At 35.3% G+C, this 288,358-nt stretch overlaps 2 protein-coding genes across 2 annotated transcripts; one reads left to right on the top strand and one right to left on the bottom strand.

The window, feature by feature from the left end:
* Window positions 1-49,334: 49,334 nt before the first annotated feature.
* On the bottom strand, window positions 49,335-262,132 carry LOC131068387 (beta-galactosidase 1). Its single transcript, XM_058003566.2, has 18 exons — window positions 261,694-262,132; window positions 261,510-261,605; window positions 260,753-260,865; window positions 260,568-260,634; window positions 260,372-260,464; window positions 241,853-241,996; window positions 202,658-202,752; window positions 155,567-155,672; window positions 155,309-155,393; window positions 155,112-155,230; window positions 154,748-154,912; window positions 120,021-120,244; window positions 111,242-111,351; window positions 57,768-57,877; window positions 57,379-57,486; window positions 55,874-55,975; window positions 49,871-50,079; window positions 49,335-49,701 (listed from the first exon to the last, which is right to left on the bottom strand). Exons 1-18 carry the CDS (start codon window positions 261,865-261,867, stop codon window positions 49,587-49,589), a joined length of 2,235 nt encoding a protein of 744 aa, XP_057859549.2. The 5' UTR covers window positions 261,868-262,132; the 3' UTR covers window positions 49,335-49,586.
* An 18,026-nt stretch (window positions 262,133-280,158) lies between these two features.
* On the top strand, window positions 280,159-281,259 carry LOC131068382 (uncharacterized). The gene has a single exon (XM_058003559.2). It carries the CDS (start codon window positions 280,159-280,161, stop codon window positions 281,257-281,259), a length of 1,101 nt encoding a protein of 366 aa, XP_057859542.2.
* The last annotated feature ends 7,099 nt before the right edge of the window (window positions 281,260-288,358 follow it).

The raw sequence follows: 288,358 nt of genomic DNA, 5'->3' as shown, positions 1-288,358 counted from the left end.
ACTTGAACTGATTTGTTTGTAATCTCTATGAGAGAATTAGGTTTGTGATGTGTTATCGACCTATTGTTTTGTTTATAAGGTCAATGAGTTGTTTTATTGAAGAGTTGGCAATTTGTAGTTGAGAGTGAGAGTGTGGTTGCCAAACCAGATGATGTATCTGTAGTTTGTGTAAAGGCAGATAGGAGCATGAAATGGATCTGAACAAGCAAGTGTAGTGCTATTCAAATAGATCAACAAATCTCTGTTATTTTCTAACAATTACAACAGTTAAATCCCCTAATTGGGTAAGCTCTAACAAGCTTAGTGTTATTCAAATCCTCTAACCAGGTGATCCATTAGCTTGGATTTAAAATCCTCTACCGAGGTTACTCCTTACGGGGCATTGCTTCTAATAGGGCATTATAGTCAATCCCTTAACCGGGTGGTCCCTAACATGATCTGTTCTTAACAAGACTTATTGTAAAGCTTTAACAGACTTGGACCCTAACAGGGCGAACTTCAGAAGAGTTCATAATACTTGTGGGTATTCATCCCCATTATGGTTTTTCCCATTTAGGTTTCCACGTCAAAAATATTTTGTCAAGTGGTGAATGTTTTTGTGGGTATGTTTACTATGGCTGAATTGCTTAGCTGCTAAATCCACTTTGATATGATATGTTAACCGACAACAATCTGAAATGAGGTTTTACTTATGTCAGTAAAGTATTTGAATGATTCAGTTAAATGGTTTGAGAGTTTCAGAGATGTTTTATTGATAGTCTATTATAACAGTTGTAGACACCTAAAATTGTCTTGTCTAATTAAATAAATATTTTTATTTATTTAATTATTTTAAACCTAATTCTTCTATTAATTAAATAAATCTTTATTTATTTAATTAATTCGTTTATCCTCTTCTAGCCTTATTTCTCATTTAAATAAATACATTTATTTATTTAAATTATCCTTTTCCTAAATTAAATAAATATTTTATTTATTTAATTGATCCCACTTCTTCTATTATTTAAATAAATATTTATTTATTTAATTAATTCATTAACCTTTTCTACCCATGACACATGTCATTCATCTTTTAATTCCTACACTACCTACCCTCTAATCATAGCTGACCATTTATCTTTTACACCTCTTAATCTTATCCCTCCATTTCTTATAGTGTCTTCTATATAAGGAGATGCTTCCTTCATTATCAACCCTAATCGATCTTTGAAGCCAACTACACTTTCGAACTTTCATATGCCATCAAGCCTACTTGCAACTACATTTCTTTTCTTTGTTGAGCTCTTGTGCACACATAAAATCTGAGAGCAAATATATCAAACAAGATCAATGGAGACAGGAAGAATGGAGATTAAAACCCTATTGGACATGTGATGGTATAATCTTTGTGATTTTATTTGATTTGCATTGTCTTAGGTAATCTTCATATGTTATGGTGGATCTTTGTTGTTGCTAAGCTAGGGTTTTATGGTTGAATTCATTTAGTATTTCAATATTATTGTTGTTTCCATTTTTACCACAAACATTTTGGCACGCCCGGTGAGACCCTTGTCACTTTTGCATTTAACATTTCTTGTTGCAGATTTTGTGTTTTTGAAGTTGCAGATCTGACATTTTCGATAAAATTTTGGCATTTGTGCGTCTGCGCATTCTGGAACTGTGTTTTTGTTTTTCTGCTGTGTCTATGACCTCCTAAATCGCAATTGTGTTCGGCATTATTTTACTTTATTTTGAAAATTGCAGGGTTGCATCTCTGTTTTCAAACCATATTTGTGCACCTTTCAGACGCGTTTGTGTGTGGGAGTCGCATCTGTGTTCAGGAGTCGCATCTGTGACGGATTTAGGCACGTTTGTGATTATTTGTCGCATCCGTGTTAGGTTCAACCGCGTCCGTGTTTCAGATCTTGCATTTTTTTTAGTTTTTGATCCAGTTTTGAGGCTTTATTTCGTCATTTGGATTTCAGACTGGTTTATTTCGAGCTAACATCTTGTGATCTAGCTAACAAAATTGGTGCAACTTGTCTTGAAAATGAATCATCTTATCGAAGGCCCCTATTTAACAAAGTCTTTTGGATTTAAAATTCACCCAACTTGTTTGCTTGCAGGAAGGGGTAATCATTTGAAACAACCCAAACTACTAACAAATCTTTTTTGCAGGATCTTGGCAAGGGTTTTTGATCTTTATTGTGTGCCTTGTTTTCATAGATTACTAAACACTTCAATTGGTGCACTAAAATTGAACCAGTTTCTTTTGTGTCATGAGCAATAGGCTCTTTTTGTTTAATTTCTAGAGGGCCTATCTCCCCGTGTGGTCATTAGGACTATTAGTGAGGAGAGAACGACCTAAGTGGTAGAGAGAAAAACCCACCTCTTTCGAACCACTATAAATAACTGTATCCATGGTGAAAGCCATGGGTAATGTGTGTTGATTAGTTCATACCGACACTATGTCTCCCCATAAACCCGTTTGATCAAATTTATTTGATCAGTTGTAAGGCATAACCCCTACTGGCTGGGAGCCTTCTATATTTACAGAGCTGAAAGTGCCGCATGCATGGCTACACGGGTGAATGCCCTTACTAGCACCTTTTTGTTTTAGAAAGCCAAGATCCTTCTAGTTGTTGGAGCAGGAGGTTGGACCTCTGGAGCGACCCACACACATACGGTTCTCAGTAGAGATAAAAGGTTCACCATGGGGAGTTTTCATGGGGATTGATGCTTGGCTTCCCCAGAGAAGTGAGTGCCGAGGGTGGAGCTAGTGGGGTCAAATATCTAAGTATGCGCTCTGAATAGCGTAGCCTTGGGGGAAACCCCATGTGGGATCAACAACTATTGTCCTGGCCAACCATAAGAATTGTGCTTGTCTTATTTTAAACATTCAAACATTCAAGACCAAACATCAAAACATTGTGTCTTTTGTGTCTTCAAGTGTATGCAAAACATTTTTACATCAAACAACACACTTTTCTTTGAGTTAGTTTGAGTCTAAACACTTGCAAACATTGAGTCTTCATCAACGTTGTGTCCTCTTGTCACGAAAAAATAGTCAAACAAATTCTGATTTGGTCACAACAACTTCACAAATTGGAAAAATTACACTCAGTTTCCAGAAACGCGTCTGTGTCATTTAACCACATCTATGAAGTACAAAAGTGCGTCTGTGTCATCCTAAAGAAAATTGCATTCATAAAATATCAGAAACACGTCTGTGTCTAATAGAAACGCGTCTGTGTCATTTAACTACGTCTGTGAAGTACAAAAACACGTTTGTGTTATCCTAAAGAAAATTGCATTCACAAAATCTTAGAAATGCGTTTGTGCAGTGTTCAACCACGTCTGTGTCATTTAAATGCATCTATGAAGTATACAGGCACGTCTGTGTTCAAAATTGAAAAATAATATAGTCTAGTAAACAAGAACAATTAGTTTCAGAATTCTTGAGCTTCCTAAGTTATTTCTTTGGGTTTTCATCTAGAATTCAGCCTATTTCTGGGTCTCACAAAGTTCATCATTGCTTTACACCTTACATTACATTCAGATTTGTCTAAACTTGAGTCGAAAGGTCACTTGTTTGTTCTCATCATACTTTGTCAACACAATACATACAACAACATTTTGCTAAGTGGTCCCTCATCAAGGTCTATCACCTTTGGGTCTCATTTTGTCTTACTTAGAGTCAAGGTCAACTTACCTCATCAAGAGAAACTATCATCTCCTTGGAAGCCACACCTACTCTACTACATACATACTTGGTCTTACACTTTGGACATTGCAAGTACACCTCAGATTCATTTACATTCCATCCAACTCTTGGTCTTCCATACTCTTTCCATTTTCATCCAGTCTCACACATCTTGGTCAAGACCTAGTACATGGTTGAAATCCGTTCCCAAAAATCTAGGAGAGAAGCTAAAGAGGCTCAAGAGTCCACAAACATGAGTTCCTATGAGTATGATAATGATGTCTTTTTCAATTCTGATCATAACACATTACCTGACATGGATGCCTATAGAAACATTCCAAATATTGAGAACATGGACACTAAAAACAACAATGATACACACAATGATAATATGGACAACTTTTCCATACATTCAACAGATGTGGAAGACTCCATTATGGATCCCCATTTCAATCGATTGGTTGAGGAAATAATGAGGAGAGATAGACAATATTTCCTACAAGTGATGGCACAAAGTGGAGCCAAGATCCCTCATGATTTTGACATGTCTCAAATAATAGAACATCGACCTTTGCAACAACCTCACCTCAACATGAATCAAAGGAGGCCTAATAGTGGAGGCAATAGAGGACCACATATGGTGCCATAATCACCATCATCTTTGTTTCAAAAACCTGAGGTCCCCCATACACATGGTCAAGCATATGATACTCACCTTCACAAACCATTATGGAAGTCTTATGTAGAAAAATATACTTAATCACATACCAATGCTAAGGACCAACCACCAAAGCAATTGGATATCCAAAGGCATGATCAAAATTTGGACACAAGGAAACCTCGTGTCAAATTTGGGGGCAACACATTAGAACAAATTTATGACATGCCTGTAGAGTATGGTATACATGGACAAAATAGATATTCTATTCCTCATCATGACTCTATACCAAGTGGTCCATATACGCAACATCATTATAGACCTCCTCTATATGAAAATGTGTATGATCAGTATCATCCATATATGCAAAACGCTCCTCCACCTAGTGGTTCAGGCATGGGGTATGGTCCAAGAAGTTGATCTCCACCTAAGAATAATTTGGAACAACAAATTAAGGACTTACAAAAGAAAATAGAGGACATGAATGCACCAAAGCCAGCTTACACAATGAGAGACATATGTCCCTATACCTTTGACAAAAGCATTCCAATGCCTCCATTTCCTACACACTTTGTGACACCTAAGTTTGATAAGTACAGAGGAAAAGGAGACCCTAAGGCACATATAAGACAATTTTTCACAACTTGCATTGAGGTAGCAACATAAGAGATATATTTGATGAGATTATTCCCACAAAGCTTAGGTGATCAAGCTATGGAATGGTTCTCCCAACTTCCACCCAGAATTAAGTCATGGGGTGACTTAGCAGAGGCATTTATCCAACAATTCTCATACAACATAGAGACAAATATATCAATTACTTCTTTGTGCAACACTAAACAAAGGGATAGAGAGTCTTGTTCATCATTTTTACAAAGATGGAGGAATCTAGCCAGCAGATGCTCTTGTGAAATTCCACAAAAAGAAATGGTAGAGATGTTCACCCAAAATGTCAGCAAAGATATTGGTTATGACCCGAGAAAATCTTGTTTGTCCACCTTCAAGGATGTCATTGAAAAGGCTTAGCAACAAAGAAGGTCCTAATTGAGTAGTGCATCATTAAAATATTCAAAGAAAACAAAGAGGACTTTAAAGGAAAAGACAAGCCAATATTTTGGAATAAAAACAAGAACACAATCAATGATGGTGTTGTTGATGCCAATATAGTACAACCCAAAATCATTTTTTCGGGATCAAGCTCTACAAACAATCAAGTGAATACTCAAAGAACTTCCAAATCACGAAGGAAGTACACCCCATTGGGAGAACCACTTGAGTCAGCTTTCAAGAAGCTAGTGGCAAACAAAATAATAACAATTCCAGATTTGCCTCCACATGAGCCAAAGATTAAACCAAATTGGTGGAATGACGATGAATACTATGAATATCACAAAAGTAAGGGACATAAAACATGAAATTGTCATCGGCTGAAGAACATTATACAAGATCTTATTGATAGAGGTGACATTGAGATTGAAGGACATTCATCCAATCAAGAACATGAGATGTTTAAGGAACCATTCCCAAAGCATGACAAGGGAAAATCTAAAGCCATAGATGATCAAACCAACTATACCAGAGCATCCTATAACTATGATTCAACTGTCGATCACATTTTAATGGACAATTACTTCTATACCATTATTATAAAGGAAAAAATGCCTGAAGATTCTACCCAAAGACGCAAGGTTGTCCTAAAAGGCATTGGATCTTCTTCTAAAACCTACCTCTGAATGTAATGTTACAAATCATCGAGGTAAATTCACTTTGCAAGGTGCTCTAGCTAAAAACACAACTTCCTCATCAACCAAACCTGAGTATGACCTTGTAGATCAGTTAGGGAAGACACCCACACTTATCTCCATCGTTGAGCTCTTACGCATATCCCCTACACATAAGGCCATTCTTGACAAAACTTTGAGAGAAACTTCCGTCCCCACTGATTTGAATGTGAACCAATTTCAAGCCATGTTGGGATACCTTTTTGTTCTACACTCCCTTACATTCACAGAAGCTGATGATGCCTCCATGAGCCAACCACATAATGCACCTTTACACATTGAAGCCTTCCTACACAAACATCGAATAAAATGAGTCCTGATAGATGGAGGAGCCGGTCTCAATATATGTACTTTGAACTCAATAATACAATTGGGATATTCAGACAAAGCTGTGTTTGCTACAAACAAAATCGCCATCAAGGCATATGATGATGAAGAGCGATCCTCCAAAGGCATAGTCACCTTGCCTCTCAGAGTTGGGCCAGTTACAAAGGATGTGGTTTGTCAATTCCTAGATCTAGATCTCACATACAACATATTGCTGGGACGTCCTTGGATTCATGAGATGAGGGCAGTCCCATCTACATACCACCAATGCATTAAGTTTCCTCAGAATGGAGTTGAAGTAGCAATTAATGGTGATCCTAATCCATTTGTATACTACAATAAATTGACACCAAAAACTGAGACAATCATTCCAAGTAATAGAGAAGCCATCCCTTCTTCTTCATACATTGACCCCGAATCATTAAAACCTTCAACTTCAAAACAAGGTGAGCTTAAAGGGAAATATCAGGACAAAGGCATGGGTGAATACACTTTGAATCAAACCATGTGCTTACGACAAGTTATGAGTTCACCAAAAGAATATGGGCGACCACATCCTTCTAAACGGGTATCTATCAGTACACTCAAATGGGATCCTACTATCTTCCAAAAGTGGGGTGAAATGGAAGAAGAAGACTTATACAAAATGCTTTACAAAGACCCTAAAGATGGTACACAAGATCACATCAGCATACCATGTGAAAAATATGGCAAATGATTCAAGATCCCACAAAAGTTTGGGTATGATGGTAAAAGTCCTCTCGGCTTAAGAAAGGAAGATATCATTCAACCTTTGCAGCTAAAATTGACATTTAAAAAAAAGTGCTCGAAAGGGCTTGGTTTCGTATCTTCCAGGATAAATACTCGAAAGGTAGAAGAAGCATTACAAATCAAAGCTGCCAAAGATCAACAAGAGAACTACTATTCCATTGACTCTAATGAATGGGAATGGGGTCTGGAAAAATCCTCCAGTGACTATGAACTCACCGAGACATTCAGAGAACCAGGTGAACCCATATAAGAAGAGGAATTTTACAGAAAATTCAAAGTTGGTCAATAAACAACCCCTGAGAACCCGACACAGTCTTTGCCTTTAGATTATAGGTTGAAATCATGAAGGATGAGGACACCCATCCCTGAATGCACTTTTAGTGATGATAATTTGAACTCGTTCGCGATCGAGATAGATGAGGAGAGTGCCAAAGATGACCTCAACAATTAACTCGACATACCTGAATATAACTGCATCTTCACCCTTAGACCCGCTGACTTTGAAAATATTGTAGGCCTTCCCCTAGTTCACCACCAACTTATTGTTTGGGACCATGAAGGACTTGTACAGTTCGAGACATTCCAAAACGATGAAGCCTTTATTGACTATCTATGCATACAAGATGATCTTCCGCTTGGGGACCATAAGGTAGGATACACTACAAAACTCAACAACGTGGCATATTTTGGTGAGGGTGTCGGGCCTTCCAGTTGCAAAAAAGTAAAAATAAAAATAAATTATGAGTCTTATGGTGAAAACCACATTGTGGTACTGTCTGACCCCAAAAAAGTAAAAAGAAAGGACATATTTGAAGGTGAAAACCTTTGTGAGGCACCCGAAGATGGAAGGCTCGACATTCTCTCGACATCATATGAAGAAAAATCATCTATGTTAGTAGAGGAGACCATCAAAACAAACATTGGTATAGAAGAAATTCCACATAACATATTCTTGGCACAATCTCTGACAGAGACAAAAACACCAAAGTTCATAAGTTTCTTCACAGAGCGACAAATTAATTTTGCATGGTCATATGCTGATATGCCTGGACTGGATCTAGATTTAGTAATGCATCATTTGAGTTAAACCGAGGGCAAAACTAGTGAAACAAAAATTATGAAAGATGCACCACAAGTGGCATTATTAATCAAAGCGGGGCTTGAAAAATTATTGGATGTCAGATTCATACGCCCAATTGATTATCCTGAATGGATCTCCAACTTAGTATCGGTCAGTAAACCAAATCGTAGCATCAGAATATGCACAGATTTCAGAGACATCAACAAGGCTCGTCGTAAACATGATTTTCGATTACCAAATATTGACCTAATCGTAGATCTCACAACAGGTCATGCAATGTTATCATTGATGGATGGATTCTCTGGGTACAATCAAATAAGAATCGCATCTGAGGATCAACATAAAACAACATTTACCTGTCATTGGGGAACTTTCTGCTAGAATGTCATGCCCTTCGGGCTAAAGAATGCAGGCGCTACATATCAAAGAGCCATGACTACTATATTTCATGATCTCAGGCACGTAACTGTGGAAGATTATGTTGATGACCTCTTGGGAAAATCAATAGATAAAGATACACATTTGGACATACTTTAAGTCATTTTTGATCGGTTAGAAAAATACAAAGTAAGATTAAACTCCAAGAAATGTGTCTTTGGAGTAACCTTCGGGAAGCTCCTAGGATTCATTGTCTCAAAAAGAGGAATTGAAGATGAACAAAAATCAAGGCAATTCTAGAGATGCCACCACCATGAAATATCAGTCAACTTCCATCTCTGCAAGGGAGATTCCAGTCCATACGAAGATTCATAGCACAACTTGCAGATAAATGTCATCCTTTTCAGCACTTGCTACACAAAAACATCAAATTCAAATGTGATGATAACTGTCAACAAGCTTTTGAAATACTCAAAGATTATCTTTTGAATCCACCAGTTCCAGAACAAACCCTATTACTTTACATATCAGCTACATCAACAACACTGGGGGCACTCTTAGCGCAACAATATGTTGAGGGCAAAGAAAAGGCAATCTACTACATCAGTTGTACTCTAGTAGGCTATGAGATAAACTACACACCAATTGAGAGTGCATGTCTCACTGTGGTCTTTGCTTCACAGAAATTACAACACTACATGCTAACTCATAAAACTAAGTTGGCCGCAAGGATTGATCCCTTGAAGTACCTTCTCAATAAAGCAATGCTTACTGGTCGACTAGCCAAATGGGTGATGCTCCTGAGTGAATTCGACATTGAATATGTAGACAAAAAAGAAATAAAAGGACAAGCTATCACATATCAGTTAGAAGAGGCTCCTATGATAGATGTTCCTCCTCTAACTTCAAAGTTTCCAGATGAATCCATCTTGACGGTATCACACACAAAGCCTTGGCAACTATACTTTGACGACTCATACACATAGCATGGTGCAGGAGCTAGCATCCTCTTTATCACACCTCAAGGGGATTCCATTCCAAAATCATATCGACTATCATTTCCTTGCACTAAAAACATAGCAGAATATGAGGAATTAACAACTGGATTGCGAATTGCAGTTCAGTGGAAGATCTAGGAACTCCATGTTTTTGGGGACTCTCAACTTGTAATTCGTCAAGCAACTGATGACTACCAAACAAAGGATGAAAAATTAATGCCTTACAAAAAAATAGTGGATGACCTAAAGCAACATTTCATGAAGTTAACCTTTGAGTAGATACCAAGAGAGAAGAATCGAGTTGCAAATTCTATGGCTACTATTGCCTTGCTGATCGATGTACTGCATAATGAAACCCACTATGAGTTCTTGGTGGATAACCTTTTGGTTTCCTTATATGAGATCACTCCTACTGAGATGATATGTGTCATTGGTCCTGATTCCCAGTTATACGGTTCCATTTTCACATACCTTCGTAATAATATCCTTCCTCCCGACTTATCCAACAACCAACATCGCACTTTCATTTGCCAATCTTCTCGATACGTCATTTTAGCCAATATACTATACCGTCGAGGTCTATATGACACTCTTCTTAGATGTTTAGAAAGGGAAGAAGCTAAGATTGCATTACGTGAAGTTCATGAAGGGATATGTGGTTCACATTCTAGTGGTCCTACCTTAGCCAAGAATCTCATCAGGACTGAATATTACTGGCCCAATATGGAAAAAGACTCACATTAGTTTGTCAAGAAATGTAAGCAATGTCAAATACATGGAGACCTTATTCATGCACCAACACAAGAACTTGAACCAATTGCGACTCCTTGGCCCTTTTGTCAGTGGGGACTCGATCTCATAGGCAAGATTCACCCTCCTTCTTCCAATGGCCACAAATTCATTATCACTGCCATAGAGTATTTCATAAAATGGATTGAAGCCGTGCCTCTTACACAAGTCACTGGAAAACAAATTGCTACATTCATTCTCAACTACATCATTTGTTGGTACGATATTCCTATTTCCATCATCACCGATAACGGATGTCCCTTCAAAAATGAAGATGTTCGTGAACTTTGTGATCGCTTCCATATTACCCATCGTTTCTCCACGCCCTATTACCCCCAAGGTAACGATCAAGCTGAGGTGTATAATAAAACTATCCTTAAAATCCTTAAAAAGATAGTTGATGACGCTGGCTGCAATTGGCATATCCAATTCAATCCCACACTTTGGGCTTACCGCACAAGCATTCACACACCTATAGGAACCACACCTTATTCACTTGTCTATGGAGCTGAAGCTATCTTGCCTATTAAGGTCGAGTTACCATCTTTACGAGTCTCTTTGCAAAACATTATTAGTGATGAAGACTACATGGTCTCTCGCTTACAGGAACTAGAACTATTGGATGAACGAAGACAAACTTCGTTTAATCATCTCAAGGCTTATCAACAACGAATGAGTCGCAGTTACAATCATAAGGTTAAGCCTCACACATTTGAGGTAGGTGACTTAGTTCTCAGAGAAAATCCTAAAAATCAACAAGACAGAGAGAATAAGGGCAAATTCGAATCAAATTGGCTTGGTCCTTACATCATTACAACAACCTATGGATCCAATGCATATTAGCTCTCAACCACAGAGGGCGAACCTTTGGAGGATCCTATCAACAACATGCACCTTCGCAGGTTTTACACTTTTTTCTTCAAGAGTACCCTAATTCAAAAAGACAAAAAAAAATCAAAAAATTAAAAAATGCAAAAAATAAAAAAAAATAAAATAAAAAAAATAAAATTCAAAAATACAAAAAAATCAAAAAATTCAAAAAAAACAAAAAAACAAAAAAACGTAAAAAATAAAAAAAAGTAAAGAAAAAACATTTTGTCCAACGGTGAAAACCACTTCGGTGGCGCCCTGGGCAAGTACCATGGTGAAAACCGGGTCACCACGCCATGTGAAGAGACCTTTCTCCTCCCTCTTTCAGGATTCCATTTTATCCTTCACTTTGCACACACTCACAACCTCTTCATCCATAATAAACTTACCCATTCCCATCATGGCTTGTTATTGATCTACCCAAGATTGGTTAGCCATTCATAATAATCCCCCCTTTTTTCACCCCTTTCCATTCATAATAAATCAGCTCCTATCTGTGGCTAAGGCAAATCCTATGTCTAGTGATGGGTGTGGAACTAAGAACATCACATGTTTCGAGGAGTACAGTTTCTTCCAGATTTTCTTCAGTCTATCCATGCACAATCCACAATAAAGCAACACTTGCATCGCCAATCCGCAATAAAGTTCTATCTTCTCCACAATAAATTATATTTGCACGGATTCAGTCAGTTTCAGATGAGACATAAGTAGCAATGGGCTTCAACAAATCAAATCTTTCAACAGACTCAGACAACATTATGTTTCAATGCTATCTATCCTTTTGTGAAAGTAAACATTGTGACCACAATCAAATAGACTTATACAAGTGACAAGAGACACTAAACTTGAGGACTACAGTGGATGTTGGTGTTGAGTCTTGGTTTTCTTTTGATTTTATCTTTTGGTGACATGTCTTTTAGCTTTTTTGTGATGTCTCTAACTAGAGATTATATCTCTAGGATGTCTTTGACTAGAAAGGCGGGGATGGGGTATTGTCACCTAGTTTCTTTGCTGTTTGTGGATTGTCTCTTAGTAATGCTATGACTTGTCCAAGGATATGAGGACACTATGAGTCTAGTGTGAACTGGGGCATTCCTTGTTTGCGACTGTCTGATCTCCATGCAAACGGGTACAATGACTTTCTAGATCGGACCTATGTCTAGATTGTCATAACCTATTTGCCATAATAAATCTCAATGATGATAATCGCACAAGAATTTCTTTCACTTTCATATCTTCTATCTTCCATCCCCCTTTCTTGATTGACCTCCATCCTCCTTCTTGAGTCCATGTAGCCCGCTAGCACATGACTGAGTATAATGACACACCAAAAATATTTGCATTTCATGTAGTCTGCATCTGCATTATTATATGTTAGCATTTCATACATACATATAGACATCACAATTGCATCACATCCTACACACATCACATGTTAGCACATTTTACATTCTCATCATGTAAATAGTTATTTGCATTATCATATTCATCTGCATTTCATACATTCACATTTGCATTTGCATAAACATTTAAAAACATAAAAAGAACAAAAATACTGCATTTCATCACGTACATATTTGCATCCATATCATAAGCATTACATAGGTACACATGCATATAGCTACCGCAAGGATGAATCATCTTATATATCAAAATCATAAGTGTCATGATACAATGATGTCAAAATCATATGGCTACAATCACCCGAAGGTGTCTACATCATCGTACAAAATGGTACAAAACTGATACATAGGGAGCCCTCTAAGGCTATGATGAACTCACTCCCTCGGAGCCGGTTGGCCTCGATGGAGTTTGAGCCCTAGAAGGACCCACCCCAGGATCGTCTCTCCTACCCCCTCTATCTAGTGGTGGTGGAGGACCCATTACCCCACCACTAGATGCCTATCTCCTGTCTCTCCCTCCAGTGGTCGTCGTCCTCCGCAATGGTCTTCGAAAGCTCCTAGCCCACTGATTTGGTGGTACCACTCCATAGTACAGGTCTCTCTAGTAGGCTATCTCCTCCCCTAACCGTATAACATAGGCGTATCCTACCCTTGTGTCCTCTGCTGCCTGCCTCCCTGCCCTCAGTGCTATCTCAGCCTCTGTATAGCTTGATGCCTCTCACGCTTAGTATCCCTCAGCTGTCTCCTGAGTCTAGCTGTATCCCTCTCTAGATCCTGGATCTCATCTGCTTGTCCCTAGCAGATCTTCCTCAAGGATAGTAACTCACCCTCCTCCTCTCCCCCCTCACCCTGTCCCTATGGCTGCTCTTGTGGCTGCTCCAGTCCTTGTCCTCGTCTCTGTCCCTGTTTAGGAGCCTGTACTTGTTTGGGAACCTGTGTTGCTGGCACCTGTAACGATAATCCACCTTTGCCCCTCACTACATGATCCTGATAAGCTTGTCTCTCCTCTCCCCCCTCTCTCCTCTAAGCCACTCTCCTCTCTACCACTGCGACCCATCTCCGCCGTCGACCCCTACCACCACCATCCCCACTATCATCTCCATCACCTCCACCATCTCCATCTATCGAATCCCTTGGATCTGTTAGCCGTGGAAATGGATGCTCTCCCCAATATGTAGTGCACTCTGCATCCATCCCTGCATCCTCTATATCATCCCATATATCCCAAGGCAGGGGAATCATCTCTACCATCTGTGTCACAACCTGATCATAAGAAAGCAATGGCCCCAAATGCACCCAATCCCTCACTGTCTGTGCATACATCCCTGACCCCCGTGGCATCCACTGTATCCTGCCGAATTGCTTTCCCACCCTATCTACCAACAGCCTCTCAATGATATATGGAGTCTGCCCAATCAGGTACCTGCTCCAGAATACATACAACAACTCTACTACATCATCCTCCCACTCCTCATAGTCCCGGTACGGCCTCCATACCACAATGTCTATCTCATCCATAACCCGACGCCAATACTCTAGTCTCCCAATCCGTGGCTATGATGTAATCATTTCATACAGGTGTACATAACTGCACCCATGTCCTCTGCCCCTGAAGTGTATCAGATGTGTAACCGACAGATGCTCATATGCCCACACCTGCAATAGTGTCACCCCACATCCCAATCTTGCTGATCCATGATACACAAATTGATGCAGCTCATAGTACAAGTGTGCCAGCAGACATCGTCCCCATGCAAACCTGGTGTGCTCTGTCACTAATATCTCTAGAGTCCTCCCCCATCCCACAACCAACCCTCGTGTCACCCTGTCCGTACAGAGGAATCCACTAATCACTCCTGCCAGTACTGCCAGTAGCGCCAATCCTATCGCTGTCATGGTATCCCAAGCCACATGTCCAACCCTCATCTCTAGTCCTGGATCCTAAAACACTCGTCTTAGTGCATCCCTGTCTCCCTCTCAATTGTAAGGAACTAACTCCCCATCAATCGGTATCCGCAGTATCCTATACACATCCTCTAAGGTGACTGTCATCTCACCCATCGACAAATGAGAAGTGCATGTCTCCGAGTGCTATCTCTCAGCTAATGCAATCAACAATCCCATGTTCGCCTGAACTTAGGCACATACAAAATATGTCGCAAGCCCATAGCCTCAACTGCGACTCTATCCTCAAACGTCAGCTCTGGTCATAAACTTTGGGTCGACGGGAATCTCTCTCGTGACTCCAGCATAGGTAGGTCCTCCTACAGTCAAGCAAATCAACTGTGTTAATCTTAGTGGCATTCCCTATTCATCACAAAGTGTTGCTTTTTATCTTAGTGCTTATATCTATCATATGACACTCTATCCTAGTGGTACTCCCTGTTCATCACAAAGTGCTACTCTTTTATCCTAGTGGTACTTCTTGTTCATCACAAAGTGTTGCTTTCTATCCTAGTAGCATTCCCTGTTCATCACAAAGTGCTGCTTTGATCCTATCTTTTGGGCACCTAGTTGAGTGTATCCTCTTGAGTAGCTTATCCAATTGACAATGTATGTTCTCACACAGAATTGTTAATTTCAGCCTACTCCAATTGACAATGTATGTTCTATCACATAATTGCCAATTTATTTGGTACTCCCTATTCATCACAAAGTGCCTTTCTCTATCCTATCTTAGGGCCTCTGCTTGAGTGTATCCTCTTGAGTATTTTCTTGATTGACAACGTATGTTCTATCAAAGAATTGTCAATCCTAGCCCTATCTGTTATTCTAGTCTTCCCTAGAGGACCTACTTGAGTGTATCCTCTCAACAACATATCCAATCGACAACATATGTTTATCACAGAACTACCGATTTGACCTTGAAGACATAAACATGCATTCATGACATAAACATGCTTACATACTGCACATACGTGCCTGCTCTGCACAGACGCGCTTGAATCACACAAACGTGCTTCTGTTTGACACAAACGTGCTTGTCCTGCACAAACATGCCTGAACTACATAAACACAGTCACATTGAACACAGACGCTATTGCAAACATAGATGCGCCTGACACCAATGCAAATGCGCCTAGCCTACCCAGACGTGCCTGGCACCAACATAGACACAACTTACCATTTTTACCCCGCTTGACATTTTTTTTCTAGACCTACCTAGAGCGCATTTATTACCCTACTCGACCTGCATTTATGACAATAATTAATGCAACAAAGTACAAGGAGGTTTTGTGGTACTTACCGGCTCTCCTGCATCTGCTGGCCTTTGAAATCAGCAAATGCGGTCGAATCTGTGCACCAATGCCATCGCTTCTGATTGCTGACTACTCTCTGCTCTCTCTACACTCTAATCTCTTAGATCTGTGGATGACAATGAGGATGTTTTCTCTTGTAGTCTATCTTATAGACTACCCTAGCCCTAGTCTCTCGTGTCAGTCTTCTTTATATCGTGACTCTGTCACTCTATCCTATCTTGTCATTCCTTTCTAGCCTTTCTTTCTTATCGAGAGATTGTTTGTGATCTATTCAGACATTTTTATCCAATCTCTCGAGGGGGCATATCATTCCCATGTTGGGGAAACTTTGTATTAGTTTATCTTATCTTCTTTGAAACAACACGACAAGCTGCATTGTCTCAAAGAGGGGCAAAATGTAGACACTTAAAATTGTCTTGTCTAATTAAATAAATATTTTTATTTATTTGATTATTTTAAGCCTAATTCTTCTATTAATTAAATAAATCTTTATTTATTTATTTAATTCATTTATCCTCTTCTAGCCTTATTTCTCATTTAAATAAATACATTTATTTATTTCTAGCCTTATTTCTCATTTAAATAAATACATTTATTTATTTAAATTATCCTTTTCCTAAATTAAATAAATATTTTATTTATTTAATTGATCCCACTTCTTCTATTAATTTAATAAATATTTATTTATTTAATTAATTCATTAACCTTTTCTACCCATGACACATGTCATTCATCTTTTAATTCCTACACTACCTACCCTCTCATTATTTTCTTATTTCCACTACCTACCCTCTAATCATAGCCGACCATTTATCTTTTACACCTCTTAATCTTATCCCTCCATTTCTTATAATGTCTTCTATATAAGGAGATGCTTCCTTCATTATCAACCCTAATCGATTTTTGAAGCTAACTATGCTTTCGAACTTTCATATGCGATCAAGCCTACTTGCAACCACATTTCCGTTCTTTGTTAAGCTCTTGTACACACATAAAATCTGAGAGAAAATATATCGAGCAAGATCAATGGAGATAGGAAGAATGGAGATTCAAACCCTATTGGACATGTGATGGTATAATCTTTGTGATTTTATTTGATTTGCATTGTCTTAGGTAATCTTCATATGTTATGGTGGATCTTTATTGTTTTTAAGCTAGGGTTTTATGGTTGAATTCATTTAGTCTTTCAATATTATTGTTGTTTCCATTTTTACCATAAACAAAAATCAACCGGTTTAACTTGTCAGTATTATTGCATTTGAAGTTTAGTGTTTAACTTTTCAGTTTAGAGTTTACATTGAGAGGTTGATTTTGAGATTGGTGAAAATTTATATCAATTTTCTATCTATTGATTCACCCCCCCCTTAGTAGTTGATCGGATCCTTATTCTTTCATCATACCATCAAGGCAAACAAGAAAGCTTGTAAGACCAAAAAACTAACCTGGCCCAACTCAAGGAGCGATAGAGATACCCAAGCCTTGATAGGGAGGGGTTTGAGCAATGGGGGAGGACCTCCCCTTCTGCCTTCGATGAACCACAGTCTTGGCGATAAAATCATTAAGATTGTCAAGAGAGAGATCAAGCGGGAGTGACTCCGTGGGGTTGTAATCAAGGGCAACAACAAAGAGTTGTTGTAGAATCTCAATAGGTTGCTATGAAACAACGACAAACTGCTGTAGAGGAACAACATTAGAAACAAAGATGGTAGAGGTTGAGACCAAGGCCTATCCCCGACCATAAGGACCACAACCCTAGGGAGGGGCAGGGAGATGTCAATATCCACCAAAATGCAAGAAAAGGTGGAGTGGCCCATGGAAGACGTGACATCATCAATCAACAAGAAATTGCCAATAGAGTTGTTGATAGCCTTGTAGCAAGAGTGCTCCCAAAAATGAAGAGGAAGATTCAAAAGACGAACCCAAACTAGACGCACATTGAGTGGTTCAGTAAGGAGATTAAAAAAAGTTGTCCAAGGATGTAATCTCTACATGTTACTTGTCCATGTGAAACTCACATAATAAATAAAATATTACAATTATAAACATTATTATGCAAGGTGTACAACACCTTATTTCCCAATAGAAATTTTCATTGGTTGAATGATAAAATCCTAGAAATGGAAGCCACATATAATCATAATAAACTAAGAAATCATCAAAATCTAATCATGTTGATATGAAATTAAACTTGGATATACTTGATTTTCTCGAGCATATCACTTTACCATTAGAGAAGGTGTTGTCATTCTTCCTACAATGAATATTCAACTTAAATAATGTTTGTCATTGAAGTATAAGAGAATGGATCTAATAAAACAAATATAATTGTGTTGTTTCCTCCATTCATATGAGTTTCTAATATCCTTTAAGTGAATAATTGACTTCAACTCCATAATTTTTTGAAATAAATGACTTTACTCAAACTCTTAACTTTATAAAATGGACAAATGACCTTTTAATTTTAAAATGTTAAACAAAGTGACTTTGAACCATGCAAACTACTTTTAGCCATTTTTTTTTCATACTGACAAATAATAATTGAAACATTCTTTACTATAATTCAATGTCTAGATAAGATATAATCATTATGTTAGTCACATTATAATCGACTTTATCATTTTAACTTTTAATAACAAGATAAAAAATAAATAAAATAAATTACTTATTTATTACATTATACAACCATTTTACTTTTCTCACTTTTTAGATTGATAGATGTCAAATAAACAAGAGTAACTCCTAGTTAGTTTCAAAATCAATGTATCCACAAGAACTCATTTTTTCTTTTTAAAGGCCACTTCACCACTCTTCTCAAATTTGACTTTCATGTGAAGCAAAAGGGAGCCTAATACATTTATTATTGGAAGTGGAATGGTCTAGTTCATTAGGTACAATAGGAAGAGATGATGTGGGGCAATATGTTTCATGTTGATGCTAGCAGTATTATGTGCAACCATTTAAATAAAAATGATACTTCAATTTTATGTGTCACATCTTAATTAATAAGAAAAATCATGAGGAACAAAACACTTGCTTCCATCAGGAGTAATGTGTGAGGATACAAATAAAATATTATGATCATTGTGGACACTAAAAAAATTCCTCTTAACATCGAATTATTATCGTTTATTAAATATTCATTACATCAATCATTAATCATTTATTCATTTTCATTTATTATTCATTTAATATAATGTATAAATTATCACATCATTAATACTATTTTTATTTATCTATTTATTTAGTAACATTTTATCATTTAATAAAATGAAAACTAGTTATCCATTTTTAAATAAAATTTCTATTTTCATTTCACCAATAAAATCATTCTTCAAATTAACAACTTCCTCATTGAAAAATCTATTAAAAAATGAAATAATATATATGATTATCTTCTCATAAGTTAACTTGTATTTAAATTACAAACTTCTTATTTTCTAATAACTCAACTTCATCTTTAAATGAAAAATTATTCCTCATTTGTTCATTTATTAAATAAAATAATTTAAGATTATCCTCTTTCATTCAAGTAATAATTTTTGATTTACTTTAGTTGAGTTAATTCTACAACTACTTTAGTTAATTTAGGCCTTTAATCTCATCTTCATCTTCTAGTTGATTTTTCCTTAGAAAATATATAAATAGAGCATTTCATTCATCATTTCATACAAGTCTATCATGTCCAAATCTCCTATCAATCAGATCAGTGTTATGTTGCTAAGTCACATCCACATTCTAATAAGCAAATCAACACTTGTCTTGAGGTTTGTAGTGAGATTGATAGAAAGAAAATTGTTTTGATTTCTCTTTTATATATTGAAGTCTTTTGAATTTATTAGTTTTCGAGAATTCATATAATTTCGTGAGCCTCATATAAACATGCTAACCCATTGATCAATTGTGTCATTTGCAATCTTTTTGGTGTTTTTTATTCTATAGTTTTTTTCCTTTTTAGGTGGTTTTGAAGTTTTTTTTTTTTAAGTCTCCTAGTGAAACAAATGCCACAATTTTTGATTACGTGAAAAACAGGTTTTGAAGGGATAGATCTTGACCGCTCAACAAAGAGGAGAGAGCCACAACCAAAAAACAAAGTCTGCCTCAAAAGACAACAGGCAACCCAACCAAAGACAGGGCCGAAAAAATCACCCCAAACAACCAACCACAAGGGCCCTCAAGATTTACAATTGGCCTCGTCGGAATGAAGAGTCATATCAAAAGAAGGCTTGGAGGTCTTTGAATGCTTCCCCTTTATAGTAATCCATCCTTCTTCAACTTTAGCTGCCACAACAGACCATTCCAAAGAGCCCAACATTGATCTATCCGGATTTGAAGAATAAGCAACAGTAGAGGGAGCAACAACCGTCACAGACACAGGACCGCATCCAGTAGATGAGGCAATAGTTTTATCAACACATGGTGAAGCAGCCGGTGGGGTAAAAGAAAACAAATACCACAATTGCGTTTGGAAAGTTTGAGAAATAATTTTTCATATATAATGTATATTTTTGTGCATATAATCTTTTAGACTAAAAATACTCACTTTTTAGACACTTTCTTTTATAATTTGCATATTTGTTCTTTTTCTACTTTAAATTCATTACTATATATCTTAAATTATGTTAATAATTTATATTGTTTAATTTTATTGTTAAAAATTTTATTAATAAAGGTCTAATCACTTGGGCAAATTACCTGCTCTTTCCCCTTTGCAATTTTCAAAAATACCAACATGTACTAAAACATTTGTATTTTTTCAATACTAACTAGATCTTTAAATTTTTATAGGCATTGGAAAGTTTGTTTGGCAGTACACACAATGAATTAATTCAGATCACACACTATAATTTAGGTAAAACCACTTGAAGTGTCTTTTTTCAAACCCGAGACAAGCATAATTTGCATATATGAACCTATTTAATAATGAATTTAAAAAAATAATTATCAAAATTTTGTAAGGAATTTAATAGTGCAGTCTATTTTTCAATTTGTTCATTTTTTTTTTTTTAATGTTTTAAACTTATCATCTAATTCCTTTCATTGTAAAAGAACAAAACACATAAACAAACCCTTTCCACAAATAAAAACATAAGACATGAGAATATTATGAAGATAATTTTACAAGGATTTTATTTTTTTGTGTCTTTTTTGTGATGTGGTTGATTGAAACCATTTCTATGAGGGATTAAAATAAACAATACACATTTCAATTTGGTTAATCAAACAACAATTTTTTAATCCTAAAGGAGTGTGTGCGTATGCTCTTCTCTCACACACTTACATGACCTTGAGAATTAAAAAATCTACTTCCTTTTTATTTTTATGGAGGGAGTCTAGGGATTTGATCACCTTAGAGGATATATTGAACTCTAGTGTTCTAATCGAGTATAAATAGCGGGGGATGAATTGAAAGACACAACTCTTACAAGTTGTGGCTTTTTCATTCAGGCTAAGCCCCCCAAAAATTAATACCTTGGGTAAGTGAAGGAGAAGGGTGGGTTACCCTTTTCTATTGACTATTTGACATTATTGCACTTTAAAATTCATAGATTAGGCCTCTCATACCCTTGTGACATTTCAAGGGTTCCCTTAGAAATCTTATATAGCCTAATTTATGACCTTAACTCATCTTCTAGTGTGGTGCAACAGATGCATGTTGTACCCTAAAGTTATAGTATACTTTTATGTAATGAGATAAAGCTAACCAAGATAAAGTGATTGTCCACCTTTGATAGGGTATTTCATGTGTATGCGACTACCTATAACTATTCATTCATTGGTACAAAATATTAGTGGATTAATTTCAACCGTGTCTACTTTAGGAGCTAGTCCCACATGAATAATCTTAGGATTGTTGTTGTGCCATGTGTGCTTATCATTGTTAGATAAAAACTTCCCTACTTAAAGCTAAACAATGACATCATTGTTTTGATCCTTGTATTTTTTTAATATTTTATCTCCTTGTTAGTGTAAGCTTTTAAAGACCACAAAACCAAAACACCAAAAAAATTGAAAAATAGAAAAAACCAAAAACTAAAAACTTCAAGGACCAAATCAAAACAATGGACTAATATCCCACATAAGCCAAGCCAAAAATTATAATCCAATCAAGGTCAAGGATCATAATCAAGGGAATAACAAATACTATGAACCCTTGAGATCAAATCCTTTTCCCTAATTAAGCCAAGTACAATGATTATGATAATGATGATGATGATGATATCAACCATGTTGATCAAATGAAGAATGACCCCTATGATGATAATGAGAGTCTTATGGATCAACTAGTATATGACCCCTATGATGACTATACCTTCGAGTATATTTCCTTAAGAAAGTGTCATCCATCTATGTGCCATCCATATCAAGAACCCATAAAATCTAGTCACCATACATCTATCCTCAACACCATCCCCCAAAATTCAAATCTACATACCAACAACCACTTTTATAATAGAAAAAATCACCATTCCAGTAACCCACAATATTTAGTCACCCATTCGTCTACCCTTAATGTAAAGAACTAATTAACACAAGCTATACCATAAATCCCCAACAAACATCCATTAGTTCTCCTTCTTCTACCTTTGATAAGAGGAACTAATAATCCATCCAAAACTTTCCTCAACACCAATCCATATCCCCAATTCCTAACTTTCATACATATCCCAAATTCTCATCCCCATCACCAAACCAATAAATTTTGGTAGCCTTCCCTTCCTCCCCTGATTCTTCATCAAGTAAACCATTACTATCTACTCCATTGCAATCCTAAAACCCATTAAATAAAGATAAATTTATGGATTTTCTCTAAGGAATAATAGAAAAGGATCTTAAACTCCAATGCACAAAGGACGAATGCCATCACATCCAATTGATAGATAGGTATCCCATCTAGATATTTTATTGACTATGCAAATTCCAAATGCCTCACATACCTGGAATTCATTATGTTCAACATCCATGATCATAAAAGATCCCCATCCAATTTATGTGCACAACTCAAAGAGTTCCTCCATGTACTGATTAGTAGCGACACAAAATGCCAATCCTCTCAAACAAATTTGCATGTGTCATGAACTAGGTCAAAAACATGCCTAAATGTGCCCTATCCAAAGTCAATATACTATTCATGAAAAAGATCAAACATCATCATGAACTCTATCCAAATTATTTGATGTACATGATAGTATAGTCTTTGATCATGACCTTATCTCTAAGTCTATTCATGAATCCCCATAGATAATCATGACATCCATAATAATCTAGTCTTTGATCCCGATCTTATCTCTCAATCCATCCAAGAATCCCCTATAGCCGAACTTTAAGCATGTACATGTGACTATCTTTCAATTCATACGCCATTTACCCTCAACATCTTTACAAAACCTTGATAAATTAAATTCAAGTTTCTACATGTTGGGTTGTGCATAAAAAAAGAATATATGACATTGATATGTGACACAACCATAACCCAGAGGATCCTCAAAGAGAACAGTCCAAATCATGCAACAAGAGTAACACAATGGAAGCACAAAAATAAAACATAGAAAATGCAACCAAAGACATCCGCATAGTGGGTATGTGCAAGATCATGGTGTGCCAAAACATGCCCTTAAGTGGCGATGAAATTTCAGAAAATTAGAGTTATGCAACTTGACATGAAAATTTGAATAAGTTGTGAACATTATTTTTAAAATATGTAAGAAGAGAATATATAGAAAATTGAATGTAGTTTCTAAGCTACTAGTTGTTTTTTGGAAAAAAAAAATCCTATTTGATGAAAATTTAAAATTTCAATGCAATGGTACTAAAATTTCAGGAAAAAAATAAGAAGTACAGGTATGTCTGTCCACCCTAATCACAATCAAATCATAATTTTTTTTATAATATTTATAATATAAGTATTAGACTCATGTCCGGATGTGACACATATTTTTTTTAAATTTTTTATAAAGTAAATAATTATTTATGATTTTTTTACTAAGCTTTTCAGAAATTCAGAAATGCATACGTCTGACCACCTTAACTTGGTCAAAACCTTATGAATTTTTTGTAAAATTTTTTCCCCTATAGTAGACGAATCATAGGATGTGATGTATGTTTCGGATTAAAAAACTGTTATACCGTTTGAAAGTTATGGATTTTTTTCAATCAGTATATCAATTAGGACTATTGTCAGAATTCAATTAGAAAATAAATAATAATTATTTACTAAAGTCGAAATAAGACAAGCCTTATATTGTTGGAAAGATGGGAACGTCCTTAAAAAACCCTTTTTGTTTTATCAATTTTGGCTACAAAAAAAGTCGTCAGCCACCAGCGTAAAGTCTGGAAAATCAAGGAATACTGAAAAACATGTTTTTTTCAGTTGACTTTCCAGGCTTGTCACTTCCAAGCCAAATACCAAAGCATTTCCGAGCCAAAATTTGAAAATTTGAGTACAAAAATTGGATATTTGATTTTAATCAGTAAATTCTCTTACTAGATTTGTTTATTAATATATTAATTTATAAATAAATTAGTATATGATATTAGGGAGAGGGAGAGGGAGAGGGGGGAGTGGGGGGAGAGAGAGAGAGAGAGAGAGAGAGAGAGAGAGAGAGAGAGAGAGAGAGAGAGAGAGAGAGAGAGAGAGGGGAGGGATAGAGAGAGAGAGATGGGAAGGGAGAAGGGAGAGAGAGAGATGGAGAGAGAGGGAGGGGAGGGAAGGTAGAGAGATAAAGAGATTAGTGGAGAGGTGGAGAGAGAGAGAGAGAGAGAGAGAGAGAGAGAGAGAGAGAGAGAGAGAGAGGGATAGAGAGAGATTAGTGGAGAGATTAGGGGAGAGAGAGACAGAGAGATAGAGAGAGATGGGGAGGGGGAAGGGAGAGAGAGAGAAGGAGAGAGAGAGATTAGGGGAGAGGGGGAGAGAGAGAGATTAAGACACCATAGGACCCAAAGCGACCCAATAAGGTGTCATAACAGGTCATATGACATCCTAAGGGGTCATAAGGGTTCATGGGACCCTAAGGACAACATAAGACCCCTTATGACACCATTTGGTGTCATTAGGGGTGATATAGTGTACATAGGCGTCATATGGAGTCCTAGGACACCATATGACCGCTTAAGACACCATATGACCCAAAGCAACCAAATATGGTGTCATTAGGGGTCATATGGTGTCCTAAGGGGTCATATGATATATTAAAGGGGTCATATGACACAATATGACCCACTAGGACACAATATGACCCATAACGACCAAATATGGTGTCTTAAGGGGTCATATGGTGTCCTAAGGGGTCGTAGGACACCATATGACCCCCATGGACACCATAGGACCCCTTATGACACCATATGGTGTCGTAAGGGGTCATATGGTGTCCTAAGGGGTCATAGGACACAATATGACCCCTTAGGACACAATATAACCCAAAGTGACCCAATATGGTGTCATAACGGGTTGTATGGTGTCCCAAGATACTATATGACCCCTATGGACACCATAGGACCCCTTAAGACACCAAATCATGTTGTTAGGGGTCATATGGTGTCCTAAAGGGTCATATGGTATCCCATAGGGTCATATGGTATCCCATAGGGTCATATGGTGTCCCATGAACCCTTATGACCTCTTAGGACACCATATGACCCCTAATGACACCATATTGGGTCGCTTTGGGTCATATTGTGTCCTACGACCCCAACACAATTTGGTGTCTTAAGGGGTTCTATGGTGTCCATAGGGGTCATATGGTGTCTTGGGACACTTTGGTTCATATTGTGTTCTAAGGGCTCGTAAGACACAATATGACCCCTTAGGACACAATATGACCCAAAGCGACCCAATATGGTGTCATTAGGGCTCATATGGTGTCCTAAGAGGTCATAAGGGTTAATGGGACACCATATCACCCCTTAGGACACCATATGACCCCTAACGACACAATTTGGTGTCTTAAGGGGTCCTATGGTATCCCAAGACACCATATGACCCCTATGGACACCATATGACCCCTAACGATACCATAGGACCCCTTAAGACACCAAATCATGTCGTTATGGGTCATATGGTATCCTAAGGGGTTGTAGGACACAATATGACCCCTTAGAACACAATATGACCCAAAGTGACCCAATATGGTTTCATTAGGGGTCATATGGTGTCCCAAGACACCAAATGACACCTATGTCTTTAGGGGTCATATGGTATCCTAAGGGGTCATATGGTGTCCCATGAACCCTTATGATCTCTTAGGACACCATATGACCCCTAATGACACCATATTGGGTTGCTTTGGGTCATATCATGTCCTAAGGGGTCATATTGTGTCCTACCACCCCTTAGGACACCATATGACCCCTAACGACATGATTTGGTGTCTTAAGGGGTCCTATGGTGTCATTAGGGGTCATATGGTGTCCATAGGGGTCATATGGTGTCTTGGGACACCATAGGACCCCTTAAGACACCAAATTGTGTCGTTAGGGGTCATATGGTGTCCTAAGGGGTTACATGGTGTCCCATGAACCCTTATGACCTCTTAGGACACCATATAACCCCTAATGACACCATATTGGGTCGCTTTGGGTCATATTATGTCCTAAGGGGTCATATTGTGTCTTACGACCCCTTAGGACACAATATGACCCAAAGTGACCCAATATGGTGTCATTAGGGGTCATATGGTGTCCCAAGACACCATATGACCCCTAATGACACCATATGACCCCTTAAGACACCAAATTGTGTTGCTAGGGGTCATATGGTATCCTAAGGGGTCGTAGGACACAATATGACCCCTTAGGACATAATATGACCCAAAGCGACGTAATATGGTGTCATTAGGGGTCATATGGTGTCCTAAGAGGTCATAAGGGTTCATGGGACACCATATGACCCCTAACGACATGATTTGGTGTCTTAAGGGGTCCTATGGTGTCCATAGGGGTCCTATGGTGTCTTGGGACACTATACGACCCGTTATGACACCATATTGGGTCGCTTTAGGTCATATTATGTCCTAAGGGGTCATATTGTGTCCTATGACCCCTTAGGACACTAGATGACCCCTTATGACACCATATGACCCCTTACGACACCATATGGTGTCATAAGGGGTCCTATGGTGTCCTACGACCCCTTAGGAAACCATATGACCCCTTAAGACACCATATTTGGTCGTTATGGGTCATATTGTGTCCTAGTGGGTCATATTGTGTCATATGACCCCTTTAAGACATCATATGACCCTTTAGGACACCATATGACCCCTAATGACACCATATTGGGTCACTTTGGGTCATATGGTGTCTTACGACCTCTTAGGACAACATATACCGATACCAACACAATTTGGTATCTTAATGGGTCATATGGTGTCCTAGGACACCATATGACGCCTATGGACACCATATGACTCCTAATGACACCATATGGTGTCATAAGGGGTTGTATGTTGTCCTTAGGGGTCATATGGTGTCATAAGGGGTTGTATGTTGTCCTTAGGGGTCATATGGTGTCCTAAGAGGTCATAAGGGTTCATGAGACACCATATGACCCTCTCTCTCTCTCTCTCTCTCCCTCTCCTCTCTCTCTCTCTCGCCCCCCCCCCTCTCTCTCTCTCCCCCCCCTCTCTCTCTCTCTCTTGGCCAGTTTGTGGATTCCAACAGCCCACAGTCTGCATATTCTATTTTCTGTCGAGGATCACGGGTTTTCAGATAGGTAGAGACAAATTTGTGCTTTTGGGAGATTCTTAAAGCGATAACTTACATTGTCAATCACGTAGGAGCATATGTGTGGAGGGAAATGGGGAGTAGTATTCGTCGGAAGTCTAAACGCAAAAGAAAACTTTCAAATGACCAAATTGAAGTGTATAGAGAAAGAGATAGAGAATGGCATAGGAGGAGAAGAAAAGGTATGTTAAATATTGCTAATGTTACTTCAAGTGAAGAGGAAATTGAATTTGAAAATGTGCCACAGGTTATTGAAAATGAAAATGTAGATTTTGAAAGTGAAAATATTGAAAATTTTGAAAATGTTGAAAGTGATAATGAAAATGCTCAACATGTGGAAAATTTTGACATAGGAGGTGAAAATGTGGAAAACTTTAACATTGAAGGTGGAATTACTCAACCAAGTGAACCATATGTAACACCTAATTACTTTAGAAATGTAGACCCTCTCATGGATGAAAGACAAATTCCAAATCCAAGACCTTAAAGAACCCCAAAATGGTTATTTGAAATCGATGAGAACATTATTGTGAATCTTGAAGGCAAGAGGTCAACAAGAACTGTTCGTTTGTGGGCTACACAACTTTTCAACCAAAATTTTAGCAATAAGACATTGACCGAGCAATGCTAACTCTTTGTTCAATTGATAAAGATGAGACCATTGCTAAACAAATTGAAGATTCATATGAACAAGAAGATGGAGAGAAATTCTATTATTGCAAAAAATCTATTTGATGCTCTCAATTCTATTGGAAAGAATACGAAAGAAAGAGATAAGGGAGCCGCTCAAAGAGTGATTACAACCTCCTTAGTAAGCCATCAATTGAGGAAGGCTCATCAAATGAGACAAACTTGTGTTGATTTTAACATAAACTGTAAAACTTTGGATAGAGCACTTGCACAAAGACAAAGACTTGACGATCCACTTCAACAAGATACATGGGCATTTGGTGGAAGGCTTCCACGTGTTGATAGAAAGTTGACTGACAATGTGAAGGAGGAGATTCAACAATTTTGGCACTCTAATTCTAGAGTTTCACCCAATGTAAAGGACGTTTTAAAATTAAGAATCGACAACCGAGACCGCACACTGCATCCCAAACATTTCTTGGAATCAAGCCAAACAATGTTGTACAATTTTTTTTGTGAATTACATCCAACTTTGCAAATATCACAAAGGGCCTTTGAATCTTTGAAACCATTTTATTGTGTTCCTCTTAAGATTCGCAATACTTGTTGTTGCAAGTACTATGTGGAGTTTTCAATGTACCATGAACTTTTATGTCATATTCATTCTACGATGCATACTAATGAGATGTTGTAGGAGTGTGGTGCAATTCTATTTACTAGATCATCAAGAGACTTGCAAGATCTATTTTTATGCCCTAGAGATGATGGTTGCTATTTCTATAGAAATGATTATTTGAATGAGAAGTGCTCAGAATGTGGTGGGTTGTCAAAGTTTGTTTCATGTTTTCATGAGGGCAGCAAACATGAGTTTGGAAAGAATTATGTTGAGAAAAAAAGATACGAGATAGTGAAATATACTTTAAAGAGTGGAGGTGAAGGTTCTAGATGCAGATTAGTCTCAAGAGAAGCGAGTATTGCTGATTTTATTTTAGATTTTAAGGAAAATCTTTTCTACAAGTATGCAAGGCACACCCATAGGTCTCAGTGGTTGGATCAAAAGTTCAAGATGTGTAAGAACTCTTTCCCGATTGGCACTATTGCATCGGTGGTTGATTTTGCAGAGAACTATACATTGCAACCACAGAATGAGGTACAGTCTCAGTACTACAATTCAGTCCAAATTGATATTTTTGTTCACATTACATATAGACATGCTCTTGATAGTACATAAGAGGACAAGAAGATAATCGGGGAGTATCATTTTTATATGAGTGATGATAGATCACACTCCTCCGAGTATGTGCAACAATCTTTTGAGAATTTTTTTGAGTTCTTGCATGAGAAAGATATTGCAATTGACCGACATATAATATGGTCAAATAACTGTACGGGTCAATTCAAGAATGCCCGCATGTTTTATTGGTTGAGTAGAATGCATGTAGAGAGGCGTATACCTCATATTTGGTGTTTTTTTGAGGCAGGGAATGGGAAGGGAGAGCATGATGGAGCAGGTGGATGTTTGAAGAGAGCTCTAGTTAAGGAGCAATTGAGGATTCCAGGTGCAAATTTCTCTGATGCACATTCTATTGTTGATTGGTGTAGTTCAACATTATCACATGGAGGTACTCTTGATTCAACAATGAGCAGATTCTTTTGGTTGGTTGAGGAGGGAACAGTGGGAGATAGGTTGGATTGTCAAACAATTAAATATTCTTCAAAGATGCATTCATTTCTCAGCTTAGATGCAAGTACATGGACCATTTGGACATGAGCGTTGGCTTGTTTTTATCATAGTTGTGTTCGGTGTGATTGGGATCAGTGCGAGTCAAGTGAGTGGGTTGATACATGGGTTCCCCACTATCTAACTCCTTTATCTCAAACAATATCCTTGTCAAATGATGACATGGAAAGTTCACTTGAGTATGATCGTCTATCAGATCTTGTACAACCAGGACATGTTTTTGTAGTTGTCGCACCACAAGGGAATGAAGAGAGATCAGAATATTGGTTGGCACGATGTGTACAGGGAAAATAAAAGCTAACATAACCAGTGACAGATGATGATGGGTTCACATATCCTATAGGTTGAGTTGTTGTTGTGGGAACTTGGTTGCGAACATACATGATTAGAAAGAATGGCATACCTGCATTTGAAGACTATGAGAGACACAAAACCATTATAATGTATTCACACCTTATTATAGCTACAAATGTCAAGTTGTTGAAGCATCAAGCAAAACCGAAGACCAAAGAGCTATGGATAGTGACTACTGCTGATCATGAAGCAATACTCCTAAGCAAAGAGATGACCCTTCAGGCACACTTGAGTAGTAGGTCTTTAATGGTGTCTTATTTTTTTTATCATGCATTTCATTTCAAAGATCATTAAACCTTAATGATCAAGTTTGTTACGTGTATATTAAGGATGTGTTGAAAATGTAGGTCTATTGATGAATGTTTTTTTTTGGCAACACGGTTTTTGCATGCACATAGTGGGTACACGATATAATCGGAAGGGACGTATTTTTGCAACCGACTTATTATCATGCATTTGATGAGATTTACAATTTTTGTTATTAGAGAACACTATTTGACAATTTTTGATGATATAATTATTGCAAAACCTTTATGCTCATGCAAGTCTTTTTTGATGATATACAATTGTATCACATTATGATTTTTGCGTCAACATAGTGGGTTCTGCTGATATAATTCAAAGGGACGTATTTTTGTGGTATATAATCTGACCTTTTCATTTATTATCATGCATTTCATTTGAAGTGATTATCATGAAGTCTTTATGTTCATCCATGCATTTTATGTGTAGACTAACAATTCCTAAAAATACAGGTTCATGCTAGATCATTCGCCGTTGACAAGACCCTCTCTTGGTGATGGTACATATTCCTTTGTGCATTAATGAGATAAAATTTTGTGCATAAACATTAAGCCATGTGAATGTATTTCTATTTAAAAATGACCATATCTACCATCGTCTTCAACCATGCAAAGAAATGTAGTGAGTAGGGCTTTAATCAACATGCGTCTTTCTTCAAAGTTATGCTTGTATACTTTGCAGAGAAACTGGTAAGTTTCATAATTATACAATCTTGTGCATCTTAAAAATGTTTCAAATGATCTATTTATAATTTTCCAAACTAATTTGTATTAAGTTTTATAATTTTTTTCTTGTAGCACATTCATTCCGCATAAAAAGGTTACTTATTTTGGTCTTCATTTATATGCAGGCATTGCTGTATGTAAGCTTTTCTCTTAGGACATGAGGATGTCTGATGCAGATGAAGTGTGATGTTGTATTTGTATATGGATGTGAATTGATGTAACATTGTTACGATGATATACAATGTCCATGAGCAAATTGGTTTAGTTATATTGATGAGAATGTCCATGTATCTGTACATGAGTACATTGGTGTAGCTGTATTGATAATGAAAAAGAAATCATTTTTGCATATCCCTTCATGGATGTCACATGCAAGTGTAATGGTAATTATGTGTATACAATACATGGAAATATTGATGATCATTATGTGTCTACAGTGTAATGCTTGTTTATATATAATTTTAGCACTTAGGGCGCTCAAGGGACAATGTTGGTAGGGTATGACCCGAGTGTTCGATCAAGTGGGGAGGAAAAATAGGAGCATGCATAGGGTAATAATGCCTAACTAGAAATGTCAGAGTCGACAGTTCATCATCACGACGAGAAGAACGAGAAATTGGCCACGTGACAACATTCGATTGAGTGAGACTGACGATTTTTTTGCCAACCGAAAAATTGCTGCCCTAATAAAATCGTAGGGCAACTTGAAAAACTGAGATAGGCTTTTGTAGGGACCCCTCTCATGGCCCCGTAGGTTCAAACAGATCATTCACAGGTGCCATAGATTCCATGTTAGGTCCCATCAAAGTTTGACAATTTTGAGCACTTAGGGTGGTCAAGGGACGACATTAGTAGAGTATGACCCCAAGCGTTCGATCGAGTGGGGACGAAAAATAGGAGCATGCATAGGGTAATAATTCCTAACTGGACATGTCAGAGCCGACGGTTCGTCATCACGACGAGAAGAATGAGAAATTGGCCATGCGACAACATTTGATTGAGTGAGACTAACGATTTTTTTGCCAACCGAAAACTTGTTGCTCGAATAAAACCATAGGGAAACTTGAAAAACTAAGATAGGATTTTGTAGGGACCCCTATCATAGCCTCGTAGGTTCAAATGGATCATTCGCAGGTGCCACGGATTCTGGGACCCCTATCATAGCCTCGTAGGTTCAAATGGATCATTCGCAGGTGCCACGGATTCCGAGTTAGGGCTCGTCAAAGTTTGACAATTTTGAGCACTTAGGGTGCTCAAGGGACGACGTTGGTAGGGTATGATCCCAAGTGTTCGACCGAGTGGGGGGGAAAAATAGGAGCATGCATAGGGTAATAATGCCTAACTAGACATGTCGGAGCAGACGGTTCATCATCGCGATGAGAAGAACGAGAAATTGGCCATGCAACAACATTCAATTGAGTGAGACTGACGATTTTTTTGCCAACCGAAAAATTGCTGCCCTAATAAAACATTGAGCGTTCGAACGAGGTGGGGGGAAAAATAGGACCACACATAGGGTAATAATGAATTGTATCAAGTATTGTTCATTAAATGAATTGTATTGTATTGTTCATTAAATGAACTGCATTGTTCATGAATTGTATTGTTCATTGAATGAATTGTATTATATTGTTGATTAAATGAATTGTATTGTTCATTAAATGAATTATATTGTTCATTATACAAACAAGACTTACGATGAAATGAAATGAATTGTATTGTTCATTAAATAACCATTATTAACCATTGTTAATTATTGGAATGAAGATTAAAGATTTCCATGATAACACCACACACAAATGAGCAACAATTTATATGATCAAATATCAACTTCTGTATATATAAAAATGTCAAATGATTACAAATGTATGTCCATACACAAATATGGCATAAACACCAACTGAAACAAAATGTATGTCTAAATACATGAATGTATGTCCATATACAAAATATACATGCCAACTAGACATGTAAGCATCCCAAAACTATCTATAACATCCTAAGCTGTTGATGGAACATCAAAATCAATCCTCTTCGCCGCACTGCTTGGCTTTGAAGGATCGTGCACAAGAAAAACAAACCACGATTACTATTAGTTATATTATATAATTCACATTCGAAAAGTTAACATAAAAATGAACTATAATTGAACTATTCATGTTTACCTCATCTCCACGTTTTCTCTTCAGCTTTGTAGGACTCTTCATGCATGTCTTCGGTAGAGGAGGTATGTTTTGAATATTTTCATACACAACCTACATATGTTCAGAAACATGACATTGATACAAGTTAGCATATAATTGTCACTAATAATAAGAAATTATATCTACTAATCAAAAAATAAAATAAACACACATCTACTCGAGGCATCTCTTCTTCTTCTTCTTCTTCTTCAGGTATACTAGGTGTAGTCATCAAGGATGTGAAGCCAAGAATTCTCTGTATATGTACACAATAAGTATATGAAACTATCAATCTATGTCTAGACATGTATAATCACTATAAGTTATTTAAACTATTCATTCAATCCTATTTGCATTCAATTACCTTTCCCTTGTCTCCAATTGCACTACCAGATCCTAAATCACTCTGCCCCGCACTCGTGCTGCTTGTGCCCTACAAGAGTAAAATAAGATATACATGCAAGTTACTACATAATCTAATTAATACCAATATAAATGATGACCATGTATGCACAATAAAATACAAACGACTAGGTGCAATAATATATGTACCGTCAAGCTATCAAGGCCAAATGAAATGGTCGACAAGGTGCCCTCCTGAATCTGTCTCAACTCATCCTCAGTCATCAACTGTTAAATAGACCATGTAAATAAAAAATAGTACTTAATATTATCTAGATTATAAATATTTTATTAAAATATATCATGAACTGTGAAAATACAAATCTTACCACTACATCATCAATGTATGATGACAGTGCCTCCTCACCTCTAGCATGTGAGGGATCCCCAAGGTATCCTCCAATCTGTGTAATAATATCTAGTGCATCATGCATCTCATGCACCTCATAATCTGCACTCTCAACAGGAGGATCAACGGGCTGTCCAACTAGACCCAAGCATACATGCCCACACATGACACAACTATGTGTAAAGCAGAAAATCGATCGAACCCTAGTTGCTCTCCCCTCTTCCAACTCCAAGGAGAGAGAAGGGAGGTTGCTAGGGTTGATTGTTTTCACTTAGGGAGACTTTACATTCAAAAGAGGGGTTGAAACCCACAAGATCCAATCCCACACAATGCCAGATTGGATGCTAAATGCGTTTCAAGGGTTATGACAGCAAGGCTACCCTCTTTTGTAAAGAATGTTGATAGAAGAATTAAGCTAGGCATGCATAGAAAGTGAGAAAGATTCACTTATAAACTGAGATAGGGATATAGGATGAAGCTGCGGACCTGGAATTAGCAGTAAAATGTCGATACGGCACTGTCCTGCAAATTTGAGCAAAAGTTGATGGGACGATGGCGCCCGACGTGCACACGGTCCTCCGAAAAATCCGCGAAACAAAGGGGGATCTGTTCGTCTCTGCACAAGGATTCCAGATCTTCAATTTCAGCCGCGTACCTGCAACCTACACACAGAAAAGCGAAGATGATTGGGGGGTTAGGGATTAGGGGTTTGCCTTTAGGTCAAACCCCGGTTTTGGAATTAACCAAGTAATGAGAAATGCTGTAAATGTAAATGTCTGTAATGTAAAACAAGTACTAATACCTTGTTGTAAGGATGTTTGTATCCTTATGTGCGAAGGTATAGATGTTGTTGTTTGTTGTATGTTGTAGTAGTATGTAGTAAGTGATCTCCTCTTCAATGGTTGAATCCTTGTCTTGAATGCAACACTTAGCCTTGAATGGAGACTTGGAAGGAATGCTTGAATGCTTGAATGCTTGAGTATCGTTCCCACGCCTTTTCCGTCTTCTTTCATCTTACCAAATGAGAGAGGAAAATGTAGTTTATATACTTGTCAATTAGGGCTGATAGACTGATTTTCCCGACCTTAGGCCGACTAGGAAATGATAATTTCCAATTTGCAAACAAAAGGACCCGAAGCCCCATAGGAGACCGGGCCCAAAATAGGGCCAGGGACCAGGGCGCTGGGCGCTCTGGTCCCACCTCCCGGGACAGCAGGGTGCAAAGGAGGTTCAGGCCAGGGTGCTTGAAAATGTAGTTTTTGGTGTCGTAAACAAGTTTCGGGGTCTCCATTCAGGTTCCGTGTTGCGTCGCCATCGTGAAGACCGAAATGCAGTTGAAATTGCAAGTGTCGCAATTTTAGGACGCTACATTTAGCCCCCACTTTAGCGGGAGTATGTATGCTCATACTTCCGGTAAAGTACAAGAAAACAACATTGAAAGACTTTCACCACGTCAAGGAGGCAAGATACACCAAGCCCCCAGTGGACTAAGGATCTTACGACTTCGATTGACAAAGTAAAAGGGAAGATCACGAGGGAGAACCATGACTGTCAGTAGTAAGGTTCCCTCACTATGAGTCATGCAAAAGAAATACCAAAAATTTTCAAGGCAAAGCTAAGTTCGCCAAGAAATTTTCAAGTATCCTGAAGGGATAGACGGGGTGTATGCCCCCCTACGTTAAAGCGATCGCACACGCCTCAACGGGGGTGATTGTTTTAACGTAGTGATACACATAATAAATGAGAAAGGAAAGGAGCACGTTATCACAAAGATTTAGCCCCCAAGTGTGAGATAAACCCAAGGATAATAGACACAAAACACAAAGCACGAGGTGACTTCGCTTTCCTCGGGGTCAGTATGCTGTATGATAAGTCATGTATATATATCATATGTATGTATGCATAATTGTTCTTCATTCCCCAATCAAGGAAGGTCACCTAGAAGAAGGGAACACATATGTCTTTTGAGTCAACATGAGAGAGACCAAAAGAGATCTCAATGCTTTGCATCGTCCTCCAGTAGACAACACCAAGGACAACAAATAGAAGAATGAGAATAACATATAGAAGAAGTAACAAAAGAGAGGAGGAGAGAATCTGCTATGCTAATGTAACTAGTCTAGCACATCATCTACCCCCTGATCTTGCTGATCAATGTTTCGGGAAGGCAGGGAACATGCTAAAGGAGGAACATCCAACACAGCAGATGGAGCTATCACAAGATCCAAACAAGGGCTATGTTCATGTTCCAAGCCACGTTGTTCTTGTCTAGGAGCTAGGATAAGTGCTTTAGAAAATTCATTAGATAAATGGTTATCAATATCAACAAGTTCATATTCACTATCAGAAGCAAGAGGAGTAACATGTTCATCATGAATAACATTTTCATCTATATCATCATCAAGATTTATAAAAATAGGATCTTTAACTCGCACAGGATCAAGACCATCATGTATCTTATGTTTAAGAGATTTAGGCTCAATTTCTGGCTGAGGAGAAAATGGAATAATGCTTGTTGAAGGTGTTTTTGGAGATTGCAAAGTTTGAGAAGCAGCTGCTTGAGCCCTAAGACGACGCTTTCGTCGGCATTCACGTGCAGAACGATTTCGTCTAGTCTTAGTAGGAAGTGGAGAAGATTGAGGAGGAGGAATGTTCTCATCCTTATCACTTGGGTGTTTAGGTTGTGGTCTCTTAGGCTGGATAATAGGAGAAGAAGAAGGTCTCTTCTCTCTATAAAAAGAAGGAGGAGGAACTGCTCCATATAAAGGAGGAATTTTTGGTTTAGGAAGAAGACCAAGTCCATCATGACGAGGATGTATAGGTCTACTTTTAGAAGATTTATTCAGCATAGACATAGTTACATCCATAGGGATGGGTTGGGAATCTTCTTGAGGAAAGACATTAGTTTTATCTTTCAAAGGAAGAACTTCCTTCTCAAGAACGATAGGAATATCAAGTTTGGGTGTTCTAGGTTCACTTAAAGATAGGATCATATCTATTTTCCACTTTTGATAAGATTTGAAAAGATGATCACTTCGCGGAGGAAGAGATTGGAATTGTTTAGGCCAAAAATAATCAATAGGAACGCTAGAAGTTCTTTCAGCTGGTTTAAAGAGACTATGATTGACAGTAACAACTTCACCATTATGGGGAAATTTTAAACACTTATGAATAGGAGAAGCAATAGCTTTCATGGAAGATAGCCAAGGATAGCCAAGCTTCACACGAAATTGTTCGGATGAAGGAATAATAGCAAAGTTCACATCAAGGGATTTGTTATGGACCTCAATAGGTAATGTAATAGAACCAATTGCAGGAGAAGAAAATGCATCAAATAATTTCACAACCACATTTGTTTTGTCATAGATCACTTGATTCAATTGCAAAGTAAAAAGAAATTCCTCAGTAATAACATTAACCATGCACGAAGGATCAATAAGCACTCCACAACAAGGTGTATTCTTGACTTTTGCAACTATGTATAAAGGACCATCAGGTGCCCTAATGGTTTCACTAGAATCAAATGTGATGGAAGGTTCTTTAGGGTTTTCTTGCTGCTCTACAAAGTTAATCACATTCGGAGTCATAGACACAAGACCATCAGATGAGAGAGAGGAATCATTAGCCTCAATCGCATTAGAGGTATGAGAAGGTAATGGATCAGTAAAAATCTGAAGATTTTGGTTAGGAGGAGCTACAGATGTATTGCCTTTATCATTCACTCCAGACACAGAAATAGTATTATTATCAATCAAATCTTGAATTTTACCCTTTAAAGAAAAACATTTTTCAGTATCATGCCCAGGCTGACGATGGAATTGACAAAAAGATTTGTTATCAAAATAAGGTGAAGTAATCTTTGCAGGATCGATTTGCCTTATAGGAGGAAGAGTAAGCACATTTTGTTCCAATAACTTATTCATAATACTATGCAATGATTCATTCAAAGGAGTATACTTTCTTTCTTTCTTGAAAAATTTAGAAATAGGAGGCACACTTGATGCTGCATTCACATTGTTGTTGATGATGTTTTCATTGAATTTGATGGAATCTCTGTTCGGTTTAAACTTCCCAAATGGTTGTTGACTGCTATCACCCTTATCACTCAGAGCCATAGGATGTGATTGTTCCATTTGACTCACAGTCAGGTGATAATTGTGAAGAGTTGCACACAACTGTTGGAAATAAGTAAACTCAGAAAACAGAAGTTTGTCTCGAATATCTTTTTGTAAATTAGAAATAAAGATTCTTTGAATATCATTGTCAGGCACTGGAAAAGAAATTTGAGCATACAAATGCTTATATCTACCAATGAAATCAGTCACTTTTTCTTTAACACCTTGTTTACAATGCATTAAATCAATCAAAGTAACTTTAGGACTTATATTGTTTTGAAATTGTTGAATGAAAGCATTTGCAAGTTGTTCAAAAGAAGTAATAGAATAAGAAGGCAACGAGCAATACCATTGTAGGGCTTTGTCTCTTAATGTTCTAGTAAACAGTTTCGCAAGCAACCTTTGGTCATAAGCAAAATCAGTACATATTGTTTGAAAAGTCTTAACATGTGTTAGAGGATCACCTTTACCATTATAAAGCTCCAAATGCAGGATTTCAACATGTTTAGGGGGAATAGCTCGAACAATGTCAAGAGAAAGTGGGCTCGCAACATCAAATGTGGGCACACTAAACTTAGATTGATTCATAGAGGCAATTTGTTGCTGTAAAGAAGAGACAATTTGTGCAAGATTATTAATGGTTGCTTCAGTCGAAGAATTCATATTAGATGTGTTAGATTGAGATGGAGGTGTTATGTTATTGAAAGAAGGTAAAGAGTAAGGTGGTGGGACTCTATGATAGTTAGTCATAGGAGATGATTGGACAGGAGGAACACTACAAGGAGGAATGGAATGGTTAAATGAATTGCCCCCTTGCGTCATGTTCATTTGTGAAGATGTAATAGGAACACTCATTGAAGGGATGAATGAAGAAGTTGGATTGAATGAAGGAATAGGGTTAATTGAAGAAGAAGGATTGCCCCCATGACTGGTGATCATAGGAGGAATGTCTTGTATAGAAGTAGCCATTATGTTTGATGTAAAGGTAGGTATGCTAGCAATAGGAGTTGTCAAAGGAATAGAATGATTAACTTGTGTGGGAGGTTGTGTATAACCTAAAGTTTCGGCACAACTCTTCATAGGCATCACATTCGAATCCACAATATGTGCAATACCACACAAAATATCAATTCCATTCTTATCACTTTGAAGCATATGTTTTAGACCCTCAATTAAAGGAAGAGCTTGACTATCGGGGTACTCTTGAGACATCCATTGTCGAAAATCGTCAAATTGGTTATCCAATTTTGCAAGTTGTTCTACAAAAACCTCATGGAGAGCTTCTTCATCATTAGGAGGATTAGAGGAATTACCCATGTCCTCGTTAAAAAGGCTATTCAAATTAGGTTCCATCTCCTCGGTAATTAAACCTCGAAAAGACTTAATTCTACGGCTTCGTCTAACGGGAATAGTGTAAGTAGGGCTTATTGTTGTAAAACTCATGCACTAGAAAGAGAGAGAAGATTTTGAATTTTAGAGGTAGCAAATTTCAGTAAAATCAGCCAATCTTCTAGATTTAAGCTGTTAAATGCGATCACGACAATCTCCCGAAATTTCAGAAAAAATGTCAGGGACCGTGGCGGTCGGAGTGCACACGGTCCCGACAACTTTTTTCGAAATTTGCAGGGATGAAAGTTATGATGATTTTAAAGCTAATCTGAAAAAATTGAGTGATTTTACGATCTGTAGATAGGCCAAATTAAAGTTGCAATCTCAAAATTGAACCCTACCAAGATTGTGGAAAAATGCAAAATTTTGAATTTTGAAAAAGAGAGGGAAACTGAAATTTTGAATTTTATGATTTTAGAGGGAATGCCAAAAGCAATGCAAGTTTTGAATTTTAAAGGTTGACTCAATTTCACGCAAAATTCAATTTTGAAAGCGGAAATTAAAGTTGTTGTAATTAAGCACTTAATTTCAAAAGTCACAAATTGCAAGAATTTGAATAAAGCACTGAAATTTCGAATGAATGCACACACACTTTTCAGATTTAGGACAGTAAGAACACAATTTTGACACAAAATTTCAATTTCAACAATTTTTGAATGATTAGGAGCCTTAAACCAAGCAATCACAAGACCAACTTTGACTGTAATTTTGAAAGTGTTAGAATTGATAAAATCAGCCAAAATTCTGGATTTTAGCAAGAAAATATAGCAAGATCTAGCTCCCAAAATTTCAGAAAAAATGTCGGGGACGATGGCGCTCGGAGTGCACACGGTCCTTGCAACTTTTTTCCAAATTTTCAGGGATGAAAGATATTGTGATTTTATTGCGGAATCCAAAGTTATAGCTGATTTGGAGATTGTTTGATCAGTGAAATTGTCAGACAAAGGTTGAATCAAGAGGGTTTCAAAAATTAGGGTTTTGACACTTAACCACTTAATTTTCAAAATTAAAGCACAAATATGAATTGATAATTTGTAATAGAAAGGTAGATCTGAAACAAGCATTAACAATTAAATATTTCACAAGTTCAATTACCAAAAAGAAAATTTTAGGGTTTTTATGCGATCAACCTCTAAAATTTGCAAAAGATCAAACATGGAAATGTAATCAAGGAATCAAATTTTCAGATCTAACCATGAATAATCAGAAAGGATGTTCACGTCAGGTTCACCAAAATGTAAAGCGGAAAATCGATCGAACCCTAGTTGCTCTCCCCTCTTCCAACTCCAAGGAGAGAGAAGGGAGGTTGCTAGGGTTGATGGTTTTCACTTAGGGAGACTTTACATTCAAAAGAGGGGTTGAAACCCACAAGATCCAATCCCACACAATGCCAGATTGGATGCTAAATGCGTTTCAAGGGTTATGACAGCAAGGCTACCCTCTTTTGTAAAGAATGTTGATAGAAGAATTAAGCTAGGCATGCATAGAAAGTGAGAAAGATTCGCTTATAAACTGAGATAGGGATATAGGATGAAGTTGCGGACCTGGAATTAGCAGTAAAATGTCGATACGACGCTGTCATGCAAATTTGAGCAAAAGTTGATTTGACGATGGCGCCCGGCGTGCACACGGTCCTCCGAAAAATCCGCGAAACGAAGGGGGATCTATTCATCTCTGCACAAGGATTCCAGATCTTCAATTTCAGCCGCGTACCTGCAACCTACACATAGAAAAGTGAAGACGATTGGGGGGTTAGGGATTAGGGGTTTGCCTTTAGGTCAAACCCCGGTTTTGGAATTAACCAAGTAATGAGAAATGCTGTAAATGTAAATGTCTGTAATGTAAAACAAGTACTAATACCTTGTTGTAAGGATGTTTGTATCCTTATGTGCGAAGGTATAGATGTTGTTGTTTGTTGTATGTTGTAGTAGTATGTAGTAAGTGATCTCCTCTTCAATGGTTGAATCCTTGTCTTGAATGCAACACTTAGCCTTGAATGGAGACTTGGAAGGAATGCTTGAATGCTCGAATGCTTGAGTATCGTTCCCACGCCTTTTCCGTCTTCTTTCATCTTACCAAATGAGAGAGGAAAATGTAGTTTATATACTTGTCAATTAGGGCTGATAGACTGATTTTCCCGACCTTAGGCCGACCAGGAAATGATAATTTCTAATTTGCAAACAAAAGGACCCGAAGCCCCATAGGAGACCGGGCCCAAAATAGGGCCAGGGACCAGGGTGCCCTGGTCCTGAAGGACCAGGGCGCTGGGCGCGCTGGTCCCACCTCTCGGGACAACAGGGTGCAAAGGAGGTTCAGGCCAGGGTGCTTGAAAAAAATAGTTTTTGGTGTCGTAAACAGGTTTCGGGGTCTCCATTCAGGTTCCGTGTTGCGTCGCCATCGTGAAGACCGAAATGCAGTCGAAATTGCAAGTGTTGCAATTTTAGGACGCTACACTATGGGGCACACGTGTGGAGCCGAGGATGATGTGTCAACGCCACCGGATGCACCGTACCATCAAGAGTAGGCTGAGCTATTGACGCAACCTGAGAAACCAAAAGGCTTCTCAAAGAGTGAATATCCGATATGGTCTGTGAAGCTACCTCACAAATGATATTAGGATGCTGCACTGCAGGTGGGGGATCAATAAGAGGAGGGGAGACATATGGGCCCTGGTCTACTCTGATTGCCCCAGGTCTATTTTGGGGCATACCTAAACCTACACCCTGGAAAGGCTGGATGTCAAAGTAGTTCACATGTTTGCGTAAAACAAACTCAGCATACAATTTTTTTATGAAATAGAAGGGGATATCAAGATTGTTGTTGGGTGATTTGTTGAAAACCATCCACCAACTATCCCAAAAGTTTTTCACAATCCCATCATTTGTTCACCATTTAATAGAAAGTTTTATTTTTTTGGATCTATGGGTTGACCAGTGCGGGGATTGACAAACAATGAGGTGATTTTGGCTTTGGATATCTCAAGATCCTTGATATCCTTCTACGACAAGCCATTTGCATATTTTTCCCTCAGAATGTCACCACAAAAGGGCGGCATTGTGCTCCTCAGTCATGGTTTCCATACTCTTTATGATCAACATGAGAGGATCAAACATTGGGTTTAGACGAGGGATCCTATGATATACTTCTACAATCCCCCTCAATTCATTCAAATTTTGTGCAATCAAGTCCTGAATTGAGGGGGGGTTTGGCAAATGAGGGTTTGGTTGTTGCAGTTGTGGTTGGTCAGTGTTTTCATTGTTATCCCCCATTTTTAACCTAATTGAATGTAAACAATTAAATTTAGTTAACAAATTTAAACAATTAGGTATTTGATTTAAAAAAACCTAGTTTTCGTGAAAAAAAACATATTTTCAATGAAAAATCAAATAAACATTAACAAAAAATACAAAAAATAAATGAAAATGATTGAAATCGATAAAATTCTTACCTTTCAATCTATTTTTTTAGCAATTTTTTGCCAAAACACCAGATATTAGGTGCACCGGATATCGGATTTTGATAAAATCGCATAGCCCGTGAGTTAAAAATGACTCACGGGCTGTCACCATCGAAATATATTTGTCTCAGAAAATCGGATATTCGATTTTTATACTTAAATTATTTTAAAATGACATATATAATATAATAATATATTATATACTATATATTATTATATTATATAATAAGTATTGTATTATATTATAAAATATAATTATATATTATATATATTATAATATATTATATAATATAATATAATATTATATATTATATAATACGTATTATATAAGATATAATATAATATAATATTATATATTATAATACAAATAAATATAATGTATATATATTTTAATAATATATTATTATATTATATAATACGTATTGTATTATATTATAAAATATAATTATATATTATATAATATATATACGTAAATTGTATTATATAATATATATAATATAATATAATATATATAATATAATACGTAAATTATATAATATATAATATATAATATATTATATAATACGTTATATATATTATAATATATAATATAATATAATATTATATATTATATAATACGTATTATATATAATACATATTATATAATATATAATATAATATTATATTATATATTATAATAGATATAATATAATATATATATATATATATATATATATAATATAATATAATAATATATTATATAATATATAATTATATTTTATAATATAATACAATATGTATTATATAATATAATAATATATTATATAATATATTATTATATTATATTATATTGTTATATTATATTATAATATATTATTATATTATAATATAATATAATAATATAATATAATATTATATTATAATATAATATAATAATATAATATATTATTATATTATATTATAATATAATATAATAATATAATATAATATAATAATATATTATATAATATATTATTATATTATATAATACATATTGTATTATATTATAAAATATAATTATATATTATATAATATATAATATAATATAATATTATATTATATAATACGTATTATATAATATATAATATTATATTATATTATATATTATATAATATATATAATATAATATAATATATATATTATAATATAATATATATAATATAATACGTAAATTATATAATATATTATTATATTATATTATAATATAATAATATATTATATAATACGTATTATATAATATATTATTATATTATAATATAATATATATAATATAATATATTATTATATTATAATATAATATATATAATATAATATATTATTATATTATATTATATAATATAATAATATATTATATATTATATAATATGTAATATATAATATATTTTTTAAATTAAAATTACAAATAAAAATAGGATATCCGATTTGCATAGGTAATTAATTACCAGGCCAAGGTGTACTGACACCCAGGCCAAGCAAAAAGTCAACACGGATTTTCGTGTTTTTAGGCGAGTGAAGAAGGTTATTTTTTTCACATCGCCACTTTTTGGCCCCCCTTGATCCTGCACTAACCCTCATCATATATTCATCAAAGAATATCCAGTAACATCTGGTTACATGCAGGCTCACATGCCTAGTTACAAACTACATTCCATATTACAACTCATCAAGATCTCCAAGAGATATCCAAATCATAAATTATGAATCTATATCATCATACTACTTCGATATCCCCTAAATGATCACATACAACAATATATATACCATCCAGAACACATTTGTGTCAACCACAAAAGATCACATTCTCCAAAATAGGAAAATGAAACGTGTAAAATAGATTAGCCCCAAAATGCGAAGATCTCCTTTGCTAAGGATGCAAATGAAGAGTATACCACCAAGAAAGGTCAGCCAAGGGTCCAAGAACATCGAGTAAGGCGCCAAATAGATCCGCAAGCCAAGAAATCTCTCCACATGAGAAAAAATCTCCAACTAGCCGTTAAGCTCAAAAACTACTTCGGGAACCAAGAACAACCGATCCGGAAGCAATAAATCACCGGAAAAGAATCCAAATGAACTACAAATATGGAACAGGAAATAAGAACACATTTGGAAGCCAAGAATTTGATCCACAACAAAAAATAAACAACTACTGGAGAATGTCGGAAGAAACACATAAACTGCAACACAAAACAAGAATCAACTAAAAAGTAAAACATATTTTTGGTTGATGCAAGATTGCTCATCGACTGGGGATGCTCCTGCATCAATATGGTACACATATGCATCGACTTATCCTCATATTTAAGTTGTTAATATAAAATTTTAAAAGTAATTTTTACAAATTTAACTTAATTATTTAATTTAATTCCCCTTTTCCAATGCTAATTAGTTAATGACAAAATTTGCAAAATAAGCTAATGGCCAATTAATTGTTCACATTGAATAAGGGAACATTACATACTTGATATGTTGGCTCAAAGTAGTGTAAAATAAAGAGTAAAAGTGTTGGCATGCACTTTTTATCCTTATAATATTAAGAGGACAATTCTTTGGTGTATGTGAGCTTCTGGATTTGACTATGTGTGCCCTTTTCTTATCAATGTTTCGAATCATACTCTATGATTCATCATCATGATAGTGAGCTAGAGAAGAGAATACAAATTTATAGGGTTTTTTATGCATAATCAAGTGTCTCTTTGCAATGATGAAAAGCACATATCCATGCCTTTCTCTTACATTTTAGCCAATTTTGATTGAAGTGTCTATTATGAAAAAAATATCCACAAGTGACATATTTGTGTGTCAAATTTTACATATGACCTTGGGTGATCCCACAATAGTGGACCGTTATGCTTTTTGGTACATCCTGATTTTTATTCAAACCACACATGTTTTAGAAAATATAATGATTTAAGCCTTGAGAGGTCCCATTTGAAGTAATTAATTGAAGAGAGTTAGATCAAAGCCTCTTAGGTCAAACTCTATAGTCTCCTTTGCACCTATCAAAATGTTGACCAAAAACCACTTCTACATTAGCTTTTGGAGGGTCAAATGAATTCATTAAGAAGTTTTGTTTTGTAAGTATGTAGTCCTTATTATAAGCTTTCCAAAAATTATAATTATTAATATATTTATTTTAAATTTCTTATGAATCTAGGTTTTTTATTGAACATTAAGGACTGTGTTTCACACACGTGGAAACATTGAAAAATAGAGAATTTTTTTTGTAAAATAAATCTTTTCAGTAGGTACTTATATCCTCATTTCAACATAAAAAGTTAATCAAAATGCATACAAAAAAGTTATGAATCACAAAATACACCTTTGTCCAAATTATAATTACTCTGACTTCAAAAATTAACAAAAAAAAAAAATGTAACAAAAAATTATGAAAAAATATCCATTCACTAGATATTGACGTGACAAATCTGTATTTTGAAAATTATAATTTTATTCTTGCTATAAAAATGTTATGTACATATTAAATTTCACTTCTAAAAAATGTTGATTACTATAAATATTAAGTTATTATAAGTTACATAAAATTATGGATAATTTATTTCTAATTAAATAAAATTTTTAGTATCTCAATACATCAAAAATTAATATTGAAGGTATTATGAAATTAATAAGAGAATTATTTTTTACCATGAAATAAGTACATAATACACTTGAAATAAATTCACTTGATGGCTTTGGAGGTTCTTATATACCACATTCCAGAAAAACATTGTTAGTGTGCAAAATACAACATATATGACGATATATATCATAAGCATGAAAAATTCAATATGCATTCTACAACAACACATAGTGCATGCATGATTTATCTTAACATAAAAGGGTTTTTCCATTTCAAAAAACCATATACTAGATTTGGTAAATGTTGATTTCAGTGTCAAGTTTGGTAATAAAGTGCAACCCAATATTACAGAATCACCCCCTTACCTCAACTTTTCCTCATCACCTATCATTTATAAGAATTGATTGTAATCCCTCAATCACCCATTTTCACCCAAGTCTAAATCTATGGGTGTAAAATTGACCCAAGTCATTCCCCCACACATGAAAATAAAACTCAAATTCAAATTCTAAATTTGTCACCCCTTCCAACTAGCCATTGTAAGTTGACCTAGCACGCACATTTATGTGTGTTATGTTGTGGCATTTAAGCATATTCCATAATCATTTTAAATCATAATGGATTATACTATGAAAGAGAGTAGCTAACATTCATACAAGAGCATTCATGGAAAATCAAATTCACATCAACTTCTTATATCATCATTCTATGCACACTGCATGTTTTCTTATTGTCCTCAATCCTTGTTCATCATCATTACATTGGCCTACCTAGGTGCTTGAACAAAGGATAATCAAAATCCTTATCTACTAAGCTCCCTAAAGGTTTCTATAGACATTATTCTTTTGTAGAGACAAGTGTAGCAAGTAGAGGCAAACCTTTTGCTAATCATCATCTTTCACCAATTCAAATCCCATGAGTTAGGTTCATTTCTACAAATGTGTGGTTCATTTATGTAGGAATGGACTTACACTATAGCATAGTACAATCCATTTATAGAATATTTATTTTGGTAACATTTTAAAATGCACGTGCGACCCCAACCATTTTTACTTTTAGATCGATCAAGCTCTTCTTAAATATTTTTTCACTTTGAATCATTAATTTGTCCCTTCTAGAAAATATTATAATGACAACTTAAGAGTCACCTTCAACCTCTAACATCTTACATCCTAACACTTAAATTATTATCAATTCTTCCAATAATACAAATATTCAACTTCATTTTTTTACTTTTTGATCTAGAAAGACAAAACCATCTTTAACAAACATGCTATTCTCATCCTGCAAAATGGACCCTTCCACTTGCTAAACCTAGATTGCCCCTTGCTTGCCCACCAGAATTTAATTAAAGATAACCATCTTATGAGGATTCCACGCCCTATTCCTACAATCACTTTTCCCTTTTATTAGTTTTTTAACATAAGAAGAAAAAAAAGATTATTAATATCTACTCTCTTATGTCTAAATAGTGAACATTTTTTCATAATTAATTTATTTGTATTTTAATCCCTTTTTTTTTCCTTTTTTTTTCTTTTTTTCCACATTTCATTATACCACTTACCTTCACCAAATAAAATAATCCCATAGTAAACATTCTATTTTAAGGCTCCAATTAATACATCATATGACCAATGACCAATGTATACAAAATGTTAATACAATTATGTTGTAATCAAACTATAATTTTAATTTAAATATTTAATTAGATGGAAAAACATATATTAAATTATTATATTAGATATATTATTATATTTAAATAAATGTACGATTGAGAAAGAAGAACACTAAGGACAATATGAGGCGCTCTATGGAATAAAGGTGTGTATGAGTAAATAAATCTTGTTAATTTAGGGTCCACTTCTATTCAGTAGAGGAAATAATTTTTGAAATAGCATGTCATAATTTTTTCATTTCATAGATTAGAATCAACGATTCTAAATAACAAGCACCTGATTTGGACGTCACATGAAAATATAGCCCAAGACTATTGTCTACAAAGTCCAATTATGAACTTACAATTGTGAATAGTGTATATTGAAATGTAATCATATTGTAAACTCATTTATTAGATCCCTAATTATGGGTAATGTTTGTCTTTCCACTATGACAGCCATTTCTGAAGAGGATTATCAATAGTAATTCAAACCCATTTAAGCATTTAGAATTATCTCAAGCATTTTAGTTCTGAAATATCATGCCAAGCATATTTTCACAATGATCATAATATCAACCTTGGTATAATCCAATTCAAACTGGTATACCTATATTTTAAAAAATATATGTAAAATATGCACCCATTTGCTCTTTTTCTTAAACAAATCTCATAAAAAATAAAATTAAAAATGTCTTCCAAACAATTAGCAAAATAATAAAAATAAAAATAAATTATTTTTATTCAGATCTTAAAAAATACACAGAATGCATTTACATCAGACTTGGTGTTTGTTTTTCAAAACCTGTTACCATTGTATAATTATGCCTATCAGCATAAAGAATCATGTTACTCAAGTCTAGCAAGAAAACGCCCCTTTTTTTTCCTCCAAGTTTGAAGAGAAATCTTAAAAAATGAAGTCTGCGAATTTTGGAGAATACACTTAGCAATCTCCATATAATATTTGCTGTCAATAGTTTTTTAGATCAGTAAGTAGAGATATTTTTGATGGTTCGCCTCCTACTTCCTCAAACAAAACTAACAAGTTCCCAGTAGGCTGCAGCAATGATCGAGGGATGTGGTACCTGAACCCATGTACAGCAATGATTTTAGTACAATAAAACAATTGGAATAAACGTCATGTCTATGCTAAGAATTAGAGGCGAAGAGGTAGGCGAGCAGCCAACAGACATATAGGAAAGTCAAGAAAAGTTCATATAGGAAAGTCAAGAAAAACCATTTGAGATTTCTTACAATGTTTGAGAAGGTTGTCCACAATTTGTTGCACACTTCTTCAAGTTCCAACTCCCTCGATAATCACATGTTGAACAATCTCCAAGAGGAACCAAGAAAATAATCCAATAACGTCCGACGCTTTCTCCATTAATCCAAATTTGGCCCTTTCCCATACTCCTTAGGTCTAGAGAAATAGGTCCATCTCCCTCCGGGGCATCTATTGTTGTCTGCAGGACGCAAGATATCATCAAAAAGATATTAGATGCCAAGCAGTTGCCAACATTTGTGTAAAATCCCACTATCAATATACTCTTGTCATAGAACCATCCATATATATATCTCCCCATTTATAAGTTAAATGTGGTTTTATAATATTTCTTTTTTATTATTTTTTTCAGATGATGGATGATGTAGCATAATCTGAAATGTTGATGATAAAAAGTATCACACAGTTTTGAGCTAGAAGTATAAAACTAACATTATGGACTGTAGAAGTTACACAAGAAAAAATATATGTTTGTGAAATATTTACAGACACAAAGATAACATAATTAGATAAATATCAGTTAGCAAAAGAAGAGGAGACAAACTGTACAATTTTAAACAGAACTAAATACAACTTCATAGATTACAATGCTTGCAATGCAATACGTTGATATTCAAATTCACATTTTCATGTGCCTCTGTACCAACATGAAACTCTTGTGAACATGTGACACAATTCACAAGATGGCTGTCATAATTGAAAAGCTGGTTCTTCATATGATCTTCAATGAATTCAAATCAAAGTTGAAAGAGAAAGAAAAACTATAAATAAAATCTTAAACTATTAGGCAGAGTCACAAAAATATGCGTAGACACCTAAAATTGTCCAGCTTAATTAAATAAATATTTTATTTATTTAATTATTTTATCTTAAGTTTTCTATTAATTAAATAAATTTTTATTTATTTAACTAATTCATTTATCTTTTTCTAGTCTTTCCCTATTTAAATAAATATTTTTATTTATTTAAATTCTTTTCCTTAAATTAAATAAATATTTATTTAATTGGTACCACTTCTTGTATTAATTGAATAAATCTTTATTTATTTAATTATTCATTATCTTTTTTACTCTATGACACATGTTATTTATTTCTTAATTTTCTGTAATGTCCCCTTCTCAGGCGTAATGTTTCAGTTGGCCGATGGCCTATTTCGGAGACCCGTAGGCTACTCAATGGGTGAAATTAGGGTTTCCAATTTTGAAGTTTGTTGTTGCTCATGAATTAGAGCTTGGATCGCGGATTCTTTTTGGGTTTTCAAAGGGCTTCGCAGTGGTATGTCCGGCTTTGCGTTCCGAGCACTTTTTAGAATTTACTATTTTTAGTAAATTCTATTTCTGGCAGTGGTCCTGATTATTTCGACACAGTTGGTTCTCTTCTTCAGTTGGTTCAGTTGGCTTTGTCACTTTTGGCCTTGGGATGTTTTGGAGAGATAAGTTCATTTCATTTAAATAATGTTATGTTTTAATGTTATATTTTAAAGTTGACCCCTTGGCCTAGCTTCATCACTTCAAGTTGTTTTAAAAGGTGGTCTTCAAGGGTGGACGCATCATGGAAGGGATTTAATATTTCCTAAGGTCTAAAATCTTGCTTATGAAAAGGGGTGCCAACTTTATGAAGAGAAGTGAATTAAAATAAAGGTTAATTAAGCTTTTAAAAGTGGTGCCATCTCTTGGAGGAAAATTCAAATGTGAAATTAGGGCGCACTTTCTAGAAGCCTCTAGAGATCCCTTGTTAAGCTTATAAATGGAGGCCTCTTCCCTTCATTTGGCATCTTATGTCTATTGTAATGTTACTCTGCCGGAATGGTATTGGGGTTGCTTCGAGGAATGAATGCCTCCTAGCCTTGGCATTGCTTCTTGCTTGAAAGATAGCAACTCGTGGTGATTTAGTGTAGTTGTGAGAGTTTGTAGTGGGGATTGCATTGTAGCTTGAGTTGTGCTTGAAGTTCAGTTATTTGCATTTCATTTCATTTTCAGGAGTCGCGGTTAGCAGGGCAGATTTGTAGTTTCACTCATATATTTCAAAATAAAAACATATTCATTCTAGGTATTGCATATTTCCTCTTGTTTTGGCTGGGCGCTCCTTTGTGCAAATTTGCAGATTCTAATATGAATTGTTTTATTTTATAGAGAAGAATCGCCATTCTTGCTTGGCGTCATTGCTAGGAATTGCCTTGGGGTTCGTGATAAATAATTTGTTGGGTTAATGTTTGATTTCTTGGTATTGGTTGGGTCGCCTCCTTCATAGGAAGCCATTGCTTTTGGTTTTGGGTCATTCGGACTAGTATTGAGAGAGTAATGAGCATTTTAGTGATTCCATGTGTTGCTGATTAAGCGTTTCATGTGCAGGTCTGTCATAAATCAGAATATTAAGATTGATCCTTGAGTAGAATTTCTTGGACTTATCATTTTTGTTAAGCCCGGGAGATCCTTCTATATTGTTACAGCATTGTATAGTCTTAATCCTATGATCTTGGCAAGCATTTACTATCATATTGTAAGCTGAATAGTAGTACTGGCAGCATTTCTTATCATTTTCATTTCATGCTTGTTATTTACATTTAATTCCATTTCTAAGTTCTTAGCATCTCCGCCATATGGTAGCTCCATTCCCACCCTGGGTTTGAAAGCACATGCTTGGTGTCGAGTTTTCCTTTCAGCAGTTGTAATTGTAAAGATCCTCTAACCATATGTTAGTCCATCTTGGGCACATTCTTGGTTAGAGTTACTTTCAGAATGTTTTAAGACCTTCTGACCATATGCTCACGCCTTGCCCAACCTAGGATCTTGGTGTACATTCTTGGTTAGAGTTGTTTTCCGTATCGTTTTGGTTTAAGTGCTAACCCTAACGGATGTGTGTTGCATTACTCTTTGTAATTGAAAAATTGAAAAAAATTGGTCTGGGATATTTCATTTTCCTTAACCTACCCCTTCATTATTTTATTATTTTTCCTAACTACATCTTTTTACCTCTTAATCTTATCCTCCTATTTCTAAGTTGTCTTCTATATAAGAGGATACTCTCATCATTATCAACCCTAATCAACAATCTAACACTTTATGTGATCAATCAACCTTCTTGAGATCAAACAACTTCACAACCACAATCCATTCTTTGTTAAGCTCTCTCGCGTATACAAAATCTGAAAGCAAATATATCAAACAAGATCAATGGAGATATGAGACAACGTAGATCAAAACTTATTTGGCATGTGAATGGTATCATTGTTTCAATTTGTTAATTTGCATGTTCTTAGGTTTCTTCATTTGTGTATGGTGAATGTTTTATTGTAGAACTACGATTGTTTGTGGTTGGATCTTTATGGTTTTACAATAGTTTAACATTCAATGTATAAACTAAGACAGCAAAATAACATAACATTAGTTAACGTGAAGATAGTAGACAAAAATCATAGATAAACACAACAAGACGATATTTTATTTTGTATATCAATTCACACACAGCATGAAAGTCTGGAGTTACACAATTGTAAGGCTTGATTATCAAAGGAGTCTATTTTTCCTCTCCACAAAACTATCTTTTTAAATGAATATTACATAGATATTTATAGCATTCATTATGAGCAAAAGAGTGCCAATAATTTAAAATTATGAAACATGCTATGAATCTCCATGACTGAGCTTCAATTTGATAGGTCTCTTTTGGATCACATTGGATGAATCCAAGCAACCCAATTACCTTGTACTACATTTTCCCTCCACCAATAGTGCAACAGAGAGCATATGTTAGTCATCTGTTAGTCTTGTCAATATCTTTGAGGTGCCATAGCATTAAATCTTATATGAAATTCTTTTCTGAAGTGGGTTTTGACTACTAGCTGATATATATAATTTCAACCAATATTGCAGCATTCCCAACCTGTGAAGTGAACTTCAAATTGCTACGCACATTGTGGATCTTAGACATGATCAATGGGTCTGCTACATCAGAAATTTACTTTGTATTTGCCGATTCTTATCAAAATAGGGACCCACTTAATCTATCATGTCATCACTACACATTCATAATTTTGTCTTTCATACTTACTCTCATAAATGCTTCGTCAATTGAAAGATCTCTATCTTTATTTACTCCTTGCTCTCTTTAAGTGTTTGAGTGATTTTTCCTTAATTCCCTTTCAAATCTGCATAAACTCTTCTTACAATTCTGTCATTGATTCTACTTACAAATCTGCCAATGATCCTTCTTACAAATCTGCCTTGAACTCCTTTGATGATCTTCTTTGTATCTTCCCATTTTACAGGTCTGCCTGTGTAAAAATGATATATACTTTTTATTCCTCACACTTCTTTTAATCACTTCTCAAATGCCTTTTATATTTTCAATAATTCTATGAATGGAGACATCTTTGGCAAAGGGAAATAACTCTTTCTAAACAACACATCACTTCTTACACATACCTTTTGATTTTGATTTTGTCTTTATAAATCTCTTTGAATCTTCTTTAGATCTGCTGTTATGTCTTCTTCACACAAGATTGCTGGTTTATACATTTAAATCTCCTTCAAGTATCTGCTTATAAATCTTCTTCAGATCTGCTCCAATATGCTTGAAAGCATGCTCTAATATGCTGCTCTAATCTTTCTCTTAGATCTCATAGTGTTGTTTTTTCAAAACAATCATGACTCTTCCTCATGTGTTTGTATGATGGTCTTCACATAACACAATTATTTACCCTTCTAAAATCTGCTTGCAATTAGAAAGATAACACTTTTTAGATTTTTTTTAATCTTTTTCTGCTCATCTCTTTTTATACCTTCCATATATCTTCTTTTCACATGAAAGGATGCATCTTTTAGAAGATATGTCCTTTTTGTTAAAACTAATTCTCAAATCTTTTCTTCATTCTAATCAAGTGCTGCCTTTTTATTTCATTTGATATTTCAATTAGAAACTTGCCTTCTTTATGTCCCACACATCTCCTACTAATACATGGTTGGAGGCTTTATTAAAAGACATATCTTATAAAGATGTGCCTCATCGTAACCTCAATTTGTCCTTGTTATGGATGCACCAAATTAAGGGGTCTACACAATTTAAATCATTTTATTGTTTAATATTCTTTAATCTCCAATTTTATATGCTGCCACCGTAATTAAATATAAACTTAATAATTAGATGTTTCTTTATTATAAATAGATGTCTACATAATAATTAGATTCTTCTTTTTATAAATATATCTTTTGCCTATCTTTTGCCTTATAGAGGAGTTGCTGGTCTTAAAATTACATTGTGGCACCACATACTTAGATATCTTCTTTGACATAAATGACAAACTTCTAATAATCTCGTCCATACACCAATGATAGTGTACTTACACAATGAAAGCCTTTTTGATATGACTTTGACATCAATACCAACTAATCCAACGATCTCCCTCTTTATCATTGATGACAACATAATTCTCTCTTTCTCTAATTCTTCTCCTTTCTATCATCCAAATAAGATCATGCTTATTAAAAAAAACTTTTAGTGTTTGTCAAAATTATTTAATTTTGGCACCCCTACTTGTTGGGGTAACAATTCCTAGTCTATTACTTGGAATTAGAGGCTAATATATGCATTGGAAAGCTCACATCACGAACTTATCAATTTGGGTTACGATATAGGCTACCCGTCATGTTGCTGAATTCAAAGGCCTGAAAAATGCAAAATGCAGAAAAGAAAAAGAAAGAAGATTTCCACAAATCTTCGTAAATTTGCCCAAGACTACCACTTGAAAAATATGAGATGTATTTTTGAATCAGTCAAATAACCATTACAATTACAAGTTCACATACATACACATTTATGCATGTTTTTTAATTTTATTGAATTTCAAAGCCAACCTATACACAGAATGAAATTCCCTTAATTTTTTTTGGCTCTGATTCTGTATGGAATTCACTTTTATGGGATCTTAGGAGGAAAAAAAAACATTGAGATAGGTGTTTGATACCAAAATAAATTACCTTATACCACGTCAAATGCTGATCAGAAATTGATGGATTCCAGTTCACAGTACGTGATCCATTTTTAGTAAAGATATTTTGCTTTTCTCCCACTAAACCAATCTGCAGAATTCCACATTAAAAATAGGATTCAAATTCAAATCCAAAGAAAAATATTATCCCATTACATCTAAATGTAGTTGCCAAACTATGGCAAATATGGAATATCAAATTAATGTTATAGGGAAACATATTTACATGTTTGTGCTTTTGTTGTATTATCTTTGCACCATTTGCTAACGAAATCAAAATAAAACTAAATCTTATAACTGGAAACATGGTAGAGGCAAGTAATGGTGCATAGTTATTATATTACATATTTTGATTAATTCAGTCCAAATACATTGTAATCAAATGACTAATGACATTGTGGGTTAAGTAAAGAGCTTAATGCTGAAAAAATATTGATTAGAGTAAAGAAAAAATTATCATTTTGATTTGTCCTATAAATTTGGTTGCTTCAGACTATCAATTTCAGTTTATGCTGTACTTGAATGATACTGTATGAGGAGTGCTATTACTGCATGAAATGGACGGAACTCTATTGGAGATCATATAGTCAACTTCAAACCTCAGAATCTTATACTCAAACGTTTGCAAATTTTGGTTTCTTTCACAAGATCTATCAAGGAGTGAAAATTTTCATTTAGTTCCGAGTGAAGATCTAATTTTATTTTTATTTCTATAGCCTCACTAAGAAAGGAAATATATGTTTGCACTTATAATGTCTCATTTTTGTTTGCACTTATAATGTCTCATTTTTGAGCATTTGGTGAATAGTTTGAATCTACCAAGATGGGAGATACTTTTATAAAGGAAATTCATGTCAGACAAAGAGTATGGACAACAGTTGTGGTAATTGTTGCAAAGGAATTAATTGAAGGAATTTCAAAAGACCATTGTTACTTCAGTGATGATGATAATATGGCATAAGAAATTGGAGTAGAGGGAAGCCCATCCTAAAACTCTTCTTGGGGTCCTTGCTCTATTCTCTTGTCACATGGAATCACGGGACTCTTGATCAATTGCAAATTGTATTCTGACCTATAGAAACTTCAGTTGACATCAAACCTTCCTAATTTGTCACGAATCATATATAACAAGTGTTACACATCTTACATTGTACTATTAAAATAAATTTGATATTTAATAGAATTCTTAAAGCATATTAATATTTGAAATCACCAGGTGATCGTTTAGGTATCTACATTATTTCCAAATATGTTAAATCCGCAAGCCATTTTCCATCCATTAATTTTATGGCTACAATCAATAACGATGAAATTGTGAAGTGCAAAAAATAAAACATTCACTAAAGTGATACTGGGTCAAAGAAAGATATCCAATCTTTTTAACATTTTGCTCCAGTATTCCTACAGATATACATTCAACTAGATATTCTCCATTTCAATATACAACGCAAATTGTATTTGCTGAAGCTACTTATCATAGGCATGCAAACAAACCTGATACGCCCACAACTCTTGTGAGTAGTCTCGAGAACCACCTTTAAACCCCTGGATCATGACGCTGCTTATTCCTGCAGTCTTTCGCTCAAAATATGCTCCCGAATCCTTTCACATCAAAATATAGGTGATTCAGCAAGCATGTAAGTATGCCTTCATGGGTTCATTTAAAACAAATGTATGACATATGGTGGGAAATAAATCATTTCAAATCAGCAAATTGAATATTACCAAGAAAAACTCATAATCCCTACCATACTCAAAGTAAACTATCCACAAGCATAATCAAAAATATAATTTCAAATAAATATTCAGTAAAATTGTCACCCATGTAAGAACATAATCACAAAGTCTTCTTCAAATTCCTAAATATAAGTTTAAAGCTTTACCGGCAATCCAACCATCACACTTAGCAAAGATATATCATTTTTGCCAGGTCTAAGAGAAATATGTAAATTGAGGCTGAAACCAGGATTTGATTTATTTCCATGTGCACTTCCTGCAACATATAAGTTCATAAGCCTGTCATTAGCATTTCAAACTTCCTGCATGCAACAAAATATGGCATGAAAAAGATTAATAGACTACTACAAACTCGAGCATCCATGTTATCAATGACTTGTCCTTGTCAAACATAATTTCCTATAGAGCATCAAATGTTAAAAATTGTACAAGCAACTTACAACTAGCCATCATCCATCATGAACACCCTAAAAGAATAATTCCTGAACTTCAAATATTGCTATTTATCTTTCCTACTGAGCATTTAGGGGAATTATTTCTCACAATGAAATGAATGAAAAAAACTATTTTAAATTAAGTTATAACAATAAAAAACAAAATCCATTTCATGTATGAATAAAATACCAGAAACTACAAACGTTATGCAATTCATTAACAAGTTAAACCTATGACTAATTAGAAGATTAACTCTCCCTGTTAATCTGGTAATTGATAAAATAATAGCGAAAGCAATTTGCGAAGATCCCCCTTCGAAAGATTGGTGGAAGTTGAACTTTGATGGGCTTTCTTTGGGAAACCTAGGTCAAGCTATGACAAGATATACTCTTTGTAAATCAATATGTGGTATAATCAAATAGGTTAGGCAAATGGACTAATAATGAAGTGGAATGGGAGGTTGTAATTGGTGGTGCATCTTTCAAAAGCGGGAAAATTTGGTTAACAAGGGCATCACACAAATTGTTACCTATGCTCTCAAGAAAGGGTCACATCGAAGTTGGAAACTTTGTATCTTTCTTGAAGTCCACTTTGTTATGTAGTAAGTTTGAAGTGATGCTCTTTAAGCATTGCTTTCAGATGTCTTGAAATGTTCTCTTTTTATCCATTCCAACATTTTTGGAAAGTTCTAAGATTTTTAGAGAATGTCAACTTTATCGAACAAGAATTTTGATGGTGATAGTGAGTTTAGAAATTCAGGTTGAGTCCAATGGTACTTTTTAGATGCATTTTCAACATTCTTTTAGCTCTCCAGACTTCTTGGATAAGTTTTCTATTTTTGGAAATATTCATTTTTCATTAAGTTCATCATCCTAATAGCTTAAGAGTTTTTTTGGCATAGTTAGAATAAATATTTGATCCATTTAATATTTTTTGTAACTTTGGCTAGATGTGTGAAAGATAATTAAATAGTTAAATGTTAGGTTGTCAAAAAGTAAAATAAAAAGACAACTTATATTTAATTATTTAAAAAGGGAGACATTAAGTGGCTTAAGAGTTCAAAAAGTAAAACAATATTAAGGAGCCTAAAGGATTATTATTTGAAAATTTATTTTTAAATGTACTTCTAGAAAGTTCCATGGGGTTATTAAAGGAGGTTGAGGAGATTGATTTCATTCATTCTTGGTTTTCATTTTGGTAGAACCCTCTTTGTGAGTCTAAGATATTGTTTAGCTATTTAGCCTAGGATGAAAACCCTAGAGAAATATTGATTTCATGGACCAAACCCCACCTAGCCAATCCTTGGTGAATTAATTTAGAGTTCACAAGTGTGCATATTGATGAAAGATTGAAGAAGGCTGTGTTGAAGAGTTATATCTTTTACCAAGGGTTTCTTGCCCGTTTATTCCAGCCACACCATAGTTTCTTGGTGCCTTTCTTAACAATAGTGCGGTTGGAATAAAAGGGCAAGAAACCCCTAGTAAAATATATAATTCTTCAGCACAATATTTTTCAATCCTTAATCAATATGCACACTTGTGAACTCTAGATGAATTCATCAAGGATTGGATAGGTGGGTTTTTGTCCACGGAACCAATATTCACCATAGGGTTTTCATCCTAGGTTGAATAGTTGAACAATAGCTCAAACTCACCAAAATGAACCACCAAGAATGAATGAAACGAGTCTCCTCAAAATCCTTTTATAACCCCTTATGGAACTTTCCAAAAGTTATATTTACAAATCACTTTTTAAATAATGAACCTTTTAGCTCTGTTAAGTGGTTTTATATTTTTTTACTTTTTGAACTATTAAGTCACTTAATGTGTCCCTTTTTAAATAATTAAATAGAAGTTATCTTTTAATTTTACTTTTGGACAACGTAACATTCAACTATCTAATTATTTTTTGCACATCCAACAAAAGTTACAAAAATAATTAAAATGAATCAAATAAGAATTCTGACCATATGAAAATACTCTTAAGCTCTTAATATGATGAGCTTAATGAAAATTGGAGCTTTTCAAAAATAGAAAAATAGAATTTGCCAAAATAGAAAAGTAGAATGCCAAAATTGCATCTAAAAAATACCATTGAACTCAACCCGAGTTCTTGAACTCGAGAATTCTTGTTCAATAAAGTTAGGATTCTCCAAAAATCTTGGAGCTTCCAAGAATTTGGAATGGATTCAAAACATCACAATCCTTCCTTCCCAAAATTGGTTGTCCTCAAGAAATGCCAACTCAATCATTGATTGATCTTGGATAAACCCAATGTGACTCCATGATCCTAAATTAGCCTAAGAAGTTTGTGAATCTTCTTGATTGATGTGCTATTTTGCATCACACATACAATTGGGACCTTCAAATATCTAGCTTAAGTTGTAGTAACTTTTGCAATTTTGTAACAAATCCCCTAGACATTAGCTTTCTTCTACCTTGTTTTCGCTATGCCGTTGATAAAAATTGAGAAACCCCTGATTTTTTTAATTTCTACTTATGGAGTCCTTGAATATTGGCCATAACCAGTTGGAAATGTGTTGCCTGTAATGTCCCCTTCTCGTTGATGTACTTCTAGTGGTCCATTGGCCTATTTCTGAGACTCGTAGGCTATGTGGAATGAAGAATTAGGGTTTCAAACATTGATGAGGCGAGAACTTACTATTTTTAGTAAGTCAGGGGTTGGCTGTTTTGATGATACTATCCTACTGAACTTTCCATGCTCTGTCACTGGGTGCGAAGATCATGCTTTTTGGAGCAGTAGTTCATGACTTACTATTTTTAGTAAGTGGCAGTATGGAGTGTTTCTATTTTTAGCAGTGGACAGGGTCTTGGTCTTGCACCAGTTCTTTGGTCTTCTCACTCCGCTTCATCTTGGTTTCTGTTAATGATCAGTATGGGAGTCAAGTAATTTAATTAAATATTATATCCTTGTCAAAGGTTTAATATTTAAATATTTGCAGTTACTGATTAATTGTGGAGATGACTTAGGGAAAATTAATGAAGTAATATTCATTTGATTATCTCCTAAGTCAGAGGACGAATTTGTGGTGGACATTTAGAGGATTAAGGCATCTTTGGTATAATGTTTATTTTGCAAAAATGACGCCACCATGGGAAGTTCGAACTTACCTAGTAAAGGTAAGTGGGCGCCAAGTTAGTGGGGAGACATAAGGTGAAATGAAATTGGATTTGGAGGAGTTTGGCGCGATTTGCATTTGCATTTGGGAGGGCATGGAGTTATAAATATGAGCCTTGGGCTCTCATTCTAGACATCTTGAAAATTTGCATTGTTATGCTGTCGGATTGGCGTCAGAACTTTGAGGCTTCGGAGTGCGGCTCCCTAGTGCTTTCCAGTTTCGTACTTGAAATATAGTACCTAGCTGTGTGCTGTAATCTACCATACATTCAATGCGTATCTTAGTCTTTTTGGTGTCTGGAGCGATTTTTGGTGTTTCTGGTTTACCTGTGGCTGAAGCACATTTTCGATCACACCTCTCTACCTGAGTGTCTAGTCATTCTGGGTACCGGCTCATTCATCCTTCTTGCTACTGGCGATTCATTCTGTAAGTTTGTGGCACATTTTATTGAGCATTGAATTTATTAGAGCAAATCGAAATTATCTAGTTATGTGTGGGTTTTAGATGGTGTCTTGGGATGCATGCCAAATAAATGAGGGTGTTTTGATAGCTCACCTTTGGTTTGTTTTCATCGCTGCTGGTCTAGTGTTGGTTTAGGACTGATTTTGGGTGAATCAGGTGAGTATTGAGAGAGATATGAATGATTTAGTGGGTTCATAGGCTGCTGGTTATGCATTTCCAGCCTGCAGTTTTGATGTTAGTAGAGTTTCATGTTTATTATCTTTGATGTTCAGCATTACTCTTCTACTCTCACTCTCTCTATTATTGTAAGGTTAAGTAGTAGTACTACTAACCCATTTTGGCTTGTAAACTCTCAACCCGCTGAAAAGTGGAAGAGGCTGGCTTGCCGCCTATATCAGTTAAATTGCAAAGTTACCCCGATTTTCCGGGACGAGGACGGCAGGGGACAGCGGGACGCGTTTCCAGGACGGCAAATTTTTTTGCCAAATTTGGGGACGGCGGGGGACGACAAATGGGGCAGCTATATAAAATATAGGAAAAATTTAAAATATATAGGAAAATTTCAAAATTCTAAATGTTCATATGAAAACATGGATAAAGCATGCATACATACATTATATTCATATGAAAACAATAAAAAATGGATATAGCATATGTATGATACTATGAAAAGTTGAAAACATTTTAGAATGTAAATTTTGAACATACAACATTGTTAATACTCGATAGACAATATGCAATTATGCATTCATAAATCATAATTTCAATTCATTCACATTGTCAATATGCATATCAATAGACTCGGAGGTTAAATTTTCCCTACTTCTATCGACGCAGTTTCCCCCCATATTTTTCAATAGGGGTTTGGGGGCACGCCCCCAAGGTGGGGTCAAGGGGCAACGCCCCTTGCGTGCTCCCTATCACGATACAGGGTGGGGTCGAGGGGCAGCGCCCCGCGAGGCCAAAAAAACTTATTCTTTAATAAAGGCGTTGGGTGTTATTTTTCTATTGACTCGCCGAGTTTGGCAATTTTCTAATCTCTGTGTCAAAATGCCCAAAGGCTACACTGCTGCCATATAGTTTCATTGTCAAAATTATGAATTAAATTAATAAATTTAAAATTTAATTAATGTTATCTTTTAATTTTTTTTATTTTTAATAACAATTTGAATTAATAAGGGGCCTATATTAGAAAATTTAAATAAAAAATTGAAAATACAACTTTTAAAATTTTTTAAATTTTTTTTAAGGGGCTTAGATATGGGGGACGTCTGGCCGTCCCCGGGACGGATTGGGGACTTCCCAGCCGTCGCCAGCCATCCCCGGGATGTATGGACGTCCCCCAGAGCTAGGGCAAGCGTCCCCCCGTTTCGGGGACGTCCCCTCAAAATACAGGGCAATTTGGGGACAGGGGGAAACATCCCCTAGCTGTCCCCAAGTCCCCGAAACGTCCCCGGGACAAGGACGGGGGTTTTCAGGTCGGGAACGCGTCCTCGGGTAACGTCCTCCCGCTGCATAAGCCGTCGAGTGATGATTGGTTGTAATGGTCCTCCCGCTGCATAAGCGATCGAGTTGAGTTTTTATAATTTAGTCCTTCGTTGAAATATTGCGGTTGAGTGATTTGTGTTTGCTGTATGCTTAGATATGGGGGACGTCTGGCCGTCCCCGGGACGGATTGGGGACTTCCCAGCCGTCGCCAGCCGTCCCCAGGATGTATGGACGTCCCCCAGAGCTAGGGCAAGCGTCCCCCCCGTTTCGGGGACGTCCCCTCAAAATACAGGGCAATTTGGGGACAGGGGGAAACATCCCCTAGCTGTCCCCAAGTCCCCGAAACGTCCCCGGGACAAGGACAGGGGTTTTCAGGTCGGGAACGCGTCCCCGGGTAACGTCCTCCCACTGCATAAGCCGTCGAGTGATGATTGGTTGTAATGGTCCTCCCGCTGCATAAGCGGTCGAGTTGAGTTTTTATAATTTAGTCCTTCGTTGAAATATTGCGGTTGAGTGATTTGTGTTTGCTGTATGTTTCTCTTGGCTGGTTCACTACCAAGTTTCTTGCTTTCTTGCTGGATAAGCGGAAGGGGCTTGCTTGCCGCCTAGTATTGTATTCACTTTATCATTTCGGAAAGTGGAAGGGTTGCATTTTTCAGCAAGATTTGAGTTTATGCTTTCTAACCTTAATGGGTTATCTGTTGGTTGATGATTCTTATTGATCTTAAAAACAAAAAAAAAAATCCGGGATATTACACTGCCCTATATTTGTTCCAAGGTTAAACCACTAACATAAAAAATGGCGATCAATTGGAAACTCTTCCACAATGTGCCTAAATATCCTTCTATGGCTGCAAGGAAAGTGTGAAATGGGCTATAAATGTGGAGGACAATAGAATCAATATTGAGAACCACCTTGTGATACTTATAGAGTTTAGCTCCCTCACCTACCAAATGACACCCATCTTTCCAATCTACCTATATGTATGCAAATGAACTCATCCCATGGCAAATTGCATGATGATAGCAGCATTGAATTGAAATTTGTGACCCATTATCCTCTATGGTACACCGCTACTCTCCAATATACTTGGCTGGTGATCTCTTGAATAAATACTCAACAATGGATTAGCTCCACCTTGCTTATGTTGTGCTATTCTAGTATTCACGTGAACTTCGTCTAGAGAGCATTTGGTGGTTGTTGAAGCATCAACACTAGAAATAATGTTTGCACAACCAATCTCTAAATCATGATAGTGCTTATTTCCTTGTGTCAATCCTACAAAGTTTACTATCATGTCATGATGATCCAAGCATTATGATCCAAAGTAGGAAACAAACCATGCTGAGAAAATTGTTCTTCTAATCCCACGAGTTTATACTTTATACTCTTGATGTTATTCCCAATTGCTGTCAGCATGCATCACAAAAAGTGGATTATCAAATATTAACTTTGCATCCATGTCAAAAAATGGATATTGGAAGTTATTTCCATTATTTGATTTTAGCCAATCCTCCTGCTGTCCTATATCTAAAGAGCTATCTTCAAATACATCAACATCTTCAAAAGTTAAGCTATAACCATAATTATGGCCAAATTGTTTACCAATAGTTGCTGATTTGAAATTTTCAACAGGTTCAAAATCAACATGTTCCTCTACTGAAACATTTGGAAGGGCCATCTAACAATCTTCTTGTTTAGGAACATTCTTCTCATTGGACAAGTACATGCATTCATCTGCCTTTGACTTATTATTTACAAGGCAACTCAACTATTCATTTTCCTCATGTTCCATCTTCTCTTTTTTGGCCTCTGACTTCCAATTATTTCTCTAATAACTTCACTTCTTTATCCTCACATCCGTGGTTAGGCTCCCAAGTTCCTTTACATAAAAAAACAGAGATTTCTTCTTCTGAGTTCAATCTTGCTGTCATCATTCTTCCTTACAATAGAAAACCTCTTCTTTTGTTGGCTATAAGGAGATTCCTTGGAATAAAGTTTGGTCTTTGGCACTGAAGGCTTTAGCTCGAGGCTTTCCTAAGAACATTTTCTTTTCTCCTCTTTTTTCCTTGACCTTATGTAGTTTAGAAGACCCCTTTTGTTAGGATGCTCTATTACAAGTACCTTCAATATTTCATCTAAGGAACCTTGATTGTTGAATTTATCTTGAAATTCCTAATATTTGTAATCCGATTTATCCTTATATCTCATCAGTCCTGTTAGGTCCTTTTGATATATTTCAAATACTTGCAATATTTTAGTCATGGATACTTGAAATGACTTCATGTTGCAATAGCCATTGAACACTGTCATGCACTTTGTTGAAATCAACCTACAATTGCTGAAACTTTATCAAAGAATAAAAGTACACTGTAGGAAGTATTGGATGACTGCAACTTATATAGGCAGCTGGTGTAATGATTTCAGACCTGTTGAGTTACTGTCAGCACCAAGAATAACAAACACCAACCTGTTTAACCTCCTTGCAGACTGTCACCTTCTTTGGGGAAGACTATTGGTGACTAATCTTCTATTTTACTTATACCAGCACTATTTAAACTATCATCAATAACCTGCAACCTTGTAATAGAAAACTGTATGTCCAAACCGAGATGTAGGAATGGATTTTCTTGTTCTGAGTGGCTGACTGGAGGTATACCAGGCTTGACCTATAACAGTGACTGCAATCTTCAATGTGCCCAGAACTGCCCCAACATGGTTTTGTCTTGGAACCTAGAAATATAAGCTGAAGTCTAAGTTGCCGGTTTGGGTTCGGGTTCAAGTTCGGGTGCCCGGTACGGCAAAATTTCGAAATAGGATTTGGGTTCGTTAGTGTATATATATACACCAGCCTATAAGCATGAATTAAGATTAGAATGCAACAAAATATCATATAAACAACAAAAACACCATAAACTTGTAATCATAGCATCATGATCATAGTTCATACCATCATAGCATCATATACTTCAAGTTCAACATCAAAATATTAAAATGATAATATCAAGTTCAAGTATCATTGTTTCAAAATTCAACATGCAACAATTGGAACTTTAAACTAAGTTTAAATCATCTAATGGATTCTTTTTCTTGTTGCAATAGCAGTGAAGAATAAATGCAATAGCAGTCAAGAATAGCACTAAGAAGATGAAAGACTAATTGCAAGTCAAACATAAATGCAATAGCCATCAAGAATAAAGAAAAAGTCTTTCATAGAAATGACTAATGCCATTGAAGATGATGATGAAGAAGAAGAATGAGCAGTCAAGAAAGTGAGCTCAGGAAATTGAATACTTTTGCTTCTCTTCATAAGCCGAGGATTGGAAATCAGAATGAGCTAATGTATGGGTATTTTTCTGTTGTGATTGAGCATTGCTCTAGTACATTGTATAAGGTTAACAAGTAAGAGGTCAGAACTCAATTGTTTGCTGCTCTGTTTTATCTTGCTTCAGACATAAAAAATTTGAATAAATCTATCAATTGTTTGTTGTTGTTCTTAATAATTTTAAGTCTTAAACCTGCATGATAACTTGCAAAACAATCACACAAATATGCAAGTTTGAACTCATTGCTATAAATTTTATAAAATTTTACAAAAAAAATGTATTTGGGCACCTAGGTGTCCAGGTTCGCCCTAGGTTCGCCCCAGATGCACCAGATTGCTTGGGTAAGAACCTTGGCCGAACCCAAAGGCAAACCGGACCAGAACTTGAACCCAAAACAAACTGGACCAGTATCGGGCCTTGAATCGGGAGAACCTTGCAACTTAGGCTGAACTCAATGACAATCCAGCAACTTATACTCAAAATAATAATTGAAATGATAAACTCTTTGCTGCCGTACAATTCCCATTTCACTGCTAAAACCCTTGTAAATGGTACGAAAAATACTATAGTAGGTACAAAATCATTTTAGCAAGTATGAAAATTATTGTAGCAAGTATGCAAATCACCGTAGCAAGTACATAATCATTGTAGCAAGTACTATAGCTTGTATCTTTTCTTCCAAATACCTTCTATAATTATATTTGCCACTATCTCCAAGGAATTCTTCAAACTTCCATTTCAAATTGAAAATAATATTGCAACACAAATCTTCATATAAACTAAATATGTTTGGCATACTTATAAACCTAGGTTACCGGGTTCGGCCCCTAGACCCCTAGTACTAGTCCGGTCCGGTCTTGGCTCGGGGTCCTGGTCCGGTTCCCTTGTGGTCCGGACAGGGTTTGTGACTCATAGGCCTGGTTCGGACCAGGTCGAACCCAAGAGGACCCAGGTCGAACCCGAGGGTTTGATGGCCCAAAAATGGTGTTTTTTTGCAAATTTTTTTTTTTTTTTTGAAATCCACCACATAAAAAAATTAAAATATAACCCTAAAAGTGAGTTTTAAAACATTAACTTGGCTCATTTCACACAAGCAACATGACTACAAGCAAGGGGAAACAAAGATGTGGGATATAGAGCCATAGCATACTGACTTGGATGCTTTCACTTCTCAGCTTGTTGCATTTGATGACTTGGATAGTGAGCAAACTTATAGTGCATGTGCAAGTGTAAGTGGCATTGGCATTGGTTCATCTAATGTCAATGTCAATGATGAGGAGGAGAATGAGGATGATGAATTAGAGAATCCATTTGATGATTAAACTCTACATTGTTGAAAGTTGAAACAATGATACTTGAATATTTTGTCATTTTGATATTAAACTTGATGTAAATGATGCTGTTATGGTATGATCATGATGCTATGATTACAAGTTTATGTTGGTTTTGTTGTTTATATGATGCTATGTGACATGCTAATCTTAATTCATGCTTATATATATATATATATATATATTTTTTTTTACATGTTTTTGTACTAACGAAACCAAACGAACCCAACCCAAATCCCTTTTCAAAATTTTGTCGTACCGGCGTATCGGTTCTTCGAACCCAAACTGATGCCCGAACTCGAACCGGTAACTTAGTTATAAACTTTAGATGAATTCACCGAGGATTGGCTGGGCGGGTTTTCATCCATGAAATCAATATTCACCTTAGGGATTTCATCCTAGGCTGAATAGTTGAATGATAGCCCAGATTCAAAAAAAGGGTTGCAGCAAAATGGACAACTAAGAATGAATTCAAATGAGTCTCCTCAACCTTCTTTTATAACCCCTTTTGGATATTGTTGGAAATTATATTTAAAAATCACTTTTTAAATAATAATCCTTTTTACTCTATATAAGTGTCCTCATACTCCAATTAAATAATTAACATAAGTTGTCTTTTAATTTTTATTTTTTTTGTATTAATTATAGAGCAAAAAATTAGATACAGTAACTAGATAGGGGTCTGATTCTGAGACTGCCATTCACAGTAATAGACTACTTGAACATTTAAATGGGACTGACTTAATAGACTATCACCTCGACAACAAAATGGGGTCGATATACTGCTTCTTTCTATACAAAATGATATACAAAATGGTATACAAAGTGTTCTATACACTAGGACATGCTATATATCTGACTCATATACATTCAGAACATTACAATAGCTAGAGATGAAGAAGACATCAATTGTTGATCCAGGAGGTCCATCCTAGGGGATCATCCATCCAGATAACAGTCCTGTTCTAAGGGATCGCTCCAACTTCCGCTAACTGGGCCTGATACTGGCGCTCCAATCTCTTCCCTTTGTTGATCTCATGCATGAAGGGTTCCAGAGAGTTGACAAAGGGAGATCTCTCTATGTTGAACTTGGACCAAGTATAGCCATGTGACAGCTCCAACTGGTATACTCTTGTAGTTCCATCTTCAATGAATCTCTCAAACTTTTTGACTGCAAGCCTCATAACAGTAGAAACCTGCACATCAACATTGTGAAATATGAGTCTCTTTAGAGACTCAATAAGCAACCTGTCCTTACTCTAATATCTAGCTTCATTCCTAAATTTCCATATAATCTAAAGAATCTCACAAGATAACAAAGAACAAACGTGATTACTGTCTTTTTTAATACCCTTAATGTACCGATAGAGAACATCATGATGAGTGAAACCATTATTGAAATTAATACCAAACATGTTCCAAATCTCCTTACCAAAGATGCAGTTAAAGAAGATAGGCATAACAGTTTCTACAGTTCTACAAATATTATAGACATCAATGTCATTTTGATTATTCTTAATAGGAAGCTTATGCAAGATAAAAAGCCACTTGAAACCTTTCTTTTTGGGCAACATGTTACTAAGCCAAAGATGGGTGAATAATTTCTGCCATTCATCCCTACTATAATTCAACTGCCAAGTAGAATTCACATGAATAATTAGATCCAAGTAAGAAGATAAAGCATCATAATCCATCTGAGCCTTGAAGTTTTTCAGTAGAGATCCATCCACCCATGTGTATGAAGTGAATTTTTCATCATCATCTCACATGGTCTGGGTAGATCAAGACTGAGGCAGGCATCTCTTAGCATAGAATAGGTCCTCTAGTTAGAAGGCGACAACTGAAATCTCTGACTAAGTTTACACCAAGAAACCAAAGTTCTGTTAGTAATGATATCATTAAAAACAAAAATTCCCTTTTGAGCCCAGCTCTTAGTAGAGCACCCCCGAATGAGGGCAAGCGGTTTATCCTTATGGAGTAAATTCCACTAGATAGACCTCTCACCACAAATAGAGTTGTTATTATTGATGAATCTGTTATTAGAAACAAGGTGTCTGATGAACTCGCAAGCCTCCCAAATAACCCTAAACACATTAGATCCATCTAGGGACACAAAGAAGCTATCGACAATTAAATCACCAAAGGGGAGCATTTTTTCAGGATTTGGCTTGCTTTGATACAACAAGCCTAATATTATTTCTTATAAGAACCTTCCATGGTTCCTCTCCTTCGAGAGCATGGAATATCCATTTAGCTGCTAGGGCTATGCCACGTGTCTTGAGATCCTTCAGCCCTAACCCACCCATGTTTTTACCAAGGCAACACCATTTCCATTTAATCGAATGCCATTTCCTATTACCTCTTCCATCCAATCGAAGAAAATTCCCTGTTTTGCTCCAGCCTTCAGTGGTGGATTTGTCGCTTGGTCAACATCCTACTCCTGGCGTTGGCAATCCCACCAAGGGGATTCCTCTTGCTCCCCCTTGTGTTGGTATTCTATAGGCTGTAGGAGGAAATAATCTTTTGACAGACCTGAATCCTGCCTACTAATGAAAGATACTAGTTGTTCAGCTTACAATACAACTTGCCTTTAATCCACAACCACATATCTCTTAGATAAGGGTTAACAACAAATGGAATACCCAAATATCTAACTTGGTTAGAAGGGCCACCCCATTGAAAACCATATTTACAAAGCCAAGGGGGGGGATCCTTCCAGCCCAAAAGAATGGATTTGGATGAGGAGATTTTTGCCCCAAAAGCATCATAGAAGATGTTAAGCTTAACCATTAGAGAGTCTAAGTTGTCCTCATCAAGGTTCAGAAAAAATGCATTATCATCAGCAAATTGAATATTGATAAGATCCATTTTATTGGGTAGAGTGACACCCCTCATGCTTGGGGAGTGGGAGGAGTCTCTAAGTAGGTAAAAGATAGCATCTGCCACAATTACAAACAAGGAAGGTGCAAGAGGTCACCCTTGTCTGATTGACCTACTCAGAATGATGGATTGAGTCCGAGATCCATTAACCTCTACTTGAGCAGAGGCATCTTTAAGAAGCACACTGACCATATGACAAAACTCATTTCGGAACTTGAATGCTTCTAGAATCATGATAAGAAAGCTCCACTCAACTTGATCATAGGCTTTTTCAAAGTCAATGAGAAACATAGCCACATTTTGATTAGTAATTTTTGCCCAATTCATGGCCTCCCAACTTGTGATGAGGTTTTCTAGGTGGTATTGTCCTTTGATGAATCCTATTTGAGTATTACTAACAAATCCTAGCAGGATGTCCACCAGTCTTAATGCTATGATCTTAGCCAGAATCTTATAGGACACATTAAGCACGAGGGCTTCACTTAGTGAACCTGGGTTATATCACATGCATTCATGGCATACTAAATAATCTCCCTTTTTTTCCACCCCCTCCCAATAGACAACCTAAATTAAAAGCCCCCATATATTTGCCAAATATTGCATATTATCATTGCTTGAATTAAAAACCCCTTATTTTCAACGATAGGGAATATATTGTACCCTTGCTATTGGGATATTAAACCCCCCAATATGAATGCATGTGATATGATATTTCTCAGCCAGTGACGCGCTCGTGAAATTAAGGAGAGTAGTGGGTCTCCAATCCTTGATAAGCGATTTGTCACCTTCCTTAGGAAACAATTTTATTACCCCTTTATTGATTTTAGCACCTAGAGTACCTTTAACAAATCTTCTTGATATACTTGCAACAAATCAACACTAATCCATTCTTTATTTTCTTTGTAGAATTCAATGGGTAGTCCATCTGGACCATAAGCCTTGTTATTGTTGAGGGTATTGATAGCCTTATGAATTTCTTCAATTGAAATAGGTTTTTTGAGTATCTCAACATCCCTTGCGAATATTTTCTTAGGAATGAGAGCTTTGCATTTATTCTTGGCAGAGAGACTAGAGGGGGGGAAGTCTTCCGAGGAGAATAACTTCTGATAGTACTACAGGAATGCAGACTTGATATCCTCATTGTCAACCAACTCCTTACCTTCCTCCCAAACCCTGTCAATTCTTTCCTTGAATTCTTTCTATCTTAACATATTGAAAAATAATTTAGACCCCTCATCTCCATGTTGTAGCCAATTAAGTCTAGATCTAACCTTAGCCGCCTGAATTTTCTTATGCTGAATACACCTCAAACTATTCCTGGTATGAGCTAAGGAGAAAGACAACTCCACATTCTTAGGGTTATTTTGGATCTGGGCCTCTTGATATAGCAGGTTGTCCACAAGTTCCCTCTCGATTCTCCTACCATCCTTAGATAACTTCTTTCCAATAGCTTGACACAAAAATTTCCAGCTATCAACATTCTGATTCCATTTATCTATGTCTGAGGGAGTATGAGAGTCCCATTTATTAATTTGTCTTATCATAAAGATAGCATTCTTAACATCATGATTATTCAACAAATTGGTATTGAGCATAAAGTTCTCGACCCTCTTTGGTTGAGGAGCAGAGCTGAGATTCATAGAGATTCAGGAAGAGATTGGATGATGATCCGAGAGTGTGTAAGGGATCACCTTGACCGTGGTACCATTCCCATCTTGTTTGAAGGAGAAGGCATCTTTATTAGCATAAAATCTACCTAGTCTAGAGCAAAACCTCCTCTTTCCTTGTTGGAAGTTACACCAGGTATACCAAATATCTTTGTAGTCCTTCTTCATGCCTTCCAAGGGGTCAAACAATCTGTTTAGCCTTCATTATATCCCAATGGAGTTTCTCCCCACTTTTCCATTCCAGGTTAAGTCCTCCAAGTTTGTCTTCTGGACTCTTGATCATGTTGAAGTCTTCCCCTATAATCCAAGGAATTTCAGGGAGGTTCTGTTGATGTGTCTTTTGTACACGACCAAACACAGAATAAAATACCTAAAGGTACCTTATCCTCTCTTGAGCAAAGTTTCCCGACTGCTGAAGATTTCGCCGAAGTATCAATGGAGGCAACTCCAAGGTTCTTGTATGTAGGTTTTCTACGTGTGGATAAGCTTCTCGTGGTATGATGTGATTTTGCTGGAATCACAAGGGGACTTACGTTTGACTGCCTGAACGTCTGATTTGCTTTAGATATTGCTGGAACGTGAGATTTTACTGGCCGTTGATTTTGAAAAAAAGGGAAAAAGGAGAAAGGTTGAAACGGGATCTATTTCTAATACTAAGAATGTAAGAGCAATGAATGACCTTTGATGAAATTCTAACTAAGTCTTGCTTTGACATCCCAAGACCATCTCCACAAGGTTAGTGTGATCTTCTGAGGAAATCTTTATGATGTTTAGATCACCGCTACAAGCATGGACACCATCAGACTGATGCATATCAATGAAGAAGAGACAATTGAAGTTAAGCTTAAGCTGGATGATTCCAGTTGACTACACAAGGCAAGTCTGCAATCAACAAACTACTAGTAGTATGGATATACATATTTCACCATCGATCATACACATTTCTTCCACTCATCTAATAACATGAAATCAAATTTGAGAAGTATAGAGACCATGCAAATTGTTGAATCGACCCATAGAATTCACCATTTCTTCAATGAAGTTTACAAGTCCTTTACAACAACATCTTGGCAACAATCTTTGCCTTCTCTTTCTACTCTACTCTAACTATTTCCTATTCTCTGACTATTCACTATTATCTATTCTCTATCAACCAACTATTAACCTTTACAAATGAGGAGCCAGAGCTTATATAGAGAAACCCTTTACAAATAGACAGCTCTGATTGATTTAGAATCAATGGCTAGGATTACAAGATAGAAACCCTAATTAGGGTTTGTTACAACAAACTTCCTTAGCCAATTAGAAAATTACATTCCAAGGGCGAGGACCAATAAGAAGCAGGGGTAGGTACATCAAAGTTTGTGCCACCTCCGATAAATTAGGTACACTGAATCTGGTCATGCTGAGGTGGACCAATCCGACTGGAGGAGTGATGACTGGGATGCCACCTTGTCTGACACTTGTAACTTGGTTGATGTTTAATTTGATGAGGTTGAGAAGCTAACTTTGATTAACTCCTTTGAGACTATCTGCTTCTTCAACGGACCCTTGCACTGACCTTATTTGATTCTCCTCTGTCTTTGATGTGATGGATGGGTGGTGTACCTTTCCTTGAAATGCTGGCAATGCCTTTCATTGTCATCTTGTGGTTCCTTAGTGTGGCAAAGTGAAGATTCTGGAGGTAGCTGGCAATTCCTTGAACACCTTGAGTCTTCCCTTTTGCCTATGGAATGTCCTTGACGATGATGGACTGGAATTGGTCATCCTTGATGATGCTAGATTGGAAGAGGTCATCCTTGATGATGCTAGATTGGAAGAGGTCGTCCTTGATGATGCTGGTCTGGAAGAGGTCGTCCTTGATGATGCTGGACTGGAAGAGGTCGTCCTTGATGATGCTAGACTAGAAGAGGTCGTCCTTGCCCTAGTTTTCTCCATCTGCAAAATAAACCAAAAGGTGATAAGTACATATGACATGTTCATTTCAACAAAGCATTTTCCACCCTAAATCATCAACAAGAAGACTTCAAAATAAAGTTCGCTCAAAATCCTTCCTAGGGACAGGCCCTATAAGAATTTCGCCCTGGACCCTTTGGAAGGGTCAGGAGCGAAATTTGCTATTTTGCCCAATTTAGACCTCTTTTCAACATTATCTCACAATTAGCTCTTCGCCTGGCCCAAACAAGGTGAAAAATAGGAGTTTCAAAAGATTTCGCCCTAGACCCTCTGAAAGGGTCAGGAGCGAATTTTGCATTCCAGGATAATTCTATCACTTGTTTACTCCCCAAAATTCCTCCCAAGGCAAACATATGATAGATTTCCTTCCTCCAAAGCCTAGGGATCCATGCTTTGACCTTTATCATGAGCAAGTTAGGTGAAATTGAGGATTTCACCCTAGACCCTTTGGAAGGGTCAGGAGCAAATTTCTTGATCATGGCCAAAACACTCACTTCTTTCACTCACAACCCCTTCTAAGACATGCTTGTGGCAATCTTTAAGCCCAATCTACCTTGATCACTGTCTTAGTCTAGCACAAATTTGGAGATAAAGGACATTTGGTGAATTTCGCCCTGGACCCTTTGGAAGGGTTAGGAGCGAAATTCATGATTTGCTTGTTTTCCTTAACCAAGGTCTATCTTTTTCACTTTCTACACTTGGACTCTTATCCTTGGATCCTTCTCCCATGTTTGCAACATTTTGTTTGATTTCAAAATGACCAGAAAAGAGAATTTCACTAAAAATTATGGCCAGGGATAGGACCTATAATGGATTTCGCCCTAGACCCTTTGGAAGGGTCAGGAGTGAATTTCTTCCTCTAGCCCAAAATCATCATTTTTGGAGACAACAATCCATTCAAGGGCAATCTCAAGGGCTTCTATCACCTTGGTCTAGGCCTGGCTTGGCACAAATATGAAAAGAATAGGTGGTTTTTAGGAATTTCGCTTTGGACCCTTTGGAAGGGTCAAGAGCGAAATTCATGATTTGAGCTTATTCTCTCATTCTCTCAACTCCAATCCACCTCCAAGACCAAGGATACATTGCCTCAATCCTATGTAGGCCATAAAAACCAAAAACTTAACTTGATTTGCAAGGAAAATAGGTGATCCTAGGATTTTCGCTCTAGACCCTTTGGAAGGGTTAGGAGCGAAATTTTTGATTTGGCTCAATTCCTTCATGTTCACGGATCACTAGCAACTCAAAGTTTTGCTCAAGGACTTCTCCAATCTTACCCCATCCTGATCCACACTTGACTTAGCATAAAATTGAGAAAAAAGGGTGGTTTTGGGGAATTTCGCTTTGGACCCTCTAGAAGGGCCAGGAGCGAAATTCAAGATTAGGACACAATTCCATCTCCTTCTTCCCTTGATATGACATGACTCTCACCTTTGGAATCCTTCCTCATGAAGACAACACTTGTTTGACCCCCAAGAAGGCCTGGAAGGAGAAATTTACTCAAGACCATGGCCAAGGATAGGACCCATTTGGATTTCGCTCTGGACCCTCTGGAAGGGTCAGGAGCGAAATTAATGTCCTAGCTCAAAATCATCATTGTTGATGGCAAAAAATCAACTCCAAGGCATGCCTAGGGGTCCTTCTAAGCTCTATTCATCTTTATCCATGCTTAGCTTGACACAAAATGAAAGGAAAAGGTGGATTTTAGGAATTTCGCTCTGGACCCTTTGGAAGGGTCAGGAGCGAAATTCTTGTTTTTAGCATATTCCTTCATTCTTTCAAATCCAATTCACCTCCAAGACCAAGGAACAAGGTTTTAAGCCCAAACAAGGTAAAAAATAAGGTTAATAAAGAATTTCGCTCTGGACCCTTTGGAAGGGTCAGGAGCGAAATTCATCCTTTAGGCAAAAACTCTTCATTTTTTCATGCGTCCAACCACCTTTCAAGGCAAGAACACCAAAAGTTAACCAAATCAAGGAAGAAAATGAGGTTTACAAGGATTTTCGCTCTGGACCCTTTGGAAGGGTCAGGAGCGAAAAATCAAGTTCTAGGCCAAAATCCTTCACATTTTCACATTCCATCACTTCAAAACTAGAATGTTGGTCTAAACAAGGGAGAAAATGAGGTTTATAAGGATTTTCGCTCTGGACCCTTTGGAAGGGTCAGGAGCGAAAATCATCCTTGGGCTCAAATCCTGACTTCATTTTCACATTTCTTCACTCCAAATAAGTGTTTTGCCTTCACAAGTGCCTGGGAATGAGCTAGTTCATGACTTTGGGCAATGTAGAATGCCTTATAGAGAATTTCGCTTTGGACCCTTTGGAAGGGTCAGGAGCGAAATTCAACATTTTGGTCTCTCTGTCAGGATTCATGTATGGAATATAACATTTAAGTATAAGTCTTATACTTTAAGTTATATTCCATATATACTGTCAGGATGTTTGAGAGTGGTTTCGAACCTCCAGGAGTTATAATGCAAAATCTAGTTTTTGGAGGATTCTTCAGTTTTCCAGACTTAGTCAAATTTCAGGATCAGGAAGACATTCCAGACTTGGCCAAATTTCAGGGCATTTGAAGATCGAGATGACATTCCAAACTTCATCACTCACCAACTTGACCTAGCTCAGACCTTCAAGGATGATACTCACTCACATACTCATTCATCGAGCAAGACACAATTAGCAACAAGAGAAAAACTAGGCCCCAAGGAAGACTCTCAAAGAAACCCTAATTCTGGGGCCCCGTGGACTCACCCTGGCTCAAGCAGAGCCTGCCATCCTAGTGATCCCTCTGGCAACACTCAACATGCAAAGGCTAATAGACAAACCCTAAAATCTAGAAAGCAATCCCCATAAAGCAAAAAAGTAGGGGTCCCCATTTGCAATGGGGCGATGTGTGAATATGTCAGAACAGGTTCCCACTTCCATAACTCAATTTTGTCTCTGTAATCATTAGACGCACATAGGGAGCATATTCCCACCCTAGTGCTATGAAAATTCAGAATAATCCACAGTACTTTGCTACAAGGGGAGGAATACTGTCAATAATCTTGGGCCCCCATTTGCCTCCAATAAAAATGGTAGCACGCCCTTTTCCTCTGTCATGATTGGTAGTGAATTGCAATGCATATTTCCATATGTAGTAGAGGTTGACTTCTAGAGTGAACTTAATAGCTTTAACTTCTTGTAGAAGTAATATATTGGTACTTCTATGTTGGTTTAGGAACTGCTTAACAACATGTTTCTTGTCTGGGGATTCAAGTCCCCTAATATTTCAAGAAATACAGTTCAAATTCCTGAGAAACTTTGATTGATGATTCCTTTGGCAACTTTAAAGTTGTCGAAGCACTTAGGGAGCTCCTTCCTGGTATCTTTCCTTTTAGGTAGGGGAGATTGTTTTCCTTTAGGCCTTCCCCTCTTCCTTCTAATCTTGGTGAACAAACCATTCCCGATAGGAATCAAAATTTCATATTCCTCATTATTCAAGTCTTTAACCTATTCCTACCAGGACTTATGCTCCTCTTTGGTGAACGAATCACTGGATATGGACTCATAGTTAAGCTCAGAGTTTACAACTTGGATACCGGTGAGCTCCTCACAAAGGTTTAGCCTGGTATTGTCATAGGGAATAATGGCTAGGTCCTGGGGGTCATTAGAGGTTGTGTTCCTAATAAGGGGATCTGCAGTAATAACCTCAAAAAAGATGCATCATGTCAAGGGTGTTGATCTGAGTATATTTTAAGGAAGAGTTACTATCATCAATTTGGATGGAGTTGGAAGTCTGAAAACCACCACGAGGGGAGGGAATCAAGATACCTTCGCATTCTTTAGACACCTCAAAATGAGGCCCAATGAGAATGTCAAACTTATTAGCTATAACTAGGAGATTCGGGCCCCTCGTGGGGGCATCCAGGCTAACTACCTCATCCAAGTTCATGTTAGAAAGTCTCCTTTCCTCGATGCCTTTAAAAATTGCCTTGACTAAAGAGTTCCTATTTCCTTTAATTGAACTAACAACAGATGGAAGGCCATTAGAGTGCCATCCATTGGTATAGGGGGATGAACAATCTGCAGGGGTCCCTCAGAGCATTGTGAAATCTCCATCATAGATGCCTTGGGATTTTTGAATTTCTCAATAGCAAGATATTGGGTATTTTTCCTCCCTGTTAAGGAAATTGGATCAGAAGATACTAATATATAAATATATTATGTATAGTTGATATTCGCTGATCAATGCAATTGCCGTTGTGATTGATTGATTGACCAACGAAGATCAACTATATATATAAGTTGAATCGATGTAAATGTCAACAGTCACGTCTTTTGAATATCGACTATTTCCTAACAAACGACATAATAATAATATAGTCGCTGTTTTATAACCTGTCGGCATTAACCTGTTGGCATTAACTAATTGTAATAGGACTGTCACGATAGTTATCGTGACTGTTATACATGAACAGTCACGATAATACCGTGACTGTTTATGTATAACAATCACGATAGTATCGTGATACATAGTTAACTTATGAATTGTAGATTATACCATTCGATTAATATTTAGTGTTTTATATATATTATGATATATATATATATATATATGTATAACATAATTAATGATTGATATATTATATTAGTATATATATACTATAACTCATTATATATATATATATATATATATATATAGTTTTACGTCATTTTCGTAAACACAAACGAACATATTTTAACACTCCCTCTTGAGAGAGAGTTTACCAAGTTTGTAGAATTTTCACATCAAAATATATGACTCAATTCAAAATGTCATATCATGATAATTTATCACTTATAACAATATACATATTTGAGATGTCCGGACCAATCCGGCTCAACCCCTTTCGGGAGTCTATCTTAAATAATTGTTAAACAAGTGATGATTTTGGTAACAAGATGTCTGGACCAATCCGGCTCAACCCCTTTCGGGAGTCTATCTTGAGACCTGGTTTCTATTGTCAGGATCGTCACCCTGAAATAGAAACGATAAACAGAAGATCGTCATCTTCGCACAAGTTTGAAATATTTCAAAGATTATATATATATATTTATGAATGAAATGTACATTAGTAGTTCATATTTTGATCAAACCAATTTTGTTCCTGAAGAATTCTATCTTCACCCTTGCAAGGGATTTAGTGAAGATATCAGCATTTTGTTCCTCAGTGCTGATGTAGACTAGTTTAATAATTTTTCTGTCTACCATATCTCTCACATAGTGATATGGAATCTCTATGTGCTTTGACCGATTGTGAAAAACAGGATTTACAGAGAGCTTGATGCAACTCTGATTATCACAATGAATAATGGTAGGTAATAGAGGTTTACCAAATAAGTCAAAAAGTAATTTTCTTAACCATACTGCTTCTCTAGCTCCCATAGATGCAGCCATGTATTCTGCCTCTGTCGAACTCTGAGCTACAGCTGATTGCTTCCGACTAAACCAAGATATTACTGCGGAACCCAAACTGAAACAAACTCCTGTGGTACTCTTCCGATCAGTGGTACTTCCTGCCCAATCTGAGTCTGAATAACCTTGAAGTTGAATTTCAGTCTTGTCATATTTTAGTCCAAGATCACTTGTTCCTTTTAAATATCTCAAGATGTGTTTAGCTGCCACTAGATGAATATGTTTTGGTTCACACATGAAGTGACTTAGTACATTTGTGGCATAGCAAATGTCAGGACGTGTATTCACCAGATACATGAGGGATCCAGTTATCTGTCTAAAGAGTGTCACATCTGCAGGTTCTGAGTTTTCTGCTTCATCCTTTAATTTCTGAAGATTTGTCTCCATAGGAGTAGCAAGAGGTTTACAATCTACCATACCAAATCTATTCAGAATATCAGAAATATATTTCTTTTGACTGAGGAGAATATGATCTTTGTTTTGAATAATTTCAAGACCTAGAAAGTAGTGTAGTAGGCCCATAGCCTTCATATCAAATTCAGCTACTAGGTCCTTTTTACATTTATCTATTAGATTGTCTTCTCCTGTAATGAGTAAGTCATCAACATAGAGAACAAGGATTATCATGTCTCCTTTTTCAATTTTGAAGTATATATTAGGATCTGCAATATTTTTGGAGTACCCCAATTTGCTCAAATATTGATCTATTCTTTCATACCATGCTTTGGGAGCTTGTTTGAGTCCATAGAGTGCTTTCTTTAACTTGCATATGAATTTATTTTTGTCATGAGTGAGAAATCCTTCTGGTTGTTCAATGTAGACTTCTTCCTCAATCTTACCATTTAGGAATGCAGTTTTGACATCCATTTGATGTACTTTCCATCCTTTAGAGGCTGCAATTGCAAGTATGGTTCTGACAGATGTGTAATGAGCTACTGGAGCGAATGTTTCCTCATAGTCAATGCCTTCTTTCTGTGAAAATCCTCTAGCAACAAATCGGGCTTTATGTTTATCAATACTGCCATCTGGAGCATACTTGATTTTGAATAGCCATTTTGATGATACAACTGACTTATGTTTAGGTCTAGGGACAATATCCCATACATCATTTTTCATGATGGACTGATATTCTTCAACCATTGCTTCTCTCCAGGCTTGTTTTGATAATGCTTTCTCAACACTGACCGGTTCTGATTCTGATAGTTCAGTTAGAAGTGCAGTGTAACATTTTTGCGTTCTAGTTCTTTTGTTTTCTCTGGAGATTTGTGCTGGTTCCATATTGTTTTCTTCAAGCATTTTCCTAGCCCATAATGGTCTCTTTTTGTTGTTTACATTTTCTACACAAGAAGGTTCAGGATCAAGGATTGCGTTTTCATTATTTGATAGTGTTGAATTCATATTTGAATTGTTATTCTCGCTTTCTTCCTCAAGTGATAAATCTTTCTCAAGATCAAACAAACTGTTGTCTTCATTATTAGTGGATGAGAAGTTTTCTTCAAATTTGACATCTCTGCTTATTTCTACTGACTTTTGATTAGGGATATAGATTCGATATCCTTTAGAGTCTTCACTGTAGCCTAGAAAAATACCTTTCTTACTAGAAGGTTCTAATTTGGTTCTTTTCTCTTTTGGTACATGTATATATACTGGACATCCAAATACTCTTAAATGACTGAGATCAGGTTTAACTCCTGTAAATACTTCTTCTGGTGTGGTATTTTCAAGTATTGCATGTGGACATCTGTTTTGAATATAAACTGCAGTGTTGGCAGCTTCTGCCCAGTATGATATATGAATATTATGATCATGCATCATAGCTTTTGCTGCTTCAATGATGGTTCTGTTCTTCCTTTCTGCTACTCCATTCTGTTGAGGGTTATAAGGTACCGTATACTCCCTCTTAATCCCAACAGATTTACAATAGTTTTTGAAGTTGTCAGATGTGAATTCCCCACCATTGTCTGACCTAAGAGTTTTGATTTTCTTATTGGTTTGATTTTCTACCAATGTTTTGAATTCTTGAAATTTGGCTAATACTTCACTTGACTCTTTAAGTTTTAAAAAATATATCCATGTTTTCCTTGAATAGTCATCCACAAAGATTAGATAATATAGGGCACCTGAAAAAGAAGGAGTGGACATGGGGCCACACATATCAGTGTGAATGAGTTCTAAAACACTATTCGTCTTGTGTTCACTTGTTGGAAAAGATCCTTTAATGTTCTTTCCTAATGCACATCCCTTACAAATGCTCAAGTGTTCAGATTTTAGAGAGGGTACCCCAGAGGTGATTTTATGCAAAGTAGGAAGAGCACTATATCCAATGTGTCCTAGTCTTTTGTGCCAAATTTCATTATTGTGTTGAACATTGTGATTTAGGGCTACTTTTTGTTCATTACATAGTTTGTATAAGCTTCCATCTCTGGACCCTATGTACATTGCATTTTTGATGTTTGTGTTTTTGGTCCAAAGAAGAACTTTTTCTTCATTAAATGTTACCCTATATCCTTGATCAGCTAACCTTGATATTGAGATTAGGTTTCTCTTTATTCCGGGCACATATAATACTTCTTTTAACTGTAGAGTGACTCCATCTCTTATCTGTATCAAACAGGTCCCAATTCCTTTTACCGAATAAGTGGAGTTGTCACCAATGGTTACTTCTTCTGTAGAGTTTCCAGAAAGGGTTTCGAACTGATCTCTGAATCCAGTGATATGTCTTGATGCACCGCTATCTATTATCCAAGTATTTTTATTGGAATTTAATTCACTTGCTAAGGCTAGATAAAAAAGAGAATTTTCTGTTCCTTTAGTTTCTGCTAAGGCTGCTTGAATTTTCTGTTTTTCTGGACAGTATTTGTGAATATGTCCAAATTTGTCACATTTATGACATTTTATTTTGGAGAGATCCCTTTTGAAGTGATGTTTTCCATTACTTGAATTGTTGAATTTTCTCTTCTTTTTCTGAGAAGTTTTAGTATGAAGGGCTTGTACTTCATTTTCATTTTTCGACCCTATTCCTTTGGATGCTAATCTCGATTCTTCTTGAGTACAATCGTTCTTTAATTGTTCGAACCTAGGTAAAGGTGGTCTTGTACTTATGCACTGAATGAAGGTTTCCCAAGAGATGGGTAAACCCTTTAGGGCGATAAGTGTAAGTTTAGTATCTTCTATAGTATTTCCAATACAGAGAAGTTGATCTCTTATTTCAGATATCCTTAGGAAATAGGAGGTGATTGTTTCCCCTTTGTTCATTTTCATGTTGAGAAGTTGACTCTTCAATGTTAAGATTCTACTGGCATTGTTTATCTCGAATGTGTCTTGAATGATTTTAAACATTTCAAAGGCACTGGTAATTCTCGATATGCTCGGGAGGATAGAATCTTTCACTGAATCTATAATCAATTTCCTGGCTTTGTTGTTTCTCCTTTTCCATGTAGTTTTCTCAGTTTCTTCTTCCGGCATTTTCATATCCTTCTCAATATATTCCTCTAGTTCAAGTTCCATTAGAAGAGAAGTAAGTCTTGTCCTCCAAGATACAAAGTTTGAAGGACCTTCTAATCTATCTTCCATTCTCATACAGTGAGCCATAATTTAATTTATAATTTAAAATATTCTCAGCTATATGTTAGGTTTTATATATATATTTTCTTCTTTATATTCCTTACAGCTCTAATACCATGTTAAGGAAATTGGATCAGAAGATACTAATATATAAATATATTATGTATAGTTGATATTCGCTGATCAATGCAATTGCCGTTGTGATTGATTGATTGACCAACGAAGATCAACTATATATATAAGTTGAATCGATGTAAATGTCAACAGTCACGTCTTTTGAATACCGACTATTTCCTAACAAACGACATAATAATAATATAGTCGCTGTTTTATAACCTGTCGGTATTAACCTGTCGGCATTAACTAATTGTAATAGGACTGTCACGATAGTTATCGTGACTGTTATACATTAACAGTCACGATAATACCGTGACTGTTTATGTATAACAATCACGATAGTATCGTGATACATAGTTAACTTATGAATTGTAGATTATACCATTCGATTAATATTTAGTGTTTTATATATATTATGATATATATATATATATATATATATATATATGTATATGTATATATATATATATATATGTATATGTATATATATATATATATATGTATAACATAATTAATGATTGATATATTATATTAGTATATATATACTATAACTCATTATATATATATATATATATATATATATAGTTTTACGTCATTTTCGTAAACACGAATGAACATATTTTAACACTCCCGATCTTGCGACTTTTTGAAGGAACAAACTGCTCAAAGTTTCCTTCTTTAGAATCCCCAATTTGGTAGAGTGACACCTCAATAGTTGAATGAGGGAGGGGATCTGCATTAAAATCCCCAAACTTAGCAGTTCCCTCAAGAGTAGGGAGATTATCAGGCGAGTTATTAATTGCAGTAGTCACAACCTCCTTTAGGGCATTAAGTTTGTCTATCACAGGACGTTGAATGTGCTCTGTGAGCTTGGGATGGGAATGAATAGGGGAATGCAAAATGTCATTGGGAGCGACATTCCCAAAATTCCTTTGGGATTGGTAGGAGGTTTACACTTTGCAAGAATAGGATAGTTTCTCTAAATATGCCCTTCTCGTGTACACAGAAAGTAGGCGTTAATTCCGCCCAAAATTTCAATCAGATAGACCATGTGTTCTTCATCTAAATTAATTTCAACAAATCTAGGAAGATTTTTACTAGGTTCTAACGAAATTAGAACTCTAGAGTCCATATGAGGGACCAAAGAATAAGTATTATCAACTGTGAGCACTCTCTCAATAGAGGCTAGCGTTTAAGGGATAAAATTCCAAAGCAGAGGAAAAAGGTTTTTTATTAGGATCCACCTCGGGCAGGAAAGAGCTAGGATTTCATCACTCATGACCTTGGGTGACCATTTGAGGACCCTGAAAGTAAATTTCCCTATGGACCAAAATTGTTTATCAACGACAGTCGTCTGTGATTTCGTGTCATTAAAGAAAATAATGAACAAACCTCTCTGTATCATCCTACAGAAAGAAAAATGTAACCCTATACTTTAACGGTTAACCCATACATTTTTAAACCATTCATCCATATATTTACAGGTCGGGCAATTAGCCGTGTCTGTAGCTGCTAAAAATATAGCAATATCTTTCCATCTAGATTTCTCACAATTTTGGGCATCAATCATTTCCGGTTTAGGAACAATGGAAAGAATAGATAGAGCAAGGTTACCTTTCTCACCTCCTCTTCTTGTGTCGTCTCCATTGCCTTCTAGAATCGAAGAAACCCTAGCCTCAAACTTCGCAGAGTCGGAGACCGAAAATGCAGAAGAATTAATGGGGGCCACTTTAAAAGACTTAGCCCCAACCATAGCGGTGGAGCTTGAAAGCACATCCCATCCTCTGGAATTAAATGCATCGCCGTTCGCATCTCCGTCTATATCGACACATTAACAATTCAAGGGAAACCAAGTGAATAGCCAAAGCACACAAAAATACGAGCATTAGACACAAAGCAGAAAATCCGAGGAAGAAAGGCCACTTACCTGCTTGGAGGAGGTCGTATGCCTTCCTCCATGACTTGGAGCAATAGACCCCTCCACGAAGGTTGAAACCCTAACAAAAAATCCTAGGTTGTAGAGTGCTCCTAAAATTCCCTTCTCATTTCCCCAATTTTTTCTTTTTAACAACTTACTATTTAATTATTAAATTATTTTCCGCACATCTAGCCAAAGTTATAAAAAATATAAGAATGAACTTAAAATGAATATTGACCATGCCAAATTATTCTTAAATGCTCAAAAAATCAAATCTTATAAAAAATGGTGCTTTCCATAAATGGAAAGTTTCTCCAAGAAGTTTGGAGAACTCCCAAAAAGTTGAACTACACCCAATAAGTTGTAATATCCCCACAATTTTTTTTTAATTATTTCAGTTTACAACCAACACAAACACCTGTTAGGGTTAGAAAAATGAAATCCCAATACTGCTGAAAGTAACCCTTTCCACCTTTTGATCATCGAGAGCCCAATCTGGGAGGGTGAGAACATACAGTGTAGAGGGGATCATTAGATGCAAGAAACTGAAATTGAATACAATACTTGGGCGGCAAGCCAACCCCTTCCACTTTTCAGCGGGATAATGAGAACACTAAAAGATCACTTGGCGGTAAACCAGCCAAAGACAAGCCAAGAAACTGAAGCAACAATCACTCAACCACTTTTCAGTGGGAGGAAGATTATTACAACAAGGAAATAGATCACTCAACCACTTATGCAGTAGGAGGACTAGGAATGAAACAACAATCACTCTACCGCTTGTGTAGCGGGAGGACAACATTACAAAATTCCAAACGTAGGCAGCAAGCCAGCCTCTTCCACTTTTCAACAGGATTTGCTTTACAATCCAGAAATGGTTGATAGTACTACTATCCTGCCTTACAATGATGAGATATGAATCTTATAATAGAGAGAAGATGCTGTCCATTACAATAAATACTTCCAAGCTAAACACACCTAACAAAATCAAACACACCCATAGAGAAATAACACACCATTGACTCCTATTTTGAAAAAGTAATGTGCAGTACGCATAACACAAAAAACAACCACTACCTAAATCACTGGAAAACTCATAACTCGCCCAAAACACCTCCGAATGACACAAGAACATAAGAAAATGAAAGATAAGACATAGGCGATAAGACTAGAACCCCAAACCTGCAACATAGATGCCAAAACCAAACAACACACAACCCGAGGCAACCAAGGAATGGTACAACTCAGCTGGGAAGTACGATTTGCAATATAAAATTCAAATCAGCAAATGAGGATTTGCAAATTGGTAGACTCCATCACCTAGGGGAGAGAATTAATCAGAGCCAATACCTAGAATGACTTGGTGAACACACAGGGACCCACAAACATATTTCTACTTCAGCACACACACCAACCAATAGCATGAACACTCAAAAAACACTCCAGACATCTGAAATTGAAACACAAATCTGCAACATTGTTCCTCAAATCTACTCCTTTGGATGAAGAGCAGTCACAAGCTCAATTAGTTGTTGTATTGCAAGCAAGAAACCAAGCGGCAGCTAGGAGGTATGCATTCCCCGAAGCTTCACTTCAAATTTTGGCAGCACTTCGTTATATTTTCTTCATAGATGACAAATGAGGAGCCCAACTCTCATATTTATAGATTCAAAGATTCAAATTCACATTTAAATGGTGCCCAAATTCCTATCTTCTAATTTGAATTTCATTCCAAACATGCCCATGACTTGGCGTCCCCCTCCTCTAGGCATAAGCTCAAACATTTTCCTTGGTATACAACTTGCAACATAAACATTATAAACATGAAGTGTTTTTCCATCCTCAACGCCATCTGACTTAGGAAAAATAATAAGATTTTAAGTAAAATGTATCTTTCCCCTTCTTAAGTCGCCTAACATAATAATTAAATATTAACTTAGGATAAAGTATTAATATTTAATAAATCACTTTTTCAAATCAAGATTGATCAATGCCAAATTGAACCCGAAATTGAAGTGCTGAAAACCAACAAAACTGACAGGGTTGGAGCTCTGCACTGAACTGCTAAAAATAGCAAAAATGGCACTTACTAAAACTAGAAAGTCCTAAAAACAACTCCAAAAAGATTGCTCTTCGAACCCTGAAGATGAGCTTAGAAAACCTAATTCTTCCCGGAACTGAATGCATGATACACCTCTGCGAAGCTTTCATAAAACCTAGAAGGAATTCACAATCAGAATCATAGAATTCCAACTAGTTAGGCATCAAACAACTCACACAACCTCCTCAAAAATTGGAAACCCTAATTTCTACTTCCAATTAGCCTACGGGTCTCCAGAATAGGCTAATGGCCCACTAAACTCCTCCTCACTGAGAAGGAGACATTACATAAGTACCATGGGACTCGCCTTGAATTCCCGAACTCACCATTGTTGCTGAAATTCTGTTATGAAAAGTCTAGCACTCTCCATGAAAGTTGGAGTTTCCAAGGATATTGGAAAGGCCACAAAAAGGGGACATTGCATTGCTAAAGAAAAAGTGCAAATCGTCTTGCAATCCCTCACATTGAGCTACCCACTTCTCATCTTTTATTGTCAAAAGGTAGAAGATTGGAATGGGCTTACCAAGTTCCTGCTAGAGGATAGGGCTCCTTGATGGATTGGCCTACTATTCAGCTTGATGAATATTAATTTGTTTTTATGTATATTTAAGATGAATAGCTAGATTTTCTCATGGTAGGACGGGATTACCATAATGATGGGTACTGGCCTAAACAAACGCATGTGTGAGGAGTTTATTATGGGTGATTTCTTTTGGCATGTTACTTGTCTAGCATATGTATTTAGATGGTTGGTTTGGTTTGATTTCTTTATCTCTATTTTGTGGTCAGTTGTGTAGTGTAGGTTGGTGATTGGAGTTTTTCTAGGTGTTGGTTTTATGGCTCCTAGGAGTGAGGTCATGCCATGATGCCTTGATGTGTGGCCCAATCTCTGATCATCATATTTGCAAGATTTTTCAATGCCCAAAAGTGAATCTTTCAATTTGGTAATCGTAATAGGCGAGGAAGGTCTAAGGGATACTAGTATGCCCAAGTCTAGAGGATAGGCCAAATTTTCAATAGAGGTGCATGGTTTGTTGAAAATGTTGCTTCTTGCTCTTGGTAATGCCTTGGTGAATGTGCTAGTTTAGGATGAGGGGGATGTTGGGTAGGATGGTAGTGCACAAGGGAATGTGGAACAAGAAGTGTTGGTATGAGGGAGGAGATTTGAAATCTTTCTCATGAATTGGAAACTCTCATGGCCTATTGTCAAGACTTGAACATAGTGGCTCATCACTTGTTGGTATCTCACTAACAAGGTACTTTGGAGGTCACAAGTGCATTATCTCTTGTGTATTTTCATTGGAGGTGAACTAAGAAATGTTGAGAAGAGGGCAAAAGTATTACATGATGTGCACTTTGTTTGCTTGGAAGATCCTTCATCCTAGGGTAATGTGAAATTGAAATCAATGGTTGTTGCAACAAATGGGTAGACAACAAAATTGTTCAGCCAAGCAATGGAAGACAAAAACAAGTGTTGGCCATTTCATGGTTGCTGAACTCCGATGTCACTAGTTTTAATTGGTTTCTTGGATTTGTTAGAAACACGGTTGTCGTTACACCAAAAGATTGACCTGTTAATGCCTGATACAACCATGAGATTTAATGAATCCACGGGGGTGGTTAAGCCATGTTGTAAACTTGAGCAAAGCACTGCACAACACAAGGAGACCAAAGGTGCACACCTTGCAACAATCCCCCCCAACACAAGCAAGGGGTTTGAACTTGTGACCTAGGCTTTGATACCACTTGTTAGAAACATGGTTGCTGTTGCACCAAAAGATCAATTTGTTAATTCCTAATGCAACTGCAAGATTTAATGAATCCACGAGAGGCGGTTAAGCCATGTCGCAAACCTAAGCACTGTGCTACACAACACAAGGAGACCAAGGGCGCACACTATGCAATAGGTTTTGGATGGCATGTAGTTAGTGTGATGTTTTGTTTTCTTTCTTTTGCTAGAGGAATACTATGCTCCTGTTGTTTATGTAGCCTATTTACTAGTGTGTTGGGTATTATCTCTCTTGTTTACTCTTTGCAATTAATCAATACTATAGATCCACACAGAAATTTACCAAAAAATAGTATATTAAATAAGGCACAACCCTTATTGAAAACATGAGGTCAGCCAAAATTAGATCAATTCCTAAAGTAAAGCAATGATTTTTTTACATATTATTTCATTTAAAAGATAGTTTGATATTGAATTCCAAAAAACTTTTGTACTATATCATCATTCTTGAGAACCATAAATTTGAATAGAGATCCAATTCTATAAACTAATCTAAAGAAAGAAAAAATCCCACTCAAAAGAGATAGGATTGTTGTATATAGCACAAACTCTCAACCTCCACTATTTAGCTAGCACACAAACAAGCCAACAAGATAATAGTCTGAAACAAAGACAACAAAAAAGCTATCCTAAGTTGAAATTGACTAATTAGTCAATTATGAGGGTATCTTGCAAGATCTATATGTACCGAAGATGGTTCATCCATGTTGGTTGACAAAATTCCAACATTACCTGAGGATGCGTCCCTGGTTTTTTAAGCGTTCCTCTCCCAGGGACAGGGGACCCCTAGGTGACGACCCTATAAATTCTACATATTGATAGTGAATTTTGACAATGATCTATAAGTAATTTGACATTGACTCTCAATTTAACACAAATTTGTGTTGATGTTTTTGTAGCTAGGTCGGATTCCTTCTAGGGCCGACCTAGCATATGGGTGACTAATTGGCCTATCGGCCTTAGTCACATTAATGAGCAAAATTCAATGTAACTTGTAATTTGGTCTGGCCCCATAATAGGTGATGTAACTTGTGAATAGGACTAACCCTATAATGACTAATGTAACTTGTAAATGAGTGATGTAGAGTGAGTTGACTCTCACCTATTAGTACTACCTTGTCTAGATATCTCCTCCAAGCTACACAAGAACCATCCAATGATTCTACACCTCACACCCTCCAAGGGTTTGCAAGACTTACTCTCTCTGACCTTCCCAAGGTCCTTAGACTAGGATAAACACTTGTTGTTTTGTGAGTTCCTTTTTCTTGGTTAGGAGACCTTGTTTTTCCCACTCCCTTTCACACTCGACTTGAGAGTTCAACCCCTCTACCACAGGATCTTCATTCCCCACACTACACACATAAGAATGGATGATTTTGGAAGGATTCCCAACCTTATTCCTTCCTCAAGAGCTTTGAAATTTACCGGTTTGGAGTTTTACAAACAAACTGCACTTTTAGGCCTAATAGGAGACCTAATTCTAGTAGCCCTATCAGCGGGGCATTCTGCATTTATTTGCTAAACTTCCCAAACAACCCTATGAACTCTTTTATATTCCAGATAACCTTTTGGGGTTTACATACAATATTGAAAAACTAGAGGTGGGTTTTGTCTTTAACATATCTAACCCTTACCGGGCTAATTAGGCCTAATTGCCCCTTCCTAGGCCTAAAAAGTAGGGATTTGTTTAAACACCTTCACCAGTCCTTTTGCTTGAGTGAATTGTTCATAGTTTTGGGTCTATACCTCCATGAGGATTTCCAATCCAATCATACTTCACCTCCACCCATCGAATTCACCCAATTAGGGCCTGTTATCCTTGATTACTAATGCTTGCCAACTCAACGTGCCAAGCCTAGGTTATGGTGGCAAATCTTTGGTTTAGCTTCCCTTGACTCAAAACCAAAAAGAAAACATAGTATACATAGCAACCTAACATTCCACAAGGTTTCAGAGAGGAAATCCACCATGGAACATTAGTTTGAAGCCATTTTGCTCTCAAAACCCTGGTTTTTAGGACCTTTGAACTTGCTTGCAACAAAATGAAGATTATTCACAAACTACAACACTTCAAGATTCAAAACCCCCAAAAAAATGAAGGTAAGAGACCAGTATAACAATCCATGACCCTATTTTGGGATTCTCAATACGTACAGGCCATACAAACTTGCAAAGAACAAGCGGTGACTCAGAAAAACACACCAAATGGGAAACTAAATTAGTCTATTTGCTTCAGATCTTCAACAATCGATTATCTTCGGTCTTTCCAAGCCTTATACTGGCCTTGGAGTAGTTACATAAGCTCACAACCGATTGTGTCAACCAACTAGCCGTTGGTGTATGAAAATGTTGCAAAGTTGCTATGAGCAACTTTTGCAATTTGTTGCATAGGTGAGCAACTTTGCTCAAACCCAAACTTGGTCACCTTCAAATGACTCATATGACCTTAATGAACTCAAAACAACATCAAACAACCTACATTAACCCAAAAAATGTAAAGTTATTTCAATTTTAATTAAAGAACAAGTTATGAACTATGAATGCTATATATGGATATGAGGAATTATGTCAATGTCTAATAATTCTGATTTTTATCTGCAGGTCTGAAGGAAAGAGATCATTTAATATTTTCTATGTCTTCTCCAAACAAATTCAATTGGCATATATATCATTTAGGCAACCGGTCAATTGGTGTATTGGCACCCATTGATCGGTGCCTTTACAATTATACCATTAACACAATGCTGATTATCGGTTCAAAAACCCCCGATAGCATATTGTAATATCATAATATAATGACTGATTAATTTAATGAATCGGTTCATATAAACACCGATGATTCAAAGTGCACGATGTATATAATCCAACCGGTGCATTTGTTAACCAATGTTAATGCCAAATGAAGCGGTGTATTCATTAAACCCGATAACAAATATGCCTGATATAATTAAGCCTGATAACAGATGTGAATCGGTGCCAATGTTTATGCACCCGATAGCAAGTATGTATCGGTGAATTTTAACCCGATAACTTATAGCATTTAATATGCTATCAGGTTAATACCCCGATAGCATATTAATGCCAATTAACAATTGACATTAATATGCTATCGGGTTGTTAGCCCGATAGCATAATGATAAGCAATGTTTGTACAATCCGATAATCATATGCAATATAAATCAGACATGAAGCATGTAGATAAATAACAGAACAAGGAAGGTTAGGAAGATCTTATCTTGCATAAGCTACCATGCATTAACACTCCCTCTTAGCTTTGGAAGATAGATAAGGCAACCTGCATCACATTTCCTTTTCATAACTAAGATAATGTCAGTCAGCAAAAAGCATTTATACATGAGAAGTCCCATCAAGACATATGATACAAAATAGAAGAACATCACCTGAGCATGTGACATAAAGTATTATTTTAACATGTGATAAAAGTAAGAGAATCATCACCTGATCATGTGAGAAATCACCAAAACATGTGATCTGTAAGATTCATCAAGATATCACCTAACATGTGATATCAGTATTGCCTAACACGCAATACTTAAGGATAAGTCTATGAGAAAGATTAGTTTCTCATCATATCCAAGTTGTGATAAGTGCAATAACATTTATAAATGTTTATCACAACATAGTCATGGCACATCCATGACTTACCAGAGATCCAACATGATCAATGGTTGAGATATCACCTACACGTGATATCAGTATTGCCTAACACGCAATACAAGGATAACCATATGAGAAGTGCTTAAGTTCTCATCATATCCAAGTTGTGATAATGCAATAACATTTGTGCAAATGTTGTATCACAACATAGTCATGGCACATCCATGACTTACCAGTGATCCAACATGATTACTGGTTTGACTATCATAAGATCGTCACCTTATGATGTCTACATACAAGTGTTCAGTATCTGAGAGATCGTCACCTCTTAGATATGAACACAGGTGGCAAGAAGCCAAGAGATAGTCCAAACATGACAAAGAAGTTTACACCTTAAACATCTTAAATATATGTAAGTATAGATTACAAAGTAGATTACCTTTCTATCATACTGTTGTGACGTTTTCACACATCGCCCCATTGCAAATGGGGACCCTTGCTTTTTTGCTTTTTAGGGTTTTTTTTTTTTGTCTTTTAGGGTTTTGTTAGCTAGCCTTTGCATTTTGAGTGTCGCCCAGGTGATCACATGGATAAGCAAGTCCGGCTTGAGTGATGTCTTGATCCTGAAATTTGGCTAAGTCTGGAATGTCCTGAAAATTTGGCTAAGTCTGAAAGTTCTGATCCTGAAATTTGGCTAAGTCTGGAATGTCCTGATCCTGAATTTGACTGAGTCTGGAAACTGAAAAACCTCAAAAAACTAGATTTTGCAATATAACTCCTGGAGGTCTGAAACCACTCTCAAACATCCTGAAAGTATATATGGAATATAACTTAAAGTATAAGAAAGAAGAAACATAGAAGGAAATGTCAATTATCCTGATAGAGAGTTCAAAAAGTCAAATTTCGCTCCTGTCCTTCACTGAGGATCCAGAGCGAAAAGCGCTCCTGTCCCTCTCCAAGGGTCCAAGGCGAATCGCTCCTGTCCCTCACCAAGGGTCCAGAGCGAAAAGGCTTAGTGGACCCTTATTCATGGCGTGTAACAAGATGATATCTTCCTTAGCCAAGACATTTCATGGTGAAAAGTGAAGCATTTTGGCCTAGAAAACAAAATTCGCTCCTGTCCCTCACTGAAGGACCGGAGCTTGAATCCCAAATTTGCATTATCCTCACAAGACTTAAATAATTTTGCGATTGGAAGAGGCCAAGGGGAGTGTGCTCTGTCCGTTGAATATAATTTAAGTGGGCCACAAAGGAGAAAACCAACCTAAATGACAAGTTCGCTCCTGTCCCTCACCCAGGGACCAGGGCTATTTTCAAAGGGCGCTCCTGTCCCTCTCCAAGGGACCAGAGCGATTTTCCCTCAAGGCAAGTTTTTGGCAAAAGGAAAGCAAAAGGCGCGAATTTGAAATGATGTTTAAAATGCCTCGAGGTGGAAAGGAGTTACAAGGACCACGGATTTTGATGACAATTGGCAAAAGGCGCTCCTGTCCTTCACTCAAGGACCAGGGCGAAAATCTTGGGAAAGCACGTTTTTGCCTTGAAGAAGTGGGTTGAATATGCATTAAAGGACGAACGAAGATCATTGTTTGCCTCCAAACTTGAAGTGGCAATTTGAAAGAGAAAAACCAAGGGCAAAAGGTGAAATCGCTCCTGTCCCTCACCGAGGGACCAGGGCGAAAATGGTTCTAAGGAGCATTCGTTCCAAAAATTGAATAGATCAAACTCAAGATTTCAAGTAAAATGCCATTTTGGACGTCCAGGATGAAGTGTTGAACGTGAAAAACAAGAATTGCAAGGCTAAAGTGTAAGGGCGCTCCTGTCCCTCTCCCAGGGACCAGAGCGAATTTGATTAAAGTCCCAAATTCCCCCCATGCCTAGGCGCCAATGATTTTTTGAAATACATTAAATGCTAAATTAGATAAAAACTTTGAAATATTTAATTAAATTGGCATTTAAAAATAGCGCATAAGGCATTTAATAATTAATTTATGCCTTTAAAAAATCGAAATTTTAATTATAAAGGCATTTAAAATTAATTATTATTAATTAAAATTAAAAGATGAAGCGCTTGAGGTATTATTTTTATTCATTTTATCAAGTTGGCCTCTTCTTTTTTTTTTAATTTTTTTTTTTTTTTTTTGCCTTTACTTGCAAGGTCGGCCTCATGGGTAAGTGGAAGGTGAGCGCTCTATATATTGGAGGTGTTGTTTCACAATTCAAATCATTCAATCATCCTTTCAAGTGCGATTTGGAGAAGCAAGGAAGGAGGTGCGAAATCTAGCTTGTGTGGAGCGAATTTCTACCAAGTGTGGAGGCTAAGGAAGGTGAAATTCATCTTGAAGGCTATTGGAGAGACGTATTTCTTGCTAGATTGGAGGATAAATTCCAGATGTTTTGAAGGTATTTAAGGCGAATTTCCAGATCTTGAAGAAGCTGGTGGAAGATGGAGTTCTTTTCCAAGCTAAAGGGGGCACATTTTGCTAAAGGGAGTCTTGATCTACATTTTGCCTAGCGAATTCTCCTATTTTTTTGCATCATTTTTTAGAATTAATTCCCAAGTGGAGGTATGGCGTAATCACCTTGGCACCATTTTTGAAGATTTAAATTTTGCTTTGAAAATCCTAAATTAGGAAATGATAACTCAAGATTTATCATGAAGTTTCCTAAATTAAAATCTTGAATCTTCCTTTTAAAGTTTAATTTTTAGATTTCAAGATATATTACTAATTTTGAAATGTTGTGTAGGTATCAAGATGGCGACTCCAAGCTCGAAAGATCTACAAGTCGGAAGACTCTCCTCAAGGACGATCAAGCAAGGACAAGGACGACCTTCTTCGATCCAGCCTAGCATCGACAAGGACGGCCTTCTTTGGACTAACGTCATCAAGGGCGACTTCTCCAATCCAGTATTCCAAGGCGAGGTACATCAATCATCCTGCACATCAAGGACACAAGAAGTCAGAACAAGGATTCGTTGAAGAAGCAGATAGTTCCAGATGAATTAATTAAAGCTAGCTTCTCAACAACATCAAGTTGAATATTTACCAAGTTACAAGTGTCAGATGAGGTGGCATCCTAGTCATCACTTCTCCAGTCAGTGTGGTCCACCTCAGCATTTCCAGATTCAATGTACCTAACTCATGGAAGGTGGCACAAACTCCGATGTACCTACCCCAGCTATCCATTGGTGGAATTTTCTAGAGAGGACATGTGTCCAAGCAATACAATTTTATCATTGGTCAAGCATTAAATGTTATGTAATGGTTGTAACAAACCCTAATTAGGGTTTTCATTGTTGAATCTTGGCCATTGATCTCGAATTGATCTAAGCCATCGAATTGTATTGAGGGCACTATATAAGCCCTGACATTTCATTTTGTAAAGGCAATAGTTAGAATAATTAGAGAGGGTTAGAATAGTTAGTAAGCAGTTGGAAGTATTAGAATAGCAATTAGAGTAGAGTAGAGAGAGAAGGCAAAGATTGTTGCCAAGATGTTGTTGTAAAAGACTTGTAACTTCATTGAAGAAATGGTGAAATTTATGGGTCGATTCGACAATTTGCATGGTCTTTATACTTCTCATGTTTGATTTTATGATTAGATGAGTAGAAGAAATGTGCTTGATTGATGGTGAAATTCGTATATCCATACTACTAGCAGTTTGTTGATTGCAGACTTGCCTTGTGTAGTCAACTGGAATCGTTCAACTTAAGCTTAACTTCAATTGTCACTTCTTCATTGATATGCATCAACCAGATGGTGTCTATCCCTGCAGTGATGATTTGAACATCATAAAGCTTCCCTTCGAAGATCGCACTAGCCTTGTGGAGATGGTCCTGCGATGTCAAAACAAGACCTAGTTAGAGTTTCATCAAAGATCAATCATTGCTCCTACATTCTTAGTATTAGGATTAGATCCTCTCTTCGCCCTCATCTTTTTTCCTTTTTTTCGAGTCAAAGCCAGTAAGAGCCTATGTTCCAGCAATATTCAAAGCAAATAAGAAGTTCAATCATCAAGTGTAAGTCCCCTTGTGATTCCAGCAAATCACATCATACCACAAAGAGCTTATCCACACGTAGAGACCCTACATACAAGAACCTTGGAGTCATCCTGATTGATCCTTTTTCGCGATATCTTCAGCAATCAGAGGCTTTACTCAAGAGAGGATAAGGTACCTTTAGGTATTTTATTCTGTGTTTGATAGTGTACAAAATACACGTCAACACATACCTAAACCCTTTCTGAAGTGATCAACCTTCACTCTGGAAAGTGGTTTGGTTAGAATATCTGCAGTCTGATCTCTTGTACACACATATTCTAACTTTATCACATTCCTGTCAACCATATCTCGTACATAGTGATATGGCATCTCAATATGTTTGGACCTGTCATGAAATACTGGATTTACAGAGAGTTTTATACAGCTTTGATTATCACACTGAATGACTGTAGGTTTCATAGGTTCTCCAAATAATCCCACGAGCAATTTCCTTAGCCATACTGCTTCTCGGGCAGCCATTGAAGCTGCAATATATTCAGCCTCTGTGGAACTCTGAGCTACTGAAGATTGTTTTCTGCCGATCCAGGATATCATGGCTGACCCTAAACTGAAGCAACACCCTGAAGTGCTCTTTCTGTCAGTCACACTGCCAGCCCAATCTGAATCTGTAAATCCATGTAGATCTATGTCAACCTTTTCATATTTAAGACCAAGCTTTAGGGTACCTTGTAGATATCTCATTATATGCTTTACTGCAACCAGGTGTATCTCCTTAGGTTCACACATGAACTGACTTAAGGCATTAACAACATAGTAGATATCTGGCCTTGTATTTACTAGATACATCAGGGACCCAATCATCTGCTTGTATTGAGTGGGGTCAGTAGGTCTTGATTTTGCTGCTGCTTCTTTAAGTTTATGGAAGTTGGTTTCCATAGGAGAGGTCATGGGTCTGCAGTTTAGCATTCCAAATCTTGTCAATATGTCCAAGGTGTACTTCCCTTGGTTCAGTACAATATTATCAGAATTCTGCCATACTTCCAATCCTAGGAAGTAATGAAGAAGCCCCAAGTCTTTCATATCAAATTCTGTGGATAGATCTTTCTTGCATTGATCTATTAGGTGATCATCTCCTGTGATTAATAAGTCATCAACATATAAAATTAATATTAACATATCACCTTTATTTCTTTTGAGGTAGAGATTAGGATCTGCATCATTCTTAGAGAAACCCAGCTTTGAGAGATAGGTGTCAATTCTTTCATACCAGGCTCTGGGAGCCTGTTTGAGCCCATAAAGTGCTTTCTTGAGTCTACACACATGAGACTTTGCATCATGAATTTCAAACCCTTCAGGTTGCTCTAAGTAGACTTCTTCCACGATCTCGCCATTTAGGAATGCTGTCTTAACATCCATCTGATGTACCTTCCACCCCTTTGCTGCTGCAATGGCTAGGACAACTCTTACTGATGTGTACCTGGCAACAGGTGCAAATGTTTCTTCGTAATCTATTTTCCTTCCTTCTGTGAGAACCCTCTAGCTACAAATCTGGCCTTGTGTTTTTCAATACTGCCATCTACAGCATGCTTGATTTTAAACAACCATTTAGAAGACACAACAGACTTCTTGGTTGGCCTAGGAACAATCTTCCAAACATCATTCTTCATAATGGACTGATATTCTTCAGTCATGGCATCTATCCATACTTGATGTTTGAGTGCATCTGAAACATTGTTAGGTTCAGCTTTAGAGAGATCATTCATAAGTGCAACATAGTTGATGAATTTATTAGGCCTCTTGCTTTCCCTGAAGGTTCCTGAAGGAGCAACGAACTTGTGAGCTTCTGCTATAGTTTTGGTGGCCCATAGTGGTCTTTTCTTGCAATTATCTATAGGTGGGTCTTGTGTTTCACTTATAGTTTCCTCAAGATACTCCCTCTGAAGCTCAGGAGTAGGATTATGAATTTCAGGTTCTATTGTATTTTGGGCCCTTTCGAAGGCTAAATCTTCTTCGAAGATTACATCCCTACTGAGTTCAATATTTCTCTACCCTTGTACATAGATTCTGTAGGCTTTAGAAGTTTCACTGTATCCTACAAGTATTCCCCTTTTTCCAGAGGGTTCTAGTTTTAGTCTTTTCTCTTTAGGTACATGAATATAGATCGGACACCCAAATATCCTAAGATGGCTGATATCTGGTTTTGTCTTGGTAAAGACTTCCTCAAGAGTTTTATCTTCAAGGTGTGAATGAGGACATCTATTTTGTATGTACACAACAGTGTTAGTTGCTTTTGCCCAAAGGTTCAAGTTTAGATTTTGATCTAGTATCATGGCTTTGGCAGCTTCTACTATGGTCCTATTTTTCCTTTCAGCTACTCCATTTTGTTGTGGATTATAAGGTATTGTCAACTCCCTCGTAATCCCATAATTTTTACAAAAGTCTTTAAATAGTCCTGATGTGTATTCCCCCCCATTGTCAGTTCTTAAGGTTTTAATTTTGTTTTCAGAGAGATTTTCTGTTAATGTTTTAAACTCTTTAAACCTACTTAGGATCTCTTCTAATTCTTTACATTTCAGAAAGTAGATCCACGTCTTCCTAGAGTAGTCATCAACAAAAATTACATAGTACAAAAATCCCCCTAGCGAGGGTACGGACATAGGTCCACATACATCAGAATGAATTAACTCCAAAACTTTGCTAGTTTTCCTAGTACTATTCTGAAATGCATTTTTGGTATTTTTACCTAAGGCACACCCTTTGCATGCCTTTGAATGATATTGCTTCAACTTAGGTAGACCTGTGACAAGGTTTCCCATGGTTGACAAAGCTCTATAATTCAGATGGCCTAATCTCCTGTGCCATACTTCATTTGCATTAGTTGCTTCATGGATCAATGCTAGATTGGGCTCTGTACATAGCTCATACAAATAGCCTTGTCTTCAACCAATGACCTTAGCGTCTTTGATGGAGGATCTCTTTGGCCAAGCCAACACCTTGTTTTCCATGAAGGTCACTCTGTATCCTTGATCTTCTAGTGCTGATATGGAGATTAGATTTCTTTTGATGCCTGGAACATATAGTACTTCTTCAAGTCCTAGTGACATGCCTGTCTTCAATTTGATGGTGCAGGTTCCAATTCCTCTAACTGGATGTGAAGAATCGTCTCCGATGGTTACTTCCTCATCATCTTTCTCTATCATGGAGTCTAGTATTTCTCTAAAGCCGGTGATGTGTCTGGATGAACCACTGTCGATCACCCATGAGTTAGATTTGTTTGAAGCATGGCTTGTAAGTGCTGAGTAGAGGACATAGTTCTCGGAGTCATTTTCTCTTCTAGATTTCATCACTTTTGCAAATGTGGCTTGCTTCCCTTTCTCCGGACAGTTTGCAACATAGTGTCCGAATTTGTCACACCTATAACATTGAACATGTGATAGGTCTTTCTTAGAAGTGTTCTTGCCTTGTTTAGCTTTTCTTTTCCTGAATTGCTTCTTTTTGTACTTTTTATTGATGTTTGTATTTAGGACTTGCAAGTCTTTATCTATATTTTTCTGTTTTATTCCTACCTTGTTCAATCTGGATTCTTCTTGTAGACAGTCATCTCTTAGTCTTTCAAACTTAGGATATTTGGACCTAGCACTGATGCCTTGGATGAATGTGTTCCATCCACTAGGCAATCCATCTAGAGCAATGAGTGTTAACACTTTGCTTTGGATGTCGTATCCAAGGGAAGCTAGGTCATCTCTTAGGCTTGATATCCTCATGAAGTAGGAGTTAATTGTCTCCCCTTCGTTCATATTGATATGGTTGATCTCTCGTTTTAATGCTAGAGTATGACTTGCATTTGATATCTCAAATGTCCTTTCAAGTGCCTTGAACATTTTATAAGCCGTCTCCTGCTTTCTAATGATGGGCATTATATTATTTCTTACCCCATCCACTATTATTTTAATAACCTTATCGTTTCCCTCGATCCATGTGGATTTCTCGGTTTCATCTTTTGGTTGTGCACTTTCAGTTTGGACATATGAATCAACTTTGTTTTCTCTTAAAATCATTTTGATTCTGAACTTCCAAGCTGAAAAATCTTCGCTACCTCCAAGTCTATCTTCGAATCTGATAGCGTTGGCCATTATGGAAATGTGATGTAGTTTGTAACTTAGTCCTTGAATTTTATCAAAATTGAATAGCCTTAGGTTCGATTACCTTGGCTCTGATACCATGTAAAGTTATTTCAATTTTAATTAAAGAACAAGTTATGAACTATGAATGCTATATATGGATATGAGGAATTATGTCAATGTCTAATAATTCTGATTTTTATCTGCAGGTTTGAAGGAAAGAGATCATTTAATATTTTCTATGTCTTCTCCAAACGAATTCAATTGGCATATATATCATTTAGGCAACCGGTCAATTGGTGTATTGGCACCCATTGATCAGTGCCTTTACAATTATACCATTAACACAATGCTGATTATCGGTTCAAAAACCCCCGATAGCATATTGTAATATCATAATATAATGACTGATTAATTTAATGAATCGGTTCATATAAAGACCGATGATTCAAAGTGCACGATGTATATAATCCAACCGGTGCATTTGTTAACCAATGTTAATGCCAAATGAAGCGGTGTATTCATTAAACCCGATAACAAATATGCCTGATATAATTAAGCCTGATAACAGATGTGAATCGGTGCCAATGTTTATGCACCCGATAGCAAGTATGTATCGGTAAATTTTAACCCGATAACTTATAGCATTTAATATGGTATCAGGTTAATACCCCGATAGCATATTAATGCCAATTAACAATTGACATTGATATGCTATCGGGTTGTTAGCCCGATAGCATAATGATAAGCAATGTTTGTACAATCCGATAATCATATGCAATATAAATCAGACATGAAGCATGTAGATAAATAACAGAACAAGGAAGGTTATGAAGATCTTATCTTGCATAAGCTACCATGCATTAACAAAAACAACTTATCCTATTAAGTGCTCTACCTGGCACCCTTAAGAGCTCACATAGCAACATTGGCCAAACAAAGACTCTTAGGGCCCTTACAATCATTTGAGCACACACTTAATGGTCTCTTGGGCTTATTACAAAACTAAAAAAATGATTCCAACATCCTGGAAACAAACACAACAAAAATTGCTAAGTGCCCCTGCACCAATGATTCTGACCCTATAATGGGCATTGTAACTTGTAAATGGAAATAGGGCAGACCCTATCACATGTAAATTGGAATTTGTATTGGTCTGACCCTATAGTTGCAACTTGTAATTTTGGGCACCAAAATTATGAATGTATGCAAGGCCAACCTAAGTCAATCTAGGTGGACAAGTCACCTATATATACAGATTATTCTTACATCAAATGGACACACTTGTCCAATGAATTGTCTCCACTATTCAACGGATTATCTCTGCACATATTCAAGCGAATTCCTTCAGCAAAGCAGCGAATTTATACCTTCAGCAAGTGATTTGATCCAAGGGGCAGCGAACTCACTTTCAGGGACAGCGAAGGTGTTTTTGGGGCAGCAAATCATCTTCTCAATCATAAAAATATTAATTATCTTATATAAATTCCCCATTCACTTATATAAATAATTAATATTTACAAGGCATATCTTGTAATTATATGTATTTTTGTTTAACTGTAATTAGTCTTAACTATTACGGGAATTCTTAACCAACTGTTGTTAATAAAGGATGGGCACACGATAGGAAGGATATCGAATTTTTATACAAGCCAAGTCTGAAGTAAAGATTGATATTCGGTGGGATATCAAGCATAAAGAAAGAATTCCTTTCACCAGCTTAACTGGCCTATTGGAAGCAGTGACCACGAGGTGATTTACAGTGGGAGTATTGGCCAACATCGTGGCTAAGAGTATTCATACGCACCAACCAATCTATCGGGAGATTGTCAGGAAGGCACACCATCTTTTCTTCACGGAGACTACCCGAGATCTACTGGAAAGACACAACAATTTATTCTTTCTCTCGCGTCAGAAGAACCTGATATCGGGTGCAGTCAACACGAAAACTATTTCGCTCACGTGAGACAGTGGCGCGTCGTCGGGAGTATTTCCGTCTGCATACACAAAGGCTTGGAGGAGTGATAGAAGTGACGCGAAGGGTATAACGTATTCCGGCCCGTGGTGGAGTTGGTTGGATATCAGGAGTGCCATCGTGAGACCCGATATCGGGTATCATTCCAGGATCCCTGCAGTCACAAGGAATCAACATCATGAAAGAACAGAAGCAGCATTGACCTGTTGCATCTGAAGTGGAAACTAAACCTGAAGGTATCGCTCAACACACACATCCAGAAGGCCCGTGGACCGGAAGAGACAATAAATAACCAAGGAGGCTGCCTGACATGCTTACGGTGAAATTCAGATTATCATCTGATAACCAACAGCGCGAGGAGGGCATCTACAATTATACTATGGCTACCAGGTGCACTATTATTTCTTCCTCTTGAATAATGAATGTTTGTTTTTTCGATGAATGAAATACCAGCCAATGGAATGGAAACTAAGTTATGTTTATGAAACAAATGTCACTATTTGAACTTGTTTCATTATTCTGTCAATAACTCACTGGCTATGTTGAATATATATTACTGATGAACTGGACATATATCCAATAGATAATTAAGGAATTTTATAGTGGTATTAGAGCTTTGAATCCTGCTAGCCTGTAGGGAATTGAAACTTCATGAAAACTTAATGCACAGTTGAGTATGCACCAGGGAAATTATAATTTCCGAAGTACTAGGGCCTGTCAAAACAGATTTCAAAACTCACCTTTAACTCAGAGTTGTTCATCAACTTCATCTATTCCATTTGAAATTGAGAATAGCCACACTGAAATTGACGAGGGATTTATTTTTGAAACCAACATGGGAGACCCAGATAACAATAGGGACCTGTTGGCTGCATTAATCAGAAGTCAGCAAGATATGCAAGATAATGTTAACAGAATGACCAACTTGATGACCCAATTTATGGCTAATAATATAAATCAGCACCAAAATAATGGAAGACAAAATAATTAGCATCAAAATAATGAGGGAAACAATGGGGGTAGAGATGAACAGTCAATCGATAATCAGCCAGAAAGAACAGGAACATCAAGACCATTTATGCCTACATTTACTGCTAGAAACCAGCCGCCTGAAAATGAACCCACAATAAGAGAAATACAGGAAGAAATACATCAGGATTGGTTAGGTTCCTGAGAAGAATTCAGATCAACAATGACATTTAGAGAATATTTAGATGTCAGAATGAAACATAGGCCAAGAGGACAGCAAGGAAACAATAGTGAATTGCAAAGGAAAATTGGAAAAATGTCCATTCCTTATTTTGATGGTACAGGTAAAACAACGGCTCGGGCATGGGTGCAAAAATTAGACACATACTTCCAATTAAACCCTATGTTGGAAGAGGAGGCAATTAAATATGCTGCATTACATCTTGACGGTGTAGCACATGAATGGTGGCATCATGGGCAAATAACCTTGGTTCATAACTTGATAGGTACTTATGTTGAGTTCACTGAGAAACTTATTGATAGGTTTGATTCTAAAGATCCTGAATTACATCTTAAAGATTTGACTCAGCTTAAGCAAACTGGAATAGTTGAGCAGTATATTTTTGAATTTGAAAAATTGGCAGTCTTAGTTACTGAAATTTCAGAAAGACATAAGATTGTAATATTTATAGATGGATTGTCTTATTCTCTCAAAGGTTGGTTTAAGTCTTTAAACCCCCTTACCTTACAAACAGTTGTCAAAAGAGCAAGAGAATTAGAACCATCTTCAAAAGGAATTTTTTTTAATTAAGGACCACCTCCTAAACCAGAAAAAGACAAACAACCTTTCAACAAAGATAATTTCCCTAAAAACAGGTTAGATAAAGAGGAAAGGGAAGAGCTTAGAAGGAAAAAACTATGTTTCAGTTGTAGGGAAGCATGGCAGCCTGGACATAGGTGTTTAGGGAAGGGAAAAATTCATTATATTGAGGTTATGTCTGACAGTGAGGATGAAGAGAATGTTGATCCTAACATAGAACGAACATCATGGAACACAGAGTCAGAAACAGGTACTAAACAAGGAGGAATAATAGCATCCATGACAGGAACTCCACATTATAATATTTTTAGACTCAGAGGAGTTTTGAATGGAAAACGTGTAATTGTTATGCTTGATAGTGGTTCAACTCATAATTTTATAGATGCAGCACTTGTGGAAAAACGAGGTTTGCAGACTGAAAAACATGAGGGTTTTGATGTTAGAGTAGCAGGTGGAACTAATTTATCCAGTACTCATAAAGTTCCTAAATTGAATATTACTCTTGGCAATTACACTATTACTGATGATTTTTATGTGATTGACTTGGCTGACACTAATGTTGTCCTGGGCATTCAGTGGATGGAAACATTAGATGAATATACACAGAGTTTTAAAAGAATGAAATTCTCTTTTAAAATTGATGATAAAAAGGTAGTTCTCCGTGGTATGTCTAACAGTGGTCCCAGGATCGTCAGTGCCAAAAAAATGGAGGCCATTTTCAGACATGGAGACGTGGCATGGTCAGCACAATGTTTAATCTCCAACAAGGTATCAGGCTTTGAATTTAAATCTTATCAAAATGATTTGTTAACAATATTAGATTCGCATCATGCGGTTTTTAGTGATATCCCTCCAGGAGTCCCACCTGATAGAGGATTTGAACATACTATTGAATTAGAAGAGGGTGCTAAACTAGTTATCACTACTCCTTATAGACACCCTAAAACATTCAGGGATGAAATAGAAAAAGCAATTAAAGAATTATTGGATATGGGGCACATCAGACCTAGTTCTAGTCCTTTTGCATCATCTGTAGTGTTGGTCAAAAAGAAGGATGTAACTCTTCGTATGTGTATTGATTACAGAGCACTTAACAAGAAAACAATAAAAAACAAGTATCCAATTCCTCGAATTGATGAATTGTTAGATGAATTGCATGGTGTTGTTTAGTTTTCTAAAATTGATTTGAGATTAGGGTATCATAAGATTAAGTTAAGAGAACAAGACATTCATAAAACTGCTTTCCGTTGTCATTATGGTCATTATGAATTCTTGGTTATGCCGTTTGGTCTAACAAATGCTCCGGCAACATTTCAGTCCTGTATGAATCATATTTTTAACAAACAGTTAAGGAAATTTTTGCTAGTATTCTTTGATGATATATTGATTTATAGCAAAACTTGGGAAGAGCATTTGAAACATATCGATATAGTTCTTGGTATTATGGAATCACAATCGTTGTATGCAAAGGCATCTAAATGTGAATTTGGAATGACTGAAATTTTGTATTTAGGGCATATGATAAGTGCAATAGGGGTACAGGTTCATCAAGAAAAGATAAGAGCCATTTTGGATTGGCCACCACCACGAACCTTATGGAATTAAGGGGATTTTTTGGTTTATGCAGTTATTACAGGAGGTTTGTCAAAGGATTTTCACAGCTTGGGGCACCCTTGACAGATCTTACCAAAAAAGGGGCATTCCGATGGACTAAGGAAGCTCAATATGTATTTGAGAAACTTAAAGAGGTAATGAGTTCTTGTCTGGTTCTTTCTCTTCCAGATTTTAATCAGCGTTTTGTGTAGGAATGAGATGCTTCGGGTAATGGAATAGGGGCAGTTTTAATGCAAAACAAGCATCCTATAGTTTATGAAAGTAGGAAACTTAATAGCCTTGAGAAATTGTATTCCATCTATGATAAAGAAATGTTGGCAATCATGCATGCACTGACAAAATTTAGACAATATTTGGTTGGTAGCAGATTTGTAGTGAGAACTGACCATAACAGTCTGAGATATTTCTTGGGACAAAAAGATTTAAATGATAGGCAATAGAAATGGATCAGTAAGATCCAAGCTTATGACTTTGAGATTGAATATGTAAAGGGTAAAAATAATGTTGTTGCAAATGCTTTATCTAGAAGGCCTGAAATCAATGCAATATCTGTAGTAATAGCTAATTGGAAATCTCTATTGCTGGTTGAGTATTCAAAGGATTCTTTTGCATGTAATTTGCTAGATGGTAATATACAAGATGATAAATGTAAAGTTGTCAGTGATGTTATTTATTACAAGGACAAAATTTATTTAATTCCAGGTTCGAAGTTGAAAGAAAAAATTCTCCAATCTATGCATGATATTCCTCTAGCAGGGCATCCTGGATACTTCAAAATGTATCGCCAGGTAAGAGAAAGGTTCACTTGGAAAGGATTAAAAAACGATGTCCTACATTATGTCAAGGAATGCACCACTTGCCAACAAAATAAAGCAGAGCAAACGTATCCTGCAGGTCTATTATAGCCACTACCTATACCAGATTAGAAATGGGAAAGTATATCAATGGATTTTATCACAGGTTTACCAAGATCCCAAGGTAAAGATTGTATCTTTGTTGTGGTTGACAGACTAACTAAATTTGCACACTTCTTTTCTATCACTACAAAATTTACAGCAGTTCAGATCGCAGAGTTATTCTTCAGATAGGTTTTCCATTTACATGGTTTACCCAAGACTATAATTAGTGATAGAGATAGTAGATTTCTAAGCATATTTTGGGGAGAGCTTTTCAGATTAACAGGTACAAAGTTGAATCATAGCACCAGCTATCATCCGCAAACTGATGGACAAATGAAAATAGTGAACAAGTGGATCGAAGGTTATCTTCGTAACTATGTGGCCGATCATCAGAAGGCATGGGTTTGTTGGCTATATCTGGGTGAATATTGTTATAATACTACCTTTCATATGTCAATTGGTATGTCTCCTTTCAAAGCATTATATGGCTATGATGTACTCTCTTTTCTTGACCTTGCTTTTGAGCAGAGCAATGTACCTAGAACTCGTGATTGGCTTCAAGAAAGCCAAGACATTTTGTCATGTCTTAAGGAGAATTTGCAATGTGCTCAGAATCAACAGAAAATCTATGCAGATAAAAAGTGAGTTGAACGCCATTTCAAAATGGGAGATTTGGTATTTCTCAGGTTGCAACCTTATCGGCAATCTTCTCTCAAACGTAGTGGATCTGAAAAATTAAAGCCTCGGTTTTATGGTCCCTATCAGGTAGTCCGGAAGGTTGGTACAGTTGCGTATGAACTTGACTTACCAGTGGATAGCAAAATACACAATGTATTTCATGTATCTTGTCTCAAGAAAGCTCTGGGGAAGCAGGTGTCAGTATCTGAAAATTTACCTCCCTTGAATGATGAAGGGAAGCTTGAAATGATACCAGAAGTCATTTTGGAAACACGGGACAGGCAATTGCGGAACAAAACTATCAAGGAATATCTCATCAAATGGAAAAATCTGCCTCAGGATGATGCCACCTGGGAAAATGAAAGAGTTTTGGAGTTGCTTGAGGGCAAGCAACACGAGACAAGGGAGACTGTCATGTCCCCTAATAAGTGATTACGAATGTATAAAAATATTAATTATCTTATATAAATTCCCCATTCACTTATATAAATAATTAATATTTACAAGGCATATCTTGTAATTATATGTATTTTTGTTTAACCGTAATTAGTCTTAACTCTTACAGGAATTCTTAACCAATTGTTGTTAATAAAGGATGGGCACACGATAGGAAGGATATCGAATTTTTATACAAGCCAAGTCTGATATAAAGATTGATATTCGGTGGGATATCAAGCATAAAGAAAGAATTCCTTTCGCTAGCTTAACTGGCCTATTGGAAGCAGTGACCACGAGGTGATTTACAGCGGGAGTATTGGCCAACATCGTGGCTAAGAGTATTCATACGCACCAACCAATCTATTGGGAGATTGTCAGGAAGGCATGCTATCTTTTTATCACGGAGACTACCTGAGATCTACCAGAAAGGCACAACAATTTATTCTTTCTCTCGCGTCAGAAGAACGCGATATCGGGTGCAGTCAACATGAACACTAGTTCGCTCACGTGAGACAGTGGCGTGTCGTCGGGAGTATTTCCTTCTGCATACACAAAGGCTCGGAGGAGTGACAGAAGCGACGCGAAGGGTATAACGTATTCCGGCCCGTGGTGGAGTTGGTTGGATATCAGGAGTGCCATCGCAAGACCCGATATCGGGTATCATTCGGGGATCCCTGCAGTCACAAGGAATCAACATTGTGAAAGAACGGAAGCAGCATTGACCTGTTGCATCTGAAGTGGAAACTAAACCTGAAGGTATTGCTCAACACACACATCCAGAAGGCTCGGGGACTGGAAGAGACAATATATAACCAAGGAGGCTGCCTGACATGCTTACGGTGAAATTCAGATTATCATATGATAACCAACAGCGTGAGGAGGGCATCTACAATTATACTATGGCTACCAGGTGCACTATTATTTATTCCTCCTGAATAATGAATGTCTGTTTTGTTGATGAATGAAATACCAGCCAATGGAATGGAAACTAAGTTATGTTTATGAAACAAATGTCACTGTTTGAACTTGTTTCATTATTCTGTCAATAACTCACTGGCTATGTTGAATATATATTACTGATGAACTGGACATATATCCAATAGATAATTAAGGAATTTTACACAATGGCATCCCAGCGTAGGTGGCAGAGGTGGTGGTGCTGTGGGGGGATGTTTTCCCGAAGTCCCCAAATCTTGGAAAAGTTCTCCTACAAAGGACACAAGTTTTTTTGGGGGATGCATCCCCGTGGAACAGTGCTGATATAAATGAAATGCCACTTAAGAACCACATATAAACGATATCAAGGATCTAAGCAGCGTAAATTTACTTTGGGTCTAAGTGTCTACTCATCTAATAGAAAATACAAATCAACTACCCACCATACATACCTATATTGACAAGAACCTCGTAGATACAAGAATTGAAGAGAGAATGCATGAAATTTAAAATAAAAATAGATATCAGTTTATATAAGCCAACAGGTCCACCAAAGACAGCATAGTTGCTGTCCTTTAAAAATTATTAATTAGACATTATAATAAGTTCTCAAATAAAAACTATGCTTAACCCTTTACATCTACCTACCCTTGACCCCAAGGCTACTCACTACAAAAAATGCTGACTTCAGCCTGGCAGATCTATCCTATACGACCAGGATGAAGAGTATGTTGCTGTTTGGGAGAAGGTTCCAGTTTATCTTAGGCTGCATCCACTGCTGCATACATTAGGGATAATGACAATAAATTAGGGGATACTTTTGGTGGGTCTAACTGCGGAGGCATGACAAGTGAACTAATATCTGCCTAACTTCCTTATTCAAATTATTCTATTTTCTTTTATACTAAGCACTAAAAATAAACCTGCTAATGAGCCTCATGTATCTACTCATGGTGACAAATAACATCGTGGAAGAGCACTAAACAGAGTAGGATTGAATTTGCATAGATAAAAATCTGTTTTGTCATAACATAATTTGTGCTTGTTGTTCAGTGGAAGGCAAGAGCTATCACAATATGTAATTAGGATCAATCATATTAGAATTCCTTCCATGCAAAGAGATAATTCAATTCCTTATTTCAATCACATCTGATTATAGACAAGGACAATCATGAGACTGGCTCGATACTTCATCATATGGAACAACAATACACATATGTGCATCCTTTTAAGAAAACATTGCCGAATTCTGGAATCTTATACCTACTCTAGATGAAAATACATTATTATAAAATTGTGATGCAATTGAACAATTTATTCGTAATTCTGGACTCCAAAATCTGAAAACACCATATCATAAACTGCGTCATTTGCACTCCAAACCCTGAAATGAAGATGTATAAATAAAAAAAGAGCAATGGGATGTGTAAAATTTAGAATTTCTTAAATAACCTTTAATATTCAAATACATATTAACACCAAGTATTAAAAAAATGTGTAACGTATGCACTTAAAAGTTCTCTAAAAGTACTTTATAAGGCACACAATATTACAACATTGAATAAACTAAGGGATAAAGTTCAGGTTTTTTGCATTAACAATATAATCTGATTGTTGTCACACAATCCATGAGGCGTTGTTTGCAACTATCTGATTATCACTGGGATGCTGAATATTGTGGCTGATTATGAACGTCTACAACTTTAGAAACGATAAATTCTAACAGGTTTATCTTTTATTAAACTTGCGTTTAGCTGGGATAATCTTAAACTGCAAATCCTGATCGCAGTACATAAAATTTTAATTTTTTTCAGTGAAAATTAATTTTTGAAGTGAACAAAAACTATGATAGTTTTTTGTTATGTTTTGTTCAGAAGTGTAATTCGGCATTGCATTACAAGAAAAAATCTTAATGGTTCAATCTTGAGATTTTCTAGGTTACCTGAAAAATGATCATTGACGAAGACGTGCACAGCATAACCATGAGATCCAATTGCAAGCACTAGTGAACTGTTGCTCCTTATAAAAGGTTCGTTTTCATCGACATCAACCCTGCAGTTAAAGAGTTAGCAGGTAAATTCACTGTTAAACTCAGACTTTAACTGCAAATTAAGTAAAAAGAAATGTAAATTATTTATGTTTATGTTTCAACATACCATCAAATGTGCATCAATTTTATATTTTGAGAACAAATCGTAAGAAACATATATGAAAATGATGCATATTTATGATCAACAGATATATTTAAACACAAATGTGCTACGAAAATTAAGTTTGAATGTGTTATATGCCCTTGTGTCTTAGCAATTATATGGTTGCGGATACAACCCTCTATGGAGAAATAGAAAGATTGTCATCCAGAATAAAGATTTTTAACTTTTTGTTCATACACATTGAGTTCCAATAAATGAGCTCAATAGTTTTGTCCTCTTAGATCCTTTAAAAGGAAACCTTGTTAGAAAATTAGCTTAATAAATGGAGGATTCCAAGGCTAATAAATGGAGGATTCCAAGGCTAGACCACTATAACATGTGATGCAAAAACCCAAAAAAGTAAAATAGAATAAACTAAATGTAAAGTGTAATGTCCTTTTTTTAGCCTGTTGTTGTTTTTGGATGGTTTAGCCTATTCTTGGCCCTCGTAGGCTAAGGCAGTTGGTTAGAGGGACTCAGTTATCAAAGCAGGAGGCTTATTCCCATCCAGAGTTCAGGTTTGACCTTCGTTGGACTCAATTCTACACACTTACTATTTATAGTAAGTCAGTGGATGATTGAGAGGAACCCTTACTATTTTTAGTAAGATAGATGGATGCACAGTGGATGCAGTGGTTGACTCTTTGATTCAGACAAGATCGAGAAATAATGAGTATTTATGGAGTTATGCTTTTTTAATTATTAATAAAGTAATACTTTATTAATAATTAATCATTAAAGACATATTATAAAGTTATTAAAGTCACTTTATGTACAATGGGGCCATGACCCTCAATTAAGTGACTTAAAGTGCAATTAATCATTTTTTAATATTTGAGGCCTATTTATTGATGCATTTGATAAAGTCAAAAGATAAATATAAAATATCATTTTAAATGATATTAATGTGCATCTAATAATTCAAGTCTTGGGTGCCCACTTATGAGGATATTAAATAAAGTTATTATGCAAACCCTAAAGCAGATTTAAATGCTATTAAGGAGATTGAGGTTATAAAAGGACTCAAAAAACAAATGCTTTTTCATTCTTGAAGATTATAAACTTGTTTCTTGATATGAGAGTTGAGTGTAGAAATACACAAGGGTTTCAGTCATTTCCAGCATTGAAGAATGAAAATTCTTTAGCGTCTTTGCAATTTTGAGGTTGTGTGAGATCAGCTGAATCATTGCTTGTGGAGGACTTCATCCATAAATTCTAATTGTGCTCAAAAGAGAAGGAATTTTATCTAGGGTTTGAAGATTATTGAAGCATAATTAGTTGCAGACATATATTCTTCATTTGTAGTCACTGTTGATCAGATTTCAAGTTTTTCTTATTGCTGCTATAGTAACACGTGAACAGTAACAAGGGTTTTTAAAGGCAGATTTCTTAAAGAGTATTTCCAGATTCTTTTTGGTAGCCATTGCAATTATCGCCAGTTGTTATCTACAGGCTCATACACAGCTGCTACAAGGCTTCCTTTCAATTGGGCGTGGAAGTTTCCAGCCACCTTGGTTGTTGATAAAAAAATTCCAGACTCAATGATTATTTCCAGAATTGCTAAAAGTCTTTTACATTAACTTCCGGGTATGATCATTGTTGTTTGCACACTTATATGTTAATGTATTGATCATTTAATGATATTGTAGCCATTACTTTGCCAATAGTTTAAATATTTGCAAATTCCTTTTTTAAATCTTGCTTGGCAAAAAGTTTTATTTTCATATTTAAATTGCAAATCAAAACCAAATCATTCAAAAAAAACAAACATTTGCAAGTTGGAGGTCGGATAACCTATTGGGTTTACTACATAAAGAAAGGTTGAGTCAGAGAGTATTACCCAACAGATATAAATATACATATGTGTGTGTGTATATATGAGAATCCTCAAAATTTGCCACATCCTTGTTTCCATTTCCATTTTTGGTTGGTAAGTGTTAACACAATGTTTTGACAAACACTACAAACGTAAAATCTAGAAAACCGTAGGTGGTTCATGCCACACAAGTCTTTACACACTTCTACAAATGTGAGTTTAGTTAAAAAGAACACAGTAGAGTATATGGACAGTAGGCCAGAGCCATGTGTCAATCACATCACCAATTTTTTCTTGGCCTCATGTTAAAATTGTTACTAGCTCATACAACTGAACATACTTATGGATATGTGTCTTCTTGATGCCTTCTATGATCATCAACTCCTTTCACCATTCTCCACTTTCTTCACTTGATGATAGTTTTTAAATCTCTTTGTACTTCTCTTTTGTTTACCCTTTGTTGGAGATGCTCCAACCACCCATGTTCTCTTATTTTACTGTCATCTATTTTTCAGTCCAGTTGAAGAAATTTGCCACTAATAGATATTGATGTTGAAATTAAATTAAAGTCAAATTAAAACTTAATTCTTTTATTTCTTTTGCTTGTGTGATTGTTTCCAATCAATCAAATTTTCATCCTAGTATAGTTTCCACCTCATCCATGTTTTGGGAGCAATATTGATTTCTTTCCTTTGGTTTTTGTTGCTTCTTACATTGGTTAGTTTCATAACAGTTTGTATGCTTGAACAAAAAATCCTCTCAGCATTAGACGTCAAATGGGCACATGTAATTAGTGTTTACCACTACAGTTGATAAATTAAATGTAGGAAATAATAATGTACATGACAATGCATACCAGAAACAACATTAAAATATATCTTTATTCACACACAATTATTAAAGAGAAGAGACCATAGATGGCCAGCCAAGGATTACAATAGACCTGACTATACCTTCCCCCCTTCCTTGGTGGTACACAACATATTTAAAGGACTCGACGGTTGTCGAGAGGCACACAACCGTCAACCAATCGACACCTAACTACTTGAGAGTGACAACCCACTTAATACAATTAATTAATACATTGTCGGATAACAAATATTGTCAAATATAACCATAGGCATTTTATGCCGACTACATCATCCCCCCAAAAGAAAAAGTCATCTCCGGACAACAAGTAAACATCAAGTAATATCTGGAAGGACTAATGATAGTGTCAGGCAATGACTTGTACTGGACAACCCCAACTTGTAGTGTACCTTCCAAATCAAATGGGGGTTTGTGGGCAACGCCCCCAACGGGGTCAAGGGGCAGCGCTTAGGGCGTGCTCCTTGTCACGGTACAGGGCAGGGTCAAGGGGTAGCGCCCTTGCCGCCAACACCAAATTACAACCATCAAAACCACACAAAACTCCATGGTGCACATGATTTTCGTGATTTTTTAAGATGCCAGAAACATTGTTGATGAAGCCAAGGAAGAGCTTTAACCAACATATGCAACACACACAGGCTGAGGTTGATGACGTATGGCTGATTGATGTTCCTGTACAGGATGCAGACACTGTTGTACGATGCAAAAGAAATGCTTTGGCTGTATGGTGTGGACAATAGGCTTTGTTTATACGAGATGAAGTATCCTTCTTATGGTGTGGACAATATGATCTATCTGTACGTGATGGAATTGACGTACGACAATAACTCTTGGAGGTCCCATCGAGATGTGCATTGGTAGTACGGAACAATGCACCGGGTGTCGTATAGGATGAGTGAACCTGCGATATTGTATGTGATGAATGAACCTACCATGCCGTACGAAATGAGGGATATGATGTCGTACGTGGTCTATACTTGAAAGTTGTACGACACAACCCAATGACCGTTGTGACGTCCGTATAGTTACTCCACAATTATTTCATACGGTGCTGGAAAGGACCTGTACGGTTATTCCATAAATATGTTGTACAGTTCCACAATTATGTCGTATGATTAGAAGCTTAATGCATTGACATATGGTCTTGAGGTGTTGTACGAGAAGGACTGCATGTTGTACATGGTGAGGAGAAGATGGTCGTATAGTAGGGGCAACATGGTGCCGACGGGGAGAATGGAAGACTGCCGTAAGACCATCTTAACATGTTGTACGATATAAGATGGAGACCGCACGTGAGCAATACAGTGCCACTGTATGGTGCAAAATTTGAATTGGCATTTTCGTGCCATATGCAGTGAAAACAACTATGGAGTCCATACTAGATAATATATCCCAAGCCGTATTGTAGAGATTGGAGGTTGTATAGACAAAACAAGAGGCTCCCTTGACAATGAAACTACCGTATGGGGAAGAACCTATTGTACACAATGTGCAGTAGTTTTCTCACTCTCCAACTCCCCTTTCAATTTGATGATTTTCTTAGACTCCATTATTTTTTGCTTTCCATTCCCATCCCTCCTAATTCCTTTTTCTTTTCTTGTGAATTTCTAGTGAAGTTAATTTCCCTTGACCCTTATTTATATGCTCCACATTAGATATTTTTCTCTTTGTACTTTGGGATGTATCATTCATAATTTTACATACTTTCCTTGGTTGCTCTTCACCAAGAGTTGTGGCTTCAAGAAAATTGCATGTTGGTGGAAATGACTCATAGTCCTCCATTTTACAGTGGAATAGTCCATTCAGGGAACTCGTCTCATCTTGAGAGCAATCTTCTAGTTTGAGCACCCCTTCATCGTTGGGTTCCATGCCTTTCCTCCCTTCGTCCATACCAAACTCTCCACCCTCGGACTCCGAGATGGAGGATGCCAGTTCTTTACTCACAGCCTAATTCCTTAAGTCGATGATGTACTCCCTCTTGTCACTCTCGATTGAGAGTGTGTTCGGCTTCCAATTATGATTTGCCTTGGCAGTAATCAACCATCGCCTCCCAAGGAGTGCGTCGTACGCCTTCTTCTGTAACAGAATGACTCCAAAGTCCAAAAAAAATTGTTGTGTCCCAATCATTAATTTTTGTGCCATCAATATTCCCAACAACTCAATACCGTGTTGGTCACCACCTACCAAGTAGAAGGTTGGCGGCCAAAGCATCGACTTCCCTAAACATTTCCAAGTGTCCTCCGATAGCACATTAACTGTTGAGCCCCAATCGACGATTGTGTTTGCCAAATTTTGGCCCATTATTTCCATATCGACAATAGCCGGCTTCCTCCCGATGCTCATTGTCGGCAACATTGGATCACTAGATTCATTCCCTTCAAGTGTTGGTTTTCCTGTAAGTTACTCCTCATATGGCTTATGTTGTTTCTGGATGACTATGTTGTCACTAGCTTTGTTGGCAATTGCCATTCTTAGTTGTGGCATAGTTTGAAGAAGGTCTGCCACCTTGATGGGTATGGTCACCTGTAGCACCTCCCGAACTATGTTCTTCTCTGACTCCCGCAATGACGTACTTGCAGTTCCATTGGAGGTTACTTGTTCCTTTGTCGACACTTGTTCTGCTTTGACTTTGTCTTTTTGGAATTGTTCCTTTGTCGCACAAGAGTCCAAATACATCCCCTTCTTCGTCTGTGCTCTTGTGATTGCCAACACTGCCTCCTCTTGTTCTGTCACATCCAGCATATTAATACTCTTTTACTTTGGGCAGTCGGTGTCTTCATGATTCCTTGGTCCACACCATTTGCACAATAGTTGTATGTTGTCTTTCTTATTCTGGCAGTATCTCTCAAAATGTCCCCATTCACTACATTGTCTGCATTGTATGATAGGACATCCTTTGGAGTCATACTGTATTTGATTTCGCCCTCGATAACTGCATGGTGATACATTTTGTGATTTTGATGGGCTAGACTCTCCTTGTGTGAAGAGTACTTGTGTACTTCTCATCTTCAAATTGTACGGGCACTCCTTGATTGAATGCCCCAACACTTGGCAAATCTCACAAAACATATTTCTAGGACAATTACCTTTTGTGTGCCCCTCTCTTTTGCATTTAGTACACCATAGTCCATTACTTTCTTTATTGGGTCCCTTCTCGGCCTTCAATTCTTTCATCATTCTCAACATATCCCATCGAAGGGCCTGCACGGTTTTGGATTCTTCATCACCGCTACCATCAGTGCTCTTGTCATCGGTCTTCCTCTTCCCTCGAGAGGATGTTTTGTTTTCACTCTCAATGTCCATCGCCCAATTGTAATCATTGATGTATGAGGACTGAGGCACTACTTTCATCTTCTTGCGTAGCGAAGGGATCAATCCCTCAGTGAACCACCTCTTCTTCAACCTGTCAGGTGGTTGGTTCTCCATCTTGTTCAACAATTCTTTGAGCCTATGATTGTACATATACTCTGATTTTTCCCTTGCTTGGTATTATAGATTTCGGCCATGATCTTGTTGTCATCCCTCAGGAGTTTGAATTCCTCTTGGAATGCCTTCTTCAGATCACTCCATCTCATCTTGTGCTGGGCATCGAGGTTTGTGTACCAGTCAATGGCAATCCTCCGAAGGGTGGCAGGAAATGCCTTCAGCTAGTAGTCCTTGTCATCTTGGCCACTCGCCTCTCATATTGTTATACATGTCTTACAATGTTGTACGGGGTCCTCTGATCCATCTCTCGTGAACTTTGGGAGTTTCTGCTTCTCCTGGATGTTCATCATTGTTTTTACTTGGAAGGTATCGTGTGTATTCACCTTGTGTGCTGGACCTAGGTGGACTGTTTCGACCACTACGTTCTAGTGCTTTCCCCGCACTCTCGGCCACACAGGCATCCTCTACATGTCCACCTTCAATGTTCCCAACACTCCAAGTACTTCCAGGCTCCAACTCATCTTTGTGCTCCCTCCGGCTGAAGGTCGACAGATCACCTAATCGCTTGGTCTTGACCACCCTGTGGCCTCTTCTCACCTTTAACGGGGTTTACGGGCATGAATCAGTCAAGGCTGACTGGATTTGTTTTAAGGCAACGACGTCAAATTTTTTACCGCTACAGTTGATAAATTAAATGCAGGAAATAATAATGTACATGACAATGCATACCAGACACAACAGTAAAATATATCTTTATTCACACATGCAATTATTACCGAGAAGAGACCAAAGATGGTCAACCAAGGATTACAATAGACCCAACTATACCATCCCCCCTTCCTTGGCGGTACACAACATATTTAAAGGACCCGGTGGTTGCCGAGAGGTACACAATCGTCAACCAACCGACACCTAACTACCCGAGAGTGACAACCTACTTAATACAATTAATTAATACATTGCCGGATAACAAATATTATCAAATATAACCATAGGCATTTTATGTCGACTACAATTAGTTCACCATTTAGTTTCATGTTTTCATTTCCTTTATCGATTGTTTACCTTGGGAAGGCTATAACAAAAATATTACATTTTTAGGCACATTTGGGAATAAAACAATATCCCTAACAATTTGTATCCCCATTGCACACTTATTCCATGCTTGTGTGCACCTACTTGCAACTTAGAACAAACCCACCCACTATTGACAGATTGGATTTATCTCTACTTGATCATTCTCTCATACTAGATTCCACCCACATACAACTCAGGAAGACGTCTAACCATTATTGATAGATTACATTTGTACGTACTTTCTCCACATTGCGTGGTTGTATTTTGTGATCACACAAGAAGGAAAAATGTTTCTGGAACTTGTGTTGTTTGCTCGTCCATTGGACATCTTTCACCAATGCTAATGTTTGAGCCCTTTGCCAAACAAGCACTTAAATTCTCATTAAACTTTTTGCCATGAAATCCCAATTTCACTGAATGTTTCTGATTGATTAAAAAAACAAGCGAACAATTACTGCCCATTGTTGACTTCTTAAATAGAAACACTATATTCTAGATAGAGTGACCTCCATCTTGAGTTCATAAATCTTTTCCTAGGTCTTCAAGAGTATAACTAGAGAAGATTAAATGCTCTTTTGGACCAAATGAAACCCATTTAAAACATCTAAATATGATTATATACTGCTTCAAGGGCAGCAAAAACATTATGTTGACAAAATATTTTTTATTTGTTAGCAACATATGCACTTTTGAACCATGCATATCTCCAGAATGCCAAGCATAAGAACCAAATTTATTGGTAAGTTCTACATTCTTGTTTTCCAACCTATAAACTATCTAAATTGGCACATCTTGCCATGTTAAGCCAGTTTGAAGTGAAACCTTGTTTATTCTTCTTGGTTATTAAATTTTCTGTTTTTCCCTTTCCGATACTTTCATCATGTCCATAACTCCATAATTCTCCCAAATAATTTTGAATGCAGATTGGCTATGCCATTGAGTCCATTCTTTTAACCCATCCTATTATCTTTGAAGTAATCCTTCCCTCATCCATTATGCATAAGTGATAAAATCTTGATTGTTAACAAATTAAATAAAGATATAAGACTAATATCTTGACCTAATGTCTGCCAAGATAGTTATCAAACGTGCCACTTTCATTTGCTTCCAAATTTTAAACTGTTTTTAATGAGAGTTCCATTACATAACCTGCTAGAATAGTAGACTTCTAGCAACAAATTCATTGCATTGAAGGTTTGACCAAATACAAATCATAAACATTAAATATTAATGATAATTCTAGATAGCTTGGTAAGTTATTTTTCCAATTATCCAATGCTTTGAGCTTCAGTGCATACATCTAATTAAACAATGCCAAAATAATAGAGATGCCAACTTACCTTATATTATACCACAGGTAATCTGTTGTGTCCTTGGTTGTATTAATGTGTTCCAAAAGACCCTTATTGTCAAACTGAGTATCTTCAGAACCTCCAATTTTTTCTTTGAATGTTTCCCAATAAAAACCTTTTTCGACTTCTTTATTCGATAAGAAATAGGATGATTTAAGCTTCCTTTGAGGATTATTCGATGTCAAGTTGTGCGTTTTTGATTGTGCATTCACCTGTAACACGACACCATAGAGTAATAACTATGTTCATGCCTATTTTCATGCTGTATATATTACAAAAAACCAAAATTAAATTTTAATATTTGAAACTGCATAAGAACCTACATAGCAACGTCTAGCATGTTTCAATAGAGAGAACTTGTAAATGGCAAGAAATGGAGATTTAATGACCAATACTGCTAAGGTCTAAATTTGGCCAGAAACTTTGGACATGAATCCATTTTGTTGCTTTTGATTTCTTTTTTATCAAGTGATTAGGAATGCTTGTCTTTAAACCTGTGCACTATTGGATGCATGGATATGAACTTGAAGAACATAGACAAAATGAAAATAAAAAGGCTTTACTACCAAAGTTGATATGTGTATCTTATGAAGTTTGCATGTACAACTATGTTCATATGTTTATCTTCTAAAGTTTGCATCTACAACTATTCATTGAGATTTTCAAGGAACCTATCCCTATAGGAATTCTACGGAAAGATAATGCAAAGTTTGTATGCAATTCTTTGTGTGCCCTCTCACTTTTGGAAATGTATCTCAATGTTGATACTGTTTTGTGGTCCAATAGATTACTTTGTCTAATGGTGCATAAATAAAATCCATCTTACTCAATAGGCTTCCCCATTGGACATATATAATGCATTTATGTTTATTAAATTAACATTATAATTCCAACTATGAAAACATTAGTACTGATGTAATTACTAGTATTCAGTACATGAAATGCTTCATTGACCTGCTATATCACACACTTCAAATATTAGCTGAAGAATGATCTAATTTAGTAGTTGCATTTGTGTACTTTGTAATTGGCTGGAGAGGAAATTTAAGTATAGTTTGGAAACTGGAGATTAAGCTCTGAGATTGTAAAGTGACATGCTCAAGGAATATCTTATACATTTCTAGAAAAGAGTTTGTCTAGGACTTGAGGGATGTATTTTCTTTTACAAAAGACCTATGCAAAAGTAAATTACTGTGTGAGGATATGAAATCAAGAAAGGGCTTGAAGGTGGAGCTTTGGCATGGAAGATGACAAAGTCATCCTCCATTGTTCTCATTCATGCTCCTTGTGTTAGCTTTCCTTTGTGTTTTTGGTTGTATTTAATGTGTTTTGTGATCTTTGGTGTTAGGTGTTTTATGTTTGGTAAGATAGTCTTTTGTTTTGATTTTTGAATTACATTCTGTTTGTTGAGTTCATTTCCCAGGGATTTCATTTTCTTTTCCTTCTTTTCAACTCCTTTGGATGGTATGCCCCCACAATTAGTTCACTTGATTTTGTAAGGAAGGTGGTTTAGAGGTTGTATGAATGTGTATGAACTCCCACTATAGTCAAAATGGATTTGGAAGTGATAGAGGTGAAAGTGCAAACGATTGATTCATCTAAGAGGTTCAAAGAGGGTCCGGTTTGTCAAGAGAGAACTAAACTTTATGAACAAGATGGGTTGGAGGTACTGAAGATCCATTTAGACACTAGTTAGTGTCTTTTTTTAAAAAATTTGTGGGGGAGGGGGGAGCAAGGACTAGGGATTTTGGTTACATTTTGATGAAAGCCTCAAAAGGATTTATTTTTTGTTTGCTTGAGAAGCAATAACTTGTAGAAAAGAGTAATTTCTAGAGTTTTTGGAATGTGGGTCATTTTTTGCTGAAAGCTTGTGCTTTATTGTTATCCCTATGAATGTTTGTTTTCAAACCTCTTTTTATTAGTTAAATATCACTAAATCCTCAATTTTGCATCGAGTGCAAGTGTGATATGCACCCTTGTTTTATTTTGTTTTCTGTTTTGCTTTAAGATGTTTTTTGAAACACAATGTGAATAGATCTTGCAAAGCTAATAATATAACAATGGTTTGCAAGTGATTGTGTGCATCCCTAGGGGATTAGTCTCGCCTAAGCTCTACCCCTTCCTGAATCCCAGCTTGGCTATAAGTAAGACCAAGGTAAGGTAGGTTGGGCATTGGGTTGGGTTGCAGGGATACCCTTGGCGCAACACAAATATAATTAAATAATATAGAAGCAATAAAAGAACAAAAATATATCCATAAATATTTCAAAATGAAATAACTCACAACCAAAAATAGTTTCAAATTAAATTAAAGAGATTAGATTACAATATATCATTAAAATCTTCAATAGCCAAATAGTCAAATTATATTATAACGACATTATACAGATACCCATTTAATTTGAAAGGTGGCAAATCAGATTTGTATTTTAATCAACAATTTGGAAACCCCCAAATCTAGATGCTACACCCTCAAAATGCTTCCTTTGCTCATGTTTGAAATGCCATAACAAAGATATGCCCTAGGCATCAAACTATAACATCAATAACCTCACCGAATGATGGCTCATTGAGACTTAACTCCTACAAAATTCAAGCTAGGGTGGTACAACCTACCTAGGAAGAGATGTTCAACAAAGAGAAATAAATTTTCAATATAAAACCCTCAAAATACTCTATATCTGAGTCCTCAAATCACCAATAAATCCTCTAGGTTAGGTTTTTCACTAATTGTAATATCCCCAACATTTTTTTTTTGTTTTTTAACAGTTTAACAACAAACAATCACCCGTTAGGGTTAGAAAGATGCAATCCAAACCAACTGAAAGGAACCCTTCCACTTTTTGATCACCGAGAGCCCAAGCTAGGAGGGTGAGAGCATATAGTGACAGGGGATCGTTAGATGCAAAATCTGAAATGTTGATTACAATACTAGGCAGCAAGCCAACCCCTTCCACTTTTCAGCGGGATGGAAACAAGAAACTTGGCGAAAACCAACCAAGGAAACAAGAACATGATCAAGCACAAATCACTCTACCACGATATTTCAGCGGGAGGACTTATCACTAAACGAACTCAACTCAACCGCTTATGTTGCGGGAGGACAATTACAAATAGAAATCACTCAACCACTTATGCAATGGGAGGACAATTACAAACAGAAATCACTCAATCGCTTATGCAGCGAGAGGACTAAACTACAAACATTGAAGGTGGCCAAGCCAACCTCTCCCACTTGTGCAGTGGGAATTACAATGAGTACTTTAGATACAATAGAGGTTAGCACTACTAACCAATCATTACAATGATGAATACAATGAAGTACTAAAGATTACAATAATGAAATTCAGAGAAATACAAGCTAAAACACACTTAACCAAATCTGATGTAAAATACCAGCAGACTCCAGCATTGGACCAACAACACTGAAAGACTCACAACTTCCTCGAAACAGCTCCAAATCGCACATGAACATAGACAAAAGAAAGGTATGACCAAGACGACCAAGATAGAATCACAAAACGACACCAAAATCACCACCAACAATCAACATGCAACCTAAGGCAACTCCAGGAAAAGTACGACCAACACCAGAAGTTCGATTTGCCACTAAAATCATAATGCACACCAAAAGCAATGCCAAAATAGAAGAATGATCACCCTCCAAATACGCTTCCAATGAGCCGATACCCAGAATGATGGGTCGCACAGGCAGGGAGATATGAACAATTCTTCGCTTCAACCACACCAAAACCAACAACATAGGAAAATACTCCACACTCTGAAAATTCTGAAAACACACATTGAAATCTGAAAACACACTCACAGATGACTCCAACAACACACTGAAATCAGCTAGGTACTGTATTTCAAGTATGAAACTAACCAAACTAGGAAGCCACAACTTCGAAGCTCAAGTTTAATCTCCATTTCGGCAGCATAATGATATAATTTCTCCAAGATGTCCAAATGAGGCATCCCACCTGTTGACGTGTTTTTTATGACAGCGTTGAACACAGAATAAAGTTGCCTAATGGTCACTTCACTCTCTCTTGATCAAAGTACGATTGTGTGCTAAGATTGCAGGAAGATCAAACAATTGACTCCAAGGTTCCTTTATGCTACGGACGTGACTCAGTTAGCTGATGTGTGTTGTCCTCATTTTTGTTTTCAAAAATGAAGGACCATTACATGAAATTTTTGTGAAAAAATGAAAGATTTTACTCTATGGCATGCTTCTCGAGGTAGAATTTCGACTAATCCTTAGACTGGCTTAATCCTCAGTCCATCCTCGAACTACGTTTCGAATTTTGTCAAATTCTGGGTTCGTTTGCTATGTCCTTCCTTCAATCGGGTTTTAAAATCCCGACTGCAGGTGGAGAATTTTCTTCAAACTGCAAGTTTTAATGATATTCATTGTTTTGGTCTTTGTAGGGGAATTTTTGACTTATTACACATGCACTTTTATTTAAAAGATGTTACTTGTAATTTGTTTTAAATTTCCCCTTTGTTGTTTTTATATTTTTTATTGTTTTTTGGTCTTTTTTAGTTAAAATAGGGATTTTTTGACTCAATTACAAGTAAACTTGCAGTTTGCTAAAAAAACCCCTACTTTAATGGTTTTTGCATGTAATAGGGATTTTAAATCCCCATTACATATGTGCAAGCAAGTATAACTTGTTGTAGGGATTTTATTTCCCATTTACAAGTATTTAAAACTTGCAGTTTGCTCCAAAAAACCCTATTTTGCCTTGCAAGTGCATTTTTGACAATTTTTAAACTTGTCATTTGTCCAAAAAATCCTGATTTTGGCTTGGTAAGTGAAAAAGTGAATTTTAAACTTGCTATTTGTCTTAAAAATCCCGATTTTGCCTTGTAAGTGAAAAAGTGACAATTTAAAACTTGCACTTTGGTCCAAAAAACCCGATTTTGCTCATAAAGTGCATTTTTGACATTTTAAACTTGCTATTTGGCCAAAAAATCCCGATTTTGCCTAACATGTTGAAAAAGTGAAATTTTAAACTTGTCATATCCTCCAAAAAACCCGATTTTCATTGTTTCATACATTTTAAACTTGCTATTTGTTCCAAAAAACCCGAATTGCAAGGAAAAACATGTTTTTTGAGGATTTTTAGCAAATTTTTGTGGAGATTTTTTGGGAGATAGAAGGCGTTTTGGATTCCTCCCTATTTTTATGCATTTTCAAACACCTTTCACGCCACATGGAGGTTAAGATTGCTGGTTTTTAGCTTTGTAACAGCAAACACGTTTTTGCCAAAAAACCACGTTTTTCTTCATTAAAAATGCCACGAATCAGCAATGTTATGAATCGTTTTGGCTTGGTATGCTAAGGTATTGAGGTTAGAAAGAGTATTGGCCATTTTCCATGCCTTTTTTCATGCATTTGCTGCCACATTTTTCAGTTTTGGGCATTTTTTCAAAAACGTGGCTAGGGTTTTGGAATACGGTTAATTTCTTTTTAAGAGATATTCTTCTTTATTTCAAAGATTGATTATCTTTTGGAGAGGCATTTTCACATTGGAGCAAGGTAAGATTTATTTTCTTCTTGTTTCTTTTTTCTTGTTTTCTTGTTTTTTCCTTTCTAGTTGTAAATTTGTAAATGGTTGGTTCTTCCCCAAAAATCAGATTTTGTGAGAGAGATTTTCCCTTTTGTAAAGCAATTTTAGAATTGCATTGTTCTTCCCCATTTTCCCTCTTTACTTGTATTCGGGATTTTAAATTCCGATTACAAGTTGGATGAAAATCATTGTTCTTCCCTTACGGATAAAAGATTTAACCATCTTTTGTTGAAATTCCAAGTTGCAAAGATGAGAAATACCCATCCTTTCAAACTGGGGTTTTTTGAAATCCGGGTTGCAAGTTGAAAGTTCTTCCCATTTTTGCATTGGCAAAGTTCCAAGTGATCTTCTTGAAATTCATTTTTACCTATCCGCTTCCAATTCCCTCATCCGTACATACCATTTCATCCACTCATTTCACACATTCATTCGTTTTCCCCATTTAAAGTCTACTTGCAGTCAGCCATCCAGAACCCGAAATTGGTCCAAAATGCACTCAAAAAACACTTGAAAATGAGTTTTAAAGGTCCAATTACAAGTGCAAACTTGTAGTTACCCATTACACATATGAAGTTGCATGTTTGTTCCCACATTTGCAAGTTAATGCTCTTGTTTTTCCCACACATGTAATGCAGCTTCCAAAACCCGAAATTCACTTGTGAGCCCATTTTTGCATCAATTTATCCCTTCCCTTGTCAGTCCGGTTTGCACACATGATCTACCAAATCAATGGATTAAGGCATGGGCCTTATTTTGCAAGAAGATTTCAAGAATGAAGGATGATACAAATAAGAGATACAACAACAATTCATGGTTGAGAGCATAGAATGCTTTCAAGACAAAGATGGTCATGACATGAAAAGAGGAAGGCAGCCCGTTCCCTCTTGAAAAGCTAGTACTACCCCAAGCAAGAAGACAAGGATGCAAGTTCCCGTTCCGGTTCAAGATGTGTTTACCAATCTATAATACTTCACGTTCTAGCATCTTGAAGTGACATGAAGATCATCACAGACAAAGGATGATGCAGTTAGAGTCGTGTCTTTAGACACATGGAATAATTTTAGTTATGCATTTGTAATTTCGTTTTGACAAGTTACATGTAAAAGTATTTTTGTAAAACGCAAGTTACACATTACTTGCACTTTTGTAATTACATGTAAGGCAACTACAAGTTGTGTCCAATTAGGACTGTAGTTGGAATAAGTCTTAGTTAGTTAATGAAGTCTTAGTTAGTTATTGAATGAGTCTTGGTGGTTGAGAGAATCTCTCAAGTTAGTTAGGATCCTCCCACCTTTTTCTCAAGGTTCCTCTCCTTTAAATAGAAGAGAGGGCCCATTGTAATTTTTATCTTTTGGAAAGCAAGCAAAAACTCTGCCAAATTTACAGCAAGAAGTCTTTGAGCTTATGTATGTGGATTGAAAGTTTTTGAAGAATAATAAAGAAGGATTACTCAAGTTTTGAGTCTTTGAGCTACATTGTTGAGTTTGAATCTTTTATTTCTTCTATGCCAAGTGTTCCTAAAAGAGCTTAACCCAATCTGATTTGAAGTCTTTGAGCTGCAAGTAGAGAAGATTAATTAAAATGGGAAATCTCTAGAAGGAGCAGCAAGTCTTTGAGCTTGCATCTATTCTTGAGGAAAAATTATTGTTTGATAAGAAATAGCAGCAAGTCTTTGAGCTTGCATTAGTTCTTGTCTTTGTGTTAAAAGAATAAATTATTCCAGTCTTTGAGCTGTTGTCTTTTATTCATTGTAAAATTTAGTATAGCAAAGGGTAGATAGGACTTCCAATAGTCAAGTCTTTGAGCTTGATATTGCTGTCCCATCCCGAAGGAAGTGACGAAAGTCTTTGCGCTTTCAGGAAACTTCATTTCCTTTCTCTTATTTCACTTGAAAGTGGTTACTGCTGTTATTCAATCGCTATCCTTTTCTGTGAAGAGAAAGGATATTATCTTTCTTGACAAAAGAAGAAAGATTGCTGTCCCATCCTATTTTATTTTCCAAGTTGTAGCTAGATAGGGGGAGCCTTCCCTTAATTAGGAGAGTTTTTACTCGTGCTGTGGTTGAAACCACAATTTTGTATATTTCCCCAAGTGTACAAAATTTTCAACCAACAGTGTGATTGCTGAAAAACCAAGGGGCCTTACGTTTGCATCATTCTTTCACTTCTTTGTTGTGGCTAGAACTCCATCATCGGATATGGCAATTCTGCGATGCTGCTGCTTCGAACGGATTAAATGAACTGAAAGTAAAAGGGAAAGGGTTCAAAAGTATCTAAATCTATTGCTAAGGGCCATGATATCAACAGTTAATGCTTTGGTGGACAAATTCCAAACAAACCAAGCTCTGCTTCGCCAAGATAAACTACAACTCCGCAAGAACCAGTGCAATCTTCTGAGGATGTTGAAAAATTTTCATATTGAGAAAGTGCATTTGAATACCCAACACGGCGTAATCCAAACGACCCCTCACAATCAAACTTAACACAAATTTGGGGGTTTAGGCTAACTTTACACTGCAACTTACAATTAGCAAGATGCAAAAAGTATGAACCATGGAAATTCATCAAACACCATTACATTCTCTATTGAAATCCAAGCACTTTATCTAACAACTGAGAAAATAAAATTCTACTCTAAGCGAGGAAGGTGAAACCATGCAAGTTTTAAAAAAATAACTTAAGTGGACACCATCAGAGAACGATGTTTCACTATTATTATCTCAAAACTTATCGCAACAATTTCATACAAAGCTCCCTCCAATTACAAATGAGGGGGGTTACCCCTTTATATAGGCCTCAGGCCATGATAACATGCAAACCCTAATTAGGGTTTCCCCAAAATACTCTCCACTCAAGATGCAACAAGGTGGGAATCGGCAATAAATAGCCCATAAAGCCCATATACAATCAATTCCAATACTGCCGAAAATGGCACCCATAAAGCATTAATTAACCATTACATTCAAAAAGTGCCCACTATGCAATGAATGTACCCTCATGCAAAAATCGCCCATGATGCCATAAATGCACCTTCATCTCCTGAACGTGATAGCTGCATGCAGAAGGGATCTGCCATAATGCCATAAATGTGACGGCTGCATGCAAAGAGATGCCTCATTAATTTAGCGTCTGTTGATTCGGTTGCTACTTGGCGAGAAAAAACCCTAGAGAGAGAAAACTTCAAGAGAGAAGAATTTGATCCATGAAGAATTTTCTTGAAGTTTCTTGAACTTTCCTTTCTTTGGAGGAGATTTTTAATGATTTTCCAGCCTCTCCTATTTTTTAGGAATTTTCCACAAATTAGGGTTCCACGGTCCAGGAGAGAGAAAATTCCCTCACGACTCCAAGTCTACCATCATTTTCAAATTCAGATGATTCTTGATGCCTGAGAATGGATTTTTCAAAATTTTCCCTGGGGGGAAATTGCTTGTTCAATTCATCCTTGATTTCTTCCTTGCCTTAGAAATTGTTTTTTCCACCTTCAATTCATCTTGATGTGCAATTCATGTTGTGAAGGAATTCTCGTTTATTTCCATGCCTCAAAAAAGTTCTCTTCAACTTCCTTACTGGGCATGGAATTTGACCTTGATGGAGGAAATCTCATCTTGAAGCATTTATCCTTGATCCCTAGACTTAGGCACTTGCCTTTGGACTTGGGCAATGATTCCGCACTGGTAAGGAATTTTGTGATTTTGAATCTTTCCATGACCATTAAGTTTTGGCGCCCTGGTACCTTCCTTAGGCGCAATTCTCCCTAAGGCAAGGAGTTCTTAACTTCAACATTTTTTCATGCATCATCCACTTTGGTTCCCTTCCATGTCTTAGCGCAGAATTTTTCTAGGAAGAAGGAATTTCATCACATTGAAGGTTTTCCAGGATAACACCTCTTTGGCGCCTTCATCATGACTTGGGCGCTAATCTCCTTTAGGCATGGAATTCTAAACTTTCTCCATTCTCCTTGAGCACTCCACTTTGGCGCCCTCCCTTGGAGTAGGGCGGAATTTTCACTAAGTGGTGGAATTCACAATTTTCCATGCTTTCCGTGTCAACTTCACTTTGGCGCCCTTGGTGAAGTATGGGCACTAAAACCACCTAGGCAAGGATTTTCACATTCTCCACATTCTCCATGGACTCCTTTGTTTGGCGCCCTTGGCCAAACTTGGGCATTGAATTGACTTGGGGAAGGATTTTCATGATTTTTCCTCATTCTCTTCATCAGGATATATATGAAATTTAACATTTAAGTATAAGTGGCACCTTCAATATGCCTTTTTAATTTCTTATACTTTAAGTTATGTTTCATATATATTGTCAGGATGTTTGAGAGTGGTTTCAGGTCCCTAGGAATCATAATGCAAATTCTGGATTTTGGAAGATCTTTCAAGTTTTCAGACTTAGTCAAATTTCAAGTCATTTTCGGATCAGGATGACATTGGTGGATTGATGCGAATTTCTAGATTTGGATGGTTTTGCATGCTTTCCTCTTTTGGAATAGGAGTTCCAAACTTAACCATTTTTTGATCCAACTTGTCTGCCTCCCGACTCTTCCGGATATAGAAATGGTCTTCAGGAACGCTCAGTCTTCAGCGTCTTCAAAGATATTCAGCTTTCAATGTTTTCTTGTGAAGACCCTGCCAAAAATAGATTTTCCCAAATAGTAAGTGTTTCAAAATGTCAAGGTTTGGGCAAAATCAGTCAGAAAAGCACTTACTAAAAATAGAAACTTACTAAAAATAGAACTTACTAAAAATAGTAAGTTTGATTTTTGGCAAAATTAGATCAATCCGGGTGGTAGTGAAACTTACAAAAAATACACTTACTAAAAATAGTAAGTGCTCAGAAATTGCTCAAATTTTACTGGGAGGTTCCTTGAAGGGTCCCGATTCCAGTTCTAAGTTCAGTTTTTCCAAAACCCTAAAAGAAACCCCCTAAAATCTAGGATTGAAGGCATAAACCCTAAAATTGATGAAATAGGCCCTAGACTTCACCAAATTCGCTCAAACAAAAAGCAAATTTAATCAATATGAACCCCAAACACTTGCAAAGCAGAGAGACTGACAAGACTGTTACGAAAAGACCCAAAAAACAAAGCCAAAAGACTAGAAGGGCCTAAAAAGTAGGGGGTCTCCATTTGCAATGGGGCGATGTGTGAAAACGTCACAACACCACCTTGTATATATAGATTTTTAAATCTCAAATTCACATGAAATGGCGCCCAAATTTCCTTACATTCATATGCATTTCATTTCATAACCCCCTCCAAGTATGGCATCCACTTACCCAATCTCCCTAGTCGCACTTTTCCCAAAAAAATCGCCATGTTATAACATTAACATTACAAAGCATAAAACACATTCATTTTTTATGCCATCAACTTAGGAAATAAAAATGTGACTTAGGATAAATGATATAATATTTTCCTTCCTAAGTCATACCTCCAAAATTGATCAATAAAAATAATTAAATATCAAACTTTAGGATAAAGTAATAATATTTAAATAATCAATTATAAGTCAACTATTGATCACTGCCAAATCAAACTACGAGTTGAAGTGTAGGAAAACACAAATCTGAACTGGATTGGGGCTCTGCCAAGACTGCCAAAAATAGTACTGCCTGAACTGACACTTACTAAAAATAGTAAGTCAGGAAAACAGCTCCGAAAAACATGCTTGTCGAACCCTATGAATGAGCTCGGAAAATCCAGAAAAACCCCAAAATCCAGTCATTTGTCATCAACTTACTAAAAATAGTAAGTTGCGCAAACTCCCCTAAACTGATTGCATGTCATATCATTGCGAAGCTTACAAAAAACCCAGAAGGAAACCTCAATTATTTTTGCCAAACTCCAACTAGAACATTCCTAAAAACTATGAGGAATCCTCCTAGAAAATAGGAAACCCTAATTCCTCATTCCATTCAGCCTATGGGTTTCCATAATAGGCTAATGGACCACTAATTACCTTCTATTGAGAAGGGGACATTTTAGTTCGCCCTCCCCAAGATTACTTGCCATCAGGCAATTGCAAGCCTGGATGTTACAGAATCTCCTCATTCTCCCAAGTGACATCCTCAACTGGTAAGTTTTTCCATTTGATCAACTACTCCTTGATCACCCTTTTTCTCAAACAACACTCCCTGAAGTCAATGATAGCTTCACGAATCAAAACCAACTCTCCCTCCTCATCTAGTGGAGGCAACTTTGTTGAAGCTATTGCATTATGTCCAAGAGCCTTCTTAAGGTGAGACACACGAAATACATTATGAATTCTGCTGCTTGTCGCAAGCTCCAACTCATACGCCACTTCCCCAACTCTCCTATTAACTCTGAAAGGCCCGTAGAAACGAGGCTTCAGTTTCTAAACTCCACTCTTCTTGAGAGTAAACTGTCTATAAGGCTGGAACCTCAAGTAGACCATGTCGACCACCTCAAAGGTGTGCTCAATCCATTGCTGATCAACATACAACTTCTACTGATTCTACGCATGCTGGATATTGTTCCTCAAGGACCTCAAAATATCCTGATTTTGTTGCATCATGTCCTTCACCTGAGGGGTTTTGCTATCACCAAATATCAAATCAGCGAAGCTAGGAGCTTCATAACCATTTAGTGCCATGAATGGTGACATTCTGATGGATATGTGATAGGAGTTGTAACAATATTCCCCTAGGTGAAGCCATCTCATCCATGCGTTTTGCTGCTCCAAGACATAGTTTCTGAGATAGCCTTCCAACCACTTATTCACATTCTCGGTCTGCCCATCAATCTGTGGGTGATAACTTGTGCCTGGAGTGAGCACAATACCACATAATCTGAAGATCTCCTGCCAAAAGGTACTTAGGAACTTGTTGTCCCTATCACTTACAATGTTCTTCGACAATCTATGCAATCTGAACACCTCTCGAAAGAATGCATCAACAAATTGAGTTGTAAATGAGCTGGTGATGGCAAAAAAGTGAGCAAATTTGGTCAATCTATCCACCACAACATATATGCAATCCTTCCCCATGGCTCTTGGTAACCCTGTGATGAAATCCATAGATATACTTTCCCATTTCTGACTGAGAATGGGCAAAGGTTGTAACAAACTAGACGGTAAAGTATTCTCATCTTTGTTCTTTTAGCATGTATGACTTTCCTTGATGTAGCTCAGGACATCATTTTTCAATCCTTTCCAAGAAAACCTATCTCGGATCTGCCTGTATGTTTTGAAATAACCTTGGTGACTAGCAAGAGGAATGTCATGGAAGGTCTGCAAAATCTTCTCCTTGAGCTTAGATTCGGGCACAATTAAGATCCTTCCCTTATATAAAATCAACTCATCAACCAATTTGTACTTTTCGTCATGAAAAGTACCCTCAATAATGCTGGTTGCAAACTGATTTTTGGCATAATCAGCAAGCAACAAGTCCCTCCAATCTGCAGTAAGCTCACACAGAGAGCTCAAGTGGAGTCTTCTAGACAAAGCATCAGCCACAATGTCATTTTTCCCTTTGACATACTCAATGTCAAAGTCGTAAGCTTGTAGCTTACTCACCCATTTTTGTTGTCTTTCATTCAAGTCCCTCTAGTGCATGAAATGTTTAAGACTGTTATGATCAGTCTTAACAACAAACTTACTCCCCACAAGGTAATGTCTAAATTTCGCAAGAACATGCATTATAGAAAGCATCTCTTTGTCATAAATGGAATATAACCTTTCAGCTCCTCTCAACTTCCTACTTTCAAAGGCAATAGGATGCTTGTCTTGCTTGAGAACCACACCAACACCTTCTCCTAATGCATCACATTGTAGCTTGAAGGGCTTGATGAAATCAAGTAAAGCCAAAATAGGGCACAAGCTCATAATCTCCTTAAAATGATCAAACACTACTTGTGTCTTTTTTGACCATTCAAAGGCTCCTTTCCTAGTGAGATCCGTGAGGGGGGCAGCCAATTGAGAGTATCCCTTCACAAACCTCCAGTAGAAACCACATAGACCCAAGAATCCCTTCAAATGTGTTATGTTTTCAGGTGGAGGCCAATCAATGATAGCCCTTATCTTTTCAGGATCAACCTTCACACCCTTTGCACTGATAATGTGACCAAGATAGAGCAACTCTCTCATGCCAAATTCACATTTTGACTCCTTTGCAAACAATGACTCAGACTCTAGGATGCTAAGCACCTCATCCAAATGTTGTAAGTGCTCGGTCCATGATTTACTGAAAATAAGGATGTCATCAAAAAAGATGAGCACAAACTTCCTTAGCTGCTTCTGAAAAATCTTGTTTATGCAAGACTGGAATGTGGCAGGAGAATTAGTCAAACCAAAAGGCATGACTAAGAATTCAAAATGCCTAAAGTGGCATCTGAAAGAAGTCTTCTCAACATCTGATGCCCTCATTTTGATTTGATGGTAGCATGATCTGAGGTGAATCTTTGAAAAGAACACAACGTAGCTCATAAATGAGCTCATCTATCCTCGAGATAGGGTACCAATTTTTTATGGTTTTCTAATTGAGTTCTCGGTAATCCACGCACATGCGCATGGTACCATCCTTCTTCTTAACCAAAATTATAGCCGAAGCAAAAGGGCTCTTGCTTGGCCTAATGTATCCCATGTCAAGAAGCTTCTTAATGGTTTTCTCAATCTCATCCTTCTGCTTCTTTGGGTATTGATAAGGAGTAGTCATAACAGGCTTAGCTCCTTCTTCTAGCTCAATGATGTGTTCAATACCTCACTCGGGAGGTCTACCAGGAGGTGGATTCTCAAACACCTTACTCCTTTTTGTAAGCAAAGCTTGAATGTCATCAGGATAACTTCTTTTCTCTTCAAGTGAATTAGATGGCATGATCATACACTCAGGAGGTCTACCAAGAGGTGGATTCCCAAAAACCTTACTCTTTTTTTTGATTAATGCTTGAATGTCTGCAGAGTAGCTTCCCTTTTCTTCAAGTGGACTTGATGGCATTATTATACACTCTGCTGCCCATTCCACTTGGTCACGACAGATCAGCCACTCCATCCTCTTCAGTGATACAATTCTGAGACCATCATTAGACATTCCTCGCAACACTACCCTCTTCCCATCGGACATGAATTTCAATTCCATGGTTTGTAGATTTAGAGTGATCTCTCCAAGGGATCTCAACCACTGAATGCCAAGGACTGCATCATCAGTCCCTCCAATGTTTACCACAAAGAAATCATCCTAAACCTCATGGTTTCCCAACTTCAAAGACATGTTGGAAATCATCCGATTGCATGATATTGTAGAGCCATCAAGAACCATGACTTTGAATCCATCAACTTCCTCCTTTACTAGCCCTCTCTTTGCAAAAATTCTTTCATCAATGAAGTTATGAGTTGCTCCTGTATCAATAAGAGCTATGACACGGTGCTCTCCTAGCACTCCCCGAACTCTAAAAGATTCATTCTTGTGAATACTCGAGAGCTGAGCAACTGCACCTCTATCATCTTGTTCACTTTCAGGCCCTTTAGGAGCCTCTTCATACTCGCTATCCTCATTTTCAGTCTGTTGTTCAGAGATTTTAGAATCAGATCCATCAGCTGAATAGGACTCCATTTGATGTAAATTACCTTTCCCATGACACTTATGTCCTCGGGCCCAAGGTTCTCTACAAGAATAGCACAAATTCTTCCTCCGGAGCTCTTGGTGGAGCTCGTCATGCTTCCAGGAAGGAAACTTTTTATGCTGATGGGAAAATTTCTTCTTGTCCTTTCGAAATGAAGAAGGCTTGGACTGATTTTTGGACTTAGGGGCAACCAACTCCATGCTCCTAGATTTTTTGATAGCTTCAGCTAAGGTGGGCAGATCAAAAGCTTTAACCCAACCTTTCAAGGGCTCTTCAAGTCCTTCAATGAATAAGACCACTAGCCTTTTCTCAGAAATACTACTAACCATAATTGAAAGATTTTGGAATTTAGTTATGTAGTTGTTCAAGGAGGCTTGTTGTTTGAGTTGTGCAAGCTCTCTGAATTTAACCTCTAGATCCTTAGAATCGAACCTTTCAATCAGCTTGTCTGTGAACTCAACATATGTAGTTATCAATTTATGACCAAGGATGACCAACCCGTGGTACCACCATTCGTGAGCAACACCATCAAAGTACAATGTAGCAAACTTGATGGCATCTTCTTCAGGCATTGGCCTTAAGGACAAATAATTGTCCAACTTCTGGACCCAATCTCTAGTTGTGCACTTATTGCTCCCATCAAAATGTGCTAGTGACCTTCCCAAGAGCTTGTTGATAGTCTCTTGGAGTGGAGTATCTGTTATCAAAACTCCCTTCCCTTCTCTTCTTCTGATTCATGAATTGATCAAGAGATAAAATGTCTCGGATCTTTGTGGGAAGTGAAGCATACTCCATGTAACATGCCTGTATCTTATCAGCTACTGGGACTTCTACTACAGGTGGTGGTGATTCCTTAGGAAGGAATACAAGTTGCAAGGGTCTTGACACCGAACCAACTGGTACTCCACCATTGTTACTACTATGGTTGTTGCCATTCCCATTACCTCCTAAATTGTTAGAAGTGTTGGCATTGTGTCCATTGGTGTTTTGATTTTGCATTCGAGCCCCACCAAAATTCTACTTCAAGGTGGCTAGCAAATGGGACATCATAGTATCGAAATTTTTCTCAACTCTCACAACAGCCCCATTAGTATTATTCTGATATGATGTTTTCTCAGTCATTGAATCCACTGAATCGGCTGAATCAACCTCTTTCTCTCTGTTTCTCAAAACCTCTGAAAAGGTTTCTTCCACTGGCACTGATGGTATCTGAAACTGCTGCCTTCTCTGCTCTCTGTTGTAGTATCTGATATCTTTGTCACTCATGGAGAAAACTTATCACACGAACTGGTAGGAAGAGTGGCTCTAATACCATTGTAATATCCCCAACATTTTTTTTGTTTTTTAACAGTTTAACAACAAACCATTCTCCCGTTAGGGTTAGAAAAATGCAATCCAAACCAGCTAAAAGGAACCCTTCCACCTTTTGATCACCGAGAGCCCAAGATGGGAGGGTGGATCATATAGTGACAGGGGATCGTTAGATGAAAAATCTGAAATGCTGATTACAATACTGGGCGGCAAGCCAACCCCTTCCACTTTTCAACGGGATGGAAACAAGAAACTTGGCGGTAAACCAGCCAAGGGAACAAGAACACAATCAAGCACAAATCCCTCTACCATGATATTTCAGCAGGAGGACTTATCACTAAACGAACTCAACTCAACTGCTTATGCAGCGGGAGGACAATTACAAACAGAAATCACTCAATCGCTTATGCAGCGGGAGAACAAATACAAACAAGGATCACTCGACCACTTATTCAACGGGAGGAATGAACTACAAATTGAATTACAAACATTGAAGGCGGCCAAGCCAACCTCTTCCACTTGTGCAGTTGGAATTACAAAGAGTACTTTGGGTACAATAGAGGTTAGTACTACTAACCAATCATTAGAATGATGAATACAATGAAGTACTAAAGATTACAAAAATGAAATTCAGAGAAATAAAAGCTAAAACAATTAACCAAATCTGATGTAAAATACTAGCAACACTGAAAGACTCACAAATTCTCTGAAACAACTCCAAATTGCACACGAAAACAGGAAAAAGAAAGGTATGACCAAGACGACCAAGATAGAATCACAAACTGACACCAAAATCACCACCAACAATCAACATGCAACTCAAGGCAACTCTAGAAAAAGTACGTCCAACACCAGAAGTTCGATTTGCCACTAAAATCAAAATGCACACCAAAAGCAACACCAAAATAGAAGAATGATCTCCCTCCAAATACGCTTCCAATGAGCCGATACCTAGAATGATGGGTTGCATAAGCAGGGAGATATGAACAATTCTTCGCTTCAGCCACACCAAAACCAACAACACAGGAAAACACTCCACACTCTGAAAATTCTGAAATCACACATTGCAATCTGAAAACACACACTAAAATCTGAAAACACACTAACACATGCCTCCAACAACACACTGAAATCAGCTAGGTACTGTATTTCAAGTACGAAACTGAGCAAGCTAGGAAGCCACAACTTTGAAGCTCAAGTTCAATCTCCTTTTTGACAACATAACGATATATTTTCTCCAAGATGTCCAAATGGGGCGCCCCACGTTGTATAGATAGATTTTTGAATCTCAAATTCACATGAAATGACACCCAAATTTCCTTGCATTCATATGCATTTCATTTCATAATCCCCTCCAAGTATGGCATCCACTTACCCAACCTCCCTAGTCGCACTTTTCCCCAAAAAATTGCCATGTTATAACATTAACATTACAAAGCATAAAACATTCATTTTTGATGCCATTAGCTTAGGGAAATAAAAATGTGACTTAAGATAAATGATATAATATTTTCCTTCCTAAGTCATACCTCCAAAATTGTTCAATAAAAATAATTAAATATCAAACTTTAGGATAAAGTAATAATATTTAATTAATCAATTATAAGTCAACTATTGATCACTGCCAAATCAAACTGCGAGCTGAAGTGCAGGAAAACACAAATTTTAAGGCAGGAAAACAACTCCGAAAAACATGCTCGTCGGACCCTATGAATGAGCTCAAAAAACCTAGAAAAACCCCAAAATCTAGTCATCTGACATCAACTTACTAAAAATAGCAAGTTTTGCAAACTCCCTTGAACTGATTGCATGTCATACCACTGCAAAGCTTACAAAAAACCTAGAAGGAAACCTCAATTCTTTCTGCCAAACTCCAACTAGAACATCCTTGAAAACTGCGAGGAGTCCTCCTATAAAATAGGAAATGCTAATTCCTCATTCCAGTCAGCCTACGGGTTTCCAAAATAGGCTAATGGACCACTGATTACCTCCTACTGAGAAGGGGACATTACACTAATGAATATGATCTTCGTAAGGGGTTTTGTCCTCACAAAGCCACAAGATTAATAAGTTTAATCCAACATACATTATTATTAAATTTCAATCCAACATGAATGCAAAATGAACTCAAACCGCCTTCTAAAGACCTCTAAAACCCAACGCCATTTAGGGTTATGAAATTTTCATTTAATTTTTTTAGCAGTCCTAAAATTGCACCCCTTGCAATTTCGACTGCATTGGGTCTTCACCTTAGTATTTGCACCCCTTCGCCTGATTGAAGACCTGATTATGCTCATACACATCACAAACCTTGATTGACACCCCCTTGGGCACCTTGATCCTGACCCGAAATAGGGTAGGACTAGGGCGTGGCACCATGGTCCTCTCTAAATTGGGCCCTTTTTAAACCCATTTTCACATTTCAAATTTGAGCGGGATTCCCCTCTTCGTGTCAGCTCATGTCGGAAAATTAGCTAGTTTTCCCGATAGGAAAGTATATAAAGAGGATTTCCCCTCTCATTTGAACATCATGAGGAAAAATCAAGAAGCATTCAAGCACACATGAGATCAAGCATTCAAACATTCAAGAGCAATTGAGTATCTTCAGTCTTTCAAGCCTTGGAGTAGCAATAAAGTCAAGATTCAAGCATTGAAGTGGAGATCTACACCCTATTTCATGAAACGCTAATTCCATGTGGAGGCAAGCAAAACTTTACAAGGAGGTATAATCATTCAATTTTTAGTCATAATTCAACAACTCCCTCAAAAGGAGGACCTTTCCTTTCAGTCATTGAAATTACATTTATCTCAATTTCATGGTTAATTCCAAAACCAGGGTTTGACCTAAGCCAAGCCCCTATTCCCAACCTATCTGCCTTTCTTTCTGTGTGCAGGAAACAAGTGCACAACTGTACTTCTCAGAATAAGCTTCAGACCTAGAGACGGAACAACCCTTTTTGTTGTGTGGAAAATTCAAAGGAGCGTGTTGCCGTGTCACAATCCCTTCTTTTTTGGGGTATTTTCATAGGGTAGATCCAAGTCAGCTTATATTACTTAGATCCAAGTGCACGGCAAAATCTCGAACCTGTAGCTCATTATTTTCTCAATTTTGTTACCAGTTTTAACACTTTACCCCAACTTACAAGAGAGGGAAAAACACATCATAATCAATCAATCCACTTAGTATTCAGTCCTTATCTGATTTGTGATTGAATTTAGTGGATTCCTCCCCTCTTTTGAATGTAAAGGATGTTAAAGTAATCATATTTGCTTTCTGTTATTGCTTTGTCTATTTGAATATATTTATTAACTATGTCTTCAACAATATCGCTGAGATAATAAGAATACTCTTAGTTCAATTTTGATAAGAATACATTAGATGTCTTTGGCTTGCACTTGTAGATTTCTGTGTTTGCCATTTGAATCGATTTCATCCATATATATGTTTGGTTAGATGTCTTATGAATAGACATTTCTCCACGTGAACATAGTTCATGTGGAGTCATGTCTCTTCATAGATAGACTTCATAAACAACGATGAATGATTTAGTTATCATTTTATATTAAACGCATGTTAAATACCAATTTTTTTTAGCAAAATGATCGATTATATTGATCATTCCATTGATCAATATATCGATATTCATAAATCGATTCTTATAATCAAATCATGATTGTAGTCCGTATAACATAGACATCGATTTCCATGATCGATATTGGTTTAGACTGCTTAGTCAATACAAATAGATTCATCAATTTACATAATCGACTTCATTAATGGTTAAGCACATAATGATCTTTAATCGATCCATTGTATGATCGATTCTCTTTATCATTTTAATCATAGATCGGTGATGATGATTATAATCGTTTCCAAAATAACATGATTTATATAATAATCATGTATGTGTATATTTAATTATATATATCTATATATATATCATTAAATATATATATACATGATTATATATAATCATGATTTAACATCATCAAGGTAAATACATCAATCAACTATGTGAGAGGATAGATATCATTTGTTCACTTATATGACTTCATTGGTTAGATTAATCCGACCGAAGCTACAATCATCAACACTCCCTCTTAGCTAGGGAGGATTAAATCTATCCAAGAATGAAACACAATATGTCAATTTATTGTTTAGAGGAGGAGATATCACCTCATCGTGATATTTGGAGTTTATGGTAAGAACACAAGAATATCAAGTCACATGATATTCACCATAACTCACAAAGTATCCATTTTATGGTATGTGCATTGGCATCATGTCTCATGATGCCTACCATAAAGGATATCAGATCATGGCATATCCACAGATATTAAGTCACATAACATCCACCATGACTATCTCTTAAAACATTTAGGTTTTATTAATGATATCAAGTCTCATGATATCTACCATAATATCTTTAGAGATATTAACTATCATGACATGTCCACAGATATCAAGTCTCATGATACCCATCATGATAATGAAGTTGATCATTGTAAAATCGTCACCTTACAATATCAATATATTAAAAGTGTTCATTATTGAAAAGTTGTCACCTTTCAACAATGTTCACAGGGGGTCCATGAAGTCATGGAATCACACACACCTGACAAAAGAGTTTACACATTAAACATCTTTTAAATATTAGTACAAATAATAGACTCAATCTCAAATTTAATTTACATTTCCAACCACCAAGTTTATTCCGAAAGTGTTCCACCTTTGTCTTGGAGAGAGGTTTGGCAAGAATGTCTGCTGTTTGATCATTTGTACTAACTTATTTCAACTGAATCACATTCCTTTCTACCATGTGTCTAACATAGTGATAAGGAATCTCAATATGCTTCGACCTATCATGGAACACTGGATTCACTGAAAGGTTTATGCAACTCTGATTGTCACAATGGATGATAGTAGGATTCAAAGATTCACCAGGATTCAAAGATTCACCACACAATCCTACAAGCAATTTTCTTAGCCATACTGCTTCTCTTGCCCCCATAGAGGCTGCAATGTACTCAACTTCTATGGAGCTCCATGCAACTGAGGATTGTTTCCTACTAATCCATGAGATCATAGCTGGAAGCTGAAGCAACATCCTGATGTGCTCTTCCTATCAACCACACTTCCAGCCCAATCTGAGTCAGTGTACCCATGTAAATCTAGGTCTATATTTTTGTATTTGAGACCATATCTAATAGTGCCTCGTAGGTATCTCAAAATGTGTTTTGCTGCAACCAGATGTATCTGCTTTGGTTCGCATATATATTGACTGAGTGAATTTACTGCATAACAGATGTTGGGTCTAGTGTTGACCAAATACATCAAGGATCTGATCATCTACCTGTATAGAGTGGGATATGCAAATTCTGAGTCTGCTGCTGCTTCCTTCAACTTGTGCAAGTTTGTTTCCATGGGTGTAGTCCATGGGTTTACACTCCATCATTCCAAATCTCTTCAAAATGTCAATAGTGTACTTTCCTAGATTCAAGGTGATACCATCAGCTTGTTGCCAAACCTCTAATCCGAGAAAGTAATGTAAAACACCTAGATCCTTCATATCAAACTCTGATGCTAGGTTTTGCTTACATTTGGTAATTAAGTGATCTTCTCCAGTAATCAATAGGTCATCCACATATAAGATAAGAATCAATATTTCGCCATTAATTACCTTGAAGTAGAGATTTGGATCTGCATCATTTTTGAAGAATCCCAGGCCCAAAAGGTATTTATCAATCCTCTCATACCAAGCTCGAGGGGCCTGTTTAAGCCCATACAATGCCTTCTTTAATCTACAAACATGTGAACTGGCTTCATGTATAACAAATCCTTCAGGTTGCTCCAGGTAGACTTCTTCCTCTATTACACCATTTAGAAAAGCAGTCTTTACGTCCATTTGATGCAGCAATAGCAATCACAGCTCTGACAGAAGTATATTGAGCAACAGGAGCAAATGTCTCTTCATAATCAATTCCCTCTTTCTGAGAGAAGCCTCTGGCAAAAAACCATGCTTTTCATCTTTCAATGCTACCATCTGCAACATGCTTAATTTTGAAGAGCCATTTTGATGTTACCACTGATTTTCCTTTTAGTCTGGGTACAATGTCCCAGACATCATTCTTAATAATGGATTGATACTCTTCTGTCATAGCATCTTTCCAAACTTGAAGATCTATAGCTTCTTCAACACTGGATGGTTCTGACTTGATGATCTCACCCATCAAAGCAACATTGCTGGAGTATCTGTGAGGTCTTTTGCTTTCTCTGAAGGTTCCCTTCAGTGTTGCATAATTCTCAGCTTCTTGAATCATTTTCTTAGCCCAAAGTGGTCTCTTTTGATTTGCATTTGTGTTATTAGGTTCATTCAAGGGTTCACTTTGATCTTCATTTTCCATCACTTCATGAGTCTCCCTCTGAATCTCAGGAGCATGATCCTCTTCCATATTTTGAGGTGGCTCTTGATCTTCTATCTCATGAGTGCTTGTGGATCTTCTGAAAGCAATGTATTCCTCAAAGATAACATCCCTGATAATTTCAATCAATCTTTGTTCAGGTATGTAGATCATGTAGGCTTTAGATATTTCAGTATAGCCCACAAATATTCCCTTCCTGCCTGAGGGCTCTAACTTAGACCTCTTTTCCTTAGGTACATGAATGTAGACTAAACAACCAAAGATTCTTAAATGACTTCTGTCAGGTTTGATTCTAGTGAATGCTTCTTCAAGAGTTTTGTTATCTAGAAGTGAATGAGGACACCTATTCTAGATGTAGACAACAGTCCTAGAGGCTTCAACCCAAAATGAAGTTTCTAAGTTTTGATCATACATCATGGCTTTAGCAACTTCAACGATAGTCCTATTCTTTATTTCTGCCACCCCGTTTTGTTGTGGATTATAAGGAACTGTAAACTCCCTCTTAATCCCAGCATTAACACAAAAGTCCTTGAACATTTTTGAAGTATATCCCCCCCATTGTCTGTTCTTAATGTTTTGATTCTATTTCCTGACATGTTTTCTATCAGATTTTTGAATTCCTTAAATCTCATAAGGATTTCTTCAGACTCTTTACATTTTAAGAAACATATCCATGTTTTCCTAGAGAAATCATCTACAAAGATAATATAATATAAGAATCCTCCTATAGAGGCTACAGACATGGGTCCACATAAATCAAAATGAATGAGTTCTAGTATATTTTTTGATTTACTATTACTATTTGTGAAAAGTCTCTTTTGTATTCTTTCCCAAGGCACAACCCTTGCATGTTCCTTCATGTTCTGGTTTGAGCTTAGGTAAGCCTATTACCATTTTCTCTATGGAAGGAAAGACACAAAAGTGGAGATGTCCTAATCTTCTATGCCAAATCTCGCTTGTATTAGTAGATTCATGTATTAGGGCTTGAGAGGGAGAAGTACAAAGTTTATAAAGGCATCCATGTCTAACCCCAATCATATAAGCCCTTTTTATGGTTGAGTTCTTGGGCCATGCCAGGACTTTCCCTTCCATAAAGGTTATTCTGTATCCTTTATCTTCAAGTGCCGAGATGGAAACTAAGTTTCTCTTTGTCCGGGGTACAAACAATACACCTGTAAGATGAAGAGAGATGCATGCCTTTAGATTTATGGTGCATGTTCCAATTTCTTGTACTGGATAGTTAGTACCATCCCCAATAGTCAGTTCCTCATCTGAATTCTTCACTATATTGTCTAGATGTTCTTTGAATCCGGTGATATGACGTGATTCCCCACTATCAATTATCCAAGTGCTAAAGCCTATTGATACTTGGTTCGATAAGACTGAATAGAAAACAAGTTTCTCGGAATCATTTTCCATGCTAGCCTTCTCAACTTCAGCAATAGAGGCTTGAGGTTTTGGCCTATCCGGACACTTCATAGCATAATGTCCATACTTGTCACATCTAAAGCACTGCACTTGAGACATGTCCCTTCTTCTTTTAGATGAGCATTTCCCATTTGCACTTTTGTCCTCCTTTCTTTTGAAGTTCCTTTTCTTCCCCTTCTTGTGAGAATGAGAGTTTAGCACATGAATGTCTTCATTTGTGGTACTTTGATTAATCCCCCTTGTGACCAATCTGGATTCTTCTTGAATACAATCTGTTTTTAATCGATCGAACTTGGGAAGTTTTGAACGAGCACTTATTCTCTGAATAAATTATTCCCATGATGTTGGGAGTCCATTTAGAGAGAGCATTGTTAACTCTTTGCTTTCAATTTGATGGCTAATGGTAGAGAGCTGGTCCCTTAGCTCTATTATCCTCATCAAGTATGATGTAACTGATTCTCCTTTATTCATTTTCACATGATGAAGTTGTCTTTTTAGTGTGAGAGCCCTGTTGGTGTTGTTTATCTCATACATGCTCTAAAGGGATTTGAACATGTGGTATGCTGTGTCAAACTTAGAGATAATTGGAACAATGTGATCTCTGATAGCATCTACTAACACCTTCATGGCTTTGCTATTATTTTTGTTCCATTGAAGTTTCTCTTTTTCTTCATCTGGTTCACGTACAACTCCTTTTACAAATGAATCTAATTCATTCTTTTTCAAAGTAATCATAATCCTAAACTTCCATGATACGAAGTTTGAGGCTCCTTCAAGACAATCTTTAAATCTAACTTCGCTTGCCATTTAGAAGAAAGGAATGTGATTTTCTAGGATTCAATGATAGTCTTGATTATTTTTAGGTTAAAATTTGATTAGATCTTCCTTAGACTGGCTTTGATACCCTTGTTAAAATAATCAAATTTGTTTTTTGTTATTGCTTTGTCTATTTGAATATAAATTATTAACTGTGTCTTCAATAATATCCCTGAGATAATAAGAATACTCTTACTTCAATTTTGATCAGAATACATTAGATGTCTTTGGCTTGCACTTGTAGATTTTTGTGTTTGCCATTTGAATCGATTTCATCCATATATATGTTTGGTTAGATGTCTTATGAATAGACATGCCTCCACGTGAACATAGTTCACGTGGAGTCATGTCTCTTCATAGACATACTTCATAAACAAAGATGAATGATTTAATTATCATTTTATATTAAATGCATGTTAAATACCGAAATGTTTTAGCAGAATGATCGATTATATTGATCATTCTATTGATCAATATATCGATATTCATAAATCGATTCTTATAATCGAATCATGATTGTAGTCCGTATAACATAGACATCGATTTCCATGATCGATATTGGTTTAGACTTCTTAATCAATACAAACAGATTCATCAGTTTACATAATCAACTTCATTAATGGTTAAGCACATAATGATCTTTAATTGATCCATTGTATGATTGATTCTCTTTATCATTTTAATCATAGATTGGTGATGATGATTATAATCATTTCCAGAATAACATGATTTATATAATAATCATGTTTGTGTATATTTAATTATATATATCATTAAATATATATACATGATTATTTATAATCATGATTTACCATCATCAAGGTAAATACATCAATCAACTATGTGAAAGGATAGATATCAATTGTTCACTCATATGACTTGATTCGTTAGATTAATTTGACCAAAGCTACAATCATCAACAAAGGAATAGGTCCTAACCAAGGAACAAACATGTGCTCGCATGAAGGATAATCCCATGCAAGAAAGGACATCAATTTATGAATAATGCAATCCATAAAGGGAATGATGAAAAGATAAGAGGAGAATCATGTTGCTACCCTAATATATTTGAATTTGAAAAAGCACCACCTCTAATGACAAAGATCCCCCAATTAAGTTAACTACTTGCGTCATAGGGTGAGGAGAAACATGAGGGTGAAAGGAGTGCTAAGGCACTACCTTTTCACCTAGAAAGAGAGCAAGATCTGTTAAAAGACATATACGAGGACAATCGTATTGTTCTTGAACAAATTCCTTAAATGCTTTACACTTTCCAAGAGAATGAGATGAAAAAGATAATATCCATTTCCTTCTTTATGTTTATTGCTAAACTTCACAAAAGGAAAAACAACATTCTTGTCATACTTCAATTTCCAAAAGATTATAGTTGCTAATCTTTCTTGATCATTAATGAGTGTAGGCTTATTCTTTTGAGATTTAGGACAAGAGTTATTATTAGAATAAGAAGGATTATCATCCATGATTTTAACTTTACGACTATCGATAAGTTCTTTTATTGAATTTTGAAAATTGGGACAATCATCAACATGGTGATCATGGGTTTGATGAAATGAACAAAAAGGAGGTTTTGAAGAAGAAGCACTTTTATGGGAACGGATGTCTTGTTGTCTTGCAAGATGATCTTTGAAGTCTTGAATCCTAAGGAGTTCATCCATAGGAGATTTATTATTGTTTCCTAGGCCTTATGTGGTAATTTGTGTAGGAGGGTTTATAGGGACTCTAATTCCTTGTTGAAATTTTCCAAGTCCCCGTCCTCTAAACCTTGTTTTGATATTATGTTAAAGCCACTCCTATAAGAATCTTTTAATTGATAAGGCTGGGGAGCATTGTAGTAAATTTCTTTGAAGTTTGTAGTGTAAGGATGTTTAGAAGGGATTAAAGGATTAGTAGATGAAGAAGGAATATCTTGTGAAGGAGATTATATATCGGTCTTCTATAAAAAATTGGTCATACATAGGTCTAATACAAATACTCTCATTGTCGGTATGAAAGGTACACAAAAAGGAATTGCAAACAAATATCCATTTAATACTTTCTCTATCAAAATGAAGCATGTAATCTTCACTCCAACACTAGGCATCACAAAACAAAGAGGATTGATCCCATGATGACATGTAATTATGAGTTAGTTACACAACCCTCATACCATAATATGGTTTGACAAGTCATTAGTATGGACCAACAATGTTAAATCCTCTACATGAATCTTGTATGGTTGCAAGGAACACATGTAAATCTATAATTGATGAACAATATCAAATAGAACCACCTTTATACATGCTAAGAAGTTGGCACTACCATGCATGAAGGGTACGACCCAAAAAGGGAGGCATGACTTACTCAAACTAAATGATGCAGCCAACAATAGATATTCTCCAATTCACCCACTAAAAATATTCACCACAAATTCAAATATCATGTCAAAAGACATCAAATACATCCATCATTGTAATTCCAAGAGAATCTTCAATATGCAATACAATGGTAGCCTTTGAATGAAGCTAGATCAATCTAGCCAGGGGAACTTTTATCCCCAAAACTAGGAATCTTGAGAGGTTTTTCATCTTAAAAAGATTTGGAAGAACTCTAGGTTCATTCCAACAACATAATAGTAGCATTCACAAGTCTATCTCCACAATGAGCCCCAACAACTCCTTACATAGGTTTTGGAGGTAAAATAACCAATCAAAAACTATAATAGTTCATTAAGATCACTCAAATTAACGGTTTTGAAATATTAAAAATATTTCATGTGCAAAGGCCCCCTTATCTCTCCTAGGCATCATATTTCACTTATTAAAATATAACATTAGAAACTTAAGTGAACATTTAATTCATTTTGCTAGAGTTGTTGAAAGCATTGAAGAAACATCAAAATCAAACTTTGATCATACTAAGATGATATTGAAGATGTAGGATGATGATTTGAGCCAACTAGAAGACTTATGAAAAATAGATGACCTCTCAAAGAAGTTTGAATAACACCCAAAAGTAAAAAAACACTTATGTCATGATGATCGACACAAGCATCTGGACTCATTTATATAAATAGCAATCCTGAAATACTGAATGAGAACCCTCCAATAATTTTGGAGTCCACTTTTCCTTATCAATTACCTAACAAGAACTCAAAAAATAGGCTAACTATCTCCAAATTGACTAGGCTTGAGAAAGGGGACATTCCAGTCCTCCCTCCCCAGAATTGCTTCTCCCCAAGCAATTACAAATTTGGATGCTGCAGTATCTATTCACCCTCAAAAGTAGCATCATCCACAAGAAAATTCTTCCACCGAATGAAATATTCTTTTATGGTCCACTTCCTTAAAGTATGCTCGCTATATCATTACTTTTGGAAGCAAAACGAGCTTCCCTTCTTCATCCAAAGGGGGCAACTCTATAGAGGCAACTAAATTATGTCCAAGTGCTTTCTTGAGGCATGACTAATGGAAGACATTATGCACCTTGCTACTCTCAAATAATTCTAACTCATAAGCCACTTCTCCAATCCACTTGGAGATCTTAAATGGGCTATAGAGACATAGCTTAAGATTTTTTGATCCACTCTTCTTGATAGTAGATTTCTTATAGGGATGCAACCTCAAGTAAACCATATCTCCCACTTCAAATGCACGCTCGATATGGTGTAATGCATAGTTTGGAGACTTGGACACGAAGAGTACTCGACAAAAAACTTAGCAACTTAGAAAGTACTAAAAATTTAAATTTCTTAAAGAAACCTTTTTTTGCAAGTTTCAATTACAAAATGTATTAAATTTAAGCTTGATGTCTTGAAAGAGAAAATGCATAGTTTTATTGTAAAACATGTGAAAAATTCATTTTAACTAGAATTTTACTTGTTTTAGCAATTTTACCCGTGTTTTTCCTATGTCTATAAAAACAAGAGAGTTAAACTTGTAAAAACTCGCCTAGCAAAAAAAATAGAGTATTCAACAACTCAGAGAGTACTCGCAAAGTTTGCAAACCATGGTGTAATGTGCATATATATATTTTTGATTTAGAGCATTCTAGAGTTTGTCTTTCAAAGATTTCATAATGTCTTGACTTTGCTGTAACAAATTCTTAGCATGGGACACTCTACTATCACCAAACAAGAGGTCAATGAAGCTAGGAGTTTCATATACATACAATGCAATAAATGGAGATAGATCTTAATAGACATCTAATAAGTAGAATTATAACAATACTCACCCAAACGGAGCCATCTAATTCAAGTCTTTTGCTGCCCTGAAGCATTATTTCTTAAGTATCCTTCCACCCACTTGTTAACAATTTCTATTTTCCCATCAATTTGTGGGTGATAACTAGTGTTAAGAGTGAGCTCAATCCCACTCAATCTAATTAATTCTTGCCAGAACACAATTAACTTGTTGTCCCTATCACTTACAATATTTTTGGAATACCAAGCAACTTGAACACTTCTCCGAAGAACAAATGAGCCACCTTAGCTATTGTAAACACTACAAAAATAGCAAAGAAGTATGCAAATTTAGTCAATATGTCAACAATAACAAGTATTCAATCCTTAACTTGTAATTTTGGTAGACCAATAATGAAGTCCACTAAGATACTCTCTCATTTTTTATTGGGAGTGGGCAGTGGCTGTAACCAACCAATAGAATAAGTGTGCTCATTCTTGTTTTGTTGACACACTTTGTATTCCCTGATATACTTAAAGGCTTCATCCTTTAGCCCCTTCTATAAATATATTTATCAAAACTACATGTAATTCTTGAAAAAACCTTGGTGACCAGCCAAGGGAGCATCATGGAAAGTCCTCAAAATCTTCACTTTGAGCGCCAATTTAGGTACTAGGAAGATTATTTCCTTATAGAGAATCAACTCATTCACCACTTTGTACCTTTCATCTTGCAAAGTACTTTATAGAATACTAGTGGCAAAGGAGTTTTTGGCATACTCCACAAGAATTTGATCCTTCCAATTAGTAGTAATCTCCATCATGGAAATCAAATGCGGCCTTCTTGACAAAGCATCAGCTACAATGTTCTTCCCTTTGACATGTTTGACATGTTTGACAAGTTGTTAACAAAGAGAAACGATACATAGATTGTTTGATAGTGAATTCAAAGCACCTACAACTACTACCATGCTAGTGAGGAGTACTAGCACTCTTTGAGAGCCACAATTTCCTTTTTTCCCATCTAGTGCAGCAGAGCCCATTGGGAAACATAAGGTGACAACTAATACTCCAAACATTGTGGCAGAAATGTTTAACGTTCAAATCAAAGATGAGGCACATGATGCCATTAAAAAATTCTTCCTTGCTAATGGTATTGCCTTCCATATTGTTCTCTCTCATGATGAGGATCCTGTGGCTAAAATAATAAGAATAGAGCCTTCATATGTGTCACCAAGGTAGAGAAAATTGAGGAACACAATCTTGGATAATACCTATTCCAAGATTAATATTTAGAAAAAAAATGAAGGCTGCCTAGGTCACAAGTGGATTTGGCATACTCATAGATGGGTAAATAGTCATCAAGCATTGTCTACTAATCAACATCATGATCACAAGTACAAAGGGCCCTCACTTCATTGGGATTGTTAAGTGTTTAGGCATTGCGAGGATGCAAATTATGAATTCCAAAACCTTATAGATGTTATTGAGGAGGTCGGCTTAAAGAATGTGGAGTAGGTCATGCCAAATGTAGCTTATGTTTGCAGAGTAGTAGGGAAGTTGGTTGAGTGTAAAATTCCTTAACTAAGATCTGATTGTAGATAGATACATGTCCAAAATATAATAGAAACGTATTGTTCAACACAACCGGTAGATTATTGGAATACCAATGAATATCGTTATACAGTATTATTGTTTAATACACAGAGTCTCAATTCTACTTTCATACTTACTGATAAACAAAGCATTTGTCAACAAAAAACTGAACAATCATTATTCAAGGAAGTTGATATCAAATGATTAAATATTTCACCAGGAAAGGGGTTAAAGATTTTCTTTCATGATGCACCTGATAGATAAGTAGTGACTACCAGCTGTACATTCACGTTGATGCCTGACTCATTACAGAATGCTACCAAAGAGTCTTCATAAATTCATCGATGGACAATGTAGAAAGAGACACCCACAATAGCAAACAATTCACCTCAAACTTAATTCCACTGGAAAGTCAATTTGCACAAATAGGTCTGGGATACGAAACCATCATGGTGTGCTTCATGTTTGGTAACCCTTCCATTTTCTCTACGCGAGGACTGTGATCTCCCATCACGGCAACAACAAACCATACGTTACAACTCGATATCGGGATACTAGGCCACGGAAGAGAGAGTGAGTTTGAATGCCGTCTTTCACCTGCCTAGCTTCCAGTGGTCTTATTCCCATCTCGTGTGTAAGGAAACACACGCGTTCGCATCACATACAAGGATTCACTCCATTAAGTCACTCTGCTGCTTTGATAAAGCATGGTTCCACTCCCAGAACTTGTGTCCAATAGGCCAGTAATTAACTAACGAAAGACAATTTAATTCAATGTGTATCCTATCACACCGATAACAAATCTTTTCTTCTCCCCTCAATGTCGAAGCCAAAGCCATGCCTTTATTCTCAAAATAAGTTGGTTTTATTATTTCCCATAGGAAACTACCTTTTTACTTAAATAATAGTTAAGAACTATTAGTTAAATAATTACGGTGTTATTCCACTTTATTCAACAATGCTTTAATAATATTAATTATTTATATTAATCTATGAATGGGATATTACTATAAAATAATTAATATTTTTTCGAAGTTACCTTTTGCACCTTATTTATTAGGGGACATTATAGTCTCCCCTGCCCAATGTTGCTTGCCTACAAGCAACTGTAATCCAGGATGCTGAAGAACTTGCTCGTTTTCCCAAGTAGCATCATCCAACGATAAATTTTGCCATTTAATGAGATATTCCCTGATTGTCCTATTCCGCAAGTGCCTGTCTCAGGTCTCCAAAATCACTTCGGGTATCATCGCTAATTTCCCTTCCTCATCCATTGGTGGTAAATTTTTGGAAACTTTCACCTGTTGACCCAAAGCTTTTTTGAGACAAGATACGTGGAATACATTATGTATTCTACTCTCTGCAGGTAAATCCAATTCATATGCCACTGCACCAACCCTCCAAACCACCTGGTACGGTCCATAAAACTGAGGCTTCAATTTCTTAGCCCCACTACGCTTGAGGGATGACTGCCTATAGGATTGTAGTATGAGATACACCAATTCTCCAATTTCAAATTGTCTCTCAATACGCTTATTATTTGCATAAATTTTATGTTGATTCTGAGCACATTGCAAATTTTCCTTAAGTGCTTTCAATATATCTTGGCATTCCTGAAGCACATAACGAGATCTGGGAACATTACTCTGATCAAAAGCAAGATCAATGAAAGATAGTGCATCATACCCATATAATTCTCTGAAAGGAGTCATACCAATAGATATATGATATGTAGTATTATAGCAATATTCACCCAAATAAAGTTTGGAAACTATGGGTCCAACTATTCTAAAAAAATAGAGTACTCAGCAAGAGTACTCATAAAGTTTGGAAACTATGGGTCCAACTATTCTAGCGATGGGGAGTTTTCCATAGACTTTGGGGATGAGGCTTAGAGGCATCAATAGATTTTATATTAATTTTGAATATAATCATCATAGTGACATTTTAAATATAATAATTTATTGATACTTGACATTTACATTGTTCCATGCAATGCGTTTACTATTATATAGTTTACAATTTCAATTGATATTTCTTATAAAAAGAAATTAAAACTATTTTTTCAAGTACCAAATTATATTTGCATCACCATTCCCCATCATCCCCAAATGTAGGGCTTTGGTCCGCTTGTTCCTATTCCAAAACTATGTGGAACCATAGTTTCAACCTTCAGCCATGATGAAATTACTAATAATATTGTGGCAGTGCCAGGAATGACAATTCAAGCCAAGTGGTGGCGTATGGACATACCGTTAACAAAGACAGTATACTTTTCATTGTTCCATTCTTTAATAGAGGTTGAATTATGATTCACTGTATAGTATCCCCAAATGGATCACAAATTCTTTTTAAAACATTTGATTTAAAAAAACAAATCACTGCTTTGCATGCAGGAGAATCCGTATTAATCATCTAATTGTAAGAAACTATGTTACAATTTACATATACCTAGCCACATCCTTTTTAATAGATCACAGGATTTAATCCATGACTCTAGTGAAGCTTCTTTCTTTCTTTTCTTTTTTGCAGATTGAATTAATATGTGTACACTACGGTCATCAAATATTTTTATTAACAGCTGTGCTTGAATTATAAGCTAAAAAAATGAAATGCATAATAATTTCTGATTTAAATAAAAATTAAAAAAAACTATGATTGCTGTCTAGCTACAGTCAGTCGACCCCGAATAGGTAAGATCCATTTCCAGTAGTTTTTGGGGACAGTGACTCCGGGGATGTGTCTGATTTCTCCCTGCAAACCCAAATGTGACAAGTATGAGTACAGCTGGGAAACCCCTGGGATGCGTCCTCATGCATCCCTAATGTTTTCCTGTTGCATCCCTTATGTTTGCCTGTTTTATAAACAACAACAAAAGAAGTTAGATATTGAGGATATTGTTGGCGAAGCCTAACTCATGCTTTCCATGAACTCTAATTTTGCCATTGAGTTCTTAGGTTATCTTTTTCCTTTTCTAGTTTTTCATAGATTGTTGGTTGCCTTTTGTTTCTGTGATAAATAGTACATATTTTCTAAGGGATTTACAACCTATTGGAAGATAATGGCCCCAGCAAATGCATCTGGACATGGGATAAGAGACAACTTGTGTTTGCCATTTGCTGAACCTTAGAACAACCTTTAGTATTATTTGTTGGGTTAGCATTCTACGTTTGGTACATCACTGTAAGGCAAGGATTTACAGGAAAAATAACATACAGGTGTAGTGATGTATAGTGAGATGGAAATCTTTGATAGTAATATTTGTATCTTGAGGTTCTCTGCTCATTTTATTATTGGTGTCCCAGAATATTTTCTATCAATAAATGATCAATGCTCTATCCACTTCAGGATGCCAAATTTATTTGAATACATCACTGTAAACCCCTTAAGGCCTCATGGGCAGGAAAACATACAGATATTGTTTTAGTGATTTTGTAGTGAGATGGAGAACTTTGGTATTTATTCAAATTTGGTCAATTATCAACCAATTTTGCGATTCCCTGCTCAATTTATTGTTGGTGTCTAAGAATATTTTGTCAGTAACAGATCATGCTCTTTTAACTCAAAGACACCCTGCTATAGTGCTACTCAGTCTCTCAATAAAGTTCCATTTCATACTTCAGAAAAATCTTCCCAACAGAAGTATAAATCTTCATAAACAAAACATGACGACCATGCAATTTTACTAAAACTGACTATGAGCTTCTAAGCTTCCCATGCACGTTACTTTCTGTTTGAACGATAACTGACTGCCAAATAGATGAATAAATGTTCATACAAACAAAAAGTTAGAATTGTGAACTCACGTTTGCCGTATTGAATACCACAGTTTTGCAGTCAGGGAGTATACTAACTGACCATGCAGGGAGACTATATGTCATATTCTGGAAATTCAGAGTTACACCAGATGTGGGATTCATATTTGAAAGAAATGCTGCACATTGCCCTGAGTGACCTCTGTAAACATGTGCCTGCAATTTCTTCCAAGCTTTCAAACTCTTTCGTACCATTAGATAAATATAATGCATCCACCAGATTAACTTCTTTATTTTTGAAAAATCTATCAAGTTTAAGCTAACTTTAATAAATACATAGTTTGGTGACTTGTTACTATATTCCTTAGGAGCCTATGCACACATACGCACACGCATATATATTGCCAAGCCATACCTCTTGAGAAGAACCCAATGAGAAAGTCTCCGCTCTTGCAGAAAGTAGCGTCTGACTACAACGCATAATTGCCGTGTTCAAATCTTTAAGGTGGCTCCATTTAGGTTCTCTTTCGTTGCCTAGTACATAGAAAAATTATGTTAGCATGCCGATGTCTTAGAACTTCATTTGAACATAAGAGATGACTAGCTACAAACCATATTCATCAATTGGTGCATCATAATCATAGCTTGCTGTGATAAAGGGCCCTCCTGATCTTCCAAAATTTGTGCCTCCATGATACTGGAATACCAGCATAGAAGCCAATGGTATCAATATATGCAGTATATAATGTTAGTACATGCTGGTCATGAGCTCTACCTTATTAAAGAAATGTGTGCTTTAGTCCAGTCATTTGGAAGCAAATAAATATTCAAAAATTACAGAAGATGGCTGATTTGCATGTAGTTCCATACCATATAATAGTTTACAAATGTACCATTCTTCGCATAGAATCTTGCAACGGCATATGCAATGTTCTCTACTGGTCTGTGATGCTTTGCCCCTCCAAACACCTGAAACCTACTTAGGGAAAAACAAAAAATTCCTTGGTAAAAAATCTGAGAAACATTTCATCTAGTAAGAAGTATTAAATTATGATATGGAGTGGGAATAACTACACATACTTTCAAGTAACATAAAAAGGTTTCTGGATAAAATACAATGGTGACTAACACATGTATGAAATGGCATGACGAAAAATAGCATGACATCCAAATATGATTCTGATTCGAAATTCAAAATAGCACCTCTAAGTGCCAGGAACACACTGATAGGAATCATGACAACAAACTAATCGCATCATCATGTGCAGGCAGCTAATTACATATTGCTAAACATTGCACTACATTCTACCTAGCTTTTAATAGAAGAAAGATCCTGGCCAGTAGAAGATTTAAAATTTCAACATTTATATTTAAGTATAGCCGAAAGGAGAAACCCAAAAGGTTTACATGCAATAAATAAGATTTAGAAGATGTGGGATTATTTTAAGTTTGTGGCTTTTGAATCTTTCTACTGGTAACTTAAGTCTGTGGCTTTTGAATCTTTCTACTGGATTATTTTAACTCTAACAATCCATGACAATACTGTTTTCTTTCTTAATGGCATATTGACGAGGATGAATTCAAGGAAATCCACGACCAAGAGGTTTCTTATAATTCTTTCACACAAGGATCGATAATTGAGTGCGATATCATTACCATAGCAGAATTAACATGTATTGCGCATGTTGACTATTATTTATGACAAGTCACTCCACTGAATGGTATGGAAAATAAGCAATTAGCAATAAAGGAAGTGATTTGGCTCAGACCCTTGATGGTTTCATTAAGTGAAATTCCGTCGTCTTGCAAAACGTAACCTGAGTAACACGGAGACTGGTGTGATTCTCCAAGATGCAGCTGGTAGTTTTGTTTAGGGTTGCTCCTTTTTTAAGGGCATCATATTAATAACTAGTAATTGGATGTTGGTGTGTAATGGAAATTTTTTAAAAAATGGTTTTTTTTTTCATATATTTGTGTAGTATATGAGGTTAATTGATAGTCTATTTAGAAAACAATGGTCTCAATGAAGAAAGTGACAACTTTAAATAAAATGTGCATTCATTTATAAAGAACCAAACAGGGTCACGTTATAAACTGTGAAAGAATAAGTAAAGAATAAGTAAACTAGACTCCATTACAAATAGGCTCACATTCTGTTTGTGATAATGAGAGAGGGAGAGTGATGGATAGATAAGAGAATGAGACATGTCTAGAGAGAGAAAGAAGATTATGAGGAGTTTTGTAGAGAGAGTAGCAAGGGAGGAAGCTACTTAGAATTTGCATCGGTGTCATTTTTCATTGAATATGTATGATGTTCATAGAAAATTTATTAGTTCCACTTCATTGCAACTGATCTATTGTATCTTATTTCTCATTTCTCTTGTTTGTACTTGTTTCTCACCTTTGAGAGTCTTAAATTACACTATATGCCATTATTTTCCTTATATTTGTACTTGCCTTTATTTAGTTTAACATAGAACTTTATTACCATACATTATGAGGTTAAGTGATCCTAGACTTCATACAACATTGCACCTCTTTTAATAACTTTTGTGTGTTTACCATTAACTTTGTTTTTTTGTCCAACAATAATTAAGTTTAATTTAATCTATATTGTTCCATTGTACATATGAATTAAAATTGAATTTAATTAATTTTTTATTAAAGATAATGAGTTCAAAATTACATAAGAGTTCAAGATTACATCAACCAGAGGCCTAGCCTCACTCGATCAAAAACATATACAGTTTACAGAGGATGACACTGATCAAAAAATATAATTACAACCAAGATCTGCAACATGACTAAGATAGAATGTCCAATGAGCGATCAACCCAAGCCACCCAGCCAAGAGGACCATCCATCCAGACCAAGTCTTTGTGAGCTTGCACCTGAGCCAGCAAGGAAAGCTCATCTAATCTGGGGTTCCCATTCTTCCTGATTTCATCTTTAATTTTCTCGCAGGCAACCTCGAACGCATGTAGGTCATCCAGGGTTCTCCGCCAAAGGGGGCCATTCTTCAACTCGTGAAAATAAAAGGATGCGCCGCATTGAATGAACCTCTTTAACTTCTTCCTTTCCACCATCATCGTAACATGAACTTGCAGAAAAATTTTGAAATGTGTGAGTTTCCTGAAAAACTCAGTAAGAACTCTCGGCTTACCTTGAAACTTTTCTTCGTTCCTGCATTTCCAGATCTGCCAAAGAATGTTAGAAGACAGCATATTCCAAAATAAATTCGAATCCTTATGCAAGCCAGGCACATAACCAGAAATGATATTAAGAAAGCTCATATTGAACGGATAAATAATGCCAAATCTATTCCAAATTTCCTTAGCAAAGAGACAATCAAAAAGGATATGTTTACCAGTTTCTGGAACCTTACACAGATTGCACAGATCAAAATGAGAATCAGAATCAGTACTAAACCTCTTGATAGGAAGTCTGTCAAGTAAAACAAGCCATCTAAAACAATTGATTTTCGGCTCAACAGGACTTTTCCAGAGCCGCTGAAAAACTTTACTCCACATCTTGTCATCAAGGGATAGATGCCACGTAGAGTTCACATGACTAAAAATGTCTTTATTCTGATTAATAACAGAATGAATGTGTTTGGCTTTAAGGCAGTCCATAGCCACACCTCCGGGCCACAAGCAATGAAGATGTCTAAGGGAGTCCACGTTGCAAACAGAGGGGAGGTGTCTGGAGGCTTGTCTCACCATATTGTACGTTCTTCTCTGAGAGTCAGGAATATCAAATTTAGATTTGATAGCGTCCCAAGACGGGAGAAGATCACCCTCGAACAGGTCTACAAACTGCTTGATACCTTTTTTAGCCCAAGATCTAGCAGAGCAGCCCTGCATTAAGGCAAGGGGTTTCCCATTAATGACAAGATTCCACCAAATGGATCTCTCACCGTGGAGAGAGCCTTGGTGGTACCAGCTCTTATTCATAATGTGGTCCCTGACCTGTTCCCAGGCCTTCCAAATGGCCTTAAAAACCATAGAACCTTGAACCGCAACCGGGAATTCCCCCAACAGAAGATCACCAAAAGGGAGATTCTTCCAAGACTTAGCTTTCTTGGGATAACCTCTCTCTATGTTGTGCCTAACAAGCACTTTCCACGGGCAGTCACCATTCAAAGAGAGAAATATCCACTTGGCGGAGAGGGCAATATATATTATTTTTATTAACTAATATATATTATTTTTATTATTGCAAATAATATTAAATTAATAAGTAAATAAATACAAAATAGTATTGAACTAATTTATTGTTTATTATATAATATTAAACAAAATTTAAATAGTATCTATTTTTAAAATATAAATATAATAAAATTATATATAACAAGGTTATTTCTATGATTATAAAATAAAATAAATAAAATTTACAAATTATTATATATACTAGATATAATGTAAAATATTTACTATTACTAAGAATAAAAATAAATGTTTATGTTAATTTAAATTTTATTATATAAAAAAAATGTATAATATAATATTATATTTTTATAATGATTATAATATCTTATAATATCTTATAAAATGTATAATATAATATTATATTTTTATAATGATTATAATATCTTATAATACAATATAAGTATGATATAATAATCATTAAAATAAATACAAATAAATTTAAGAAAACATATAATTTATTATTAATATATCATTTTTAACATTTTAATATTATAAACTTAAAACAAAGAAGTAAAAATTAATAGATAAAATTTAAAAAGAAAAAAAATAAAAAAGTTATTTTTAGAACTCAAAATAAAATTTTAAAAAACAAATATAGAAAATTTTACATTTTCAAAAACTATAAGAAGTTAAATCAAATGATGTAATGTAGAATGGAAATATAAAGTATTTCTCGGTTCCTTACATGATATCAAGTGAGAAGTGGTACCATGATATTTATACCCATGAAGATTGTGACGATAAGAATTATCGGTGAAGTGGGAAAGCTGTTAAAATGGCAATGCTTTATGTGGAGAATGGTGACGACGAAAAATTAATAAAACCGATAGAAAAATCATAAAAAAATTAACTGTTAATAATGTTTGGGTCGTCTTGCATGCCTTTTACTCTATTGTACACTGTTGATGGTTGAAATCAGGTCGACCCTTTCAAATAAGGAAATGCCTTCAACGTAATGAAGCATAATGGGAAGTGATGATTGCAGGAATCATACTTGCATCATCATTGGGGGCTAAGGGTCTATTGGTAGAAGACTCTATTTTATTAATATATTTGAAGTTTTTGTTTCGCACATGTGTCAAAATAGAAAAATAGAAGAAAAAAATTGTAAAAAAGAAATATATTCCTTTAGTTTTTCTTGGGTCTTGATATCCTCATTTGAACATAAAAAGAAAAATAAGTTAATTTAAATGCATTAAAAAAAAAAGTTATTCCTGACAACATACACCTTTATCTAAATTATAATTACTTTGACTTCAAAAATTAACTAAAATATATATATGCAACAAAAAATTATGAAAAAAATACATACATTAGATATTGATGTGACAAATCTATATTTTAAAAGTTACAATTTTATTCTTCGACATAAATCACTTCTACAAAATGATTACTATAAAAACTTAGCATACCTATTTTTAGAGGAGTATATGTAAAATACAAGTAATTAATATTAAATTATTGTTAAGATATATATCATTATATTCGAATACAAACTTATTTTAATATTTTGATTAAACTCTTTACAAAAGTAAATTTTTTTTTAGTATAATTAACATTAAATAATTTCAAATAATAATAAAATATTTTTTTTCTTTTTATGCGTTAAGTGTCACAAACACGTGAAGTTAAATGCTTCTAGTTTTTCTTGATGAATGTTTTTGCATCCATATGTCAATATAATATGCCTTTGGTGAAACAAGTTATTAAAATTTAAGTAAAAATATACACAATTCAATTTTATTTTTTTGAAAAAATATATTTAGGATCTGCACAAAAAATCTTATAACTCAATAGTTTGCTTCATCTTTAAATTCTTAATGGTTTAGCTACTCTGTATTAGAAAGTGAAGATCTGGGTGCAAAATATTGATTCCAATGTCAAGTTTGGCCAAAAAGTGTAACCCATTATTGTGGGATCACCCAACACCAATAGTTTGAAGGGGGATAAAGTTTGTATCAGGTGAAAATTTTTAAGTAGATATTTTATGTAGTGGTGTGTATATATATTTTATGTAGTGGTGTGTACTCTATCTAGCTTTAATTTCTAGTGGAGATAGATTTATTTTCTAATGAATATATGATTATATTGAGAGGGTTGAATTAGTATAATACAAATTTTTACTTTTCAGCTTAACAACCATAATAACATCAATTGTACAATATTATTTACATAGGATCTAACAATTTTGGAACACAAGAAAAATACAAGATTTAGGTGGAAATCTTATGGGAGAAAACCATGACAAAATATTAATTATATCACTCTTTTACAAACTACGTAGACACCAACCCACAAGACACACTAATCTCCTCTTAAATTATTTGTACACCAATTCCAACAATTTATAGACACTAGCCCACTGGAAACACCAATCCCCACAATTCATAGGCACCAACCTACTGGAGGCACTAACCCCTATAACTAAACACCAACTTTGTGAGAGACACCAATCTCTCTTTTTTGGAAGCACCAACTTCTAAAACTAAGTTCCACCTTTAGAATGTTGTTTCTTCAATGGATAATGGACATTTGATTTGGCTTCACAAATTCTTCTTGTAAGTGATATACACTTGATGTAGGAGCATTCGATGGTGTATGGGAAATCCTGCATCACACAAAAATATTTCTTTTTGTTTAGTTTTATTTTAATGTTTTTGTAGTTCTGGATACCCTTTTAGACAAACAAGAGATTCCAACTCTCAGAATTGTCAAGTTGCCTTTTCTTGCCGACTGCCCAAAATAGTAGGTTTTTATTTAAAGGCAGATGGAACCCAAAATTTACAAGAAGATTAAGGAAGGAAAAATAAGCTCATTGGCAAAAGAATCTGGTCAAAAGAATTAATGGTTTGAAAGTTATTAATGTTTCAATTTCTCAAAAAATCAAAAAAAAATCTTCCAAGTCAAATCTGAGGCATTAAATGGTGTCGAATGGGCTTTAAAATAGCGGGAATTGATAGAGAGGGCTCTCAGAATGCTCTACACTTAGAGATCTTTCTGATGCTTCAAACGGTTCATAAATCTGATTCTCGGATCAAAAGTTATGGCTGTCGAAAGTTGGACAATTTTTTGGAAAGTTTCAATTTTCGAATTTGGCTGTATTTTCATATTTCCAATTTAATGTTTTGGCAATTGTTCACTAAATGGTAATTTACTAAATTATAATTTTGGCTCCAAGATGGGAAACCGCTATTTAGGACTCATTGAGGAAATTCATGAGTTAGTTTTGGGATGTGAGTTTTGAGAGTTGCGTTTTTTTATTGTAAGGGTTTTTTAGAAGACTCTGAAAGCTGTGTGTTGCATCCTGTGAGGATTTATTCCTCTAGATTGTATTGCATGTGTTGCTTGCAGATAATAATATTATAATATTTTGTGTCTCTTTTTTAGCAATTTTTTGTGTTTTTTGTTTCTCGGGTTGTTCCCTCATCAAGTGGTATTAGAGGGAGGTGATTCCTGAGTGTGTGAATGGATTGTCAACAGTTCATACTAGGATCTGTGATTGTGGGACGTGATCAAGATGCCTCCAACAATGATGCATGGTGGCAGAAATGCTGGCAGAAGAAATGCTTTGGCAAACAAGTGTTTGAGATCCCTCCAAAGATAGATTGATGGATTGCAGGAAGAGTTGAGAAGAGGGATTAATCCGAGGAGAGGAGAAAGTGATGATAAAGGAGAGGTTGAAGATTCATCCTCAAGTGAATCACAAGAAGCAATAGATCAAGATCAGACTCGATTGTTGAGGGCCATTTCTCAGATTGGGAAGAGACCCAAAATTGAGGATTTAAATTATTCTAGGAATCTGAACCCAGAAGAGTTGATTGTTTGGATTAATGAGATAGAGGAATATTTCCAATATGAGGAGATAGAGGACCTAGATCGGGTTAAGTTTGCAAAGACAAAGCTAAAGGGTCATGCAAATATCTGGTGGAAAGAGGTCCAGCTACACAAAAATCGAATAGGAAAGGGAAAGATAACCAGATGGGATCACATGGTTGATAAGCTGAAGAAACAGTTCATCCCTATGGACTATGAGATGGATTTGTTGAAGAAATTACAAGGGTTGAAACAAGGAAGTAAATCTATGAAGGAGTATATAGAAGAATTTTACAAAATAATCATCAGAATAGGCCATGTAGAGGCTAACAAGGAAAAGGTTGCCCGTTAATTGAATAGGTTAAGGCCAAGTATTCAAGAGGAGCTGAGTTTGGTCAAAATGGCCAGTATTGAGGAAACATATTAGTTTGCTTTGAAGGTTGAAGAGAAGCTGAATAAGAGGTTGGAAGGAAAGAAAAAAGGGAAAGCTCAAGGCGATATAGGTGACGGAAGGTCCTTCGGGAGCCGAAATGAAGATTAGAAGAAAAATGATGAAGCAGGTCCCAATCGAAATCAAAAGGGTGATAATTTTCATCGCCCCCGTGATCAGAATAATGATGAACAACAAGGAAGAGGAAGAGGAAATCCTGAACAAGGATCCAGGAGAGGTGGTTTTAGAGGAATTTGTTTCCAATGTGGTGAAGAAGGGCATAGAGCGTTTGAATGTACACAACATGAAGGAAGGACATGCAAAAGAAATGAAGGCCATGCATGAGTCGTGCATGCAAATGAGGAACCTCAATCAAAATATTTTGATGATGTAGAAAGGGGAGATGTCCTAGTTATCAAGATAACCTTGATGAATGAGGTGAAAGAACTAGATCATAAATAAATTTTATTTTACGCCAGATGCAAATGTAAGGATAAATGTTGTAATGTGATTATTGATAGTGGGTGCACTGATAATCTAGTGTCTGAAGAAATGGTTACAAAGTTGAAGCTGAAGAGAGAAACATCTGCAGCCATATCAGATAGCCTGGTTATAGAATGACCATACAGTTCTGGTCAATGAATGATGTTTGGTAAAATTCAAGATTGGCAGTTACCATTATGAGGTACTCTGTGACATCATACCTATGGATGCATGTCACATGCTGTTAGGGAGGCCATGGCAGTTCAATAAGCGTGTTGTACATGATGACCATGTGAATACTTATACCCTAACAGAGAATAAAGTTTGCCATAAGTTGAAGCCCCTAAAGGAGGTGGAAGAAAAGATATGTAGTAATGCTAGAATATGTTTTGTTCATGGAAGGAAATTTTTGGAAGGCATGAAACACGAATCTATGTGTTTTTCTTTAATTCTTAGAGTGGATAAAGAAGATAGCGTAGAGGTGCTTGTAGAAGTTTCTAGTTTGTTGAATGACTTTCAAGATATCATGTTTCATAATGTGCCTAAGGGTTTACCACATGTGAGGAAGATTAGTCATCAGATTGACTTGATCCCTGGAGCGAGTTTGCCAAATAAGGCAACCCATAGAATAACTCCAGTAGAAAATGAAGAGTTGAACAGACAGGTTCAAGAGTTGTTTAAAAAGGGATTGATTCGAGAGAGCCCGAGTCCATGTGTGGTACCTGCAGTACTTGCACCAAATAAGAATGGAGAATGGCGGATGTGTATGGACTTTAGGGCTATAAACAAGATAACAATCAAGAATAGATTTCCCCTACCAAGGATAGATAACTTGATGGGCTGCTTGAGTGGAGTAGAGTACTTCACAAAGATTGATCTGAAGAGTGGATAACACGAGATCTAGATTAGAAAGGGGGACGAGTGGAAGACCACCTTCAAAACCAAAGAAGGCTTGTATGAGTGGTTAGTCATGCCTTTTGGGCTAACCAATGCACCAAGCACATTTATGTAGCTCATGAATGAGGTATTGGAAGAATTTTTGGGTAAGTTTGTTATTGTGTACCTTGATGATATTTTAATTTTCAGCAAGACATTGGAGGAGCATTTGATACATATTTGTAGAGTTTTTGAGAAATTGAGAGAGGAGAAATTGTTGATTAATTCAAAAAAGTGCACTTTTGTGAAGAAGGAGTTAGTGTACTTGGGGTTTGTTATCTCAACAAAAGGTCTTAAAATGGACCCAGAGAAGGTGAAGGCTATTCTGGAATGGCCTACCCCAAGGACTGCTACTGAGGTGAGATCTTTCCATGGTTTGGCTAGTTTTTACAAGAAGTTCATTAGAAACTTCAGTAGCATTTGTGCACCCCTGACTGAAATGATGAGAGGGGATAGGAAAGAATTCAGGTGGAGTATGGGGGCAACAAAGAGTTTTGATTTGTTGAAGAAGAAGGTGACAGAGTAACCTATTTTAGCCCTTCTAGATTTCAATAAGGTGTTCCAGGTGGATTGTGATGCCAACAGTAATGCCATTGGAGCTATATTGAGCCAAGAAGGTAGGGCTATTGCATATTTCAGTGAAAAACTAAATGATGCAAAGAAGAAATATTATGTTTATGTTCAAGAATTTTATGCATTAGTTCAAGCATTAAAGAAATGGAGACATTATTTGTTGTGGAAAGGGATCAATATTTCCTCTGTGTTCAACATTGCAGACTTAATAGAATATCATGAAGGGGACACAACGAAGGAGATAACAATAGAACAATTCAAAATTCTTGCACCTACTTCAGAGAAGGAGGATATCAAAGTAATCTTGGATAGCTGTGTGAAATTAACTAGGAACATGTAGTATGAGGAGTATTTGGTGAAATGGAGGGGAAGACCTATTGAAGATTCTTCATGGTTGTCCAAGGCAGAGGTTGACCATTTGATGCAGGAGCATCTAGTGGTGTATGGGCAATCCTACATCACCCAAAAATATTTCTTTTTGTTTAGTTTTGTTTTAATGTTTTGTAGTTATGGATACCCTTTTGGACAAACAAGAGATCCCAACTCTCAGAATTGTCAAGCTGTTTTTTCTCACCAACTGCCCAAAATAGTAGGTTTTTATTTGAAGGCGGATGGAGCCCAAAATTTACAAGAAGAATAAGGAAGGAAAAATAAGCTCATTGGTGACGGAATCACATCAAAAGAATTAACGGCTTGAAAGTTTTTAAGTTTCAATTTCCTGAAAAATCGAAACAAATTCTTCCAAGTCAGATTTGAGGCATTAAACGGTCTCAAACAGGCCTGGAAATGGCAGGATTCGATGGAGAATTTTTTTAGCATATTCTATACTTAGAGAAATTTACGATGCTTCAAACAGTTCGTAAATCCAATTCTTGGATCAAAAGTTATGGCTGCTGGAAGTTGGACAGTTTTTCAGAAAGTTTCAATTTTCGAATCTGGCTGTATTTTCATTTTTCCAATTTAATGTTTTGGCAATTGATCGCCAAATGGTAATTTAATAAATTGTAATTTTGGCTCCAAGATGGGAAAAGGCTATTTAGGACTCATTGAGGAAACTTGTGAGTTAGTTTTGGGATGCAAGTTTTGGGAGTTGTGTTTTTTTATTGTAAGGGTTTTCAGAAGACTCTAAAGGTTGTGTGTTGCAGGTTGTGAGGATTTACTCCTGTAGATTGTATTTACATGTGTTGCATGTTTGTAATATTATATTTGCAAATAATAATAATATAATATTTTGTGTCTCTTTTCTAGCAATTTGTTGTGGTTTTTGTTTCTCAAGTTGTTCCCTAATCAACACTTCACAATTTAAACACACTTGGTTTCATATAATTTTCTTCTTTAAATTTGCATGTACTCCTTACAAGTATACCATTTTATGAAAAAATATTTATCATTTCTCTCATTAAAATCTTCTTGTGTTTAAATGATGTAACGTTTATTTCCACACTTTACCTCTTTCAAATAATTTCCTCCTTTCAATTTTGCATTTATTTGTGTGTGTGGGTTGGTGTATATCTGATTTATCTTTTTACTCCACACTTGTTCTTCTTCATATTCTTTTTATTCCTTTTAATCTTTATATCTTCATGAAATGATGCATCTCTTATAATAGAGAGAATATTTTCAATATACGTGTCACTTATTAAGAACCTTAACTCTTATTCCAATTTTTGTATTTCATTAATACCAAGCATTTCCCTTTTATAATATAATCACTTATAATACTTAATTCTTTCTAGTCTAATATATTCACAACCTTAATAAATAAGCACTTTTTTTCAATGTTTTATTTAGCAAAGGCAATTTAACATGGTTGGCCTTCTTTCGTTATATTGGCCACTACCTAAAATTGATTTTATTCGTTTCTACACAACTTTGTCTTCTTTCGTGGAGTTAAGGTTGTTTGGTCATCATTAAAGGTCGTTGACGAATATATTTATATGCATTGTGTTAGGTCATTTTATCTTCTTTATTCATGATGAATTTATTAATGAAAGTTGGCCAATATTTGGTCTTTTCATAAATTTTTCCTTCATGAACTTGGTCTTCAATCGAGTTAAAATGATATGGTGTTGCCCTTGAAACGTTTAGTGGCCTTTGGCCTTTATATGGATAATGGTCCTTTTTCAATTATCCAAATATAACAACTATGAGTGTGTTAAGGTGGTTTTGGGTGACTGTAGGTTGGGTTTTATGGCTCCTTCCAAGTCTAAAGCTACCATTAGAGAAGGTTTTGAGAATAATATGGTGGAGGTATGTTTTAATGGAGCACTATGTGTGGATTTTATGTCTCTTTCTTTATTTAAATTTGGGGGAGAAGAGAGTTCATGTGTAGGAGAGAAAATAAGAGATGATGTATCCCCCCATAAGGAAGAAGCTCCAATGTTGATACCCACAATCACTCAAAACCACCTTAACGCACTCAAAGTTGTCATATTTGGATAATTGAAAAAGGACCATTAACAATTACTTGTCCCTTTCTCACACAAATAAGGGTCCTATGGTTTCAATGAGCTACATCTATAGGCCATACTATTAGAAAGCTAGAGTAGAAAGAGATGTTATGAGAGCTCATTTCTACCACTACCCACAACAAAAAACCTTGCAACCATATATAACAAACATAATGCATAATGGAAATAATGTAAAAAGACATCAGAGTGCCACTGGAAATGTTGGACATATTGTCATTGATGTCAAAGGTGAGAAGATTAATTGTCATTGATGTCAAAGAATGAAACAACTTCCTCTATATTTTCAAAGAGGGACACATTAATGTTGATTATGATCCAAGAATGACAAATTTTATTCTTCCCCTTAGCAAAAAAAATTCTTGATGACAAATATAGAAGCAAACCCATGAAAGGAGATGGGAGGAAAGGACTCAAGATGTGTATAATGGAAGAATTCTTAATTGTCCACATGTCTAAATCAAAGAATGTCAAATCAATTGAAGAAAATTTAAACAACTATGAAGATAACTGAAGAACAACTTCTAAAGTCACTAAAGATGAAATGAAGGAAAAATGAAGTTACCATCAAAGATAAATGGAACATCCTCAAGAGTGCCCCTAATGTCAGCAGTGTGTGAATCAACAAAGAAGCTTGCAATATCTAGCAAGAAGTCATCCCACAATATTAAATTTGGAAGGGAACTATCAACCTATTGAACTGAAAAAATCTCTAAAGAAGCGGGAGATGGAGGAGAAGCCACAACATAAGTCTCAAGAACCAATGTAGAAGAAGGAAGAATACATAGGTTTAAGCTACCAAACCTCTCCTTAGATGTCTGATGCCCTCTAGATGCATGAGAGTGAGAACTAGTCAATGTGATTGCTTTTCTCGGTGGGAACAAAATGTGACAACTCATATAATTGAGATGCAAGATCAACATTGCCAACTACAACAAACTCTCTAACTTATGTAGATCTTTGATGATCAATTAATCAAATGTGAGCTCTATTATCTTACCCTACCCACTATGAGTAATTTGGTAGATGGAAAAGAGGTTGGAAGATAATGAATGGACACATTAAAGGACATCATTGAATGTTCCATCATCAACCTATATAGAAATTTTTAAGTTAAACTCATATAAGTTTTATTACCCATCAAAATGTGTGATAAAGTACAATGCTCAAGAGAAGAGAACACAACCATAGATGATTCCATATGATGAGAGGCTCTTGAATCAAGAAGCTCCATACTAGACTAAAGATGTGTCGATGAAAAGAGAGCACATCCTTTCATATTGTGTTCACCACATGCCATAAAAGCTTACCAAAATGTGCAAGTCTTGTAGTGGTAGAAGAGGATGATATGGATGGAGATTGTTAAATATTATTCTTCTAGAGACGATACTTCATCTCATCGATCTTATTTACATAACAATGATTCTCATCGTGTCCTATCTTGGCACATATGTAGAGTTTAACTTGTTCTTCTTAGATGAAAACCTCCTACAAAGGAAGAAAATATGATGAACCTGTTGGCATTACAATAAGTTGGGAGATTGTTGGCATTACAGTAAGTTTGTTGGTATGAGGATATTGAGAAGGTTGTTGGAGATTATTGATAAAGGATGATTAGTGTCTTAGTATTATTATTATGTCATTGATGTCAAGCAATTGATTCTCTGATTCAATATGATGTTGCCATATCTTAAAGAGTATGTTTTGATGAGTTTAGAGATGTCGGTAAGTGACACAGAAAGAATGTGAAAATAAAGGGGAGTAATAAGTTATTCAATGGGCAACTATTACCGAGTTAGACAGTGATGAGATTATGATGTTTTGATTGTTTTGATATCCTATATATGTGTATTCGAAGACTGAACAAGAAGGAGAAAAGATTTCATGTAAAGGTTTGATATTATTCTATTTTACCGAGCAAGGAGCTAGTCGGTAAACACCAAGTTTATCAGTCACCTAGTAGAAGCAACCAAGATGAGAATATCTACCAAGTAAAGTTCAGTATTAACTGAGTATCAACCGAGCAGTAACAAAATGCATTAAATGAATGAATACATTATTAAATGAAGGATGCCAATGAGCTAGAGATTTATAGAAGATTGGAATGCCGTGCATGAAGTTTGTTAAGGATCTACGACAATGAAAATTCAAGAGTTAGATCTACAACACAAAACAGTTATAACAGATCACAAGTACCAAGGAAGGAATACAAGTTTCAAGGCAAGATAAAATATTTTTCAGTTCGAAGGATACAATGAACCTAGTCAAGTTTGAAGAATTGATGACTAAGATTAATCATGGGAAATGTGATTAAGGAGATTAAGCGGTTAGGAATTGCTTATAAATAAGGAAAAGCTGAAGAACAAAGTATGTGGCAAATGTAAGCACAGTGATGCTACAGAGGTGATAACCGAGTATAGAAGATTGAAAATCTGTTTGAAGAACAGAGTGAGAAGCCCAGTAAGGAGAAAGATAAGTCTTATGACAAGATTATCTTGAGCACATAGAATCTGCTTTAGCATTTCAGATGTAAAGTTGCAGATATATTTCATTACTGTTATTTATTTTTGTAAGTGACAGGAAATTTCTTAACCGAGTGGACCTAACAGTCTTATTTGTAAATCCTCTAGGAAGGTAACATTTTGAATGAGTGTTTGAAATCCTTTGATAAGGTCACTTCTAACAAAGTGCAAGATTCTAATAGATCTGAGGGAAATCCCTTAATCGGGTCACATCTAGCAATGTGTTTGTAATCTTTAACATGATTTTCTTTTAACTGAGCATACTTTAGAAGAGTATATTTTCTTATGGGTCCGAAATCCCACAGTAGTTTTTCCCTATTTGGGTTTCCATGTTAAATTTGGTGTTAAATGTGTTTTAATGTTTCAAGTTTATCTGTTTACGAGTTTGAATGATTTACAGTCATAGTTGCATATCAAGAAAGTGCTATTGAGGTTGAATCTGATCAGATTATTGTATTGTGAGTTTATCTGATTCACCCCCCCTCTCATCTAACTAACAATTGGTATCAGAGCTTGGACTCCGAAAGAAAAGTTTAAAGGAACTTGAGGCAAGATCTGAAGATGTATAAAAGGGATGCACCAAAGTTGAATAAGTCAAGTTTCTCCACATGACAGAAAAGGATGAAGCTGCACTTATCAGGAATTGGAGAATATGCAACATATTATCTGGAGAATGATTACATTGCACCTAGCACCAACCCTATGACGATGGAAGAAATAAAGGCAAAGCAAGAACATATTCAAGCAATGATTGAGATAACATCAATATTGACCGACTCAGAGTTTAATGATCTAGAAGGTTGTAATGATGCCAAAGCTATGTGGAATAAGCTTATATCTATGTATGGTGGAGATGAACATGTTCAAAGAGAAAAAGTAGATAGTCTAAGAGGACAACTTGAATCCATGAGAATGAATGAAGATGAGAACATAACCCAATACAGTACAAGGTTAAAGTAAACTATCAATCAAATCAAAGGAGCGGGAGGAACTATTGAAGAAAAAGATGTAACGAGTAAGTTGCTAAGAACACTTCTACCTGGTTATGCCATTAGAGTCTCTGCAATTAATGAATTAAGGCCTGTACCAAACATGCCAGTCTCTTTGGATGCTACTATCGGTAAGCTACATGCTTTTGAGTTAAGTAATTTTGATAATAGTGGGTCTTCGGTAAACAAAGTTGAATTTGCATTCAGTTCTTTTCATCTTGGTGAATCTGATGATTACAATGAGAGAATGTATAAGTATGCTAAAGGAAATCACAGTGGAGCAAGTGAGAGATTTCACAAAAACATGGAAGAAGTACACAAGCTATATGAGGAAATTAGAAAGCAAGAAGAGTTTGAAGCACTATTGGCCAGAAGGTTACCGAGAGGCAAAGTTAAGTATAAAGGGAAGTTACCTTTAAAATGTTTTAACTGTGATATAATTGGACATATGGCTTCTAACTGTCCTGACAAAGAATCTAATGAAAAGAGAGAATACCGAGATGATAGATAGAAAGACAACTATTACAGAGGACACTGAGACTTCAGAAGGAGAGATAGAAAGACATGCCTAGTAGCTGATGAGGAATCCAATGATGATAAATCTAATGGGACTGAGACATAAGAAGTTGTATATGTGGCTATCAAAGATGGATCAGATGAAGAAAGGTATGAAGAAAAAGCCTTAATATCACACATAAATAAAAATGATTCTTGGATCATAGATAGTGGATGCTCACATCACATGACAGGTGATAAACACAAGTTTGTTAAATTAGAAGATTATGATGGAGGTTATGTAAGATTTGGTAATGATGCACCATGTCTTGTGAAAGGTAAAGGATCTATCGCACTTCTTCTTGACAATGCAAAATGTGATGATGTATTTTGGGTTGGAGGTCTAAAATACAATTTGTTGAGTGTAGCACAGCTAAACAATACAAGATACCGAATATAATTTTAGAAAGGAATTGTCAAAGTTCATGACAAACATGGAAAGTTGGCTGCTACTGAGACTCAAACAAGAGGTAATACATTTCACCTTGACTCAATTGGGAACAACTGTCTGTATGCAAAAATAAAAGATACCTGGTTATGGCATAAAAGGTTTTGTCATGTAAATTTTGATAGTCTGATCAAAATAAGTAAGAAGCACCGTGTAAGAGGTCTACCGAGCTTGGAAAAACCTGAGAATGCAATATGCCAAGGATGCCAGATGGGTAAGATGACAAAATCAAGCTTTACAAGTAAGTCTTACACTTCTAAAGGAATTTTAGTTCTTGTGCATATTGATCTTTGTGGTCCTATGAAAGTTCAAAGTTATTATGGTGACAAATACTTCATATTATTTGTGGATGATTACTCAAGGATGATGTCAGTTATGTTTCTAATAGAGAAATCAAAAGCTTTTGAAATCTTCAAATGGTATAAGACAAGAGTTGAAAAAGAAACAGGAAGATAGTTGAATGTCTTAGATCTGATAGAGGAGGAGAATTCATTTATGATGAATTTAACTTATTCTGCAATGATCATGGTATAAAGAGACAAGTATCTGCACCAAGGACACCACAACAAAATGGAATAGCTGAAAGAAGGAACAGATCAATTGTAGATTGTGCCAGAACTTTGATGATAGAAAAGAGAGTACCTCAAACATTTTGGAGAGAAGCAATAAGCACTGCAGTTTACACCTTGAATCGAGTACAACTGAAGAAAGGAACTATGAAGACACCTTATGAAATCTGGTATGACAAGAAACCAAATGTAAGTTATTTTAAAATATTTGGTAGTAGATGTTATATTCATAAAGATGACAGAAATGGAAAATTTGATCAGAAAAGTGAGGAAGGAATATTTCTTGGTTATTCCTCTAGGAGTAAAGCATTTAAATGTCTGATCAAATCATCTAACAAAATTGTAGAAAGTGCAAATGTGAAAATTGATGAATTTGCAGAAAGGAATGATGAAGGAAATTCCAAAGAACCAAAAGATTATGAAGAGTTTGTATATGTTCAACCGAGAAGTCTTACCGAGCAAGCCAATGAAGAAATTACTCAGATACCGAGTGATGAAGAAGATCATACAGAGCCTACCGAGCCTATATTAGCAAAATATGTTAGAAGAAATCATGCACCAAGTCAGATTATAGGAGATAAGGATGATCCAGTGATGACAAGGAACAAACTGAGACACAACACATGTCTGATATCTAAATTTGAACCAAGGATAGTAAAAGAGGCATTAAACAATAAAGATTGGGTAAATGCTATGACAGAAGAAATTGATCAAATCAAGAAAAATGAAACATGGACATTGATTCCAAGACCAAAAGAGAAAAATGTGATCGGTACAAAGTGGATTTTCAGAAACAAGCTAAATGAAAAAGGTGAGGTCATTCGGAATAAAGCAAGGCTAGTTTGCAAAGGTTATGCTCAAGAAGAAGGAATAGACTATGGGGAGACTTTTGCACCTATAGCAAGACTTGAAGGAGTAAGAACATTGTTGGCATATGTTGCTTACAAAAATTTCAAGGTATATCAAATGGATGTTAAGTCTGCATTTTTGAATGGTATACTAGAAGAAGAAGTCTATATTGAACAACCTGAAGGATTTATTGAAGAGAAAAATAAAGATCAGGTATGTAAGTTGAACAAAGCTTTATATGGTCTAAAGCAAGTACCTAGAGCATGGTATGAAAGATTGCACTCTTACTTAATCAAGATTGGATTTATGAGGACTAGTGAAAACAACAACATGTATATGAAGAATGATGAGGATAATGGAATACTGATGTCAGCCATATTTGTTGATAATATTATTTTTTGTGGAAATGATTCATTATGTAAGAACTTTGGAAATGAAATGTGCAAAGAATTTGAGATGTCATTAATCAGTGAAATAAAGTATTTTATAGGTTTATAAATACTACAAATGAAAAATGGGATTTTCATTACTCAATCCAAGTATATAAAGGAAATCTTGAAGAAATTTGGAATGGAGGATTCTAAACCTGTAAGTACTCCTATGACTACTAATTGTAAACTATCAAAGAATGATGAATTTGCTTCTATTGATGAGACACTTTACCAATCTATGATTATAAAGCTACAATATGTAGTTCACAATAGGCTTGATATAGCACATGCAGTAGGTATAGTTGCAAGATTTTCTGCAGATCCCAAAGAAACCCATATGACAACAATCAAGAGAATTTTCAGATACTTGAGAGGCACTAAAGATTATGGTTTACTATATGAAAAGAAGAATGATTTTGACTTAAAAGTCTATACTGATGCTGATTGGGCAGGAAATATTGATGATAGAAAAAGCACAAGCGGTGGAGGTTTCTTTTTGGGAGAAAGACTAGTAAGTTGGCTTAGCAAGAAACAAGGATGCATTTCACAGTCAACAACTAAAGCTGAATATGTCGTTGTAGCATTGAATTGTACCAATATAGCATGGATCAAACAACTATTGGAAGGTATGAATGAGACAGTTACCGAGCCAGTAACTATATTTTGTGATAATAAAAGTGCTATTAACATTTCAAAGAATCCGGTAATGCACTCTAAGACAAAGCATATCTCTATAAAGTATCATTATCTTAGAGAAGAAGTTCAAGAAAAGAATGTTGTTCTAGAATATGTTAGCACAAAGGAACAAATAGTAGACATCTTCACAAAGCCACTGCCAAGGGACACTTTTGAGTATCTCAGAAGTAAGTTAGGGGTCCTACCCCTATCTAGTACTCATCGACAGAGTTTGGTGAAAGCATCAATTCTATGACTCTACAAAATACTATTTGTGAGGTGATGCTGATTTACACACTTTAGGATGTTGTCTAAAGTTGTGCAGAAAATAGTGAATGAAGACAAAATGCTTTGACCGAGATACATTTGTATATGTTTTAACTGCACAGAAATTACTTCACAGGAGAAGTAATCATGAACCAGTCTTACTTTTGGCATTGTTGTCAAAGGGGGAGAAGACTAATGACAAGAGGAGATTAACAAGTCAAAGTTTTACAGCTCAAGGATAACAGGAAAAGATTAATAACATATCGAATCAATTGGAATAAATCAAGTTGGTATTGCAATCAATGCCAAAGGGGGAGATTGTTGGCATTACACTAAGTTGGGAGATTGTTGGCATTACAGTAAGTTTGTTGGTATGAGGATATTGAGAAGGTTGTTGGAGATTATTGATAAAGGATGATTACTATCTTAATATTATTATTTTGTCATTGATGTCAAGCAATTGATTCTGATTCAGTATGATGTTGCCATATCTTAAAGAGTATGTTTTGATGAGTTTAAAGATGTCGGTAAGTGACACAGAAAGAATGTGAAAATAAAGGGGAGTAATAAGTTATTCAATGGGCAACTATTACCGAGTTAGCCAGTGATGAGATTATGATGTTTTGATTGTTTTGCTGTCCTATATATGTGTATTCGAAGACTGAACAAGAAGGAGAAAAGATTTCATGTAAAGGTTTGATATTATTCTATTTTACTGAGCAAGGAGCTAGTCGGTAAACACCAAGTTTATCAGTCACTGAGCAGAAGCAACCGAGATGAGAATATCTACCGAGTAAAGTTCAGTATTAATCGAGTATCAACCGAGCAGTAAGAGAATGCATTAAATGAGTGAATACATTATTAAATGAAGGATGCCAATGAGCTGGAGATTTATAGAAGATTGGAATGTCGTGCATGAAGTTTGTTAAGGATCTACAGCAATGAAAATTCAAGAGTTAGATCTACAACACAGATTGAACGGTTATAATAGAGCACAAGTACCAAGGAAGGAATACAAGTTTCAAGGCAAGATAAAACATTTTTCAGTTCGAAGGATACAATGAACCTAGTCAAGTTTGAAGAACTGATGGCTAAGATTAATCATGGGAAATGTTATTAAGGAGATTAAGCGGTTAGGAATTGCTTATAAATAAGGAAAAGATGAAGAACAAATTAAGTATGTGGGCAAATGGAAGCACAATGCTGCTACAGAGGTGATAACTGAGTACAAAAGATTGAAAATCTGTTTGAAGAACAGAGTGAGAAGCCCGACAAGGAGAAAGATAAGTCTTATGACAAGATTATCTTGAGCGCATAGAATCTTCTTTAGCATTTTAGATGTGAAGTTGCAGATATATTTCATTACTGTTATTTATTTTTGTAAGTGATAGGAAATCTCTTAGCCGAGTGGACCTAACAGTCTTATTTGTAAATCCTCTAGGAAGGCAACATTCTGAATGAGTGTTTGAAATCCTTTGATAAGGTCACTTCTAACAAAGTGCAAGATTCTAACAGATCTGAGGGAAATCCCTTAACCGGGTCACATCTAGCAATGTGTTTGTAATCTTTAATAGGATTTGCTTTTAACTGAGCATACTCTAGAAGAGTATATTTTTTTGTGGGTCTGAAATCCCACAATGGTTTTTCCCTATTTGGGTTTCCACGTTAAATTTGGTGTTAAATGTGTTTTAATGTTTCAAGTTTATCTATTTATGAGTTTGAATGATTTACAATCATAGTTGCATATAAAGAAAGTGCTATCGAGGTTGAATCTGATTAGATTATTGTATTGTGAGTTTATCTGATTCACCCCCCCCCCTCTTATCTAACTAACAGAACCCTATGCATAAGACTCTATAGTTGATTGATTAGAGTTAAGAATATTTGTGCTTTCCCCCGCCCTATATGACTATACAACCAAACCTATGATTTGGAATCAAAGAGTGAATCAATTTGAGTTAACTTGGTTTGTTCCCATGCCAAGTGTTCACAAAACACATCAAAATAAGGTATGAAGGAATCACCCAAAGCATCCATAGTGGAATAAAATGTAGAATCAAAGACCTTAAAGTGACCTCAAAGCTTTGATAGAATCAAAAGGATGTACTCTTTATTAGCCTTATGCTTACCACAACCTTGTAAAAATGATCTAATAGATTTAATTTTTTGTAGATAATCGTCAATGGAGGAGAAGGAATCAAGTACCAAATATGCCAAATTTGTCTCAAGCTAAAGTGCATGGAACCCATTAATGCCACCAAAAAGCTCCCAAAGTTTGAGCCACATAGTCCGAGGAGTGTTGTAAGAATCAAGATGAAATATGAGAGTATCTAAAATATGAAATGCAATCAAACCCCTATTTATATCCATGTCAGTCCTACATTATATTTTCTCAAATACATAAGTAATATTTGGTTGGTTTTAATATAAATAGGACCATTATCTCTTTAATAGAATCAATATGGGCATATGAGCTTTCCATGTATGATAATTACACAGTATAAGTTTCTTAATAGAAGATTTCACCATTAGAATGAGGTTTTCAAATTAGTTGTAGGCTAGGTCAATATGAGGATCTAAAAGATGAAATTCTACACCCCCATAGCAAGAAAAACCAACCCTTTTGTACCTTTCAAAATTGATAAGCAAAAAAACTATCAAATTATTTCAAATGCTATGAACTTGGTACCAAATATAGAAAAATAAGAGGTAGATTTTGAGAGAGCACAAAAACAACTTTCCAATGCCTACTCGTTCTGAAAAAAGAGTGGATGTGCAAGATATGGCCTCAAAAGTGCACAAAGAGGTATCCCTAGGCTAGTTGTTCAATAATAGGAAACCTATATTTTGTGAAGGCCCTCGCTGGGCTGGTAGCTTATGGGCTTCATGCCCTTGCTGGATTATCATTTTTGCAGGTCTGGACCTCCATAAAATAAAATAAAAATATCAATAGTAAATTTTGAAAAAAAAAACAATAGCACCACTAGATTAAGCTTGGAACAAACTTTCCAAAGATATCTTATTCACCCAATTTGATGTCGTATGCAAATGTTATCACCATTTTAACAAAGGTAGCTGAAAAGGACTAAATAGGGCTTGAAGGGGGCTTTTCTGGGCATCCATATAGCTGATCTCAACATGATATCATGCTAAAATAAAAAAAATATTCCCAAAATATTCCGTCTTGCTGGAAAAAATGCTCCCTTGAGCATTGAAATATTATACAAATATCTCCTAGATGTCAAAATCTTCTTGAAATCTACACTTGAATGTTCTTTGCATGCAATAGGTGGTATGAAAATTTATGTCAATGAGTACATTTGTGCATGCATAGGTACAAACCTACAAAAAATTAGAGTGCCTCCTTTACAAAAAAGGTACCTTCCTTTGAAATTTTTGCAAAAAAATTACTTTGAAAATAATTTTTTTAGTGATTTTTTTTTTGTGTATGCATAGGGCCTTTTTCACCACTGTACATTTTACAAATCTATATGGTTGTATGCATTTCCATACAAGCACATTTCAACCCTAAAACACACCCACATTTTTACAGACTTAGATTTTTGTGTTTGGACAGGCAATTTTGGGTTTTCTAGCCATAGAGAGCATGATGATGAGGTTCACTGTTCAAAAAATAAGAAACCCATGATGGTTTGGTAATTAGAAGTTTGGTATATATCACCACACCACTCTTACAAAGAGGTATCCCTAGGCTAGTTGTTCAAAAATAGGAAACCCATGTTGAATAATGATGTTGAAAATTTTCTTGATATTAGGGGTTAGGGTGTTCTCTTCCCATTTTAGGTATTTTTCTCGTAACCCAACCATGTGAAAAAGATTCCCTAAGTCCAACTTCTCATCACCTTCTCGAGCCTCTTACAATTTTTTTTTTTCATGTTAAATATGGGAGGAGCCTTTGTTAGTTATTAATTCTCATAAAGTTCCTTTTATATGCAAGCCATCCGATAGTTGTGGTAGTTTATCTATGTGTTGTTTTATTTTTTGTAGTCCTCTCCAAAAGATTTTTTGATTACTTTTTCCTAAATAAATTAATTAATCACTCTTTGTATTCATGTATTCTCCTTTTTAAATTCCAATTTTCTTGTACAAATTTTTGTCGACCTATTCTTTACCTAGCTCCTTGAGAGCCTTCCTTACAACTTTCCACTCCTCAACAAACCAATAATTTTTTGTGAATTAAATTATTTTATTCCTATTTTTTAAATATTTATATCTTTCAAGAGTCTCTTGGACTATGCTTGTCAACTCAAGGTTATCATACCAATCCAAAAAGAAAGAAAGAATAACACAAAAACTATCTAGAATTGATCAAACTAATTCACTACATCTAGGTAACATGATTAGTATCCTTGTGACTAGTAAAACTAAAAAAATATACTCATGCCATCAAAATTAGCAGCCCTCTATTACAGGATAGACCAAGAAAACAAAGTGTTGGTTACAATAATTAACATGAATCCAATTTGAAGAGGGTTTTTATTTAGGCTAGATTAAATATTATAATAAATCTTCCTTGAAGAATATCATAGAAGCACCCTAATACCACTGAAGTAAGCCACCTTGATTGACATTAGGTTGTCACTCATTTTTTCTTCTATTATCGCTAATGCTTTACCATAATCAATTAGGTTGTCACTCATTTTTTCTTTTATTACCGTTGATGCTTTACCATAATCAATTAGGTTGTCACTCATTTTTTCTTCTATTACCACTAATGTTTTACCTATCAATAATTGATTATGGTCTACCATTATTTTAATTAGCTCTAGCACTTCATCAAGAAACCTCAACTTGAGATTATAACTCTATGTCAATTAATTGGGGAGTTTTACTTTATTCTCTCATTAGAAACTAGAAAATTTACAATAGATAACATCTTGCATTTCTTTGGACTTTGAAATTTATATGTAGCTTCTTAGACACAAATCAATACATGGTACCAATTGAAATATTAAATGATTGAAGTTTCTTCTCTTCCTTATCAAACACTTAAAATGATTGTGTGAGAAAGATAAAATATAATCATATACATATAAAAACTATATTGAATTATGTATGAAATGAAATGAATATTATCATGGATATGATACCCAAATGATTTATGGGACCATTGATTACACCAATCACTACAATCACTTAAATATTCATGGGCTAGGTGGTATCCTTTAAATTTTTTCTCTACGTTCTCTTACTAATTTAGGTATCTTTTTCAAAGATTAAAAATATTTCTTGTTCTTTTTTGTATTCGATGCATTTTGTTCAATCATACTATTTATAATGGGTGGCTATCACCTGTATAAACCGTCTGGGGAGAAAACCTAGAAAGGATAGTTCACATGTTGCATAAAGTTTTTATGGATCATTACTATATGTAGTAGTATGTTGACTTCTAATTATTCATGCTTATTCTTATGAAAATATATGCTGATCTCTTTGCTACTAATTATTGGATTATATTTTAAATTTATGAAGAATATTATATGATGTTTGGGAATTACAAATTCATAATAAAATATTTTTTCTTTGCACCAAGAATTAAGTTTAATTGATTACTATGTTACTAACTATATTGGTGCTTCTTTGGTGAGATTATGACCTCAAAAAATATGGTAAAGGTGCTATTACATAGATGGTGCAATAATTTAATAAAAAATACTATCCTATATGTATCTTTGAATCAAAAGGGTCGAATATGATAGTAGCTCTTGAAGAATCAATATGGCCTTGAAGATTTATGGAGGAGTTCTAGTTGGATGCATTGAAAAGTACCATCTTACTTTAAGTTATTTTACTCTTTCTAAAGAATATCATTTCTTTAGAAAGAAAAGAGTGTTGAAGATCATGTGAACCTCACTAAAGTGAAAGTATTTCATCCTAAAATTTATCTCTAACTTTCCATCATAAAAATACATTGAATATCATGAGCACATGTTATATATATTGGAATTATAACCATCACTTATGAAAACCTCTGTGTAGTAGTTGACTTTCAGGTGATGCCACTTAAAGGGAGTATACTTGACACCACCTAGTATCTAAATCCTAGACATAATACCTAATAGGTATTGGATATTGCTGCTGCTAGGATATGTTGTTGTCATTGATGTCAACATATTCCTGTGATTTGGTGTTATAGAGAGTTATTTGGTGATTCGGTATTTGAAGTGAGTTGATCTGGTTAGTTTATCTGTTTGGGATGCTGAATCAACTAGAGATACTTCATTCTTTATTGAATCCATGATGCTATGTGGTTATTTGATCAAGTTGTGGATTCTGATATAAAGACTGTTCTTCTACTCTGTAGTTGGTAGAGATTGGTATTTGATCTGTTATGCTTCGGTATGATTATATCTTTGGTTGTAAATTTGGGATAATATTTTGGATGTTCATGTGTATCTACATTTTAGATGGTTCACGATTTGGTTCTTCACAAGTTATCTTTCTAGTCCAAATTGTTACTGATAAGTGTTCTTGTGTGTTAGCATGTTGATTGATGAAGATTTAATTAAGTGGTGTTGGTGCAACTATTGCAGATGGTTCTAATGTACTTGTTGGTGTTTCTTGATCATGTCCTATTTGTTTTAGTGGTTTGAATTGATCCTTGTGCGTGTTATTGAATATCTTTTGGGTCCGATGATAGTTTTCATGTTATGTGGTATTTTCATTGGTGTAACATGTTGTGGTTGATCTTGATGAGATTTTTGGTGGTATTGCATGTTCAAGGATTTGGTTTAGGTCCATGCTATGTCATCTATAGCATTGAATTGGTGTAGTGGTTTATTTATGTATTGTGTGATGTAATTTTGTAATTGAGGGTTGAGGGTTTGGCCGACCTTGTAATCAAGGTTGATGAGTTGTATAAATAAGTGTTATATTCATGTATTTTGTGTGTCAATGTTGTGTTTACATTATTAGAGAGTTTTGTATGTGTGCATAAGAGAATTTATCCTTCGGTATGGTTCATTGAGCAGAGATTGTTGCAAGGTAGACAAATGAGCTTAACCAGAAATGTCATTAGACATTGCAGATGCTATCTTTGTAGTTCATGTAATCTGGATTGTAGTTTGAATATTATTGTAAGGTAGTGAACCTTCCCTGAGGGTTGGATCCTTCTGGGTTATCATATTTTGAGCAACGAGCTCTAGGCAGTGTGCCTGAATGCATGTGCATTACCTATTGTAATATTTACACATACCACTATAGAGTATCATCTTATTGTGGGTAGCTTCCCACTGTGGTTTTTCCCTTAACTGGGTTTTCCACATCAAAAATCTTAGTGTTATGTGTGTTGTTGTTGTTGTCTTTATCTTTATTCTTGCTGTAGTTGATTGAAATATGAGATTGTGCTTAAACTGTTTAATCTGGTGAAAATTGATTCACCCCCCCCTCTCAGTTTTCCTTCATTGTTCTTGCCAATAATAGGTATAAGACCTTTAGGCATTATATGCTCCAAATTCAAATTAAAGTTTGGACTTAGGTGCTACAAGTGAGGGGGAGTGTGTATGTCAATGATACATCCTAGTGTCTAAATCCTAATTTTAAATCCTATGGGTAGTCATAAGTAGGTTCTAATTGGTATGAAATAAGACCTATATAGGCATTAGTAAGTCCTTTAAGCGCACAAGTAGGCATATGTAAGTCCTTTTTAGTTTTAATACTGCAGGTAGGCATTAGTAAGTCCTACAAGAACATTTGTGCTCGATTCCTATAGGCAGACATATTGTAAATTCTTCTCTTTGTAAATATTCCACTTGTAAAAGAATTATATTAAGTCCTACGAGAAATATGCAATGAACTCAATTAGAGACTAATTGGAGGAGATCATTGCTCCAATAGAATTTTTTTATAAGATCTCATGGTATCAATTTTAAAACATTGAGATTATAAATTATGACAAGATGAATTTCATGTAGTCCATAATGTATGATCTTCATGTTGGCGTACATTTGCGTCCTTGTTTATCATTGTCAAGGAAGACTCGCATTATTGGGGTATCTTATTTTTTCCTTTATTGAAATTGATACATGATGCCCATTATTAACTTTAAGGGCGAGTGTTAGAACATAATGCTATTAGAGGTCAGACCCTCATAACATTTATATATAATTTTTTAATTTAAGGTTATAAAACCTTATATATTATATGCTTTATGAGTGTAGCATCCTAATTTGTCATCGGTCCAATTTGCACTTAATCTTTGTGCTCCCACTTTAGCATGTCCTATTGTCATCCCCTCTCTAGGTCTGATTTGACCCGATTCTCTAGTTTTGAGACCATAAACACCCATTGATGGGTCCCATGGCGGGGTAACCTTCCCACTAGAACCTTATCTTGGTCCTGTTTACAAAGGGACCATAGAGTGGAATGCCCCGATCTAGACCATGACACCCTATAATGCCATGGTCCCTCTCAATGGGGCCCAAATTTAAATTGGGGTAGGTGTTATATCGCCCTATTGGAAATTGATCCCTGTGGCTACACATGACCATTGGAGGTTGGCCTAATCAGTAAATTGTCTAGGGAACCCTATATAAGAACATCAATTAGAGCATTCATGCATTTGTGAAGCATTCATAATCAAGCATTTTTAGAGTTCAAGGCTACATATTCATCATTCAAGCCTTGTAGAGAAAAATTACATCAATCTTATGCAAGAATGTGTGTGTGATTAGGGTTTTCATGTTCATGTGTTTGTCATTCCATTACATACAACATTTGTGATTACATTCAAAGAGAATTGCATCATCATCAATAATTGCAAATTTATGAGGAAACAAGTGTAGAGTTGTACTCATGAGAATTGACAAAGTTCATAAAGACAAATAAGTTCAACTTTCAATAGTGGAAAATTTGGAGGACCATGCAGAATTAGTATTACATGGTCCTACAAAATCAAGTTGAACTTTTGAGAATAGATTCTAGACATTTTATTTTACCCAGATCTAGGTGGGTCCATGGGACATCTATAGCTTACTGTTTTTGTCAGATCACTTCAATTATCATCTATTTTTCCCTAATTTCAATCAATCCAATTAACCCTAGGAAAGAGGTCAAAACCGCAACCCATGTGAATCTAATCATAATTCTCAACCCTTCCTTAGTAGGATTGAGGCTATATCTATTAGGTTCACCCCTCTTTCCCATTGTAATGGTCAATTCGAGATTGCTTGTGGTTCTATCATTGAAGCACTATTTTCTAAATTTACACCATTACATTTTGGTGAATCCAACTTCTTACACTGCTATTTTTGATTTGTGTTCTTAGATCTGATTTGTATGCATTTTAATTTTCAAATTTTATACTCATAGATTATATTTTTAGTTCAAAATACGTAAATTTAGAGTTTAAATTCATAAAAACCCTAATTTATTTTGGTTAATTTTCTTTGTGGGTTGCATAATTTGTAACTCTTGTTTTTAGATATGATCTTAGGCATTCATAATGACACTTGATAGATCTAATTGGTTTGCCATTTCACATATGATTACATTTCTTTTTACTTATATTTGTCAAAATCATGTGTTGGATAATGGTTTCTTTCACTTTACATTGCTTATTTTCATTCATAGCACTTTGGCATATTGCATTTTTAGAATTTCCAAAATGTTTCCTATTATTCAATTAAATCTCAAATCTTTTATCCATTATGCATGTTGTTTTATGGTGATATTTTTAGAAAAATGAATTACATATGTAGATCAGATAAAATATTTTGTAGATAATGACAATCTTAGAAATGCTAGTGAAAAACCTAATGCTTGTACCTCTCCTAGGGTATCTCATGTGAAATAAGAAAGAGCCAATACTCCCATCAATGATATCTCTAATGGAGAGAAATAATTGAAGAGGAAAATTACACCATATTCTTCTCATACACATACCCCTAGCGCAAGGGAGTAAGCTCAAATTATTAGTGTTTCAATCTCCTTATATCCCCCTTATTCTCCTAGACCTTATCTTAATCATCAAAACATATGTAGAGAAGATGATGTTATGAATTTTGTAGATATATAAATTTGACTACTTTACTAAATGAATATTTAATATTCATTTTAACCCCATTCCCCCTATTAATTAAATTCTATTTAATTAATTTCTTCACATTCATCTGTTTGATTAAATGAATTACTCAATTTATTTAATTAAATCTAAACCTTTTCTAGCATTTAATTAAATAAATCACTTTATTTAATTAATTCTCATTTCCCCCTTTTTAATTAAATTTACATTTAATTAAATTGATCCTTCCAAATAAATAAATATAATTTATTTATTTAAATCCCCCAGTTGTATTTTGTTGAAATAAAGTAATTTTATTTTAATTAAAATCCTTTTCCCTCCACTTGCATTTTCCTACATCTCCCACTTGCCTCCTAAAACCCCTTCTAGATTCTTCTAATCCATTCCAATTAGCATAATTCATCTCCTTATTATTGTTACAACAAGATAACTTGATGAGTTCCCCCAAATTTGGAAGGACTCTTACAAATTTTTCCTTGAAGTCTTCCTAACCATTAATGGTTAAACTCAACCTTCTTGCATGGTTAGATACTTTCTCTCTAACTTAACCCTCATCTAGCCCAAGGGTCTCATCTAGCATTCTTGGCTTTAACCTTGGTTATCCTATTAACCCTTTCACAAGAGTTTGCCCCTTGGGTAAAATCTTTATCCAATGGATGACCCTAACCTAACCTTAACCCTTACCTCATAAGGTAACCTTCATGTCTTCTCAAGCATTTAATGCTTATTACATCTCCTCTCAAGCATTATCTTGTTGACAATTGTCACCATTTCATTGGTGAGAATTGCAAACATGGATTGATTAATTTTCAATCCTGGCCCTTGTTAAGATTATCCAATCTTGACCATCCATTTCCCTATTTTTCCTATAAATAGATCTCTCATTCTTCATTTTAAAAAATCAATAATCTTTGATGCATCTATATTATAGTCTAAATTACTAAGCATTTTAGCCTCTCTTTGTTAAATCATCATAATAGCATTTAGAAGCATTTTAATATCAAAGAATATCCATGCTAGACTAGTATATCATTGCTATTTCTAATATTATCATCATCTTTATGCTAGCTTAATCATCATAATTTTAATACCATACATCTTAGAATGCATTCATGCATATAAATCAAACATCACTTGTTCTTGGAGTTGTCATTCCTAAGTCACTTTGCTCAATGATCTGAGAACAAAACATTGACTTTAGGGATCTTGTGAGATAGAGAACAATGGGACACCCCTTGGGAAGTTGGACTATTTCAAATAGTCCTATACTTGCACCAAGAGTCTCATTGGTGTGTGGGTCATTTTAATCCAATTTTTTTCATTTTCATCACCTCATTTCCCCACATACAAATTTTATTCATGATCTATCTCCCCATGTAACATTAAGTAAAGATGAGGCCTTAGATGACACGGATGTTCTTTCCCAACCTATCAAAGAGGATATTAATGATGATAGAAAGGAGAATCTCCTTACAAAGGATATTCCTTCTTCATCTACTTCTCCCTTTATATCTTCTAGGTGTTCTTACACTTCAAATTTTATAGAAATTTATTAAATAATACTCCATTTTCTTCTCAATTGAAACATTCTTATGGAAGTGGATATAACATAGTATAAAAACAAGGTTATACAAGACAAGGACTTGGAAAATTTAAAATAGGAATCAAACTCCCTAGATAAACCCTCCTACACAAGCTAGTACAAAATGTCTAGGATATCCTCATCATTCACCTATGGATTATCTCCTTAACGTTCAAAATCTTAAGGAGTACTTTGCGAAACATAAATTATATTTTCCATCTAAAGGTGCTTCTTCATGAAAAACTTCATTTTGCTCACATCATCAAACTAATGACCATGATACCAATGATTGTCTAAATTTTTAAAATGTAATGCAAGGACTCATTGATAATGACATAATTAACATAATAGAAAACAATCCATCTCCTTCTAGAAACCCTTATCCTACATCTCAAGAGACAAGACCTACTCCTATTGATGACCAAGGGAAATTAGCTACTAGAATCCTTTGGAGATTGAAGCATGATGAAAATGTTATATTTCCTTTCATTAAATTTAATCACAATTATAAGGATAAACAAGGTGATGAACATTGTCTTTTTCATAATGGTTATTCTCATTCTCTTAGAAATTTATAAATCATTTAAATAATTTTTTCAAGACCAATATGATTAAGCTTGCATAGCTTTGACAACTGATCTTGCACTTTTTTTTGGTGAACAGGTAGTTCCTTAGCACTCCTTTCACCCTCCATGTTTCTCCTCAGCCTATGACACTAATACTGGGGAAACAACATATTTCTTCCTTGTTTCCTCACTTGGGGGGAAAGGACAATACATAGCTAATTCTACCTCTCCCATTTAAGATTACCCCTTCTTTAGAGTTTCATTTTGCATATATTGATGTATTTTATTGCATTGAATATTTTGATGTGAGTACATGTGTGTTCCTTATTTAGGAGCTTTTTTTGCTTGAAGTAGTGCATTTTATTATGTATAATATCTCCTTAGAGGTGTGTAATTCTTCTCATTGCCCCTACACTTAGAGGGCATTGATATTTCTCCTATCCTTTTTAAGGATCCATTTTTCCTTTGTTCGATAGTGTTTTCTTACGATACAAGATCATTCCTTGTGTGCAGTTGTTGTTTACTTAAGGATTCTCTTTTATGAAAGAGGTGTGTATCCTTGTTTACAACCTCTTCTTCATTTGGAAATTTATATCTATTGTAAAAATACCCCTCACAGTTGGTCAAAAGCGTGCCATCCTTCATGAAGAATCCCTTAGGAGGAAGGTAGGCATTATTGTTCTCCCTCCTCTCTTTTGGTAGAAGATGTTATGTTTGTTCAAAATCTGCTTTTGTAGGTAGATGTATTTTGATAAAAGATCTCTTTTCCTCCAAGGATTTCCTTTAGACTTGTTGCACACGATATCTCTTTTTTGACTATCTTATCCTTGCTTGTAAGAGTATTTTCTTTTTAGCTTGGATTTATAAATATTATTAACAAAAAGGATATCTCCTTGGTGTTGAAGGTGTGTATCCTTGTTTCTATCTTCCTTAACACATTAACATAGGGCTATGTTGAAATATTAAGGCTATGCATACATATCACCCTCTTTGTACTATATTGTACTATATTTTTGCATGTCTTAAATGGGGTGTTTATTCTTGAAACTAGACAAAAAAAATTCTTACATGAGATGCTTCATGCCCCAAACCAGACGCAAAATTTATATATATGTCAAATATGAGGTTACACATTCTCGAAACTAGACATTTAAACAAAGTCTTACACGAGATGTTCTTGAAAGTAGACATATATTTGCCTTACACAGGGTGTTCAGACTCAAAACTAGAGTAAACAAAGTTTTATATGAGATGATTCATTCTCAAAACCAAACACATTTGAATTTTTATTTCATGTCTTATACAAGTTGTTGCATGATCAAAACCAGAGAAAATAAAATCTTATACAAGGTGCTTTTTTTTTTTTGATGCTTCGAGGTATCCTCGTGACTTCGCCCAACGACCCCCCTCGCCTTGCCTTGGACTTACTTTTTGCCAAGTTGGGGTTCAGGAGGGGGCAACTAAAGGTGAGACTAGTCCTCTAGGGGGGTTCTAGAGGCCCTTTAGCGCACCCCCAGGTAAATTTCAGTCAGGAGAGTCGAACCTAGAACCACCAGGGAGCAAACCCGAGGCCCAGACCGGCTTACCTGCCCATCGTGGGCTCTTAAAACCAAACAATTTTGCATATGTAGGATGAGTTGAACTAGAAAAACATAGCTAGACTATTTTGACTCTCCACCCCAACATGCATCGCCTAGAAAAATATAGCTAGCTCGTGACATGTATGTTCCTCCTTTTCAAATCCTCATGAACTCAAAGCTTTTCTATTTGTGATTCATGGTTTGATGCATTCTCTTGCTTTTTCTATGTGATCACTTGTATCCTTGTGATTACATTTCAAGAATGATATTAGTGGTTGAGACATTTTGATAATCAAGATCTCTTTGTGCTAGTTGACTTGATGTCTTTTTTTTTGTTGTGTCTTTTTCCTTTTGTCTTTATTTGCTTTTGTTTATTTTTTGTCTTTGTATTATTTTGTGTGTCCTTACATTAGATTGTGTGAGTTAAAGATCCTAAGATTGGGGGCTTGGTTCCTCAAAATTAGTGATGTCTTATACTCCTTGTGATCTCACTCCTAATTTCTCCTCTCTCTCATCTTTCATCTACTTTACTATGAGTATTTGCATAGGATCATACTCCCATTAAAGTGGGGGCTAAATGTAGCATCATAAATTGTCACCGGTCCAATTTATATCTCATTTGTATGCTCCCACTTTTGTGTGTCCTATCCTCATCCCCTCTCTAGGACTAATTTGACCCCATTCTCCAGCTTTGAGGCCATGAACACCCATTGGTGGGGTCTCATGGTGAGGTACCCATCCCCCTAGCACCTTATCTTAGTCCTGTTTGCAAAGGCACCAGTGCATGGAACACCCTAATTTGGACCATGGCACCCTAAAATTCCATGATCCCTCTCAATGGGGCCCAAATTTGAATTGGCATAGGTGTTATTTCTCCTTGCCAAAAATTGATCCCCATGGCTACACATGACCTTTGGAGGTTCGTCTAATTAATAAATTACCTATGGAATCCTATATAAAGACATCCTATCTATTCATATTAGACCTAAAATAACATCAATTAGAGAATTCATGCATCTATGAAGCATTCATCATTAAGCATTTGTAGTTATCTTCAAGGCTGCATATTCATCATTCAAGCATTGTAGAGAAAAATTACATCAATCTTGTGTAAGTGTGTTTCTGTGTGATTAGGATTTTCATGTTGATGTGTTTTTCATTCCATTACATATAATATTTATGATTACATTCAATGAGAATTACATCATAATAAATAATTGCATATATGAGGAAACATGTGTAGAGCTATATTTAAGATGATAGATAGATTTCACAAAGATGAATAGGTTGAGCTTTTGACAATGGAAAAATTGGAGGACCATGGCGAATTAATACTAAATAGTCCTAAAAAATTAGGTAGAACTTCTGTAAATAGATTCTAGACATTTTATTCTACCCAAATCCAGGTCGGTGGCTCCGTGGGATATCTATAGCTTACTATTTTGTCACATCACTTCAGTTATCACCTATTTCTCCCTAATTTCAATCAATCCAATTCAACCCTAGGAAAGAAAAAGTCAAAACCCTAACCTACGTGAATCTAATAAAAAATCTTATCCCTTCCTTAGTAGGATTGAGGATAGATCTATTAGGTTCACCCCTCTTTCCCATTTTATATTTTGTTTATAATTATTAGTATCCTAAGATGCTAGCTTCTAATAAATTCCAAATTCTAAAACTGAGAGTGACCATGACATCCGCCATTATGTTTTCTTTCCTGTATGTGTGGCCCATTTTAAAAATATCCAACCCTAAGAGGAGTTTGCAATTATCAATAACTATCCCTTCAATAGTCTATCCCATCATATTACAACCTTTGATAGCATAAAAAATCAGCTTAGAATTCCCTTCAATTTCAAGGATCCTAAACTCAATTGAGACATAAATATTTAACCTCTAGAGTAGGGCCATACCCTCAGCTTGATTATTAGTGACCCCATTAAGGCTACTAGTGTAAGCTACGACAAGAGCACCAATTCTATATCTTATAACTCCTCCATTAATAGGCATTCCTTGGTTCCCCCTTGCTTCCCCATTATAGTTGAGTTTGTGCCATCCGGATAATGGGGGGTGCCACCTAGTATTTAGCCTTTTCATCCCTTTTTAGTTGTCAAATGTGGTATAGGAATTGGAGAGATTCCTATCCATGGCCACCTTATCATCAAAAGGAATGGGGGGAGGGGTAGGAATGACATTCCCATCTAGAAACTAATAAGTTATCCTTCAAAATTTTGATAAAGCTTAGAAATACTTCCTCCACAAGTTTCTCCACATCCTTAAAGATTCTATTATTCCTTTTCTTCCAAAGACTCTAACTTAGGTGTGGCAAAATTTTCCTCTAGAGCTCTCTAATAAGTGGGTTCTATGAAGGGATGACCCAATCAAGGGTGAGGGGTGGGAGAGATTTAGTCATTGTCCAATTTACATTTCCATCTTTTGCAAAACCCGACTCTAGAGATTTGAGCAAACTAACAATGCATCAGGATGTGGGGGATAGATTGTTCCTCCTGCTTACAAATGATACATGTGTTAGGTAGTTTAAATCCACATTTAATGAGGTTATCTTGAGTTAATATTTTGTTATGCATCACCATCTACAAGGAAAAAATGATTTTGGGAAGGATTTGAGGGTTCCAAACTTGCTACCGAAGTGCCACAGAACTACCCTCCATTAATAATAGATTGTAAGCTAATCTATCTGAGAAGTTTCCTTCTAGGTTATTGGTCCAAACAAAATTATAATATCTTGGGAATATAAGTATTCTAATTTGTTGGATGAGTTGCTACAACAAAGAAGCCTTCTGAAGCATTGTTGATTTTGATAGAATATCGAGTTATATCTTTTCATGAGTTGTGTGGTGGTATGTAGTCTGAAACCAAGAGTTCAAAGAATGCTTGAGCCTTTTCCCTAATGTATTTTAAGTTGGGGTGTATAGAAAGGGGCATATCCCCTCAACCATTAGTCCTCTTAGAAGCATATGAGAAGCTCCTTTTTAATTTTCCACTTTAGGCCCATATAAATTAAACCCTTACTTTTGAGGATGTTATTCCATATTCTAGAGCCACTTGGATATCCAAAGGTGGAGAGTACTCTATATAAATTTTATGAGATAAGGTAATTGACACTCATATACCACTCCAATTATATTTGTGTAATAGAATATTTCATCCCATTTTAGACATGAGGGCTTTGTTGAGAAGGTTAATTCTCTTTATGTCCAATCCCCCAAAATTCTTAGAGTAGTAAACTATATTCTAGTTAACAAAAGCCATTCTTTTCTTTTCCTTAGTCCTATTCCATAAGAAGTTTCTTTGAATTGTTTTATTTTATCAATTATAGTAATTGAAATATTGAAGAGGGAAAGGAAGTACACTCGGATAGCCTATAGAGAGGCAACTAAGAGTTGTAATTTTCCAACACTACTTAACAATTTTCCTTTCTATCAAGCTAGATTTATTTGGAGTCTTTCCAATATAGAGTTCCAAAAGGTAGGGGTTACATCTTTGATAGTAAGGGGTATGCCCAAGTAAACCCCTAGGAGGACAACATTTTGACAACCCAAAATATTTATTATTGTCTCTATAACCCATCCCCTCTATTGAAAAAATAAATGTTTCTCTTCTCATAGTTTATGTATTGCCTTGAAGCCTTAGAATATTGATTTAAAAATGTTTTCCATTTTCTAGCTTCAACCACTAAAGTCATACCAAATAAAATGTTATCATCAATGAATTGCTGCAGAACAAAGGGTGGGGTAGTGGATGCCACCTTGACACCTTCCAAATTGTCTTTTTTCACCATGATCTGGAAATTCGTACCCAAATCTAAATTAAGCCAACATTGTTAAAAGTTAAGGGGAGAGAGGGTTACCTTTCCTTAAACCTTTTTTAGCACCAAATAATCCTTTGAGGGTTCCATTGACAAAGATAAATAATTTGACCGTGGTTATAGATTCCTTAATCAAATAGATCATACTATCTTGGAAGCCCATCTTCTTGAGGACTTTAAACATAAATTCTCATCTCTTTATCAGAATCCTTGAAAATGTCAAGCTTTAGAACCATTCCCAATAGGCGACATCTATCCATTGAATGCATAATTTCTTGTGTTGTGATTGCAACATCTAGGATTTGTCTTCTTGGAACACATCCATTTTTATTACTATTGATAAGACTATTGTGCGTTGGTTTGATCCTATTTTCCAAGACTTTGGAGAAGATATAATAAATCATGTTGCATAAAATGATAGGTCTAAAGTTTAAAAGTCTCAATGGGTCAGGGACCTTTGGAATAAAAGAAATGTAAGAGTTGTTCAAATTTTTAAAAATCTTACCAGTGCAGAAGAAGTCCTTGGTTGCCACAGTTAAATCAAATCCCACAATATCCCAAAATCCCTGAAAGAAATCAAGGGGGAAGCTATTTGGTCCTGATGCTTTGAATGCCTCCATTGAGTATGTAGTAGTCTTGATCTACACTTTAGTAACAAGTGCCATAATTTGAGCATTATCTGCCTGACTTAGAGCCATAGGTAAGAAGTATAACAACTGATCTTCAAGGGTAGGGTCAAAATTATTTCCTCCTCTGTAAGCATTACAAAAGTACTTAGAGGTCATATTTCCCAACTGGAGGTCATCAATAATAGTTTGATCAATCTCATCCTTTAAGGATTGGATGGAATTCAATTTCTTATGTTTGAGGGTAGATATGTGGGAAAAATTCAAGTCTCCTTCTTTTAGCCATTGGACCCAAAATCTCTACTTCTAGTAATTTTTCTCCCTTTTCAAGTTCTATTTTCATTTTCCTTGTAGGGGTTCTTATTCCTTATGTGTAACCTTAGACCAATCACCATTATAAATTTGCATCTTTATTATTGTTAATTTGGTAGTTATCTCCCTCTTCCCTGAGAAAGTATCTCCAAAAGCAAACCTAATCCATCCCTTAACCTTGTCCTTATAATGTTTAGTCTTTGGAACACCCTATACATAGTAATACCCTAGATAGGGGTATTCTACTTGTTTTGGATACAACTCCTAAATTTTGGTGTTAAGCCCACATGATTTCCTAGTGGAAGGGGATAGGTTCTATTGACAGGTGTTTTGACACACTCACCACCTCTCCTAAAAAGCAGTAAGTTTTGGGAGACTAACTAATCCAATGTTTCTATAGTTGGGTCTCGACGGTGATGGGCAACTGAATGGTTGATGTGATTTTACCTGTCAAGGGGCCCGTTGGTTGAAACAATTTCTAATTACCTACTTTTTTTTGTATTTTCTGATTAAATTCTCTCTCAAAATAAACAACAAAAGATAGATCAGGAAAGAAGAAAGTAATAATTAAATCAATATGATAACAACTAAATGATCCATGTGGTTAGAATTTCATAACCCAGTATTATCAATCTTACTAAATCAACATTCAAATGATGAACTCCAGAAAATATATAAAGTTAGACAACTTCACATATCAACGGAAATGAATAACATCAAACTAATAATCACCCTATCAATTTAATCATCATATACCATTTGCATGCGCAATATGATTCATAAACTAACAAAGTATCCAAAAGAACTAGTTACTGATTCAAATAATAGAAGTTACCAGATAACGAAGAACATAACCATGTAGAACACATAAGTAGATCAAGAAATCCACAAGCTTCTTTTTGTATTAAACTTGAAAGAGTATCAAAAAATCTTCTAAACTCATAAAATCTATATAAAAATCTCTAAAAGAACCTCTAATTGGACCTCAAATTATCAAATCGTGAACCCTTACAATGAATCAAAATTTCTAATTTATAGAGTTTCAAGTCCCAAATTCTAGGAACTAAAAGCCATCTGAACTAAAAGCTATAGAAATAAGGAGTTGTGGTTGACATGCAAGTCTCTGCCTTTAAACTGTAGTAAAACTACCAATTAACTAATACTACGAAACATGCATTCCTGAAATTGGCTATTACAACCATACATAATTTTGCTCAAAATTGAAGTCGGTGTTGAAGTTGGTGTTGTGTAGCAGTTGAACTCTCAACTTTTGTGGTAGTAAAAAATATCTTCAAAAAGAAGTGAAAATTGCATGTGTAGAAAATATAGGTTCATCTTCTACTCCTTTTATAGCTCTTATAGTTGCTGATAAAACATGCAATTGTGTCTTCATGAGGATTGGCAATATATGAAATCCAGAACTCAGACTTCTTCAAAATTTGCTTTGCCTGCTCCCACTTGTCGACCAACTTATGAATCACCCCCTTTGCATGTGAACATTGAGAAGTCAAAAATGAGTAATTATCCATTAACTCTGTATTAAACTCTGATGTAGGCATAAAATGATAAGTTACATACTGGACCCATTGATCTAACACTACACCTTCCCTCAGGCGACCATCTCTCAAAATGTCGTGACCATATGCCCTTAACAACTTCTTTACAAAATTCTCATATTTTCCTATTGACACTTAAAGGGGAGCATGTGCTTCTAAAATCATCACCCTACAGTGCTCAAGCACTTCTATTTTAAATTTTATTGCTAAAATGTAAGACTACAAACTATCAAAATCCTCTCCTCTGAGCAAATCTTCATTTTTACACACTTCTTCACCCAAGGCCAATTTTTTATTCAAGTTTTTGAACTGCTTGGTGAAGTCTCTAATCCTCACCTCCCAATTTGTTGAGCAGTCTCTTATTGGTTTCTCTATTTTAAGGACTCCTTCATAGATTCTCGTTGTATGCTATAGAAATAGTCTTACCTTCAAGATACTATCCTTTGTCCACGATTTCATAGTAGCTGCCACTTTTCTTATTTCAATCAAGGTCCTTACATCACCTTCTAGGAGTGATGATGTGGATGACAGTGTGTCGTCGACCGTTGAATCTAAAGGCTTCCCCATATCCACAAGCAACTACTTATATTGTTCTAACCGTGTCTTTACCTGGTGCTAGGAGTTATGCTCCTCCTGTATCCTACTTCTGACTGTGCTAGTGACAAACTCCAAAGTATCTAGCTCTCCCCACTTTGTCTACTTCCCTAGCCAGTTCTAGATAAATGATGAATTATTTTGGCCTTCTTTTCTTTCCTCGGCTCCTCCACAATAGTTTGTTGTAGCCTAGAGAGTTTGGGAAGAATCACCTTTTCTTTCTTACTGAAAGTGAAGGTTAACCATTGTGGTGTTCCTTCATTGGTATCTCGTCCTAATTGGGTGGTTATTTGCACCGACACTCTCCCAATTTCTTGTAATGGTTCCTCCTACTGTTTTTCTTGTTCTCCATCTTGTGTATCAGGAGGAATTTGGGTTTCTTCTTGAGTAGGAGGCACTGAGATAGCAAACTGTTGTTGTAAAGGCATTTGTTAGGCTAGGTTTGCATGCAGAGCGTTATCAGCATCAAGCTGTTATTGATATTCTTCCAATCTCCCACTCACTTGCTCATTGAAATCCTTGGCCGACTGTTGACCTTGTTGCTCTATTTCTCCACCTGCAATGTCTTTTAACAATTTTTCCACATCTTGTAGTGAGAACAAGTATTTCATCATGCTCTTCATCCTACCCTTTTCCCACTTCCCCCTCTTCACCTTGTTGTTGCTGTTGCAGACCTTGATCATTGATGTTCATGGGGGTTACCTGCGTAAGTTCTAAAACCTTTTGTACGACAGGCCCCGTTCGTTTCTCTGCATTTGAAGGAGTCATTCTTTTCCTCTTCTTGAGATTTGCCTTCTTTTGTGTTGGCTCTGCCTCCTCTTGATCGGAGCCTGACTCCACATTATGAATAATTACCATCTCCTTGGTGTGAGTCATTGCAGGTGCAAGAATCTATGAAACCATAGAAGGTGGGGTGACCATTGTTGTAACCATGAGTGGAGGCATTGTTGTCATAGCTGGTGCAATAGATGTAGTTGATGTGGTGGCAGGAGTTGTTGTTGTAGAAGTAGTGACTGTGGTAGTGGGAATAGTGGTGGCCATGGTGGTAGTAGCACTAGAGGGTTGAGCCTCTAGAAAAGGTTATTCTGCTATTGCTACAACACCTTCAATAGTGGGCCTAGTAGGATGAATTTATGCTTGTGGTGTGGCCCCTAGGTTGGTAGTAATCCCCAAAATCACCTGTTTTGCCAAGTATTCAACTTCTTTCATTCTTTCATCCAAATTTTGCTTTAGTTCTTCTATGGTTAAAGGGGATTTAGCTTCTTCCTCCTGGTCTATGGATGTGTTCTTTCGAGACTCTGACCATGTCCTCCTTGTATATTCTTTGTGTACCTTGGATTGAGGATTTTTAGTTGGGATGTTTTTTGTTTCCCTTTGGAGGTAGCTGGTTTAATTCTGAGACTCAACCACTTCTTCGTTCTATCTATTACTGGCCGAGAGATGGTATCAATATCTACAACTTCTTGTTGTGACCATTTGATTTGGGGAAGCGGCCTCTTATCTACTCCCGTTTCTTTGTATATAGAATCCAAAAAAATGCCATCATCATGTAGCTACTTGGGTAGGTTGGTCTCAATCCTAAAATCCCTTATTTGAGGAACAACAAGGTGATGATAAAATTTCTCCCTTGCCTCAAAGCCATCCTAGAGGTTAGCCCAAAAATTCTCTAGGGCAGGTTGATGTCTATCATATACTTTTGGCATAAATCCTTTTAATTTATTCTATGGATCATAAAATTGGTGAGCATAATTAAAAGGTTTCAACTGTAACTCTTGCAATTCTTATTCAACAGTCTTTGCCATATAAATCTTAGAACATGAAAAGAATGATAAATTCAAAGGGAAATCTTCACCCGTGACCCTCATCTTATGCCTTGTAGACAAAAAAATATGCAAATGCACCATTTGTCTTGCATATTCCAACAAAATTGTCCTATTTGTACAGTATCTAGGAAACAAAAATGGTTCTCTGGTGAACCCACTCAGCCTCAGATAGGTAGATCGGGAGTTCTGTATGAACTAGCACCCCCATTTATTTATTAACTCCATAGCCTCTTTTCTTAGTCTGAATCCAGTATCCTCTATTAGTCTTATAATAATGGGAAACAAAAATGCATCATTTATTCTCTTATAATGTAGCTGAACCTCTTTTAGTGGCAATTGGGTATAGTATTCCCATACTGCATTTTTTCCTTCTTCTTCTCCCAATGTGCCCTTAGTTTGTAGCCCAGGAAATTGGTCGGATTTGGTTTCCACCCAAAAAACATAAGATGTGAAGAAAAAATTCCTTATGTTGTGTACCTCCTTCAACTGGTCCCTTATGTTATTTGACAAAATTTGGGCCTAGTCATAGTATTGTCGCCCATCCAAAATTGTTAACATGAATGAGAATATCCATGGATGAAAGCCACAACAAGAAGGTTTTCCAAAGGCCTTGCTGAGCATTATGATTAAATCTCTTTGTGGTTCTTTAAAATCTTGCCTCAAAATATCGTTTGCCTTTAAGTTTGTTTTCCTTTCTTATTCAAGCCATTTTTTATTCATCCTCTTTTTACACTAGTTCACATTATGGTTCCATTCCCTTTCTCCATCTTCCTCTCCCTCTACTAATACTTCCTTCTTGGTGGGAATCTAGAAGAATAGGGCTAACATAGTTGGAGACAAATCAATCACCACTTTTCCATCTGAATCAACACACTGCCTAGTGTCAGGGTTGTAGAATTGTGCAATCTGCATTACAAACTCTGGGGCCTACACTGATTGTGAGAACATTGTTGCCTCTACCAGGCCAAATCTTTTAATCCACCTATATTATGCACTCAACCCTAGTTTCTTCAATTGTTTTTCAATGTGTTCGAGCTCAATATGCTCAATCTCTGTGTCTTTAACCCAGTGAATCACATCTTCCAACTTTGAGATGTATGTTCTGCCTTGATATTGGTACTTCATTATTCTCGACAACTTTTCAAGATCCTTTGACTTTCGGGAAGATTCCTTGAAACCTAGATAAACCTGTAAAATGAACCAAACAAGCATCAAAACTACTCAAAGAAATAATACTAGAAAAATAGCTCACTTCGGGACTCTGAGGTCCCGAGATCCTAAGGTGAGAAAACAAAAAACCACAAAGAAAACCAAGGAGTTTGGGAACCTGAGGTCCCAAGTTTTGACACCAAACAGAACAAAAGGGGACTACTTCAGGAACTCGGGAACCCAAGTTTCTGAAGTGGTCAGACAATGAAAAAGACCAGCAAATTCAGAACCTCAGGAACCCGAGATACCGAAATGAACAAAAACACAACAAGGGAAACACTTCGGCAACTCAAGAACCCAAGTTTCTGAAGCGTTGAAACCATTGATAAAGAAAACCAACTCGGGACTTTGGGGTTTCAAAGTTCTGGGGTAGGATTCAATAGGCAACTTGGGACTTTAGGGTTCTGAAGTTACAGGGTAGGAATCAACAGACAACACAGAACTTTAGAGACCCGAAGTCCTGACAAACTACAAAGACAAAGAAAAATGGAAGGTTCGGGATCCCGAGACTGCGGGGTTCCGAATCGAACAGACAAGAAAAAGAGAAACTAATTCGGGAACTTAGGAACCTGGTTTTCCAAAGTAGTTTAAACAAAGACCCAAATAAAACACAAAACCACCACTTTGGCAACTCAAGAACCCAAGTTTCTGAAGTAGGGAAAATAAACAAATGACCCCTATTTTGTGAACTCGGGAACCTAGGTTCGTAAAGTAGGCAAAAAAGAAAAGAACCAAGGAAAAGACATCATTTTAGGAACTAGGTCAGAGTTTTAAAAATGATAAGACAACAAAAAAAACCCCTAACCCAAAATTTCAGGAACCTAAGTTTTCGAGGTTAAGGCAAAACAAATAAACACAAGACAAAACAAGCAAAATCACGCAAAATCAAACAAAATCTAAGAAACCTAAACTAAAACAAACAAAAATCTACCTAATACACAAAACTCCATATAGAGGAGGTGAGAAATCCACCTACCATGCATGAAAAATGGAGACAGTACTAAATCAGGTGCATGAGAGTTCGAGATCGTGAGTTCAAAGATTTAGATTCACAAGAATGCATGCACAAATGAGCTTCAAAATGACCTCAGATCCTATTTATACCCTAATTCAACATTGCATTAAATGCACTTCGGGAACTTGGGAACCCAGGTTTCCGATGTGGCATCATAGGCAATGAGTTGGGAAACTCAGGAACAGTTCTCAAAGAACAAATGAGAAGAACATCCTGAGAGTTTGGGAACCTGAACTTCAGAGGTGAAAACAAAAAAATGACCTAGAACTTCAGAAACCTGAAAAACTTGAACCTCTGAGGCTAGACAAACAAACAAAGGCTGAAACAAACTCGAGAACTCAGGGACTTGGGTTTCTGAAGAAAGAAACAAAACAATTAAAAACCCACCTTAGGAATTTGAGAACGTGGGTTTTCGAAGTGACAAAAACAAAAGCCAAAAAGACAAAGGGGAAAAACTAACAGAAAAAGACAAAAGAGGGGACCCGTATTTTCGTGAAATGAAGATGATGGGACTAGAGATCAAGGGCATAACAGGTCCCCTGGCAGATTTGTCTTCCCAGTCTAATAGTAGAGGGTTGTGGTCTAAGACTATTTTAGGCAGATCCCTGAGAGTAAATTTTAACTTGAATGAGGTTATCTCTCTTCTTGTGATTAGACCAAGTGAATAGTTGAACCAACAATTCAATGTCAAGAAGTCTCATTTTATTAATGAAGTTAGCCAATTCTTTCATGTTATTATAGTAGTCCACCAACCCTCCCAAATTTTTAGAGAACAGAGGGGAGTTGAATTTCCTCACAATCATCCAATGGTTTTTCAGATCTACTAAAAATTGAGTAGAAATATATCCTCACTAACAATTTTTTTGACTAAAGTGAGTGTTTGTCGACTAAAGTGAGTGTTGGGAGCATAAACATTCACCAAACACCATGAGTCCTTAGGAGATGTAAGCTTTATAATTAGACTACTAGTAGAGCTAGAGAGAAGAATTCCCCCTAGATTTTTAGGGTCCCACATGGTGACAACACCACTCAAAGCACTAGTAGCATCACTAATGAAGAATCAGGAGCCCAACCAAATATAGTCACCAATGTTATGAAAAGTACTCGTAGTCATTTTAACTTGTTGAAATAACAAAATGTCTATTTTCTTCTTAACAAGGTAGTTATTGCAAGCATATTGGTTTTGAGCACTTTTCAGGCCCTTCATTTTTCAGGAGAGAAAATTTGTATTCAAAATATTGAGATAGATTCTAGGGTTTGTTTCCTTCCTTGGTCCATCTCCCTTGCAACTTCCTTTTCTCATGTAAGCCTCTAGGATGGGTGGCTAGTCTTGGTTTCCTCCCGTACATCAATCTTCTTGTTCCATTTTTTTCCTCTTTTGGGTTGTTCACTCCTCATTAGGATGAGGATGAGTTGGTACCTAGGGACATCAGACTACTAGTGGTGGCACCTAGTGATAAACATGCCATTCTCATGGCTAGGGAAGAGACAAGGGGTTTTGGTGATAGGAAGGGGCTTGGGTGAAAGCAATTGTTGACCAGTTTATTAAGGGTGGAAAGGATTGGGATTTTCCCTTCTTTTGGGAGTATCTCTTTGATAGGTGTTTCCATGTTTCTATTCTCTAGGGGTGTAACATGCTTGGTTGGAGTTTTAATAATTTTAAGTATCCAATCAGTCAAAGGGTATTCATTGCCTATCTCCTCTTTCTAAGGTGTATTCTTTTCATCTTGGGATAACTCCTCCACCCAAGGAGGAATCATGTCTACCTCGGTTGCTTCCCCCTCCAAAGAAACAAACATTTCTTTTACTTTTTGGGTTTTTTTGAAGTGGATTTACATTAAAAAAATCACGTGTCTTGTCTTGGAACAAATTTGATAGAACACACCAGTATTTTGATACATTATAGCTTGGGTCCATTTTCCTAACTTAGATTACAAAGAGATGAAGTTAGGAAGAGTTTTTTTCATATCCACATTTACACAAAATTATGCAAATACTAACCTGGATTTAGCCTTAGTCACCTCATTAGTGGATACATAGTGTCCAAAGGTGTTGCCAATCCATAATCTAAAAAAATCTTCATCCTAGAATTCAAGTAGGAGACCCATGAGATGCACACACATAGGTGATATTTTGTTCAGGTTAACTAATGGATCAAAATCCTATTTCCATCTATAGAGCAACAAATGATGTTTACCATAGGAACATGTACCTAGAGTGAGAACTATTACGAGGTCCTCCTTAGCCAAAAAATTAAGGAGAAAGAGATCACTTGACATGGACTGGTAGTCACACCTCCCTGTAGCTTCCATTTTGCAGCAATTCAGCTACATACCATGTCTATGGTTACAAAAAGGTGAATAAATTACCCACCAGAGTAGTGTTCATGGAGGAAATGATATTTCCCACCATAGAGTGAGGCAACAAGATAGTCTTTCCTTCATCTATTTGCAAGTATTCTAGGGTTATATTAGGGATTTCTTACCTTGTTGTACTGCCAATGAGCATGTTTTTCCAACCCTTCAATTTTGGGCTTTCACTTGGAGGTACATGCTCCAGATCTCAATCCTCATAGAGAGACCACCATTGTCTTTCTTGGATAGACAATCAAGATGGGTGGCAGATTCGAGTCCTCCCTTTTCAATCATCATAGATGCATTTGGAGAATCCGTAGAGACCCTAGTTGGTACTGCAACAACTCCTATAGTATGAGCCTCATAAAATGACATAGGTGTCTTGTTGGGAATGATAGGAGGGGTAAGAGGTAGACAAACAAGGTCCCCCCGGAAGTAGGCACCATGTGCATGGGAATTCAAAAAATTCTAGATTGTGGTCTAATTGAATATTTATAGTATTACTCAAGCATCATTAATTTAATTTTCCTTAAAAATATTGTTAACATATATTAATCACTCATGTATTTTCAATTCTCTAATCTTTAAATAATTTATATCATATCATTTTGATAAAGAAACAAGAGTTAAAAATTACTACATAAAACAAAGACATACCAACCGATCCAATTCTCTGTCCACATCTTTGGTTTCTTATTTGAATTGGGCCCATCAAATGTATCCCCACAATACAAACCATTACAAGTATTAATCTGAAAAAAAGGAAAAAAAAAAGAACTTTAATAAATTGTAATCTAAAGTTTATTTTTAAAAAAAGTATTCTCAACTAAACTAAAATAATTATTCATATATAAAATCTCTTAAATAATTAAACAAAATATTATATACTATTTATATAACAAATATCATTTATATATATATATATATATATATATATATATATATATATATATATATATATATATATATATATATGTCTAACATCTTAGATATTTATTATATTTAGTTCGATATTTAGAACTCTTTTATTCATTAATATTTACCTTGTTATTTTATTGAATGATTATATATTTGAATGAATAATATTTTTCATTACTTTTTAAACTTAAAAATTAATATTAATATTAAAAATGATTTAAAAAAAATTATAATATTAAAGAAATGTAGATGATGAATTGTACTAAAGAAGCAAAATAAAAGGCAAAGAAAGGGTTGGAAAAGTAATGATGAAATAATTGATAAGAATTTCAAAGTTCATTTTTATCTTTGTATATTTTTCTCATTCCCCACTCAATTAAAACAAATAATGTCATATAACTATTACCAGTTTATTTCTTGAATATCAAATGATTTATTGTGCAACATTTTTTTTTTTAAGGATAAGAGCTATTAGTATGGGGATAGCGCCCTTGTATTAATTAAAAATGGTTTTACAAAAAAAGCCTTCACTGCCTGTTAGCAAGACCTCAGACAATACTACTACCTGCAGTTGATACTACTAGCTACCCATCCCATTGTACAATAGACCACAATTTTAAACCCACCCACCAATGACCAACACCAGACTTGGTCTTTACATATTATGGACCACCATTGAGGGTCTGCATGATGACCCCAACAAACTCTCCAATATTGATTACATTTTTAGTAGCTCCAGCCAAGAACCACCATGTCTCTGAGCTTGTTACTCTGCGAAATGGGGCCATGTTCCTGTTCTGCACAACACACCTAAAGACTTCCCAAGCATTCTCCCCAAATGTTCTCATCAACTACTTCAACTCTTCCTTTTCTACGCGTCTGCGCTCTGCTCGACTTCTTTTACTATCATTTGACTCATCACTCCCATCATTTTTGCTCTCCTCCTCTTCATCCTCTGAGTTCGAGGGTAGAAAGACACTCGACTGGAAGTAGGTTTTAAGTATGCTGATCCATTCGTTCTCCGACAGGCTTAGAATGGAATTAGCGATGTTATTTCTATTGACTGGCTTGACAAAACAACACAGCATCTCCATGACTTTTTCCCTATTTTCAATGATGTCCACCAAGGGCATAAGCACAACTTCATAAACCATGGCGTCACATCAGTGGCATTCAAAGTTAAGTGTGATCCCCACAAGCCCTTTTACCGCATCATAAACATACTCTTCTGTGACAAACAAGCTATGAAGCTGTACATCTAGTGTTTCTTCACAGTTCATGCACCCGATGTTGCCAAAGTATGCCATAGATAAGGACGAAACCTAGCTTGTGCACTATCTGAGCTGTGTGACCCAACAAAGCACCTTACTCACCATACAACCCGACCTTGTAGAAGGGCAATAAAAGGCTATCAGAACTCTAGAAGATTCTACATGCCTAATCAACCAAGATCCCACAAACTGCAAGAATATGCCATACAATAACTTCTGTCCATCATATGTATCTCAGACCGTCGACACTACAATTTTGAGAAACCGACCTATACAAGGTGTGCAAGACTTCTACCACCTGTCCTACGTTCGCAGGCCTAGTTGTAAGGTCCATCATCCAACCCCGTCACATTTCCTTATCAATAGGTCCTTTCTGCACAAGTCCGTAATCTCCAAACTCAATGTCTTGGGTTCCACTAACACTTCTACAGAATTTGAATTGACTTTGAGATTAGCAAGCAAGTCTCCCACTCAATTACCTTCCCTGTGTATGTGAGATATTTCATATGGCTTGATTGCTTGGGGTACAGATTGAATGCGAGGCAGCCATTTAGCTAGTTTCCAATTTAGTCATCTAGTGGTAGTCACCCCATTTATAACTATTTGAGAATCACCCTCAATATGTACATTTGATAAACCTTTCTGTTTGCAAAGTAATAACCCAGCCTCAAGGGCTCTTATTTCTGCTTCATTATTTGTAGCACAACCAATATTTTCGTATGTACCAAACATAATAATCCCATCCTCATTTCGAATGACTGTTCAATAGCTAGCTTGCCAAGGATTGCCTTTGTAGGCCCCATCAAAGTTGAGTTTTACCCAACTGTTATGAGGCTTCTCCCATCTGACTTCTTTCCTATTGATTCTCTTCTTGGGATAGTAGAATATAGCATTTTTGAAGGACCAATTCCAATCCATTTCCAAGTCCCAATCATTGAATTTGAATTTCCTAACATTCTGTGACTTACCACAAATGACTTCTTCTATGTCTGCCTTGAGATTGCCGATGACTAATTCCACTGGTTTAGATGCCTCTTTGAATATTTGTTTGTTTGTTTCTTTCCAGATAGTCCAAACAATCATTGCTGGGCCGATCTGCCACAGGGCACCCCACTTTGTCCGACTGAACGATGGCCATGTGACAAGGAATTATTTTAGAGACACACTTCTAGGTATATATAGGTTAACCATACTTAGGAACCAATCCCAACACCTACGAGAAAACTTACAATTGAAGAGTAAATGATCCACTGTTTCTTCCCCAATGTTGCATAACATGCACCAACTTGGTCCTTAAATACCTATGGTTTTCAGCTTATCATCAGTGAGTATCCTCCCATTCAGAGCTATCCATAGGAAAGCCCCTGCTTTTGCCAAAACCCACCTGTTCCAGCACAACTTGCTAGGCCAATTCGGGTTGATAGCTCTATTCCTTTGAACTTCGTAGGCCAGCTTAACACTATACTCCCCTGACTTTGCTACACTCCAGAATAAGCTATCTTCTTCATCTGATGCTAAAATTGATCTATTACTCAATAGCTCTTCGAGTTTCTTACACAACTCTAGGTTGCCGATAGCTACTCGTTTCCAGGACCTCGTGCCATGGTGCTTAACACCCTCAAAATAACTGGCAACTTGCGTACCTATAGAAGATTCTATGGTGTTGATCCAGTCTTGATTATGAAGCATTCTAATATCGGTGGTTCCCCATCCCATGAGTCCCGCCAGAACTTGGCCCTACTTCCATTGCCAATCTTCCAAGAACTGTGATTCGTGATTACATCCCTTCTATTCTAGAGAAAGTTCTAGGTGGGAGAGCCCCTGTCTGTATCTGCAATTGTGAAAATTTGATCAAGATCATCAGAGTCTAGGTACTTTTTATGAAAAATCCTGCATTATAGTTTATTGGGACATTTGTACATCTTCCAAGATAGCTTCACTCCTAGGGCCAGGTTTTGAATATTCATTTTTCATAGCCCTGCTCCCCCATCCTCTTTCCACATGCACATGGTATCCCAATTTATCAGAGGTATCTTTCTATGCTCCTTAGCCCCATCCCAAACAAACTTTTTTAAAAGCCCATCTAATTTCACTCCAACTGGGTTAGACAATTGAAAGCACTGCATGCTATAGATTGGAACCGTTGCTAGCACATATTTTATCATTAATAGTTGACCAACTTGAGTTAGCTATCTATTATTCTATTGCTTTGTTTTGACCTTACAAGAGTTTTGGACATCCTCCCAAATTTGGGATTGCCTACTGCCTGTGTTAATTCTGATTCCACGATATTTGAGGGGAAGATCAGTAATTTTGAAGCCAAAAAATGCAAAATACGATTCTGAGTCAACCTTCCTATGTTGAAAAAGAAAATCTATGATTTATCCATATTCATTTCCTGTCCTGACAACTTTGAATATTCATCTAACACCTCACCAATTCCTTTGGCTTCCTTCATCGTTGCTTCACAAAACAGGATTATGTTGTTAGCAAATTGTGAATGGGTGATGGGCTCTATCAGTCTGTGAATTCGAATACCTTTCCAAAGTCTAGCGGATTGCTTTGTTTTAGTTAAATTCCCAAGAACCTTTGCCATGAGTACAAAGAGAGCCGAGGATAGAGGGTCCCCTTGCCTTAATCCATTGGTAGCTTTGAAGAAGCCACAAATTGTACCATTGACAAGTAGAGAGAAATTAACTGTGGAAATGCAGAAACTAACACTGTCGATCCATTCATTTGGAAAAACATAACATCTAAGTACCTTAACCAAAAATTGCCATACCACCTTATCATAAGCTTTTGCAACATCAAGCTTTATGATCATACCCTTTAATTTCTCTTTATGCATGGAGTGCATGACTTTAGACACTAAAATAATATTGTCTGCTAACTCTCTTCTAGGAGTAAACCCATTCTGATTTTCTGAAATGAGGTAAGGTAAAAGCTTCTTCAGTCTGCTGGCCATAGATTTCAAGATGATTTTGTATATGGTATTGCATAGCGATATGGGCCTAAGATCGTGCATTGAAGAGCATTCCTATTTTTGGGGAATTAAGGCAATGACTGTATTATTCACTTCTTTTACAAACTTTCCTTTTTTCCTGAATTCTTCTACAACCAACTGGATATTGTAACCTAGAAAGTCCCAACATTTCTGATAGAATTCAGTAGTCATACCATATGGGCCCAGAGCCTTGTGAGGGTGCAGCTCGAATGTAGCTCTTTTAACTTCCTCCAAAGAGTAGGGTTCACATAGCATTTTTGCCTCATCCATAGAGACCAACTTGTACATGAGATCAAAAAGCTTGTTATTTGATGCATCCCCTATCTAACTATAACTCCCCAAGATTTTAACAAAATGATCGAGTGTAGCTTGCTCTAACTCAGCCTCAGTACTTCTCAATGTTCCTCCATCATCCATGATTGCAGTGATTTTATTTTTGTTCCTTCTGACTTTTGAAGTCGCATGGAATTTTTTTGTATTACGATTGCCCTCAGCAATCCATAATGCTCTCGACTTATCTTGCCAATAGACTTCTTCTTTGTTTAGCAGCTCCACATATTGTTTCTTAAGGAGTTTTTCTTTAAGAAATTCTTCCCTAACCATCCCTACCAGCATAACTCTACTATTGATATCTTCCAATTCTTCTTCAATTCTGAGTTTTTCAAAGAAGATATTTTTGAATGAGAACTTGTTCTAGTGCTTGATTTTGTTTTTGATATATTGAATTCTCTTTACAAAACAAAAGCTAGGAGAACCCGAAAAGGTGTTGCTTTCCAGCCACCATGTTTTAAGAAGGTCAATGAGTTTAGGATCCCTCCACCACATACTCTGGAATTTGAAGTAGTTTTTATTCTTAGGTGCCTCATGATTGATAGACAAAGTAACAGGGAGGTGATTCAATCCAGCTTGAGGGATGATGTTAGTGTTGATGGAGAAACTACCATTAATCCCCATTCCCCCACAAAGAAACGATCCAATCTTTTAGAATTTTTTGAGAAATTAAGTCTTCTGTTGGTCCAAGTGAACTTACCATTTTTAGGGATAACATCCACCACTTGGCAGTTCGAAATGAATTCTCTGAAGTCTTCCATTACTCTTGTGCTCTTTCTAAGTCCTCCTTCCTTATCATCAATATCTAAGATTGCATTGAAGTCCCTAGCCAAGATTACTTTGTGCATCTCCAATAATTGCAATTGCTCATATATCTCTGCCCATACTCTTAGCTTTTCATCTGTCTTAATTGGCCCATAGATATTAAATAGGGGAAAACCAATACCTCCTGGTTTGTATACAATGTTGCAGGCCATCCAAAAGTCGTTGGACGCTATTGGGAACACCTCAAAGACTTCAGAGTTCCACAAGATTCCAAGACCACTAGAAGTACCTCTAGCATCTTGAAACAATCCCTCCCATTTATAACAAAATTTGATAAATTTAGATACCTTATCGCCATTCAATTTAGTTTCCTAAAGTAAGATCATATCAGACTCTAACTTGGCCAAAGATCTTTTGACCAAGCGTCTCTTGTTAGGGGCTAGTAAGCCCCTGAAATTCCATGATGTGATTCTCATTTCTGCCCAAGGGAGGGGCTGCCTCCCTTGGAATTCTTCATGTAGTCCAGAACACTGACAATGCCTTTTTCTGTTTCTTTTCCTTCCCTAATCTGTCTATTGCTTTTCCTGCCTTTAACCCCTTTTTCTCTGCCCAAGAGGGTATTGGCTAATTGGCTAATGCATTTGGGATCTAGGTTGTTCAGGACATCTTCTTCATCTTCCCGGTCTGAGTTACTTGTATCAGTATCACATATGCAATCCTCAATAGCGTTCACAGCCTGAGAACCTAGCGGAGAAGACACAATTTGACTCAGTATAGCCACTCTATCTGCATTATTCATTTTTGGTTCCACCTGACAGGGTTGGGAGTTAGATTCTAGATATATCCTAGCATTAGGCAATGGTACATTTTCCGCAGAAGGCCGTCGATTCTTCTCATTCATTTTCTTTAACCAAATCATTTTTTCCTTATCTTCTATCCTTTGCTTTTTGTTATATGCCCTTCGCACAAAAATTCTACAATTTTTGGCTTGATGGGTTTTGCTTCCATATTTTTGACAAGCATGGAGTTCTTTCTCAATTTCAATGTCTTGTTTCCATATTCCATTTGCCATTATTAGATTTATATGGGGGGGAATCTGCTTGACCGCTACAATTTTCATCCTAGCGTACACATATGAATCATTTTCAATGATATTCTCATCGATCTCTAAAAGATTTCCGAGTGTTCTACCAATTTTCTCAAGGCACAAGTCCCCCCAATATTCAATTGGGAGATTAAATAGTCTGATCCATACCGGATTTTCATAAATTGTGAGATTAAGTGGGTTAAAATTAGGTGTCCAAGGCTAGATGTACAATGATAAGCTATCAAAATACCAATTTTTTGAATTCAAGGTTTGATCCCTTGCTCCTTTTTCTGCGAAGACAACCACAAAAAAGCCTTTCGGCAAGAATTTAACCATAACATGGCTGCCCCAATTCTCTTCTATCCAAGGGGTAATGCTTTGACTAGGTTTATTCAGACCAATAATTCTAGCAATAATTGCAAGATCCTCCCAAATGAATTTTTCATGCACCACTTCCTCCGTTAAATCGATCACAACCAATCCCGATATGTTACTTTCTTCTGTAATATTCGGTTGTGGTACAACCTCCTCCTCCTCTGAGATTTTATCATTGTTTTGGAATTTGTGTGTTGGACCATTCTCATCCCAGTCGATGTCCAAAATCCGCCATTTTACCTGCCTGTCTGCTAGTTGTTCCTTCCCTTGCCCTCTGTTTGGTCCATCAAATTTACCCCAGAGATGGTCCTATGCCTTCTGCTGGGATTTTCCCTCTAGCGAGCAACCCTCGAATACTTCCCTCTGCTCTTCGCTTTCCATCATCTGCTCTTTGCACTCAGCCTGCCACGCCTTGCTCGCCATTTTTGTATGTTATTGTGCAACATTTGATGAATATTAAATGATTTTTTAATCTTATATAAATTTATTGGTTTATTAATAGTTAAATAAAAATCGATGATTGATTCATTAAAGAAATTTTAATTTTATATTAATATTTTATATTTTAATCTTTTTGATATGTTGGTTATTTAATAGTTTGGTTAACAAATTTATGTCACAATATTCTAATCTTGTTGTCATTATAAATTATGTCCCTCAGCATAATTGTGATTAATATAGATATATTAAAATCATTATTATTTATAATAAATATGAGTATGAGATTGATATCTATTAACATCTTATATATAAATGTATTTGATATATTCACATTGTAAAAATACTTACTATTTTAATTTTTTTATATTTTTTCTTCTATTTGATTTAAAAATATATTTATATGTTAACTAGTATTTAATTGACTATGCATTTGAATGAATTCTATCTAGTTTATTTTTTGAATTTTTTAAAAATTAACTTTAAAAAATAATATATTTTTTAAATGATCTTTGAATTTTACTTTGAATTTTGTCTAAGAAAAAAATAAGATGCTACTATTGACTAGGAGCCTATTATTGATGGATTTAGCCCTACCAATGTAGCTCATGTTTCTTAGATTATTATGATTTTATTTTCTTGTTTAGGCTTGGCCCTACATAGAAATTGAGGGCATGTCATTTAACATCCACCTTTTTTTATGAATAGTGATATTTACATGAAGCTAGTATCTAGGTATAATTCATCAAAGAATATATTAGCTCTAGCTAGTATTTAGATATATATGAAACCCAAAATATAATAACATCATTTAATTAGTTATTTTAGAAATATTATCTACTACTATTACATGAAAATAACCATGCAGAAAAATACAAAATATAGTAATTACATTGGGAGACATAACTAAAATGATAGTAAAAGGTAGTGTGTACTTGTAATAGTTGTTGATCAACCCCACAAAAGCCAAATATCACATACGATGAAAACAACCTTCCAAAAAAAAGAAGAAAGGACATACTAAGATCATGACAAGTGTCAAGTTTTAATGATATGAAATCCAAAAAGTAAACAACCCTAAGTAAGCTTAAGTACGAAAGTGTGAATATGACCTACCATGAATCTACTTAGGTAATATACAATGTTTATACCAACATGTCGCTTTAATTTTAGCCTAGGGAGGATGAGAAAATATGTAAAGGTGCAACAATGAGTCCCAACTACAAGGCCATGTTAGGTACCCATGTACAAATAAATCTCTCAAAAAAAGAGTAAAGGAGAGAAACCCATAGGATAAGTTACTCCTTTCTATAAGGAATAAAATATGTAAAAAAACATGTATAAGTGAAAGGAAGGATGAACAAACATGACCCTCAAGGACTAATTTTATCACCAATGTACAATAATTTTTCCTAAATAGAAGAGAAAGACAAAGACTGTGTAGCTTCCCCCATAATGCATAATCTCATATTATGATGGTAGATGCTTAATAAAGGATGTTAATGAAGATTTAAGAATATTGCACAATAATCTATTCCCTTGGGAAAAGAAAACCAAGTATAAATGCAAGATGTCTTCCCATGAAGAAAGAAAGATCATGATAAATCATGATGTCTTTGAACTTTCTCAAGTGTTTCCATGTTGGTATGTAAGTATGCATCAATAAAATTAGGTACACTCCCAATAAATGAAGGTGGTAAGCTACTTAAACATTGGTATAAGAATGAACAACAAGACTCAACGATAAGATGGTGTGAAAATAATTATCATGCAAATATCATCAAAGAGATGTACGTCCTTAAGTGTCTCCTCTAAGTAGATACATGACAAGATTCATGAAGAAAACTATATCTTTCAAGTACTCATCCTTATGTAAAAAATTTAGAATACTATGAAGTACCTACTACAAAGAATCAGTCAAAGAAACTAGTGATGAATATTAAATATGATATACATGCATGTCATCCATCTATATTGGTCATCCCATGACAATATCTCCATACTAAATATCTAAATAAGAACATTTAGAGATGAATAAATGTTAATATTAGAATGCAAGAGTCCCCAATCTTAGGATATTACCTCATAAATAAAGATTTTGAACCCTTTGAATATAAATTAGGAGTTATGGAAGCTAACGAGTGTATGCAATAATATGGAAAAAACTAAAGATTCAAATTTAGCTTCCCAAGATTCAATATCATCCAAACTATAAAGACCTGCCAAATAATCAAGATAATCTTCTATATCAAGATCATATCATAGGTTGCTAAATAATCAAGAGGCACACGATTGTTTATAACAAGATAGTTTGGGATTGAAGAGTAATGTAGGCATCCAAAGGTCTCCCTTATTCTTACCCAAAGAGTGCATGGGAACTCAATATGTGAGATGGAACACATAGTTTACCCATTCTATCTTTTTTATTATATTTACTTTTTGCAAAGACAAATACATAGAAAAAAGAAAGAGATGAAGCAATTTGGGATGTTTCAAGATTTATCTTGTCAGGAATTATAGTTCCCTTCATTTAGGTTGATTACATAAGGACGAATTGAAAAAATCCCATGATTTCATTATGATATAATCCTAATATATAGATTAAGAGATCAAAACATGTGATATTGTAACCCTCCTAGCTAAGGATATTTTTTTAGCATGGCTTGTAGTATATTCTCTCATCTTTTCGACTTTATGCCAAATGGACTCAATAATCTATAGTATTTGAGGACCATTCTATTTTATTTTGATCTAAATTAAATTCCTTGGTCACCTCTTACCACTCTAGCTACTCCCCAACTACATTTCAACCACCTTGGGGCACACTATCCAAGTTGAGAAAGAATTCTTCTTCTCAATTTTCCCTCAAAATGGGTTTGTATTGAGATTAACTTGTCTAAGAACCTTTATTATTTTGTATAAGTATAGATCACAATTTAGATCGTTGCCCAAAACATCAATATATCTCAACTTGCAAAAAATCAATTATTAGCATTGATCCTTGGACTAAAAATCAAAGATTGCCTTTAATCATCCAACACATTAAGTCTCAACCAAAACAACCTATTGACAATTCCATACCTTAAAATTTGAAGATGATTGGACTATATGGTAAGCAATAAAATAAATTATTGTAATTATAGTAATAAATGTAGGTACCTAACTATTGGTTGTTGGGCCTTAGATTTACAAGCCTAATAAGTGAAAAAATATATGGTTGAATCTCAACTAATGGGGGGTTGATACAAATTTGAAAATAAGCCTCACTTCAATAAATTATTTTCTTCCTCCTAGAGTTCTTTCATAGTAACTAGTTTATGTAGTGTAGTAAATTGTAACACTTTACAATTTAACACTCCATTGGGGCCCCTACTTTAGTGTGCCTACTCTTGGGTCATTTTAAGCCTATTTGGAACTTATTATATCCTTTTGTCATCATTTGATGATTTTTAGATTAGATCATGTGTTTCGGATCTTGATACTCTGCCATAAAATTCTTTGGTCCCTATTTGAGAGGACTAGGGCACTCAAAATCCTAGTATAAGTGGACTAAGGCACCTAGCAACCTAATACCTCCAAAATGGGTCCACTAAAAGGGGCTCAAATTCAAACTTGTGTAAGTATTGACCTCTATCATTTCTGATCCAATCATGATATTTTTATTTGATCATTAGATGTTGGCTTAAGTTCATCAATACATTGTAAAAAATATATAAAAAAATATTTATCATTCACAAGATAGAGAGTAAGAAGTTCCAAGAGCAAGTATTTCCCAATTTGAGAGCATATTTGAGTACAAGGAGCAACAAGCTACAATAACCTACATTCAAAAGTATGATTTCATGATTAATTTTGTTATATTCTATCATGTTATTGTATAAACACTTGGAGGACTTGACTAAAGAGAATTACATCACCAACATTATCATTTCTATGGTATAATGTTATCATTTCATTATTTCCATTATGATTTAGGCTCCATCCTTTCTAAAGATAAGTTTTCTTTTTCATCAATCATTGCTATTGTGGAGCTGGGAACACCAACATGGGGTTTGAATTAGGTAAGACCCTATATATCAAAACCATTTTTCCCTATTTTCATGTGTGCAAGTTTAGATCCGATAACAAAGGAGGTTATAGGTGGGAAAAATAGATTAAGGCAAATAGTTCTAGTTTTCAGGTAGGTGTAAACCCATGGACTAAGGCACCCTCCAACCATATTCAATGATTTTTGGCTAGAATGATAGGAAACAAGATTAAAAGACCTCTTGACTATATTTCTAAAACTTTTTGTTAGTTTGGACACCCTTGGGATTAGATCTCTCTAAAACTGTGGCCAATAGTGCCATCTCTAAATTACAGCTACAAGTTCCTCTCAATGTCTCATATCTTGATTTGGCTCACTGTAATAGTTTTTCAATTTTTTAATTTTTTTAATTGCTGAAATTCAACATTATGATATCATTTAACCTACTTTATTCACACTTCACAATATCAAATCCCTTCAAAAAAAGGAAAGTAAATCCAAGTTCTCAACTCTCCTATTAGAACTATAGGTGAACCTATTTATGTTTCCAATGATATGTGATGAAGATATGAGGTCTTAGACTACATCCATAAGTGTAGGATCTCATTTCCATACATATCATTTTTCTAAACCCAATATGTATTACATCCTACATAATTTTTTATTTGGATGTCAAATATATTTTCATATTTATATTGCTTATTTACTTGCAACCATTTCTAAAATTCATTGCTTATGCACTTGCATTGGTTAATTAAACACAATATTGTTCTTTCATATTGCCTAATTAATCAGATCATTACTGTTGAGCACACCACATGATTGAGGTGGGGTGAATCAATTCAAACCTTAAAATATTCTATTTCCAATCTTCTAAACTTCAAACCACAATTAACTTATTACTACAATTATGAAACATGAAAGCACAAAGCACAGTAAAAACATGAATACAAGATTTACATGGAAAACCGTAAACAACAAAAACCCATGGTGAGAATCATACTCACAATATGAATAACTGATAACAAAAGGCTCAACGCCAAGGAGCCCACTGTACCTAATTGGAATGGTAATACTAAAGTGCACAACCTTAGGTCAAGATACAAGAGACTTGCATTATTAAGACTCACTATCTCAAGAAAAGATACAAAGAGTTACACAAACTGCCAAAAGGAACACACTGTCTTCTAATGGGTACATGGAATAGATGAATTAAATGAACAAGATCTCTTGATCATGAAATTTTCCTTGAACTACCGTGCCAAGAAACCAATATCATGGCAAACACATCGTACATCAACCATTGTCTCAAAATTCTATCACACTAAAGATATCATCATCAAGGTTCTTCACAAACTAATATTCACACTTTTGCTACACCAAATCTACTTGTACATCCTTCACATCCACTTCACATCAATTCATTCACATTCCATACATCAACTCATATAATCACACATCTAAATATACAAGATAACTCATTAAAACTCTCAACTAGGTTGATCACAAACAAAATATACACTATTACATAGATTAGGCCACTTGGACTAATAACACATAGCGCAGTCCACTTCAAGAGATAAAGGGGAACCAAACACATCACAACATATCTATAAAAAATAATTCCAACAAACTACATACACTAAAACATCCTCCAAAGTCTACATCAAATGAAACATGTAGATAAACAATAAAATACATTAACTAGTTGATCCAAAAACATCCTCCAATGAAAAATATACAATGCAGATATACACATGCTATAGTGAGACCAATATCAACATCCAAAAAACCTTCAATGCATATCCAAACCAAAAGAGTGATATAAATAAGATAACCAACTAGGTTGGCTAGGATTGAATACAACTGAGTATGCCAAACATAGAACACCATAACTTCACTTGCCAATCAAACTAGCATTAGAAAACTAAACCAGAACATTGCATGAACCAAATGAACATGTCCTCCAAGATACAATAATTGAATCCACATATCCAAGAATTGTTAAGCATTCTTCAAACCTATTCTAATAGATAATCTCACCATCAGAAGTAGCAACAACCAAGTCTGCCATTTGAGCAACAAAGGACCTAAAAAACTGAAAGTGTAATTGTAGCATCATAAATTGTCATCGGGCTAATTTACACCTCATGATTGTGCCCCTTCTTTAGCGTGTCCTAGTCTCATCACCTTTCTAGGTTTGTTTGTGCTAATTCTCTAGCTTCGAGGCTATGAACAACCTTTTGTGGGTCTGACCATGGGATACCAACCTTATTTCAACTTTGTTTTGGTTTTGATTGAGGCCGAACCAGGGCGTGGAATGCCTTGGTTTGGACCATGGCACCCCAAAATGCTATTTACCGACTTAATCAAGCTCCAGTTTGAAATGAGGTCGGGGCTTTATCTCAACTGTAAGATTTGAGCTTTGGGGTAGAACCCCTTATACAAAGACATTTTATCAACCTAATTTCATCTAATCATCATAAGTTGACATATCCTACCACTCTTGCATCTATGAAGCATTCATCATTAGGAATTTTGAGAGATCTTCAAGGATGCATGTTCATCATTCAACCATTGTGGAGAAAAATTACATCATTCCTATGCAAGCATGTGTGCGTGATTAGGGTTTTGTCATGTTCATTCCATTTCATACAACATATGTAATTAAATATAAAGAGAAAAAAATCATCATTAGCAATTGCAGATCTAAGGTATATCTATTTAGCATTTATTTCAGTATTTACATTTATTCTTTGAAGGTTAATTCCTAGCCTGAGGTTTGACTTAGGCAAACCCCTATTCCCAACAATTGAACCCTTTTATTTCTATGTAGGAAATAACTATAGAGTTGAGTTTGGGAGGATCAACATGATTCATAGAGACAAATAGGTTCATCTTTAGATGGTGAGAAATTTAGAGGACCATGCCAAATTTATACTACCTAGTCTTGATAAATTAGGCTAAACTTCTTGGAATAGATCTGAAACATCTTTTGCTTAGATCCAAGTTGGTGTCTTTGTACGACGAATGTAGCTCCTTGTTTATTATCGATTCCTTCAATAATAACTTATTTACCCTAATTTCAACATTTTCACAATTCAACTTAGAAAGAACGAATCAAACCCTAACCAATGAATCTAATCATAAATATTATCCCTTTCCTTAGTTAATTTGAGGCTAGATCTATTGGATTCACTCTTGTTTGAATATGATGGTTAATTAAGAAAAAATAGTGGTTTTGTTACCCTAATTGGTAAAACCCTATTTTCCACCATTACATAATACATAAGTCATAAAAATTATATCTAGAACCACAAGTCATAATCTACAAACTAGAGGAATGCAAAGCATTCTTCCACTAGGATATTAAATACTCTTTCTTGCATATTAAAACTTCTACAACACCAACCTTACAAAAACACCTCATACTTACTCAACATCACCACTAGACCACACAACAACATATGAACACTTACTTCCAGACCATCTACAACACATAGTGACATCAATAAAAACACCAAACAGGTTGACATCAATGACAACACCAAACAAGTTGACATAACTCAACATAACTCAAGTTTCCAACAATTATTATCTTATATAATTTATTTGGTTAATCAATTTCATATGTTATATTTAGAAACAAAATTTTGTTTCTTTGAATATCTCATTATTTTCTCAATTGTTTAGACATCTTAGATAAAAAGGGATGTTTTAAATTTTTTTCTCCATGTTGTCAAATTTGAGATAAAATGACGGCCTTTCACTGCCATCTCTTTCCATTGTATTTTTCCTAATAGTTCTATAATAAATAAATTTAATGCATGTGATGGTGCATTATCCTCTCTTGCATCACACCACCGCTCTCCCAAATTTTCTCTCACGAATAAGGACATTTGGGTACAAGAAGCTATTATTACCAGTTCTCTCAATGCTCTCTCTTAGGGATGAAGTATTGAGGAGTGATGTTGATTCTTCTCCTAAAATGTACCTTTCCCATGAGAGTACTTTGACACATAGGGATGATATCATTGACACTTTCCTTAAAGACACATTACCTTATATTCACTCCAATGATATTCTTTCTAAAGATGCATTGATGGATCATGCTTGTCCCTTTCATAAAATGTTTCCTACTCATGATGATATTTTGGTGCAAGAAGATGATACTACTAACACTTTCATCAATGATCTCCCTTCTAGAGATGAAGAATTGGTATATTCAAATACTAATAAAGGTCTAGTGAACACCATTTATATTTCTCAACCACAAGTTAATATTATTGTTACTATTAGATGCATACCAAATTCCTAAATACAAGTCAAACCTAGTTTTAACATTAAAGAAATCCTAGATCCCCAACACTAAACTAAACCAATGATTGTTATCAAAGTAATTAATGACCCACCTAGACATTCTAATTACTAATTGAACTATGCAAAAAAAATCACTAAAATTAGTCAATGCAATCAACAAGTATCGCAACAAGCTCATTATCAAGTAGTGGCTCATACATATTATACTTGTACTTGAATAGACAAGATTAAAATTTTATGCCTCAACATGTTGGTGAGGAATACAATCATGTTGAAAAACTTTGTGCTAATCTACCTAAGATCTTCCTTTGGGATTTGATTCAAATTTAATCTACGGGCAAAAGTATGAAGCTATGCTGCACTTGGGGCTAATTGGGGATAGTCCAACCAGACTACCACCCAGTCACGTGGTGCCCCGTGTTGCTGGCATGGTGCCAAGATTTGTGACCGCTCGAGCTTAGAATTTAAAAAAGAAATTTCAAAATAGTTCAGTTAGACTCACCTATGTGGCAGGTGATGTGACAACCAAATCACCTATTTTGTCTATATTTTTGAAACTTTTCACTTCTACTCATTTTTTCTTCAAGCGGATTTTTTTTTTTCAAAAATAAAAAAAATACCCTTTTGTAGAGATCGAATTCAGGAATCTATACATATAATTTTTTTAGTATTTTGATTAATTTTAATATTTTTTATAAATTAAACATTGCAAATAGGTTTTTTAAGTTAAAAAAGAAGTTGATTAGAAATTTAAAAAAAAATATTAAATGATATTAAAAAATTTCAAAAATATATTTTTCACTAGATGTGAGAATCTTCTCTAAAAGGGTATAATTTTTTTGATAATCATAAATTTAGTAGACAAAAGGTGACGCCAAATGAAAACTACCAAATTAAGCTATGTTGGACTTAAAAATATTTTTACGATAAAAATATACATCAAAATTTATTTATTTTTTATTTTTAATACTACATATATATGCCCTCTATTTGGAAAATTAAAATAAGAAAAAAAATAAGTTCATTTTCATTTTGTTTGGTGACACCGACTAGAACCCTTGATTTTCAACAATAAAAAATCTGTCTTTGAATATATAAAACAAACGCCAATTTTTTGTTTTAAAATTTAAAAAATAATAGACTTAAATTTCATTAATATTTCTATATTTGATCAGTTTACATCATTTTGAAAGTCAACTTAGAAATGCCACTTTTATGCGGTCAAATTTAAACAATTTTAGTTGTTTTGGCTACTTCCTTTATAAAAGTGTGACACAACATTGTTCTTTTACCCCTAAATATAATACAATGCTCCAACAAACCTTACAGAAGGCATTTGTCTCACCTTCTACCATACCAAATGATTTAGCATCCTTGTTTGATTGTATGCATGCAGTGAAGTTGGACATTGTGTTTTTATAGCACAAGTTACCAATTTTGGAAGTTCAAAATCAATATGATCCCACCATGGTTATAGTTTACATTAATAAGTATAGAGTTATGTATACCCTAATTGATAATGGATTAGGTCTTAATGTTTTTAGATTATATTTGTTACATAAGATCAATGTGGACATCTCTCTTATTCAACAAAATTTTCTCTTTATCCATGGCTTTGATAATGTTGGTAGATAATCATTAGGCATAATAACATTACCCATTATTGTAGGATTTGTGACTTTAGCCATGTTTATCCATGTTTTTCTTGGTATCCTCACATACAACCTTCTTCTAGGTAGACCATAGTTTCACGTTAGGCAGGTAGTCCCTTCTATCCTTCATTGCACAATAAAATTTGTCAACAATAATAACTTGTACACAATGAAACCTAATAGATCTCTATAGTGGTTTCTAAGGAGAATTATGATGTATATATTAACTTATCACAACGATTCATTTCATAACACTATCTCCTATTAATAATGATTTCTTAGAGAAAATTAGGGTCCCTTAGACTTTACACCCTCCTTTGTTGGAGAATACAAAGTCCCCAAATTCAAATATAAAGCCTAAAAGGATCCTTGTGTTTTATTTATCCAAGCTAATTCTTCTAATACATGCCTTGATGATTATTGGGGCTCTTTATAATTAAAACTATATGTTCAAATTGAATCTAAGATTGAACCTTCTCTTTGTAACATCTCAAGAAACAATTTAAGGATCCACATTTCTACAAAAGAATCAATCCTTTTTCTACTAGCATTTTAATTTGAAAAAAATTATGGATTTGGTTTTAAAATTATTTTTAAACATGGATAAAATAGATATGGTTTAGGGTGTATAGAAAAAAGTATTGAGGCTCATGTGAAACCCAAATCACATCCTTTTAAAGAGGTTTTAGGTTTCCAATCTCCTTTGTCTAAACCCCCTCCTCCATTGTCTAATGTCTCCATGTATTATTCTTATGAATAGTCAAAATTTTCTTCATAAGAGAAAGGATTGTTTTTTTCTCCAAACTTTTCATTGAAAAAATAGAATATTTTTTTAATGCTTCTTAAAACTTATTTTATTACTCTTCATCTTCCAAAAGGAAAAAATTCATGAACACAATCAAGAAAATATTTATTTTTAACATGCATCATCAAATGTATGGTCATTCCACTATTTAATATCAAGACTTAAAATGTAAAATACAACTTATTATATCTAGTATCATTCAAATGATAAGTGACAATGAGTTGCACCTTTGTCTCATCCCTTCTAAGTAATAATTATTTCTATTATGTTGATTCTAATGATATGAAATTTGTAGCTCTATATGGGGGCTCATTGTCATCCATGGTAGTACAATATCAAAACTAACCATTACTTTTCTAGGGTAAGTAGAAAAATAGTATCTAGTATGGTTGTCCTCACCTATACAGTGGAGAGAATAGATAACCTATTTCTATAAGTGCATCCTTGCTTGAGGATCCTCTCTCCTTTTCTTGGGAAATGTTCATCCTTGTTTGAAGATGTCCTTCCTTTGTGGATCTAAAGGTATCCTTAGATAGGGATCCTCCCCTCTCTTTTCCCATCTGATAGTTGTGCATCCTTAATATGGATCCCTTTTCCCTTGTTGCATGATATTTCCTATACCTGAAACTAAAATGAATCTAGGATCCATGGAGAACATGATTAAGGGATTATAACTCAAATAATTGGTCTTGATGTCTTATACTATTGGCTCTATGGGAGGATTAGTTTCTCTATGGGATGATAAAACAATTATTGGCTCTAAGGGAAGATTATTATTGGCTATATGGAAGGATTATTATTGGCCATCTTGTGGAAGTTGATTAGATATTGATATGGTAAGAGTTCAGTAGGTTTTGGAAGTTTTCAAAGGATGAAGCTTGGGCAGCTAGGGGATATTTTAATATCATCATTTATCACAAAGATAAAGTTAGTGGATCCACCTTAAAGTCTTACCTCAAGGGCCTTTACACCCTGTTGCATAGAGGAAGCATTATTCAACATTTAACCTACACGTGGATGGTTTAGGTGGAATAATAAAATATATAATGTGAATAATATTCAAGAAATATTGGATAATTTTTTGGATTTATCATAATGGTTGGTTAGGTTGAATCCCTTATCTTTAATGGCTAGTCCTTATGTGGGTTTCACCATTATTTGGATACAAATTTTATGCTAAATTTGAAGAAAATTTTATCCAAAAATATAATTTATGTTGTTTTAAATATAAATAAATGAAGATATTCTTAATAGGTATTGGAAGGTAGATATGAAATGGTGTAGGTGCTACATCCTTCAAAATAAGTCATGCCATGTTAACAAATGCTTGCAAGTGAAAAAAGGAGGTGGTGGGGTGATTTTTTTCTATAGAAAAGGGTGGATTCAAATACTTTAAGAAGTGTAATCCTAAATTACTTTAAAAGGAATAAAAAATGATTTATGAAACACAAAGGTTCATTACTAGGGACTCAATAGAACTATTCAGATGAAAGTGTATTATCATAAATTGCCATCGGGCCAATTTACACCTCATGTTTGTGCCCCTACTTTAACATGTCTCCCCCTCATCTCTTATTCAGGTTTGTTTAGTGTCTTAGCTTCATTTTTGGTGCCATGTACACCTAACAAATAATTTCATGGAGGGATGTCCTTCTCCTTGGGGCTACACTATGGTCCCTAATTGAGGAGAACCAAGGCACTAGTGTCTTGGTTCTAGGACCAGAGCACCCAACACCTTGGTCCCCCCTGGTCAGGCCCTATATTAAAGTGTGAATTGGGCCCTACCTCTCCCGTGAGAAATGAAATTGGTGGCTCAACCATGGGGAATTCACTGGATAGGCAATATTATATCACATGCATTCATATTAGGGGGTTTAATATCCCCCCCAAAAAGCTCAATATATTGTCTATCTGGTGGAAATAGGGAAGTTTTTAATTTGGGTTTTGTATTGGGAGGGGGTGACAAAAAAGGATTTTAGGGCAATATTTTTTTGAAAACAGGGGGATTCTTTAGTATTCCATGAACGCATGTGATATAACCCAGGTTCACTAAGTGAAGCCCTTGTGGGCTCAACATGATTGTCGGAGGTTGGCCTAATTGGTAAATTGACCTAGATACCCCTATGTAAGGACATTTGATCAACCCAATTCCATTTTGAAGGAACACAAATGGACCACTGAGAGGAGGGGTGAATTAGTGGTAATAAAAAAATTGAACTTTCTAAATGATCTAAGCTTTAATACCATAAATTAGTAAACTATAAGCAGAGATATTAAACATAATTGCACACACATAATGTAAAATCATCACACAAGATCTATGAGGAAAACCCATTATGGGGAAAAACCTTGGTGATAAATGCAGCTAGAGTTTATTGATCTAATCCAACCTCACATGTAAAATATTAATTACACATTTATGGGCACCAATCTAAAGGAGCACCAACCTCCTATCTGATCACCCACTTAGACGATTACAATATTTATGGGCACCAACACAAAGGAGCACCAACCCCCTATCTGAGAAGCAATTGAGATGATATACAAAGAGTAAATATTCATTTACACTTAAGTACCTCATTACAAATGAAGTTTTACACCTCATTACAAATGAAGTTTTACACCTCATTACAAATGAAGTTTTACAACTCACATATATTCAGTTGCACTTGACATTGTTTTGAATCTCTCATGTTCACAATCTCCATCCTCTTCTCTCTGGTCTCTGCTATCCAACTCTATCTTCTTCTTATCTCTACATCCAGCTCTCTGATTCCTGCTTGGTTCAGTCTCTTTTCTCTGCCCCACTTTGTGTGACTAACCTTTTGTGTTATCTTCCTCTACACTCTATTCTTTGGTCTATGGTCTCTACTCTTCATATCAACTTTCTTCTCACATTCACACAAGTCTCTTCTCTCAGCTATCTATCTTCATCACACATATTGCAACTTTCATCTATTCACCCTCCTACACAACTCACCTCAACTCACTTCATTTTATGGTCATCTCATACACCTAGGGTTTAGTCTCCAAAAAGATAATTCAAAAACTCTTCTTGACCATATCATAGGATGCTAGGCAGTCTGTTGACCGTTGACTATGATACTGTGATATCCTTTATATTTATCGCTATGTTGTGGGTGGCTTAGCCAAGGTGGGTTCCATGCCCTTTCACACTTTAAATTCCTTAGTTCCTTCCTTTGACAATCGGATTTGATCAATAGGCAACATCCATTCATAGTCAACAACATTTTATTCATTGTGTATATTCCACATCCTTAGCATCTCCCATTATGCCATCAGGTCAAACTCAGTCAATTGTCCACATGGGCCACTTATGAGCGGGCATTTGGTGAAATACCCATTGCATTGTCAACATCACAAAATATACCCGCATAATGGTGGGGCTGCACACCTTCTTCCATTTCATTATCCCATGAGATCATCTTTCATCTATCTTCTTGACTTCGAGCTAGTAGGACACCTATTTCCTCATTGCTCTTATTACTCCGCAGAGTCTTCTATCTTTGGTCTTCCTTGTTGTAGAATGGCAGGCATGGTACAAAACAAGCCATTTGATCTTGTAAAGTTAAAAATTAGGGGCTTAGCAAATTCACTACTTGGAAGGAGGAAATCACAAAGCTGATTTTCACTTGGAGGACTTTACATTCAAAAGAGGGGATGAATCCACTAGATCCAATCCTAAATGATACAAGGACTGAATACTAGGTAGATTGATTGCGTTTAGAATGTTGTCGACCCTCTTTTGTAATTTGACTAGTTGAATTAAGACTGAGTGCTGGAAATGAAGACATCTATGAGAAAAAAGTGAGCTACAAATTTAGGATTTTGTCATGCACCTGGATCTGAGAAGTTTGAGATGGTTCAGAGCTACTCTGCAAAATTTGCCAAAAGTTGCAGGGACCATGTGACCAGACTAGGCCGCCCTCCTATCGGTCCTCTGAACTTTCTGCACGTCGAAAAGGGTTTTTCCGTCTTTGCAAATAAAGCTTAATTCCAGAAGTACAGTTGCACACCTGCTTCCTGCACATAGAAGGAAATTAAAATGTGTTGGGAATAGGGGTTTGCCTTTAGGTCAAACCTTAGTTTTGGAATTAACCAAGTGGTTGAAATGATGTAATTGAAAGTAGAAATCCTCCTCTTTAAGGGGATGTTTAATTGACTGAAAATGAAATTCTTATACCTCCTTGTGAAATTTTGGTTGCCTCCACATGGAATTATGATTTCATGAATTAGAGTGATGATCTCCTCTTCAATGCTTGAAATATTGACTCTATTGCTGCTCCAAAGCTTGAAGGAAAACTGAAAAAATGCTCAATTAATCTTGAATGCTTGAATGCAAGTGATACCTTGAGTGCTCAGATGCTTGATTGAATTTCATGCATATCATAGAGGGAAATATCTCTTATATACTTGCCCGTAGGATTAATTGATTAATTTTCCAACATGAGGCGATATAGAGGGATTTTACCACTTCAAATTTGAGATAGGTTAGGAGGAGGGGCCCAAGATAGGTCCCCATTAAGGTGGACCAGGGTGTCATGCCCTCGTCTTGCTTTATTTTGGGGTGGGATCAAGGTGCTGGTAGGGTGCATCATTGAGTTGAATGAAGTTTTTAGCATGTGTGAGCATAATCAGGTCTCTGATCAGGCCGAGGAGCACAAACACTAAGGTGAAGACCCAAATGCAGTCAAAAAATGCAAGGGGTGCAATTTTAGGATGTTACAGATCTATTCTTGGTCTTAGTGGTATTTGGGCCACAGTTCACGCGCACTCACCACGTGTTGGCATGATGCATCTTTTTGATAATCTTCTTTTCTCTAAGCCACAAAGCCCCGCTTGACTGCCACATAGCATCACCATTTGGATTTTTTAGGTGGTTGATATTACACTGGGTTTACCACAAATCTATTCTAAAGCTTTATTGACATTCCCATCTACCTATAGGGGTGAACTCACAAAGCTGGTTCCCACTTTTGCCAAGGAAGGAATTTGGCGAAAGTGGGAAGTTTATTTTTTGAGGGGTTCGAGCGAAGTGGGGGTGTTCGAACGTAATACCCTTTGGGGTTCGAGCGAATCCCCGACTTTGCTCGAACCCCCTCTTTTGAGCGAAGCACCTTTAATGCTTGTTTCAATTATAGCGTGGGGGTTCGATTGAACCCCCCTTCATTTGAACCCCCCTAAAAATGGGGGGTTCGCTCGAACCCCCCTTCGTTCGAACCCCTTTTTTGACACTTCTCTAAAGATTTCTACATTTTTTTGCAAATTTTTGGCCTTGAAACCTCTGGTTGAAGGCTCAAATGGAATGATCTTGACAACCCAAAATGAAGTATTGTAGTCCTCAAAGAAAGCTTTCCAATGAGTATAATTTTATTACATATTGAGTTTATTATGAACTTGACTTTTTAATTTTACCAAACATAGGTTTTTCATCAAACATGAAATTCTCTGTTCAACGCATTGGGAAAATTAGGAAACTAATTCAAAAAAATTCTGAAAAATATCTAAGCCCCAGAAATTGATTTCTTCTTTCTAACAAAAAAAAAAAAAGAATTTCGATATATATAGAACAAGTTATGTGTTCAAACTTAAACCTATGTCTTAATTATGACTAGTTGGACTTCAAAACTTAATAAAATGAAAAATATTGAACATATCACTATCAAACCAACTGCAAGCCCTGGATATTGATGTTACAAACCAAAATTTGAAAGAATTGAGTTTTTATCATTTATAGAAAAAAAGTTATACATTTCAGGAGGCACATCACTCTTAAAAAATGTAGTTTGTTGTAAAAAACTACTTTTCGATGGAGATGGAAAAATTAAAAAAAAATCCTTCAAAAAAATTTGAAAAAAAAAAATATAGAATCTACAGACAAAATACTACAGATCACTAATTTACATCATCTTCAAATTCTTAATAGTTTTAAAGTTATAGTTGTCGGAAGTTGAAGATTATTTTAAAATTGTTCATCTCAGTGTCAAAAGTGGAAAAACAGTGGGAACCATTATTGTGAGTTCACCCTATAGACAACATGTCCAAGGTGGGGTCCACATATTTCTTTCTTACCACACAAGTTGCCGACTATGAGACTGCTTCCATCAGAGAGTTGGGCTATCAGACACCTTAGGAATTATGGAACAACAAAATGTATGTGTGCAAAAATCCTAAAAGTGTGATCAACCAATATGAGACTTGTGAGGGTCCCTTTGACATGTCACTATTGCATATCAGGGAGTGGGTGGAACAAATATTGATGACTACAAAAACTAGTGGCTACATTTCCATCGAAGAGCAATTAACCGATAAAGCAAAGGGTGGGGTCAACACTGTCGGAGATCATGGAACAAGACTCGATGATTGCAAAAAATAGTGGCTACATTTCCATCGAAGAGCGATTAATCAATAAAGCAAGGGTTGGGTCCATGACACTATCAGAGATCGAGGATTGGGTGGAATGAAGCTTTATGACAATGAGAACTAATAAGTTACACTTCCACCGGGTGGCAATAAATCGATAAAGAAAGGGTAGGGCCCCTATAGACATAAGTGAGACTTGACGCCAACAATAAGGTTTATCGTCCGATTGGGCATTTTTGGAACTAAATCATATGAAATGCAACTCAAAATGAAAATGGACTAACATGGTGAGTTGTGCATAACCATAACTGCACTTTTTTTGAGACAGACCAGTTTGTCCAATGGCTTCACCACACTATGACCTATGACTTCCAAATGAAAGAATAAATAAACTTCCAATTATGTTCTTTGTCTTCTCCATGCCTTGTGATTAAATGCCTTTGCATCTCAGACTAGTGGGTGTGAAGCTATCACTTTGCACATTCTCTATCAAGCTGCACTTGCTCTATGTGGAACTTATCATCTTTGCATTTTTGTCCACCAAATATTAACATCAATGCCAATCTAATGCCAACAACTCCCCCTTTGGTATTGATGTCAACCACACTTAAACTCACCTTTTGAAAAAAATGGCAAGGGGTGTGGCAATCAACTACCAACCTCGCTTATATTCTTCCCCTTTTTCCTTCTTCACTCAGCAGGAAACACATGTCACCCCCCCTGCAACAATTGCACTTTACCTGTGGTAGATAACTTGTTGTGTACACCAACTATACTTCTCCTTTTGTTCCTTCACATCTGATAAATTACTCTCATTTCGTTGACCCTTGTATAGAAATGGTCTCCCCTTGAGAACCACATTAATTATGCTCCATCGCCATTGGAGTAGACATGACTTAAAGGATGTATACTTTTAAGATATGATCTCCCCATAAACCAAAGGCCTCTTTTCCTTTGATCCAAAGCATGTATCATGATTGTATATAGACCCGCAGCTTCTCTTCTTGCAACCTTGTGACCTTTCAAAATTTTCTCCATATTGCTGATTTTGGTCACTATCTTCTCACTGCTAACCGTGTGTCTATTATTTGCTCATAGCTGCATCTATTGTCTTGTCATCCTTATAACTTAGGTACCTCTATTTCGTTGTGCATTGGCTACCTATAATGGTGACCCTATGATCAAATAACTGCATGTACTCCTTGGTATGCATTGCTATCCTTTTGTTATCTTGGTTGGTCTCCTTCCTTTTCTCTACTATTGAGTTCTAATCAATTTTGTTCTTTGATTCTTCATCTACTGCAATTCTTCTTTCATTCCTTGAACCAAACAACACTCTTGTTGGCATGTCCTTAGTTCTTTTGCCATCCGGTCTTTCACATTACACATCATGATATACACATACTCTCAACTTCTCTTCTTTATTCTTCTACTTTCTGTTTTTGTCTCTTGATCATCTCTTTTATGCCTCCATTGTCCATTCACTTAATCGCCCTATGTGCATTCTTCCTTATGACCTATTGTCTTGCTGTTACGAAAACAAACTACTTGCAGTCTTAGTTCTTATAGGAAAATACCACAACGTAGATAGTTCCATACAACCAACTACTTCTTCCATGCACACTATCCTTTTAGCTTCAACACTATTCTGAATGTCAAATCCATCCTAACAAGTTCATCTCCTTCTATGTTGCTGCTATACAATTTTCTCATTATCCTCAAGTTGTTACTTCAGTCATTTCACTTTTATGCTACATAATCCTCATCATTCAATTGATCCAATGATCTATATCCTTTCTTGCTGAATACCGTGCATTTTCACAAAGTTCTATAAAACCCAGACTATATGCTCAATTTTTTCAAATATAGATATAAATCATTCCCTTTACAAATAAGATCTGATGTAGAACTTTTGTTTACAATGTCTGTTCTGCAACAACTTAACACAAACCATCTTCATAATGTAGACTAACTGCTAATTATCTTCAACACATATAACTATACACAACCTTATCTATTAAAGCATGAAACCACAACCAAAGGAGATTCTATACTAAACTATAACTATGTGCCAACAATGCCAAACCTTAATAGTTTCCAAGGCATGACATTTTGTAACTCAAGCTACTACTGCAAATGTACAAAAACAATTATCCTTCTCATCAACTTCCCTACCACAGGGTCCTATCTCTTTGAATTGTGTCTTTACTTTTGTTCTTTTTATAATTGGGGGTGAAATATGTGATCATGCTTAGATCTCTCTAAGGTTTTTCTTCTTCTCAAACATTGAGGGGATATCACATGTGCATGGTGTACCCAATGCTAGATCATGGATTCATTCTTGCCTTTCTCACCACGTGTTCTATTTTCTTCTCCAAACATATTTGATATCCCTCCTTTTCTTAGTTACAACTTCTGGAGCAGCGTCTATCATCTTCTTTTGTTTGACAACCTTTGTTCTCTAGTATTTTGTAGTGTATCCAAAATTATTGCAATTGTAGCATACCATGTTCTTACTAAATAGAGGAGTAGAGAGGTTTCTATTAAATTGATTTGTTCTCCTTCTCCAATCCATACTTTTGTGATCAGCTAATAAAACAAAAGAACTTCTTGACAATTAAAAAACACTTCCATTTTTGTTCCGTATAATTATGTCTTACATGAGAACTATATTCTCTTTCTTGATGACCATAGTTGTTATATTTTGCATTTTGTTGAATGTAAAGGAGCTGCCACTAGACTAAAAAGTTTTTCTTCTACACTCATAGGTCTTATGACAAACTCTATTGCAACTATAACAAATCACATTCATATCTCTTGGGACATCAAAAGCATTCTTGCTTTCATAACTAGGAGTTGATCTATGCATAAGTCTATAGTTTGAAATTTCATGTCCATATGCATTTCATTTGTGACAAACTACATTTATATTTCCAGAGAATACAACATGACCCTTCGTAGACACTTTTCTATATTCACTTACCTTATGCCCATGTCCTATGCATGAATAAAAATAGCTAGAGAAGGAAGGATTGTACCTTACTAAAATATTTTACTGAATAGGTGGATATCTTGTGGACCTGCTTTCTCTATTTCTTCTTCCTCTATGGTTGATCTTGGGCTATTCATTTGCAACAATATTTCCTTTTTATTTCTTCTTGTTGTTAATCTTGGGAGCAATATATTTTTGTTCTCTTCTAGCCGGAGGTCTCCTAACCTTTCTTCTTGAGTCCTTATCTCTGATGAAGCCATCTTCATTCAACTTGGCCTTCCCCTTTGGATCAACATTATTATTTTTTGTGGCAAAAAAAACATTCTCCTTCTTTGAAGCAACAACTATGAAGGTTTTCCGATGATTGTTCATGCTTGAAGATACAAAGTTTATGACTTTTTGATGTCTCCCCATTGGTAGAATATTGTCTAGCCTCATATCTTAAGTCTGTAGTTTCCTTTGAGTGCTTTGGTGCTGCTCTCACACTTCATCCTCCACTTGATATCCTCTTTGCAACTCTCAATCTCTTTTCTCAAGATTTTCCATTTCTTGTTCCATCTTTTGACACTCTTTTTCTTTTGTCTCCAACTCAGACTTCAAAACTTCACTAATTTTCTTGGCTTCTTCTAACTCAGTTGTCAAAGAAGTAATATTCCAATTTGATTCTTCAAGGATTTTTCTCAGATGATCATGTTCCTTTGTGGATGACTTCTTTTATTTCTTAAATTATATCCTTACATTATCCAACTCTTCAAGAGCACATCCCATCTATCCTTCAAGATCCACTTCAGCATAAACATCCTCTTCACCTTCTTCATCACTGCCAAATAAGTCCTTCTTACTTGAATGTGATCCACTATCATACCTTGATGTTCTCTCTTCATTCTGGATCTCTTGTGCCATTAATAGATGCGTTTCCTTTTCATTTTTACTGCAACTAATATATGATCTGCTTTTATTGTCTACACATTTCCCTGCTCTTTTCTTCTTCTTTCTTCCAAAATCTGATCCAGTAGTACTAGGCACTTCATCATAAATTTTTCTCAACATGTCCCATATATCCTTTGCAAATTTACAGTTCTTGACCTTCAATGAAAATATTTTAGACAACCCCTTGAAAAATAGCCTTCTTGCCTTCAACATTGCACTCATATTTCCTTTTTGCATTAGGGTCATTTGGAGGAGTATCCGGGACAATGTATCCATTCTTAACTAACATACAAACAACATAACCAAGAGAGGACACATAGGTTTCCATTCTTAAGATCCAAAATACATAGTTGGTGCCATCAAACATTGGTGTAGGGAATAATACATATCTAGCCATGGTGTTCAAACCAAAATCTACCCAAGCTAGAGAAATCTTATCCAACAGGGAACCTAGGGATCTGATACCAATTTAAGGAACACAAATGAACCACTGAGAGGGGGGTGAATTAGTGGTAATAAAAAAATTGAACTTTCCAAATGATCTAAGATTTGGTACCATAAATCAAGAAAATATAAGAAGAGATATTAAACATAATTGCACACACACACATAAGGAAAAATCATAACACAAGATCTACAAAGAAAACTCACGATGGGGAAATACCTCAATGAGAAATGCTACTAAAGTCTATTTCTCTAATATAGCCTCCAAAGGAGCACCAACCCCCTATCTGACCACCCACTCAGATGATTACAATATTTATGGGAACCAACTCAAAGGAGTACCAAATCCGAGCAACAACTTAGATGATATAAGAAAAGTAAATATTCATTTAGAGTTAAGTACCTTGTAACAAATGAATTTTTTAGCTCACAAATATTTAGCAACACTTGAGATTATTTTGAATCTCCTCTAGTCACAATCTCTATCCTCCACTCTCTAGTCTCTGCTATCTAACTCTGTCCTCTTCTTATCTCTACACCCAACTCTCTGATTTTTGCTTGGTTCAATCCCTTTTCTCGACCCCACTCTGTGTGACTAACCTTCTGTGTTATCTACCTTTGCACTCTATTCTCTGGTCTCTGATCTTCACATTAGCTGTCTACTCACACTCACATGAGTCTTTTCTCTCATCTATATATCTTCACCATATGCACTAGAATTCTCAACTATTCACCCTCCTACATAACTCACCATAACTCACTTCATTTGATGGTCATCTTGTACACATAGGGTTATCCCTCCAAAAAGATAATTCAAAAAATATTCTCGACCACCTAGGAGATCTATGTTGAATCCTCATTAATATGGAAACAACCCACAATAAATGTTACTTTGCTTCTTCTTTCAATGACCTATGCATTCCTTCAACTACCTTCTATCTTGAGCACACACACATAGATCTTCTCTCTTGATCAAAAAATTAAATACTCTACATGATGTACACAAGGATTTGATCTTCTGTAGTTGGCTGCCATCATTCAATGCATCTTCTTGAGCCACTCAACCAATCTTCCACCAGTTCTACATTAAATGTGACTACCTCTCATCTCTACAATTCAATCGGATTGGTTAGCTAACTATCATTTTGGGTGCATCCACATAGTTCTTCTTTGTTGGTAAAGTATCTTCTTTTGATTCATCTCATACAAATTATGTCTTTGACTTCTCCTTCTTCGTCATTGGGTTGTCTTTGGTCGACTACATGGACCTCTTTTATTTTGGCATCACCTTTTTTTCTTCTATCTCTATATCGCAAATGGCTTGAATATTATTTTATGTAGGATTGTGAAACTATGACTTCTTTTAACTTTATCGCTATATCGTAGGCGGCTTGTCCTTCTTTGACGGCTTAATGCGATATTGCGATAACATATATTCTTATCGTAAAATTGCAAAATACTTGGTCAACGGGTGAGTTGACCTGTGAAACTGTGATAACCCTTTCTCTTCTCCCTGTGGACCCTTTTGTCACTATATCTTGAAAGACTTGGTGGTTAGCAATATACCATTTGCGATGCTACGATGAAGTTTACCCTTTATCACCATATCGCAGGATGCTAAGCAGTCCATTGACCTTTGATTGTGATACTACGATAGCCTTTACATTTATTGATATGTCGCAGGAAGCTTAGCCAAGGTAGGGTCCACTCCCTTTCACACTTTAATTCCTTAGTTCCTTTCTTCAATAATCATATTTGATTAATAAGCAACATCCATTCATAGTCAACAACATTTGATTAATCTTGTATACTGCACATCCTCAGTATCTCCCTTGATGCCATCAAATCAAACTTAGTCAGTTGTCCATGTGGGCCACTTCTAAGAAGGCATTTGGTGAAATACCTAGCCTCACATTGTCAACATCACAAAATATACCTGCGGGATGGTAGGGATGCACACCTTCTTACATTTAATTATCCCACAAGATCATCTTTCATCCTTCTTGACTATGGGCTGGTGGGAACCTATTTCCTCACTACTCTTATTACCCCACAAAGTCTTCTATCTTTAGCCTTCCTCATTGCAGGATGGTGGGCATGGTGCAAAACACGCTATATGATCTACTCTTTCTCTTAGTGATATTTGGGCTACAATTCATGTGCGCTCGCCACATGTTAGCACATTGCATCTTTTTTATAGTATTTTTTTCTCTAAGCTGCAGAGTCCCACTTGAGCACCATGTGGCATCTCCCTTTGGATTGTTTAGGTTCTTGATATCATGTTAGGCTTACCACAACCCTTTTTTTGAAGCTTTATCAACATGCCCATCTACCCACTGACAACATGGCTGAGGTGGGGTCCACGTGTTTATTTCTTAGAAAACAAGTTGCCAACTATGACTGCTTCCATTGGAGAGTCGGGCTATTGAGCACCTTAGGAATCATGGAACAACAAAATATGTGTGTGCAAAAATCCTAAAAGTGTGATCGACCAATATGAGACTTGTGAGGGGCCCTTTAACACGTCACTATCAAAGATCGGGGATCGGGTGGAACAAGACTTGACGATTACAAAAAATAGTGCCTACATTTCCATCAGAAAGCGATTAATCGATAAAGAAAATGGTGGGGTCCACACTATCAAAGATTGGGGATCGGGTGGAACAAGACTTGATGACTACAAAAAATAGTGCTTGCATTTTCATCAAAGAGAGATTAACCAATAAAGAAAAGGTGGGGTCCATGACACTATCAAAGATCGGGGATTGGGTGGAATAAAGCTGGATGACAATGAGAACTAATGAGTTACACTTCCACTAGGTGGCGAAAAGCCGATAAAGAAAGGGTAGGGACCCTTTAGACAAAAGTGAGACTTGATGCCTAAAATAAGGTTGATCGGCCGGTCAAGAATTTTTGGAACTAAATCATATGAAATGTGACTCAAAAAGAAAAGGGATTGAAATGGTGAATTGTGTATAACTACAATTGCACTTTTTCTTAGACAAGCATGTTTGTCTAATGGCTTCACCACACTATGATCTATGACTTCTTTGTCCAAATGCAAGACCAAGCAAACTTCCAATTATGTTCTTTGTATTCTCTATGGCTTGTGATTAAATGCCTTTGCATCTCAGACCAGTGGGTGTGAAACTATCAGTTTTCACATTCTCTATGTGGCACTTATCATCTGTACATTTTTTCCATCCACCGAATGTTAATATTAATGATAATCTAATTCCAACACATCTATCCATTGAAGCTAGTAATCAATCATTTGTGAATTCATCATCAAGCTATTTTAGAGATCTTCAAGACTGCATATTCTTCATCTAACCATTATGTAGAAAAAATACATCATTCATATGCAAGCATGTGTATGTGATTAGGGTTTTTTCATGTTCATGCCATTTAATACAACATATGTGATTACATTCAAGAATCAAAGCATCATTATAACAATTACAAATCTAAGGTATACCTTTACACTATTTATTTCAATCTTTGAAATATTTCTTTCAAAGTTAATTCCTAAACCAGGGTTTGAATTAGGCAAACCCCTATTCCCAACCATTTTACCTTCTCTAGTGTGGGTATAAATAGGTGCAAAGCTATAATCTTTAGAATTGGCTTTATTTATAGAGATGAACAGGTTCCTCTTTGAATGACAAAAAGTCCAGAGGACCAGAGCGATCAACATTCTAGTCTTGACAAATTAGGAGCTCCTTTTGGGAATAGATCCGGATACTATTATATTACTTAGTTCTAGGTTCGCGGCTCGATCCAACGATTGTAGCTCTCTGTTCATAAAAATATACTTCAATTTTAACACATTTATCCTAATTTCAAAATTTCAACAATTTAACTTAAAAGAGGGTATCGATTTCCAATCCAGTGAATCCAATAGAATTCTCAACCCTATCCTTGCTGATTTGTGGCTAGATCTCTTGGGTTTACCCCTCTTTAATGTAGTGGTACCTAAGCCTAAAATTAGTGGTTTCTACTACATCTAGAGGTGGAAACCCTATTTTTTCACCATTACAAAAAGCTATATTATAGATGCAAAAATATAGGGTTACATGGTTGAGCGAGGGATATTAAAATGCACAATTCATTAATATCCATCAAGATAAAACAATAATATTATAACTTTGTCGTTGATATTTTTGAAGTGAAAAGACATGTAAAATTTAAATTACAATCAAAGCGGTAACTTGATATTTCAACATGCTATACATATCTCCATATGAGGTTAGTAGAGGTGCACACTACTTTATGCATAGAGATATGCCTACCTTGATCATAGAGGATCATAATACCACTCTCTTATAGCCTATATTAATATAGTAAGAAAGGTAGTCCACATTCTCTTTGGGACATGGAAATGCCTTGTAACCAAAAGTACTTCAAGTAGGGTTCTAAAATTTTACCCAATAATTGGGAAATGTGTGGGGATCGTAGCCAAGGAGTGGAGATTGAGGACAATATAAATCAAGCATTGAAACACCACATTCCTTTATCTCATTCATAAACTAAAATACCAACATATCTTAATATTTTGTATCTAATTTATTTGTGTAATAATATATATGATTTTTATCAAGGCGATGGCATATAGGTTGTAACATTGGTATTATTCTAGATGAATAGAGTATCTTTTTGACAAGTAGAAAATTTGTAGTTGGGGTCAAAATTGCTCATGAGGTCATTTACTCCATCACTCAAAAGGAGGATGAAATGATTTCATAACTTGATATGAATAAGGTGTATGATAGAGTCTACTTAATCTTCTTAGATTGTATTCTTAATAAAATTGGCTTTGTGATTAGTTGGAATGAGTAGTTTAGAAGCTATATAACCTAAAGGATCTTCTCAATTTTGGTCAATGGTATTATATATAATAAGTTTTTAAATAGATTGTAAAGAGGGATCAAACAAGCTAATGACTCTCACCATTCATATTTTTAGTTATGATAAAAGCAATGAGTCAATAATTGAAGGTTGAATCCAACATTGGAAACTTGGAAGGTCTCCAAATTTATAATACTATTGAGAGCATCATTGACTTAAAATTTGTGGATGACATTATATTATCAAGTGAGGCTTTTTCTAGAGAGCCTAAGCTTATCAAGAAGGTATGAAAGGAAAACTAGTATAAAAATTACTAAGAAGTAGTAAAAAGTATTATTTTTTAGGGATCATAATAAGGAATTGATTGATACTCCTTGAATTTAGGTTTTGATTGAGGGAACCCTCTTAGCTTATATCTAGGTATTCCATTTTTAGGAAGAAGGCATTACTTGAGAAGTGGAAATAATTGGTTGATCAGGTTAAAAATAAGCTCTCTTCCTAGAAAAGTAAATATATTTGCATAGAAGGGTACATTATGTTGACAAAGGCATTTTTATCTACTAATATTCCTATTTATATTATGTTGTTTTTTCATAGCCTTGGAAAATTAATAAAAATAATTATAAAATTAGTAATTTTTATTTGGAAAAAATGTGGAGGAAAAAAATAAATTCAACCTCTTAAATTTTTTGACTCAATTTGTAGGAACAAAAATATACGTGGTCTTTAATTTAGAGAATATAGAAAGTTGAACATGACTATTGGAATGAAGCAGATATGGAGAATATATGGGGCAAAAAATATGTTATGAAATAATTCCATGCATATATTGATATTGTTAAATATGAAAGATACTTTATTCAAACATTCTTCCAATAGGGGTTAAAAAAATGCAATTTCTTGAGAAGTTTTAGGCATTTGGTGGCAAGACCTCAAATGGATAGTTGGTCAGGGTGACCTAATTCCTTTATACTATGTATTTTATCTCTTTGATAAATCTCTAACAGAGGAGAATGACTCTAGGAATCTCATTAATAAATAAGATTATCATTTTGATAGTTGAGTGAGAAGCTATATAATAGAGGATGTTGAGGGAAAATCAAGAATTCATCTAACCATATCCTCCTTGAACATGAATCATATTATAAATTAATTGATCACCTTTTTATGAAAATGGTATAATTTTTTTAGGCTTCAAGAGAATAAACTAATTTTGAGTGGTTGTTTAATTAGATAGGTTTTGAATAGATCTATCTATTACTCCCTTGATTGAAGGAATGAACTCATTTATTGGGATTAACAAGAATTTGTCTCCATAGAAATGTTAAAAAAATGAAGTTATAGATGATTTCATGGGAATATATGATACTATCCAAATAGGTGATGAAAAAGGGCTTTTGCATCAACCTTGATGTAATATCCTTTTTTTGGAAAAGCTGAGTTCCTTATTTCTATATTTTTTAAAAAATAAATAAAACAAAAAAGATGTCAATGAGATCTTGTTCTACTAATTAAGTTTAATGGTTTTTAATGAGCCACTTGGGATAAATTCTTCTTGAATGCAAGGCCTCAACATTCTAAGATACGAGTCTATGATTGTGCCTAGGGAAATTTTGGTGAAATAGATATCCCTAGTCCTTCACCCTTGGTCAAAGAGGTTTTAGACTAAGTTCTTTGTGGATGACATAATTTATCCTCCATTAAAAAAAACAATCCTATAGGGAAAACCTCCCTAAGGTTCTATTAGATGTAAAAAATAAAGAAATAAAAAATGAAACATGTCAATTGATGAAAACCTCTTTGAGGAATCGATAGATGAGGAACTTGGTCCTTCCTTGGCATCTTCAGAGAGGTATGAATTTTCATAAATTTTGGTATAAAAATATCATGAGGTTAACTTGGGGACTAAAAAAGGTTAGAAAATCACCTATCTAGCAACCACTCTATTAGAGGAAGAATGACAAGTCCACATGACTATTATATAGTTTTGATACTAATTTTGTTAATCATGATGAGCACAGTTAAAACAACAAAAGAATTAAACCAAACTCACATAAAAAATAACATCATAAATTATATGGCTCACCTATATAGGTTGCATCCATTGGAAAAGTAGGCACACTGTCTCTTATTACTAATTGTAACAAATATAATGGTTTTTTTTATCAATCACCAATGTTTTTTTAATTTCTGAATGTATATAACGACAACAACAAGATGAAGAGCAAGGGGAAATCAAATGACAAAGACTAGTGGACTTCACAAACATAACACCCTCCATATTTTTGTCATAGAGATAAACCCATCATAGCAAATGCAAAACACAAGTAGTCGTTAAACAACATAGAGAGAAGGGGCATTGCCACCTATACAATGTTTCTTTGGTCAAAAAATAATAATTATATCATTGAGTTTATTTTTTATTTTAATTTTTTATGGAGATTTTTATATCAAGCCAATTTTGTTTACCTACCCAATACGGGAGCATGAGGCATAAACTAAACCTCTTTGTCTAAGAGTCAAGGATTATGGGGTACCCATTCTGCCAAAGTCATTCTAGGCATGATCCTAGAATCATCTCGTATGATGTCAGAGCCTTGCACTTAGTGAGATCTGATCTTTGGTGACATCATTCAAAACCATTAAACTTTACTAGTAAACCGAGGGCCCATTGACATTGAGTTTATTTTCATTATATCACATCATAATATGAATTTTTAAAGCATCTCCGCACTTTAATGACAATAATAAATTACATGTCACTAAGGTGATTTTATTCTTTAAACCTTAATATTTTAATATAATTCAATAGAAGGAAGGGTGATATTGATGGAAATGAAAATAGTATAGAAATACAGTTGAAGGAATTTGGCAGTTGAAGGAAAGCTAACCTTTATCGTTGGTGGTGTTAATGGAAAAACATATAATTCTTGGTTTCTATATATCCTATATTATTTCCTGTGCCAATAAATTAGTCCCCAAATTTGAGTCCATCTCTTTCACTTAGAGTAAGAATGAGGGAAAATATACGATGAATTGGGCTACCAATCAAGGTTTTGATTTAAGGAGAAATAACACATAGACATGAAAGGGCATGGATGGATCGACTTCTAAATTAGGTCTAGGTTCTTTTGGTGACATAAACATTTAGTGGTCATGAGTGAGAGGACTATTTTTTTTTTTTTGTTCGATATGAGTGAGAGGACTACTTTTTTTTGTTGTTTGATATGAGTGAGAGGACTATTTTTTTTTTTAGTTTGATATGAGTGAGAGGACTACTAAGAGACATGTTATAATGAAATACAATTATAAGAAAATAATTTTAGGTTTTTTAAAAGTTTTGATAAATTTTGTTTTGATGAGATTATAAGAATAAATTTTAGATTAGCATAAGAAGGTTTTATTTTGGACATCCACAAATAGAGTAGATTTATCGTAGCTTTCTAATTCAAAAGAACAATAGAGAGACACTCTCATAATATGATTAGCTAGTTTTTATTTTCATAATATTAAAGATTTAAAATTTGAAGGAGATTCTTAGATAATTATCAATTTGATTATCAAAGAAAGAAGTTTGAATCGAAAATGAGATTGATACATTGAAGAAACTATAAGTTAAAAATAAAACTTTGATTCTATTAACTTAATTATTTCAAAAGATATTAAATTGAGTAGCTGATCATTTAGTTAATGAAGGAATAAATTAAAATTCACTTATAGCTCTATACAATGATCAACGTAGCTCATGGAAGGGTTTAATTTTCAAACTAGTATTTCATTAGGGAATAACTGATATTTTAAAAGATACATCATAGAAGAGAAGACAAGCCATATTTTCACAAGGAAGTAGAGATTATGTTATGTTTCAATAATTATTTAGAAAGAAACATTTATTTTTATGCTAATTGGGTAAGTATACAGCTCAGCATGTCAAGGTAATTTAATGATGATGGTGATCAGGTGATACATGTTTGGAAATTTATTCATATTACGCATTTATTAATTAGTAGTTTTCCAAGATTTCAATAGAGAGAAATGGTGAGTGAATGATAAGGTAAGATGCTAAGTATACGACAGTAGAGAGCATCTTTGACAAGCATTTTTAATTTATATTTTTTTTGATGTAAATTCTTTTGCACTTGGATTCATCAAATGTGTATTGGGTAATCAAGAGAGTAGCTATAAGATGATGCTCAAAGGATATACATTGTGAGGATTTTCTGAAAAAAATTGTATTGTAAATTTATCAAATGATGCAATACACACTTGGATTCTTTAGTTGTTCATGATATATTAATTTTTAGTTATGCAAGTGCCTCTTGAAGGATTAGATGAAGGCCTCGAGCCAAAGTTCCCAAGAGAAGAGGGAGTGGTGTCACTATCTACCTCATAGGACACTTAAAAGTTAAAAATTTCTAAGTTCAAAATTGAGAAATGAGGTACAAATCCTAGTTTTAATATGTAGGAAAGTTGAATTTTATTTTATTTTTTTAAATTTTTATGTTTCATCATTTTAGATGGTATTTGGAGGTGGATATTGACCATGATATACCATATTTTTATGGATCATCTTTGAATATATATTGCATGTGGTATATTTTTTTTCATGGTGTTAGATTTTCATCTCTAACTAGTTATAGACGCAAATGAGTCACTATGGTGGTAAAGTACTAGGTGGAATAAGTCATGGTTATCTAGTATAATCCAATAGGGTCTTGCAAGAAGCAAATGAGTCATTATGGTGGTAGCATATTAGGTGGAATAAGTCATGGTTATTTGGTATACTCCAATAGGATCTTGCAAGAATTTAGTGTTGGTCAAGGTTTTAATGGTTGTCGTTGTCACTATTAGGATATACATAGCATGATGACATGTTTCTAGATGTAATGTGTTCATTTTCTTTATTGCTTTGGAGTTTTTAACGTATTCTAGTTGTGTGGTAGTTAGCTCTCAATTTGGCAAAACCTTGTCTATTTCAAGCTTTTTTGTTTCCCTTTCATCGTAGTATTAAAAAAATTGAACGGTGGGGTTTCTTATAGAACCCCAAATTTTAGAGATGTACATACATTCCTCAATATTTTATATGAAATTGGTGCTTAGTTCAAGGTTGTGACAAATAATAATAATATCAAAATCATCAATATAGACAAACAAGATTTTTTTCATGTCATTTTATGCTACATTAACTATTGAAAAGTATTTTTAAAATAGTTTTAGTAATACACATGGTTTTATAAAATAACTTGAATGTGAATAACTTACTATTGGATTTGGTGCATCAGGTTGCTTACACATGATCCATGGGACATTGGTATTTAATTCAATTGCCATATTTGCTGCCCAACGTACATATGAACGACCTCCTTCACGAAAAGAAGGCTCAACAATTCCATATTCATTCTCTATCTGCATATACATAGAATAAATCAAATATTTTTAATAATTTACACAAAATTATTCTTTACAATTAAAAATACATAAGCAAAATAAAACCTTTAAAAACTAATTTGTATAAATAATTGTATTTTTGAATAAATTATTATGAAGTTCAATCTTAAAAGTTATACAATCACTATACAAACAATTGATCTCAGTACATATAATATTAATTTGAAAGAATTATAAAACAAATGTATGGTTGTAAGCCTATTGTCTAATTTGAAAAAAAAACATAAAATCACTATACAAACAATTGATCTCAATACATATAAAATTAATTTGAAAGAATTATAAAACAAATGTATGGTTGTAGGGCTATTGAATTTTACAATAAAATTGTTTTTGGAATTAAAATCTAAGAAATATATAATTTTTTATATAGAAATATATGTATAAATTTAAATTAAATATTAAATATTATTCATAAATCCCATAATTTTATAATAATTATATTTTTCTTTAATTTGAATATTTTTAAATTTTTAATTTTTTTTTTAACATTTAAGCTAGTTAAATTTTCTTACAACTCTTATCTCACTTATTTTGAAGAGGTGACAATATTTAAACCAAACTTTACTATTCTTATATATATCAAGTTTATAGTTTGAGTATCCAAAGAAAAATGCTATAAGTTACAAATAATTAATCCACTCATACTTGTTATATTAGCTAAGTTCCCATATACGTACTAGGTTAAATTTGGGGTTTTCCTTTTTTCCCTTTGAATAACCCTCTAACATCCTATAGATCTATATGTATTTTAGTCATTCAAGAAAAATATCACATGCCAAATTATTATGCCTAAATCAATTGCAAACACATTTCAAATTATACAAAGGAGTCGAACGCTAGTGATATATTTATTATTCCTATAATTTGGATTATACTAATATGGTTGCTTAATGAAAAAATGAATTTTTCTTTAAAGTAAATATTGTAATGGTCCTTGAATCTAATAGTGGTTTTGTAATTAAAAAAGTCCCTTGGGAGATTTACTTTATCTCTAATAGTAAGGAGGGAATGAGAATTGTTAAAAGTTAAAAGTAGGGTTTAGTATTCTCAAATTAATGAATCATCATATATGTTGAAAGGAATAAATTTGAAAATTTTCACATCAAATATAATGTGTAAGATAACTACTCTTATTATTTTTCTAAGTTAAGATGGGTTTAGATGTTGAGATCTTCATGCTCACTCTTAATCTACCGAGGTCAATGGAATGAGCTTGTTATGAAGATCATTTGAAAGTTATATTTGAGATTAATTTAGGATGAGTCTCTTCTTTAATCTTTTTTCTCTCTATAACTCAAATGATAAGGCTTCCTTTTCGGTGAGGTCTCTCAGGTATAGATGTTATAATCTTGAAACAAATATATGAAATTCAATGGTTGTATTTTTTTCTTGAGTACTATTGGAATTATATTTCTTTATTCAAAATTAAGAAAAAAATTAAAATGTGTGTACATATAAGGAATTCATATCTATAAACAAGTTTCAAACTCACGTTCCTAATAAACTCCCAAACATAAAATTTATGTTAAAGTTCTCTAATATTGAGTAAGAGATTTATATATAAATAGTTATTTCCCACCTTGTTTTTGATTTATTAATTTCAATCATTTCCATTTTTAGGATCTCAAATTTAAGTGTGTACACTCTCTAAATGTGTACTTGGTATCAAAGTTTTATGAGCATTTTGAAGATTCATATATCATATAAGATTCAAATTTTATATGGGCACTTTGACTAAATATTATAGCCACCCAAGATGTAGACATTCTATGAAAGCACAAGAGAGATCAACAATGATATAATAATGCTATTGTATCAAAGGATGTAAATGATATATTATAATGAAATGAATTAAATTACAAAGGGGACCCCTTGGTAATATAGACCAAGGTATTATAGGATGACATATAGGAATATGGAATGCGTCTTAATCTTATGAATTGAGACATAAAGTGATAACTTAACCACTTAAGGTGGAAAAGTGATAACTATCCACCAAAAGTGGGAAGAATCCTATGTGTTCATTAAGTAAACTTAAGTAATGTCTGTGATTAGGACCTTGGAAATGAACTTACTAGGTACACCACCCTTTCAAACAAACACCCCACTTAAGACTAACTTAGGGAGAATGTAGACAAAGGAAAACAATACAAGATGCAAGATGGGTCCTTCCTCCTAGGCCATGTTAGGTACATGTTATCCTTAATTTTGATATTGGGTAAAATTGATGTAACCTTGCAAATTTTTGGTCAATTTGTGGATTTCAAGCTATATGCATCCTTTTCAAGATGCTTTCATCATCACAAGTGTGATTGTCACCTGGTTTTCCCATTTTTCACTTAGTGTGAATCCTAGGTGCAAATCGGGCTCATAAACCCGATTTACACCAAATGAGACTTCTAGGTATCAATCAGGTTTATAGGCTCAATTTGCACCTCTATTAGTCATTTTTGCATCAAAGTATAAATCAGGTTTGTAAACCCGAAATGCACTTTGGCAAGTGCAAATCGAGTTTATAAACCCGATTTGCACCTATTTATGGAATGTGAAGTTATTAATTACCCCTTTATGTAATTCTATTGGGAGTCTACTTCTTGGTTTTTAATCTATTTTCTCTACATTTTGGGCTTTGTTTTTTCATTCCTAGTGAAGCCAAGTTTGTGGGAAGAAGAGAGCTCCATTTGAATTTTGCGGATTTCATATCTGGTATGTTTTTCCCTTTGTTGTTGGAAGGGTTTTCGAAACTCTTTCTTTCATAGCCTTGTAAATTTGATGAGTGTTCAGGTTTGTAGACCCGAACCACATTGAATTTTGGTGGTGATTCGAGCCTTCAAATCCTAGCACTCACCTCATTGTGTTTTACTTTTAAAATCACTAAGTCCTTCCCCTTTATGATTCTTGAACTATCCTAAGTCTTGGTGAAGTGAAGATTCCTCATCCCGAACTACACCAAAATTTGGTGGAATTTGGGATTACTGGCTCACACTCCACCTTCTCCTTTGTCTTACCTTTGTTGTTATATGGTGCAAGTCAAGGCCGTAGGCCCGTCAAGCACCTAATGTTGCAATGGTGCATGGTGGGTTTGTGACCTCACCTTGTAGCATGTTACCTTTGCATTATCCCACTAGATCTTGGTGTTGGGGATGTGAAGCCTAATGGTTTCTCCCCTTTTCCCTCCATATTTTATAACCATTCAACTTCCATTTGAAAGATTCCTTTAAGAGCTGAAGGTTCATGTTTATTTGAACTGTTAGAAGATGATGATGTTGTAATATAGTTTTTGAATAGAGTTTAATAATAGAATTCCTCTACTTCAAGTGGATGTAGTCAATTTGATGAACCACGTTAAAATTGTGTTATGTGCTCAATTTGATTGTCTTTTTCGATTTCTTCATTTCTGCACAATTATTTATATGCATTCTTCATTAAGAATTGGTATCAGAGCTCGATGGTTAATCTGTATGGAAATTACTGAAGAATTTCCGAAACTATGGAGGAAGTGAATAAATGTAAGGTAGAGAAATTCACTAGGTAGAATTTTGGTCTATGAAAAGTGTACATGGAATCATTGTTGATTAAGTAGGATCTCTCACTTGTGCTTGAAGGGAAAGCAAAGAAGCCAACTACCATGCCTGATGAAGAGTGAGAAAAATTAGATAGGAAGGCAAGGGCAACGATATTTCTCTCATTGTAAAGAAACATTCTTTTCAACATTTCAATTGAGAAGACAACAAAGAAATTATGGGATAAACTCTCTGCCATGTATGAAATGGCATCGACTGCAAATAAAGTTTTCATTATGAAAATTTATATAGTTTAAAAAGGAAGGAAGGAGGGATCATGTCGAATCACCTCAATGAATTCAATGCCCTCATCAATCAAGAACTTTCGATGGGCATGACTAGATGATGAAAAAAGTTGTCTTGTTGTTGTGTTCTCTTTCAAACAACTGGGAAGGAGTTGTCATGTCTATTAGCACTTTAGTCTTTGCCAAAAAAAAATTAAAATTTGATGATGTTGCTACTAATCTTCTCAATGAAGACATGAGAAGGAAGAATCAATAAATTTGTCCCGCTGATGCCTTGATGGTTGTTCATAGGGGTAGGCCTCAAGGTAGAAGTAGAAATAATAATAGAAGAAGGTCCAAATCTACTAAAAGATTGATGTTTAGAGGTAGAAATAATGATCGCTTGTTTTGTGGTAAAGTTGGCCACACAAAGAAGAATTGTTAGTCTTACAAGAAGGCACGAGTAAAGGTTAGGGATAGCAAAGCCAATATAGCTTTTGACAAAGATGAAGGTGCGTTAATTCTCTCCACAAGTGATACCACTTCAAATTCATGGGTGTTAGATTTAGGTGCATAATATCATGCTACTCCATGCATGGAGGTGTTCATAAAATACCAAGAAGGTTGGTTTGGAAGAGTTCATTCAAGAGACGATAAATCTTTTGAAATAATTGGCAAAGGTGATGTTTTTTTGCAGGTACAAGGTGGAGACAAATGGTTGTTAAAAGATGTTAGACATGTCCTAAAGTTAAAAGAAATTTGATATTTGTAGGTCAACTTATTGCACAAGGCTATTGTGTTAATTTTTATCTGGATGCTTGGAAGGTGACCAAGGGAGCCATGCTGGTTGCCAAGGGTAAGAAATTGGGTAGTATCTATGTATTCGAGAGTCACATTGAAGTGGGAGTTGTGATGGCAGTTGAAGCCAGTGAAGCGGGCCTTTGGAATCAAAGGGTTGGACATATGAGCAAAAAAGGACTTCAAGTCATTCTCAAAAGGGAACAAATGTCGGGCCTTAAATATGTTGATTTGGAATTTTGTGAACATTGCCTTATGACAAACAAAGGAGGGCCAGTTTCTTGAAGCTTGGATGTGACAAGAAAACAACACCTTTGGAACTAGTACATTCAAATGTTTTTGGACCTATGGAGGTAACGTCCATTGGAGGGGAAAACTATTGTGTTACTTTTATTGATGATTGTAGTAGGAAAGTATGGATTTATTTACTTCATAGGAAATCAAAAGTGTTCTCTAATTTTAAATTTTTTAAAGCCATGACGTAGAATCAGTTTGGGTATAAATTAAAATGTTTACAAACTGATAATGGAGGAGAGTTTTGCTCCTCAAAATTTGATGTTTTTTATGTATGGTATTCGAAGGATTAAAATCATTCCTTTCACTCTTCAATAAAATGGTACAGTAAAGAGGACGAATAGGATGATCCTAGAGAGGGCTAGGTGTATGCTCTCTAATGCAGGCCTCGATAAAGAATTTTAGGCAGAGGCATGTAATACAACAATATATTTGACCAATTGGAATCCTTCATCTCAACTGGATTTTGGTATTCTGGAGGAGGAATGGCTGGGTAAAAAAATTTCCTACTCACATATTCAAGTTTTTGGTTGCAAAGCAATCTCACATATTCCTAAGGAGAAGAGGGCCAAATTGGGCCCCAAATCACAAAGGTGTATTTTTGTTGGCTATCACGAAGATCAATTGGGTTTCAGATTGTGGTATCTAGTCCTTCAGAAAATTGTTTGTGATAGAGATACTTTCTTGAATGAGAATACATTTCCAACCCTGCATGCACCAGTAACACCACATAAGGAATTTGTCCCTTTCTCTAGTTTTGATAATGGTGGTTCATAGGAACAAATCGATTGCAGTTTGCAGTTAGTCTGAAATCAATTAGGAGCCTTTGTTGTTATTACTAAACCTCATGTGAAGATATTTTCCTTCCCTCCCTCTGCTTCTCAACATTATTCTTTAACTAACAATGTAGGCCACACAGTAAATTTAGAGGCATAGTCATCTATGTCACAACCTAGAGTAGGGGATTCAAGTTCTCAACACGATGTGCCGATCTTTCCCCACGACCAACCTTTAGGTGATGAATAAATTTCTACTTCCTTTGGTGATTATGACTTCAGGGATGCTTTTTCCAATCCAACACGCTTCTCTGTTGACTGGGATAGTGCACTGGACCAATTTACAACGTAGGGGCATCCAATGTTGCCTAAAGTGAATAGTGAAGGACACACAACAGTGACTAAAGTTACTATGTCGGGGCATGATAATATACCTTTCGGCCTTGACCAGAAGTCACCACATGAAGATCGTGGTATAGTGGAATTTGAGAGGTGTGGATCTTCACGGAATGCTCCACACTCCTCTCACTCCTCATTATATGAGGGGTGTTCTGACATGCAGTCCCTCTCTACCATGCAGGTTGGAGTTCATGACACCATGCAAGCTGTGTAAGGAAGCAAAGGTGTGCGGAAACGCTTCCTACGCTAATCTTGAGAGGACAATTTTGCAAATTTCAACTTAACTATTACAGAGATCACAAGAAGCAAATAGAGTAGAAATAAAACAAGAAACACATAACACAACGATTATCATTGGGAAAACCCATACAGGTGAAAAACCCCACACTTTAAAACTTGCATAGTATATTAACAAATCAACAAGAGATTACAATACACTTGCAATGCAAGTTCTTACAAGAGCATCACCTCAACTCAAGCTCGGAGAGACTTCACTAGCATCCTTCTAGCACCTAGCCTTGAAAACCAAACTCCATCATGAAAACTCCTCTCCAAGCCCTCATTATATAGGAATTTTACAACCTAGAAACCATTTGTGGTTTTACAATACCATGGGCAAAACCTCCATGACATGTGTTGCCCACCCTTGACATTTGTTTTTCCAAGATAAGAAAACCAGGTTAAATGTAGTTACTCACGTCCAAACTCTTATCCCCTATTTTTGACCCTCATAACTAACATGAAATGTGTCATATAATCTCTAAAAATGGCTCTCCTATATTATACTATGGACAAGGCATCTTTTGACAACTCAAATACCTTTTTCCAAGGCACCGACACATGGGAAACCTCCCAACTACATTTGGAACAATTTACTAAAAATTGCAAGTTTGAGACACATGTATCTCAACATTCTCCCACTTGTCGAATACCTTGCAAGAGTTAGGGGATCCATATTACCATGGACTCAACAATCAGGGACCAAGAGGCCCATAGACTCCAAACACCATCTGAACTTCTCTATGCTCATGGGCTTAGTTAATGAATCAACAACATTCACCAAAGTTTCTACCTTCTCCAGCTTCACCCTGCCATCCTCAACCATATCTCTCACAAAATGATATTGTACATCAATGTGTTTGGTCCTGGCATGAAAAGTCAGGTTCTTCACTAGGCAGATTGCACTTTGACTGTCACTATAAATTGTCACTGCACCTTGTTTAAACTCTCTGTGAACTAGAAAGATTTGTTCCCATTGTAACAGGAACACTCAATGGTCTAGAATCTTGCATATTAAATCTTCTCAGAATAGTACCAACATACTTACTCTGGCCTAGCCAAAGTTTTTTGTTTTGTCTATCTCTTACAATCTCCATTCCTAGAATGTGTCTTGCTGCACCAAGATCTTTCATATCAAATTTTGCCGAGAGTTGAGATTTTAATTCTACAATCAAACCTTTTCCTTTCCCAATAAACAGCATGTCATCAACATACAAGGCAATAACCAAGAAATGATCACCATCAGATTCGAAATATATATAGTGATCAGATTTAGACCGCACAAACCCCAAACTCAATACACATGTATCAAACTTCTGGTACCACATCCTAGGACTTTGTTTTAAACCATACAAGGATTTCTTCAACTTACAGACCAAATTACTTTTACCTTTTACCACATAGTTCTCTGGCTGTGTCATATAAATTTCTTCCTCCAAATCTCCATGAAGGAAAGCAGTTTTTACATCCATTTGTTCGACCTCTAGATCATAAGTTACTGCAATAGAAAGTAAGAAACGAATGGATGTCATTTTGGCTACAGGAGAAAAAATCTCACCATAATCTACTCCTTCAACCTGGGAGTAACCTTTTGCAACCAAACGTGCTTTGTACTTCTCTATTCTTCCATCTAAACCTATCTTCCTTTTGAACACCCATTTGCAACCAACAAGCTTTCATCCTTTAGGCAATGGTACAAGGTCCCATGTGTCATTCTTCTTAAGAGCTGCCATCTCTTCATCCATGGCAATTTTCCAAGACTCTGAATCATTCATACCAAGAGCCTCTTCTACAGATTTCAGTTCATCAATATTAGCATTCAAAGCAAATATGCATCTCCAATCATCAGGAGAATATCCATACCTTTCAGGTGGTTTTCTTTGTCTAGTAGACCTTCGAACAAGTTCAGGTTCAGGTTCTTCTTCTTCCTCTGATGATTCAGAACTCGTAGAGCTCTCATCAACTTCCTATCTTTCTAAGGGCCTCGATTCAACTTTTTCAGGTGTAGTAGGCAGTTGAATCACATCTTTCTTTTCTTCCTTTTGTTCTAGCTGCATTGTAACAGAAGAAGACTTAGTTTCTCTAAAAATAACACTTCTGGAAAAAAATACCTTTTGTGCAACAGGATCCCAAAGCTTGTACCCTTTCACACTATAACTGTATCCAATGAATATACATTTAACAACTTTGTTATCCAATTTTGTCCGCTTCTCCTTTGGCACATGAGCATATGCCTCACAACCAAAAACTCTCAGATGACTAAGTGAAGGCTTGTGGCCCGACCACGCTTCCATTGGCGTTTTATCAACAAGAGTTGATGTAGGAGACCTGTTTATCAGGTAGCAGGCAGTGGCTACAACTTCAGCCCAGAACTTTTGTTCTAGACTAGCACCACTTAGCATACTCCTAGCCTTCTCCATCAAGGTCCTGTTCATTCTTTCTGCAACTCCATTCTGTTGTGGAGAATACAGATTTGTCTTTTGTCTCTTAATACCACAATCTTTACAAAATGTGTCAAAATCATTGGAGCAATATTCACCACCATTATCTATCCTTAAACATTTTATTTTCTTTCCAGTCTGCAATTCAACCATTGCTTTAAATTCTTTGAAACGACTAAAAACTTCAGCTTTACTCTTAAGAAAATAAACCCATGTTCTTCTACTGAAATCATCAATGAAAGAAACATAATAAACTGATTTACCAATAGAAGAAACATCAACTGGACCAAATACATCCAAATGGATTAGATCCAAAACACTTGAAGACTTATAAGAATTGGGGTAAAACTAAATGCGGTTTTGTTTTCCATAAATACAATGCTCACAAAAATCAAATTCAAGATTGCAATCATTCAACAAGGTTCTTATTTTTCAAAGTTCGTAGACCCTTCTCACCTATGTGACTGAGTCTCAGGTGCCACAACATTGTCTTCTCTGCAGGCAACTTTGATTTAGTATATAGAGCACCCTTGGGTACCCAAAAACCATGACCATCTGCTAAAAGAGACACCCTCTCCTTTTCCAACATAGTCTTTATCACATTCTTATCAGAAGTGCTATTGCACTCAACTGTGCATGCATCAAGCTGGTACAATGTACCCATTTTGCTTCCTCTTGCTATTACCATAGCACCTCTCACCATTTTCACACCTGCTTCAGAAAACTGTACATGCACACCCGCATCTATTAGTTTGCTAACAGATAACAAATTTCTTTTCTAGTCCTAAGATATGCAAGACACCATCAAATCTTCTAGTTCTACCATCAGAAAATTTAACATGAACACTTCCATGACCAACAATATCAAGAAAGGAGTTATCAGCCAAATACACCTTACCACCATCAAACTTTTCATACTTACTAAACCAATTTCTAATAGGAGTCATGCACCATGGAAAGATGCATCTGAGTCTATCAACCATGCATTGTCACCTGCACGAGTGGCCAAGGCTTCAATAAAAGCATCTCCACCTTCCTTCTCGGACTTAGAATCAGAATCTTGCTTCTTCTTCTTTTTCTTCTTTTCTTCTTTACAGTCCTTTCGGAAATGTCCGGGCTTTCCACAATTCCAGCAAATTACCTTGGACTTACTAGGAGATTTTGATCTCCCCTTATTCTTGGACTTAGAATGGCCATTCTGCTTTTCATTCTTGCCTCTTTCTTTTGGTCTTCCTCGAACACTTAGAGCCTCTTTGGCATTCAGAGAAACCTTCCTTCTCATTTCCTCAGAAAGTAGAGAACCAACAACATCCTCCATCTTCAAGACGACTGTAGTGCTCCCTATGGCCATCATAAGGCTGTCCCATGAGTCTGGCAACGAACATAGCAGGATTTGGCACCTTTCTTCTTCATCCATTGGTACCCCAACTGAGGTCAACTGAGTCACCAACATATTAAAACTTTCTAGATAATCAGAAATTCATCCACCTTCTTCCATTCTCAAGGAATACAACTTCTTCCTCAAGAAAATTTTATTCACAAGTGATTTTGCTTGGTAGATCTCACTTAGCTTCTTCCAAAGCTTCTTCGCAATAGATTCTTCGTGGACATTAATCAGAATTGAGTCTACAAGGCACAATCTTATGAGACCTTTAGCTTTTCTATCCATTACATCATATTGTGCAGTTAAAGTCAGATCTGCGGGCCTCGACTTATTCTCATCAACTACATCCCATAGATCTCGATCAATCAACAGATCTTCCATCTTTAGCTTCCACATTTCAAATTTTGTGCCAGAAAACTTCTCTACATCAATCCTCCCTGATATACTTGCCATCTTTACGACCCTACAATACATAAATGAAATACTCTGCACAAGCTCCCACTCAAACCTTGATTAGCTCAAAAAACCCTATACCCAACAAATAGAACCAGAACTGGCCAGGCTCTGATACCACTTGTAAGGAAGCAAAGGTGTGCGGAAATGATTCCTACGCTAATCTTGAGAGGACGATTTTGCAAATTTCAACTTAACTATTACAAAGATCACAAGAAGCAAATAGAGTAGAAATAAAACAAGAAACGCATAACACAATGATTATCGTGGGGAAAATCCATACGGGTGAAAAACCCCACACTCTAAAACCTGCATAGTATATTAACAAATCAACAAGAGATTACAATACACTTGCAATGCAAGTTCTTACAAGAGCATCACCTCAACTCAAGCTCGGAGAGACTTCACTAGCATCCTTCTAGCACCCAGCCTTGCAAACCAAACTCCATCATGCAAACTCCTCTCCAAGCCCTCATTATATAGGAATTTTACAACCTGGAAACCATTTGTGGTTTTACAATACCATGGGCAAAACCTCCATGACACGTTTTGCCCACCCTTGACATTTGTTTTTCCAAGATAAGAAAACCAGGTTAAATATAGTTACTCACGTCCAAATTCTTATCCCTTATTTTTGACCCTCATAACTAACATGAAATGTGTCATATAATCGCTAAAAATGGCCCTCCTATATTATACTATGGACAAGACATCTTTTGACAACTCAAATACCTTTTTCCAAGGCACCGACACATGGGAAACCTCCCAACTACATTTGGAACAATTTACTAAAATTTGCAAGGTTGAGACACATGTATCTCAACAAGCTGAAGACCATTGTTCTTTGCAAAATAATGTCATCACACATAGCCATAAGAATCTTGGGAGTGGTGAAAAATAAAAAACCACTACTAACAAAACTTAGTTGCAGCCATAATAGAGCCAAGATTGTTAGTTAAGGAGATCTACTAGATAGAGAAAGCCTCTGACCAAATTTGCCGATTATGAGCTCTTGTTTTTCTGAGGAAGCCGACCATGAAATATTATTTCTAATCACATAGAGCTTGCAACCTTTAAAGATGGTAGTAAAAATGTTGGTTGTCATCAATAGTGAGCCGCAATGTAGAATGAGATGGATCCATTAACCACAAATCAAACTTGGGATTTGGTGTCTCTTCCACCCAATCAGAATGCATTAAAAAAAAAAGGGTTTAGAAATTGAAAGACGAAAGAGGCAACGAGTGATATTGGGCCAGGCTGGTAGTAAAAGGGTATGCCCAACAGAAAGGGGTAGATCTTGATAAAATCTTTTTACCAGTTGTGAAAATGATAATTATTCACATAGTTTTGGGCCTCACAACAATTTTGGATCTTGAGTTGGAATAACTTGACGTTAAGACTGCATTTTTTCATGGAGACATTGATGAAAAATTATACTTGGATCAACCTCAAGGATTTGTAAAACAAGGATAGGGACATCTCTATTGCAAGTTAAAGTGAAGTTTGTATGGGCTCAAACAATTCCCAAGGTGGTGGTATATTCAATTTTATCTCTTCATGACATAACATAACTTCATACAATGTGAATTTGATCCATGTGTTTACTATAAACAACTTTGTAATGGTGAGTTTGTTATTATCTTGCTCTAAGTTGATGACATGTTGGTAGCTGACATGAGCATGAGGATTGTTTGCAAATTAAAGAAAGAATTAGCTAATAAATTTTCTATGAAGGGCTTAGGGATTCTCTTAGTAACCCTGAGTTATAGCACGTGCATTCATGGCATACTAAAGAATCCCCCTATTTTAAAAAAGTATTGCCCTAAACTCCTTTTTTGTCACCCCTCCCAATACACAACCCAAATTAAAAACCCCCCTATTTTTTCTAGATATTATATTTTTTCGTAGCCCAAATTTAAAACCCCCTATTTTCACCAAATAGACAATATATTGTTTTAGATTTTTGGGATATTAAACCCCCCAATAGGAATGTATGTGATATAATATTGCCTAGCCAGTGAAGCCCCCGTGACTTAGGGGCAACAAAGAAAATTCTTGGAATGACCATTACTTGGGATAGACAACATAAGGAAATTAGATTGTCTCAATAAAAATACATTGATAAAGTTGTTGATAGATTTGACATGGCTAGTGCGAAGGTTGTTAACACTCCTCTTGCTAGTCATTTTTTATATCGTTTGACATGTCTCCCAAGACACTCGAAGATCAAGAATTTATGAAAGGCATTCCATATTGTTCAATGGTTGTTAGTATCATGCATGTCATGGTTTGCAGTCATTCGGATATTGCTCATGCAGGGGAGGTGTGAGTAAGTTCATGAATAATCTAGGAAAATCTCATTGGGAGGCTATCAAATAAATTTTGAGATATTGAAAAGGAACATCTAGTTATGCTTTGTGTTTTGTATGAAACCACTGTGTAATGTTGTGTAAGTCAGCGAGACTTCTGCTTGAGCAATGAGTTCTATGCAGTGAGCTTGATTGCACGTGCAATCCCCTCTATGTAATATTTGTATACCTTGATCAAGTATATAGATATTGTGGGTATCAACCCCACCGTGGTTTTTCCATTTATAGGGTTTTCCACATATAAATATTGGTGCTATGGTGTTGTTGATTTATGTGTTATTTGGTTTATGCACTTTATTTTTTTTGTTAACTGGTTCATAAGCAATAAGACCATAAATTCATTTATTGGTAGAACACTGATTCACCCCCCGTTCTTGGATTCCAACACCTATATCTCTCAACCTAGCTCAATACTTTTCCAGTTATTCCTACAAAAGAAAAAAAGAAGCCTATGTTGATTGATCCCTAACCTTCCCAAGATTTGAGTTATAACAAGAGAAATCATAGTGTGAGAAAATACTGATGAAGATGTTATGCCAAGCCTCATGATATTTTTTTCCCAAACTATTTCCTCCCCTAAACTGTTAAATGTTGACTTGGTCCCATTTTCCCAACCTTCGTTTGACCCTAAGAAGGAGCTTTATCTTAATCATCCATGTCAAAATTTAAAATTATCTATGAAAAGTGATTGTTCTTGTTCATCTCTTCTACACATTAGATATCCTATTGTGATTAATTTGGTAACTGGTGATTTTGATGCTAATAATGTAGATACTAACAATTTTGATGATATGTATGAGGTTATTGAGATTAATCATGAGCTAAGTTTGAGATTTATAAAAGTTTTAATCCTAGATCCTAGTGAAAAACAATGTGATTCATTATTAGAGAATGTCCCTTGTTTAAAACTTTTATTAGCTCCTATCATGCTTGTTGTGGTCCTCTTGCATCTTGTCTACCATCCCTAAATGATGTTAGGTAAGATTGGGAGGGGAGTGATTTACTAGACTAGCTTCACTTGTGCGATGGACTCTTTTGTGTGTTTTCTTGCACTTGACGTGTTTCCCCTAGGATTTGGTGCTTGACGCGTCTTTGTGTTATGTTATGATCTCTTTGGATGAACCTTGTTTCTCCATTGGTGCAAGGCAACAAAGGGACTGGACTTGTGACATTCTTCTATTTGTATCTCAATTCTTCTATATGTTGTATTTATGTTGTGTCATAAATGTTTTATTGTCATTTAAATGTTCTTTTGTGTTGTCTACTTGGGGATGATGCAAAGCATTGAGATATATATTTTTGGTCTCTTCCATGTTGACCCAAAAAGACTTGTGTTCTTTACCTTATTTTCTCTTCTTCCATTTTGCTCATAGTTCCACTATCTTTGGGGGATGAGTTCAATTAAATATAATAATATTTAATATACATGATTTATTTGATGCACATACTGACACTAGATAGTATATCCCTTATGTGCTCTCTCTTTGTGTCTTGTCACCATTACCTTTGACTTTCATTATGCTTGAGGGAATTTCACTACTACATAGTGCTTGCATTTTGGATGCATGTATACTACCTTAAAGAAATTTCTCCTAGTGAGGTGTACACTATCACTTTAACATGAGGGTATACACTTTTCTCTTTATTACACTTTGTGCACACACTACCAAGGTTTGGTTTGTACACTTTGATCACACAACATGACATGTTTGGTACACTTTGAAACACCCCTTTTTTAGTCAATCTTTGTTGAGATTACTTTGCAAGCAAAGGGTTTTATTTGTACTCTTTGTACTTGGTACACACTACAACATCCATTTTGTAGTCAAGTTTCTGTTTCTTGTGCCAACATGACTCATAGTAAGCAGATTTTCACTAGAACAAGAAGTCACATCTTTTATTCTCTCTCTTCTCTTCATGTTGTTTCTTCTTTTATCTTAATATTAGATTGATGAGATCCTAATTCCTTGAGGGCTTGACATTTCTTGTCTCTTTAATATCTTGATGAAAGTTTTTCAATGGTATTCTATACTTTACCAAGAGTATGAGCATAGGTTCATACTCCCACCAAAATGGGGGCTAAATGTAGTGTTGTAAATTGTATCCTTGTAGATTTTCATACTCACTTAGGACTCCCTTCAATGTTTCTACCTTCTATGTCTTTATTATGCATAATTCTCTACTCTACTTTGATTCTTGCATCTTGTTTTAGCCCAGATGGACTAGACCATTGCACTAGGTACCATAGTCCTCCTAAACTAGGGAACTAGGCACTATAGTCCAGATCAAAAGGGCCCATTTTTTGAACCCCCTAATGATCACAAAATATTAGGTTGGAATTGATTTACCATTTCGGCCTTCTTCATAATTTTTAACATGTTTCATGAGTATATGTATATAAGAAAGTCTTATCCTCTCTTTTGAAGCATATATTAATCATCTTTCAATTACAATTTCATCAAGATAAATTCAAATTCAAGTGAGCAAGTAATCAAGCATAATTAGAGTAGTGAGGAAGAGGCCAAGTATTCAAATTTCAAGCATTCAAGAAGGTATCCATGATCAAGTTATTATTAAGACATCCATGAATTCCCACATGGTGACTTCAACCTGTTATAAAGACTTTAAAGGCAAAGGAGATTCACAAAGAAGGTTTAACATTCCAGTTCAACATTTTATTTATAGATCTAGCTCTTTTTTATTTCATCTAATTTGAATCCCGAGGTTTGACCTAGGCAAATCACTATCATTGACCCAACAATATTTTCCCTCTCTTGTGTGTGTGCAGGTGACAAGTCATGAAGAGAAGGAATATAGATCCAAAAATCTAGACTGAGACAAAATGAACCAGTATCTGAAGAACAAAAAACCCTAGACATTGAAAAATCAAAGAAAAATATTTGACACTTTTTTTATTAAATTTTAGAAGGATATTCTGAGAAACATTCTGATCCCAAAACTATTTCCAATATTTGAATCTAACACCTTTAGAACTAGGTCTCCTAGTCCCATAATCCAACATTTTTTGAACTCAAATTTTAGATACAAGTTTCTCTTTGCTTCTCATTTCCATATTTGTACTTAGTATCTGCATATCTATTTTGAAACTCTATGTTCATATTAATATCTCTCAATTTTGCATCATTATCTCTAATTATTGTTTTATTTTACCCAATTGCGACAAATTCAACTCAAACAAGGAGAATAAGATCCAATAGGTTTGAGGTTGGGCTGACTGAATTATATTTACCTAATTGTGGTGGTGGTGTTGTAAATGGGTTTGCTTCCTAGTTTGCATGTTTAGACTAATGAACATCCATTTTAACCATAAAAATAAATATATGTGTGTGAGTGTGTGTGCATGTGTACACATATATACATAGATGTATATGTATGTATACATACATACATACATACATACATACATACATACATATTTATGTATATATACATGTATGTACATATACACATACATATACATATACATATAAGTATATGTGTATGTGTATGTGCATGTGCATGTGTATGTGTATGTGTATGTGTATGTGTACATATACATATACATATACATATACATATGCATATGTATGTATATGTATGTATGTATATAAATATTTATATACATACATACATGTACACATACAAATATACATACATAGATACATATACATATACAAATACATATACATATACATATACATATACATATACATATACATATACATATACATACACTCTCTCTCTCATACATATATTATTTCTATAGAATTTTAATATATAATTTATTTTAAGTAACATGAATAAAAAAACTTATACATTAAACATAAAATATAGAAATATTATCAAATCCATTAGCTAGCCCTTTTTAATTATTTTGTAATTGTAAATATATAATAGTAAATGAAAAATAAAAATAAAAATATACAATAATAAATAAATTGATTATATTAAATACTTACACATAAAAGAAAAATATTAAATTTAAAATATTGATATATTTAAAAATATTAATTGATATAATCTTATAGTATAATTCCAAAAAGAAAAATACTTTTAATTCTATATTTCAAAACATTTAAAATTTAACTGTATATTATTTGATACATAATATAAATGTTAGGAATTAATATTAGTGCGCACACATAATAGAAGTAAAGTGAATTGTAGTTACTCATATCATTGTGATGGTTGGTTAGTTAGAACATTAGAATATCATGTGTAAAAATTTCTACTATTGTATGTGGTTGTATCAAATTGTATTTCAAGTTGTTAGAACACCTTGTCTCAACACTAGAATAGTTATTGCAGATATAACAACTTTCCTCTAATATGAGATATGCCAATCTAGAAACATATAAGAATATTTTTTGTGTATAATTTTTTACATTAAATTATAATAATATATTATTATTTTTTCATAAAATTTTACAATTTTATTTGAAATGCTATTTTACAATTATAAAAAAATTCCAAACTTCTATGAATTTGGGTCACCTTGAAAGGAAGGAAATCCAATTGTATGGAAGCCTAGGATGCAAATAAGTTTATTATAAAACTATCATATCTATAATTTAAAAATAAATCAATCTAAAATGTGTTTTTGATTAATATAAGGGGCAAAAAAAGTATATAGGACGTAGATGGTGTAAAAATGTTATTTAAATAAAATAGAATAATTTTAATAAATAAAAATAAAATAATAAATTTTAGAACAATTTATTATTTTATTTTAAAATTAAATAATAAAATTTAAATTTTGAAATATATAAAATAAAATAATAAAAATTTAGAAAAGTAAAATAATTTTTTTTACATGTCTATTTTAAATTAATATTTACATAAATAAAATTTACAACTTATTTTTTTATTGATTGAGTGTTCACTATTATCATTGAAATTAGTTTTAATGAAATAAGTATCATTAATGATAGTTGTGTTGAGTTTGGTTTCAAAAATTTAAAGGAAGATAAATTGTTAAAAGTTTGGTTGGTTGTCATATATATATATAAATAATATCTTTACTCTGAGAAAAAATTATTTACAGGATCAAATTTAAAAACTTCAATTTTATCTCTGATTAAAGATTTTTTTATTTCTAATTAAAGATTTTTTATTCCAAAAATATATGATATTGATTTACAAAATTAAAAAAAAAATTGTACCAAATGTTTTTATTGAAAACTTATTTTCTAATCTAGATTGTGGAATCCTAAAACTGGAGTTGTTTCAGTCTTCACTATAAAGAATGACTCAGTACAAGCCAAGACAGAGAGACCCAAGGCATTATAGTGGAAGACATTTCTTTGAAGCTAATAAATTAAATGGCTCATATTAAATTAGATGAGCATACCTGTGCCACAATTATAGGCCCCCCTTGAGAAGCAAATAGATTCTCCCTTTTCATCATATTTGCAATCATTTCAGTAAATCTCTGCATCTCTCTCTGCATTCAGAGAAAACAGTAGCAATCCACAATTTAAAGCAATCCATTTGAGATTTATCATAAACTCAAATACACAAGAAAAAAAAAAGAACACCACTGTTACCTTGAATGGTTCATTATCTGTTCTAAAAATTATGCCTGGAATTTCACGAAGCCAGTAAGGAAATCCACTGCCATTCAATATATTTATTAGAATCTCAAGTGAAAATATTATATTTATATATATATTTATTTATTTATATATATATTTATATATATATATACATGTTGAGAAAGTCATCTACATACCCAAAATTCCATTCAGCCTCAATGTATGGCCCAATTCTGAGACTCACATACATTCCTCTCGAATGTATTAGTTTCACAAATTTAACCAGGTCAGACCTCCCCTCAAAATTAAACTGCAACATCAAACAAGCACATACATATTTGAACCTTTATAATATGATAAAAGTTTATTGTGTAAATTCTATTTTTATTTATCTTTGTTGAAAATAGGACAATCAGATAACAATAAATCATAAATGAAAATGGATAACAAAATTAATGCAACTTAGAAATGGATAAGAAAATAATTAGAATTATTACATTTCCACAATCCATAATGATAAATCTATTGTTGCTTCTGGATTTGATTGTGACTTTATTTGTATGAACGTTTCTGATCAGATCCGAAACGTTCATGCAAATAAAGTCAAACAATCAAATCCAGAAGCAACAATAGATTTAACAAAATAATTATAAATCATAACTCAAAAATTATGTAAAGAAACCTCACCTAAAGAGATCCACCAGACAACCTAAACATCCATAGGTATGGGTATAGTCCATATGAGCATGAGTCTTGGTTAGGGGCAATGAAAGATGAAATAAATGCCTTGGACAAATTTGACACATGGGATTTAGTCGAGCTATCTAAAAAGAGCAAAGTCATTGGATGCAAATTAATGGATATTTAACAAGGATTAGAAGAAAATCTTCTAAAAGATTATGAAATATGATCTGAAATGTTGATGAAAATTTCATCTCTTTTAACTTCAATCACCTTTCCCTGCTCTGGCTCATGCATGTTCCAGAACACATATGTCTGAACGCAATTCAATCCCCCTTCTTTTGCTTTGTCTATCAACCCAGGCCACATCTGTCAAAACCATTGAACATGCAAACTCAATTTACAAAAAATATTCTCTATATTTTCAGAGAAAGAACTCCATAGTTTGAATACCCACCTGAGGAGTACTACGAGGGTAGTGAATTGATCCAGAAATGAGCAGTTTTCTTGTGCCATTGACAATGAGAGAAGTACCATCATATGTAACTTCACCTGCATTCAAGCCTTTTGTCATATAAATACATACCCACAACCAAAATCCTACAATGATAGCTGCCTCTGAATTTGCCATTGTGGCGACACTGTAAAAAAATCAGATTATTTTAGTTGTGCTTCATGAACATAAGGCTTGAATGGACTTGGAAGATGGGCTCCCAAGTTGAAATAAATATTTCTATTGTTATTTCAGTCTTTTATGGTTAAGACTTAAGGACATTCCATAAAACAAGCAAGCCTTTCTGACTTTTTATCTCTCATATTTCTTTTTCTATTCTATTGCTTAATTTTGGCTAAGCTTATCTTGAATCGTCCAATCGCCCATTTCTATATCTTGTTATGAATGAAATATTGTAGCGTATGTTGATAGATAAAGTTGCAAACTTGCATGAGTTTTACTAACCGTGGCTACGGCCACAAAGTGGGGACATCAAATGCATGAGTATATTACAACTGTTTTTTTTGGTCCAACTTGGAAACTAAAACTTGATATTAATTAGCAAATAAATATAGAAAATGGGATTATATCTGCGAATCAGTTTCGAATTTGATGGCCACCCTTACCTATGGACTTTATTTAATGATCTGTATTATGGTTATGGATAGGGTTAGGGTTAAGGTTAGTATTATGGTTAGAGTTAAGTTTTACATTATTGTTAGGGTTACAATTAGGGTTCACATCAAGGATAGGATTTGGTTTAGGTTTAAAATTATGGTTAGGGTTAGGATTTAAGATTAGTGTTAGGATTAGGGTTAAGGTTACTATTATGTTCAAGGTTAAGGTTTACATCATTGTTAGGGTTAGGGTTATTATTAGGGTTAGGTTTCAGGGTTAAGGTTATGACAATGGTTAGGGTTATTATCAATGTTAGGGTTTGGTTTAGGTTTAGGATTATGGTTGGGGTTAGGGTTAATGATTAGAGTTTAGTGTTAGGGTTAAGTTTATGGTTAGGGTTAGGGTAAAAGCACAAAATATCTATGTATAAAAAAAAGTAAAAAATATATACATACACTAAAGTTTCAGGTGATCGATAATGGTGAAAATTATATGAAATAATTATCGATAAGATTGCCCATAAGATTAGGGTTAGGGTTAGTATTATGGTTAGAATTAAAGTCTAATTTTAATATATATTTTTATTATTATAATTTTATATATATCTTCAACTCTTTACAAAAACAAAAAAATACTTTAACTGCTAATGTGTAGAAAATACATATTTAAGCACAGCAAATGCACGATCGTCAACAGTTTAGACAATGACATAGAAAACCCTGAAGTGCGACATAGCAGAGACAAGTGTTGAGGAACTTCCACAGCTTCACACACTTATCATGACTTGCAGAAGCAACCATGCCTTTTACAAGTGAAACTGCCAGAGCTGGGATGCTCACACTTTTTGTTCTCAACCATACTCCACTTCCACAACTCCAAAGACTAATATGGAGCTCTCCTCATCATCTATTTTGTGTTGTGCATCAACCATCGTGTATTCAGAACTTGTTCAGCGATATTCAAAGTTGTGGGGCTTAGCATTATCAATACAAAATACAATAGCATTATCAATACAATTTTTAGAAATATCTGCACTCAGTGTGGTAATGTTTTTAACTGCAAATTAACCACTACAGAAATCTACTTGATGATAAACTTTTATGTGCAATTTGTAATGCTCAATTTATTACATTCAGTATTGTAGGATGTAAAAGTGAAATTTGTATTTACTCTTTAAAAGTGTTATAAGATATGAATATTTAATCTTATATTAAATAGTGCATGTTTGAAGATTTTTAAAGATTATTATATGTAATATTTGATTGATACAATTATAAATATTTGTGTTTATTAATTATTATAGTACTTTTAAAAATCTATTATTCAAAGATTAAAAAAATGTGTAATGCAGGTATACTTATTAGAATTCATATAGTGGTTTGTTTTTTTCTTGTATACTTGCTAGCTGTTGTTATTTATTTATTAAGTGCATTTAAAAATTTAATGTTGCTTTATTAGTTCTTGCCATAGGCATAGAACTATTGGTAATAGTTGTTCTTTAACTAGTTATTAATAAAAAATAGATTAACAAATCAAGATTGATAATTTTTTTACCAATTTTTTTAATCTTTATTAAAGTATAGATGCAATCTTTTAATTAAAAATATTATAAAAATTAATGATTTTTTCTACTTATTTTTAATATTTAAATACTTATAGTTTTTTTCATATTTCATTGTATATTTTTTAATGGCTTTTTAGAGATTTTTTTTATTAGGTAAAATAATTTTTTTTAATTATTAAACTATAGAAAATGATGTTTTGGATTATTTTATGTGTAGAAAATGATATAAACATAAAAAAATACATATATATTGCTTCACAAATTATACATAAAATAAAAAAAATGTTATTGATTGTTTATTAATTTTTATTTATTATTAATTAGTATGAATGACATAAAGATAAAAAGGTTTTGATAAAAATTTATTTTAAAATAGGTCAAGTTATATATCTTAATATATTTTAAATGTTTTTGATTAAGGATCAAATAAGATTTGAGGGGACCCAAAACCCCTTTAAAATTTTTTTGAAGGGACTTGAAATTTCACAGATCTGGAACCCATAGAAGAATGTTGCAATAAGATACAACATAGCCATTCAACAACCCAACCACAACCTAACAAAAATGATTAAACATTGAAGAGCTGGTTGTAAAAGAAAAAGGATGAAGCCAACCTCAAAAAATCTTAGGCAAAAATGTGCATAGGGAACAAGGCTCCCTCAACCTTAACCATGGGTTTAATCAAGGCTCCCATAATCTTATCCTTGAGAATGAGCAGCAGTGAGAATAACTTGCCTAACAAGATGTCCACCTCAATAGGAGATAAACAGAAGAAGTTAGCAAAATATCAACAGCAACTCCCTTACAACCAAAAGATAGGGCTCCATCAACCCCCCAACAATACATACAAGCATAACCAATAGCATCTAACTCCACCCAATAGGAAAAAGGTCATCTCTAGCCACATCCATCTCCCCCTCAATACAAGATAGGACCACCTCTATAGGAAAAACTAGAGTAACCCAAAAGTGCAAAAAATGAAGCACAAAGGCTAAAGTTTGGGGGACAAGGAGGGGGAAAACAAAACCCCCATTGAAGATAGATCTAGGAGTCTAGATAGATAAAAAAAGAAATCCAGACCTCATCATCATAGAAATCACAAACCAAAGAGATTCCAAAGGAACCCATAATAAAAAACCTCTCTCGAAATATAAAGATAAATAGGGGGCACAAGGAGAGATGAAAGATAAAGAAATCACCATAGTTCCATCTCAAGAGTAGAGAAGAATTTGAGATCTAGAAAGAATCCCTAAGAGAATAAAACATGAAGATCTCTAAGGCAGGGAAGAAACAACTTCCATGTAGCCCCCCAGAACCTGGGGAGAGCCTCCCAAAGAAAAACCAGTGGACCCAAGAGATTCAGAACCTCAAACCAGCCCACCTGGCAAGTAAAAAATCCAAATGAATAAAACCTCCAAGTGCATCTTGGAATAAAACCATCGATACCCACATGACCACACATAAAAGTACCAAGTTGTGGTAGTAATAGACACGTAGAGGAAGAAGTTCGAGACCCACGAAGAGGAGAACATGGCCCTTCCAACAAACAATCCTGTCCCCAAAAACATCACAATCTACCCCAACCAAAACCATGCCCAACCGACAGAACAAGTCTAGAGAAAAGATAGGCCCAAGGGGTAACCAGAGCGAGTCCCCCAAATAGGGGATTGAATTAGGCTGAACCAAAACCATAGAGCTACTACCTTGAGCAACCAAAAAAATCCACAAACCAGAGAAGAGAAGCCATACAACTAATTTTAATATTATTATATGAATAATTCAAAAGTACCTTCATTTAAATATTAAGTAAATTATTTATATCAAAATAGTAAACAAATATCACCTTAGCCATAACATAACATTTTTAAAACCAAGACACGTAGAGACATTAGCAACACATGCAAACTTTGTGATATATTTACATTGTAAAATTTTCTCACATCTTTACCAATATATAGCATGTTGGATATACATATCTCTATAATTATTTGGTATCCTATACTGTTATAACAAAATAGTTGCTAACATTTGACAAGAACTTCGCTGCATTGTAGCCTTGTTACAATTTTCTATCATTAATTTAGAATGTGCTATGTTGCGATATTTTTCCTATTATTTTAATTGAAGGCCAAAAAAATGTGCATACAAGAATATGAAATGTTACTATTTCCCTCCTTCCTCTCATAATTTCACAATCACTTACAATACATTACAATACATTCGTGCTCGTGGAGATGTGTTAACAAAAATACTATGGTTTTATTTTTAGATTTATATAGGAACACTAATTTAAGAACAAAATCAATAGAAAAGAATATTAAAATCCTAGTATAGTGTTCATCTTAGATTGAGAATAATGAAAAATAAAATAACAAAACAAGATACATTACCAAATTCCATTATTGAAAATGGATTTGTTCAATGAAGAGGATGCAATTGCTTGAAACTCTACATGTACCTATTGAATATGGTTGAATAATTTACATATGAATGATAATGTGTTAATTTATAAACTTTTGACAAAGAGGATGAACAATAATGATTTAAATAATGGTGCCAATAATATTAGTATAGAAAATATATTAGGATGATTTTATGTGTCTAATTTTTTTCCCTTTTCAAGATGAAGTTAAAATTAGTAGAATAATGTCATTTCATAGAAAATAAGTAAAAATATTTAGTGGAATAGAATGGTGTCATAACCCTCCCTTATCACTTTTGATTTGATACAATTACTATTATATCTTTTTGTGGTTGAGCTATTGAATATGGTTGAATAAATATTATAAAAGGTTAAATAATGGACCCACTTACACACTTGGAGAATATAATTTAAATAGGCATTATTTATTTTTCCCATTCCAATTATGGCATATGTTGTAGGAGAAATTAGAAGCTTCTAGAGGAATCTTCATTCTTTAATTCCCTTGCATGTAACTCTCCCACTAGGATATTAATCAATTTTGCATGGATTAAATATTGGAAAAAGAATCTCATTTTCAATTAATTTCTCTAGATAGTGGAGTTAAGGGGTTTTTCCTATATATTGTATGCAATTTTCAAAAAGAGGGAGTTGATTATTTTTTTTGAAGAAAAGTTTTCTCAAGTAGTAGTTTTTTTTTCTCGTAGTCACATTTCATTGTAGGATTGTTAAGTAGTTGTTTTTGAAGAAATTCAAAAAAAGTTGCAAGGAAGGATCAAGGGAGGCTAGTTGAAGAATTCGGAGGGGATTCTACATCAAGCTTCAAGTATCCAGGTTCTCCTCTTTTAATTGAATCTCGCTTCTTGTTTTATTCTTTTCTTTCCTGTGAATAAATCTTATTGTGAATAAAAATAAATAAATAAATTTCTCATGTATGAAATCTTGTTTTCCTGTGAATGAAACTTGTTGTGAATATAAATAAATAAATAAATTTCTCATGTATGAAATCTTGTTTTCCTGTGAATGAAACCTACTGGGATTAAAGATTAATTTCAATCTTGTTTTCTTGTTTTATTCTTCTCTTTCCTGTGAATAAAAATTAATTACTCATGTAAGAATCTTGTTTTCTTCATGTGGAAATCATTCAAATGAAACTATCTTCCTTTGATTTTAAATTTGTTCATGTGTACCAAAACTTATTTAATTCCTGAGAGTAAATCCATTTTTCCTCTCTTAATTTTGATTTGATCTTCTTAAAACCTTTAATTAATTCCTTCCTCTTTGTAAATGAACATGGCTATCATGAGAGAAATTTTATTAAATCTCCTCTCTATTGTATTTGCTTGCCTCAATTTCAAGCCTAATGTATTTTTTTGTGCTCCCGTGAAATCATCTAAAATAATTTTCTCTATTATCTTTCAAACCTGTGAGTAGATTCTTATTTTTATTTTTATAATAACATTTTTATATACCCCTCTTAATTTGTTAATAAAACTAAAATAAAACAATATATATATATATATATATATTGCAATATTAAATTTATACGTTAAGAAAAAAATAAAATAAAGTAGTTTTTCAAAATATTTTTTTATAAAATAAATTAAATAGTCAAACAAAGGGGGGCAAAGTTAATATATCCGATGGGGAGTGGTATTCTCCATTACCTCTGCGGTCAGTGCTATGGTAGTGGCTACAGAGGGAGTGGAGGGCCCCACGCCTATCCCCTCATCACTATGGGTCTGCACCTACAGGCCCGCAGTGGTGATGGGACCCATGGCCCCACTCCCCGCTTGGCAATAAAAGCCATATTTTGAATTGTTTTTCATATCAAATTACTTTTTTCTTAATTTAGATTTTTGCATTTAGATGATTATAATAAATTAAAAAAAAGAGATATAATAAATAAATAAAATATTAATGGTGTTAATGACTTGAGGGTTTTATATAATATAAAATATACATATATATATATATATAAGGAATGTTTACAATTATTTAAAAAAAATAAATGAAGTTTTATTATCAATGGTAAATTCTAAAGGGGAGAAAGGAATTGATCCCTAAAATTGAGTCAACACTAAAATTAGATAAATGGAGAAATTTTGTTTGTCAAAGTGATTTGGAAAAGTTAAGTAGGAATATTTAATTGGAATTCATTCGCAATAATTTTAATGTAAATTTCCTTTAAGTAGACCCTTTTAATTAGATGATTCATTTAATTCTTGAATTTTGATTTGATCAAGCTAACTAAAGAAATCTTTCTTTCCCTTTCTAAGTATTAATGGTTTTTTTTAAGAAAAATAAAAGAGGTAAATTTAGAATAAGATGAAGTTAATGCCATTGGGGGCACTTTTATTCTTTCCTTGTTATCTCTATACAAGTTACACCTTCTCACTTATCCATGCTAATTGCATAATTCATGATGTTAGATGGTAGATCTCACATTTATTCTAGTTCAAGAGACTTTTTTTTCCGTAGAGTTTATTTTGCGGCTTGATTCTCAATATTGGTTTTCATCATATCTACATTAGAATAGGGTTAATTTCATTTGAATATAAGAGGTAGACCTCTTAGTTAGAAAAATTAACAAAGGGAGTTGGAAAACAAAAACCTAGTAGCATTCGGTATTTACAGTGCCTCTGGGTCACGCTTACGGGTAATGTCGTCGTGTTGAACTACTGCACTTAACAACTAATAAAGCTGCATCAACGACATCTGTGGCATCGTCCCTATAAATCATCGAGGAGTAATAAGGGACACTTGGAAGTTAAAATCCAAGGGGCGAGTAATCCCCCTTAGATTGATAATCTAATAAGATAATCCTCAAATAATTTTATATTTGCTAGTTAAACCATAGTAAATCCTTTTAGGATTGATTGAGTGAAATGCTTTTATAGATTTGACTTAATCTCGAAGAGTTGTTTATGATTGACAATTGGGTTAAGGGTGATGCTATGATAGGTATTAGGGACTAGTTGTTTTAGGCCACAAGCAATAGGCCATATTGAGCCTTTGCTTAAATGCTACCATTGTGGGTAGCAACCGCAGAGAAATTGTCTGAGACATTGACCCTAGAAATGGTTGTGTACCCACCAAACAGTTTACATTAAACCATAGGTTAGAAAATAGAACTACATACTTTACACCTTGATCCCGTGTCGAAACGGGTATGTAGGTAGTCTAGGGACGAAGTTGTCCCTAGTACTCAGGCGTTTGTGGATGGGGTCTAGGATTTGGTAAAGAAGAAGGATTGCGAAGAATCCTAATTGAAAGATAAGTGTAATAGAAGGAAAAGTAATTCAACGCATGCTCGAAAGGAATCTCGTATGGATTCGCTTGACTTCCCGAGGCTTTAGGCCAAATTCCAAAGCGGAATTCAAGCTTGCAATATAATATTTTACTTGCTCCTAAGGACAACGACCTCGGTGTACACCTATTAAAGGAGTGTAGTTCTTAGTGAGTGACTTAGGACCCGAATGGTCCCGATGAGTCTAAGTCTCTGGCCAGAGCACCTCCTATCCCAAGTTGGATAGATGCCTACCCCATATGGGTAGATGCCTATCCTGTATTGGATAGATGAAACCTCTTTTCCCATATGGACAAATGCCTAACCCGTATGGTTAGATGCTTATTCCAGATGGATGAATGCCTAATCTAAATGGATAGATGCTCGGAGTATGCGATTGAATCTAACACAAATGATAAAAGGGTCAAAATTTTTGTTGGGTTAAGTATAGTGGGTTATTACAAATGGGTAGTAGGATGCCTCAGTCATTTAAAGTAAATGAAGTTAGGAAATGGGTTATGAATCTTCCATCAAAAGAGACTTTGGGTTGATATGACCCAAATGGTCTCTCATAGGAGAACTAGGTCTAAAGGGATGAAATATGGAAAGAGTTTGAAGAGATGGAAAGAAGGGGATGGTTACATGCTTAAAGATTGAGATATGAGGAAGGAAAAATATTATTCTAGTAAAAAAATATAACTAGGATGATGATAAGAAAGATAACATAGTAGGTGATGAGACTAATGGATTTTATGAATAATCTTTGTAAATAAAATTTGATGCAAGCATATGTATAATTTATACTAAGAAACAAATGTTTGTTGTAGTTCTCAATATTATGCACACATGTGTTAGAACATCATACGACCCCTTAGGACATCATATGGTCTTAAGAGGTCATATGGTGTGCTAAGGGGTCGTATGATGTTCTAACACATGTGTAGCCCCATTAAGACCCCACATTACCCCCAATGACACCATATAACCCCTTAGGACCATGTATGATATCCTAAGTGGTCATATCATGTTGTAACACATGTATGGCCCAATTAGGACCCCACGTGACCCCTAATGACATCATGTGACCCCTTAGCATGTCACATGACCCCTTAGGATCATATGATGTCCTAAGGGGTCATATGGTTTCCTAATGGGTCATATAGTGTTGTAACACATGTGTAGAACCATTAGGACTCCACATGACCCCTAAGGACACCATATGACCCCTTAGGATACCACGTGACCCCTTAGGACCATATGATTTCCTAAGGGGTCATATGATGTCCTAAGGGGTCATATGGTGTTCTTACACATGTGTTAAGAGGTCATATGGTGTGCTAAGGGACCTTATATGATATCATTAGGAGTTATGTGGGGTCCTAAGGGGGAGAGAGAGGGAGAGAGAGAGATTTAAAGAGGGTGGGAATAAAATGTGCTAAGATATTGAGAGACAATATATATATGCATACATTTTACAAATATATATGTATACATACACATACACATATTATATACATACACATACATATATATAGATATACATATATATGTATGTATATATATACATACATATATATGTATATATATATACATACATATATATGTATATATATATACATACATATATATGTACATGTACACACACACACACACACACATATATATATATATGTATGTATGTTACATATACATGTATATATGTACATGTACATGTACATGTACATATATACATGTATATATGTACATGTACATACATGTATATGTAACATATATATATATATATATATATATATATATATATATATACATGTACATATATATATACATGTACATATATATATATATATATATATATATATACATGTACATATATATATGTGTGTGTGTGTGTGTGTGTGTGTGTGTGTGTGTGTGTGTGTGTGTGTGTGTGTGTGTGCATATATATATGTATATGTAGCATATACATATAGATATACATGTACATATACCTATACATATAGATATACATGTACATATACCTATACATATACATATACATATACATACATACATGTACATATACATACATATATATATATATATATATATATATACACACATATACATGTACACACACACACACACACACACACATATATACACACACACACATATACATGTATATATATATATGTATATATATATGTATATATATATATATATATATATATATGTATATACATACATACATACATACATACATACATACATATATATATATATACATACATACATATATATATACATATATATAGATATATACATATATATATATATATACATATATATATATATATATGTATATATATATATATATGTATATATATATATATGTATATATATATATATATATATATATATATACGTGTGTGTGTGTGTGTGTGTGTCTACACACACACACACAAATATATATATGTGTGTGTGTATGTGTGTGTATGTATATGTATGTATATGTATATGTGTGTGTGTGTGTGTATGTATGTATGTATGTATGTATGTATACATATAAATACACATATTATATACATACATATGCATTTCTATATATTAGAATATTTTTTATGTTGACATAACCCATACGGATTTTGTTCTCTCTAAAACGCATACGTGATTTATTGTTTTATAAGCCCGTATCCCCTTTTATTTCTACAAACCCCATACATGCTATTATTTAGAAAAACACATGTGTTTAACTTGTTTGGGCTTGTGAATAGGCTTGGATGACAAGGTTGAGGGTTGGGAGTTTCATTTCCCTCCATTTCCCTCCCTTTTGATGTATTTTGTTTTATCAAATTGGTTTCTTGACTTTGTCATCGTCAAGTTTACACCTCATTAGCTAGGTATTTCTATAATTGCCACCGTCTTTTCACCCATCTTTTGATATTTCTAACCATTTTTTTTTTTAAATATGAACAACAATATATTAATCTTGAATTTCTTTTATCAGTGTCTCTATAGTTCTCAGAGACATATGTGTACCATTTTTTTAATAACTTTTGATCTACTTATCCAAATTTAAAAAACTTTATATATTATTGTAGTATACTTGATTCTTTACACTTAATTTTTTTTTTTGCATTTTTTATTATTTTGGTTCAAGTTATGCTTCGCGCACGAACAAATTCTTGATTTCTAGGATGTGCCTAATTCAAAAAATCATAGAAATAATACTCATAAAAAAGGTACAAAAAAATACACAACTTCTAGTGCTCACTCTTAACTATCTTTCTTCCAAAGGATTTGTCAAAATAGTAAATCTAACTATGACTTTTTGATGCGCACATCAGACATTATGTTATGTTTTTCAAAAAAAATTAGGATCTATTTTTTGTGCGTGAAGGATTTGACCCCCTTGATATTATCTAATTTTGAAAAAAAAATAGTAGTTTGGAAACTAGATTCAGAGTACTACAATATTTGTTCTTTGACTATCTTCATATTTTGAGTGGATAACTATCAAATGTCTCATCCAAGTTCAGGTTTAGCTAATTTCAGAAAAAAGGTGTCCACTTATACCCCCCTTTTTTCACACCATCTTGGTGCACTTACCCCATTGGTAGGTGTCTTAAGGGAGGAAATGGGTTGGGAAGCAAGTTCACGATTCTTGGCATGACATATTTGACATCAGTCTTGAGCATTGCGGTTTCATTTCGTTTATCTCAGAAATTGAGAAAGGTTAAGATCAACCAACATCAGCTCCTTTTCTTCCTTTGTAGGAGGAATGGAAGGAACCTCTCTAGGTTGAGAGATAGAGGATGTTGGATGTTTGCATGATATAGGAGGTGGGACTAAAGCATAAATAGGAGGAATGGAAGGTGTAAAAGGAGTCTAGGTCCAAGATGAGAAGGTGGAACATTCTTAGATTTGCTTATATTGGAAATTATTTCATGTTTAAATTTATCGTAAGATAGGAAAAAATTGTCTTGATGAGGTTGTAATGGTTGAAGTGTTTGAGGCCAAAAGAAGTCAATGGAAAATTTTCCCTGACTCGCTAAAGAATTATAGAGACTATGAATGATCATGATAATTTGTCCATTATGAGGGAGCTTCAAACACTTATAGATAGGAGAAGAAATAGCTTTCATGGAAGTAGGCTAAGTAAGTCTTAGTCTTACTTGGAATTGGTCAGAGGTTGGGATAACGGTAAAGGTGGCGTCTAAGCTCTTCTTACCAACTTCAATAGGAAGGGTAATAAAACCATGAGTAGGACAAGTAAAAACATCACGAGTCTTAATGATCACATTATATTTGTCAATTTTTTTTGATGAAATTGTCTTGCAAAGAGATGTTGTTCATTTATAACATTCACCATACACATGAGATCAATAAGCGCACCCTAAGAGAACTTACCATTAATTTAAGCTAAAATGTAGAGGGGTACATCAAGTGATTTAATAATCTGCTTAGGATCAAAATCAATGCATCAGTCTTATATTTGGGTTTAGGTTTGGGTTGATCAATAAGATTAACAACATTGTTAGCCTCAAAACAAATATTCATGGTTGTAGGGTTGGTAGGCACAAAAGCATTGGTGGAAGAAGAAAATAATAAGTTGGTAGGCTCGATGGTGTTAGTATAATTAGAAGGAAAAGGCTTGGTATAGATCTGTGAATTTTAGTTAGGGGATGCAACTGACTTCTTTCCTTTCTCATTAACACCCTCAATAGTTATGGCATTGGAATCAATGAGTTAAATTGAACAATACGTTTCAACCTATAACACTTCTTAGTATCATGACTTGGTTAACGGTGATATTGAAAAAATGCTTTGGGATCATGGGAAGTTGGAAATGGTTTGGAAGAGTCATGTGGCTTGATAGGACGAAGTTTAAAAACATAAGAATTAATCAATTGAAACATACTATACAAAGATTTAGAAGTGTAAAATTACAAACTAGCTTAAAAATGAATGACAAAGGAGCCACACCTAGTGTTGCAGCTACCACATGTGCATCAACATTTTTTGAGGAGTTATTGATCTTAATGAATCCTTTTTTTGGTTTTTGAAACTTTTGGAAAGCTTGTTAATAAGCATCAATCTTATCAACTGGAGCCCTTGAAGTGGATGACTCAAATTGGCCTACTTGAAGACGATAAATATGAAGCACTACACACAATTGGTTGAAAGAAGAAAACTCAAAAACAATAACTTATCACTAATGTACTTCACAAATTAGAAATAAAAATTCTTTGAACATCCATATTAGGCACAAGGTAAGATATTTGAGCATGCAAATGTGTAAATCTACTAATAAAATTAGTCACTTTTTCCTTAACACCTTGTTTACAATGAATCAAATTAGTCAAAGAAATTTAGGGACTAATATTATTTTAAAATTATTGAATGAAATAATTAGCTAAATTTTGAAAATAATCAATACAATAAGAAGGAAAAGAAAAGAAAAATCAATAGAATAAGTGGAAACAATGAATTTAGATTGGGTCATGGAAGCAAGTTGTTGTTGAAAAGATGGAACACTTTGTGCTAGGTTACTAATGGTTGCTTCAGTAGATAAGTTGGTATTGGACATGTTGGATGATGAAGGATGCAGAATATTAAATGGGAAATGGATAAATAATTAGAATATGAAAGTGGGACTTTGTGGTAACTAGGTATAGGAGATGGCTGGGAAATACATGAAACACTCATGGAAGGAGGTATGATGGGAATTTCTTCAAGGCTAATATACGTAGAATTGACATTTTGTCTAGATGTAGCCATGACATGTGGAGTATAAGTAGGCACATTAGGTGATAATGTTGGGATAGGAATCGTATTTTTAATGTTATTAGGGGGATTAGAAAAATTAAGAGCTTCAACACAAATTTTCATGGACAAGATATAATCATTCACAATATAAGATATGTCATGCAACAAATCCATACCATGTTCATCATTTTGAACCATCCTCCTCAACCCTCCAATCAATGGGATTGCCTCACTATTGGAGTGTTCTTGACCCATTCAATGTTCAAAATTTTTAATATTATGAACAATATTTACTACTTGGTTATGAGACACTTGTGTTAGAGAGTCATCCTCGTCATGATAAATGTGGGAAGAATGATTGTAAAAAATGTTAGGTATATCATGTGTAGGCATGGAGGTTTCACCTAAGTTACCTTTAAAAATGTTTGTTGACTTGGGCTCTATGCCTCTTAAGGAAGCCATAAGGCTATAACTTATTCTCATGGGGATATTAGATGTAGGGATAAAAGTCATAAAAATCATGCACAAAGATAATGAAGGAAATGTCTAAATGATGCAAATATTTAACATATTGATTATTTAAACATTGCATAAAATGAAAGAAATATTAATCTCTAAATACATAAAATGCAATACAAATTAGATCTAGACATCCAAATTAGAAGTAAGCATAGGATATGTTAGGCTCACCAAAATGTTGTGGTGCGAAAATAGGATCCACAAACAAGGAATCTATTTCAATTCTCTACCATACATAAAAAGGAAGATTATCCACTAGGTTCAAGAAGAATCAAGCACTACATGGATGCAATGATCCTTCACTATGGGGTACTTGAAGATGACTATGTAATTGTAAATGATAATCAAATAAACTAGGATCGAACAAGCTAAAATTGATAGCTTTTGGCATGCACAAAAAGACAGTAAATTGGCTGGTCAATTTCAGAAGAGGAGACGATAGAATAGACTGTAATGGACCCGCAGTCCAAATTTAAGACAGAAATGGAGGGACCGAGATGCCTTGGATGACCTACCCCTAGGAATGGGTTGCTATGGGCAACACACTTTTGAGACTTTTTGCTCTGACGAATCACAGTCTATAGATTTCCACCAAGTTAATTTGTACCTATTTTTGTAGATGTGCCACTTGTTCCTACACAACTAGAAAAGATAGAAAATGTTGGTTAGAAAGGGGTTAAATTCTTAAGTCAAATACTAATTTTAGAATCTACCTTGAAATTAATTGAATTGAACATAAAAGGAAAGTGTACTGTTAGGTAGCAAAGGCTAGAATTTAATTAAACCTTCATAAACCCTCTTTGGTATTGAAATGCTCATGAAGATATGATGTTGTTTTGAATGTAGTTGAACTTAGGAAGATAAGATCATGGAGTTCATCATAAATGCATATATCTACCAATTACTCCTAGTCTTCAATGCCTTGATGCTTGATAACTTTCTCAATGATTTGAATTGTTTTTTGTTGTCTCCTTTTACATTTATATTGTCTTGAGCCTCTTTGCACTCTCTCAGAATGATGGAAGATGCCTTATATGATTCTCCCAAACATTTTAGGGTGCAAAACTCAAAGCAAGCCAAAGAGAACCACTATGGTTTAAATTTGGGGCCAAACATCATAGAGTGAGTCACCCTAGGTGACCTGCTCCCCCCAATGTGGCTAGAAATTTAGAATTGATGTCCAAATGGCAAGGATATGTTGATAATAGATGCTAAATTGGGGATTGATCAAACATATTAGACACAAAAGGATATGACACTAAAATATGGTCTAGCTGAGGAAGAAATTGCACAAGGGTTCAATTTACGTTGCTACAACTATCTATTTAATTTATCATTTTATCTATCAATCTATCCTAGCTATCTGTAGAGGTGGAAACGCTAAAAAATGGTTATGACTATGGCAGACCTCTAAAATATAGCCCTAACATTTTTATTTGTTGCTTTTGTGCAGATTGCTAAGAGGGGTCTACTGTTATAAGCTTCACTCATGTATAGGTTGCAAAATTACTTCATTCCCTTTATTTATTTCTTTTTTATTTGAGTATTTGTAGTAATTTTTTATGTCTTCTATCATAAGTCTATTTAGTCTAATTTATCTACAACACTTATCTATTACAATGTATTTTTTGTACAAAACTTTGTACTTTGTTTGCAAAGGATGTCCCCATGTTGCGCTATCATCCACAAATCATGCGTACATCCTCGATTAGAGAGCTAACATAGGTCTTTAGAAGATCTTTGTGACCTATCCCATGTTATGTACAGTGCACGTGAAATCTCTGTTCTTTGTGTTCATCTCAAGTGGAGAGGCCAACTAGTGAGTCCCTGAGATTTTGGTATCCACCTGTCAAATTGGTTTTCTTTCCCCCCTCTACACTACTAAATTATAACAATTTATTGTGTTAAATTAGATGTGAATAATGATTTGATTCTTCCATTACAAAATATGCATAAATTAATTTAAAAATAGATTGTATAATGTGTATGTTGAATTTTGAATCTATTAGTATACCGCAATCAGACCAACCACAAGCCTATAATCTACCAAAACATTCAAAAAAATCAATGGACCTCTAAATCATGAAATACAAATAAACTAAGAAAAATAAACCTCACATCCATGACAAGCTTGACTCCATCATCATCCTCTCCTTCAAGATTTTGTGAAAATGGTGTTTTTTCTCTAAGCCTTAAGTAGTAGTACAATATGACATAAAAGAAATGGAGAGTGGTTGATTTCATGATGCAAACAATATTATGATGATGATGATGATGATGATGACGATGACGACGATGATGACGATGATGATGATGATGATGACGAGGATGACGATGACGATGACGATGACGATGACGATGACGATGACGATGACGACGACGATGATGATGATGATGATGATGATGATGATGATGATGATGATGATGATGATGATGATGATGATGATGATGATGATGATGATGATGATGATCGTATTTCTTATGAGTCTCTATAAATTTGTTAATTCTTAGATGCATGGTTAGGTGGCTATTGGTCACATCCATTCCAAATTGTTTGAGGGATTGACTGTATGAGGTATTAGTTTATATTGTAAATTATTAAAAGTAAAACAAAAGCAATATAAAGTATCAAATGCTATTATAATGAAGACGTTAAAAAATAGCTATAGTAGGGGGAATATTAAAATGTCATAGACCTTGGAAAGCTTGCATATAATAAAAAAAAATCTTCTTAAAGAAAAGTTCAAATAGTGCATGGTAAAACAATTAATCTACAATTTTATCTATTTTCTTTTCATGAGAAATGTACTATTAGTAGGGCATACCCACCTTTACAGTATTAATTATTGATCTTTAAAAGTGTAACCACACTTTTTCTTCTATTGCTAACCCTCTTGATAAGAAACAAAGTGTAGATAATGCTATTGGAAAATAATATAACTATTGGAAGTTATAGTAAACCACTTAAATGCTAGAAATTAGAACTAGGTAGTACAAATAATCTAGTTGGTGAGGGTTGGATATCTATTAATCTATAAGATATCATTTGAAATCATCTGTGCATACTCATGACTATGGTCCCCAAACCAATTCTTCTCATGTAAAAAAAAAAATTCTACGTCAAAATTAGAGCTAAGCACCCACATATATATTTTGTTTAATTTATTTATTTAATTCCTATTATTTATATAATTTATGACAAAAAACAATCCTAGTTTTATCATTAAAATAATTTAGCACTTCAATGATTAAATAAAATTCATTAAAATGTGATAAAATTCTTATTGATATAATTATTCTATATATGTTATATTTATAATATAACTAATTATCTTATATTTATGACTAATGTGAAATATATTTTAAACATTTATGAACATATTAGATTAATAGCAATAAAAGATGAAAGATGTTTTTGATTAGGCAAAAACAGGTTTTGAGGGGACCTCAAACCCCTTACAAAAGAGAACTAGGGTCTCGAACCCATAGATAAGGTTGTCCAGATAGATAGACATTAAACACTAGCAGCAAACATGATAACAAGAAACTATCCCCAAGGATTTACAGTTTTAGCTAGCTCCCTCAACCAAGAAAGATGAAAGATGTTATACAATGGCAATGATCTACATACAAATTATTTTTTTCTCAAAATAAGGATAAAAATCAATATACAATAAAAATATAATGATATATTTTCATGCGTCTATTATATATTCCCAAAAAAATTTTGAATTTTTGTAAAGAGTTCAACAATATAACAAATGTAATAATATAATAATAATAATTTGATCTTAATAAAATTTTTTCTTTGATAAAGATTTTAATAGAAATATTAAAAATGAAGATATATTAAAATATAATAATATAAATTTAATATTAAATAGTAATATAACAATAAAATAATATTTTAAGTGAAATAATAGATATATAGTTGATTCCATAATGATATCTTCCGTATCTTTTACATAAATATTTCTAAATATAGCTATGGTAGTAAATAGTATGACACAGTAAGATATTATTACTGTCATTTGAGACTGTCATTTAATCTTGTTGTCAGCAAATATACAGTGGAATCTATATATGGTGAATTAAGTGTGAGGGAATGCGAATATGAAGAAAGGGATACGAGACATGATGGGAATATTACAGTAACGGATATTAACGGATGAATCTCCAGCTACCCCAACTAAAACTGATATGCAATCTGTGAAGAGCTCTTGCGGGCACATTGATTGAATTGGAGGAGAGGAATAGGAAAACCAGGAGATGGAAAGGGATGAACATTACCACCCTACTAGTTGTCCCGATCCCTTCAAGGAAATGCGCTATTGGGCGCAAAAACAATTGGGCTCGACGTATTCCTACACTCTTTGGCTCGCCTGTGACACTCTAAGCAACAAGTTTGTGATCCTCAGAGTACACAAAACTGCACAGCATTACAATACAATGGCATGGAAGGAGATTGGGGTTCTTGTGGATATAGCAAGCAAAAATGGCGATGCCCATGTAGTTAAATTGCTTGATTTCTTCACGCACAATGGACCAAATGGAGCCCATGTGTGCATGGTCTTCGAGCTTATGGGAGACAACTTATTAGAGCTAGGGAAGCATTATGATTACAAGGGTATTCCTTTGAACATGGTAAAAGGAATCTGCTCTAGTGTTTTGGGAGGACTTGACTATTTGCATCGCCAACATTCTATAATTCACACGGGTCTCAGCCCAGAAAACATTGTTTTGCCTTTCACCGCTGAACCCACTGGATATCTTAGTATGTCTGGTGTTCCAATCCTCCTTCCCCATACAGCAAATTCTGATCTTAAATGCAAGATTGCAGGGTTGAGTAATGCTTGCTGGACCCACAAGAACTTGTTGAGCGATATTCAAAGTTGTGGGGCTTACACATGTCCCGAGATTCTTCTTGTATCTGAATTCTCTACCTCAGCAGACATATGGTCCCTTGGGTGCATTGTGTTTCAACTTGTGACGGGTAAATTGTTGTTTGATCGTTATGATATTGCTGTTGATCACCTGGCACAAATGATAGAGCTCCTTGGTGCCATGCCCAAGGAAATTGCTTGTGGTGGACATCGTTCTGCTCGCTACTTCCACAGCGATGGTAGTTTGAAAGCCAATCGGGTGTCTCAGTCTCGATCATTGATCAATGAGGTCCGAGAGATGTATTCAGAAGAAGATGCAGATGAATTCTGCAATTTTCTTCTTCCACTCTTGGACTTTGCCCCACATAAGCGACCCACTGCAGCAGAGGCCCTCCTTCACCCATGGCTTAATCCTGGACCTCGTATTCTTCAGCCATCTGTAAGAATGCAGAGACGTGACAATGGTGCTCCAGAAAAGAAGACATGAACACTTCTGGAAATTGTTTGAGAGTTAGGGTTTCATTTTAGATGACCCTTTAGTTTTGGTTTTGTTCAAGGTCATTTTAGATAGAGTTTTTGATATTCTATGAATATTATTACGAAATTGAATTTCTGATGAGTTGACAGTAAATGGTATATTAGTAAAATCTGTTTTCTATAAATTACGATGTTATTATGCTTGAAAAGATTTCGGCATTTGTCGTCATATAACATTTTCTTTGGTTGTCTGAGTCGCCCTTAAAATTTTCTGTATGCATTAATAACTAGATATGTGGAGGGCTTATGCAAGAGGTACATTTTGGTCAGTGGGACCCACTAAACATTAATATGATCAATGTCAAAGTTTTAATAAAATAGAATTTATATTAGAAATCGCATCTTAAAAAGTCTCGTTCTTGTATACAGTTGTGTAGTTCATTAGGTCAATTAGTATGCCACTTAATAAATGGTGTTGGAGATGGAGATGGAGATGGAAATCAAAATGGAGATGGTGAAGAGGGATATGGAGAGATAATTAAAGAGAGGATCGAGAGATAAGTAGTGATGGAAAGATAAAAATAGAGATAAAAAGAGGTATATAGATAGAGAAGTAGACATAGATATAGGGGTAGAAAAAGATGGACTCATAATGAGAAAGGAAATGAAATATGGAGAAATAGAGATAGAGAGGTAAACAAATATGGATATAGATTGCCTAGAAAGAGACAAATGAATGGATGAAGAAAAAGAGATAGAGAGGTAGAGGGATAGATGAAGATCTAGAGAGATAAGGAGATAGAGAGGAAGAGATAGAGAGAGATATAGATATATGGGAGGAGAAAGAGAGATAATGATGGATGAGCATAGAAATGAAGATTAGGTAGAGATAGAGGTAAAGAAAGATATGGATAGAAACAAATAAACAAAAGAGAAAGAGCATGTGTGAGACGTTAGAGTATTTGGGTATTTACTTGATTAATTAAACATTATTTGTTTAATTATTTAAGTTCCCTTTATCTCTTTTACACTTAAGCTAACTTTAGGTGCATATAATTAATTATTTTAATTAATTATTATATGCAAACCTAGGTTTTCTCTTTTAGGGTTTCTTGACTTATTAAAGGTTGATTTCTTTCTTTTCATTGTATGAAGAAGGATTATTATTGACAATACATTTTGGAGTATATTTTTTCTGTGTATTCTTTCCTTCTGTGATTTGCTTCATTGTTTCTCCTTGTAACAGGTTTTTCAGCTTGCAGAGATTATTTGGGCTCCTGTGGTGTTGTATTTTCTCAACTCCTATATGGTATCAGAGCTTCAGATTTGTAGCTACCTGTTCTTGTTTTGAGAATTTTGCTTTGGAAGTAGATCTAGGGTTTCAAGAATTTTTTATGTACCTAGGGTTTGACCTATTTTTCTGAGCACTTTGGACCTAAACGGACCTCACCATCGTGCTCAGAAGGCCTGAAAACCCCTATGGTCATATAAAATTTGACCTATTTTGGTTCCTGAGCCTTTGGAGTGAATTTTTTTCTCAGATCCAGACCGTATGACCTTGGCACGCAGATCGAGAAAAAAATGAAAAAAATTAATAATAATTTGCCTTTTTACGGCATGCAGGCCAAAATTTGTTTTTAAAAAAAATAAATCTCTTGAAAAAAGCAAAAAAAAAGTTTTTAAAAAAAAAAAAAATTGTTTTGGGGGGATCCCCACAGGGTACTGTGGGGCCCCCTAGCTCCGCAGACCTGTAGCTGTCCGTATAGGTACCGCCACCGGCTGTCCCCTCCGACAACCCCGCCACCTCTTTGGGCCCGCGCTGCCGTCGACATCTTCTTTCCCGTCGGCCCGGCCCCCTGCCGGCCTCCCTACGCCCTCCGGTCACCCGCTGCGTCCTTCGCTCCCCAGCCGCCACCTGCAGCTCGCCACCCCAGTGCCCCCCCGCCACCCCCGATTTTTTCTAGCCGACCACTGCCTAGCCACCGGGTTGCCACCCACTGGCCATCGGACCACCAAAGAGCCACCAAACCTCTTTTTTTGGCCTTTTTCAAGGGGGGTTTGGTTTTTTGGCTCTATCTTGGGCATACGGAGTCATTTTTTCGAAAACGAATAGGCGTCGAAAAGTTGGTTCTGAGGCTGACCTCATAGTGTTGGTAATTTTTTCCAATTTTGTTGTATGACTATGTTTTTTTCCAGTCAAAGTGAGGTCTAGTTTTTGCACTTCGGGAGCCGTAGAATAAGCATCCAAACTCCGTTTTTCGAAAACTTTATATTTTTGGAAAGCATGTGCTGTGTAATTTCCAGATATATAGGTTTTACTTCCATATTTTGCTCCATGCATATTTTATTCATTTTTTTTTCTTTTCAGCACTCTGGTGGATATCGTGGTTGTTTCAAGTCATGGGATCTCTTTTCTGAGTAGGGTGTCTCTTTTTTTGGTTCTCGTTTCTATTTCCAGTCTTCTTATCATTGTAGCTTATATTTATGCAAACGCACTGAGATAAAGTGCCATCATGCATTGTTTACTTGGAATCTTGCACATCTTGTGTCTTGTTGTACATGCACTATTGATAAAGTGCCATGAGGGGATTGATGTTTTTCATCTTCCTTTGTCCAGTGAGTGTTCCTTCCATGACATTCACCTCATGATGTGTGTCAAGTGAGTGTTTCTTCCACGACACCATGTACTTGTCTCAGCACCTTTGATGTTCCTGGTTCTTCGTCATGCAGTTCTTTTTGGCTATCCTTTTCAGTGTTCTTGTCCCTCTCCCCCTTCCGCATTATGGGGAGGTTTATCCTATTGGTTGTAATGCTTCTGTGGTTCGATTGATCAGCTCTTTAGGCTTTGGTTTCTCATGCCATCTATATCTTTGATTTCAGTGTTTGCCTTGTTTACCATCTGATTCAAGTAGTGTCATTTGAGGGCACTCATGTAGATTACAGTCTTCTCTACCTAGTCATGTTCGATTTCAGTGGAGGTTCTCCAGATCAACAGTTATTCTTCGACAGAGTTTGTAGGTTCTTCATGCTTCAGTGGTATTCTTTTCCATCTCTTTTTGGAGTAGAGTTTTGTTCCCACGTGGTTTTCTCTATTTCTCTAGTTTATAGAGATTTCATTGTATTTGGGTACCTGATCAGGCCTTGTTGCCGGAACCCATTTTTATTGCTTTCAGTAGCTATTCTAGGTTTTAGCTTCTCCCTAAGTCTAGCTTAAGGGGGGGTGTTAGAGTATTCGGGTATTTACTTGATTAATTAAATATTATTTGTTTAATTATTTAAGTTCCCTTTATCTCTTTTACACTTAAGCTAACTTTAGGTGCATATAATTAATTATTTTAATTACTTATTATGTGCAAACCTAGGTTTTCCCTTTTAGGGTTTCTTGACCTATTAAAGGTTGAGTTCTTTCTTTTCATTGTATGAAGAAGGATTATTATTGACAATACATTTTGGAGCATATTTTTTTTGTGTATTCTTTCCTTCTGTGATTTGCTTCATTGCTTCTCTTTGTAACAGGTTTTTCAGCTTGCAGAGATTATTTGGGCTTTTGTGGTGTTGTATTTTCTCAACTCCTATAAGAGAGTATGGATATAATACATAGTCTTATTAGTAGTCATATCAAGATGTGAGTAGTCACGAACCCTATTTATCTATAATTATTTTAAGAAAATAATGCTTATTTTTCATTTATAGAATTGAAATAGAATTGTTAGTCAAATAAATGATAATGAAATAGGAATTCAAATGCAATGAAAAGATCTACATTATGTTATTTAAATGCAATTGAACGATCAGTATTATTTTTATGAAACTAGGGATCGTTATTGCTAATGAGCAATGAGCAATTGAGTGGAAGTGAATGCAAGACAAATGAATGCGGATGAAGGCGAGAACATGGTTCTACCGCTCATGGACTTCGCTAGAATAGATGAAATCTCACACACTACTTTAGAATACTTATGCTTGTATTTGATATATACTTGGAGTTTGTGATAGAATTAGAATTCAATTTTATGAGTGATTGTGAAATATTATGCTTTATTGTTAAAAGAGATGTATTTTGTTTAATGATTTAAAAATGAATAATGACCATATGATTTCACGTTCTTTTGTGCATATATGTGTGATTTAGTGAACTATATTGCTTACTTATAAATGTATATATATATATATATATATATATATATATATATATATATATATATATATATATATATATATATATATATATATATATATATATATATATAATTGTATGTATTATACATATATATGAGTTTGAATAATGATTCGATCATATACATGTAAATACGTATGTAATTATAATATATATATCTAATTATCATGAGACTTAATTACCTTACTTCATGAATTTTGTTTATACATATACATAATTATTTGAGATTATATATATATATGTATATATGTAAGTATATTATGAGGATATACACATACATATACGTATAACAGTATATGATTATATTATGTCATTAAATGTTAATTAAACTTGAATTGATTTATTCATATATGTGTGTGTGTGTGTGTGTGTGTATGTACATTATTACATGGCTGACTTTTCGTGGAATTATGATAAATGTTGAAGAAGTTGATACTTAGGAAACTTGACCTACATGACATATTGCAATAATTGAAACTTAGAGTTATATAAATGTTAGAGGGAGTTGATTTAGGAAGAATCAACACAACATGTATGTAATAAGAAAGCATATCGTACATTGCAGGGAGGAAGTCGATAAGTATATCGACAATGCAATTAAACAAACACACTGTGTTTGAGTTTACCTCGAACTGTGCTGATTAATATATATGCACGAAAGCGACATATTTGAAAGCCACATATACAATATGGTGACAGGTTATCACTGCGAGTCATAGTCGACAAACCATGCATGATATGATCGAACTCGACTTGGCATTGTAGAGACTTAGAAACCGTTTGCAAGGGAGTGGATATTAATATCGACCATGCAGCAAAACAAATTCATAGTGTTCAAATTAAACATGAACTTTACAAAGAACCAAAACCATGTCGTGAAGTTTACAGGCTGCATACATAGTGTATACCATTGTAACAAGCCTACGTGGCCAACTGAACTATTAGACGTGGAAGTAAACTATTAGACTAAGCAATTGCCTAGCCCAAATAACAACACCAGAAATAATGAACTTAACAGCTTGAGTAGTTTGGTGTCACATAGTAGATAACGAATATCATTGCATGGAGAACATAGAAGTGTTCGAAACCATTTAGGACTGTGATGCTACAGTTGAACAATGTGTGGTGTCACTTAGATACCAATAAATCAGTCCACCACTATGAGAGATTGGCTCGAAAATAGGAATTAATATGGATTTGATCACTATATATATAGACTGCTGATTTTGGAGAAAGAGATAGGGAGAAATATGCAGAGAATATAGATTAAAGAATAGAGAATAGAGAAGATAGAACAAAGAATAGAGAATGGAATATAAAGTAGTGAATAGAGAAGAGAGGTGAAGGAATAGAGAGGAGAGAACTCAAGGGATTAAACAACATAGAGGTTTGAAAATCTAGACGCATTGTAGACAGAATTGGAGAAAATCATCACTAATCATATCGGACTTGACTCAAATTTTAGAGGTAGGCTCTTAAACAAGCGATAGATATTAGATTATTTTATAATTAGAGAAAAGAACAAAACTATCTTGAGAGTTATATATTTTAGATCATTAGTAAAGAAAATAGTTTAATTTATGAATTAGTTCCATGCAATAGAGGTCATGATGATTATTTGAAATTTCATTGAAAAGCCATATAAGTATGTGCATTATGAATTATCATTTTATTTTATACCCGCTATAGAAAATTACAAAATTCAGTTAGTTGAATTTTTAAATCATGGGAAACACATGTTAGTATCAAACTAAACATGTTATTCAAGAAAATAAGTAGATAGTCAAGAACATATGGAAAGATAGAGAACTTATGCATTCTAAACTTGGAAATTTGAAACCATAGAAAAGAGAATACAAGTTAATGCATGATTGCGCTATTTGGATATTATGAGAAATAGATAAAAGAATGTGTACTCATAAATTCTATTTTTCTCTATATGCTAAATATGCATACATATGCTACACCTTCTTATTTTTAATTCTCATCCTTGATTTATATGAAAAGATAGAATCGAAAGATTGCTTTCTTATTGGATATAATTGATTTTAAATGAAAGATTGCTTTCTTATTGGATATAATTGATTTTAAATGAAAGATTGTTTCTTCTATATTTACTTGAAAAGATAGAAGTGAAAGATTGTTTTCTTATTAGATGCAATTGGTTGTCAACGAAAGATTGTTTCTTCTATATCTCTGAAACGAAAGGTTGTTTTCCTTACGAATGTAATTTTATCATGCAAGAAATGGGAAGCTAGAAAAATTGTCTTCTGTGTACTTCTCCTGATTTTATATGAATACTTGAAAAGCTAGATATGTTTGTGTTTGTGGGAAAGTTACCTTCCGGGATGGGTGCCAAATGTGGAATCATAAAGAGAATAGTTTTCTTTTCCAAACTATCTTTTATTGCTATGCATGGCATTATATCGACCGAGTAACTTACTGACAATTGAAATAAATTGTTTATTTATGCTCTCTACCATATCCTTGATTGATCTTGCTTGTTTTTTAATGAAATTAGAAAATAGAAAATGCATGTATCATTCTAGGCACGCACCAGATTTCATATTGTCTATAAACTTCTTTTTGCTAAGAAATTCATGTAGGGTCGAGTATTCTTGATTGACCAACAATTTTGGGGAAGTGTAAGCTTCAAGGCTGGGTGGAAAAAGCCCCTGAATTTTGGTCTCATATTCATTCTAAAGATTGCATTGAAGATGGCTTTGGATTGCAGATCAATGGACACATCTCATCCTTTACTTTATATTCTCTTGTTATTTGAACTTAAGGCATTGGAAAGTCCTAAGTTTTATATGTAGATATGAGTGAGATACTACTACATTTTCTTATTGAATAAAGAATCTTTATCTCTTTTTAGAAATCTCGTGTTTATAAGGACATCATTGGAAATGATCATTTTGAGCTAAGAATG

This window comes from Cryptomeria japonica, chromosome 5, assembly GCF_030272615.1.
Source record: "Cryptomeria japonica chromosome 5, Sugi_1.0, whole genome shotgun sequence".
Classification (NCBI taxonomy): domain Eukaryota; kingdom Viridiplantae; phylum Streptophyta; class Pinopsida; order Cupressales; family Cupressaceae; genus Cryptomeria; species Cryptomeria japonica.
This window is presented reverse-complemented; position numbering and strand designations above follow the sequence as displayed.

Excerpts from the sequence above, each read along its gene's own strand:
- LOC131068382 (XM_058003559.2), top strand. The coding sequence starts at position 280,159 with ATGGAAAGGGATGAACATTACCACCCTACTAGTTGTCCCGATCCCTTC.
- LOC131068387 (XM_058003566.2), bottom strand. The coding sequence starts at position 261,867 with ATGGCAAATTCAGAGGCAGCTATCATTGTAGGATTTTGGTTGTGGGTA. Across the intron at positions 260,866-261,509 it reads ATGAGCCAGAGCAGGGAAAG|TTTAATTTTGAGGGGAGGTC; the intron begins GTGATTGAAGTT and ends TTGATGTTGCAG. Across the intron at positions 154,913-155,111 it reads CATTGGGTTCTTCTCAAGAG|GCACATGTTTACAGAGGTCA; the intron begins GTATGGCTTGGC and ends AAGAAATTGCAG.